General features: G+C 35.0%; 9 protein-coding genes and 2 long non-coding RNA genes across 13 annotated transcripts; 4 read left to right on the forward strand and 7 right to left on the reverse strand.

Moving 5' to 3' along the window:
• Positions 1-79840: 79840 nt before the first annotated feature.
• On the reverse strand, positions 79841-80652 carry LOC146742200 (uncharacterized). Its single transcript, XR_014929827.1, has 2 exons — positions 80505-80652; positions 79841-80014 (listed from the first exon to the last, which is right to left on the reverse strand). It is a non-coding gene; the product is annotated as an uncharacterized LOC146742200 (long non-coding RNA).
• A 24667-nt stretch (positions 80653-105319) lies between these two features.
• LOC144352626 (uncharacterized) lies at positions 105320-110462 on the forward strand. The gene is made up of 3 exons (XM_078009565.2): positions 105320-105368; positions 106738-106819; positions 107116-110462. Exons 2-3 carry the CDS (start codon positions 106780-106782, stop codon positions 109848-109850), a joined length of 2775 nt encoding a protein of 924 aa, XP_077865691.1. The 5' UTR covers positions 105320-105368; positions 106738-106779; the 3' UTR covers positions 109851-110462.
• Positions 110463-115460: 4998 nt separating this feature from the next.
• LOC100376508 (protein BANP-like) lies at positions 115461-130696 on the reverse strand. 2 transcript variants are annotated; one of them, XM_002732427.4, is made up of 10 exons: positions 130571-130696; positions 129162-129261; positions 128957-129039; positions 128049-128239; positions 126816-126916; positions 126559-126657; positions 126136-126211; positions 118945-119108; positions 117471-117673; positions 115461-117007 (listed from the first exon to the last, which is right to left on the reverse strand). In XM_002732427.4, exons 2-10 carry the CDS (start codon positions 129235-129237, stop codon positions 116654-116656), a joined length of 1347 nt encoding a protein of 448 aa, XP_002732473.1. In that variant the 5' UTR covers positions 129238-129261; positions 130571-130696; the 3' UTR covers positions 115461-116653. The 2 variants fall into 2 exon arrangements, with proteins under 2 accessions (XP_002732473.1, XP_085356407.1); XM_085500281.1 differs by having other exon boundaries at positions 126816-126913; positions 130571-130683.
• On the reverse strand, positions 123888-125704 carry LOC146742201 (uncharacterized). Its single transcript, XR_014929828.1, has 2 exons — positions 125364-125704; positions 123888-124102 (listed from the first exon to the last, which is right to left on the reverse strand). It is a non-coding gene; the product is annotated as an uncharacterized LOC146742201 (long non-coding RNA).
• A 275-nt stretch (positions 130697-130971) lies between the features above and the next one.
• LOC100376660 (protein O-glucosyltransferase 2-like) lies at positions 130972-145204 on the forward strand. The gene is made up of 10 exons (XM_085500282.1): positions 130972-131471; positions 132327-132529; positions 133334-133539; positions 133694-133771; positions 134336-134508; positions 136215-136452; positions 136828-137037; positions 137277-137366; positions 137692-137796; positions 142042-145204. Exons 1-10 carry the CDS (start codon positions 131269-131271, stop codon positions 142057-142059), a joined length of 1524 nt encoding a protein of 507 aa, XP_085356408.1. The 5' UTR covers positions 130972-131268; the 3' UTR covers positions 142060-145204.
• Positions 145205-148620: 3416 nt separating this feature from the next.
• On the forward strand, positions 148621-160071 carry LOC100373697 (kelch-like protein 29). The gene is made up of 2 exons (XM_006811708.3): positions 148621-148738; positions 151497-160071. The coding sequence occupies exon 2, from the start codon at positions 151525-151527 to the stop codon at positions 153265-153267; it is 1743 nt and encodes a 580-aa protein (XP_006811771.1). The 5' UTR covers positions 148621-148738; positions 151497-151524; the 3' UTR covers positions 153268-160071.
• A 1153-nt stretch (positions 160072-161224) lies between these two features.
• LOC100373844 (phosphatidylinositol-3-phosphatase SAC1-like) lies at positions 161225-180880 on the reverse strand. The gene is made up of 18 exons (XM_085500283.1): positions 180813-180880; positions 180277-180374; positions 179589-179666; positions 179312-179439; positions 178037-178186; positions 177300-177393; positions 175955-176142; positions 175585-175671; positions 174852-174920; positions 174406-174485; positions 174019-174117; positions 169262-169400; positions 168354-168423; positions 168035-168107; positions 167029-167122; positions 166498-166599; positions 165122-165182; positions 161225-164332 (listed from the first exon to the last, which is right to left on the reverse strand). The coding sequence occupies exons 1-18, from the start codon at positions 180836-180838 to the stop codon at positions 164196-164198; spliced, it is 1773 nt and encodes a 590-aa protein (XP_085356409.1). The 5' UTR covers positions 180839-180880; the 3' UTR covers positions 161225-164195.
• A 4395-nt stretch (positions 180881-185275) lies between these two features.
• Positions 185276-190960, reverse strand: LOC100373998 (proteasome subunit beta type-5-like). Its single transcript, XM_002730900.4, has 6 exons — positions 190757-190960; positions 189370-189514; positions 188914-189125; positions 187262-187291; positions 186270-186474; positions 185276-185691 (listed from the first exon to the last, which is right to left on the reverse strand). Exons 1-6 carry the CDS (start codon positions 190901-190903, stop codon positions 185597-185599), a joined length of 834 nt encoding a protein of 277 aa, XP_002730946.1. The 5' UTR covers positions 190904-190960; the 3' UTR covers positions 185276-185596.
• Positions 190961-206192: 15232 nt separating this feature from the next.
• Positions 206193-224933, reverse strand: LOC100374152 (breast cancer anti-estrogen resistance protein 1-like). 2 transcript variants are annotated; one of them, XM_006811703.3, is made up of 3 exons: positions 224511-224933; positions 211069-211335; positions 206193-208522 (listed from the first exon to the last, which is right to left on the reverse strand). In XM_006811703.3, the coding sequence occupies exons 1-3, from the start codon at positions 224520-224522 to the stop codon at positions 206324-206326; spliced, it is 2478 nt and encodes an 825-aa protein (XP_006811766.1). In that variant the 5' UTR covers positions 224523-224933; the 3' UTR covers positions 206193-206323. The 2 variants fall into 2 exon arrangements, with proteins under 2 accessions (XP_006811766.1, XP_002730947.1); XM_002730901.4 differs by lacking the exon at positions 224511-224933 and adding an exon at positions 214094-214246.
• Positions 224934-232186: 7253 nt separating this feature from the next.
• Positions 232187-248044, reverse strand: LOC100313560 (BCNT-like protein). The gene is made up of 8 exons (NM_001168035.1): positions 247920-248044; positions 243697-243805; positions 242585-242825; positions 241586-241689; positions 235426-235605; positions 234984-235056; positions 234540-234625; positions 232187-234280 (listed from the first exon to the last, which is right to left on the reverse strand). Exons 1-8 carry the CDS (start codon positions 247975-247977, stop codon positions 234184-234186), a joined length of 948 nt encoding a protein of 315 aa, NP_001161507.1. The 5' UTR covers positions 247978-248044; the 3' UTR covers positions 232187-234183.
• Positions 248045-248083: 39 nt separating this feature from the next.
• On the forward strand, positions 248084-253012 carry LOC144352637 (transmembrane protein 170A-like). Its single transcript, XM_085500284.1, has 3 exons — positions 248084-248277; positions 249189-249359; positions 252684-253012. Exons 1-3 carry the CDS (start codon positions 248193-248195, stop codon positions 252812-252814), a joined length of 387 nt encoding a protein of 128 aa, XP_085356410.1. The 5' UTR covers positions 248084-248192; the 3' UTR covers positions 252815-253012.
• Positions 253013-259873: the final 6861 nt, after the last annotated feature.

The following is a 259873-nucleotide window of genomic DNA, read 5'->3' on the forward strand; positions in this document are numbered from 1 at the left end:
GGGCGAGAGCACTCAGACAGACGAAGACACGAGAAAGGTTATTTTTTCCAAGGATCATGAATTTTGAAACGGCACGCAAGACCATGACCTGGATTCCGTGTAAATAGATTTGGTAAATGAATGACGTGAGTGTGAATATAAAGGAAACAGAGTTACGATTTAAGTAAACGACGATCACATTAACCGAATACAGTGCTGGGGGTTGACTATCCCTCAAGGCAACAGTCAAACTACCTCACCGATCTGTGCAGTTTTTCAAACAATTGTAGAACGATGTGTGGTTATTTGCTATGCCATGATGTGCAATTCTAAAGTTGACATTGCCATCTTTCATATGCTGTTTAAGTGTGTACTCTACAAACATTAAAAGTGCATACTGAAGACGTAAGTCTTACAGGTAATACGCCCATGGGAGGATTAAGCTTTAAAGCTTCAGTGGGGAACACGGTATTACGGAAACTGCAAGTAATGGAATTCATTATATGGAACGAGCTCCTCGGGGCCCAACCGAAAGATTTATTTTTCTAAATTGCAGTCCATTTAGTGGAGAAAGTGCGCATTCTTTTGTCACGTTCCGGAATTTTGTGTACTTTTTAATTCGAGCAGTATTGGCCAGTTAAAATGGCATAATAATATACATATACACATGGAACATGAAGCTAGTCGGAACCGGTCGGAATATTTAATGTTTAAAGGGCGGTGGTCGTCGCGCAGCATATGTGCGACATTTGTGTTAATAAACAATGATTTTTCCACATTCCAATGCGCTCTTCTAATGAAAATCACAAGTTAGAGGTTTTACCTCTGGGTGCGACTTGCAACTAATCTCTGCCAGTGACTCTTTCGATACCTTCCAATCACCTAAAACAGTCAAAGTCGCCATTTTTGTTTATATGAGACCCATATATCTCGCGCATGCGTGGCGCGACGACTACTGCCCTTTAGCAGCGTATTATCAATATATTCAAGTTTACGCCGGTGAAACGCCCTACGGTGTTCTCATCTGTTTTTACGCAATAGTTGCGCCGGCATTTCACGTCGGTGTAAAGGACACAAAAAATAGATGTGAACACGGCATTTATCAAGCCAATAATTATAGTTGAACATACATTTTGATACATGGTTACGCAGCCTATGCGTAGCGCTGGACCGGAAAGATCGTAATCTATAGTAAGCAAGTAACTTACTATAGTAAGTATAGTAAGCAACGAGGACATGTACACAGTTGATTTTAACAATTGTTGTTTGAATATATATAAATCAGTAAAAAAAAAATGAATTCACAATCTCTTCCTGGGCTTAAATCACCAATTATTAACCTCTTACGACAGTACGCCTACAGCTATTGGGATCAATTGATTCCACACATAGAGTGTACAGCATGTGAACGACCTGCACACAACACGCACGCACAGACAGTCCGTGCTTTGATCCGAAAGAATTGAGATTGGCCTCCAGCGTTAAAGTACTAACATAGAAAATAAATAAATAAAGAAATGTATAGAGATAGAAAAATCAGGTACGAAGAATGACGGGGTAAGCCTCTTGTTCTGTCAGGATTGTATTGCAATCTGTTTAGCATAACATGAGGTGAAGCCTCTCGTGTGATTTTATAATACATTTTCCAAGCTTGTTTAAGTGAATTAATATATAATTAATAATAATTTACAGTTGCGTGTTTAAATATCCGTGCTTTGGTTAATCCATAAAATGCTGTATTATAATTATCATATTGATTTTACGTTTGGATTAGTTGACATTCAATCGATTGGAGGTCACCTCCTAATAACAAAAGTGTCGTCCCTGAAATACAAAAGTATGCGCTTTTCTATATTTTACTGAATGCGCACTTTTATATATTTTGTTTAAATTTGGTACAAAGGCAATATAAAATGCTTTGCATAGGTACGGTAATTTTGCTTCGATGAAAAATAATTAACATTCTATCCCTACTAATTGTGTTCTCGAAGGTCAATTAGCCAAATATATCACGGGGGCTATGTCATTAACACTGTGAATTGAACTCATAATAGTTAAACTGACAGAAGGTTACAATAACTGATATATTCATATTTTTCAACATTCGTTGTTTTAAATTACATAAAACGTGAATATATGCTTCACCGCGACTACAGACGTCATTTCCGGTCAATCAAATACACCCTCTATTGCCGAGCACTAACCTAAATTACAACACTAGATACGACGTGAATTAACACTGTCCACTCAATTCACTTCTCAATGTATTTGCTCGCCCTATTGGAAATAGAGTATGGAATATTGCAATTATCCATAGAACATTAATCCGTTTTGATCTCGTAATAACCATTCCCCAGTTACGTAGTAAATTCGTACGAATGTCGTTGATTTCAGTTCGTAGACCTAATCAATAACAGTTCGACAGATACATTGGCGTTACTCTATAGCAATAATATGTTTATTAGAGCAAGTTTTATTGTCACGTCAAAATAGATCGGAACAACTCTCCGATGGATCATATGTCTTTAATACATAAAACAATCGCACAGCAGGGAACTATATTCAATCTTGACGAAGAACTCCCATGAGCGGGAAGGGCAATACCCCGTTTCCGCTCCATAATGTTTTATTTCTTCACTTAAAATAGCGAATATCATCACATGTATTAGACCATTGTACCATCATGGATATTCAATTGGCAATTAAAGTATCACTCTAGTCTCCAAGGTTTCATCTGGTTAGGCTGGATAGCGATACCCACGCCAAATATCGTAATGCACTATAACCATGCCAAATGTGGTAATATCGCTGCACTATCCACGCCAACTACACGGCAGGAAATAGGGAGGAAATTACATTGGTTGCAGGAACATCACAGCAATATATATATTTAATGGTGGTATATGTGGTGATTCGGGAAAGTTGTGGTTACCATACTTGTGATTGGCCACAGTGCATGACGGGTATTGGCTTGACGGCGACTGTAATTTGCTACTGATGCTAGTCGCGTCGTAGCACCACATATACTCGCAAACCTTGGGGAAATCGCTTGTACAGTCAGTTGGCACAGTATGAAAGTTGCCTAATCACACCGGTAATTCGTGAAAGACAATTTGACAAACATTTCTCACTTCAAATCTCAACTTTTGTTCAGATATATTTGAAGACGTCAAAAATAAAAACTATTTTCCTGTTTTCCAATTTGAGTAAGTCACTATGAAGACGTAAAGCTTCGTTCATTATTATATAAGTCGGTGATTTTACCAAAATTATGACTGAAGGGCGGTCATTAATCGCATTAGACATAGTACAGGCAAAGCAGGTTTTTTTTCAGTGTCGTTACAGTTGGTGAAAACAAGACAAGGTATTGATTTCAACGGAGGAGGCAATGTAACTTCTAACATTTGTTGCATATTACGTCACTCTTTCATAAATGGTGACGCTGTGTTACGTTATACCGAGAAACCCGGCTGTCTAGACACATATCGTATCGCCCAAACTATTTCCTGATTAAAATAAAAAAGATATGTAACATACAATAGGACACGTGTTAAACATGCATAATTACAGGTTTATGCATAATAATTAGCTGTTGTTTTTAGCGTCCTGTATATTCATAAACAAATGATCAAGTTGAAATGGAACTTTAAACATCCAGTGATTGTGAGTACCATCACTATTAACATTTCTAGAATTAATCATCGCCGTGTGACATATAAACCACCAAATATCGAACACTGTCGGTATAATCGCGATGTTCAACAACATGTCGAAACGTTTTTTTTCACATGTAAGTCAATGAGTATAACGAAGCGGATTTTTTCAAGTGTGAAGGTCGTGCTTGTAAAAGAGCAACTATGCAACTGTATACATCCGCCTACGACTCGAAAGCATACGCCAATCACGACTATAATGCGCCAAAGGGACACACATAACATGATAAAAAATAAAACAGTGAAATGAACAGTGTAATTTTTTTATTTACAATCATATGACAATGATTGGCGTATGATGACTCATTATTTGGTATGGATGACCGGATACAAATTCGGCAATAAATAGTTCAGACTGGGTATACTTAAATGTTATTGCACCAATGACTCTAAGGGTACTTCTAAGTTGTGATGTGGTGGTTTGCACTCATGGTAACCATAAACATGCGATGCGGACACGGACAAACCTTTGGCTAATGATCTTAAAGTGTTGTATTTCAAGTGTCACTCGTGTTCACTTTATTTACTATAATCTACTACATATACAGAATTCAGACTGGTACAGTCGGCGCTTATGTGTGCGGGGTGTATTACTTTACATAACTAGCGAGTATACAATGCACGTAGTCTAACTTGATGCTGCATGTGGGTAATGTGGCTAACACAATGCGAAGCTATTTATTACAAGATTGTGATTGGCTAACCAACTCTCGTCGTACCTACAGTTTTCTTGTTTCTCTTAAATTCTGTCTTGTATATTATGCTTCAACTCAACTCTACTTTCTGACACAGAAATTTCTTGGAATATTTCCAAATTAATTCATGCGAGTGATTGTCTGAAAGTCAGGAGAAATACACTTGGGTAATCGAACTGGAAGTAGTTTTTGAAATGTTCATCAGAGCAGGGTCTGTTGCTATGCGAGGTCACAAAGTTACTGTTTCCATAAAATGTGAGGAAAAATGTAAGCAAATGGCGTAACAGTGTACCGGCCTATAGCGAAGCATATGGCAAAGTTACAGATATTCAAGGTATCACGATTGTGTTGGTAATTGACACGGGCAGAAATTTAGCTAAGCTATATATCAAAATATATAGCCGAATACAACAGACATTACGAAGTGGCATGTTCGTTTTACAATGTTGACGGGAACAAATTGACAGCATTGTGGCAAATACCTAGTAAATTACTTTCACGACCTAGGCTATTCTAAGAAAATGACTTTGCCGATGAACATTAAGCGTATTGCAACGAGAAGTGAAATAGTATGTAGTATTATACGGTGATTTCCTGACTTTAAGAGCAATTGCATGTACACTTAATTTGTTTGTCTCTAGAAAGCGAATTCTATTACTTGGAATCCGTACGCAGAAACGCCAGGATGTTTTAATGATTGATTCAACAATCAAAAGGTGCGAATAATAGAGTAAGAATAGTCTGTCGATTAACTATCGATAGTCTCGAAAGTTGTCCTTTGATTCACGCATTCTTGAAAAACTGTGCCTATGGTGCGCATGCGTCACGTGAGTCTCACGTCAACCCAGAGTGTAAACACACCGGTTGCTAAAATATCAAGAGTAAATTTAAATGCAAACTAAATTGAAATTGTGGACAAAACCAATGTCTGCACTGTCACGATCTATCTGATTGTAAGAACTGTGAGTCATACCATAACATTTTCACGTCATGCAGTCGACTATGCACATAAGAAAGTCTTTACCTCAAGAAGAAGCAAGTACTGTAAGTGTGTGCACATAAGCCTATTTCTCTAGGGTACATGCTATGCATATGATTGCAAACATGAAATCGAATGAAAGAACAAATAGCAATTACAATCGAGTCATATGTGCTCTATACTCACAATATATGAGTTATGCTCAAAAGAAACTTGAAAAAGAATGATTAGATATACTCTTTGATGTCATCATTCTGTGCAATGACATGATGTCATTAGTCTTTATAAAAAAGACAAATACATTCACTAATGATTTCATTGTTTGCGCTTTGCTGTTACAGTAATGATGTCATCATTATTTGTGTTTCACTGCAAATGACGTCATCATTCTTTGTGTCTCGCTACACATGATGTCATCAGTCTTTATGATTCACTGCCAGTGATGCCATCATTATTTGTGTTTCACTTAAAATGATGTCATGATTATTTGTCTATCAGTGCAAATTATATCATCACATTTATGTTACTTATACGTTCCCTGTAAACCAAACGTTCCTAAAAGGTGAAACGTCGGTTATTTAGACTGCGCATGCTCACCAGAACTGACTGCTAACACCCCCGTTCCTTTAATACCAAAGGATGATGTATTCAGGAGATATCAGCAGCTTGCAATGGCGTATCACTTAACCTCGCCACAAATGTGTTAACCTCAAACCGACAGCGAGTTTCTCGAGCATATTTTACTGACCGAGATTTTGGAATTCCAACTGTGAGTTAATTCTTATATGAGTTAGTATACTCCTTTCAGAATTCACTTCAAATCGCGGTTTTCCAATTGTCTCTCAAATAAATAATACATTGTATATGCTAACTAATCATCTTAATTCTCTTTAAATATATTACTGTGAGCCTAGATGAAAAATCATTGATGAATTTGTTTTAGTGAGCACATCATGATATGTACCAATTTTGCACATAGTAAATATGAATAGTCAACTTGGGTCTCTGTGTTATTTGTATGCAATTTAAAATGTACCAGTACATTAGTATGCAGTACAAATACAAACGTTTTGGGAAAATAACACAAACTTAATAAATAAATCTCATGTATCGAATATCGGCGAGATAATATTCCATGTTGACTAAATTCACTGGTCTCTGTCGAATCAGATGAATTTCTTGAATGTGATGATAAAAAAAAAAAAAAAAAAAACATCACACTTTTTTCTCCAACAATGCAAATTTCTATCATATGAAATAGTCCACCTCGTCTGGACTCCTGAAACGAAAGTCACTATACCGGCAGTAATGCATTATGGTCTACTACGGATGTCACTATTCGTTGTGGGTATTTGTCATATAATCAACGGAATTGTACTGTAAAGGACTTGTCATTTGTAGAAAATGTGAATATATGTATGATTTAGAAGAAGCTAAGGTGCCAATTGTCAATTCGGCCAGAAATCGACATTTTATACAAAGTGCGTTTTTGAAACACTGTTCAAACGTACATACATGTACAATGCAAGTATGACCCAATTCATACGTGAACATTGCGCACCGTGACGACAACTGATCACCAACAACGATTTTGCTACACGAATATCACCGGTCTCGTAGTGTTCAAATCTTGTCACCTGGTCATATATACGTGACCCGAGATTTGACACCGTAACCACAATCATATATCTCACAAAAACGTATGCGCCAATTGTAATTATTGTGGGACTGTCTTTTAAAATGATCAGATTTCAGAGTGCAGCCGTCAAATTGTCACAGTGAATAAAGCGCCACTCATACGATTGCCCGAGTTCGTTACTGTCGTGATAGCGTCCTAGTTATACTATGTTGCAAGATTGGTCGATATAAATGACGATCGGTTTTCAGGGTTTCAATCAGCTGAAAGAGTCATATTCACGGATCCAGTCAATAGTTGTCAAGTCGTCTTTCCGAAAATGTCAATTTTACGGAGTCAGCGTGTTCTTAGTTCTATAATTCTAAGCGGACAATGGAGTCAAGTGTTTACCAGAATGTGCTGTCGATTCTCTGTCATTCACGTGACAATTTCTATCCCGAATTAGCAGCAACAGACAGAAAGGTTTGACCGCGTTTGTAATGGGTGATGTGAGTACCCGTACTTTAAAGAGGTTTGTACGTTATTGCGCAATGGACAGAAAGGTTTGACCGCGTTTGTAATGGGTGATGTGAGTACCCGTACTTTAAAGAGGTGTGTACGTTATTGCGCAATGGACAGAAAGGTTTGACCGCGTTTGTAATGGGTGATGTGAGTACCTGTACTTTAAAGAGGTTTGTACGTTATTGCGCAATGGACAGAAAGGTTTGACCGCGTTTGTAATGGGTGATGTGAGTACCCGTACTTTAAAGAGGTGTGTACGTTATTGCGCAATGGACAGAAAGGTTTGACCGCGTTTGTAATGGGTGATGTGAGTACCCGTACTTTAAAGAGGTGTGTACGTTATTGCGCAATGGACAGAAATTGTGAGCGGTTTCTTTTCGTTATTAAGTTTGGAAGTCAGTTTTGCACCGAGTATTTTCAAGAAGTCTACTCAGCGAGAAACCCATTTATATACTGACATCTTACATTCGAGAATAATATGACCATTATATAGCTATATACCCTTCTTTTCATCTTATATCATGGCGCTCTGGGGTAATCATTTTGTTTAAATAACAGGGCAGGGACGGGAATGCGCAAGACTATGATGTCATAAAATCCTCCTTTAATTCAATTATAATACTCTGGACTGCCGAGAAATTGAACATACGTGAAGTGGCAGCTTGAAAAAAAAATATGGTTAGCGCGTGGTAGACGCTTGCATTTCAGTCACGTGCAAAAGTTCACGGGTAAACGACGCGCGAAAACTATGACCGAAGCAGGGCGCCACAGAGTTTATAATTTAGCAATTGTTAACTTAACTTGGTCAGCTTGCATTAACACGTCTATCTCACATAAAATACCCAGCTGCAGGTTTGGATTACTTGCCTGGAAACGTGACCGGAATGGATATGATTCACAGTATCTAGGCTTACCCTACAAACTTACGTTTTGATTTCACAAAATGGGTATTTTTTTATTCAAAATCGAGATATGTCTTGTTCTATGGGAGATGTATTAGCAGTTCCCCGATAAAAATGCTGTCAGTGTTTTGTGATTTTGTGTTTGTTTCAGCGACAGATGCGTTTCAGATTTCGCTGATGCGTCACATACGTGTGTCACATGACACACTTCGAACCACATGACTCGTTGCGCACCCAATGTCAGTGAAGGCACCGGGTAATTGATGTCATAGGTCGAGTAGTAGCGTATACAATGGCCCACTTTGCTGACTTGGTTGACCATGGCATAGGTGAGAAACGATGGTGAAAGACGATAATGATAAATGTACTGAGTGATAAGTTCTTTTTACGGTCCAATTCCCACGAGTAAATGTTGGTACATCTTTAGATTCTTTAGAAAGTTAATTGCCTTCTATCAAAGAGAAAATTGCGATTTGACACAGATAGTACACTTGAAAAACACATATATTTTCTTTGCCTCGTTGTGATTACATCTAGTTCTGCCCAGCCATCCATACAGACATGACAATGCACCATGGCAGTTTCTGACCCTAACTATTGCCAGAGAGTTTATGGTTCATTCATCGAACATTTGATTACATATTCATTTGCAGAATGTAAACAACACTTTACAACTCGCTGGATTTCTGTGTTGAAATGGAAGTGTGTCTAACGATCACCGGGTGCGATGGTCATCATAGTAACAGTAGCCTGGAATCCAGCCATTCCGAGTACGCTCATAAATGTCCTGATGAATCGCTACGTAATTACGTAGTCGGCATATAATTTTATGTCTTCACTGATTGGCCGTCTCCATGACTTCAGTACATTACCATAGGAACTCGCATGCGCAGACTGACCCACCCGCAATACCCCAACTGATTCACTAGTATATTATTCGTAGGTTTGTCAAATTATAAACGGCATCTTGTCTATAGCAACCGTGCCATGATTGATTTTTATTTCACAGATAGAACTCTGGCGACTGGGGACCACATACTGTCGAGTGAATCGCCATCATATTGACCTGTGACCTTTTTCTGTCATCAAGCGGTTAAGAATGTGTGAATGTTGCGATTTTCGACAGCTCTAATCGCTTTCACCCAACACATTCCTTACTTTAATTTGTCATCGACCTACTGGTTTCTTGCTGCGTGAAATTATCCCCGTGAACTGTCAAGCTGTGTATTGACGTAGATTGGCCACTTGTTGAAAACACTGAGTTTTTGTTATAGATTGTGTAACTATGGTCAAAATGTTGATTTCCCGGGAGAGGTAATTACATTGACATGCATAAATAAACGTCTATTATTCAAGTGTGTATTGATTTAAAACATGTAATTCGTTAATTGATTAATGGTTTTTGTTCTAAATCCCGTCTCTAATTAGCCTCGCCTAAAAACAAATGTGTCGATTACGGTACACATTCCGACAAAAATTAACATTGAAAAGCAAAACAAATCCATTTTAATTATTCATTGTGCATATGTACTGCCTTCTATGGTATGTCAGGTATAACATGTATCGACTTGAATAATTCCTCTTCAAGTTCGTATTTTGTTAAATTGATTCTAGTACTAACAATGATACTTTGAGATAAAACAAACCGACTATTTGCATATTTAATATTTTGCATAAACAATTATATTTATAAGTGTACGTGGTCTTCAATTGGTTACACCAAAAGAAACCTGACAGACTTTCCAAACGTGCAAACAATAGTTCCCTCGAACTAAATAAATGAATGGATATAAGAATATCACATTATAAAGTTTGATTCATGATACTACAAGAACATGACAAGAAATCGGCTCAGTTTTCATGATTAGCATAGTCAGTAATAAGATTATAATTGTATATTTCGAAGTAAAAACAATTAACTCTTGTTTGCACAATGCATAGCAAAGTAGTTATTGGAGATAGATGGCGGTGATGTAGTTTTTGTTTTATTGTGTTCTAAAAAATATTACATATTTATACCTAACTCTTCATCAAGGTGTGCAGTCGTATTTTTTATTTTTTTTATATGAAGTCATGTTGTCAAAATGTTGCAGCTTTTGCTAAAGTAGAACATAATACACAACGTGCTAAAATTATGAAAAGTGTGTTTTAGTTATAAAAGAATTGCTTTGGGAGAATGATTATGCAAATTAGCAAATTGAATTTTACGGTTGTTTACATAAGTTCAAATTTAAATACCGGTAGCCCCGTGAGTACTACTTTTTTCTTGTGAAATTTACACACTATGTTGTTTTTCTACAAAAGAACGTTTAAGATCATTGATTGCTTGTAGCAATATGCCGTGTCAGACAGGGCATTAGTCACATAATTAACTTCCGGCAACACCGTCTTAGAACAAAAACACAATATAAAAGACCTGAGCGTTTCATGCATACGTCAGTATTTTGATATTTCTAATTGAATTTTAATAAGTTCAGCTTTTGGTAAAGCTGCAAAATTTCATCAGTTAACACTGTATAATTATAAAAACAAACAAAAAAACAAACTTAATTTCAGTGCTAAGAGCGCCTCGAACTTACATTGATACTTTAAGTAGGCGTTCAGTATTATATAAATTTATACAAAGCCAAGATTCGTATAGGACACATCTTTGTTTGACCATATATACGTTCAGAGCCGAATAAAATCTTATTCGGAAGTTCACTTTTAAGAAGAAAAATGTAATTTGTCTTTTAGCCATGTGGTTGTGTCATGCTGGAATGCATACGTATGCTTTTTAGTCATAATGTAATGACACCAACAACTGATTATATTATCTATCAACACACACGTATTATTGTCAATTTCCCCCACAATCACGGGAAAATAACACATTCCATTCATCATACTAGTAAATTGTGATTTTAGATTTGTTATTACAACTCTGTTCTGCTTTTCAAACCTGCCATTCCTCACTTTAATCAATCTCCAATTACTTGGTTTCCCCCTTCTACACAAGACGAAACCTAGAAATAGCTTTCTGCTTGATCAGATTTACTCACAGGTAAAATACATGGATAGAATCTGACTCTCTGGATTCTAAGGAAAATATGAAACATTGTACGAAATTAACTACTAATGGTATTTTAATTTACAGATTACAGTTTACAGTAGGCCTCGATAATGACTGCTTGTTGGAAGAAATAAAAAGACTAAGTGTGCAAAAAAACATGCCATTCAAGTTTTAAAATAGAACGACCTTCATGATCAAAATTCTACGCCCATCAAATAATATCTAATTTTCTTTTCTTTTTCCTGCACCGTTTCCCCTATTACTCCCATGTAATTACATACAGGATAATTGACTTCCGTTCGGCAATGTCATTAATATTATGCGATTTGGCGTATACTTTCTAGTGTTCTCACAGAGTAGTTGAAACGCATTAACGGAAATTGCTTGGTTTCGGCATTCGTGACGGTTCGGTATTAAATTAGAGCGCCTTGGCGACACAATCTGAACACAGTGCATTTAATAAAACCGTGAACTTGACTAAGGTAGGTGTTAGGATTATAACTTGCCACTAAAAATGTTCATTAGTTCATGGGTTCACTATAATTCAAGTTCAGCATGATATTTACAATCAAATTAGAGAACCTGACAACCAAAGATTCCAACCTGTCTCCATCCGGTAGTTATCGAGTCGTTCTATATGAAGTGATCTCGTGAGCAGATGAGGTGGAATATGATGGAACAAACCACTAATCTATTATCGGCAAATTCAAAAAGGGTTTTCTAAAATCCTGAACATTTTTTGATATGACTTGAATCTATATCAGATCATATTAGTTTTGAATTAAGTTAAATCTGTATCAGATCATATTAGTCTTGAATTGAGTTAAATCTGCATCAGATCATATTAGTCTTGAATTAGGTTAAATCTGTATCAGATCATATTAGTCTTGCATTGAGTTAAATCTGTATCAGATCATATTAGTCTTGAATTGAGTTAAATCTGTATCAAATCATATTAGTTTTGAATTGAGTTAAATATGTATCAGATCATATTAGTCTTGAACTGAGTTAAATCTGTATCAAATCATATTAGTTTTGAATTAAGTTAAATCTGTATCAGATCATATTAGTCTTGAATTTGGTTAAATATGTATCAAATCATATTAGTCTTGAATTAGGTTAAATCTGTATCAGATCATATCAGTCTTGAATTGAGTTAAATCTGTATCAGATCATATCAGTCTTGAATTGAGTTAAATATGTATAAAATCATATTAGTCTTGAATTGCGTTAAATCTGTATCAAATCATATTAGTTTTGAATTGAGTTAAATCTGTATCAAATCATATTAGTTTTGAACTGAGTTAAATCTGTACCAGATCATATTAGTCTTGAATTGAGTATAAATCTGTACCAGATCATATTAGTCTTGAATTGAGTTAAATATGTATCAAATCATATTAGTCTTCCATTGAGTTAATTTTGTATCAGATCATATTAGTCTTGAATTGAGTTAAATGTGTATCAAATCATATTAGTTTTGAATTGAGTTAAATCTGTATCAGATCATATTAGTCTTGAATTGAGTCAAATCTATATCAGATCATATTAGTCTTGAATTGAGTTAATTCTGTATCAGATCATATTAGTCTTAAACTGAGTTAAATCTGTATCAGATCATATTAGTCCTGAATTAAGTTAAATCTGTATCAAATCATATTAGTCTTGAATTGAGTTAAATCTGTATCAAATCATATTAGTCTTGAATTGAGTTAAATATGTATCAAATCATATTAGTCTTGAATTGAGTTAAATCTGTATCAAAACATATTAGTTTTGAATTGAGTTAAATATGTATCAGATCATATTAGTCCTGAATTAAGTTAAATCTGTATCAAATCATATTAGTCTTGCATTGAGTTAAATCTGTATCAGATCATATTAGTCTTGAATTGAGTTAAATCTGTATCAGATCATACTAGTCTTTAATTGAGTCAAATCTGTATCAGATCATATTAGTCTTGAATTGAGTTAAATATGTATCAAATCATATTAATCTAGAACTTAGTTAAATCTGTATCAGATCATATTAGTTTTATTATAGTGGTTTGTTTCAATTAAAAGTCGAACCGTTCGAACTTTTTGATTTTTGATACACTATCACTCAGGGGAATTATTTTATTGCTCTGTTGTCATGATGACATGTTATGGCGGCGCACCGTGATATACGGTGTTGTCATGATGACATGTTATGGCGGCGCACCGTGATATACGGTGTTGGCGAACAATTCAATACATTCACCGAATTCTCAATACATACCTTCGTGCTACGACTCATTATACGACGATGACCAGTCCATGGGAAATGCAGGTGTCTGTGTTCACATTCCTCGATGTGTAAATATACCGAGAAACAACGACTACGCTAACTATTGATTGATAGGGAAACCCTCTGTGACTTCACTATCTGTGGTATGCGCGCCACTGATGCGCAGATCTATGAGTAAACTCTAGGCCGAAACCTGTCGCCAACTTGACAGACCACCAGTATTGTAATATTGACCCTTTGAACCCAGTACAGGTGGAATTTACAAAATGGTGTTATTAACGTTCAGATCTTCCATGGTAATGCTTAATACGTCTGTCTCCTGGCTGTTGTCTACGATCTCGTTTGATTTCCACGCAACTAATATGCACTCCAGTGGTTACGTAGATACTGAAATCCCCGCTGACATCATTTACGCTAAGTTTGTGAGAAGGCTCGAATTTTATGGCCAGGGATTTGTTGTACTTATGACATATAATTTCAGTGTGTCTGGTGTTCGCTCGTAATTCGCAATCACTGAGGGTGGTGGTTGTGTTGTGTGCGTGTGGAGGGGGGGGGGTATTTTCAATGTGCAATTAACAAATATGATTCTATGCCAAAGAAGGAAGCCCATATTCGCAAATCTACAAAACCTACGTAATCTACGATTAGTACCAGCAGGTTTAATGCGTGAGGTACATAGACTGACATGTTGTATAATGATTTTATGAAATAATTACACGGGGCATTAGTTTATTTTCCCAAGCTAGTCTTTTAATCGGGTGTACCATCCGGCTCAGGCGTCGATTTGACATACATGGCTGCGCGTGCATTGTCTGAGTAATTCTGAATGTTTCACGTAACTTTGCACAATTAAATAAGTTTTGAATATATCAGTTGCTCCGGGTATAACATGACGCAGCAGCCAGTATTGCATTACTTTGCCCTAATATGACGTGTTTTTATTTTGCTGTTAAACCTAACCAAATCAAATTGTGACAATCATATATACACGTTTCAATATATCGGACTTAAATTGTGTACGCCGGTGTTGCCAATCTACTGCAATTTACCACCAGTAGGCTTTAGATGAAATTGTGAACGCATGGGTGTCAGCTGAAAGTTAGCTGTCAGTCATTATACAATACAGGCTTGACGGTTTCCTTGTGCGAACGCGCGCCATGCGAATAAGGTTAATCAAGAAAATATGAGGCAATGTAATTAAGTTGGACTTGTTGGCGGCTCTGGTCCAGTGCGTGAAAGTAAATCACCATGAGAAAACAGATGTAACACAGAGGATTTACTATTTGTTATTACTCGAGGCATCACACTGGATCCATCGACTAAATGCTTTTTTCTTTTCTTGAATCTTATCAAGTGTTCGGTGTTATACTAATGTCGGTGGGTATACGATTATGTCCCGATTAACACAGCGATCCCGAAGAACTTACGTATTCTTTTTCAATCTATAGTTGCGTTATTAATAAACTATTCATAATTATTTAACCAGATTACCTAAAGATGCAACATTCAATTATTTTAGTGTGTATAATGAAGTATAATATGATTTATCAATGATCTGAATTGCATTTTGAGTTAATAGTACGTACACGTAATTCAAAACGCATGCGCATTTGTGAATTTATTTGCCATTCATTGTGCATTTAAAGCGCGTTAGAATTTTAATTTTAGAATCAAAAGATGAGTCACCATGACGACTGTGGCGCTTTATCGTACAATAAATGTAACTCTCCATCTTGCGTTTTAACAGTGAAACACGTTGCGGGAATAAGGAACCTAAATATATACTCTTTTCAGACAGACACCGTTCTCATACAAATACGGTTCAAAGAGTGGATTGCAAAGGGTTTTATATTGAGCTGCACCAATGGTTGCATAGTCGCTCTCTTTTCAGAAACGAATTCTAATCGATTCAATCTGCCAGTGCAGTACCGCTGAAGTGATGTTGTGAACGTTATGATTTTGTGATCGTTTTCACTCCCATCCTTTTTTTAAAATTAACAAACTGATGGGATAGAGTTGATTAACACGGTGACTATATCAGGGAACTGCACGAAGAACACCCCCTGCCTGTACGTAACCAGGGTTTCATTGAACTAAGTCGTGGGGTAAGTATATACTGTAAAATGACCAATTTTCACTGGGTTTAAATTTCGCTGATTTATCATTTAGATAATGTGTTCTATGCTAAATTTTACATGTTCATTGGGTTTTAATTTAGCGCATTTTCCAGTCAGCGAAATAAGCAAAATTAAAACCCAGTAAATAATTAATCCTTTTACAGTATGTTATTTGTAATGTCGATTTCATAGTTCATACTGATATATAAAACCTTTATTACATTATGTAGCCTGCGGTAATACGATAAAAATAAGTACATGAATAATAACAGAAAGAGTATGTTTACTTTTACAATTATCCCATCAAACAGAACATTAAGAAGATGCGAGCATTGCGTCACGTCACAAGCTAGTTATTCGTGAGAGTGTCACGTCCGCAATGGGATCCACCACCAACGTGACGTCACAACATGATCATCATTAATATCGGCAGTTCTTTAATTTTAGCACCCCACTCCCTACCGTAAAACCACTTGATATCATGGTTACTAAAATGGGATGCGGTTGGTTTAAATGAGAAGCATATGCAAACAAAATTAGCGCCAGCAACACCTCTTTTCAAGTTATGTTCAACGTGTTAAACTACGTAGAAAATGATAAGTTTGTATCTGTGAAACCAAGGAAGGCCTACCGGAGCTGCCTATTGTTGTATTTATTTTGACGATTAACTTTAATGGAAAATTTCGATCAAGCGAAAATAAACCCTGCATTAAATTACGCCCTAAAATCAGACATTTTTTATGGAGTGTCCTGAGATATATGTATTTGTATTATATATTCGGAGACTATTCAACCACATTCACAAAGGAGGCGTATTACAGCGTTACATACGTACGATGACAGCAGTAAACTGTTTTTACACTCTGTATTTTTGATTACCATTTAGTAAAAATTTAACACAAAGCAGTTATTCAAAAGGTGGACAGCAGCAATCTGACCCATCGTCCAAATGACGTCATAACCACAACATAGAAAATTAGTAGTTATGTTACGGTTTGAGTATAGATGGCTTCTACAGATACAGTAATGTGCCTTCCATACATAGATGTGAACAGACATCAAACGAAATAAAGCGAACGGAAATAAATAAAATCATTTCTTGGAAAATGTTACATACTATGAAGTCCCTTTTCTGTAAACGTGTCTTCATAAAAAGTTAAATATGTGCTTATAATTATTATCAGAACAACGAAATTTTATAGTCCGTGTCATGTGCCTGAAAGAAACACAGCATTTCCTCAACAAATTAATATATATTAATTAATTAGTACCAAAATAGGTATGTTCATAAACATAGATGGAAAGATGACGACGACGACAATCACAACAACAAGGCCGGGAAATCAGTAACTGGTTTGATCGTATTCTGAGTTTGAAAAGTAAAGTTTTGGTAATAAAACATTTCCCGTAGATCTAAGGTCTGTGATCTCATCCAGTCAGACTTGAAACAATGCTGATGGAAAATCATGCCTTGGTGTTTAGGCAGGGAGACAAAGTTTTGATAATTCATTTATTATCTTATATGACCGTTAATAGGTGATTTTCCGTACAATTGCGAGATCTCTCGAGATGCACGAAAAACGCGCGTCGAACGTCTGCCGCAAAAATCGAACGATTTGATTTTGAACTAGAATTTCTTTATTTCGTAACTCACATCGACCGGCCGATCTTCGACAGAGGAATATTGCTTCCGAATACCCTTACTTAATCGAAATTGCCTGTCATCGAATGTGTACAGCACATTATTAAGCATGGAAATGTCCCCGAAATACTTTCGCGTTTGTCGAATCCCACGCGATGTTTGACGCGACTACGACGCTATGACCTTTGTTTGTCCTGTTTTTACGTTCGATTTCACGCGTAACGCGTGATTCTCGCAGTGTACGGAAAATGGTCTATTTATATTTATTTTCAACATCTATACTACGCTGATTATTTTCTTCTTTTTTGACTCTGCATCAATGAGATTTGCTTGTTTATGACAACAAGAGTCGGATGGAATCCTCGGACACAGTGTGCAAAACTCCTGCAGTAAATGCGAATACATTGCATGTGACTGCATGCATACATCATTCATACATTCCGAATTAGATATCACATCTACTACAATAGTCACGTTTGTGACAGAATGAATGCCGAACATCGTAGTGGGAAAACCGCAGACGATATAGTTAGGATCAGACACAAAGTGACACATAGGATATACATAGATTCAAGTACTACTCAATGTGCAGTAGTCTAATGGAATGGTGTGAAATTTAAAGGTATATCAATAAATCTGTGAGGAGAATTTCAATGATTCTAAAATTAGCTCCCTAAGATCAATCTTAAAGATCAATTGGGGGTATTGTCACTATTATGCCAAGACGAAGACGGCGATGGCTATTATCATCGAATCACTAAAGAACGGGCCATTTTTTCTGGGGTGTGGTGGATATGCACGTGCGATCCAGACAAAAGAGTACGACTTTTTACATTATATTATTTTCTTTCTTCTAGCAGAATATATTATCACTTCATTTTACTACTTTACCCCAGAATAAATACTGGTCCATCCCTAACTCACTCACCCTAAATCGCAATCGGCAGGGCAACTGTTAAAGTAGGAGAAGTGCATCACGGGAGTTATTTAGGTATTAATGACGTCATAGCAGTCAACTGTCGTTTAATGTACAACACAATCTAAATGACGTCGAATTTATCGTCTTAGTGAAACAGCCTCGCTTGATGTTCTCCAATAAAAAAGCAAATCGCGTAATTTGTTTTTCTCGGTTAGAAAGTTCACGCTTACAATAGGTGCATAGAGAGTCATTCAGTGACAAATTGATTAAGCTAAATTAAACACGAGAATGACGATAACAAATTTTAAGTAACGTTCATATTAACGATTTTTTTTTCATACATTGTCAAAAACATACATTGCGATTATACGCACATCAAATACCAATCACGGCTATATACCACTCTTGTAGTCACAATATTGGCAACCGCCGTTTCAGCAGCCATATTCTCATCAATTCCAATGCACGATAAATGAGTCAATAAATCGAACTGTTCCCGGTAATGTATTTGTAATATCCGAATTACTGGCGACCAACGCACAAGCGATCAAGAGGCTGTTTGATGCGCGCCCGCACGTTTACACCATGCAACGTTTAAATGCAAAATACATTTAATTCGAATCGTAAACTGCATTTTCGTGTTCCATAATTCTCTGTAAATACTAATCACTTTCCCCTCTTAAAATACGTCTGTATCGTTTTGTGCGATGTTTAATTCAGTATAAATCCGCGGGAACCGAGTTATGGCCCGAAACGGACATAATTTTAATGCATAAAACCCGGCAACGGCTCGTTATCAGTTTTGGTTTGAATTTTCCGACTGGCTTTCAGTAGGATCAGAAAATACCCACCATAAATTCAATCGCTGCGTGTGATAACTACTACTGTACGTGATAAAGAAACCTATCAGGGGACAAATAAATTGATCACCTTGCCTTCCCCCGGCATGTTTACTTCTCACGATTGGCACATTTCGCAAGACTTGATTTGCAGAAAGGCTGAACCTAGTATATTGTGTGGTAAGGCACTCAGTCGGGTGTATCGAGCCGCGCATGTTTATCCATCCGCGCCTGATATATTGGCTGAGGTAGAGACACTCATAACAGCCAAGTTGCCTGGGACTTGTACGTACCTACCTACCTATATACATAAATAATGAGAATAAACACAAAACATCAGCACGCCTTCTCCACGCGAACCATTGGTTTTAAATTGCTTGATCTTGTTTTCTATACACATACCACGTAAATACTATCCCTGAATGAAATTCCCAGCCCGGTGTTGTGTTCGAAACGCAATAATTTGCTGTCGGGTATTTTTTTTAAGATCGTGGTTTAAAAAACAAAACAAAACAAAACAAAAAACGCACACCTTTCCTTCACACAAGTACTTTTTGTCCGGGCAGTGATCATGATGAACGCGTGTATCTTGGTAAGTCGGCGGGCACATGCGCACACGAACCCAGATACCACGTATAGTTAATATTTGTTTAAACAAGTATACGAATAAAAACAGGAGAATGTTTAAACATTTGGTGTTACAGCTGAATGTATTGGTCGCTTCGCTGTCCAACACTTCGTGCAAGGGAGGACAATTGGGCGGCATGTTATACACGCGTGCTGTGATCAGACATTCATCAAATTATGATCAAATACCCAAAAAAACCTTACCTGAGTCCAAAACGTGAATATGTTCAAAGATTAGCTGGTCAGTTCTACACAGTGGTTTCAACGTGAAATCGCTCGAGCTGCGGTGATATAACCTGCCAAACAGTCGTCCACTTTTTGTATTGCGCATGCGCAGCGGAAACTTATCAGTATAGGCGTATACCACATTATTAATCACAAATCAGCCGAAACGGCGACAAATTCACACAATAATCACCCAAACAAGCCAAACATGTTGAAAACACGTACCGGGGCAAAATGGGCGAACCAAAATACTATTTTATGTTCGTAACATTTAAGTTGCCGGTCAAAACCGACTCGGAGTCGGTCGTCTCTCGGGTGTGATCTAATATTAGTTGGGTCCGGGTTGATCGATGGATGCAACGCCGTCCATTTTCACTATATGATTAATTCTAACTCGGTGAACCACCAAACAATGCGTGGCTCGTGTATAGTATAACTCCAGAGATTTCAGTCTCACTGGAAAAATATCCCCTTTGGCGGGGCGTGGCATTTTCAAACGGCTCCGATGGGTCACATGACATGTCTGTCGGTGATTGAACACTGTCTTAGCGCGGAGGCACGCATTATGGAGCATTTTTATCGAGGGCTGCTTTTAAAAATGAGAGAATTATCACGATCCAAGCAAGACAATGCAACACTTCACACGGAACGAGAGATGGAAGAAAAATCGCACGCCACAGGGCATTGCCAGTACTTAAATAAATAAGACTTCATGACGTATTAAGCTTATTGAACCCCAGTCACTAAGCCAGACTAACAGTTTCAAAAGACCTGCACAGTGCGCGGCACTTGTAACCATCAACTTGAAATTTAGAAATTAAACTTCAGCGACGGTTTTCATTATAATACCAAACAATGAATATTGACAATTAATGCACATATTTATCAAGACTGTGAATCCTTATTGTGTACGCATGATTTAGAAGCATTCAAACCAGACTTTCCATCCCATGTAGTGTACAACGTATATTTGCCCGTTTATTTTAATTTGCAACAATACCAACCATTTACTGTCAAGGCGATAATTAACTTCACCCAGGATACGCGAGACACGTTTTATGCGACAGCTTGTCACACTAAGCGTTACTAATGCGTGCACTACAAGTGGTTTCAGCACAAACCTTTAATGACATGGTTCTCCATATATGTGAGAAGGAAACAAACACGACAATACTGACGCTATACTATGATTTCTGTATATTCCTTCGATGGCGGAGTGTCTAAGCATTGTTCGTTACTTACTATTGATCATATTTTCCATTTCTAGGTTAAAAAAAGAATCGTCTTCTATATAAAATGAAGAAGCTGAAAGTAATATTCTTATTCATGAGGCGTGTCTTCTCAGAAAACTTCGCCAGAAGAGGTTCTTTTGAGTAATGTCACTCGAAGGGAGTTTGTGCAAAATTGTTCTGTCGCCAGATAATACGTATTCTACATTGGCATTTTATGTATACCGTGTTTTGTATGACAGGCAATTGTGAGGGAATTGTTCAAACAACCGCACACCATTTGATAAACTTGTAATGTTCGTGATTATACGTGAATAATTCATACATACGTGCACATACTCATGAACAAAGACATACGTCATAGCCAATCGTCCAAGACGATTCTATCACGTGATCCCATTTTTCTTCCATGGTAACATTTAAGTGAAGTAGACAACATTTGATGTGAAGCAGAATTTCATTTCAGTTCAACAATCTTATTTGTCAGTGAAATTTATTGAATCGAATAGTATAGTCTGTTTATGGTATAGTGTAAATTATAAAACTCAGAGTAACTGTATAAGACCAATTTCAGGGGACACATAATTGACCACTTCTTGCACTAACAATATAGTCATCTTAATCATAGTGATTATCGTATCGTACATTGAAATAACTGTGTTTGTTAATATTCATGTGTTTTAAATTTGCCTCGTTGCTTCGACTGATTTATTGATATCACCCACGTGGTGTCTATTTCTCTCACTGATTCAACCGTGCGATGACCATTTCTTTCCTTTAGTCCTTAGTGGTGACTCTTTCTCTTACTAATTTACACATGTGATGACTTACTAGTATTCTTTCACTGATTCCATGTAATGACTCTTTCTCTCATTTATTTCCCCATGTACATGTACTGACTTATTCTTTCACTGATTCCATGTAATGACTCTTTCTCTCATTTATTTCCTCATGTACATGTAATGACTTATTCTTTCACTGATTCCGTGTGATGACTCTTTCTCTCATTTATTTCCCCATGTACATGTAATGACTTATTCTTTCACTGATTCCATGTAATGACTCTTTCTCTCATTTATTTCCCCATGTACATGTAATGACTTATTCTTTCACTGATTCCATGTAATGACTCTTTCTCTCATTTATTTCCTCATGTACATGTAATGACTTATTCTTTCACTGATTCCGTGTGATGACTCTTTCTCTCATTTATTTCCTCATGTACATGTAATGACTTATTCTTTCACTGATTCCATGTAATGACTCTTTCTCTCATTTATTTCCTCATGTACATGTAATGACTTATTCTTTCACTGATTCCGTGTGATGACTCTTTCTCTCATTTATTTCCCCATGTACATGTAATGACTTATTCTTTCACTGATTCCATGTAATGACTCTTTCTCTCATTTATTTCCCCATGTACATGTAATGACTTATTCTTTCACTGATTCCATGTAATGACTCTTTCTCTCATTTATTTCCCCATGTACATGTAATGACTTATTCTTTCACTGATTCCGTGTGATGACTTTTTCTCCAACTGATTTACCCATCTAATGACTATTTCTTTCAATGGTTCAATGTGATGACTCTTTCTCTTTCATTTCCCCATGTAATGACACTTTCTCCCACTGATTTCACTCCCCATCGAATGACTATATCTCTCATTGATATCTAAGTGAGGAACCTTTCTCTCACTGATTTCACTCCCCATCGAATGACTATATCTCTCATTGATATCTAAGTGAGGGACCTTTCTCTCACTGATTTCACTCCCCCATCGAATGACTATATCTCTCATTGATATCTAAGTGAGGAACCTTTTTCCCACTGATTTCACTCCCCATCGAATGACTATATCTCTCATTGATATCTAAGTGAGGAACCTTTCTCTCACTGATTTCACTCCCCATCGAATGACTATATCTCTCATTGATATCTAAGTGAGGAACCTTTCTCCCACTGATTTCACTCCCCATCGAATGACTATATCTCTCATTGATATCTAAGTGAGGAACCTTTCTCTCACTGATTTCACTCCCCATCGAATGACTATATCTCTCATTGATATCTAAGTGAGGTACCTTTCTCTCACTGATTTCACTCCCCATCGAATGACTTTATCTCTCATTGATATCTAAGTGAGGAACCTTTCTCCCACTGATTTCACTCCCCATCGAATGACTATATCTCTCATTGATATCTAAGTGAGGAACCTTTCTCTCACTTATTTTACCATTGGATATTATTTTTCTCTGCCATGTGGAAATTCCTTGTCTCGCTGATTTCACCATTAGATAGTGTGCTGATTACATCTGGTTTTCTATTGGGTTTAAAGTTATTTTGTAAAGTTGGCATAAATAGATTTCAGAAACCATATGGCGTACAATATATATATATAGTCAAATGTCATGATCCAAATAAACAAAGTAACTGCCTGACTTAGGGCAATGGATTTAATTCCCGTCAAACACAGTGGGCTTTCGTGCTTGATAATATACTACATACCGCGATTACAAAACCTATCCGTCGGCGAGGTCACATAAGCTGGACATATTTTCACTGGGCATAATTTTTTTTTAAATTATTTTTGTAAATATTAAAAAAATATCTAAGCACTAACTTGTTTAAAGGAATTTTGCTGGAGACCGGCTGGCAAGTCACGTCTATACCGAGCAATTGAGTTCAATACTACCACTCTTTATTTCAAGACATACCGGTACTGTGATTATGCTGTGTACTATATTTTATTAGCTTTATGAGCTTTTCCATTGAGACCAATTTCCAAGTTCCTATCTTTATCGTATAAGATATCGCTAATCTATATACTTTAATGCATACTATTCATTATATTTCGTTATTATAAACCTCTGAGGTCATTTCAGTCAGTCAGCCCTGACCTATTACGCGTATAAGAAGGCACCACGTGAACAACATGATGTGTGTCCGTACACAGATACATGTGTCAACATGTTTATTATTGAAGCTGCAACACCCAAATGATTCCCACGAATGGGCTTATGTTATGTATACTACTAAATGCTGGTTTGTCAGTTCAAGAAGTTAAGAATATGTAGGATCATGATGTCACCGTTTAAATTACCTAGCACATTCGACATCCATTCGGACACCAATCTGATACAGAGACACTATTGTGATCTCAAGTTTAATTTACCAGATGACATTTTTCTCGAGGTAATGAAAAATGCAAAAGCCCGTTCACTATACCTTAAATATACTATCTATAAATCTCTTGATTATAAGTTGCGAGACTAGTGCAGTTGTTCATTTTGATATTTTTTTAGTCTTTATTTTTTAGGTTTTAATGTTTGTTTTTATTTACATTTGTTTATTTATGTATTGTCATTCTCTTTACCTTACTAATTCCTCTGATGATTTAGTTGTGTAATAAAGTTATTATTACTATGTCAGTTAGTAAGGACTATACTATACGTAGACGATACCGGTCCTGGCCCAATCCTGCTTGACGTATGCTGAACGTGACTCTCAAGTTCTCTTTTTGAATGTCTTTATCTATATACAAATGTTATATTTTGCAATTTCTCTCTCTCTCTCTCTCTCTCTCTCTCTCTCTCTCTCTCTCTCTCTCTCTCTCTCTCTCTCTCTCTCTCTCTCTCTCTCTCTCTCTCTCTCTCTCTCTCTCTCTCTCTCTCTCTCTCTCTCTCTCTCTCTCTCTCTCTCTCTCTCTCTCTCTCTCTCTCTCTCTCTCTCTCTCTCTCTCTCTCTATGTTTTTAATAACTTCCCATTGCTAAACTTATAAAACCGCTCGTATATGAATACTTGACGGCACGGCGCAGTGATCGCATAGTGTAAAGAGTCGTCGGCTTATTTTATTATAGTTAGGTGCAGTAAATGACAGAAGATTGCTACGCTTGCTATTATTTATTAGTTGTATAGATAAAAATGACGGATCATCTACGATCAACTACAAAAGATCACATTTCACTCACTCAGTTATAATTCATGTTATAACACCTGACAATATCGAACAAGTTATGAATGTCACCATATTAAAAAAAAAGATATCAATATTTATCGAGACTGGTAACTAAGTAATGCCAAGCAGATCCCGCTACTTACTGTCATGAAATGTACCATGCTTTACATAGTTGTAAACAAGTAGTATATTTTTCTACACCAGACGATTGTCATAACCTAGATCAGTCTCAAATTAATATATAAGCGAGCATTGAATTATCGATAAGGTTATATTATTTTGAAGTGATACACATAACTATCGAGCGAAAAGGTCGCTGGAAATCTACAAGCCCTGACGGAATAAACGAAGTGGCACGTGACGAGGCTTAATATACGCATCACATTCTCCATTCTCTCTTTCAGTAAGTTTTATCATAATTGACGTGTTTTGACAATTTCTATTTAAATATTATTAGAGTGTTTCTGAGTTGTATTTTATGACGCAGAAAACATTCACAAGGAAACGGTGCCTAATACTAGATAATTCAGGCTATAATTATGTGCTCACACTTCCACGGATCATTATCGGCAACACTTGTTAATGATGCAGACGTTTCCATAGTAACTTTCACTCCATCATATTCTTTCTGGAGGAAATTATTATTATTCTATAGTATACCAAATGCCTGTTTTTGTTACACAGTGGAATGATGACGGGGATGATGCATGTTGTCGACGACATTGAGACATGTACACATAATATGTTTGTCGGTCGAAAAAATGTAAAGAGGGGCATCGTAATTGTATAAAGCATATTCCCAGTTTTTGTGGAACGACACGTTTACCCGTAGGTTTGCGATTCGGCTCTCGTTGTGATATATTGTTGAATATTAACATTACATGCATAACACCATGATCCATGTGTGACGTCACATGGCAAACAACGATATCACCAATTGATGATCAAGAATATCAAATAACTGAACGAAATGCCACTTGCTAATGGATCCCTTTAATGCGAAACGCTACCTATTAAATTCCCACAATCAGAACGGCAAACCATTATATCAAAACGTGCCTGAGCACAATATCACCGTTTCTTGAATTACTTTTTCAAAAACTCAAATCATTCTTTAATTGCAAATCCCCTGAATAGTACATTTAGAATCGACATTGTGATTACAACATCGCTTCCGACTCTGACATGCTAATATACACATGCTATTTACCAGCATTCGCTTCATCTTTTGCGTTTATGTGTTGTGTGAATCTCAACGTGGTTATATAATACAGGATAAAACTGCGTCACAACGAACACACATGTGAATACTCTTAATTCAAACGACATGCAAAAACTACACATTACCTGATTGACATCAATCAGACATCATGTAACTCATTATCATTATTATAAATTAATAGTAGAAAATAATTCATACTGTCGTGAAATAATCAAAACACCATCAACCAAAAAAGGACATACTTCGTCTTTTAAATGCTTAACAGGTATTAAGAAGCCAACAGGACCCAATTGTAATCGAAAATGAGGATGTATAAGTTTATATACATCCTGAATAGGTTATGACATGTTTCTGTTTGTAATGTAAAAATGATAGCAGACAGACGCTCCAGCGATTCATAAGATTTTCAGCAATAGCTTACAATATACATTCCAGACACACTAACACTTTGGTGAGATTTTTTACAGATGAAAAATGTGACCAAGATTCAAACAATTACTTTTCGAGTTATTCGGCCTATACAAGAAACGATTACAAATTCACAAATGAATATTTTCCAGTGAAAAACACACGTGCACAAGAAATTTGCAAAAACTGGTTGAAAGTTAATGTCGCATAAAAAAATGAATTTAGTCGGAATTCATAGTACTCGATGTTCTAACAATAGCATGTTTATGTACTAAAGTTTGAAAGTGAATAGATATAAAAGTATTGAGTTACCGGGATTACAATAACTGTTAACAGTAACAACTACAAATGCAACGAACATTTATTAACTGGTACTGCACCTTTCATTTCAGCTCATGAAAGGCAGACTATTATTATGAACTTGGGGTCGATTTGCTCTTGTACAATCCCCATTATGGCGTACATTGTCATTACATCAGTTAGTATAATGAACTAAAAGAATTACTAAATGATCAATTTAACACGATCGCAAAGAGAACTTCATAAAAGCCGGTGAAAACGATATCGAATTCAATTTGTAAAAGGTATTATAACGGTAACATAATGTTTGAAACAGGTTTAATGTTTATAACTGTATCAGTGTTTTACTCTCCGTGACTTGTTATGATTGTATAGTTGATCGTTCCGTGTTCCGCGATCTCATCTGGTACCACCCTTGGGTCTTTGTACTGGGCTAGTAATTACATAATCCATCTTGGTATATATAGTTTCATTAACGCTGTGTGTGGGTGTACTAAATAAATACCAAGTATCAGAAACGAAAAAGATTTGAGAGTATAATTAGTCTCCCTGTTTCAACTGTGTCTGAAGAATTGTTGACACTGCATCAACGATTTTGTAGATTAAATTGACATTTTGAATTTAAAGGTTTTGTTCAGTTAGTTATGGGAACATGATAGTAGATTTGATGTATTCGTTAACAACGAACCAATAACATTGTCTAATTCGTTTGATAAACATAAATCGGAGTTTGTAATAAACGATTAACGTTTTTTCCGAAAATAATGTATACTTGCATGTATTACAATCCGCCTACTCGATGAGTCCGTCTGATTAAAATAAGATCCTATTTATTTATTTATTTATTTATTTATTTATTTATTTATTTATTTATTTATTTATTTATTTATTTATTTATTTATTTATTTATTTATTTATTTATTTATTTATTTATTTATTTATTTATTTATTTATTTATTGTATTTTACACATGCATTGATCTAATCATTTCTCATATATTTTATTTTATTATAAACAACTACAAGAAATATATAGAACTAATACAATTAAATAAATGCAATTAAAAAATAAACGCCATACAATACATCAGATTTATATGAGATCGGATGAGAACATCGCTTACAAAGAGCAATTCGAAGAATACTACATACAACGTGAATGAAAGTGTTTGTTGTGTGTGGTTTATCCTCTATATTTTATATATATATCCTCAACTTTTAGGCAATTGTATACAGGAATTTATTCATGTGAAGGGACGTGCATTTTAAACTCAAGCGTTACATACAATATTCAAACGCAGGAAATGTAATATGGTTTCTTATGGTGATCGGCTTCAAGTGTGACCCCCAACCCCGGCTACCATCAACAATCAGGCCCAGTTTAAATAACGGTGACCTTTTTGACACGTTTCTGGGGAGAGAGCGCCACTCATTAGTTTACGTATGACGTGCGATTTTACACTGGCGCACAGCAAAAGATTCCACATAGCTAAACAAGATTACCTGAATACCTATTATATTCCACCCAGCATATTTTTTTTCCGTCTGTGATTAATGAGACCAATGTGGCGGACAAGCTGGTGCATTATGAAGGGATAAGCTTAAAGGATTACACACACACGTCATTCACTGATGTAGACTCAAAATGACCCAGGTCTCGTTAACATCTATAGCATTTTTTCTCATTTAACCAAATGTTCTTTTTGAAAAAAATGAAACATTCAATAGCCACTACACAGTAATTATCGCCAAAAAAATCGAAAACAGCACATGGTGCTTTAGGGCGTCATGAAATAGGGGAGATTACCGGCGTTTACAGTCATATACTATAAATTTAACATAAAAAACGATTTTTATTAAGCTAGCGGTATTACAACAAGGTTGATCACGTTAGTATCGGCCTTAGATTGGCGCCCTCGTCACAAGGGTTTCTTTTCGTAAACATAATAAGTTCTTTTGAGATGTAATTTGTTAACAACAGGGTTATAATAGTAATTGCAATTTCACAATCAAAAACGTATGTGTTTTCAGTCATATCATAAATGTCAAGGATTATTGTGCATTTATTTTTTTATTTTAATATGACGTCAGACAGGTAGTTGTATTTATTATACGATTATTATTCGGCAAGAGTTCGTGCAAAAGAGCAGTATGTTAGTTTTCAATAACACATCTCACGCAATTTAAATAGACAACCATAGTGTGTTATATATTCATATTAGTCCATGCATGAATTAGCCCAATATAACATAATGATGTAAAAAATAATCAATATTACATAGATCATTTACTCCTTTGAACGATAATCAATACATATAATTTGTTTCTCTAGTTAGAGTTTTCGGTGAATTGAAATTACAATTGTGTTGTCTTTTTTTGGATGTCTGATTAGAAACGTAGGCCACGGGTGGGCTATTGTGGCTATGGTTACTTTGTCAGAGTTGCTGTTGCTATGGTACACTCTGAAGATTCAATGAAAAATTGCTATTCTCATGTTTTACATTGATTAGTTTTTAGTAATTATTACGTCATTCCCGCTGTTCAGTCATGAAAGACACAAAAGAAAGAGTTACGTAAGTGCAAATTTCCAAACAATCGTATTAATGCTATAAATTGAACCAGTCGTGAAGTGTTGAAAAATAAATATACATTTTCCTACTCAGCTTAATTGCTCTTTTTATTCCATAGTTTCCTTTACGCGATTTAATATTATTGAAAACCATGAGCTAATTTTGCTCCATCATGTTAAAACCAAATTCGACGTGTAAAATACGTAGAGGACATTTTATGAAAACATTTTTCATCCAAAGTCGGTGGAGATTAGGAATTTGTTGAGGCGAGAAATGCAATATACAGACTGTGCCCAAGTTCATTATCTTTGGTTATTATAATTACATTTCATATCGTGCTAATATTCTTGAGGGCAAGGGTATGATACAAAGGTGGGAGCGATCATTTCTTTCTCGGTAAAATACACATTTACATCCAATATAAATAATATAGCAATTAAGGGTGTTATGCTTTACTGTCATTTATTCCCCCAAAACGCGATATAAAACGACAATACAATATTCACAGTCATTATAACTTTTCAATTACGAAGACATTGCTGCGAGCAGAACAGAACTAGGTTAGAATACCCCTGTATGCGCTTCAGTTGACCTGCATGTCACGGCGTCGTTTATTGTATGTGCACAATATACGGGCGGCTCGTAATGATGTGAAGACGGTCTAGAACTTCTCCATCTAGTCTCTGAAGATTCGTATAAAATGGGTCAACCATCATGCATAGTGAACATGTTACCAATCTGCAGCTTTTATTGAATGTGACATGTAATCCCCATTGCTATGGTAACGCAACCAAATATATGTTTTGAAAACTACGAAACATGATTGTTGACAAGAATGCACTTTTAAAACATGGTAAACACCCATTATATTTTTGCCGTGAACGTGTCAGTCTGTGTGTATATTAAACACCCCCCCATGCATGGCTTGATGCATGTGTAATGACTGTAAAATGAACATTTTTTTTATAAAATATAGTCAATATTCAGTTCAATCTTGTTTCATTCCCATGACAAGCGCACTTTTGCAAGTCGTGAATGAATAAGGGCAATTATTGCCAAGAAAGCCTGTACTGTTGAAATCAAATGACACGAACCCGGTTGTGGCATCGGTGTTCCTGTCCGTATTAGCAATTACGATTTTCTACGGATTAGATCGTATGAGCGTCTTAGCCGTCATTCACACTGCACATGTTTATATGACAAACAGTTAACTTTATGAAGATGCTTCAGTGTCAGTGTCTGTGTTTTGCTGGGAATGAAATGCACGTGATGAATTGTCACTGTATTCAAATGCATGGGATAACTAAGTGTAAAATAACACACCATTGGTTATGTTTTAAGTGTAACGTCATTATTTATACCACATCTGTAAGTGGATTTGGTAAGAAAGTAATATTATTATATAGATGATAGTTTTCCAGAAGGAGTCGAAAATAACTAAAAATATTGACTAAAATTATAGAAAATATAATAATAGAAATCCACACAAGGTACATTTCAAATACCACAACAACAGGACTTGTAAATGTAAATATAGACGAATGACTACCACGTACATGTATTATATGAACAGCCATGCTCTGTCATCTTACATGTGTTTAAAATCCTCTCTGTTGGATATATATTGGCAAATATGATGCAATGTAGCCACTACTACCAGAAGAATGTTTGTGTAAACCATCGGAGCAAATGTCAACTCAAATTGACTGTTTATGGACATGTACATTCATCCATGATTATTTGGTACTGGCATATCATGGGAATGACATGACAAAATTCAAACTAAAATGAGTCAGCCGATTTGAATCAAAACTTGCAATAATGCATAATAGTGAGTGTAAAATGATGTGCAATGTAGTTGCAAAATGTTATTGCAATCTGTCAAGGTAGAACGCTCCAGAACACATTCGTTAATACTACGTTTCGCTCACAGTTTTTAATTCGATCATAAAACAATATGGTCCCATCAATCACAATAGCCGTCTATGTAGGATTGAGATCTGGGCCAGGAATGCTAAATATTAATGCTGATATACCAAAAGTATACTTGAGCATATGTGCGACATCTTAAATAAAGTTTGAACGTGATCGATCAATTCAAAGCATGCTTTTGAACCATATGTATTGAAACAAAAATGGCCCCCAGTCGGCTGCAAATAACCAAATTCTTACATTTCTGTCGAATATCTAATTGTGGCGAAGTAAACATGTTATCCTACAATGATTCTAGTCATTGACACACGTCCTAATCACGTGAAAACTGGGAAATATTTGCAAATTCATGATACATAACACAAATAGTAGTTCTATATACGTAACATTTGTGTTTAAGGTATATATAAAATATATGCAGGTTGTTTTCATAAATGAGTTTATAAAATCGTTTAAAACAACAAGCGTACGTGCTGTCCCTATTCCTATCCCATAACATTGCCATGGTAAAATGGTTCTTTCTTACATACGGATAGATATTGACATTTGATTTTATTATACAATCCCCAACAGGCAACATATCCATTAAGTACGATGGTGGCAATACTAGTGGTATCTTGTAACGTTTCTGACAGCACAAGATGGTCAAAAAGTAGACCACTGTAGCATACGATTTGAAGTAACTCGGAAAATTGGATTCCCGAATCTGGGATAATATTCTGCTCATGATGCTTGTTAAATGTGCTCTCCGGCGAGCGGACCCTGGTCAAACTAATAAGGCAGAAATGTATTTCCACCATATTGTATTTTTGCAAAGGACTGTGGGATGGAAAATATACCATCATAGAGGCCGTTTTAGGGTGGGCATCTTTGCCATACAGCCCCGCGCAACTGTAAACCTCTCCTGTTTTCCAGCAAAATGTTGTTGTTTTTTTTAAATTGTATGGTTATATTGTTTTTTTGTATTGGTTATATTTCATTTTATGGTTAAATTTCCATCCAATACTGTGGAAACACATTTCTGTCCTATATTGATGGGTTGTTTACGAAAACCTTCTTTTGGGAACAATGCAACTTCAACTAAAATGTTGCTGGTTTGTATCGATTTTATAAATTTCCCAATTTCAGCTTCTGGACTTGTGGGATCTTTTAAATAAAACGGAACTGCGAGATCATGATGTCTCAAATCAATGTGTTACAGCAGGTTTAACATTTAATATGACTAACATTAACACACTATATACACCCATATACTCTCTGCATTTTGAAATTATAGTTCTTAATACAGAGGGTGAGGCTTTATTCACTTGTGGCTGCATGACTATCAGAGTTTTTGGTTCTTGGGATCTCACAGAGGTTTTAAACTACGATGACCGGTTAGAATAACTACTAGTAGACTTCTCACTGCTCACTAGTATCGGTTATATTGTTACACATTTGTTCGTTGACAGTTGTAGCTAAAACGATTAATAGCACAAGGTATTCTGCCATTCGCCTATCAATTGATCTTTCAGTAAAATAAGCTGACCATCAATTATTGCATCACCCAAAAAGTAAGTTTTAGATAAGGCAATGGTCCCTGTAGAACTGTCAACCACAGCTTGTGATGAACTACATAACATTTGGCTTTGAACAAACAAGGCACGAATGGCAATGGGATACTAGTACATGTACGTCCGTCTGTCATTGCAGTGTAATTGCTTAGCATTGACCATTGAATTCTAAAAGCTCGGCCTCAGTAATAATTGAATCCACCGATTGTATTAAAGAAGGCAAACAGATCGATTAGATGATGTGATGATGGTTAATCAGTGTTTAGAGCTGGGATGTGGGTTTGATTGTCGTTTGTCTGCATTGTTTTGTCTTATTTAAGTAAGCAGCACACAGAAATTAGACCTGCTTTTTCATTATTATAGGAGTTTTTGATTCCTGCAGTGTGAACCTTTGATTGTGATCATTTCAGAGAAAACTTTGAAACACGATCTTCACATCTGCAAAATTGTTACTCCAAGCAAGTCTATTCGATTTGGCATAACATTATGGCATGATAACTGTACTACTGACCATTTCTAGACGGACAATTGTATTGCAACACTTGTACAAAGCTGTGACTTTGCCAAAATCAATCATAAGCTGCATCAGAACACAATCAGCTTTCACTCATAATTTAGTACATCTGCATTGGAAATATACATGTTGCACATTCTTTTGCCCAAATTTCTCTTCAACTGAGCTCTTTTGTGCTTTCAAGACTTTCATGGAGAATTTGGTTTGGGGCAATCTCTTGAATGGTTGAGGGAGACAAGCTTAGTGTAAACTTTTTAAAAGCCAATAAATAATAGGTCTTAAAAAACTCACAACACACTTAGTTATTTTAATAGCATATGTATTACCTATATGTGCATAATATCTATCAAATATGATGCTTGAAAAAAAAACAAGCATTCTGCAGCAGCAGTAGTAGTATATGCATTTGCAATAAATTTATTTATATTTGTTTGAATGTAATATACAAGTCTTTTTACAATCAATCATATGATTATTTAAAAACTAAACTATTTTAAAATCTAACATTTATTAATTCCATCACAATGAAGGGATGTGTCAGTTCTACATTCACTCTCAAACAATTAGAATTATAATCATAATAATATAAAATAACAAATGTGCCTCAATTTTACACTTTTATAAACAAATGAACTATCTAAATAATACTAAATGACATGAATGTATACACTGCTTAAAAAGCGTTATCAAAGAAATACACCCCAAACCATTTGTTGAATGTAAGCTCTAAATTACAAAAATATTAAATACTTTCCAGCTTTGAAAATGTTGCATATACTTCCTGCTCAAAAAATGCTTACATGATCTGGACATAAAAGCAGATAGTCCAAGTAACGGAATGTGTTTGACACGTTCAATATACATAATGTACAGAAATCTTAGAAAATGTTTGTTATAACTAGCCAGGTCCATATTTTAATACTCATTATATACCGTGTTATAAATATACCTAGAATGTCAGTGACCCCTACATAGGAGACCTGGAGCAGTGAAACACTGAACACGGTTTAGAAACTGCAATTTTCATAGTTCCAGGATTCTTCATCCACTACATAAATCTTGTCTTACGTTGCAGCACAAGCTTTTCCACACTAAACAAGTATTTCTTACAAAACAGATGACAACTGTCTGATTCAATGATATTAGAGTGTTATTTCCATTATATGAAAATCAAATATAATACACATCTGAATAGATATTTGACTTAATGAGTTTAAAACTGTTAGGGTCATTATTTGTATCTCATTTCAAGTCCATAAAAGCAATGCTTGAACCTCCATGCATTTTACAGCAAATAACATTTTACAAAACAGTAATCAGCCTTTTTATATTATTGTCATAAAATTTGCCCTAGGTGAATGATTATGCAAACTCTGGTAGCTATTTAGAGGTTTCAAACCCTCTTGTCCAACCGAAGAATTGAAACAGATAATGCCTATTTAAAACCATTAAATATTATCTGTACTTCAGTGTTTTAATATATTTAAATGTTTGTTTAAATATGTTGCACTTGTGCGATACCAACAAACTTGCATCTGTATCTCAACACTACTGATAAGATGCTCACTAAATCTAAAAAGTTATTTAGTTGAGAACATGAGATAATCTGCATATTTGGAGGAATGACTGTCTCACACAATTCAAAGTACACATCAAATCAAGAACTTTCTGAGATGTTAAAGTTAATAAGATCAGTTCTGTGCATTCTACTGTTACAGTATAGTGTTTTTACAAGCAATGATTAAACCAAATAATAACATAATATAAAGTACTAATTATTCTGCTAATATGCATTTGGCAGATACACATGCTTATAATTATATAATTGCAAATTATAAGAATAGAAAGAATCATTGTATTATATCAGTTAGCTATCTCCTCATCTTACCAAAAGTTAGAGTAAAAAGCACACAGTGAAGCAAGTTTCTCTAAAATATTAGCAAAATATCTGGTAAAATGTTTCCATGTGTATTGCACACACCATTAGAAGGTGTAGGTGTACGCTGTTGTACCATGTTTTAGTCCATCTGTTTTATTTTATTATTCATTTATAATTCTTCCATGTGTCATTTATTATTATAGACCATTTGTGGGTCTCTGACATATATTCAATAAGAGCTAGACTCATTGATATGATGTACACAGTAACCAGCTAGTGAATATGCAAATTTGCACCAATCAACTGACATGAAAATTGTCTGTTGAATCTAATGTCTAAGGAATCTAATGCTAATGGACAGCAGGAGCAACACATTTAGTCTGTATAGTAAATATACTGAGTTCAAATATAAAATAATAACTATGAATGAAATAGGCAGTATCATGATGTAGTCAGAATACTAAGTACATGTATATATTTTCACAATATAATATGCATCGTATCCTGTGAGTTACCAGCTGCTAAAAAAAACTTCGTGCTGATACAAGCAGCGACATATCTTGGAGTTATCCAAAGACCGATTTACAACACAATTGTCATTTTACAGCATTATCCGTATGGTGCGAGGCACAGTAAAACTTCTTATGGGCAATAAATGTAGACAAATTACTGAACTGTATATTGCATAGTTTACAGTGTTTGTAATTAAATTGGACAGGTCTCTTAACTTTCAGCTCAGCACTCTGCTTTCCATTCATGACTGCACTAGCATTCTCTTGTAGGTTTGGTGTACGTCCTAGTATAGTTGGCGACATGCTATTTGGTCTTTCAGTTTTTATTTGTCTGACACTATCAACCAACTTATGATCCATTAGTGGCGAATTTGGTGCCGAAGACCTGATATCCCTGGAGTCATCAATTGGCTCTCTCTTAATCTGTATTTTGTCAGACCTACTTAAAGTATCTGATGAACATGGACTTGGAGACTTGGATCCAGTCTTCACTGTCTTGATAACTGAACTTCTACCACTTTGTTCCTCACTTTCAACAGCCATGTCTCCAGATGTTTGAACACCAATGTCAGACACAGTGGTTACATGGCTTTGCCCTCCTGATGGTGTATGGACGGCAATAGCCATCCTTGGAGGGGTGAAATAAACCACAGTGCCAGCTTTAAAACTACTAAATGTTTCTAATTTTCCAGGTGCACTTGACGACACATTCAAGACATTACAATGTTTATGTTCACTATCCACTGGGACATCACTGCCTGGGATACTATTAGAAGTGACTCTATCACCAGAACAAATATCTTCTTTAGTCATTTTGTTAAAGCCACAAGGTCCACATTTATAGCTTCTGCAGTTAGTAGAATTTGAATGTTCAGGAAGTTCTGGAGTACCTGCTACACAAGGAAAATAGGAACACCTCAATGCTTGGCATGAGTGTGTCATATAATCCCCTGGAGGAATAACTGATTCAGAAGAATGGGTGTGACATGCCATTTTATTTGTGGTGGGAGCTAATGCATTATCTATAGACTTGTCTACAACTAAGTGTCTGGGCGATTTCACAACCTGGTCTGGAGTATTTGAAGCTTGCTGCTTAGTATTTGACCGTGACCTTGTTCTGATGGGTGGAGACACAGACTTTTGTACATCATCTGTGGATTTTTTCCGGCTATTACAGTAGATTGTTTTATGAACAAGGTAGTTCTTTCTGCTGTTGAACTTTATGTTGCAAGGGATACAGTGAGTAGTATCTTCATCTTCACTTTCCTGACCAGAGTTGTCATTTGAGGTTACTGTCAATGGTACTTGCGATTTATCATCTGCTGGTTCATTTTTAACCTTGATCAGTGACGGGGTAACCTTATGAGACTGGCATTCTTGTGAAGAGTCTAGACTATTCTCTACAGTGTTAAAAGCTTTTAACTTAATATCCTTATCTTGTAAAAAAGAGTGATTTGCTTTAGTTGACTCTGTATCTCCATCAGAAAAAGGGTCTTGTTTTATCTTTAGTGTAAATGGGGTATCCAGTAATCTATTCACAGGCTTTGTTGGCAATGTTCCAATTTTAAACACAGAACTTGATGTATCATCAGTGGATGTCTGATCCTGAATCGTTTTAACAGTTTTGATAGTGCCAGACTTCAATAAGTCATATTGCATGTTACTTTCTTTGTCAACAACAGCTGACATTACTGACTCAGGTGCATGCTCAATAGATGTTGTTGCTATACTCTCTCTTACAGTGGCTTCTTCTCTTGCTGGTGTGACTGTTTCAGTCTTCTCTTGGGGGGGATGATGGCTGGCACAGTAATATTTTTTATGAGCAAGATAACTTTCCTCCTTGCTGTAACTAATATCACACAAATGACACTTGAATTCCAGGACAGGTTGAGGAATTGGTAATCCCACTATGGGTATGTAAGCTACAGATGAATCCATGTTATGCAGCCTGATGGGTATACCCTTTTTAGAAGGTTCTTTAGCTACAACCTTTTTTCTTTTAGGCTTAAGGCTTAAGTCCAGAGGTTGGTTACTTTCTTGATCTTCATCAGATGACTCTTTTTGTGCTTGATGGGAAGATTTCAAAGGAGTAATTCTTTGTCTATTATTAGGTGGCAGAGAAGATACCGGACACAATATGTTATATACGGTAGCTGGTGGCATATGCAGAGGGTTCTGGATAGGTGCAATCATCATACCATGTGAGTGGTGTACAGGGGATACTAATTTATCAACACTACCTCTACGAGAGTGCATCGTTTTCACATTTAGAAGATTTGGACTGTTTTCAGTATGCTGCAATTGTGTGATTCCCTCAGCACGTTTCTGAGAATGCTCATTCCTTGCACCATCTAGTTCTTTGGATTTATTTTTTAAATTAGATTTTGTATTCTGATGTCTAGATGCGCAATAATAAGTCTTGTGTGCTGCAAAATTCTTACGTGAATTGAAATGTATATTGCATTCAAAACACATTGTGGTTTCATCAACCTGCATTAATTCATTTGCATCAGTCTCTTCTTCATTCTTCACATCTTGAGATGATTCTATTACAGGTTTATTTTTAGAATGTTTTCTCTTCTGCTTCTTTGCAACTTTGTGGTTATACTTAATTTCCTCGCTATTTAAAGAGGAATCTTCACTTGAACTGTTCGAGCAAGTACTTGACTCTACTTCTGTTTCTGAGCTATTTTCTTTATGTTTTTTCTCAATGGCCTGGCCCATTGCTAAAGCAACAGCTCGTTTCACTGTATGTGAGGATATCCCTTTCACACTATTTTGTCCTTGATCACTTTCCATAGAGTGCCTTTCTAACATGTGCATCATTAACTGAGAGCGGCTATAGAAAACCATCTTACACTTTTCACACATGCTAGGTTCCTGGGAGATATGACTGTTGTTAAAATGTTCTTGAAGTGTGCATTCACTCTTTGTTGCAAATGTACACACATTGCATTTTAATAAGGGAATATTTTCATTAGATATTATGCTATTGTCATCAGTAGATCCAGAAAGTCCTGTTTCATTATCACTCTCTTGGTCACAAGACAAGTTTTTACTCTGGTCATTGTTCACTTCTAAGCGATTCTTCATTTCTTCACACTGGCTATCAATGACTTTCCACTTTTTTGTTTCTAATGCATTTTCTAAATTTTCATTTCCACAGCCAATCTTCATTAACCTTATCTTCTTTGGTGGAGGTGGTAAAGACCCAGGTGTAGTCTTACAATAATATGTGTGATGTACTTGGAAGTTACTTTGACATTGAAAAATAGTTCCACATTTTTCACAGGTATATGGTGGAGCAGCTGTTGGGATAAAAAAGACAACTTTATAAGTATATCATATTTATAAATGGTATATTTTTCAAAATTCAAATCAATTGGACCACACAAAATGGCCATTGAACAAAAAAAGAAAAAAATAGGATTTAATGTTATCACAGTAATATGCATGTCATGTTTTGATTAACTATTATTATTTTGTCCAAAAATGATAAATCATAGATTCAAAAAATGTTCATAACATACATGAATGTTTAGAAGTGCAACAATGACAAGTAAAGTAAATTTGATTCAACATATCTACTAGTAGCACTGGGGAGAAAAAAAAACATTATGTATAATAATTGAACACAACACACAAGTAAACAATGTTAAAGTTAGTTATATTTCTTGAGGTGAAAGCAAGTCTGTGTGCAACATGATTTTCAAAATCTGGCAAAAAGTTTCACAAATATAAGCTAAGGAAGTGTCAGATTGAAAATAGAAACCTTTACTAGACTATAAACACATCTTTCTATGTCAAGAATTGTTTGCAGTACACCAGCTGTGAACAAGTTCTAATGAGCGTTCCAATCACAAAAGAATTTGAAATTGACTATTTCTTTGCAATTTATTTTTAGAGGATAACACTTGACTGCTAAATAGCAAGTTGTTAACCTTAGTAAGGTTAAGTCTAAGTTCAGATAATTTAATAATTACTAAAAGCTGCACTAGTAAGTTTAATGGTTAATTGATGAAATGATATACCATATTTGCTCTATTAGAAGTGTGTCTCAAAACCTGTCATGGCCAAACACCTAATGCAAAGTAACATATTTTTTAAATTGAAAATTTATTTTTCCGTTACGCAATTCCAGTTCCAGTTTCTTGTTTTACAGATGACCCTGTAATTTAATCCCCATAGTGAAAACACACACCTGGTCGTTGAGTCCAGCTATAATTTCTATTTCAGATCACCATAGTAACCATGCATTATTTGATTATTCAAGAGAAATTACTTGCCATAAAAATTTGTATGAATATTTGGAAGTAAATACTGGTTTATAGCAGCACACAATATTGACAGTTTGATATAAGCCACTACACATGCTGCCTGGCAATAGTGACCTGAATCAGCAGAGTATAACAAGATAACATTTTTGACAACCAAGCCACAGTAGCAAACAATTATCACAACGCATTCACCAATGCTATGTCAGTTTTATTAAATCCGATAACATCTTTCCAATTTTTATTTTATCAGATTTCACAGAATATCATTTCTAGTCCACTGATATGTAGTTAATCTGCCATCTAGCCACAGCTGACAAATACATAATTGCACAAGTTTCATTCATTATACATGCAGATCTGTTTGCATGATTGTTTTTAAATAATGCCTCATGACAGTAACACACAGATAAAGACAAATGCTAGTGAACATAGTGAAAATCGCAACAGCTGAGCCAGAAATCTGCATGCCAGCATTCAACTGATATTGTCTAAGAAAAGCTAATTAAAAACAATCAAGTCATTTCATGATAATTTTGCCTCTTTAATATTTGAAATTGAAGTATTGTGGGATAATCATGTTATGTGTATATATACTTGTACAAAATCAGTTTGATTTGAATCATGAATATAATGTGTGTATGTATATAGTCATCAAGCAATATTGAATAATAGTTATCCCCCATAAAATGCATATATTTAATGACAACGAAGCATAAATCAAACGTGAACGTGCATCAAGTGACTAACATACAATACATGTTTTATCATGGACATGAATCTCAATATTTACAATGTATGTACAAAATTTGAACAAAAACTGACAAAGCATTTCAAGGTACCATATTTTCAAAAACAAAAATGGCTTCCAGTCGGCCATTTTAGGTAAAATCACTAAACCGCTGCATGTGCATACATGTATATCCCAAATAAAGTAATAAGCAAATGCAAATTCAGTCCAGGGGCTTCTGAAATATGATAATGGAGAGAGTTCTTGCTTGGTACGGTGATGATAATGACAACGATGGAAAGACATTTTGCCACTACTATGACTTTCTCTATTTTTATTACAAAAAATCATAACACGTAAGTCGTATGCATTTGGTCAATGCACCTCTTCATGTTAGTTAAATATATTATATAATAATGTTATGCATTAAAACTGTTATATTCAATCGTTATAATCTACTACTACAGATGGACAATCACTCATATGATAAGCTCCGCTCGACAAAGTTGATGCGGACACTGGAGAACAATGTGCTCCACTTGACAAAGTCAACAGCAGAGCATAACAAAAATTGATGTGAAAAAATCATGGTAGTGCTGCAGTAGAAAATTGAGCTATTGGTATTTAAATATTTGGAGAAAATAAGTGACACAAGAATCACTGTATTTAATCAGATTGTTAATGAATGAGAGACACAAGACCACACAAGAACACACAAGAATGACATCAATATGATGCTAGTGACTAATGAAATATTCATATACACACATAATTCATAGAACATATTAGATACAGTATACACATGTAGTATGTAGTATGTACAAGAACAGTCTGGCCATTATTGACTGATATACCGGGTAATACAGATATGTGGTTAGAATTGCAATGTTACTGGTTAACTAGCTAATTTGCATATTATACATAATTTGGTTTAACAGAGTAGTTCCTATGCCTCATGAGGTATTATCTCATCAGGAATAACTTCATATATAATTCAATGAGTGGCAACACTCAATAAGGAATGATCTGTCAGTAGCATATCATATGGATAATTTAATTTATTCACTTAATGACCTTTGTAACTACATATGTTACACAACTGTAACAGCTGTGACCTGTCTTAAGAACCGAAGTGAAATTCATCAGTGCTACAATTCGTTTCAGGAAAATGTATCTCTTACAAAACGAAAGCACGGGGCACCTGCAGCCTGCCAAGTTTTCGTTTGACTGCTATGTGACATCACAACTAGGGAGTCAGTTTTTACCGCCCCCTGCCCCCTGCTCACAGTGACATTGAAGTTTTGGAATAAGGTAGTTCATGATGGGATGATTAGGTGAAAAAGGTTGTTTAGGTGACTGGGTGGGTTTTTAAAGTAAATTTTATATATTTTATACGAGTTTTCAGTGACATCAGTGCGACATTACCTCCCATTTGTGCTGTGCACATACACAAGCAAAAAAAAATGAATTTAAAACTGAACAAATGAGCCTAAATTGAGAAAATGATTTAAAATAAAACCCAAAGATAATTTTTTTGTTTAATAATATATGATATGCATGACTAACATAACGCACAGACCAAAATAGATTGAATTTCCTTACTCAAAGCAATATGTAGATGAGAAGAGCAATAATTGATGATAATGATAATCATGAAATTAAAAATATTATCATCAAGCTTTGCAACTGGAATTTCATCAATATGACTATATGAAGAGATTTAGAAATGGAGCAAGAGAGATAAGAGGAACAATAGATCGGATATTTCATACAACTACGTGGAAAGTTATCAAATAGACTGCATGGTAAAAAAAACAAAACAAAAAAAAACACAAGCCATGATTTTGCAGATAACATATTTAATAAAATTCAGATACCATGCATATATGAAATATTGTATTGTTTTTTTAATTTAATTATTAATTAGTCCAGTCTAGCTAGTGAAATACACAACACAAGGTAAAACAAATTATATCAGTTCTACAAATAAAGAAATAAAAAAGCAGAATGTTTGATTTGAATTAAACTTTCTGTTCCTTCAGGCTAGAACTAAAAAACAAGCACTGTTATAATTAAATTAAGGACCAATTAGTTAGGTGCTTTGAATTTGATCATTTATCCATTTTATAGCCACTTCTAACATTAGAGAAACTGATACTGTTTTAATTTAGTTATATGACTTGAACATATATCTTAATACTATTTGACAAGAAGCATTATTCAAGCAGTAAAGTATGATACAATGAATAATTGATGGTGCGTAAAAGATGGGTTAATAGGCTTTCTATATCAGTTCATGGCAATAAATTGTAGACAAAAATTAACAAACTGAATGATATCATATTAACAAAGATGTACTGTACATGGGAATACAATTTCACTGTGGTCTTTCCTTTGAAATCTATGAAAACTTACCAACCTGGTCACAAATAAATCAATTTAGAGTTCTGACAATAAATGGTCACCCAAAGGCTTAACGAATTCAATTTGATTTATATCTGAAAACTATTAATATGAGTAATTATTATATATTACAGTCATCTGACAAAGAGGATTATTTCAAGTTATAAATTATGTAACAGTTGTTTTTCTATATTTTAAATATCCAGTCATTGACATAGGTTCGGGATTAATAAACAGAGATGGAAGCAACACAAAAAGTACAGTACATTTTCAAAATCCATTAGCACCCCCCCCCTCCAACACACACAGACTAGCTAATAGATTTGCTAGTACATGTACATACAGCACTTATTACATAACATTTATTTTTGCAATAAAATACTGTTGAAACCATTCAAAATATGGTTGTTGTGTCATTACATGTATATTAAATAAAGCTGTCTGAATGCGATAGCTTTTACCATTACAGTGTTTTTGTGACTGTAGGCATACCTGCATTTGGGAAACATGATGTGAATTCTTCTTTAATAGTTGATAAGCATGGGGTAAAAAGTAGCAGTAAACGTAATCAGCATCTGGATGCAGATAATAAGTCATGAACGTAAATTACTGTGGATTACTTTATTTTAATAGCTGGAATTATTTTCGCTGAAAAACAGCAATTCAGCGTGACACATGTAATTTACTTTCAGGGGTTTCTCATAAATTACTTTCAAGAAACAGTATTCTCATTAGATTTTATGTTCACTGATATATTTTTAAGTATTTCTCTAACTCTAACCCTTATATCCAAAGACCGAAGACCTATCAATGAAGTTCTAAACAGAACATTGAATCTTTTACAAACACGAATATGGAGAAAGGATTGGAGAAGGTGTTCAATAAAGACATGTATTTGGTTTATGAGGGACATAGTTAACAGGTTACACTATGCTTTAAAACATTTCCTGATTATTCTCCGTTAAAGCTACAGTGACCTATCTAAACTGAACACCATCAAATTGTTCGATTAGCAGATTGAGGTGTTTGAGGGGTGATCAATAAGTTCTTGGCCTCACCATGAAACAAGGGATGAAACTCCAATTGTGGGGTATAACTTGATACTATACCTATAGAAATGCGAATTTAGGTATTCATTAAGTAGCATGTGGCGCCCATTTAATATCAGCAGGTGAGACGAAAATCACAAAATGGACCATACAGAAACTTGTGCTGTGAAAGAAATCCACGAAGATATGGTCATGACACTTGGTGAGGACTCCCCTCTTATTCCACTGTAAAGAGGTGGGTTTAAGTGGAACTTTAAGTGAAGCAAGGAGAGTATGAAAGATGACCCAAGGTCTGGACGCCCAAAATCTGCCACCACAGACAATCATGTTGAGAGCATCCACTGCATGGTAATGAATGACAGCATGTCACTATCCAACATATCGGGCATTCACTAAGCATCTGATAAGGCGCAGTTCAAAATGTTTGGGGATGAGCAAGCTGTCTGCAAGGTGGGTGCCCCGAATGTTGAATCCACATCAGAATTTGAACTGGTTGGATGTTTCAAGGACACTTTTGGCCGTTTCCAGTCAAATCCCGGCAACTTTCTCAAGAGATTTGTGACCCAATATGAGACATGGGTTCACCACTTTGATCCAGAATCAAAAGAGCAGAGCAGAGCAGACAATGAACACACAAGGGTCCACAGCCACCCAAGAAGTTCAAGCGAGCAGCATCAGTCGGCAAGGTGATGGCCTCTGTGTTCGGAGACAGCAAGGGAGTCATCATGATTGACTACATGTACATGTACTTGCAAAATGATCTAACAATCAGTGGAGAGTTCTATGCTTCAGAACTGCGACAATTAAGAACAGCAATCAAAGAGTAATGAAGAGGAAAGTTACAAGCTGGTGTGCTGTCGCTCCAGGATAATGCACCTGTCCTCAAAGCACAGGTGGCAGCAGCAACCGAATGTGGCTTTGAACTCTTACCTCACCCTTCCTACTCACCTGACCTGGCACCATCAGACTTCTACCTGTTTCCTAAACTGAAGTCACACTTGCGTGGTCACAGTTTTGAGACTGATAATGAAATCATCCAAGCTGTTGAGGCCTATCTAAGGGTCAAGATGAACCCTTCTTCCAGCAGGGAATAGAAAAACTGAAACATCGATGGACAAAGTGCATTGAACATAGAGGGGACTATGTTGAAAAATAGTGCAAGAAAAATCTCCCTTCTGTAACGTTTTATGAGGAAGGCCGAGAACTTATTGATCACCCCTCATATATGCAAATGTATAGAGGGGCGATTAGAAAAGTTGCTCACCTTGACATGTTTCCAGTTTACACAGGGTTTGGTTTAGATAAGATTCTTTTCATCGCAAGTAAGTTTGATATTATATGTACATGTATATGACTTGCAATGAGCTACAGGCAATTTGCAAGACATTATTTCTTTGTCACAGTGTGTGGTATGCTGCTATCATATTCCACCCACCTTGTTAGGGAAGATCTAGGCTCACTATTCGAGTAACGATTTCCTGTAATGCTTCAAAATATGTTGACTAAATTTCAAAGCCTGTCCAGCGTCCACCATATAGTATAAACAGTAACACGAATTGATAAAGTTCTCCCACCTTGTGAAGATTCAACACACATCACTTTATTTTGTATCATTCAGTGGTCAAACTTAGAGAAAACATCTTCCTTGTATTGTATTGTATTGTACAGTATTAGTATTAGTCTGAGAAATTACACCTCCAGAGGGCGACATATAAAAACAATTCATCAAACATATACTCTCCGGTAAGATTTGTCAACATCAAATATGCCAACATTGCTTGGATACATTTTATATTAACTGAAATATTTTAGAATACATATTTTCAATATTACCACAATTAGAATACATAGACGATTTGTTAAAAATTAACAAATAAAGCAGTAGATTCAATCTTCGTCACGTAAGAAATTGAACACATCACAACAGCAAAATGTACACTTTATGGCATCTCCTGATTATTTACATTGTACTCAATTAGAGCACATACCACCAAAAAAATATTTTCTATCTTGTTAAGTGGCCTGCTACTCAATAAATCACTAAGATAGATGATTTGCTGCAGGTTAATTACAACATAAGATCAAATGCATGGCTATTGTTAGCAATACAACCACCCCCAGGCAAGTTTTACAAGTGAGAGTATTGGACAACAAATCAGTCAGTTCAGGCATGATGAAACAATGTCTATTCTCTGTGAGTAGATATTTTCCAATTAACTTGTCTGGCAAGTCCAAGTCCAACAGACTGATTCATAATTATATAACTTACATATTTTTTATTTTTGCTCATTAATCTTTTTAGTGATTTTTATTTCATCTAAAAAGTATAAAACATATGCATATGGAGTAAACAAGTTGGGGATTCAAATAATAGTTTGAAAAGCTTAGAAATAACTGTGTGTTGAGGCTAATGGAGGCAATGACTTAAGGCATGAACTAAATATTTAAGAGTCAAACCTATTAAATAAACAACATTTTAACCTATTAAACAAGAAATCAGCTGATACAGCTCTGTAGTTTGAGATATAAACTGTGAAAGCAATCAAATCCACATGATGCATGATGAATAATAACAGAAAACTCTAGATACATTTCATTTAACAAAAGGAGTAAATTTGAATGTATATCAGGGGAAGAGCTGAAAATTAGCTAATCATTATGCAAATTTAAATTATTTATATACGTTTTTTCACCTATGACCCTGAGTTTCCAGATCCATACATTTGTTCAATGCCAAAGTAACGATGTGCAAGGATTGTCCCAGATCACCTATGTACAATTTTGTTTTTTTATAGTCACTGATGTTTTGTGACCAGTGTGAATGAATAAGCACTGTTATTATTAATTCAGGTGGACCATTATTTCGCATTGATTGTTAGCTTGTGGTCAAAAACATTTGCTTTTGATGAAACTCCCATAAGTTGAATTTTACTTGCATTTTATAACAAATTAATGAGTAATTTTGTTTACATTATTATAATCACGACTAAGTAATAATCAACATTTGTAACACCACAAAAATAGGTATTAAGTTATTTGTCTGTGAGTGTGACCGAATTGTGATCACTTGCGACTGAGCCATGCGTTTTGTTTTTATTTTCAATTTGCCCTATATTTGCCATAACCAACAAATTTGAAGCCATTGAAATTAAAATCATTGAATGTTTTGTTTGTTTGTTTGTTTTTTCATAAATTTGTTGGGGGATGGAGTTTTTCAACTGTTTGTTGTTGCCATTTTAGAATCAAATTGATTTCACTCTTGCCTGATGTCTACATTAGTGATGCCGAAATTAGAATAATTAAATTCCTTTGAAAATGTTAGGTTGTTTATATTAATATCAGAGAAACAGCTGAAACATGAGAGTCATCATTATGGCGACTAGATAGCCCCTAATGGATCACATCATGAAACAGTGTTATCATACCAAATTTGGCGTATCCATATTCAATCAGGTCACTAAACAAAACTATCTGCACACACATGTATGTATCTACTGATAATATTGGTTGATGCCTGTTTGTGAAAATGAGATGCATAAAACCTAAATCAATAATCCACATTGTATTCAAAGAATGCAGTCATCATACCATCTCAAATCTAAACACCAAGATAATATCTGAACATTAATAAATTTCTGGAAAGTTAATAACATTAACAGGTGTGAACATGAGAGTTACTGATATTAGCACTAGATACAAGGACAATATACAGTGCAATGATCCTGACAGTGCAGTAGATAAAGACTTCCGGTTGTCCTACCTTTGATGGATGTATCATGTGTCAGCTTGTCGTTACTATATCATACAACATCCTATTAAACTAGGTACAACATTTAATAAGCAAAATATTGCCAAGAATTGTGCCTGGGGCATGCAGCTCAGATATAGTTAAGCATATTAAATCACAACAGGGAGGTTTTACAGAAGCTATAAGCTCGTGGTGGTAATTGAGTTGCCTAGAATAGTCCTTAACTTTTACATTTACATTCACAGTGCCTAGGGGAGATTTTATTTATCATAGATGTACTAGGTTTGCAAAATGATATAATTTGGAACATAGAGGCTGCAGATGTCTTTGAAAATATGTGCATATAAATTATAGATGTACTGACTGGAACTACATTTACTTAGTAATCTCAATAATTATGCTGTTTTGGCTTTGAGCTGTAAAAAAGGTGTTCTGTGGAAAAAGACTTAGCAAATATGAACTATGCAGCAGTACACAATGAGAAAATAATTTTGAAGCCGCTCAAGACTACTGAGGTCAATGGTGGAGGCAATAAGATTCAGTTTACAAAATGGATTCTATGCGTCATATAACATCCATGGGAACAGTCTATCAGGGGAGAAATTTAACAAGCAATCAATTGGGAACCTGTGCTTTCTACTTCCTCGTTGGATTTTATTCACGATTAATGAAATTCAGAGTAATAGCCGAGAAAGTGTTTCGCCAGGTTTGTTTAAAACTTATGAAAAATATAATAGTAAAATCACTAGGGCAGAGAGAGTGCCAATAATTGGAGCTATATATATATATGTGTGTGTGTGTGTGTGTGTGTTTTGTAAATTAATTCTATGATTTCAGTGCAACCATTATGGAACAAACTCCAATCATTATCAATCCCAGACTAACAAGGCCAATTACTGCAGTGACAACAGACTGGACTCGGTCTTGTTTAAGGTTTTTTATTTGATTTTTGTTCAAATATACTATATAATTAATGTTTATACATCAAATTATATTCCAAAGTTGTCAATGAGAAAAAGAACAATTACATGTATGAAGGTACATGGTCAATATTAACTCATTGACATTTAAAAGTCAAACATTGATCTTAGTCCTAATTATTTAAATTGTTAGTATCAATCAATATTGAAGTATATTGTTTACCATATTTTTCCATACTTTGCTGATATTGATTTCACTGTCAGAATAGATGAATATGAATAAAATTTATATTTTTTAATAAGCTGCATTAAACATGATTACTGGACACTGAAAATATATTAAATTATGAGGTTATTATATATATCACCATAAGTTATATCATGACTTAATTTTTGCACTATACACCGTTATCTACATTCAAATTTAAAACGATTACCCAATATTTTCAAGATGGTGGACAAGTTTGAGAACATAGAGACAAAGTGCCACTAATTTACACCAACTTACTTATTTCTGGGCTTCGTACATCAAGCAAATAGGTTGGGAAGATGTATAATAAGAACACTATGAGGCTACTGCAAAATATGCACTCAGACAATACACAGTTGCATCAACCTATTCTATGAATCAGTTGATATCCTCTCTGTGCTGTCTTTGTATATTCTTATTCGGTATCCTTGCAATAACCTCATATTATGAAATCATTTTATGGTGAATAATTATTGCAGTGATCAGACACTTTTTCATCTTTCTGAAGATATCAGCAAATACTGTTTCATTCAAATAGTAAAGTGAAAATGAAAGTCGTACAGGGAGATTTACAAACCTAAGAAAACAAAACAAATATGCCTGACAAGAATTGACAAAACAATCCACAGTAACAAAACAACTAACAACTCCACTCCACTCCACTACACTACACTACACAACACTACATAGTCAAACTTGTATGGAAACATGTATGGTCTACATAAAAGTGTGAGTATTAAAATGAGAAGCTATTCTGATGTATACAAGTCTGTTTAAACCCTATTGTTTTTGTTTGAATTTTTTCTTCTTCTTCTAGTTCTGCTGTTTCTTTGGCCTAGAACACCGTTGCATGTAGACTTCTGAAACTTCTGAAGCACATTGGAGATTAAGAGAACTGGTGCAAATAACTTTCAGAATTTTGAATAGTTGAATGGTTTGGCAGCCATCTTGGATCTGCTTATGATTGAGTTCAACCATACATAGCTGGCTGGGTCAACATGGGGTTTAACTTCTTTGTCAAAAAATGTCAAAGTGACATTTTGGGTAGATTTCAAAAAGAATAGCTTTTGTAAATGATAAAATATTCGCTTAAAATAAATATTTAAAAGAATAATCACGAAATAAAAAAATCTGATAGAGGAACATCAAATGTAGAAAACATATATATGCCATACAATGGATAACAGAGCTAAAAGAAAAATGAGAAACAAACAAAAATTAATTGAATTGAATTTGTTTATGCAGACAAGTCCCTGTTAGTTCAATAGTAAACAAAACTGAAACAAGTCAGCCATTTTGAATCAGAAAATGAAACAATTTACATGATGTATAATGTAGTTGTAAAGTTTGATTGCAATCAGTCAATGTATGTCAGAGACATGGCCATATAGAACAGCATCTGCATTCGGTCATTGTTGTAATGGAGTTCTTGTTAGTTAAATTGTTGAATATAAGATGGTTAAATATAGATGCAGTTTAGCCTTTTCACCCACAGACTTTCCCGTCCAAATTTTTTTGTACTTTTTTCTTATATTTCTGGAAAATAAACCCTAATAATTTGTGCCAACAGACAAAATTTGGGTAAAAACAACTCCCAATAGAGATTTGAAGCCATTGGTGTGTTTATGTATTGCCAACTACTGGCACTCACTGCAAGTGTATTATATATATATACTGTAGTCACTATAGTTGTCCTGATGACATCAAAATTGAGCATTGTTTATCAATTCAAGAGCTACAAGAGGAACCTGATTGCAGTTACACTGGGATACTACACTTTCAATAAGGCATCTAGAGTCTACTGTTATATATTCATCATGTAGCCTTCAGACAAGCCATTTGACTTTCTCATATCAGTTTCACAAATTGAGTTACAAATGTTCAATTCAGTGAGACTATGACCATCTGTTTCACAAAAAAACACAAAGATTTTCTGGCACAATCCAATTTCAGACACATGTATAAGTATGTCACTAGGGTCGGTGTATTTTTTATGTAGTAAATTATATTTAAATACCAACATTCATCTTCTAATCTGTTATTAGAATACTTAAATTGTCATAGGCAGAAGAAATGTGTTACAAATGTGTGAAATCTACACTTGAATTTCCTTAGAGACCAATGAAGACTTTGTATGTCAATACAGAACAAGGAACAAGCTTTTAAGGGCTTATTTTCCCGGAACTCTACCCTGGCTAAATTAATTTCATTATCGTCAAGAGCTACATTTATACCTACTAAGGGAATAACATTGTATAATCAGAAAATGCGTTAAAAAGAAGACTGCTATGTAAAATTACGATAAGTTCTGAAAATAAGTGAAAATAAGAATGCAAAACAGAAATTTTGCACATTACATGCTACAAAATCAGTGAAAGTCGAAATGAAAAGCTTACTATGGCGAGACTGATTTAAATATAAGATGCCTGTCTGCATAGATCTATCTCTCTTTCCTGAATAAGGTTCCTTCCCTAGTAATTTTACATATCAGTCTATTACACACTTATATTGGTTTAAAATCCAGATCTTTTATTTATTCCCCCAAAGTAATATATCATTCATTTGGTTCATTGTGGAATGATTGAAGACCAGGTTCCTGCAAGCAGGTATAAAAAATCAATGTCAGTCTCTCAATTCCTGTGAGGCTTTTAATAACAAGGCAAGTTGGAATGATGAAAAGAAATGTACGGATATTAGAAGGGATAACATTTTCATTGCATGGTTAATCTCACTGTTTGAGCATGCAAGCTGATTGAAATTGAAAACAGAACAAATACACATTGAGAATTTAACTCGGTACAGCACCAAGCAATTCTGAAAACCTAACCACAGATTAAATGATTGGTGCATTTACAATTAACCAACATCATTGTGAATTCAAGTCAACGGTATCCAGTTGTTGTAAATATATGATAACTACTCCCCCTCAGTATGTTGCGTCTTTAATTTATTTATCCACCTATATGTAACATGAGATCATTGAAGACCATTGAAACGTACAAACTGATAGTACTAAACTGATATTATGAAATGCTTATCTGATATTGGGAGAAGGGTACTCCATAATTTTTCCTGCCCACAGTTTGTAATATTTTATGTATTTTTCTACAACTTCTTTGTTAATTTTGAACCAAATGAGACATAATTTTCCACTGCCTACTGGTCTGGAAAAAAATGTATGCAGGCTTATTTTGTGACATTGTCAGATTCACTCGGTTTCACTGAAGCCAATCTTCCATGGCAGACCTTACAAGGAAAAGCAGTATTTGATTTTAGTCAAATGATATGATTGGGCCCGCCAAGGAGCTGGATCCACCAATCAGTTTTACTGTACCAACATGTTGCATTGATTTCAAATTTCAACCAATATATTTTGCCATCTTATTTTACTTCATAGCTTTACTGACAAACACATGCGACTTTGCATTCAATTTCCAATGGAAACATGTCATGACTTACATGTAGCTTCCATTTACCATGGAAATGTACCAGAGCATGCGCTGTTGTACATTATTTCATGAATAGTGAATACAGATTTATAGTGAGGACTCTGCCAAGCTATGATGAAGAGGCAACGGCCGAATAAATAAACCTTGGCTGGAAAAGATGATTTTGTGAAAGGTGGCGACAAAAGTTCACTTTGGTGTTCTCAAAGGGCAAAAATAATGCATAAAATAACAAGATAGTGTTTTATACTGTTAAATTTAAAGACTATTGACCATCACATCATGTCCTGTTTTATACTGGATTCATATATATCCGGTAGTATACAAGGCAAATACATTATTTGTTAACAAAACTTTCAAAACAGGTGTGGAGACTACTGGCATTTAATTCTAATTCTAGACATTTAACATCAATAAATTAGTAGTGCATGGTAGTTGGACAATCTGAAAAAAGGTGGCGCTGTGCTTGATTTGTTTCATCTTTTCTCTGCCATCAATCACCTTGGAGGAGTTACAGGAATTCATAAAACATTGTGACCACAAAAATCTACCATATACATATATATTAATATTACACAAAAACAACTATTAATTTCAATAATCCGGTCCATCTTAATAATGTGAGGGTAAATTAGACAGACTTACACAATTTAGCAATCAACAAAGCACTTTCTTTTATTGTACAACACAATTAATCTTTTATTTTAAATGCACAGGATACAATTTCTCCTCTGATTGCCAGTGCTCTAAATTACTTGCTATCAATATCCTTTGCCTGAAGGCACATTTGAAATGAGAACAAGTTTTTGTAATTGTTGTGCTGGCAACTTAATGAAGACTCTAGAGAGAATGCTTTGATGTGAATCTACTAATGGAATGAGTGGAAAATCAGACTAATGTAAAGGCCAGTTTAGGGCAATAGTATATTCAAATTGTCAATTCACACCTAATGTATTCTCTATGTTTAATACTGCAACTGCCAAACAACAAAATTGTGTTATAATTAAAGATGATTAGAAAATGAGAAAGAATTATGATGATGGAGTGGTGTGTGTTTTTTTATTATCTATATTTGAACAAAGCCTGTACCAATAATAAATAAGAAATCTGCATTTCTGCATCTATCTCATTCAAGAACAACCTTCAGGTGATTCAACAATTAAATTATATACAAGCAGTCTGTTGTCTGACAGCAACCTGATCCATGGAACAAGGCGGATGAATAAATATCTTAAAATCACCAAATCTGAGAGAAGGCTATCCAAGGTAGTTACATAAAAAAAGCAACCAGGTTTGCTCATGTTCAACAGGAGTGTAATCTTAACAAATTAAAAAGCCAACAACAAAGCTGTGTTCTCTGAAATAAACTGTGTACATACAAAATGATATGATTTGTAAGAATCAGGTTAAACACTCTTGCTAGATTACAATAAAGGCTATTTTTTATTAGGATCATTGAGATCAATATTAAAGTCATTGGTTATGATGAGAGTATGATGGTCATTCTCAAACTGAATTCTATTACAGTCATCAAGTTTTCCTAAAGTATAATACATATTCTGCCCAAAAATACTACCGATAAGTTAACAGACCACCATATATATTCCATTATAATTTACCTTTGTACAAAGTTTAAACAAAATTGCTATATGTATGCCCAAAACCCAGAAAGAAACATCGTCATTTCGCCTCGATATTTGGAACAAAAACTACCCCAAAATACTACCTAAAAGTGCATTGACCACCATATAATGTCAGTCATGAGAATATGTATTCAATTATAACTTGTGATTTTATCAACTTATTCTTTGTAGTATTTACCAAACTTATTACACTGTAAATTTTCAATATGGCTTTGAAAGTTGGCTATATGTATGCCATCTAAAAGCTAGAACTACATTTGTATACTAGTAAGTATATATCAATATATATACAACATGTGGTCTTCAAATCATTGCATGCCTGCATCCAATAAACAATTATAGGTCTCACTGGCTTCACTTTTGTATCAACATACATGTGTTAAGTGTTAATGCAGTCTTTAAATGTAAATGCAGACATTTCAGTTTCAGACTGGTATACATGTACTTCAAACAAGCAGCCTGTCAGCTGAGATAGCTCCGCTGTTAGCAATGCACATTTCAATTAAAGAACTGAAGATATCATTAGAAAAAGAACAATATGTATAGTATCTAAGCAATCAGACTTGCTGTTTTCATCAAGAATTTTAAAATATCACTTTTTAATAAAAATGACAAAAATATTCATCAAAATTAGATAATTAAAGATATCATCACAAAATAAACAAATCTTAGGTCCACATGTAGTACCTATATATGTAATATCAAGGCAATTGGACTTGCGGTTTTTAACAAGAAGTCGAAAATATCACTTTTTACCAAAAATTAAAAAAATATTCACCAAAATTAGAGAATTATTCATGAAATGAACAGATCTAGGAGAGGTCTAACCAAGGTACATATACACCAAATATCAAAGCATTCAGACTTGTAGTTTTCAAGAAGAAGTCAAAAAAGTAAAAATTTGACACAGACAACGACAGACAATCACTCATATGATAAGCTCCGCTCAACAAAGTTGACAGCGGAGCTAAAAACAGCTAAAAAAAATGAGGTATTTGCTGTGTTTGTACTGCATATTATCTCCTAAGGGGGCTTGAACTTTACAGAGGCCATGCAGGCAATTGTCATCTAGAAGCCCCAACTGATATTGCTTAGAAGCCTTTCAAAACTGTAAAATATCAGTCTGAGACATTTTTGATATTGGGTGGATTCAAAATAATGAATTTCAAGCCTTGGCATCATCATGAATATATCTGAATTCAGAATGGTGACAATAATGGTGCCTATCAGAGTCTAACTATTCACAAACACAAACATGTAAAATACGCCATTATGCTCATTTCAACAACATAGAAAAGTTGTGAGAAGAAAAAAAGATACATCATAGATTGAAAAAATGCCTACCTGTCTGAATTCATTAATTTTGAATTCAGTCATTCACAACAACCAACAACAATCAGACAGTGACATTTAAATTAAACCCAGTATAAATGTATTTTTCAAACACAATATCTGATATGTCACTCAAACCTAACAGACAGGTGGCTGTGAAATCAATGCACTGATTGAAACTATAAATAATCAGAATCCAAATAGAGCAATGTCAAGGGAAAACAGCACACTACTGCAGTCTGATAGGATTTCACAATCAAGTGACATAAGACATGATTGGCCCAATTTAACCTGCAATAATACCTGGAGACTAACCAATATTGACTTACGATTGGAGATGGAGTTTTTTTCTTGTATAGCCATTCTAATTGTTAAACAGAAGCTGACACTTATACGAGTACTGTAAAGTTAGACATATCACATTTTAGGCATCAAAATGAAAGTGCCAACTTTCCTGACATTTTATTCAAAGAGTTTTCACATTTACTAATGATTAATTTAAATAGAATTTAATTTATCGATGATGAAATGATTTATCAGAAAAAATAATTTTAATGGCTAAAGATCCCCAAGTTGACTGTGAAAACAGACAGATATAAAATTCTATACTGTAAATGCATTAATTATTCACTGGTTTTTAATTTCAATATTTTCGATGATAAATGAAATTTGCTAAATTAAATCCATGTGAACTTGTAGAATAACAGTGGAACTCATTGTTCCCCTGCCAAGTTTGTAAACTTAAAACCCAGGTAAACATCATAATAGTGAAATTAAATGTTAGTGACAATAAATTAGTTTACAGTTTAGCGTTAGGCAATGAACAATTTAACTTAATGTGGCGTCACATTTTCATTTATTCAACCCACCCATCTATGTCATCTGTTGAGCGAGTATGTTATGACACCATTTATTCATGTCTACATGCATTTGTGCCACTTATATTTCAAGAACATAGATTTTATACAATTGTATAAATCCATGTACACAAATCAGTTACCATTTTGTTTGATGATGGAATGCAAACTAAATGAAATTGAATTTATAAATTATACAGGAGCATTCTCGCTCCCATTTTCCAAAATGTCAATCGTTCCATATTTGTAATTACGCCAATGACACGACTATGTATGTACTCACACAATAGTAACATCGACAAGTTTCTTATGGTTGACACACGAGGAAGTTATTTGTTTACATTTTTGCCAACCAGCATGTGAATGTCTGTAACAAATGTTGCTCACTGATCAACAAAACACTAGCTCGCGATTTGCTGTGACATTATTGCCATAAATTGTATTATTTACAAGAACACATACATGTATATATAAAACATGAACAGCGAATGACATTATTTTATCTCTGGTGTAAATGTCCGTACATTCTTGCCAACAAACAAGTGTGATAGTCTATTCACATTTGCTAACTAAAAACTTTTCTATCAAAATACTATCACACAGTGAATGAAAGAAAATGGCCTTTTACTAAAACACACATACAAGGGATGCACACGGGGAAGAACCAATAGCAGTGGAAGTCCCAACATGCCCATTTTGATTTCATTGCTAAATTGCATTAGTGCGAACAAGATAGTGAAATAGAATTCTGTTTGCAATTTAGTGATCCATGAAACAAGTATAATTGTCAAATTAGTGTAAAATGTCACTAACCTTTAACTGTAGGAGGCTGATTAGAAATGACATCATGAGTGATTGGAGACTCTGACTTCACAAGTTGAGTACTTGTTACATTAGGTGGGTAGTCCTCATCAGAACTACTCTCTACTGTCTTCATTGCTACTTCGTTATGCATTGTCGGATGATATTTTGCATAGATCTCGGAACCTTCATTGATGGCTTTAATTGTCTTGCACCAAACCTCTTCTCCTGTTGAGATGGACAGCAATCAGAAAAGAAGGATTCAGATGCTAACTATATTATTATTATAGTAATTTTAATTAGTGAAGAGAAATTTTTTTTTCAGATGCTAAATTAAGAATAGCTTTTGAATATTATACATGTATGATAATTGGGACATGGTCTAGGAAATAGATGTACATAAACTATATAGTTTAAGATTATTCCCAGTTCATGCTATTACTTTAACCCCCTGTGCGCCAAAGTCAACTTCAGGCACCAACCACAAAATAATTTAATTTGTATTTTGATTTTTTTCAACAGAAAATGTTGACAACAATTTAAAAATTTTTAATCAAAAATTCATGTCACATTTTGCCTGTTTGGTTCAATATTGAGATTGAATTCATTGAAAATTACAGAAAATGTTAACACATTTTGAGGGGGAAAATAAATTTGTGCCCAAAGTGTTAAAGATACTAAACGCTGTTAAATTTTGTTGTTAGAAATGGTATTTGATGTATATTATGAAATTCATGAAAACAAGAATTTGCAAAAGTCTCTTTGACTCCTTGTTAAGGACTCCAGTGAAATGTTCATTGCTACAAAATATTCCACAAAGTTTGTGAAACACGTCTCTAGCGATAACAGCATATTATTTAAATATTACCAATAATATTATAATTTGCATTATTCATCACAACAACTTACCTTCATGTAGTATCAATGCATTGACTTTGGATTCGTCTGGTTGTGTGTCAATGTGAGCTAACCACTTTGCAGTATCATCATTCAACATCAAGTTATAGACTAAACCATCTTCCTCACCTTTTAGCTATCAAACGAATTGAATACAGTACATCATCATGTTAACCATTAATATAGAAGCATATGTTGAATGTACAGCTTGTTTTGTTAGGGGATTAGATGTACAACTGTCCAGTGTGAATAATGTTTTGGTATATCTGTGGTAAATACCGGTAGGTATGATTTGTTAAGTGTTTATCAGTTGCATTGTTGGTAGCAGTGATAATGTATAACACAATTTGAACAGCTCTGGAAATGAAGACATTTTCTGAAATGGGGAAGTATGGAATGGCCAAATTAAACATTTCAGTTCAAAATAATGAAAAAAGGAATGAAAACAGTTCCTTTGAGTTTTCTATATAGAATAGAATATAATTCTTTATTAATACCGTAAAGATAATGTGACATTTCTTTTTTGGTTAAGAAGTTCATAAAAAGTTTTTACATAGTTGAGTAATAATAAAACTATCTGTGAATATTAAGGTGAGACAGTTTACAGTATGTAAAATAATGGCATATGTAGTATATAATGTATTCCTTATGTTGTAACACTGTTCAATGTACTTTATGGTTTCTTTGATTAATGAAGTATTTTTATTACTCATTATTTGTATACATTTTTTATAGTTTGTCTGTAGCATATAGAATGTCTCTATTGTTTGCATATAAGGTGCATTCTGTTGTTCATCTTCAATTTCGGCAAATTCAATTTTCCATTTCAAATGTAGCATGTTTTGCATTCTCATCATTAATTTGAATTTATTTCAAATATTGCATGTAAAACTCAATATGCTCAAATGTACGATGTTATGAACAACTTTGGACACATGTGGAATCTTTCCCCTGTTCCATCATCAACACTGCCGGTTAGCTTCTTTCATACACTGTGTGGACAGCAACTACATTTGAAATGTACGTCAATGAATGATTTTCCATTCAAAATATTTCTACAATTATCTTGCAAACTCTGTAACATGGTGGTAGCAAATAAAGTTGTACCATGCAAACCATGTACATGGTGCTGTCCATTTTGGCGACACCAAGTCTATGGTTTGTCTGAAATGTGGCAAACATGATAACAATAAGGACAATATTTATGCAATATGTCGGAATGTCGGATGCCGCAGCTGCAGTGACGACCCACGCTAGAAACCCGAACAGGAAAAAGCAACAGAGCCAGGCAGAGCCGCTCAGAATCGGAGAAAAATGAAGAGTGATGGACGGCTACCTATGGCGCTGCCATGTGGCCTCGGTCACGTGGGTTCGGGACGTAAGGGGTAAAAGAATCTTGAGGTCATGGGGCTTCCCCTGACCTAGATTCTATCTCTCCGTCACCAGGAGAATCGCTGATTAATGCCTACAGTTCAAAATAGTCATTTTGACTGACCGGAGTCTATGGTGGATAATCGAATGTAGTGAATATGATAACAATAAGGATAATATTTATATAATATATAAGGCTAGAAATGAACTAGAAAAATGTATGAATTAACATTTAAGGCAAAATTTGTATTTGAAGTTCTGTTTTAATGATTGTAATAACTTTCCAAAAAGTGTTGCAAGAGGGGGCTATACAATGTGTGAGTAAATGTGCATTGTCAACCATATCATGGTGGTTTCTTGTCAAAAATTTCATTAGAAAAAAAGACCTTATTAACGAGGTTTTCATTACTATTTTCAACAGTAGGATATTATGGAATACGAAGAAAACATGTTCATTGTCCTATTGAATCAACTGTAAAAGCAGTCGGAATATAAGTCCCTAAGCTCAGTTAATAGTTATTACACCTTCAAAATAATACAGCCAACTGACTTCAGATTGAACCATAACAGTTCCTTCTAATTGATCAGTTTGAATGTTTTTCATCAATGTTCGCAGACAAGAGGGGGATACAAAAGAATAAAAAAAAAAAAAATTTTTTATTAATGCTCCACAAAAAGGCATATTTCCCATCAGGTTACAGTGAACTATTTTCATGTTTGATAACATGTTATGGTTATATTAATTCATACATTAGCAAGAATCAAGAAAAAAGTTTGACCTCCTAAAGTATAAACGCATGTACACTCAGTGAATCACATTTCAGTTTTCGAATGGTATACTTAAGACGTTGCTAGCAGCATACTAATCAATCTGGCTGACAATATATGTATTATATTATGTGTTGAGGAGAACAATTTATTACAGTGCATTATGTGGCAGACAGAGAGTCACAAATACTGTTTTATAAGTAAGCATTTGTCAGACATTTAATTTTAATATACTACGTTTCAAGTAGATGAATGGTAATTGTGACACTGATGACCTTATGGCCATTTTCAAAATGCATTAGCTGAGAACCGATGAAATAGTCAATCTGAAGTGGCAACTTCGATTGCTGAACAAGGCACGTTAAATTGATTTTCATTGTGTCATTTCTGACAATTTATCCATAAAGTAAGTAATAGAAATATAGTAACAAAATTAACAATACTTGCCATACTTAAGTACACTCCTACGTTTCTTGTGTAGTTAATAGTCATATGTGCTTCAGCATGTCATTCAATATGCGGGAATTCTGTTTTTTTTTCAATTTATGGTAACCCTCGCAACAAATGGTTTGGAAAGAATTATTTGCAACCATGTCATGTGCCACAATGTGAATAATTCTTGAGTACAGATCAGCTACGACATTGTATGATAACACGACATAAAAGAAAAGCCAATGAAAGCTTGCTTTCTGTACTTTCTTTTGTAGAAGTATTCAATACGGTAATTTAGTTCAATAGAACAGGAGTTAATTCAATATGCATTTTGGAACATTTCAATGATGTTATATGATACACTAAATTTTAACAATCATTGAAACAGCACCAGCTATTATTACATTAACTAAACAAATATCATTTAATTAAAAATGAATGTACTGATGATGAGCATTTTCCGGTTCTTAATTTTTGAGAGCATGTTTAAAATAACCAATGTGACTGCACATAATCAATGAACAAAAAACAGAACAAAAAAATTGAATACTTTTCATCCTTCATATATATCACATCCCTTACAGCTCAAGGACAACTTGGTGCTCCAAAAATAAATCGCATGAAAAATCCTAGTGTTTGAAATATTTCATGAACCATGTTGGGTTAGATTACTAGCTTAAGAACTAATATTTGCACACACAAATGACATTACTTGGTTATTTTATATAAACTAGAACTGACTAATACCACTAGGGAATAAGGAAATCCCAAAGATTATTAAAACACACTCTTTACAAAGTCATATTAAACCTGTGGGAATTTTGCAAACATATAAATCACAGTAGTGGTCATCATGCTCAAGCAGTGTGAATGATTAAGCATCGACAACTTAATTACATGAATTGAACTTGAAACAAATTTCTTATTTCACCTCAGTAAATAATTTATCCCCAACTCTTATGATTCCAAAGCCTTGCTTGAATTATAGAGGTTTATTTTTCCAATGACAGGAAAACGTACTTCTACTCAATCACTTGAATGTAACAGTGTGTTATCAGTGTATTGAACTTGCACAAAGTGCTTGAATGCACCAAAGAGACAAACATGAGAAGTGACATGCACAATGTACAATAACCAACCTCTGAAACAGCGCCATCACAGGTGTATTACAAAATGGGGGGGGGGTGTATATGAACCAACTCTTTTTGTCTCATAGACTAATTACTATTTAAAACAATTTTATTTGTAGCAAGGAAAATTTAACAAGGCGTCATAGTCACTTTTAATCATACGTTTTTTAAAAAATGAATGCCTTTAAGTTGTACTGTTGGTAAATTTTAGATGAAAGCCCTTTAAATTTTGCATAACTTGATCAAAATTCAAAGCTGAAACACAGCGACAATATGATCGAAAATCCATTTCGGTTATGATAGAAGCACAGTTTCACATCAAATAATGATTTCTTGAGAAATAAAAATCATGTGACTTGGTTACTTGAAGAACCTGCATTATGCCGAAAACTCAATCACAAATGAATAATGCTCAAAAATGTTAGGCGATAGGCAAAAAAAAAACTATTTCAAGTATCTTGTGAATACCATAGTTGTTGCATCTTTTATTTTACACATATTAACTCCTATGCCAATGGCATCAAACAAAATTGCGTTGACAATACAAATTGTCAACAAGCGAGAACAATTTACAGTCCCAATTTGCTATTATCAGTAGTAGATCTCAACAATCAGTAAAAGAGACATGGAGATATATATTAGGCTCCATGCATAATCTATATGCCAATTTCAAAGCAGTACGACTGGTTGTGCATAGACTAACAAAATTACGTGATTATGATCACACACACTGACTGACATAATCAGTACAAAACATGTATACTTCACTGCAGTCTATTTGAGATGTATTGATTTTCTATTTATATATTTCACCAATCTACAATGATGGTGTGACAAGTCATAACAGAGTCCCTGTCAGTTAAATAGTAAACTAAGCTGAAATGATTTGGACATCTTCAATCAGAACATGACATGATGTATAATGTAGTTGTAAAAGTTTGATTGCGATCAGTCAGTGTATGTCAGAGACACGACCATAGAACAGCATTTGCATTCAGCCATTTTGAATCAGAACTGAAACCAACTGGTTGATATAGCTCTGCTGTATACATTGTATTTAGACAAAAATGATAAAAATATTCACTAAAATTAGAGAATTGAAAAAAATCTTGAAGTACATATAAAATACTGAAGAAATCAGGCTAGCCATTTTCAAAAAGTTGAAAATAGCACGTTTTACCAAAAATGCCAAAAAATATTCATCAAAATTAGAGATTTGAAGATATCATTACAAAAATGAACAAATCTAAGAGAGGTCCATCCAAGGTACATACACTGTATATACCAAGTATCAAAGAAATTAAGCTGAAATTTTTCAAGAAGAAGTTAAAAATGTAAAGTTGGCCAGACACAGGAAGACAATCAGTAATATGAACAGGTCTGTGCTGTTGACTGAGTCAACATTCCGGTCCTGCAATATATATTTTTGATGTATGTACTAATAAAAACAAAAGCGAAGCCTGGGGAAATCTGAGTCCGGAACAGCAGAAACGCTTGATTTTGGTGCATTTACAACATTACAAATCTTTGTAAATGACATTATAAATTTAGGATGTGAGATATATTTATGATCTGATGTGTGATGTATGTGTGATGTTTAAACTTGACTGGTCCAGGCATGTATGAGATATGGCTCCTTGGACTGCATTCATTTAAAGCAACAATAGCTGTAACTAACAATCTTTTTTCTCTGATGTTTATTCTTAATAAAACATTTTCTATGTAATTAATTTCAATTTGTAATGGTCATTGTTAAAATGTTGACACTCAACGATGCACATTGAATAACTTCCAAGAGAAAAGATGGTTGCAGGGTTGCGTTCAGGTCTCGAGAGGGCGTCTTCTAGGGAATACAAGATTACAAATTGCCGGGGCTCTGGGTGAAATGTCATATATGTTACCATCTTGAAAGCCTGAGTCTCTCTCTCTGACAGCTACTTACTGATGATTTTTTGTTTCATTTCTCATAATAAAGTGCGTTGTAAGTCATAATTTACCATGGTCCCCACCATGTGACCGGTTTTAACGAAATGGCAACTACTCGATCCTTAGTTTACATATATTTTACATGATGTTATTGGTTATATTTAAACAAAAACAAATTGTCCACCAGTCAGCCATTTTGGATTTGGGGGTAACAAAAATGCAAAATATGATGTGCATCTGTAACCCAATATGCATGATCATGATACTAAGTTTTAATGAAATCGCCCTGTTCATCTCCTAGAAATGGCTCTGGACGTATTTACATACAGTGATTTTAGGATTTTAGACAAAATGGCTGTCAATTTAACAAATCTCAAAATAACTTATATAGTACTTATGTGCAAACTTTAAACTGAATCAGGCTTTATGTTAATATATCAATGAGGAATTTGAGGACCAAAATGGCTGCCAGTCAACCATATTTAATCACATGGTAAAAAGAATTAAAAGTTAACATATATACACGGTCTTGTATTACGTTTGAATGAGATCGGTCAAAACATGTCGGAATTCAAATTAATAGTCTCCAATTTAGTTCCTGAAATGGGGAATAAATATAAAAAATATCTGGTAGCCAACATTATAAAGGTTTACAGTTACTCACATGTCATGTACCTGGTCTTTCAGTACCTTACTTTATAAAGTGCAAACTATGTAGAGTGAATCATCCTGACAACAATGGGAACAAGTGGGACAGATTAAGGTAAGATTAAACAAGTTGTATGAGTCACCAGATTACATCTAGACTAACTAGTACCGGTAACACAGTTTTAGACACAATCCAAAGTACTGTTTCACATGAAGTATGTCAAAGGTAGAGGTAGAAAAAAAAGACTGAGCTATGACAACTGTCAACAAACAAGCTGGCTTGACTTTATAGACAATACAATCAATGGTATGAGCTATGAGCTGAAGTTATATTTTAAATAAAAATTCTCTTCAATTTGTTTTTAATTTAGTAATGAACATTTTTTTTTTCTTTTTGACTAACATATAATGTATTTATGTAGTATTAGCAAACAAAATTAATTTTGAAAAGAAATTTTGTCATCACAACCACTATTATTGGGCTAACTTTGAAGTATTCATAGCATAATTGTATTTTCAACAAATACATCCAAAGTACTGTTTCTCAAGAAATATGTCAAAGGTGGAGGTATAAAAAAAAATATGGTAGACTCTGATCTGCCATGACACCACTGTCAACAAACAAGCTGGCTCGACTTTATAAACAATACAATTAACCTATTGTGTGATCTATAAACTAAAAAAAAAAGACTGAGCTATGACAACACTGTCAACAAACAAGCTGGCTCGACTTTATAAACAATACAATTAACCTATTGTGTGATCTATAAACTAAAAAAAAAAGACTGAGCTATGACAACACTGTCAACAAACAAGCTGGTTTGACTTTATAGACAATACAAATATTAGGCAAAAAAAAAAATCTATTTCTAATCTGGTGATGAACATTTTTTTTCTTTTTGATTAACATATAAGTGTAATGCATTTATGTAAAATTAGCAAACAAATTTAATTTTGAAAGGAGATTTTGTCATCACAACCACTATTATTGGCTAACATTGAAGTATTCATAGCAGGATTGTATTTTCAACAAATACAGATCACAAATTGTTCTAGTACCTGCTCTCTATTGATTGTAACTGAGCTCACATATTCCACTAATTTTGGTCAGTATATGCGAGTACACAGAAGCTAATGTAATCAGTGTGTGAGAGAGAAATAGAACAAGAAGATTATGATGAATCACTCATTATTGGTACATACAACAAATATGTAATGAGAATTGATTGATGAGTGTCTGTACATACAGATGGTGCACTGCAAAAAGCATATGGTCTGACCACCGATGATAGAACCTCCAGAGACACAATGAATGCCTCCCACCTACCAACATTCATCATAATTATTTCCACTCAATTTAAGCATCAATCAATGCAACCGCAAGTGACTTGCCTGTAGCAATCACCACTGACAAATCTATCAATACCACACACAGGTAACTGATGTCAACTTGAATCTGAGGCGGTGAAGTGACCATCAAAGGGCAAGGTTTTTTGCAACATCATCTTGCAGAACGTCACAATTTAAATCCTTGTTACAGAAGCTTAAGGGATCCAATGATCATTTATTTTTAGGTAGTCTATGCCCTCTTTCCCTTTTTATCGTTTCTTTTTTGCGGTAAAAATATGAAAAAATACTGTGCACTAAACAATTATCAAGTCATCAAATTTGAGTGCTACATATTCCCAGGGGATCCAGATGCAGAAGTGACTGAAAGTTTATGCAAAAAACTGAAACTTACATCAATATATAAATTCTATATTGTCTTATATTGAAACCAATAAAATATGTTGTAAGCAAGTTACAGGTCAGAATGCTATTTTTACAGACTACTTTAATTAAAGATCTATTACAGTAAAATGAAATAAGGTAAATAAATAGAAAATGTCCTCAAGTACAGCTGGACCAAGTTGCAAAATGTACACATTTACCAGTGTCCTTTAACATAAGAATCACTCAAATATTGATGCAGACCTTATCTATCAGTATAAAGACAGTACGCGATTACATCACTCAAGCTGTTCCCAGGGGTAGGTAGTAATTAATTTAAAATTGAGCAAAGACATATTTTCAGTCTTGCTACAAAAAGGGGTTTTGCCTTAGGTCATTTTTTATATTAAAAACAGAAGTATATTTACATATCAGCAGAAAGAATCCAAGATATTATCTCAGATCTGAAAAGCAACAAAGAGGGCAGCAAAACACTGACATCCTACTATTGTGCTCTTGAATATATTTTCAAAGTGAACACTAGAGGGCTCACTTTTACTTCCACAAAATAATTCCAAGCATAATATACAAGAAGGAAATAAATAGCAAAGCATTATTGGATAAAGCACATAGACTTGGTTTTTACACCTGTAATTCTAAATGTCTCTTATCATAGGGCATTTAGAGGATAAAGGACAAACTTTAAAGAATTTTGTATTTTTATAATCCAAATATTAAAGCAATTGTGCACCAAAATATAAAGTAGATAACAAAAGTTTTTTGTAGGCAAGCTATATTTTTGTAGACAATCTATATTTTCTTTCAAAAAACCAGTGGGATTAAAATACATGTCTGTAGGATAGCAAATAGCGCCCTCATGGTGGTAAAAAAGGGTAATGTCATCATTGATCAGCTGGGCCTTAAATCTGTTCTGATGATGAACGTCACTGCTGTTCTGAAAAGGAGACATTGTACATTGAGTTGAATTTAATTTGGTATGTTTAGTTTTCTGTTTTTATTATCACCAATGTATTAGAACAGCACAGTTGTGACAGCAATGAGGACTGCAATGATATAGCTATAAATTTATTGTGTCTTTCTTGTTCTTATTTTTCTTAAATTTCTTTTGATTTTTTCAGAATCTTTATTGTGCAGATTTTTTTTTCAAAATCGACCCACTCTGAGTTTCTAATGTAAGCCCTTAATTTAATATTCCCAAAAGTAACAATGTTATAATAATTCTGTGATTCAGACAAAATGATTTTCTTGCACACTAGAGGGCTCAGTTCCACGGTGACTGTAATAGTTCTGAATCATGTATCTCAAAGCATGATGGGAAGACCAACATTGTGATGGAATGTATGAAATATATTAACAGTACAAAGTTCTACAATGACATCATCACACGTAACACACGATTGTTATCTTCCCTCAGTATGACAAAGTTATCCAGTAACATATATTATTATATTAATTTCACAAATCACACAGATTATACAAGACCAATTTCCTATGATTTCCTGTAGAATGTGTTTCTTTCAGTAGAGAGTCTACCTGATTAGCAATGGCATATATTCTTAGATTCTTAAATTGAGTTTCATTTATAACCTGACATATTACAGTGTGGTTTGGCAATGTGAAAGAACACTTGAAATGTGAACCTTTTTAATTTGTAGAATATTATAATTTGACATGATAACAGCTGAAAACACTTATTTTACCTAAATCTAATAATTAATAAAAGTGAATAGAATCACAAAATCTTGATAAATAATACCAATTGATAAAACTAAAATTTCAATGCACAGCCAAATAATATGTAAAGTTTGAACTTGATCGGTTATAATAAAAAATAATGACCATGCAATAAATTCAAAATCATTTTTTTCAGTTTGTCACATTTTCTTATTGATATTGTAATGTTATATAGACTATACACACAAATTTAAGCTGCCTGAGTGCACGTCTCTCTAGTAGGGCAAATGTCAACCTCACCGTTACCACCATACAATACAGCTGGTTTGTTTCATTGTTTTCTTGATTATAAAAACAGATAACAATTATGAATTAGAAAATTATTTTTGCATTTGATGATGAAAACTTTTTAAACTGTGCTTTTTTACACTATGGCTGATTTGTTTTAACTATTTTATGTTCTTATACATCAATTACTAAGTAAGGAAACGATAAAACTAACCACCTCGGAAAAACTTTACAAACTTTTAAAACACACAATTTATATGAGAAGTACCCCCAAAATCAAGCGCCCAAATCAAAACATCATGGTAAAATACCTTGATGGTTTCTTCATCCTTCTGTTCAGGATTTTCAGCTTTTGATACACTGCCTTTGTATGGTCCGAATATTATCCCTTCTTGAAGGTTCTTCTTAGCATAAATTGTTGACGCATTCATTTCCACATGTTCGTTGAGTGCTACTGTACTATCCCCGTCTTCCTCTTCATTGCTGCCTCTTTCACTGTATATCCCTGTATATATAAAGAATAAGATGCAGCTGTCAAATGGTGATTAATCACAATGACTAATAAATTAATTTAAACCCTGTAGGTAAAAGTAGAACCACTTCAATCCCCTACCTGGAAATAACAAATTGCATATCTATAAGAGTCGCACCGGTTTCCTGCACTGAGAGAGAGGGTTGACACAACAAGCACAAACAGAGATCTGATTCCGGCTGTTATGTCTTTGGAATTTTATGAATAGCGAGCCGGTGAATATAAAAGCCCATTTGCTATATGACCCAAAGTCCAAGCAAAAGAAATAATTAATGTATAACCTGCACTGCAGATATATCTTAGTTGATAAGATGTAAAAGATAAGATTATGAAAAAGGCTAGGAAGGTGAACAGTGTTGATAAGATACACATTGGAGAATACAATTCTACATCCCTCATCACTACTGCCAAGAACTGCATTTTCTTAAGTGACGCTATCTACAGACAAAATAATGAAGTCCACTCCTTATCATTCCCCATTCCATCTAGCCAGTCTAATCAGCACTTTCTTGCTTTTTGTAAGCTATACAAAGAAACAGATAGCTCTCTTCCTTCTGGCTACAAAGATAATACATTTACAATTTTGCAATCAGATGATATATTTTTAGAGTACTTGATTCTATCTGAATTATATGCCTAAATTGACAGGATGCTAAAATGTACAAATTGTACTCAAAGTGCACTAAAAACTCATATGAAGGTAGGGTGGGGAGGGGGGGGGGGCGTAATATGGCGTTATGAACAGAATGTATAAACATCCATTACTCATGTAGAAACAATCTAAAGATTTGATCTAGAGTGGCAGTTTATTTTGCAGTGTCATCACTTGATTTATTCAATGGTTTTATATCTTTACGACTCAGTTTAAGAATATCATAAACTATTTTATACTAATACGGTAATTACTATTTAAAAAAAAAGAAAAAGCAAGACTCTCAACAGTATTGCATCACACTCCCACTAAATGACAACCTCACTAGAAGCCCACTGTTTTAATACTTTTTCTTTTGTCACCCATCAAGAGATACCATAATCTTTGGACGGAAGTCAATGGCATTTAATATTGTAGACCTTTGACAGGCCTCACAAGTGTTTGTTTATTTGTTTGTTCTCATTAAGGAAGGAACCATTTTGATATGGGAGACAAGGTATATGAAGGAACTGAAACAGGAACCTATAAACAATCATATCATATTTGTACTACCGTATTTGCTCTATTAGTAGCATATGCACTTATGTAAACTACAGAGATATTTCTACAATCAAAAAGAGTAATATTTTTAAGTAATGTGTTTATTGATTTATATACGCTTCTATTGGAGATGCGCTTCTAAAAGAGCAAATACGATATGGTATATCTATCATAGTCATTTTGTTCTAACTATCAGTAAAACAACATACCACACATTCACATTCTTTTATCCACAAAGGTGACCATTTTCTCATGACCCTAACAACCCTATGTTTTTTGATCCAAAATAAAAATTAAAATAATATTGACAAGTCATTGAAAATAGTGACCTACTCATTAAAGATAACCTCGACTGTTCACATATATAGAAAATCATAACAGCGACTCAGACAAAACTTTAAAATTATTCCGATTCAAATTAACATCCATCTCCAATTTGTTTTTACATTTGTAACATTCATCTATGAGTTACGATTTATATGAATACTTGAAACCAGGAGATAATCATCAGACAACACAACTATATTAGTTGGTCAGTCAGTTAGTCCATGGTCGCCAACCTGTGTCCTTTAGCACTGTAACTTGAACTTCACATTGCATTACAGAATTTGCTGAATTTTGCTCAGCATTTCAGGATTTAACATTGTATTAGTGCTTTTATATTAGTAATTTTATGTGTATGTTTTTCATTTAACTGGAAATGTGTTGTATTACATTTTATATAGGTCTGAGTGGTCCTAATGCAGTCTGCTGTGTGTGTGTGCACGTCATGTGTAAACACACTTTATGAAATGTCAAACAGTACCCCATAGCTAGTTTATATACCAACAGCAAGATTTACACTCAAAATTTAACAATTATTAAATAATAATCTTTTGAAAAGAAAAAATCACACTATACCAGTACAAAAAAATGTGTGTAGCCGATGTCAAGAAGGGGGCCTTTTTACACAACTTATTCATGTACTATATGCACCCTCAATCTAACTTTAAATGTTAACTCCATCAAATGTTAAATAAATATCCAGCATTATTTGTTGAAGTCATCCTATCTTAATTTTCACCTCACTAACTCAAATATTAAAAAAAATATTCTTATCTGAAGAAGCTATTTATGAAACAGTTATATCATTAAAATGCAGAGATAGTTTCAAACCTAATCAAGATTTTCATAATAAACAGCATTCATTGAAAATTTCATATGAATTATTAAAGACATTTTCATAACATTTGAAAGAATATCTAGACACATACATACACACACACAATATTATGCCATTAGCACCCATTATTAAGGAGTCAACCATGGGGGAAATGCTAAAAAAATACATGACTGTTGGAAAAAATAACAGGTGAACAACTAATAAAACTCATTTGAGCTGTATGTAACTTGAGAAGGTATACAGACAAAAACAAAATATTTAAAGATGTTTTAACAAGGTTGAGCCCAGAATATCCAACACTCCAGGGCAACTGCCAAAGTCACAGTATTCTACTTCACCTTTCCATAATTAAGCTTCAATCTCATGATGGGGCTTAAATATAGGAGAATCCTTATCATAAAAGAAGAAAGGGAGAAATACTGACCCACTGGGATATATGTATCATTTTCACCAAAATAGTTCATGTAGTATACTTTGATCATTCCTAACTTTTCATTTCCACAGCCCTGGGAATCAAATTGGTATTAAATGTTCAAATTCTAAAATAATATTGACTATTGTCACAAGTTTTATCCTAATGACTGTGCATCTAATGGCCTCAACTAGAAAGTCGTCTTGCATATATGCCTTTGATGTTATCATAGCTTTTTCCCTAGTGGAGTATCTATCTTGCTTTACACTCACTGAGATGTGCAATGGCTGCTTGGGGAGACGAAATTCATCTTTTTGACTTGACTGCACATCTGAGTCACCTATGTATACACAGTATCAGGGGGTCAGGTCATCACAAGAAACCGTGGATGTATATATGATGAATTATATTGCTGCACTGATTTTTATCTTTCTGGATATTGATATTATATATTTACATTAATGATGAGGACTACGGTGGTGTACATCATAAAAATGATAAAGATGACCTCTTGAGATGGAGTAAGATGAACACAATACTTCTAATACATTATCCATTTTTATTTCCATTTTATTAATAATTCAGCTTCCTTTAATGACAGTCATGGTCATCATATGTGCTTAATCTCAAATTTCCCATTCAGACTCAATAAAACCGCAGATATTGGCTGAAGGTTGCAAATAATAGAAGAGCCTTTTAACAAAAGTACTATGAAAATTTATAGAACAGGCATTTATTTAATCAATATGAGTAGAATCTCTCCATAAATTTTAAATAGTGATTAAAGTAAATTTGATCTTTTTGCAATCAGCAGGTGATACACATCTTATAGCATCCAAACACTTCTCATTCTTGTATGTAACCTACATGTATTACCTTCGTTAAATTTTGTGATTGAAAATAAATTGACGATTGATAAATCAATATTACTTACTGAATGTATCCATGACTGCAAGGAAATTCATTACCTAGATGCCCAATCTAGACCTAGATGCCCTTCATTTGAATTAATTTACAGGATATTCTTGATGTTGATCTAGTGGGATGCAACTCTAGGTCAACTATTTATTTTATATGGATTGTGAATTAAAATCTTGAAAATCACAAAACTGCGGCGTATATGCGGAGAAAGCACATTGTTGTGGGTTTTTGTTTAGAACAAATAAAATGTTTTATGATTCCATACTGTTCCATCTTGTTCTACATGAGTCTCTATGCATATAAAGTGTGTTCAAAACTAAGGCGACCCTCTGGGCCTTGGAGCCTAGAGCCGAGAACTTTACCGTGTGGCCCACCAGTTTTAGTATATGTACATGCCAGCCTATCAGGTCTGTTACTTCTCAGCTAAATGATAAAATAAAAAACACTGTTCAATATGACAAAAATTTATAGCATGGTAAACATTTATTTGGGGACAACTTTTCCACTCACTTGGTCTAGCAGGTCATCAAATCTTTGACATTAGTTCCTAATAATACACACAAAAGTATATTGTTTACTGGTACACAAAATGCAAGCACAGACTGCAATGACCGCTGCCCTCTAAATGTGCTCTCAGATTTACGTAATAGAAGAACCTGTGCCATAACATTGAAGGTAGTAACTATTCAAATATGCGCTAATTAAAATGCATGATATAATCACTAGTGATGTGAGGAATGTAAGCAAAACTCACAGTAACACAGTGAATAACTAAACTACAAAAAAATATTATTCTAGGCAGTACCTGAACAAGTTGTGTACATAGTGGATCCACAAAATTACATTCTGCTATGATGAGAAAAAAAACCTTTGAAGTTAAATACTGAGCTACTCAGAAAACAGTTGTTTCAAGTCTCTATGCATGTACCTGAAGGCAGTAGTTACCAATTATGCTAATGGTTTGCGTCACTACATTCAAGAAATCCTTAATAGTTCCCTCACAAATAGCAGCAAGATTAAGATCAGTTTGGGTTATTAGCTACATAAATATTTACAGTTCTTTCAGAAGACCCTACACATATTCTTTTTATTGTGGCTTAAACTGAAGTCTGCTAAGTAAACAGATTAGACCAAGAGAAGTGAAAGTTTCCATTGTCCTTACTTAAAAAGCACTATTTGTGTATATGAGGCAGTGTAAACCAGACCGATCTCCTTGACTCTTATCAGAAAGACAAGAATGTCAAGATAATCAAAATCTAACATTCCACTCACAACTCTTAAGCTTACTGCCTTAAAAACTTCTCAAGACAAGAGATCTTTACGTAGACATACTCTCCAATCCATGTTTGTCTATCAGCTTTAATTCCTTTCTCCATAAACTGTATTACCGATGCATCAGAGACGGAAAACTAATGGGATTTTTTTTCTCCCGAGTTTGCTACCTGGTCACCAATGATGAAAAAGTAGTTTAGGCTGGTAAAGATGATTTAATCAAAGAAATGCAATACTTTAAAGTCTGATTGATTTTTTTTTTGTCAAGATGTCAATCTTTTCAGTTTGAATGCAATACTGTGTTATAACTGTTATTTTCATGCACTTATCCTTACACGTATTAATATCGATGACTGTCTCCAGAAATTGTTTTTATAGAAACAATAATATTCATGCCAAAGATTCCCTACAGGAAATTGGCCAGTTGATCACATGACTGCAAATTATCGCGAAGTTGTTATTTACATATTATTTGCACCTTTATGTCACTGTACGTGGCTCCGGATGTGGTAGAAAAGTAGTAAAAACAGTGTTGTTTAACAATATCAAGGCCTTTTTTGTGAACCTTTCATCAAATAATTGCAAATTGATCTCTTGACGGTCACGTGACCCAAAAGTTATTAGGAACTTGCATTACGGTGACCCAGTTAAAACAATAACTTTTGATGTACAAACAAAAACAAAACATCAAACTTGGGAGAAATTTGACAAACTGGCATTTAGAATCAAAATAATCCATGACACAGACAAATGACAAAGTTAAGAACTTAAATGTAAATCCTGTGTTACTGTGAAAGTGTGTGTTTGTTCTTTGCATCAAAAATAAGGCGAGTTCAGTAATGTTGTGCAATGAAATGCCAGTGTTTCAGTGCAAGTGGGAAAAAAAAACATACAAACAATGCATTTGGCCACAGCAACATTTTGCTATGGAAACCTTATTCCATATAAGCAAATACATTACATTTTGGCGATTTGATTCTATTCAGAGGTCAACCAGACCCTATTGAACATAAGTACCTGCTGACAGTAACCAAGTTTCCCTAAACTCATATCAATGAGTAAAAAGATTTCACACTCATCCAGGGAGGGCCACCCCATATTTGGTGTTTAACCAAAAGCAACAAGCTATGATATGAAAGATTGGCCTAGTATTCAGTGAAATTGATATTTGAAATTATATATGTGTGAAAGTACAGTTTTAAACATATAACAACTTTGAAAAAAATCCTTAATTGAAAATTACAATGGCTATCAGTCATTCATGCTGGAATTGAATGTGGACAAAATAATGTACATCGATAACTATACAGGCAGAGTCATTATCCAAATTTTTGAATGAGAGATGTTTGCAGAAATGTTATAAAAACAAAAGAAATGTGATATTTTCTTTTGTTTTTATAGTAAGATCAATTATATCAACATCATTGTAGTTCGTTCGAGACATGCCGCCACTGACTTGTTTGTGCATACAAAACAAAAGCACCACACAACAAGATTTTCTGGATTTTGCAGTATTTCAAATCAAACATTTACAAGCTAAATCATGTGATAATTAGAGGAATAGTTTGGTATTTATTATTAAGACGTACTTGGACAAAAATATATCGGGACAATGAAACCTGCGAACATGTATCATGGAACAATAAGTTGCTGTCACCGCCATATTGTTTCATAGACCAAAAAAGAAACATTGTTTAGTTATCAATTATTATTATTATTCAATTTATAATAGAAGAAATCATTGTAAATGTCTCCATCAACAATTTGAATTCCTTGACATTTTGAAATAATAATAAGTTTAACCAGAATTAAGCCTAAAAGTAAAGGAATGAGACAATATTGTTGAACCAGAGAAATAGAAGGAAAGAAGTAAAAAAAATCAAAGAAAACTTGCTGAGCATATTGGAGGCATATTTAAAATTAATTCAAAATTTGATATTATTCTTTCAAATAAGGAGCTTGGCGACTAAGATTAGTCTGCTATTTGAGATGCACAACATGAAAACAATGTGATCCACAGCATTGAAATTTATATTAATTTTGATTGTATATCTGCAATCAGATTTATTCTAGAGCACCTCTACCACAAGTTTAATTTAAATCTGATTTTTTATATATTATATAATTAATATGCATGGTTTTCAACATGAAGCTAATCAAATATGTGGATTACCCAAGAACATCTATGTACCAAGCTTCAATGAAATGTGATGTCTATTCTTATGTAAATTAGGTAATAAATATGCACAGATTTCAATCCAAAACTAATCAGGCCTGTGCACCTATGTACCAAGTTTCATTAGGATGTGATGAGTGGGGACTAATAAGTTCACATAATCAGACTTTTGGATGGAAGAGAGGTACTCACAGATATTAGATTATACCAGAAAACAATGTGCTGTGTATATATGTAAATCATTATATCTTGTCTTTGTACAGACATTAAAACTACATGACAAAAGGGACTGGAATAGTATTTACTTTGACTTTTGCAGTACATGTGTAAGGTGCAGAAGAAGACTGGGCAAACAACATAATGCTCCCAGATGAAAGAGCCCCACAAATGTTTCACTCTTCATTCTGTTGCAAAGAATTATGGGTAATGTATGACATCATAGCCACTGTTGTGAAAAATTAGGAAAATATGGAAAAAAAAATTATCCAGAATTATGTTGTGAAAGGTGGCAACAATTAACTTTGCTATTCAAAAGATTAACATAATTGGCAAATGTATTGATTTAGTCAGATAAGATAAGTTACAACATATCACACCATTATTCATACTACCAGTAATAATATCAAATATCTGGACAAATTATTTAGCCAGGACTTGCATTTATAATTTATTTATATAATTTTGTTATCATGCTATGGTGTTTGAATAATGAATATATTAATAATTTAATTAAATAAACTACTTAATTATTAATACACAAATGAATAAGTTTATTCATTTATTTCACTGATAACAATCTCAGAAATCTCTATCTCAAAAAAAACACAAAACAATTGTCACATCAAATGACAGGATATGAAAATTGGTATTAAGCTGTTAAATGATATCTATTTGGAGGTATGCACATAAAAGTTAGTTTCTCTGAAGCCCAGTACCAGTGGAGGGGGATCCCTTGTGCCCCTGATGTTATCAGCATCACCAAGCTGGAAGAAACCAAACACTCTCTTATCATTAATTGATCACTTTACTTTCTAGGGAATATATGCTTCTGCTATGCCCTGCTGAGAACTCTGTGGGCAGAGTTGGATGTTCTCACACAAATCTTAGAAAAAATGCAGACGGGAACTGATCCTATCAACATGCAATGTTTCATAAGCAGCAAGCAAAGCACAAATTTATCTTTAAAGTGTCTACACCACTCGAAGGAGAAATACAATATTCCCCGTCAGCAACAGTATTATGGCCCATGTTGATAAAGAAAAGATAACAAGATGCAGATTATCATATTGATTGCTAAAATTCATTATGTGGAATACTAGTTTTGTTGAATGGGACTGGACAGATGTCATTCCTTAGATAAATGAAAGAGAGTTTAATTGCAGAACTCACACACTGCCAGCGACAATTAGGGATAACCTCCCAGATGCATTAGCAATTGAAGTGTGTGACCAGCTACTGATAAGACTGGCAGTGGATAGGTTTGAATTAATAGCAACCAGATGAATAGATAGAATTCAGACAGTGCACATCAGAGACTAGGCGACACTTATCTTTGCTTTTTATCAATGAGTGTTAAAGCATTGACAAAACAAGAAGAGTAAAAACTCCATTCATCTGACCCTATCAGGATTTCAATACCTGATCAGCCTATTGATTCTTGCATCACCCTGAGAGCACGACCCCCATTTATCATTATTTTTTCATAAAATCTGGCTCGGTGATTATCTAGAAAAACACACTGCCAGACTGGAATTCTAATTGACTGCCTTTGCAGGGAGATATCATATCTGTGTAATTATCAGCAACTATTATCATCTTTATCAGAGTTGCAATCAGTTCAAGCAAATGGAAAGACTTTGGCTAAATGTAGCACAACTTAAAATGGGGCCAAAAATAGGTGGATGCTACTGCAAAAAGTAAATATGGAAAGGTGTTAAGGGTGAACTACTTCCACGCTGCACTTTCAGTACGATGAACACTTTCATGCTAGTCTTGCTAAACTGTCTTGGAAGACCTAACTGAGCTCAATTCCTACATAGATACTGTTCATTATAATTTGTTTTTTCATTAACAAACCTACTATTGTATGAAGGTTGAAGTAGATGCTTATCTTTAATTAAGATCATCTTCAATTAGTACAATGATAAATACCATCTGACTAGATCTACTCTGATTTCAGTGTTTAGCCTTCATAAGGAGAATGAGTAAACAAAGAGCCTTTGTTCAGTAAGACATTTATTGTACAGATAAGCCAGAAAGAAGGGTTTATACAAACTTCAGTCATCAGGTCATTCCAGTTCACTAGGGAAAGTGGCAGGCTGAAACACATACTAAGTTTGTTTTTTTAATATTCATTATTTGGCAGAAACAAAGAAGACAGGCTGAAATAAGCTGATAATCTTACCTGTTACACATCAGTAATACATGCATGGAAACAAAGGTGGCACAGGAGAGAAATTACAAGCTCTAATCACAGGGGGGAAAACAGTACGATTGGTTTACGATAAAGAGGTTTCACTGCAATGCAAATCTCAGCTTGGGGAGTAATGACTCATGACTTTGAAATTAAAAGTCCTTGTAAAACCATTATTGTATCAACTGTACTTAATAATTAAAAGGCCTGTCATCTAATATATCACAACTGTTCACCATATGTTCAGCATGTAGAATCACAGACTGGTGTGGTACGGTACCATGCATGAGTGGTAACTGAGCCCACAATTTGGCCTACAGCAGGTTTTTCTACGTGAATAACATAACAGCTTTTATAAATAGTTAGTGTCAAGTGGTATGATATGACTGACATTAAAAAAAAATATATCACTTGTGTGCTATTGGGTGGCCCTATTTGTCAAGGGCGGGCACAAATTTGTTGCGGTATATAAAGCAGCATTTTATAGATGCTTGTTCAAACAATTAAATACAATTTCACAACCATTTATTTTTGCTTATTTGAGATTAGTTGATCAGTATTTGGGGAAAACTATTTAAATGAACTTTATCATAAAGAATCGCGCCTTTCACATAGAATTTGAGTTTCACTTATCAGACGAGTGAAGTCACATGCAAATTTAAACTGATGCAGCTGGAATCCTGCAAATAATGACATAATGTTATCTCTACAACTCCATGAATGTAACCTAAAAATAATAATTTTATTATATTCAAAGCATGTGAAAACAACTATGCTCACATTCATAAATGTAAAATTAGACTGAAAGATGACTATCATAATATTTCAATATTGTGTAACATCTCGTTTCTCATGCAGAAGCAGAATTCAGATCATGATGACTACCTTTTTTGATCAATATTCCCCTCCTTGACGTCAACCCTTGATCATGTCTGGCCAATCTGATTAAAATCTGATGTAGTGTACGGGCTTTAATTATTGTGGCTATAAACTTATTTTAATTTTATTTTTTTATTACTTTTGTTATTAATGCCCTTTTATTTTATTATTTTACTTTGATTTTGTGATTTTTTTTTTTAATTCTGCCCTACCTACATCTGATCCGACGCCTATGTAAGTCCCGTTCAAATCTCGCATAAGTAACAGCCAATCACAGCCCCCCTTTTATGCAGGCTGTCGGTTGCTTACTTTTCAGTGTAGCGATACTCTACGGGCAATCTTTCTGTACATTATATTTTGCCCACTTGAATAAACCATTAATAGAAAATTGCTAGTATATTTTTATTTGCAAAAGAAATTCCACAGCATTTTACAATTTTTGTCATTACATTGAATATGTTTTTCACTTCCAACAAATGTGTACACTTCCAGATACATCTTCGCCAACCAAGGTTCGTTCATTCAGTCATCGCTTCAATTTTACATCACTGAGCATAATTATCTAGAATGGAAACAAAAAATAAGTAAATCGTAATGATTAGAACACTGTAAACAGCTATAGTAAACAATGCAAACTGATTTTAAATTGTATAACGGTCACCGGCCCACGGCATCGACGCAGAAAATTGGAGCAAAAAAATATTTCCTGATCAATTGCGATAAAAAATAAAAAATATTTTATTCCAGTCCAAATCAGCTCAATTACTTTAATAAAGAGTTATTGTATAATGTACAAAATGATGATACAATTTGATGAATATTTACAGCTACGGTTTCAATACCGTAGACGATGTTGGCCCGATCTTCAACAAAACATCACCCGTCTCCAGGGCAGGCGACTGGAAAAAGACACTGGTGTTCGGTCGAAACGGCGGAAACAAAATCGTCACTCCCAGAATAACTATGCAAAATAACGATCTGAAGTCGAACCATTCGAGCCACAATATTAACATAAAAATGACTTTCGTTGCATTTGACAATGATAAACTTACCGAAAAGCCGTGTTATTCTCGGTCGCTAACGTCGGTATAATCCGCCATTTTATTTGAGTGTGTTTGCCACCCAACTCCGCCCGGTGACGTCATCATGTGCGCTATAGAAGGAGGTATGTGATTCGTTGACTAAAATCGTCGATAGTGGGTCTCGTTGAAATCTCGTTACATAGGCATCGGCTCAGATGTAGATAGGGCGGAATTAAAAAAATCACAAAATCAAAATCAAAGTAAAATAATAAAATAAAATAAAATAAAATGGCATTAATAACAAAAGTAATAAAAAATAAAATTTAAATAAGTTTATAGCCAAAATAATTAAAGCCCGTACACTACATCAGATTTTAATCAGATTGATGTCTGGCCAGCCAATTCATGATGATTGTTAATGTTTTTCAGCTTATCTGACGAAGCTATCATCAGTTAAAAAAACTTTGTCGACCCAGATGTGTACATTTGCTGTATTTTTCTCTTTTGGAGGTTGAGGGTAAATTCACATTCTACTTCAGCGACAAACTTAAAGTAAATTTGAATATTTAACTATAACATGCATTATTCTTCTTGCTCTAATTTTGAAAAATCAAAGACATCCCATTTACTAGAATCATTGCTTGGTTTTCAATAAATATTTTATCTGTATAAATTTATTATTATAAAATTTCCTTTCATGTACAGTATGATATGGTACAGATGTAACTGAACTTCCAAACTGGCTTTGCCTTTTCATAAACCTTTTACCAATTTCTCTGACACTTTTTGACCAATGGGAGGGATTGGGGCAATGACATTTTACATTTCCTTTTTTTTTTCCTAATTGCTCCCCCTTTTTCTCTGACACACTTAACCAATTTTGTTTATATTTGGTACAAAGGCAAGACATGTTATTAGTTGCATGCCAAAGGTTTTTTATACTATGAAATTTCCTTGACATTATTCCTTTTTCTCTTTTGTGTTATCTATGAATTTTTTAAATCAACTAAAGCTGAATCAAAATATATTAATTATTTTGCTGAGTGTTTCTAAGCATGAACAGGCATACTTTTCTAGTCAAAAGAGCAAGTACAATTTCTAAAATCTGATGGCATAAGTAGATCAATTTTTATCTGCACTCATCATGCTAATAGCATCTTCAATGATTAACTTCAGTCACACATTGGATAGTGAAATAGCATCCTAAAAAATTCAAAAAAGCAGAAGAAAAACCATATTGATCCTTTGAATGCCAAAATTCAATATTTTGTATATTTTTATGTTATTTGCTATAATTCCTTTGTTAATTTTGAGCCAAAGAGACTTAATTATAGGCTAGGTCTCATTCAATATTTCGGAAAGGAAAGCTCATTCTGACTCGCAGACGATAATTTCACTAAAGACGAATTTTACAAAGTTCATCAGCAACACCAACAAGTCTACTGACAACGCTCTGACTGCAAAATTACGAAGTGTATGCTGTGAGTTTATTGAACAAAAATTAAACGAGTTCCGTCTACACATGACATGACAGTATTTCTGACATGCAAGACGCCATAGACATCAAAGCCAAAATTGAAGCTAGTTCAGTTCATCGTTTACAGCTTGATGAAACCATTGATTATGCCATTTACAAAAGGCCTGATTTGTATTTAAAGCTGTTGATAAATGGGAAAGTGCTGACATGTTTTGCTGGCAACATAAATGTCGTTGATGGCAAAGCTGAAACCATCTATAACCAGCTGCCTTGATAGATCTGATTCAGCATAACCAAGACACAGTCAATCAAGTTTTTCCTTACTTTGATGCTTTAGGCTGACATTATGAACATTAACAATCAATTCAAGACGAACTGAACTGACTAAACCAACCCATCTCCGGTTTGTTGGCAATTGAAAAGTGTTGACCAGCTCTCTGTGCAAATGACGCACCCAATAACGCCAAAGCTCACCCAAGCTCACCCAAATTTTTGGATCTGTGATGGTGAAATCCACAATCGATAGTACGACAGCAATGCAAAATGACAACATGTTACTCGCTTGATTAAGGTATCAAAACTAAGTCGAGCATGTAGTATGCGATTTCATTGACAAGTTCAATTGTACCTAAATTCAGGATTCATCAACTCGTTATAGGATATATCGGTAAATTAGTAGAGTAACAAAATGAATTAATCTAGTAGAGTACAAAGTACATGTATATATATACCACATTTTTGACCAAAAAGTTCACTAAAATTACCATACAATTTCCAAATCCAAGTACATCCAAGGAATATGTACATAATATACCAAGCTTCAAATCAATCGGGATAGAGGTTTTCAAAAAGTCAAAAATAGAATTTTCACCAAAAATATTCACTAAAATGGAAGTTATGTTATGAAATGATTAACTCTAATAGATGTCAACCGAAGGAGAACATATATACCAGGTATAAAATCAATCAAGTAGAGGATTTCAAAAATATTTATGAAAAATTGAGAATTGAAGATATCGTCATGAAATGATCCAATCTTGTAGAGGTCCACCCCAGGAACATATGTACAAATTATAAAAGCAATAGATTGAAAAAAAAGTTGACTCAGGATGCCGCCGCCGATGACGACGGACAGTCACCTACATACCAACAATGCTACCAAATAGACCATTTTCTGTTTCTTGCGAGATCCATTTATTTCTTCAGCTTTGTATTTATGAGGGAATTGTCGCCCCTTCAGATCAAAATAGAGGGGGATTTTCTGTAACAAGGGGGAAATTTCTAATAACCATAATTGGCTTATTAAAACATTAGCAGTATTTTTTCTTTATGATCTCCATTGTTAGCAATTGTTATGTTCTGCATTTTGTGTTCTGAAAAGTATGTAATTTCGCAAATATAATAATTATAGTCCACAAAATAATTTCATTATTTGTCATTACTTTAATGTTAATAACATTCTAAACATTACTTTAAATTTTACTGTAGTCATTGACTCCTCCTATTCAACAGTATGATTTTTATCGTGACTAGTGGAATGGGTATGCTTCGTTTTGACAATGAACTGTTATCACTGTAAACAATGTTAAATTATTCTTCAAATGCTTAGTTTATCTTTTGAAAACAACCAATTTTTTGTTTTAAAAAAAAAATCATGCAGTTTTCCCATCTAAATCCAAGCCAAAAGATTGTACTACAATATCGGCAAATCTTTTCCATGTTGCGTTCAATAACATTAACATATTTAAATAAGCTACGGTAATTTGAGCATGTTGGCATCATCCACCATTTTGGTTAATTAGCGATTTGACCTATCATCAGGTCAAAGAACTCTGTCCCATGTCAGAACATGACTGATATTCTCCAGCATCGAGCGTTTAATATGCGACCGGAATCGTTCACTTACGATGTAATTAAGTTGAAATTTATTCGCATTTCATAACAATTCAACGAATTTATTTTTTGTACGTTAATATAATCACTACTAAGTAATAATCAACAATTGGACGCGCAAAATAATTAATTAAATCACTCAACAAGCGAGAAAGACAATTCATTGTTGCCTCGGCAAGTTACTCAACGCGACGCCCTGCCAGACACGCACTCCAGAAATCAATGCGGGCTATTCCAACTTACGTATGCATACCCAAAGAGGTAGTGTTTTTAAATATGAGGACGCACAATTTTTAATGAAATATGCGGGAGGATGATTGTTATTTGTATCAGCAAGCTAGTTCGCACGTCACAGTCCAATACACACACAGGCCATCATTAAAAGGATTCAATGGGTAGTGGCCTTGTAGTATTTTTTTAAGGGCGCACAAAGTGTAGTACCGTAAAATCTGTATTAGAAGCCGCATCCCTAATAGAAGTCGCACCCATTCTTTTTGAATAATTGAGAACCAAAAAACCATCATTTCTCATATGTGTAGATGCTCTAATAGAAGCCGCATTTCCTTGGTTGCATTGTACCATTTTAATAGAAGCCGCGGCTTCTAATACAGATTTTACAGTAGGCGGGGAATCGCGCAATTGAGCGTCCTAGAGTAAACACTGGAGATCCCATGTTATATGCAAAATCGAATGTAAAAACAGGACATAGTGCCATAGTGACATAAAAAATTCACAGTAACCTAAACGCAATATTCCTCTCTCAAAGGATGGCATTTCGACATTGAGTTATAAAAAAGAAATCCAAAATGGAATGGTTTGATTAAATACACTAAGATTTCGCAGTGAGCGAAAAATCACCTGAAATGATTTGTTTCATTATTAGCAATTAAACAACTAAACATTTAATTAGCAGACTGGGGATGAACAAAATATGAACAAGCAGCTTCTCGGCTGACATAGCACTGCTGTTAGCAATATACATTTCAATTAAAGAATTGAAGATATCATCACGAAATTAACAAATCTGAGAGAAGTCTATCTGTAGTACCTATATGTATAACATCAAATCAATAAGATATTTGGTTTTCAACAAGAAGTCATAAATATCACTTTTTACCAAAAATTACCAAAATATTAATCTAAATTAGAGAATTGAAGATATTATCACGAAATGAACAAATCTGAGAGAGCTCCACCTGTAGTATCTATTAGTATAATAGTATAATATCAAAACAACCAGACTTCAACAATAAGTCGAAAATATTACTTTTTACCAAAAATGACAAAAATATTCACCAAAATTAGAGAATTAAAAGATATCACAAAATGTACAAAATGAAGGTCTACCCAAGATACATATACATTAAGTATCAAAATAAAAAGTTTACACGGATGACAGTGGATAATCACTCATATGACAGTGACAGTGGAGCTAAAAAGTGAATGACATTTTTTTAGCACCACTGATGTAGGCTGTAAGCAGCTACGATAAAATAGTCACGAGGTACGTACAGGAAGAAGTCCATCACTGTGAATTTCAGAATTTGTGTTATCTGATCTTAGGCTGAAAACAAGAATTAAACAGATCAGAGAATCAATCTATTCATTACATAACATATCATATCAAACAGGAATGAACGCTACATGGAATAATCATGGATACTAATTGCTTGACTACCATGTGAAAATTTACACAATGTGATGACAATAAGTGCTCCCAGGGATAATTCTTTGTGATTATGACTGTGAGACTCTGTTTTAAAGACTTGAGGAAACTCCGAACAAACGGACAGGTGGACGGTCAGACTGACTGACTGAGGTATAAATATAAGTGGCTGTTATTCAGACTTGGATAGAGGGGGGGGGCAAAATCAATGAATAGCCCAGCTCAGTTTAATTGGACAATCTAAGCAACATTTCTTTTATTTTCATGCATTTTGCATTACTGGGTAAAATACACCTGATTCAGATGTTTTTTGAGATGATAAAAACAACATTTCTAAAATTTGCTCAGAGGACACAGTGCCCCCACACCTTATTTTGAAAGATAAGGAGATGCCATAGGTATTCAACACTTCCTTCATACGAGAGGGAAAACTCACAGCACTATATAATTTAGCATGACAGCAGAAAAACTAGAATTTTATTGTAACAATTTTCTGAAAAACTTTTTCCATAGTAAAAAGATAAACAATTTACCAAATTAAAGTGCAATTTAACAAAACAAAAGTGTGAAACAAGTGAAATCCGTCACAAACTAAAGTTACCTGACAGTGAACAAGAATATTCTATAAAGTAGGAAAATTAAAACAGGACACAGCACGCAGAATGTTATTTTATTCTTTTATCAGATTACATATACAGAATGCTAAAATCATTCTGTAGTCAGCAAATCTCGCTTGTCATGTCAAAGCCCACCAAAAGATATGGCATATTGCATACAAGTTATTTAATTGCTTAAACCATAGCACTAAAAAAGAATAATTACATCAAACAAAAGACTCAAGTAGGACTATATTCAGTTCACTTTCCTTTTTTTTTAATAATTAACAAAAAAAAGATTCACATTTTTTGAGGAGGTCGAAACATATTATCCAAACTTTACACACTTCACGGGCACTCGTAACGAACAGAGAGTCCCTCCTATAGGCCTCTTCAAATACATACGATAACACTTTACCCTGCTTATCACCAAATGGATCTTTCTGTGTTATCACTTCTCAAAATCTAAGGACGCCCTGTGACACGCTATGCATCTGAAATTATCAGTATGCCGACGTCGCTCGCCTTATCAATTCAACGGTCCACTAGCCTTCCTATCTGTTTCAGGACGTAATTCTACTTTTTCATCGAAATTTCTACCTCCAGCTTGATCAAGTGAAAGTTTTTTTTTTCTCTTATGAAACTGCTTCGCATTCCCGCACAACGCGAGACTGTAAAGAGGAAACAGAATGGCCAGTCACGCAACACCGAAGCCCAGGATGAGATCTAGTTCGGATGATCGATTCCCACCACGCGACCGAGGCCATGTTACCACAGCACTGTGATTCCACACGATTCCATGAACAGAAACAAGTCATTTTGAGGCGCTGGGTCGTTTCATTTTCCCGCCAAGCAATCAAAAGCTGCCATCAGTCGAGTCCGTCAGCAGCACTCGGAACAGCGCCTTCGTTTAAATCGGAAGTCCGAGTCACTGCAAATTCAAACAACGGTCGCCTACATCAGCTGTGTCTAGGCTGCTTATACCGCGACATATGTTTCCCAAAACGTCGAGAAATAATCAAATAGTTACTCACGTTTTAACGGCTTTGGGTTGGACTGTTTTCGTCGTGACATTGCGTCTCTTCCCATCGACTGAGATGTACACACTGCGAGAAATCAAGTTGGCAGACGATAACAAAGATGATGCGCACATAAGATGCGCAGATCTTATACAGCGATGGGAGGAGACTGCCTCGTTTTGATACAAATCCTGAAACTTTTTCCTTCTTCGCTTTCACATATATCAGTAAGTTGCCGAATGATAAACAAAACTCGTAAACGTAAAACATAATTTTTTTTTTTTTAAATTGTACTAGTAATTCATTTTCACTTTACAAATAATCGAACCATCGTGTTTGTGACAATTGTCGCTTACTCTGAATTAAAAATAAATAAACCCGAATTATTCGTTGAAGAAAATTACAAAATGTACAATTAGTACATTTTGAATAAAAATAAAACACTAAAATTCTCTCGCAATTTCCACATTGTTATAAACATTCAGAATAATATCAGTGTGATATCGCAGAAAAAAGTTCTACATCTCAGTTCCGACGCCCACACTGGCATGTTTTCCTCAAATACGTAATGACGAAGCACTCCGGCTATCTGACTGGCACGGCTTTCCGACAGTCAAGCAAATAGTATTCACTCTCAGTCGCTGCCTGGAATGTATTTATGACTGGAAACGTGATAGTTTAGCAGCACTTTCTCCCAGTATCATTTATAGTAGATACCGTACTCGTATCAGGAGCCGACTATATGTCATAAACAAACGGTATCAACAAGGCCACGCACTGTTATCGCCCATGTCATCAAATGTGGTGTTCTTATCACTCGTTGTATCTGACTGCCAATCAGTGAGATATTGCGAACCTTACTGTTACTAATACACACTGCATATATTAGCATTCACTGCTCAGTCAACCCCTCTGACTTTTTGCCGGATGACCCCGTTTTGATATTGATCTTGCTATATGTTTATAGTGACGCAGTTGAAACCAAAGCGATACGGGGACATTTAAAAGTTGGCATTTTCTCAGGGTTTTATGCCCTGCGTTATGCACAAGACCGAAAGGCCAACCAGGGTTCATGAGAAAACGTATGTACAGATGGTAATCTTTTTATTTCCATGATTACGAAATAATGATATTTTGTTTTTATTTTGTTCGCGTCCATTACGGTCGGTCACTCCATAATTCTGTACCTCGCTTGGGTGTGAACCATATCGCGATTTTCAATGAAATTTACACGTGCGAGGTGATAGTTTATTTCGTTTGTTTTCGATTTTGTTTGCTATTGTTTTGTTTGGACAATTCAATAAAACCACTTATACTGTTTAGAAAACACTGCATTTTGCCACCAGAACTCGACTATTGGTTATTTTTATTAAAAATTCGATTTCAAGTATTTTTTTTATTGAAATTATTAGTACTTCCGTTCTGATGACGTAACATTATGTGTAGATTTCCCTTTAACGTGAACTACAACTTGGTTGGCCAGGTTTAATCCATAATATTCCATAAATAACTTCTTTTTGAAACTTGAAAATCAATCATATGTTACACGCAAATCAAACCATCTTTAATTATCTAAGACGCAAACGAAAAGTTCCTTTTGCGCTCTATGCATTATGGGAATTTTATGCAAATTAACAACGTCCGTCCATATTATAATTACGTGATATGTTATGTTTTATGAACAAGTTTAGACACGAGTAATTGCAAATAGAATAACTCCCTCCCTCATTGTTTGCTTTCATGCAATTTTGACTTCAATGCGAATAGCGGGAGCAAGTTGAATCGATGACGACACGGATCATTTAATGTGACACTGATAATCACACGTACTATGTATTCGCATGTTTCGCGTTTGTCAGCTTGATGAGAGAGTGAAAAGCAGACTCTACCATTCTTTGGTAAATGTAAAATCTGACACAAATACGTTACACGATGTCTTGAAACTTCCAGATAACTATATGTAAGGTTTGCCACGGCGGCATTCTTGAAGTGCTCGAAATGTTTCGATAAATTTCGCCCACCTCCGATAAGATAAAAGAAACTCTTATCACAATAATATGAAAAGAAATTCCATTAGGGAAATCACGACTTGTATCCACCATTGCACACTTGCTGGAAATGATAATGCCGTAGCTTGTGATGCAAATTACATGTCACACGCTTTCAGCTCCCATCAGTTATCTATTCAATTTGTTGGCTGAACCGGCGTTCAGCTAGTGATTACGCACCCGATGCTGGATGGATGGATGAACAACGCATCAGAGGAGCGCACTGAAATGTACATCATGTAGGTTCCTGAGAAGCGCGACGCTGGCCCGATCGATATCTCACAAGTTGTACATTTTGCGCGATAAACTTCAGACCGGTATATAAGTATAGTAAATGCACTCGCATTGTATAGCTACGTGACTGAGTCAGTGATAAACTGCAGCCTCTATTACCTTCTTGTATTTTTTTCTATCAACTTGAATTATTAAATTCCATGTAAAAGTAATTATTACTCATTTAGCACCTGAATAACACTTTTATCGCAAGTTATACAATACCTAAGACGATTTCATTGGGGACATACTGCAAGAGCACGGGAAGCACATGTCTTTTTTTTATTTGCGCATGTAATCTTAACTTTATTCCGTTATATTTTGAGCGTATATTTGTGTTGAGAGGAATGACATATAGAGGTAATTTTGTTGTTGCGGAATGGATACATGGTAATAAAAGCTCACCCCCACCCTAAATAGATAATTCCGACGATAGGCCACGGTTACAGCCTCACCAGGGACACTATAGATCGGCGAGCAAACATCAAATTCACGTTGCATAAAAAACAAACAAACATCGAAATGAATAACAAAAAGCAAATATGGTTCATTATGGGTAAAATATTACACAGAACTAAAACTCGGTGATATCAAATGGTTGTATGTGTTCTGTGTTTAAAGTTCACAATAGTGACACAGTTCAAATACTTCAATATCGCTTTCAAAAAGGACAGCTACGTCCTCTTCTTCAAATTATTGTAATTAAATCGACGGTTAGAGCAACTTTAAATGGCCATATCGCAATTCCAAATCACAGTGAATTGTGTGATACATGTATTTTTGACCAAAGCATAAAGCGCGTCTGCTCGTGCAACGTGCCAAAACTATTCCACGATACGTTATGCAATATCGATGTACATTGCGATATGCGACGTTCACAAGTACTGAAGACAAACTTCTCTCTTCAATGGCCCCTAGTTATATCATAGTTGCAACCATTTTCTAGATTTGTTAGATGCTATTTGCAATTATTCTTAGACTATCTTTATTTGTTTCCATTTCGAAAAAAAATTCCATTAAAAATTACGTCTCTTGATGTTAACAATGTCGTCTCATTAAACACAAAAACAAAAACGCCACGAAGCTGGTGATCAACTTTATTTTCTGAGTCGTCTTATTTAATGTGAAAAAGGGTGAGTCAAATTGGTTCCGATAGAGTCCGGCATAAAATACACATGGTCTATTGGCCGACATCAAAAACCTAAAATACCACTACAAAGCAGAACTTGTCAAAACTGTGCCAAAATTTAAGAAGAAGAACATTTCACAACATAATGCACCTTACACCAAACAACAGAGACATTCTATATGCAACAGCCAAATTGGATTCCATGATATGACTAACAAAAAAAATGTATACAAATAATGAGTAATAAAAATACTTCATTAATCAAAGAAACCATAAAGTACATTGAACAGTGTTACGACATAAGGAATACATTATATACTACATATGCCATTATTTTACATACTGTAAATTGTCTCACCTTAATATTCACAGATAGTTTTATTATTGCTCAACTATGTAAAAACTTTTATTAAGTTGTAACTAATTTGTAACTAAATGCCACGTTGTCTTTACGGTATTAAATTAAATTAAATTAAATTAAATTAAATTAAATTAAATTAAATTAAATTAAATTAAATTAAATTAAATTAAATTAAATTAAATTAAATTAAATTAAAAATTCTATTCTATTCTATTCTATTCTATTCTATTCTATTCTATTCTATTCTATTCTATTCTATTCTATTCTATTTTAAATGAAATGGATCTGTAACGAAACCATGTGTGCAAGGTACGACTCACTTGTGTGAATACTAGTAATAGGAAGAGTAAAACGATGACGTCATACTTTGTATTTTGGCATCATTTTATTTTGTCTTTCCAAAAGGAAATATGCCTACCATGTGATGTGTTTAGCGTAAAGGAGCGATTGCTTGAGGTCTGGGGAAATTGTTGTCAATTACAGTTGTCGTTATAGTCACGGTTGGATTTCTATTTGTGACTTGTAACACGATTACCTTCTGCAATATGAGGAAATTGTGACGTGTTACGTGATTTAGTAGGTGTGTCGCTTGTCGATGTGTTGCCCGTCGGGAACGCAATTAGAATGTCTTTTTATGCATGACATGGAATTACCCTTGGCTAAACACAGATCAAGACGGGCGTGGTATTTTCACGTTTATTTATTTAAAGAAATACCATTTAGATTTTGAATGATTGTGTAACTCAATATCAAGGGTCGCCAATAGTAGTCGATTTGTCACCGGACCTCAAATTAGGGGGCTGTTGTTTTGTATAGCAGTGTTAGTGTTATTCACCTCTGGAATAAATTTCGAAGAAAACTCGGTTCTGATTTCGACATAGGAACAGTTGTTAGGATAGGCCATCGATACATCCTCAACAAACTTAATGGAACCCTTGATATATTATTTTAATACAACCAATGCATCTGACAAAACCGTCCTATCGTTTATGTCGGTATCATTTGGCCTTGTCGTGCTTTGATCTAGGACTCCAAGAAACAACATGGCCCTCTAACGCAACATTTATTTCAATCACATATTTTGTTTTCCGTTGTTAACACCATCTTTAGTTATATATTACGTCATGTTTGTTTCCATGGAGACTGTTTCGTATCACATGACGCAATTGAACGCTGGTTCCATAATTGACGTGACTATGAACTTGAAAAGAACAAGCGGAAAGAATTGTTAATTCGACTAAGCTGTATTGAAATGACATCGCCTCACGGAAATTCACAAATCCGTGGGTTATATGCCACTAATATGCAACTTTGCCTGCCATTTATGTGTGTCTGATTTTGGCATGAAAAGTGGCTCGCAGTCACATGATATATACGCAATAACACGAAAACGGGTATTGACGCAAATCGGGTGATATGGGGGTAATACACTGTCTGAAGACTAAAGATAACGCTGCCCGACTTGATGGCGAAAAATAAAGCAACATTCACTCTGCTGCCTACTTAGCGATAAGAGGTTTATCTACATCTTCAACAAAGAATACGAGAAAAAGAACGAGTCATATCCTTTACCCCAGAGCCGTTTGATCTCGGCCTCGCTGAATAATTTATGGTACTGGGGAATTGGAGTTGGTCGTTATATCACGTAGAATTATCGAAGTGATATCATTACAGAGTATGACTGCCGTACACAGTCATGTCATATCACATTGCAAGTATACATGAAAGATTGCAAGCGTATCTCTTTTTTTCTCTGTGTGGGCTTCTAATGATAAAACTGGGCATTTTGAACGATATGCCCCGCGGAGAATTAAACCGGCGGCACTCGCACCAATGTCTCATTAATTAATTGAGTTATTTGGCTTTAGTATGAGCCCAGGAGAACAAGTCCAAATGGCAGATCACAAATCAGTATACTGGAGATATATTTCACAAAGCGAGAGATAAGACGGAACAAAAATACTACTCTTGGGGTATAAGTGTAACTCACCTTGCATTTTAAGCGTCTTTTGTCTCCTCATTTCTTCCCCATCCCTGTCATCTTCCGTTATCGGCGATGTAACATCAACGGCTGTGAGACACACACACACGTCGTGTAAGTAACCGTACAAGATTGCATCGCTGTGCTTTTTCAGTCCATTTCATACGCTCTATTCTGAAGAGTGTTTGGCGTCTTAATTATCGTGTACAAGCGTATATCAGGAGATCATGGAATGGGCAAGGGGCGTAGACACGGGTTGTACTGAATCATGTGTTACTATACTATTACAGTAATCGGAACATTGCGAAATTTGTGTAGATTTATTTATAGCCTAGTGTGATTGTGCTGATAGGCGCAACTCGCGAGATTGACCCAAAGGCTGTCGATTCACGTAAAACTATCGATTAACTTGAAGTGGGCTTAAAAGTCTGAATAAATTCAACGAAAACAGATATCTCTTTATGTCCTTCCATTTGCGATGATAACGAGCCGTAGCTTCTTCGTCTACGCATTCCCAACTTTGTATCTGTACATCAAGCGTCATACCCCGTCATACACCATTTCAAATATTGTCTTTATTATATTTGTAATTTAACTAGATATATATATAGACAAGGCATATAGTTTAGAACTAAACTGAAAGCTGCTATATAGTTTCACTCTGCAACCAATTTCGCATACCCATAGAACTATACTTACAGTGTTACTAATACTATGTTCAAGTTTTCCAACGTACATATCGGTGCATGACCAATGTCCAAGTTGTGTAACTTTCGCAAAAATCAAATATGTGAATACAAATTTACACTTTAATAAAACAAATACTCAAATTAACTTTACTGAGCGTTCAAAAATACCCAAAGCATATAGAGTGTTTAATGCAAATAATTAATACTAATAGATCATTATTATGATCAAAGTTAGTCAAAATCGCGGGTGGTATCTCATGGATATAACGAAAGTTACGACATACAAACATTTTAAATAGCCGGATACTATTCACAACTGCATGCCTCAAAATAGTGAGCGATTCGAGTGAAATTTAGGATGCATCGAAAATATTTTCAAGAATATACGGTACAGCCGGGCAGCAGCGCGTCTCCTGTGCCATTTTGATCAAGTATCAACATTCGATATTGTATCTGGAAACGTAAATCCCCTTGCGCCGAATATCATGCATATAGTAGCATTATTTGCCTGATTTTAATCTCGGTGCTAAGTATTCATCCACGCGTCATATTTTTGTGCACAGGTTTCCGAGGCAAGGCCGACAGGACTGAGTCCCTGGGACAGTACACACGTATAAAACATATCACGAGTATAATTCAACGACGTTTTGCTTTGTACATCGTGATGATTTATAACATTAATTTATCTTTTAAAATTAAAATGATAACCACAAAAATCAGGATTTTATTTTTTTTGTTCTTGTCGCTTGCCCGAAGCCTTTTAACTAATTGCATGTTCGAATGAGTCCCCTGGTGGTGTTTTGGGGGGATGCGTTCCTAATCTCAGCTCCATTGGAGTATATTCAGTAAGATTGATGAGCTAACTCATGCCGTGTATTCAACTGTCTCTGTATGGAATATGCCGTGAAGATAGTGGTGAGCTTATAGTTTGTGTTCGGTGTACGGAGGCAGAGCCGCAGTTAGTACTCGCAGGCAGCCCCGGCGCCACATGGGAAGACACGTACATAACACGACATGACATATCAGCGTATTTAGTTTGCGGGCATGCTGTCTGGTCTGAAACATAATGTGGTTGATATCTGTCTTTATGCCCCATTTATAGAATATCTCGAGGGCAAATACTGTAACAGTCAGTACCTCAGATTCTTATTCGTCCGATTTGTGCGTACAATGGGGGAATTTTCTCACGGGGGCTATTATAGTTAGAAACGTATTGTTCACGGCGCTTCATTTCTCTAGTGCAATGTTTTAGCCTACACCCACTTCGTTGAGAAACTTTGTAAAAAACAATTCATGTTATGATTCTTTTTTTCAATACGTAAACAGGAATATAATACCGCGGTGTGTGGTAAAACAGTTACTCCCTGTACATTCGTTGGCACCACGCAGTGTTTGTTCCCGATAACAGAAAATACAAATGCCGCGTAACTTACAAATGGATGCATTTGTTTCCAAAATAAACACATTATATACTGCATGGTAGGTACTAAGTGGTCATGTGACATGGCCTCTCCCTTTGAGAAGGTTCTCTGATCACGGACATGACCAACGACGACCGTAAAATGCGCTCATCGTTATGCAATCGACTTCAAATCGACGGGCAAATTTAATTAAATTTAATCCAGTAATAAGTCATTTAATAGCATGCTGGACTTCTTATATATTCCGGTAGCAGGGCGCAGCGAAATAAACCATGAAATCAAGTTTAGTCCACGGAATATTCTGTTTCTTCTTCTTCTTTGACGCAGTGCTTACGTCAGACATTACATGTTAAAAAAAATCAAATTCAACAGCATGAAAGAAAAGATTCGGAAAGAAAGATTCTGATTAAAAATACAATTATATTATGAAAAGCATTGTCGAAAGGAATTAGTGCATCTTGTAACGCGCCGCTTCATGTTTTTCTTTTCTTTTCTTTTCATACAGTGATGCTCGTTACGGTAAAATCAATTTTACATTAGTGTAATAGCTAGTAATGATTTGACAGGAGGGAAATTGTAACTGCATACCATCTAGTTATTTCCCAGGGGTCGGATAAGGTGTCCAATAGACACGGTAACTAATTAGACAATTGGACGCAGAAATGCACCGTAACAATACATCCATTGTATTTCAATATTGGATTTTTCAATCTTCAATTCTCGTGTGTGTCAATGGGCCAATTTTTCCCAGAATGCTTTGGATGCTGAACGTCAGTAGACGACTGTATTCCGTGTATTGAGCCAAAACTAGAAATACCGCCAGGGGTAAGGATGTATGCTTTAACACACTGTATGCCCGTTGAATGAAAGTATGTCAGCACCCTTTGCGATTTCAAGTAATTCGTTTTCGATGAAAAAAATGAAACAGGTCGGGTGTTGATTATCTTTTTGACATCATTTCGACTTGCCCGGGTACTGTGACATTGGATTTACTGGTTTTAGGATATTTCTAATCTTATTGTAGATCTGAAAAATCGACACATGCTTGAAAAATATCTTCTATCTTTGAGTGTGAAGCACGACTTTTGTAGTAGACCCCCCTGTGTCACGCCTAGCTCGGAATGAGTGTAGAGGTCCAGACGGCAGGTTTTACTGCAATTCTCCACGTATGTATAATACTGGGTTAATTGTGTACAAATTATGTACAACTGTGCTCACAGATTTTAAAATCTCAAAACGTCATAATTCCTAAAATAAGATATTCTGAAAACCGCGTACAGCTTTAGTGTTATGATCTCTCGACGTCACTCCCAGTCCAATTTAGGATACAAAAACATATTCAATTTGAAAACAAAAAACAAAATCAACAGTTCACACAATTTCCAAATTTAACACAACTACGGGGGTAAAAAGGGTGTGACGTAAAAACACTGTTTCATAAGTTCGATTACAAAGTCTGTAAAAAGATAAGTTTAAAATAAAAATCTGTTACATTCCCCCAGACTCAGATCTAAAATAACACGTGCCGAGACCGGGATAATCGTGTTATTTCGACAGTTGGTTAAAACATGGACGTACTAGAGTACGTCTCTAGTACGTCCATGGTTAAAATTAATTGCGGGTCGAACTACGTTTCGCTACACGTGTGAACACCATCTTAGTTACCGTGAAAAACACCTACATAACTTTGAATAAAAGAAAGGATATGCATATACTCGACGTTGTAGTCGGATACACATTGCAGTTACGATGTGTGACTTCAAGTTAAAAAATGTATTCAAATAATGTATATAACGGAGATTTCTTGATAATTTCTAAATTTGCAAGATAATTTTCAGTTGAGTGTTATCAAAACCTAGTCTCGTGTTTATTTTTTTTAGTTGAAAATTTACCAATCGGTCTGAGAGTTCTCAAAAGCAGAAAACAAGAAAACGAAACGAAACGAACACAAGATCACGAAACACATTTTTCACGCTGATTGCTCCAATGAACAACTTGAACCATTGAAAACAATAGCAGTTTCAAATGGAGTTATAGTAAAAAGAAATAACATTTTAGAATTTGTCGTCACCAACAATTACAGAAATTATTTTCTATTTTTCTGTACGACAGGTATTGTCTGAAAAATGATCACATCAGCCATCATGTACACTATACTTAATTAGTTAGTAATTAATTTAGTCATACATCATCAACTATCACAAATGAAAAAAAAATGTTAGAGATCGAACGCCGTGGTCCTGGAGATTGCAAATTCAAATATGTATATTTATTTATTGCCACAGCAGTTATTATTGCGACGTTTATTTTTTTTACTGCAAAGTATTCACCAATGAGTATATGATGTAAAGTTTGATTTGCGTGGATGATGTTTGTGACTATCACCAGCGAAGAGGGGGAGGAGTAAAATTTGTAAACGTCACGGAGATATCCCTCCCCTATATAAGTGACAACTTGGAGCTATCACCACAACTTTTTTTTTCTTTTTTGGCTACGTATAATCGCAACCATGTCCTTGTCTTTTCTACATAGAATATTTGTTCAGTCTAACAAATTCACAGTATTTTTTACGTTGCACTATGAAACTAGTATGCACACGTACTCAGTTGGTATGAATGACACACCCCCAATGATCCCCTATGACATACGATCCCTGATCAAAGTAAGTGAACTGTTTACTGTTTTCACACCTATAAATATAATAATAATAATAATAATAATAATAATAATAATAATAATAATAATAATAATAATAATAATAATAATAATAATAATAATAATAATAATAATAATAATAATAATAATAATAATAATAATAATAATAATAATAACTTTATTTGTATTTAGGTCTCTGGCCCATAGGTTTGAAAATAAAGTTACAATTTCTCTTTAATTTTAAATACACGAAAACAAAATAAAGCAACACTTTCAATATCAGTCGGGTTGTCTGATGCCATTATCTTGTGAAATTCATGCAAGGTGTTTGCTGCATGGTCCTGGAGAGACTGGGGAGAAATATTTGCCTGAATGTGTTGAGTTTTTGGCATTTTAGAAGAAATTCTATACTCTTTGGCGATTTTATAATAAATAAATGTCCTATAGAAATACATAAATGCGGGAATTTAGACATACCAAATGTAATTTAGATTCAGATGTCATATCGCCTTTCTTCGAATGGTAGTCGAAAAGGTTTATTTCAACATTCGAATAGAACCTTAGTCGAGCTGATCGAAAAATGGCATTGACAATTTCAAACACCTCATGGATGAGGGCGCGCTACATCTGACCTGAATACTTCTTAGTTAGATATAGTTTCTAATCACCGATCACACTTAAACTTCAAAAATTATGATTATCTCACTTTATATTTAGGAACACAATGAATAAAATCAAAGATTAAGCACCACACAGGAATTATTTCACAAAGAATATTATAGAGACAACGAGTACCATTGTTATATACCGATGTAAAACTACAGTGTCGAATATAAATTTTGATGTCATTTCGAGAATATAGCATTTCAAACATAATAATCACATTATTATACTCAATTAATTATCAATTTTTTAGTATTTTTTAGCTTCAACCATTTATTTTTGCTCAACTGAGCACTGTATGCAATGCATTATGGGGTTGAACTCGTATATAATAATAGAAAACAATTATTCTTACTAAAAACTGACCAAATTCAATATGTCAAATTTTAGGAATCGTAGTATATGATTTGGTTCATCCCATGTCACCGAGAAACATTTTAAGATAAGAAGCCATAACTTCACCTCGCCATAAAAACCAGTGTGAAAAAAAGAAAATTTCGATCTACTGTATTTTGAAAAAATAATGACCTCAATTTTGTTTTTAATATTCGTGTTTAGCACCCATAATTACAATGAAAGAGTGACGAACAGGACATATAATCTTCAAGTCGGCTTGAACCTTCCTAATGCGTTAATTAGCTTTTTCCTATTTATTGATGATTTGTTAATTGAGTGAGTATATCATGTAACCTCGCGTTCCAAATGAACGAATATCATGTTCGTCTTATCTGAGTTAATTAAATATATTATTATTATAGGGAAATACATTAATATTTAATGGCCGGATCAATGTTAATAAATACGTTGACAACGTAGCTCAAAACGCCTGTGTGAAGGGGTCCACGAAAAATAGTGCTTATTTCTCGTGTTTGTTTTTAATGAAATCGCGTCTTTCCCCCCGACAGTGGCAGATGTTAAAACCAATAAATTCTAATGATATGGTACGATTTTACAAATTGGGACCCATGAATGCAATTTAGTGAATATTTTTTAATGTAATACTAGTATTGAATCTCTTTAGAATTGGTTTACTCATGAATGCATATATATAAAGGATGAAATCACCTGAAATCTGATTCGCCATTAGTTGATGACTGGAATTGAATATTTCATAATTGCACGTTCAAATATTTATGATTACTGTACACACACTAATTATTCATTGGTTTTTAATTTCGCTATTTTCGCTGATAAATGAAATGCCCAAAATTAAATCGACGTGAACATGTAAAATAACAATACATCCCATTGTTTCTCTGTCAAGATCGTGAACCCAAGACCCAATGAAAATGCTCAAAACATCAAAATAGTGAAATTAAACTCCAGTGAAAATAATGGTTTTACAGTATTCAACATAGATAATCGAATTTGACTTGTGGCATTATACACACACCCCTGCCCCAAATCCAGGGGCGGACCTAGGAATCCGGAAAAGGGGGGCCGATAAGTTGGCCGAAGGCCAAGTTCGCGAGCGCCGATGGCGCGAAGCCCTGTTGGTTGTTGAAAATAGGGGGACCGCGGCCCCCTCGGCCCCCTCGGCCCCCTCTAAATCCGCTCATGAAATCATCACCAATCATACATTGTTGATATTCGTACATCACCTCTGTGCAACCACTCCCTCACTTGATCCAGGCCTAACTTATAATGCTTTTCAAATATTAAATATACCCCTCGGGCATCACCTTGCACTCGTACTGTATTCGGTCGTCCGTTTTACGTTTTTGTTTTTGACAGTTTGAAACCATGTTATAGCTAAAACCGACATTTATTTTTGGTTTCAGCTTCCACTTGTGATGCAAAACACCCACCCCAATATAAGCATCTTGTCTATTTGATTCAAACCAAATATACAATTATGATAATTACTCAGAACGTAGATATGGCATACGTAAGTAGTCGTTTCTATTTTCTTTGATTACGACTCTCGTCTATTCATAATTATTAAACGTGCTTTAACAATGGCATGACATTATGTTTAAACTGGGAGGTAGTTGTGAACAAGATGTTGTTGTGTGATACATAACTCAATTTTGAAAAACAAAATATTGAACCAAAAAATGATATTTTGAAGACGACAATAACGTATCATCTGAAACCTATTTCTAAAACCCGGTCTGGATTTTAAAAATAATTTTAGACATCAAAAATACCCCCCTCCCCCGTTAGACATGATGTATATATTTTACCTTATATCACCAGGCAAACAGTCTGAGAAGACTTCTTGGCTATGTCAACCAATAAAACAGATTACTTACAAAACTGGCAGAATGGCTTCCATCATTGAACAATTTAAAACCAACTTTTTCATGCAAAAATTCTTATAATTTATAGATAGACTGTCCCTGCCGTGGCAATTTTATTGTTCACATACGAATTTGTAATATTTTTGGCTTTGAACTTAAATACATGTAACTATGAAATTGTCATATCTGGGTCATTCTAGCGTCTACTTTCAGGCTGAAGTCATTTTTTTTCATAAACCCTAGGGTCAGTGTTTTTTTGTAAGCAGTTGCCTGAATAGTTACCAAGAAGTTAGGTGGTCCACTCAATTTGGAATGCGTTGTCAGTGTAAGCACGCGACACAGAAAGTGGCCGACTCCGGAGGCTCGAATCACACCAAGAAATCAGTAAAATCAATGACGTCATATTTGGGATGTCGGTAACCATGTACATTTATCTTATATAAATGTCAGATACCCAACGTGGCTTGCATATCTACGGAGTTTATCAATTTAGATAACACTTTCTATTGCGAAAAGAAAAAAACAGATGAAAAAGATGATAAAATCACACCTATTGCGCAGGCGCAGCGGTGTTTCATTACATCCAGTCAGAAAAGATTAGATTTTTGCTTTGGAAATTCACAAATCTAGAGATTTCCAATGATTGCATTCTTTTGTGAACATATCAGTTTTAAAATCTGTGTCTGAAATGTTTCAGCATTTCACATGATTGCATACAATAACTAGAGTGTGTGTGTGTGGGGGGGGGGGCTCTAAGTCACACAACTCGATATGATCCCCGGGGTGGGGTACTTGGCTGCCGATATGGTATAGGTGTGTAGTCCGCACTGTAAACCCCAGAGCCCATTTTAGACCAATTTGGACAAAAACTAAACAGTTGTCCGGCAGACCCCATTTAACATGTATGATTGGAGATACTAAACGCAATGCAAGGTCAAAGGGGACACATACGGCATAATATGTTTATCAAAAACATTTGGAAAATCCGGGAAATGACATGAAATGCAAACAAAAATTAAAATAAATTAGTGTTTGAAAAAAAAACTCCTTTTTAGACCCATGCCCATTTGACAATCAGTCATTATGGACCCCATTTTAGACCAAATCCCTGAAATTTGTGGATCCCATTCTAAGATCACTGGCAGATGGCTGAAAAAAACAAACCCCAGAGGGCGACACATCAATTTAAGGTAAATTGTAGGGAGCCCCCCCGGATGGGGCCTAAAAAATATTTATTTTTATTCACTTTTATATTCGTCATCAATGCGACACTGACTCATTTGCATACCGCTGACCTTATAATTTACGGTCACTTTTATATACCCGTATTTGAGGACACTTTACAGCCGGTGAGGGGCACTTATTTATAATATTTTGTGTATAACTCGGTCAGTTTATTCAAGAACTAAATGCACCGATGTGCGAATGACGTAAATACTCACTAAACACTGTTTCTAGTACTATGTAGCACCCAATGGTCTATCAACGTAATGTTGAACATTCTCCTTGTAAACGGTTGTTGTGACAACAATTATGACACTAATACAGAGATAAATTCAGTATTTACTGTGGGATCCGCAAACTGAGAAGGTAGTGATATATATTTAAATTATTAAACGCGATCTCACAGATCGCTTCTAATCACATTCAGCGATTGTTTCCTTTCGACTTACTACATGATCATGACGCAAACCATGGCGGTAAACAATCTAATTTAAGTACGATTGTTAGATGTTTGTTTTGAACGCATTGGTGTTGCACGGATATAGGAATGTGACAACTGTTGGAAAACAACAACATCAAGTCCTAAATAAGTTAGTTCGAATTCCTCTTAATTGCATTTCGTGCATTTCGGCCATCATATTGTAATTTAACCGACAAATCAACGATACAATGATCTATAAAAACGCTTGTTTCTTGCGAATCTTTGCTTAGTCATGTGTACTTCTGCGGTAATTACTGTTTCCATTAGCGCCAATATTGTACTCAAACCCAATCAGGCCCGTAGCCAGCACTTTTGAATAGGGGTTCGAAAACAACAATAATATATTTGATGTGAAACGTGTGAATTTTGTAATATTCAAAAAAAGTGTCTTTGAGCTCTGTTTCAGACATTTTTATATTCTCAGTTTTAAATTCAATTGGTTTACTTTGTGTTACGTTGGTAAGTTATTTCACATAACATCTTTGAACTATTTTAGAGGAGGGGTCCTGAGCCACACCCCCTCGCCCACAGACAAACACACGTGTATCTTAGCATTATTGTCTAAGCATTTTAAGGTAAAATGCTACTCGCGATTTTTTTTTGTTCTTTGCAGATGTTAGCGCACATAAAAGTGACACGATTTCATGTCGAATTCTGTCTACAATTATTCATTTTAGTATTAGTCGATTTTGTATTATGTTATTTTATTTCAGCCCATCGTACAAAATGTAATAGGTAGAAAAGTGCATAGTACGTTTTAAAAACAATACAACATCCATGTAAACATATGGTACTAAATTAAGCTGGATTCATATTCATCTCGTCGCTTGAAAACTTTTGAAAGATACAGAGCTATTTGATATATGGTGTGGCAGTTTGTGTAGCAACGAAGTAAGCCCAGACTGTCAGTATTTGCATAATTGCATAGGGTTATTGACAAAAGATCAGCCCTTAGATCATTATAAAATGGACACATTTTCTACCATGCTAAATTCAAACGTATCATTGAAAAAACTAAAAAAATATTGATCTAACTGCTTATTTGTGTGTCTGCCTAATCCGTCAGTATATATTTTAGTCTATAATTGTTGCCAATAAATCTCCGAGGTTATAATACTACTCTGATTTTTCCGAAAATACACAGCCTGGATGATTGTGATATTGGGGCATGCCATTCTTGCTTTGAGTAAATATCTCTAAAAATTTGCAGTATCTCCAACATGTTTTTCAAACCAGACAATGCCGAAACCATATTTGAACAGGAGATTTTTATGTGGGTTTCCCATGTAAGTCTGTCGGTCTTGTCTAATAGTTTAAGGATGATATAACATATTTTGGGGTTCCAGCTATTTTTATCAATTTTAACAAATATGAGATACAACGCTTGAAATAACCACATCATAATGGCAGCCTTCCACATTCGTTCAACATCGCTACATTGTTTGTACAACTATTAACGCCAAGTAGATATCTGCAAAATGTTGTCTGTACCCTCTCGATTTTCGAATTTTCGTACCCCCATATCGCTACCATAAGAAATAGCTAGCACAATGATTGCATCAAACAAATTAAATGCACTAACCAATGGCATACCACCAAGGTATGTAAATGTGTTGGTTCACTGTAAATCTGTTTTTAGAGGACGGTAAAATAATATGCATATAGTGGCAGTTTAGCAGCGGTCTCAATAGACTTCAATGACTACATCTCCTTTATATGAACCCACTAAAAATATAAATGTAGTAAATTTTCTCAGACATCAAAAAAAATACGATTGAAAAATATGATTCATTGCATAGTTTCAATGCTGAAGCAACACTGTGAGGTAAATTGTTGGCTGCAAGGAGCTCTTCGACCTAAACAACTCGTGATGTTAAATCTTCGGCATTTTTTTAATAATCTGTTCAACCCGTAGCTGTACACTATTGTCCAATAACACAGGCTACACGTACTAATACAATAAGTTAACTACATTTGGCTGATACACTTGGAACAAAACAGTATATATGCCATCATTAACTTGAAGAATACAAAACTAATGAACCAAACTAGGAAAGTACAGTGTCGTGTTGTCATGTCAATCCCGTTCGATCCTCACATTTCACTAACTGAGAGAACACTAGCCCAAGACAAACTGCCCTAATCAGGACCATCACATCATTCAGAGAGTGACTACCATTACATTATTGTTTCAATGTTGTTTTAATATTTAACATCAGCTGCTTGAACGCGATCTTCATTACACCATCGCGGATTTACCGAATAAAAGCTTGCCCATTTATAACAACGTTTTTTTTTTTTGACTTGCTGCTGTTGAGCTGATACGTAACTTCGCGATTGACATTTAAAGTTTGCAGCCACCAAAATGCTCATTACTATACAATTTCGGCTGAGTCTGATAGTTACCTCACTGAGTCAAGTGATTTAAATGATGATAATTAATACTGTTTGTTTTATTATGTTCTAATCTACGATCATCAATCTATTCACTTCCAAAATTTAGGGGGTTCGACCGAACTCCCCGAACCCCCCAAACTACGGGCCTGCCAATGAACTTGAAGAGCGGTGGTCGTCGCGCAGTGCGTGTTCGAATTTCATGTAAACATACAATGCATCTTACACGCGTCGCTATGAGTCCCATGTCAAACAGAAAAGGTGGCGACCACCACCCTCTTAATGTTATAATCGCATAAAACAATACCTGGCGTATCACGGTGGGGAAGACGGTATATCTTTAAGGTCGAGTCTTTTGTTTTAATTTGCTTTTACATGACATTGGTTTCTGGTTTCTGAAATTTAGTTCGGTGACATTGGCTAAATAGCTCATATATAAATATTGTTGTTGATATATGAATAATATTATTACAAACATATTTAACGCGCTTCTATTTCTTTATATTTACTGGTCATTTCTCTGCTTCTCGGAATGGTCGCCTCGCGGCGCACTACACCAGTGCGCCACCAAGCAGCAGGATTGGTAAGCATCTATCTCGTTTTGCACTCAAATAAAAAGTAACGTGTGCAAAGGGTGCGACTTCCTATAATCGCATTTCGCTAAAATTTGAGAAACGTCTGGTGAGTAACGCGTATTTTCGCTTGATTGTGCCTATTGTGGGGTTAGAAAATACAATATCTTCCATATGTAGATAGCAGTGGTATTTATAGTATTTTTTTCTATTGTCGTATTTAACTTTCATTGGCGGTACATCGCGAAATAAATCGTTTATCGATGAAATTGGAACACTCTCGGTACTGTGGGATGTCTCCCCCGGTGAGGCGGCTCGAATCTCCAGAGAAGAACTGTAGTCGTGTTCATGTGGCCTGTACGCATGAAAGACACATTTGCAGTGTATTCAAATCGCATGTACTTTACTAGTTAATAGTTCCATGTCGTAATTTAAATTGTACAATGTTTTTTTTCACCTTCGATCATTGGAAGTTTGTCATTTATTTCCTCCAATTTAATTAGATGTTCACGTCACATTGTTTAATTTAAAATTTAATTTAATTTAGTTTAATTTAAAATACTAGTAGTTTATAATTTAAATGCCGTAAATAATAATTGTATACGATTTCTGACGTGGTATTAATTTAACAAAAATCGTATTTTTAGAATTACCTAATTAGAATTTGGAATGTTTTTCAAATGTTTATAAATTTAGGATGTTTAATTTTTTTGAATGTTCATATTTTTGGGATTATGTGAAACAAGAGAGGAGAGAGTAAACCTGCATAAGTTTGTCTATATTTTCACAAACATTTTGATCAGGATTTGTAGTTAATGGTAAATGTTGTTCATTTAGTCTAAAATTAACTAGGAAATTATAGAAAAATACAAATTTTGAAGTAAAAAATTATGATGGCATTCAGTGATAAAAATTGATAGCTAACATAGCACACATACGTTCACAGTGTTAATATATATCATCCATATGGTGAGGTTTTCATTGCACATTTTAACAACGATTCTAGTTACAATAATCTGTTTTTCTACCATTCATACATCAAGAACACTTCTCCATAAGTATGTTTAGAAATATTTTTTGCTGATCCAAAAGTAATTTCAGTTATAAAAATATAGCATAACCTTGCCAATTGTAAATCCAGATTAAATAAAAAATGGATGGATGGATACAAACTAACAAGAACAGACATTTTTCTCTTGTATACCTTGAACTTCATCCACGATGATATGGAAAGTGAAATAAAGACCATCAACTTAAAAAAACTTTAAAACAACAATTTTTAAGCAAACATTCCTGCTTGAGTATTGAGCAATAGATATGTACAGTGGTAATATTTTATTTTCAGTAGAGACAAATTTTCACAAATTTCAAGAGTCACTGAAATTCAAAATTTTGTATGTAAGACTTTTGAGAAATCATGAAATCACAAAAATTTCTTTGACAATTTTTAGGAAATATATTTTGTTTATTCCTTTTAGGTCGTCGATTGTGATAGAAAGAGGTGAAAGTATTAAGGCAATATGGCTGAAAATAAAGATGGCTGTAACATTAACTCATCGGGTAAGAAGACCAAACCGAATACAATAACTAACCGCTGGTATAGTTTATCTCAAAAATCATGAATATATCATAAATTTTACTAAAATACAGCAATAAAAGATGGCATATTTCAAATATGTATAGATCATGTTATTGTAGCAGTCATTCAAATTCACCAGAATACGTCTACATGCACTCTGCCACATTGACAAGAATATATCTACACAAGTAAAAATAAGTCTATTATTTTTGTTCAAGTTGTTGTGAATGTTTATTTTGTATTGTCTACTTATTACTATATATCTATAATATTGCAGATGATGATGTTTTTGAGTGTGGACGATGTAAGCAACGCTTCACATCAATGGAAATATTCATGGTTCATAAGAAGAGTAAAGTCTGCTATAAGACCAAGATTCCTACCATCACAGAATCCAATGATAATAGTAAAGTTGGGTCATTTATTACCCAACATCAAACAAATGAGCATGTTCTACCACTGGTAAGCAGTACAGACATTCAGAACTTTTTTTCTTCTACCCCTTCCAATATACCTGTGACTGGTACTGATAGCAGTGTTTCAAAGGGTGCAACGGAGCCAACAGATGTAGAAAACCTTGAAACTGAGGCATTTCAGCCAGGTTATGAGGCAAATAGAGTCTTTACCCAGATTGTTGATCCGGTCCTGGATACTGAAAGATGTACTGTGAAATCAGCCTCTAATCCCTCAAATAATAATAAAGATATGGGGAATACATCCAGACAGGGCAATGAGACAACTGATATTATCCTAGCAGCTAGCATTGCAAGTGGGATAGAAACTGATGATTTATTTCAAGAACATGGGGGAGTGGTCCAGTCAACTGTGGAATGTGCTTTCTGTGATCAGAAAATAAATTGTATTGACAACTTACCCTCTCATTATGTAAAGGTACATAATATAGCTACATCTAGGGCTATTCTTCTGACAACAGAAAAGCGACGAGAAATTAATAAAACTAAAATGGCAACTAGGAGAGCTCTGTTAGCTGCAAGAGCAACACAGAAGACTTCTTCACATTTTTGTCGGCTGTGTAACATGTCTTTTCAAACTGGCACCAAGTTGAACAAGCACCGAAAAACCCAGAAGCATTTAAATAAGAAAGACAGAGAGGAAGCATACAAAGGGGAAGAGGATCCTGAATTGGAGGAGGATGTCGATGAAAGTGAAGACATGGAGGAAAGTACGTATAAGTGCGCTACTTGTAACTTTGAGGCTTTAGATATGAACGAACTGAGAGAACATCTCAGCAGTCACAAGAGAGTTAAAGATAACTTTCAGTGTGATCAGTGTGAAGTCAGCTTCCCATCCAAAAGCCTTTTGGCAGACCACATGTCAGCAGTACATGGAAAAGAAATGAGACGACCGTACCGGAACCGAAAGGTCACATGCGATGAGTGTGGTCAACAGGTTCTCAAGAGGGGCATTGTTAAACACAAACGTTTACATGCCAAGTCAATAGCTGCATTTTTTTGTGAACTTTGCAAACACAATGCACTGAAAGAAAATGATTATGAAGCTCATATTGAATTTCACAAATCCTGGGTTCCAGTGACTTTCCAAGATGAGTTCCCGAGTGTTGCATGTAGTGATAATATAGAAGCACTTCCTTCAGGTATTCCCAACCAAAACATGATACCGGTAGGTACATTATTACCTAATGCCTCAACGTCTAATGTTGTTAGTCAGCTGGAAATGAATCCACAATCGGGGTCTAGTCTTCCAAGTTCGGTGGATTTTTCCTCTATGGGTTTTGAGCACCTAAGGACCATGCAAGCTGCAGAGTCTCTGGCTCAGATGTGTCCAGAAGCTGCTGGTGGCAAGCAACCAAACATTCTAAATTCATTACTAGGTAAAGCAGTCTTGAGTTCAGAGCCAACGTTGCAGCCAGCAGAGGGTGTAGTGCAAGGAGACATGCCAAGCGTTGAAATGGTTGATCCAGTTCAAGAATCAAATGACAAACTGTCAAAAGCTGGTAAACTAAAATGTAAAGAATGTGATAATTATCATGAGAGAAGTGAACTTCCAAAGCATATGTGGGAGAAGCATCAGATGGTGAAGCAGTTCCAGTGTCGTGACATGACATGTAAACGTGTCTTTCTAGACTTCAAAGAATTTTGTCAGCATGTCAGCACCTCCCATGCAGATAGTTTTATGTTTAGGTGTAGTTGTAAAACGTGTTTAAAGAAAGAAAGTGTGGATCCAAATTATAAAGCTGCACTCAAGAAAGAAAAAATGAGAATGTACTACCAACAGATGAGCTTTAAATGCATGAAATGCTGGGTGAAGTTTCCCAGTCAGGCTGGGTTGGATAAACACCTTGCCCGAGAATCACACAATTACCCTTGTCCAGAATGTGGTAAGATTCACGTGAGCAAGCGACAGTTGAGAATACACATGATTACACATCAAACTGAACGACAATATCTGTGTGAGAAATGTGGCCAAGATTTCAAAACTCCTCGTGATTTGCAACGTCACAGCGTAACCCACAGCAACGTAAAACCATTCCAGTGTAATCTTTGTGGTAAGGGGTTTAGTTTCCGCAACAAATTGCACCGCCACAAAATGACAGTGCATTCTGGAGTGAAACCATTCACCTGCTCCGACCCAGGTTGTAACAAGGCTTTTGCGAGGAAAGACAAATTGACAGACCACCAACGAACTCACCTGACATACGAGCCTTTCAAATGTGAATTCTGTCAGAAAGGATTTTTCCGAAAGGACAATTTGAAAGATCATCTGGTTCTGCACACTGGTGAGTTTAGGTTCCGTTGCGACATCTGCAATAAGGGTTTCATGAGGCCGAAGTTGCTCGAGAGACATAAAAAAACTGAACATACCAGTACAGAAAGCTTGCCTGTTGATCCACAGACATTCATGGATAGTACGTATCAACTCTGTACAATTGACGGGCAGACTCTCAATGAAGCATGTCAACAACTAGGGATGAAATCGGTCGGTAATCATCCGCTCCAGATTCAGGTCAAAATCACCCAGATGGAAAAATAATCTCAATCACCTTGAAAAATGTAGCATGTAAAGAAAACTGCATTTGGAAGCTTTTGCTAATTTTGAATCAATATTTTTAAATATAGAACATATATATCTAATATGAACTACTCTGTGAGATGCTTAAAGTCAACAGCATAGGTGAAACATTACTTCCAAGAGACTAGTTTCTCAAAACTTTTGTTTTGTTTTGTATAATATGATTAATCATTATTATACTGTTAAAATTAGAATTCACGAGTTGACACCCATGCTTCAATTAAATTAGCCACTTTTAAAAATCATGCTGTAAAGGAACCATTGTTTGAAACTCAACAATTAGGTATACATCTGTGTATATCCACCATGCTTATAGATTTTGGATACTTTGGTCGATATTCTTCACTGTAAACAATTTTTTGAAACATGCTTAAAAAAAATTGTCATTAATATTTTGAATGCACTGAATTATTTGTGTTTTTATTTTTTAATCCATGCTATACTGAGCTAGGATGTTCATGCAAGCATCACATGGAAAATTAATTTTTGGACATTTTTTTTCAACTATTTACATGTTACATGTATTATCATAAACCTATACGATGGATTAAAATAAATTACCGATAGTAAAAATCTTGAGTTTATTCGAGTGTGTTTGAAAAGTTACTGTAAAATGAGGATGAGTGTCCAGCATGGTAGTCTTTAGAACAGAAGTGCTTGGTATTGGTAGTTCAGGACTAGTTTTGTGGTCTAAAGTGATGGACACTGATCCACCTAAAGAACATGCACAAAACCCCCAAAATAAAGCCAAGCATTTGAGTATTATATTATTTTATGCATGTTCGCGACCTTTGACATGAAGATTTAAAAAAAATATATTTTGTCTGCTCTCGGGGGTTATGAAAGTTGGCAAGATCCCCCACTCTTATGTCAACATTTATGTGCTTTTTACATTTCTGTGATATATTGAATAACATGCACGTGTGTCTCCATGTCTATGTTTACAAATTGGCTGATAGCCATCCATTTTGTATTGGATCAACTTTCATTGATGTATAGTGTAGTTTGAGGATTATTACAATTAGTTTAAAGGGCGGTGGTCATCGTGCCGCACATGTGCAACATTTGTGTTGATAAACATAGATTTTCCCACAATCCCATGAGCTCTTTTAATGGAAATCACGAGTTTTGATCTTGGCACAACATGCAATAATTGCCGCCGGTGACATCTTCGATACATTCCAATCACCATGAAAATTTACATGTTAAATTTTCGTACCAGTAATGTCTTAGTTTGTACTCATTGGTCTGCACAACAGTCAAAGTCGCCATCTGTGTTCATGCGTAGCGCGACGACCACTGCCCTTTAAAAGTGTTTTCAGAATACTGTTTCTGCCTCTTTTGCTGCCCCAATCCCAGAATAAAACATTTTAAAATAAGATGCGTGTCATAGCTCTCGTTTGAGACAAAGTTGAAAAAAGAAATCATTTTCAGCCCTATTTTTTGGCCAAGAGTGATGATTTTTACCCTTCAATGTGCTTGAACCAAATAACTACATCCCTTGAAGTGGTGTCTAATAATACTTATTATATATTCCATTTTTGAATGAAATTGGTCAATGCAAAGCATAGACATTGGGAATTCTTTTAAATGTGCACAATCACTGCACTAAACGATTTGTCTAAAAAAATGTTTTCAAATTAGATACTGTGAAATACTTTATTTTAGCTGGAATCAATTTTCGCTGAAGACTTTTTAGGTGTTTTGTATGGAAATTATTTTCACTGATTTTTGGCGAGTTAAATGTAAAATATAGGAAAAATAGTATATTCGCTGGATTTTATTTTCTTATTTTTATATAAAATTAATTCTGAGCGAAAATAAAGTATTTTACAGTAATGCATTTCAGAGTTATAATGCAACAGTGACAGATGCACAGAACTAAATCCATGAGCCTGTACTGTGATTGGGGCTAACAAGACCAACTGTTTCAGCAGCGCCCTCTACGACATGAAGACTTTATCCACTCTGTAAAATTTGACACAAAAAAAGGCTATTATATTCAAAGTTGTATACATCAAATCCAATTTTTGTAGCTTTTGTCCTGAAAGGTTATTCGAAATTTAATGGCACTTAACTTTTAAAGATGTAAAAAAATCAAAAATGTTTTACCCATGTGCGATGTATTACCGGTAAGGGGTAAAATTATTTTATATGGTATAAACTGTCTCTGAATACAAGGAACTGAAAAACGCCAGGTGTGCGGGTATAGATTAAAAACGCTTTGTATGCATGGAATCTCAATTTTAACCAACTTGCACGACTAAATCCAAGATTTAGTAAACTCGGAGCCCTAGACGTATTGAACCCCTGGATTTTCGGATACACATTTAATGTCAGCACTATGCAACAAATTTGGGGAACTGCGTCATATATTGGTGAATACAGCATTATTTGACAACGCATTAAGGTGTACTTCACTTAATTTCCAAATTTAATTCTGTGATATTTTGGTATAGAACAAGTCATTGAAAATGACACAGTCCCCGTTAAGTTCTCTTTGTGCTCGTCATATTAAAGCGGAGGGGTTGTCGCGAGTGTGTCCTTGAAACTTGAGTTCCAAGTGGCGTATACAACAGATTGTTTATTTACATCAAAACACGTGTTTCGTGTCATAGTAATATGGCCAAAATAAAAACAGCCGTTATTCAGCCATCTTTGATCCGATTATGAAGCACACTGATATGTATGATATATGTGCCAAATACGAATGAAAATGGTACATAAATTGTGGAAATATAGTAGTAAGGCCAAAAAGTCAGATGGCTGTCAATTGGCCATCCTTGACCAGATTTTGAAACAAATTGTCATGGACATGCATCCTGACATGTATAAAGTACATGTACATTGTATGTGCCAAATTTTAATGAAAACTGACAGAGCATGTCCAACATACCGCATAAAAAAACAAAAACAAGATGCCTGCCAGTCAACCATCTTTGATCCAATTGCGAAATAAATCGTCACGGACATGTATCCTAACATGTATAATCTATGTACCAAGTTTGAATGACAACTGACAAAATACAACATTTTCAAAAAACAAGATGGCTGCCAGTCGGCTATTTTGAATCGAATCGCTAAACCACTGCAGGTGCATATGTTCCACATAAGGTACTAGGCACATGCAAAGAATGAACGGAATCGGTCCACAGGATTCTGAAATATGACGTTGGATAGACTGACGCACGGACAGACTCAGGAACTCACGGACGATCGGGAACATGTATCCTAACATGTATGATCTATGTACTAAATTTGAATGAAAACTGACAAAGCATGTCCAAAATACGACATTTTCAAAAAACAAGATGGCTGCCAGTCGGCCATCTTTGATCCAATTGTGAAATAAATCATCATGGACATGTATCCTAACATGTATAATCTATGTACCAAGTTTGAATGAAAACTGACAAAGCATGTCCAAAATACAACATTTTCAAAAAACAAGATGGCTGCCAGTCGGCCATTTTGAATCTAATCGCTAAACCACTACATGTGCATATGTCCCACATAAAGTACTGGGCACATGCAAAGAATGAACGGAATCGGTCCAAGGGATTCTGAGATACGACTCCGGACGGACACACGGACGGACATACAGAGACCGAATTATAAGTCCCTGTTTTCGGACTTCATCCGCACGGGGACTAACAAAGAGGCACATCATACTAATTAGAAAGGTTTATGCAAGAAAAAAACAGATTATTGATAACCAATGCTTTTTGTTGCAAACTGAACATTTTGTAGCACTTGTTTTTAGATGATCAACATGGAAAGTACTACTCACCTGAAGACAAATTGTTTAGATCAGAATCAATCCTGAAGGCTAAGAAGGCATCCAATTCAAAATAGATAAGAGTCTACACTAATTTTTTTTTGCTATTCCTGTGCATAATACCACATACCACAAGACACGTGCATGATTTTACATTTACAGTGTTCACATCAGATTCCCTTTACATTGACGCAATTTACGTCAGTGTAAGAGAAACATGTTACACAGACGTAAAGGGGTTTATAAATGGCAGATTTTAAATATCCCAAGGGGTTATCATCACCAGTGAACAATTACATAATTGCGATAAAAACAAATGAGAACATGTTACACAACCATAAAGGGGCTTAAATATGGCAACACCAGTGACCATTTGCAAAGGATGTTGCAAGTGTACTGCGTTCTTTTCTGAATTTGATGCTTGGTAAACTGTATTTAAGGTAGCGGGACTATTATTTGCATGCTTGTTTTCATCTTCTAATTGTGACCAAATGACTACAAATAGACCCAGAAAAGTATATATTTTTAGAATCGCCAGACTTCAAGCTTTACAAAGGCGTGTTTGCCATGTCCGTATCTGCATTCTACGCTGCGTTACTTAATCAAAAGTGAAAAATTACTTTTTTTGTAAAAAAAATAATTACGCATTTATGCTGGTGATAAGAAGTTTTTTTTTCAATTTTCCTAGTTGTTCAATAGTCTGATAAATTGAATGTGTCTGGTCAGTTTTATTCAAGCAACGCGTTTTGAAAAGTAGTGTCCTGAATTTTAATTTCTGTTTTAGTCGCATTGCCCCCAACTCAAACCACAACACATTGGTAAATAATCCATGAAATAGTTTGTCTGGACACATTCAAGTTCCTCTCATTGTAACCTTAGAGCTGTGAAAATTTGGTGTTAATCCGACGACAATAAGCATACGTTATTTTTTGTTAAAGACCTAGTATTTTGAAAAACATAAACTAGAAATCGTTGATGAAGTCACAGCAAAGATTTTCAAGCTTGTTTATCGGCACAAGCGATTTGTTTTCACATCAAGGTCTGTTTTAACATGTTGTAGGGGCATTCAAATGTGTAATGCTATTGGAAACCGAAAAATAAAGGAATGGGATAGCTATAATTCGATAAAATCGGCAGATGAAAACACCAAAATCAATGATTTTTTTTCAGTGGCTGTGTGACCTTGTGTCTGACACATTCATATGCAAATGCTAATCTGTGAAATAAACAGGGGCGGAGACCAACAACTCAAATGTTTGGAAACACTCATTGTGTGTCAGATAGCTACTGATAACACATCCTAACATTGCTTTGTCTTGAGTTAATCTTTGAAACTTATAGGCACACAGATTAAACCTGTGTTGTTGATTTTGTAAAACACTACTGGAGCTGCCTTGCTTCCCTTCAGAAAATCTACATTTTAACCAACTTGCATGACATTCTAGGTTACGTTGACTTTATCAGATGAAAGTTTATAGTGCATTTCATCAATTAGTAAATAAATGTGAAAATCGTAATTTTCAACACAAATAATAGTCTCGCTACCTTAAATCAACTTTCAAAATAGGCAGGCTCGCAATGCAAAAAAAAGAGATTAGCTCTATGCTATGTATGTATGTATATTTTTACATGGAAAAGAAATGCTTATTAATGCTTGAATTTAAAAGTACACGACAGACAAATGTACAATCAGTTGATACAATACCTGTCTATGAGTCAGTGCCAATGTGTGCATTATCCAGTGGCCACCATTATTTACGCCTCTTGTAAGAATTGCTGGTATGAACGCAAAATTACGAGATCCTTTCCTTTTTATTTACTGAGCGCAATTTACATCAATGTTACTTTTTTTAGTGGAAATCCCTCAACAAACAATCTCTACGTGGTGAGATCTTGTAACAATGCAGCTACAATTGCTTATGAAATTGATTGGTTTATCAAGCCTTGAGTTTTACCACTCTTAACTTAAAAACTATAATTTCTGTAAAGCTTAGTAATACAAGTATACTAACTATTATTAAAAAAGAGAAAACCTGAAACCATGTTCATATTGTATATATTTTACTGTATGTAAAAAATGTATTTGTTTGAAAGTTCATTGAAAGATTTGCATTTTTCTGACAGACTTGTGTATACCCTGGGTACTGTATTATAAATAAATGTTCAGTTAGACAATATCAAATTGTTTGTACATGCATCTCTCTTGAAAGAATAAGTACAGACAAAATACAAGCGTCAGGAAAAAATATGTTTGAGAGACAAAATATTACATAACATACCAATATTGATGGTCAACAAATTAATTCATAGAAATCAAGTTCATTTTGAATTTGAAAATGCTTGCTTGAATGTTTTGTAGGAAGCATTTATATATAAATTTCATATTCAGTATATTCATTCAAAGCTCAACACTTCGGAAATTAAAGTGTGCAACTTTCGAGCAAAAACCTATAACTACAAGCAACAAAAGTGAGATACCATACTCCCATAAATAATTTACAATGAAATACACATTTTGGAAAAAATTCATTTAAATAACATTCTAAGCCAAAAAGGTGTATCACATCTCAAAGGAAGCAACAACACTAGCTGCAAAAGACTAGAAATAGAAATTGGTGAACAAAGTCGAAACTAAAACAATTTTTTTTTTTTTTATGTATTTAATAGACTATTTGTAGGTTTGTATTTTTAATGTGTTTGATTTTGTGTAAACAAACAATGTATTTTACTAGTATATATTGTACAAGACTTGCTTCAAACATGGCAAAGGTACAATGACTGTCTCTTTAACGATGGCACTAAAAGAAACGCTATGGGTTTTGCTGTACAAGACTTGAGTGATACTCAAAATGTCACGATCAATAAACAATTGTACCTAGCAGATGCTAGTTATATGGCACATAGAACCAAAACTGTGGAAAATTACTACACACATTTTTAACTGAGTTGTTTTTTAAAAATAGAATTAATGCTGTGTGTGTTTCTCCTAAGACTGCTGTAATTGCACAGGATGCTGTATCTGTATCTCTCCATCAATCTCATGCACTTGAACTTCTGGATTCACAGCAATCTGAATCTCCCCTTGTGGGATACTGACTCCTTCTCCTGGTGTTATCTGTATGGTATCGCCCTCCTGTAAATGGATTGTCTCACCACCTTGCGTGACTTGCACAGTAACTTGTTCAGGGATTATCGTATGTTGCTCCTGTACATGTTGTACTGTTACTTGTTCTGGCATTCCCTGCTGTACTATGGTTTCTCCTTCCTCCACTTGTTGAATGTGTATCTGTTGCTGCATTTGTTGTATCTGCTCCACCGCAGCTTGGGAAACAACTTGGTCCTAAAAAAAGGAAGGTTGTTGTCAATTATGTATTTATATACATGTACTGTGGAAGTGACAATTGAGAATGCAAGAATGTAGAACGTAAAGTATCTACTCCTTTCAGCATTTTGAAATAAATTAATTTATTATAAATTCAAGGAATTATATAATGACACTTGAATAATAAATCAAAATGGTCACCAACAGGATATTCTGAATCAATCCTGCAACAAACTAACATCCATCAGTAAGCATGTTTGATGTTTTCGCAAGTACTACACCATCTTCTATTTTTGAAAGTTCATTATTGAAATAGAAAAGAACTATTACATTATGTTAACTAATATTGCCATTTATTTATTTCATGTAATCCCCTTGCCAGACCAATATGCATAAATGTTTTTTGAAAATGCAAAAACAAAAAATAATTTGGCTGGTCAGAGTTTGAAGTCAGAATATACCGTAATTAAGGCATACTTACATGCATTTCTTGCTCCCCATTTTCTGCCATTTGGTGTGTATATATTGTAGTATTAGATGATGGTGATTTACGTGCAAAAGCTTTGACTGTGAGAGCCTGCCCTCTATGTTTTCTTCGGAATGCTGTGCGACATTTGGAGTCAATGTTCTGTTTAATTCTGTGCCAGTCTGTTTCGCTTATATTAAACTTGTGGATCAAATGACCTAAAGAAACAAAATAAAAATGGTTTGTGGTTGAAGTTATAGTAAAATTGTCAGCAATCAACATTTTTCAGCATAGTTTACATAAAACTATTTTGTAATTACAAAACTGGCATTGTGTAATAAAGCAGTGTATTTACATTCTATACTATGAAATCAGAAAATGTCCATAACCTGTCACTAGTGTCAGACAAAAAGCAAAATGATAATGCTTCAAAACACTTTTCAACCATCAACAGAAAAACATTATGTATGCGCCAGTGTTTTTTCAGACAAGATGTTTCTAGAAGTACTGTGCAGACACCTTCATGAACCCATGGTGAGGTTTTCAGTCTACTTTGTATTTCAAGGACAGTTGGGTCTCCTCTATACCAATACCCTTTTCTGGACATATGCTTGAAAACAAAATACAAAGGCTCTTTTATACATGTTATTTTTATGTGGCTACCAGTGATTTTTGTGCCCAAACATCCGACTTTGTGTTCTTGCACGCAATCTACCAAACAAAGTTGTAAATTATGTTTCTTGCAATCAGGTGTATTAGTGTGAAAAGTAAAAATTACAATTTAATTCTTCAATCTTAAAATGTGCAAATAAAAACATGGCATATGTCTAGTTTTATGACAATATGGGCAATATTTACAATCATATCGCGTTGCATTTACAAATAATTTTGGTCCCAAGATCAAAAGTAATCTGTATATCACAGGGTTGTCGAATAGTAACTCCTCTTTATCATACATGGTTTCATATGTACTGTGAGATAAATACAGATGATTTCATTATTTTCTTTAGAAGTAGATTCCCTTAATGCATAATGTGCACAGACGTGCACATTTTTGGTCGAAGTTCAATGAACACAACATAGTTCATGGAAGAACTGTTATTGTGTATGCTCAATTGAAAATTAGGAAGGCAATTTTGTTGATTATGACTTTTAAGTAAATTATTTTTGTATGATTTTGAAAAGTGTTCAATTGGTCTGAAACAAAATATCTATGGCAGCCTGTTGATAGATTTTAATAGTAAACATGAGTTCATCGCTACTCAAGTTGATTTTGGGCAGACTTCATTACCAAACTTCAAACAAATATTTCCCTATCTAATAATTTTTTGTAAATGCTACTTTGTATGGTAAATCACAGGAAAGCACAAATTTTCATTCCTAGCTGTTCTTGATTTTTCACACACTTGAGTTATAATGCCTGTTGTCACAATTTAACAAGTAAAGATATGAAAAGAAAACTGCTACAGTAGCATTTAAAATGACTCACATCTTATTCCATATACCATAAGTGGATCCAATTGTCTCTTTCTGTGTTTGCTCATGCCAGACACATTGGAACAAGCCTGTGTTTCTCTATCAAACAAATAGTCCAAGAGTGTAAGTGCCATCTTCTCAGCTGTCCGACTCGTGGAATGAATGTGTATCATATCGCTGTGCAAATAAAAGGAATAGAAAAAACAAATTTAAAATGATGATTTCAACGAGATATGTCAGCGAAGCAGAGGGTATTTGTGCCATTTCCAACTAAAGCAACGTAGTTGATAATGCATACAAATGCAGTTAATTATGTTATGTAACCTTCAAGTTGCAAACTGACTATTACAATACATTCACTTTTCAGACCATGAATATTATTACACCGCAAAGAGAATAATACAATATTTTCATTTGTGTTTTTGGACTAGTAAGTGTTGTAGTTTGCACATGTGGACACGGTCAGTTAGTACCAGTATTCATAAACCAAATTTTTTGTGACAATATACATGACGGAAAACTGTTCTAGAGGTTATACTGGAGATGGCATCTGAATAATCAAACATGGCAAAATACAGTATCTAAGACTAGTAGCTGCTGATAATACAAGATTTTGCATTTGTGGTTTTGGACTAGTAAGTGATGTAGTTTGCACATGTGGTCAGTTAGTATACATGACAGAAAACTGTTCTAGGGGTTATACTGGAGATGGCATCTGAATAATCAAACATGGCAAAATACAGTATCTAAGACTAGTAGCTGCTGATAATACAAGATTTTGCATTTGTGGTTTTGGACTAGTAAGTGATGTAGTTTGCACATGTGGTCAGTTAGTATACATGACGGAAAACTGTTCTAGGGGTTATACTGGAGATGGCATCTGAATAATCAAACATGGCAAAATACAGTATCTAAGACTAGTAGCTGCTGATAATACAAGATTTTGCATTTGTGGTTTTGGACTAGTAAGTGATGTAGTTTGCACATGTGGTCAGTTAGTATACATGACGGAAAACTGTTCTAGGGGTTATACTGGAGATGGCATCTGAATAATCAAACATGGCAAAATACAGTATCTAAGACTAGTAGCTGCTGATAATACAAGATTTTGCATTTGTAGTTTTGGACTAGTAAGTGATGTAGTTTGCACATGTGGTCAGTTAGTATACATGACGGAAAACTGTTCTAGGGGTTATACTGGAGATGGCATCTGAATAATCAAACATGGCAAAATACAGTATCTAAGACTAGTAGCTGCTGATAATACAAGATTTTGCATTTGTGGTTTTGGACTAGTAAGTGATGTAGTTTGCACATGTGGTCAGTTAGTATACATGTACATGACGGAAAACTGTTCTAGAGGTTATACTGGAGATGGCATCTGAATAATCAAACATGGCAAAATACAGTATCTAAGACTAGTAGCTGCTGATAATACAAGATTTTGCATTTGTGGTTTTGGACTAGTAAGTGATGTAGTTTGCACATGTGGTCAGTTAGTATACATGACGGAAAACTGTTCTAGAGGTTATACTGGAGATGGCATCTGAATAATCAAACATGGCAAAATACAGTATCTAAGACTAGTAGCTGCTGATAATACAAGATTTTGCATTTGTGGTTTTGGACTAGTAAGTGATGTAGTTTGCACATGTGGTCAGTTAGTATACATGACGGAAAACTGTTCTAGGGGTTATACTGGAGATGGCATCTGAATAATCAAACATGGCAAAATACAGTATCTAAGACTAGTAGCTGCTGATAATACAAGATTTTGCATTTGTGGTTTTGGACTAGTAAGTGATGTAGTTTGCACATGTGGTCAGTTAGTATACATGACAGAAAACTGTTCTTGGGGTTATACTGGAGATGGCATCTGAATAATCAAACATGGCAAAATTCAGTATCTAAGACTAGTAGCTGCTGATAATACAAGATTTTGCATTTGTGGTTTTGGACTAGTAAGTGATGTAGTTTGCACATGTGGTCAGTTAGTATACATGACGGAAAACTGTTCTAGAGGTTATACTGGAGATGGCATCTGAATAATCAAACATGGCAAAATACAGTATCTAAGACTAGTAGCTGCTGATAATACAAGATTTTGCATTTGTGGTTTTGGACTAGTAAGTGATGTAGTTTGCACATGTGGTCAGTTAGTATACATGACGGAAAACTGTTCTAGGGGTTATACTGGAGATGGCATCTGAATAATCAAACATGGCAAAATACAGTATCTAAGACTAGTAGCTGCTGATAATACAAGATTTTGCATTTGTGGTTTTGGACTAGTAAGTGATGTAGTTTTCACATGTGGTCAGTTAGTATACATGACAGAAAACTGTTCTAGGGGTTATACTGGAGATGGCATCTGAATAATCAAACATGGCAAAATACAGTATCTAAGACTAGTAGCTGCTGATAATACAAGATTTTGCATTTGTGGTTTTGGACTAGTAAGTGATGTAGTTTGCACATGTGGTCAGTTAGTATACATGACGGAAAACTGTTCTAGGGGTTATACTGGAGATGGCATCTGAATAATCAAACATGGCAAAATACAGTATCTAAGACTAGTAGCTGCTGATAATACAAGATTTTGCATTTGTGGTTTTGGACTAGTAAGTGATGTAGTTTGCACATGTGGTCAGTTAGTATACATGACGGAAAACTGTTCTAGAGGTTATACTGGAGATGGCATCTGAATAATCAAACATGGCAAAATACAGTATCTAAGACTAGTAGCTGCTGATAATACAAGATTTTGCATTTGTGGTTTTGGACTAGTAAGTGATGTAGTTTTCACATGTGGTCAGTTAGTATACATGACAGAAAACTGTTCTAGGGGTTATACTGGAGATGGCATCTGAATAATCAAACAAGGCAAAATACAGTATCTAAGACTAGTAGCTGCTGATAATACAAGATTTTGCATTTGTGGTTTTGGACTAGTAAGTGATGTAGTTTGCACATGTGGTCAGTTAGTATACATGACGGAAAACTGTTCTAGGGGTTATACTGGAGATGGCATCTGAATAATCAAACATGGCAAAATACAGTATCTAAGACTAGTAGCTGCTGATAATACAAGATTTTGCATTTGTGGTTTTGGACTAGTAAGTGATGTAGTTTGCACATGTGGTCAGTTAGTATACATGACGGAAAACTGTTCTAGAGGTTATACTGGAGATGGCATCTGAATAATCAAACATGGCAAAATACAGTATCTAAGACTAGTAGCTGCTGATAATACAAGATTTTGCATTTGTGGTTTTGGACTAGTAAGTGATGTAGTTTGCACATGTGGTCAGTTAGTATACATGACGGAAAACTGTTCTAGAGGTTATACTGGAGATGGCATCTGAATAATCAAACATGGCAAAATACAGTATCTAAGACTAGTAGCTGCTGATAATACAAGATTTTGCATTTGTGGTTTTGGACTAGTAAGTGATGTAGTTTGCACATGTGGTCAGTTAGTATACATGACGGAAAACTGTTCTAGAGGTTATACTGGAGATGGCATCTGAATAATCAAACATGGCAAAATACAGTATCTAAGACTAGTAGCTGCTGATAATACAAGATTTTGCATTTGTGGTTTTGGACTAGTAAGTGATGTAGTTTGCACATGTGGTCAGTTAGTATACATGACGGAAAACTGTTCTAGAGGTTATACTGGAGATGGCATCTGAATAATCAAACATGGCAAAATACAGTATCTAAGACTAGTAGCTGCTGATAATACAAGATTTTGCATTTGTGGTTTTGGACTAGTAAGTGATGTAGTTTGCACATGTGGTCAGTTAGTATACATGACGGAAAACTGTTCTAGGGGTTATACTGGAGATGGCATCTGAATAATCAAACATGGCAAAATACAGTATCTAAGACTAGTAGCTGCTGATAATACAAGATTTTGCATTTGTGGTTTTGGACTAGTAAGTGATGTAGTTTGCACATGTGGTCAGTTAGTATACATGACAGAAAACTGTTCTTGGGGTTATACTGGAGATGGCATCTGAATAATCAAACATGGCAAAATTCAGTATCTAAGACTAGTAGCTGCTGATAATACAAGATTTTGCATTTGTGGTTTTGGACTAGTAAGTGATGTAGTTTGCACATGTGGTCAGTTAGTATACATGACGGAAAACTGTTCTAGAGGTTATACTGGAGATGGCATCTGAATAATCAAACATGGCAAAATACAGTATCTAAGACTAGTAGCTGCTGATAATACAAGATTTTGCATTTGTGGTTTTGGACTAGTAAGTGATGTAGTTTGCACATGTGGTCAGTTAGTATACATGACGGAAAACTGTTCTAGGGGTTATACTGGAGATGGCATCTGAATAATCAAACATGGCAAAATACAGTATCTAAGACTAGTAGCTGCTGATAATACAAGATTTTGCATTTGTGGTTTTGGACTAGTAAGTGATGTAGTTTGCACATGTGGTCAGTTAGTATACATGACGGAAAACTGTTCTAGGGGTTATACTGGAGATGGAGTCTGAATAATCAAACATGGCAAAATACAGTATCTAAGACTAGCAGCTGCTGTTATTTTTTAAGAACCTAACCTTTACACAAAATGAGAAGCTTAGCCCACAGAAAATTTAAATTCACTGAAAACAAGTCATGAATGATACTGCCTACGCTAGTTGTCATTCTAAAGTTGCATGGACATAAATTGGCAAACGTGATTTCTATGGCATTTTCAAGTTTATAGCACTCTCCATCCAGGTCAGCATTATTCTCAGCAAGGAAACCAGATAGCACCAAACCAGTACAACAGGTAAAATGACAAGGAAGTATACAAATCAGATCTGCAAATATGTCAGTGTTGTGTCTGTTTGGATAAACTAGTTTGTGGCCCTGGATTAGTTTCAATATCTCTAAAAAGGACAAGATTACTTCTCATATGACAATGATACAAATAAAATGCAAAAATCCAGAAAAATATTATCAAGTTTTTATTATCATACATTAATATTAACAAATCGTGTGAAATTTTATGTACAGAGAAACACATATTTATGATTTGGTTGACAGAACTTCTCAAAGTAAAAAACAGAGGACACGCAGTGAATAGTACCGGTATGTTTTTGTAATACATGCAGTTCTAGTGGCTTTGCTTTCTGAGAAAAAAAAATCTGGCTATGCACCTGAAAAAAAAATAAAAAAACAACATTTAGCCCAAAGTAAGCAGAGGTTGTAGCAAATGTGCTCCCATTGGCTGTTAGATTTAATTAAAAAAGATATTTGAGTTTTTTAGTACGAAAAAATATTACTTAATAAATTTATACCAGCCAGAAAGAAATTGCAGTTCACACTGTACTATTTTAAACATGTTCTACCAAAGTCTAGGATGAACTAATTCGACAGTCTGTTTCCACTCTATAAAGTTGTCAAATTAATATATCAAAAGAAATAAAAAAAAACTATTGAGAAAAATACAAAAAAATACATTTAATATAAAAGCAGATAGAAGTGCATAAAAAACTAATCAGCGGAGGTAGTGATCATGTAATCAAATTTCCTTTGAACTGGATTGCATCGTCTCAGATTGGCTGCTAATTTGCATACTAATTACCATATTGTAGTATTAAAATATATAAAATAATATCCAAAGTTTTGAAAAAAAAAATTATGACTATTAAGTCAACATCATTAAAATTGAGGATTACGTGAATTTGACCCCCTCCCTAATATTGTTTCACATATCCCTTAAAAACATGGCCGTCGTTAAATCCATCTCAATCGAGGTCCGTAATTTATTTTTCTGCTCATAATGGAGATACATTATGGGAGCTAAACATTGAAATTGCCACCCTGACTTCAGTACCGAAATAAATAGCTGATTGGGAAAATGTGTCTCTGTTGACAGAGGTTCGATTTACCGATAAACTTCAACACCGCATGGAGCATAGAGGTCCCGGTCACGATTGCAGTAACGTACGTGGTTATCATATTTACTTCAAAGGTAATTTAACAGCGATGATAGATTCATTGATATTTAATTACAGTACTTTTCAATTTCATCATTGCTTTCGGTTGGCCGAACTAGAATTGTATTTTCTCGATAATTCTAGTCTAATATGTTGTCACGAAACCAAGTTTCAATCTGCTACAGTTGCCAATGAACACCGGCAACAGCAATCGTACATAACAGAATCACGATCAGCGTGTTCTAAACTTTTACGTTTTTATTATTCCAGTATTTTATATGCCAACCGTTATTCCCAAGTCTCCTAAATGACGAGATAAACTTTCGATTTACACGTTTCATAACCAGTTCTTGAACTAATAGCAGGACTGTTTTTCTGGCAAAGTGTGACACTGTGCGATCGTGAGTTTCTCACTAAAGTCAGGACACAAAAGGATAAATCAAAGTTCATAATAAATACCATAAGCACAGTTTCTTACCTTTGAGATAGAATTTAATCTATGTAAGCCTTGTGCAAAGAAAGATACAGTCCCGGAATACAATATCCTCAGACGAAATCGACGGCGATTTCCTTAGCGGTTAGACTGGCGCATGCGCAATACGGTATGCCAGTTCTCTTGCGAGATGTCGTTAAAACTCAGATTTTTCCGGCAAATTTCGGCACTTGTACTAGTAAAATGTTGAAAATCACAGAAAAACACAATGAAACTTTGGCGAATCAAAAAAATACTTGGCGTGCATATGTATGGCATTGAGAATTACATTTGCACCAACTTTGAAAAAAATTGGACAGAGCATATCAAAGTTATAAGAGGTAAAAGACGGACGGACAGAACCCAATCTATAAGCCTTCGGCAGACTTCGTCTGCGAAGGCTAAAAAACCTGATGATATGGCAGGACATGGCCTATACTTATGATAAAAGAATGCAAATATCTAGAATAACATTCAGCTTACATGCATGTGTATTTGTTTGGTACAAAAAAGATTATTATGACTGAAATATTGAAAATTATAGAAGAATTGGCCAAAAACAAATCTCATGGTCCATTCAATTAAATAAACATAAATGTTTTTACGTAAACTGTTGATTATTCAAAGTTATATCTGGAAATGTGACTGCAGTGCAGATTTTACAACTTACTGCGAATGTCATCAATTAGGGTGCTCCATATATGAATCATAAGAAATGAAAAGCCCATTTTGCAAGCTTTGCAACTATATTTAAAATCACGTAATATTTAATTTTTACCTTGGAGAAATAGGGCATCTTACTCTCATCTCAATAGAATTCTCGTCACCAAGCCAGGTACCATTGGGGTAGTCATCTGTAAGCATGGAAATAAAACATTTGAATTAATAATACTGACATTAACTTCCATGATAATGATCCTACCAAAACATTTTACACAATGATTGAATTCAATTGCATTAGTGAATATTGCTTTAGATAGTCAATTTATCACTTAGGCCCATTCAAGCACTAACGACATCACTTCAATTTTTGTCAAACATGAGTACCGTATTTACTCTAGAGGTGCACATACTTATGTCAATGACAGAGGTTAACATTTTAATGATACATACAATTTTTGGTTTATGCAGTCCTAATAGAGCACATACAAATTATTATAAACTGGCTTTGCTCTATTCATAAAATAAATTACTTTCCTACCTTCTGTATTTAGTGTAATTAGAGTCACATTAGGTCCAAGATTAGGAGCCGGTGATTCAGCAACACCTGAACTAGACATTGGACTGCTGGCTGTACCCTCTGAAAAACATCACATTATTATAGTAGTGGAGAATAATGTAACGTTAAAACAGGATGCTTGTGTGATACGTTTGTGCTGTAGACACTAACTCTAGATGTACACAAAAGTCTTGCATACATAAAATAATTAACGAATATATAATTACTATAAAATGTACCTTGTGATTCACTCTGTGTATCTTGTGACTCCATCTTATGAGGTAATCCAATAATTATAGTGCTTTGTTTACGTGTAGCAAAGTTACCAGCATTGCTGCTGCTGTCAAGACATTCAAATATGTGCACACGTTAATAGACCATCGATTCCTGGATATATACTGAATCTGCAATACTTTTTTGGTATTTATAAATCACTAAGATAAACCTTAATTATCCATTTGCCATAACAATTTGCATATAAATGTTTGATTCAAAGTCTTGCATACATAATTTTGATATACACTTGTTGGTCATGGCACGCACAGTGAATAAACGTCAAACGGCTACGGGCTGTTGACATGAAAAATTTATTTTTCTTGCAGAGTAACATTAAAACCAGATTAAAAACGGCACCCGATTACCAAGCGCACCACTAGTTGAGAGTTCCGACTAACAGTGTTTTTGACAATTAAAAAACATACTCATAATAATAATGTTCCGACAAATTTTTAAATCAGCATTATTGTGAATTAAGATAAAGGTTTGATTGCTGATTAAGCACAAACTAAACCATTTGACGCTTTTATTGCAATGGAAATGTATCAAGAAGCATGCTTTTCTTCTCATTTTGTGAGAAACGATTAAGACATTATAAAGCGTCAACCATGTTGGATTTGAATACTCTTGCATACCCTAACTTGAGGCGAATATTACCAAAATGGCTGCCTGCTTTTGAAAGACATCTTGGGAGTTGTATCAATGAAAGAGATAATATCAAGATGAATTGGTGGTCATTCTTATTTTTCCCGAACTGAATTTATTGTTACTTAAACTGTAACTTAGATTATGAATAAATAATTTTATGTTTTTTAAAGTTGGATTTATTTATGTGAGTGAGAATTTCAATTTGAATCCATCATATGTACTAAATACAAAACACCCAGCCCCTAAAACTTTGAGGTTTCAAAATAATTTTTGAAGTTGAAACATTGTAACACAAACCATGGATCTTAATAAGATTTTAAAGTAACAGTTCGTATGTAAAGTGGTGATTGGAGTTAATCTTATAGAAATGTTAAGCAAGAAGTTATTTTCTCACTACTTCCAAGAACAAGACCGGGCATTGTTTTTACGATTCCATGCCACATTACAGAACACAAAAAGAGACTGTAAAACCTCAGTTCAATGCATCACTTGTCCACATATGTGACAAGCATATGTACAAAAATGGTTGTCAAGTTAAAGACACCTACCCTCTTCTACCTTGTGGTGGAGGTGTACACAGATCACCACTTCCTCCATGATCAACTTTTTGGTATGATGAATCTGCCATGTTGTCAAGTTTTTCTTCAAGATATTTACATCGAAGGTTGATCGTCTCTAGCTTTGTCTCTATGCTATCAAGTCGCAAACAAATAGCTTTGTTTACGTTAAATAAAATTTGCTGGAAAAAAATTATGAAAAAAAAAGATTAATGAGATGAAATATTAAAATGTGATTTCAAATTATTGCTTCATCATAAATGACCTTTTACATACCATTCTAATGTTGATAAACTTATAAAAATATCAGTTGTAATATTTTACAGTAAATGATACGAAACTATAGTCATGCTTAATAAATTGCAATCGCTTAGTATTCTACATACACCTTAAGGTTTTGAGTAATTTCTAAACCGATGAGCCAATTGTCCAATGGCTCCCTCTGGTTACTGTAAAACGTTTAATTTTCACTGCTACAAATTCACTGACACTCCACATTTTAGGAGCCCAGAGAAATTGTCATCGACTCGCAAGATTTTTCTCACTAAATTAAAGCACCATACAGTAGATCATGAACACTTGATGATTTATATCCTATAAACCATATTAAACTACCAGTAACTCATCTGCATGGTTTTGTGAATATTGACTATTAAAAATACATTTTTTAAACCAGCCTTATGCAAACAAGGTAGATTTTGTTTCTACTGCATGACAGCCAAATTTCTAAACCATGTGTGATATAGCAGTCACTACTTGGCAATTCATCATGAGATGGAGGAACTGTGAAACACAAAAGTAATTTACAGTGATCGATGAATACTATGATACAACTCGTTGCAAATGCAAGAATCTGAATACTTGTCACAAGCTCACAAGATAATAATTTTAAATCATACTTTTATTGTAGCCGCCTCAGTCAAGTTATCATCTTGAGAAATCTTCTGTCGTTTTGAAGGTGGTTCATCCGAGACTTCATCTTCTGCAGACAGCCAAAATTAAATATGAATACCATAGAAGAATTTCCCAATAATTTACAATAGGTGAAAATTATGAAATATCAAATCAAAAAATCTAAATCTTATAATAGTGAATAGAACTTACCACCTTGGCCATTAGTGATTTGACTAACTGCCATTTGTAAGGCATCTGATTCGCTCAGAGTCTGTTCCTCTGACATTATGACCTCCAGCTTTGCAGATTACTGCAACAAATTTAACATATAATTTATATTTAGCAAACTATGTTTTCAGACAATTAATCAGTTATCCTTTCTTTGTAATGCATCTTTTTTTGAGTGACTTGAAAACCTCTTTTTACATTCCTATTCTAGCATTGTAGGGGTGCAATATGTGGAATATTAGTATTTTTCACAATAAAAAAATATGAATACAAAGTTATTGTTGGCACTCACAGCCCAACATTTTTTGACAGTGTTGGCATTGTTAAAATATGACATCATAAATTTCAACAAGGGCAAGGAGCTGTATTACATTTGTGTGCCAACCCAAGATTGATTGTCATTTTTTAAGAAACACCAAACCCCATCAAATCAACTTTTAATCACCTTTCACAGAATAAACCTGCATAATTTTCCATTATCGTTTTTCAACTTTTTTAGATTAAAAACCTCAGCCAATGAGAATTCATTGGTTCGAAATTACCAAGGAAATTATAGAAAAATACATACGATTATGCAAAAGGTTTTATTAAAAGTTTGTATTAAAAATGAAAAAATAAGATGCTCCCCTCCTCCTGATAATCTTATTTTTTGTTATTTTTGAGACATCAATACCTTAATAACAACCCATTAAACTGTGAACTTTGTACAGACTGGAACTCTGGGGGTGGGGTGCAATTTTTATTTCAACCAACTAACTGACTCCTCTAAGCAATTATTTTTTTTCATATTTGATTTACTTCTGAATAGGTATGGATTCTTCAAACGACATGTTTTTTATTCTGACATGAATATAATTTGTCTTCTGCAAAAAATTCCTCTCCATAAATTTTTAATTTAAAAAATTAAATTGTTACACTTTAAAACAATTTTTAATAATTATTTTTATTAATTAAAAAAAAAATTCTGGCTCAAAATATAATTATGGAATAATAGTAGGAATAATAGTTGTCATGTCTCATCTGTAGTATGCAAAACAGGGAACTAAAATTTACATAATGAAACATTTAGTAAACATTGTCAGAATTCGAGTAGGACCTTGGTTGGTACTGACGAAAATACAACATTTTCCAAGCTTTTCAGAAATAGACATGTTAAACGCAGTTACCAGAAGTACTGCTAAGTTTTGATATTGATAGGTCAACAATTCTGAATATAATAACAGTCAGATTAAAAACAGCAACTTTTTTTTTATCGAACCCGCCAAAAAAAATAAATCCGTTGTGAAAGAAAATACAAAATGGCTGATCATCGTCGCATACAACTTTTAATCACTTTCCTGTCGAATATTTTGCAGGTTTAGCTATATTATAACAGAAACCCAGTGAAATACCTGAAAGTTATGGTCTCCTGAACAAATGGGTAAACTACGAAGGCTAACTTCGCCAAGTCACGAAAAAAATCGTCCAAGCACCGCGATAATGGCGTCTTCGTCTCGCGAGAAAAGACGTGACTGCGCATGCCCTGGATGCGCAGATCATTTGCGCAGCCGTTCAATTAATTTTTACTCCCTCTGTTTTTCATAGTATTTTATATTTTTTGCATTACTTGTTTTATTTACACTCATAATATATTTACACAGTCTTTATTAGTTATTTATTTTCGACATTGTATATCGTAATTATTGTCATAAAAATAACTACTTCCTATTAAACTCCATATGATTCCTGAAATGTAGAAATAAAGTGTTAAGTAAATAGAACAGCGTATGTGAAAATTCAATATGCAAATCAATTCGTGACACGAGAGTTTGGAAGAGGTCATTGTCTAGATTCCCAACGCAAGCAGAAGGTTTTCTTTTCTCAAAAGAAAGGTCGTCTACATGCGACCGGGGGACAACTTTTGATGAAAATATCGCAGCGTGGTTCTGTTTGTGCAAACGCATATCTTTGAAGGAAATGCCCGAATATAAACATTTTTTGTGAAAATACCTCCATCAAACCCAGACCGGGCCTTTCTCCCTGAAACAGTGCCAAAGGAACCTCCGGACGCGGATTCTAACACCATCAACTTCCGGATATACTTCCAGCCATGTACTTGACTACTTGCATCGTCGTTCTAATTCTCCAGATATTCTCTTTTAGTTTCGCGATCATAGACCCTGTGACTGGCATCGAAAGGGAACGAATAGTATGTCCTTCCAAAACAATGGTTTATGGTCCCGGGATAAACCCCAGTTTCACGGTGCCTGCGAGATTTTTTTTCATCCAGGCAGTTGATACAGAAGGTCAAAAGTAAGTAAACAATGTGATGTTATTTTCAATTCATTAATTGTTGATAAGATTACTGATGAAATAATTTAATTTTCTTTTTTTAGGAATTCCTAATTATGAATAAAAGCATTCAGGTTAAAAACAAGACATATGATAATATTAGTTGTAATGATTTGGAAAAACAATTTTAAATTCTGGGGAGAGATTTGAAAATAATATCAATTCACAGTGCTAGGGTTGTTGTGAGTGTTCAGTGTGGGTTTACTTATTCAGCAAAGTGGGAAATGATAATTTTTATATATAATATTGGTCGAAAACAATGTAGATGAAATTGTGCCCCAAAACACAAACTTTTTTTGAGTTAAAAATCAAAATTAATCTCCTGTGGGTAAAATGCATTATACAGTAATTTACCTCGTCTGAGGCAGATATCAAGAATTGGCTGATGCTGATTAAACCTGTTCGCTAAACGACAAACTTTCTGAGTTTAAATTAAAATTAACCCCCAGTGGAGAAATACATTTCAAAAGTGTCATCCATCCTTTCTTTGATTGTCATCAACAGTCTAAATAACACACAAAATGATGTCAGTGGCAAAAAATATGCTAGGAGAGGCCAATATCAATATTTATCAAACGATTGTGTGACTGCTTTTGGCCAATAACATTGACTGTACCATACTTGAGGTATAATATTATTTATTTGCATGTAGAAACTTTGTAATGTTTTGGGAAAATGCACGATATTTACGTCCCATACAAGTCATTTCAAATTATTTCCACAGTAACATTGCATTATAATTTATATATCATTTTGAAAAAAAAATCACTATACTTACACTTACTTATATTATTATTTTTTTATGTTTTTTAATAGTTTCACGTATTCTCCGGGTCCAAATGCATTTGTTGTGTCTATTCAGCCAAAACATAAAAGAGGACGACTTTGGACACAATTACTTGATCGAAACGATGGTTCTTTTATTGTTCGTTACCGTCTATATGACAGCTATGACGATATAGAAATTGACATTAAAAGTGGTAGAAAAGATGTTGCACAGTCTCCTTACTTACTTACAGGTAAGCAGCCACAAATCACAAACTATTTGTTTACCACTGCAATGTTGATGATAATGAGCTGTATTATACACCTTTTATTCATGGTGGGTGACAGTGACTTCTGTAACTTCCAAAGTATTCATATTTGAAGTTGAGAATATACCTAAAATAGTATTGGGGTTTTGGGACTATTGGGAATATTTGATTTGTGATTCAAACATGATTGGTTGACTGGCTTGAGTTATAGTTTTAAAATCTGTAAATATGAGATATTATTAGATTTATTACCACTAATTGAGATGAGATACTGATACTAATACTGATGAGAAAAAAAATAACTTTCTAGAAAATTTCGGATGTAGATGCCATAATGTAAAAATAAATCAATAAAAATATTTGTGTTAATGATAAAATTATTACATGCATAATGCAAATTGTTTTAAGGCATATATTATACAACTCTTTCATCTTTGAAGTCAACACTTGCCACAGATAAAGCTGTATAATTTGTTCCACTTTTTTAAAAATATGGTAATCAAGACTTGAAGTAGACTAGTATCTCATGTGAAAAGGGTTTTTTTCGTACAAAAATTAACAAAGAAATTATGGAAAAATACATAAAAAATCATGCAATGAATGCCGTTCAAACGGTTAACCTTGTGTATATTGCTAGAATATTATGATGCAAATTAATAAAAATGTTTGTGCATGAATAATTTATTTATGTTTAGATTTTCAGACTTGGAAAAGACACAGAATTTTAGTCAATTCATAGGACCCACATGATGTACAAGTGTCATAATGTTAAATTTGTAATAATTTCAGGTCACATATACCATGAAGACTGTTACTGTCCAACAGAAGATGAAAGTGATTGGTTGGATGATATGCAGTGTGGTGATGAGCTTCATCCCCAGATCAAAGAAGATCTTAAAATATTTTCTCAAGTTGATCTAGACAGACTAGCCAGTGAAGCACCTGACAGATTCAATCGTCACAGTTTATGCCACTACTCAGTTATTGATAACAAGGTAGTGGCAAGTTGTAGCTTTCTAAATCTAGAATCTGATATAAAAAAAAACATGTATGTGAGAAATGTTTTCCGTGATACAAGGAACTAGAAAATAAAAGTGATTCATGAAAATGAACATTGAATGATCCTTCTCTTTCTATTTATGAATACAGATTTATAGAAAAACGCATGGTGAACATGTTGGCTTTAAAATGTTCATGGACGCCCTGTTATTGTCAATGACAAGAAAGGTAGGTTATCAAAAGACTCTGTAAACAATGTAACATTTATCCTCCGAAATTCACTGGTTTATAAAATAATTTGCATAAAAATATCTAATGCGTAGAGTGCATTGCATTTAAATTATTCCACAGTGTCACTTTCAACTCTCTAATACTTTCACCAACATATTGTTTCAGAAACCCAAACAACAACATTGCCAGCTAAGTTGCCAACTGGTTTGCTATGTGATTTATATAATAAGTTTAAATAAAGTGAAAAGAGATTGCATCTTCTTGTGATAATGAATGTACTCTTAGTATTGGTTTGACCATAGACTTTAAAAAAGATAGGTCTATGGTTTGACAACTCCGGTTCAGGTTGGTTTGACTCAACTTGTTTCAATAATATAACAGTCTTGAGGTGCGCTCCAAAAACTAGAGTGCAACTTACCTGGCAATGTTGCTGTTTTGGTGTCCAAAACAATATAGCAGTCACAGTGAATACAAAGCTGCTGATGTTATATACCATTCATATTGGCCATTCCTGGAGGCTTTCGGCAGATAACGTGTTAACCATTCACATTTTTCCTTGAGGTGAAACTACCAGATATAGAATTGTTCGTCAATCTTGGAGATTGGCCACTAGAGAAGAGAGCAGCAAACAATGATCCTCTGCCTATATTCTCTTGGTGTGGTTCAACTAATAGTAGAGATATCGTTATGCCAACTTATGATTTGATGGAGTCTACCTTACAGACTATGGGAAGGTAAGTTGTTTTCATGCATATGATTTTAAATTCCAATGTTTAGGTTTGTAGTTCTATGTCCTCACATTGATTAGTCTCAAGTAACTACATTTTACACTGGGATTTTCAAATTGATGACCCAATAATAGGGAGATATTATAAAAGCATTCCTTGTCAATTCATGCATCCAATTTCTCATACAGTTGAGAATCATTAAGGTTCCATGTATAGTATTGGAATTATGACCCTACATTGAGATAACTCAAAATCTGCACCAAATAAAATATGGCAAACTCACTCTACATAATGAATATCTTGTTTCTTTCACTTACTATAGCTAATAAATAAAATGATATATACCGTACTCTGTCATCACAATTTCAAATTTGTATCAGGGAAAAAGAAGCCTGGAAATCATTTATAGCATAAAAAGTGAGAAAAAATAGTGTGTTGCAAACTTTAACATGTGTCATGTTTTTAGCTCCGCTGTCGACTTTGTCGAGCGGAGCTTATCGTATGAGTGATTGTCCGTCGTCCGTGTCAATGTTTTACTTATTCGACTTGTTCTTGAAAACTACAAGCCTGAATGCTTTGATACTTGGTGTATATGTACCTTGGGTAGACCTCTCTCAGATTTGTTCATTTCATGATCATATCTTCAATTCTCTAATTTTGGTAAATATTTTTGTCATTTTTGGTAAAAAGTGATATTTTCGACTTCTTGTTAAAAACCGCAAGTCCAATTGCTTTGATATTACATATATAGGTACTACATGTGGACCTCTCTCAGATTTGTTCATTTTGTAATGATATCTTTAATTCTCTGATTTTGATGAATATTTTTGTCATTTTTGGTAAAAAGTGATATTTTCAACTTCTTGTTAAAAACCCCAAGTCCAATTGCTTTGATATTACATATATAGGTACTACATGTGGATCTCTCTCAGATTTGTTTATTTTGTAATGATATCTTCAATTCTCTAATTTTGGTGAATATTTTTGTCATTTTTGGTAAAAAGTGATATTTTCAACTTCTTGTTAAAAACCCCAAGTCCAATTGCTTTGATATTACATATATAGGTACTACATGTGGATCTCTCTCAGATTTGTTCATTTTGTAATGATATCTTCAATTCTCTAATTTTGGTGAATATTTTTGTCATTTTTGGTAAAAAATGATATTTTCGACTTCTCGTTAAAAAGCGCAAGTCCAATTGCTTTGATATTACATATATAGGTACTACATGTGGTCCACTCTCAAATTTGTTCATTTCATAATGATATCTTTAATTTTCTAATTTTGGTGAATATTTTTGTCATTTTTGGTAAAAAGTGATATTTTCTTGTTAAAAACCACAATCATTTATGGTGAAAAATGATATTTTTGAATTCTTGTTTAAAACTTCTGTTCTTCAATTGAAATGTGCATTGCTAACAGCGGAGCTATCTCAGCCGAGAGGCTGCTTGTTTAATTTATTATCATCATTTTTGTGCATGTAAATTTATAAAAGTCTGTCTTGGCATTAGATATCACATCGTTTTCTTTTTTGACAGATTTGAATATTGTCTACAAAGCTAAATTTTTTAAATTAAGTGAATTTTTCGCCAAATGTACATAATTTTCCATTACCTGCAGGTTTTAATCTTATATTTTCAACAGGAATTAACCCCAAATAATTAACCAGTATCAGGTTTAACAATTGTGTTTCAATTCTCTTTTGTTTCAGAGTGACCTTAGATATGCTCTCAGTACAAGGCAATACTGGTCCTAGATGGGAGAACAAAACAGAAAAAGGTTTCTTTAGAGGGCGTGACAGCCGAAGAGAAAGACTGAATTTGATCAAACTTGGACGGAAGCATCCTGATCTTATTGATGCTGCATTGACAAACTTCTTTTTCTTTAGAGATGAAATGGAGGAATATGGACCTAAAATACCTCATATTTCATTCTTTGATTTCTTCAAGGTAGGAATGCTAATGTATTTCTGTTATGATAATCTTATTGGATAATATGCAAAGCTTAGTTAAATTTTATATTTAGGAATGTTTTTAGAAGAGCGTAGCATACTACGGATACTACTGTAAATTACTTTTTTAATTGCACTTGGAATTTGTTTTCGCCGATGTGATGAATCCAGCAAAAAAATTACGAAAAAACCAAAATGTTTTTTCAGCGAAAATTAGTTACAGCTAAAGCATTTTACAGTTCATGGTTGCATTGAGGATTGTGTTGCTCAATACCATACTTCATTGTATTAAAATAATCATTTTTTTTGTGTACATCCAAATAAGCTTCTCTTTTCAACTGTCCATGATATTATTTCATGTTTTGCCACATAGTTTAAGTACCAGATTAACCTTGATGGCACCGTAGCAGCATATCGTTTCCCATACTTGCTTATCAGTGATGCAGTGGTTTTCAAACATGAATCTCCGTATTATGAACATTACTATGGTGACCTGCAACCATGGGTGCATTATATACCATTCAAGTTAGATCTCAGTGATCTTGTAGAAAAACTACAATGGGCTAAATCACACGATAAAGAAGTAAGTATAGCTCTGTTCATTTGGTAACTGTTTTTACATATCAAGTCACCAGAATTGCACATTGGCTTAGCGCCTCATGTACATTGTATTTTTTTGTGTTCATATATTTTTGGGGAGCACCATTCTCAGTGGCTTGTCTTGAATAGAAGTACATCCTGATTACATTCTACAATGACATGGTTTTTACTTTTTGAAAATTAAAAAAAAACATACCATGACCTGATCTTGTTACTTTACAGGCACACAAGATTTCTCAAAATGCACAGCAATACGCAAGAGAAAACCTTATGTCTAATGATTTGTATTGTTATCATTATAAACTATTCAAGGTAAGAACATCAGCAGATATCAGCAGATATGTACTGTAAAGGGGTTAATTATTCACTGGGTTTTAATTTTGCTTATTTCGTTGATCCGAAAATGCGCTAAATTAAAACCCAATGAATATGTAAAATTTAGCATAGAACACATTATCTAAATGAAAATACCGTGAATTTAAAACCCACTGAATATGCATGAAATGGTAAATCAGCGAAATTTAAGCCCAGTGAAAATTAGTCATTTTACAGTATATCATTTCCATACACCCTCTGCATACTTTAGCTGTTATGAACAACTGTCATTGAGTTAACTATTTTGTTCATTTTCTGCAAGGAATATGCTGCAAGGTTAAACAGAAAACCCAAGATCCATGCAGGCATGGAGGAAGTTCACCAACCTGAAGATAAAATGAAATGTATATGTCATCGTTTTTCATCGGTATGTAAATGAATGTCAAAATTTTGAACTTTATACGTATTTGATATACTGGTACCGGTACTGTAGATATGCTCCTTACTTTCTTTATTCAATCATATAAAAAAAATGGTTTAAAACAACTACCTTTATGTGTTAAAAGCAGTTTCTCTGAGTTGCACAGACTGATTCTGTTGGCCAATTTGTACATCAAAAGCTATGATATAAATTGTATCGGTAATTTTGTATTCAAACTTAAAATAGACATTGTTTCACACTGCTGCAAGTTGACTTGTGTCACAATTTAGATTTCTGGATGGCAGCTATTTTAATTCATGAAAATCTTCACATTTTTGCAACGTCACACTGTCAAGTTGTGTCTAAACTTAGTACACAGTCAATTGTTTTCTTTCATAGCAATGAAAGTTGATTTATGTCACAACATCTAATTGTCAAATTTAGTGAATTGGGGGTTCCTGAATTGATAGCGTTTGCACGTTCATCTTTTGTGCACTTGCGCATATTGCCTGACCTGGGGTCAACTAACCGGAAGGTAGGACAGATTTTTAATGTTCCGAACACACACGAGTCGCAGCACACCAAACATCACTGTTTCTAACACGCAACGTAAAAGTTCCCCTGAAATAAAACTGCCATTATCTTAAAACTAACTCGTACCAAGCTCTGAAAATGTGCACACTATTTTGCCTAAGCAAGAATAACAAGCATGCAAATTATCTTTGGCTATAGCGTAATATTTTCATATTTTTTTGCGGGTATTTTGGGAGTTGAACAACTATGTCACGATCGTATTTTACTCTGTGAAACACACACACATGTACCATCTCTATTTCAGGTCCATTTTCACTGCAAAATCATCTTTTTCAACTCAAAATCCACATTTCTCAGCTGTCTTAAATAGTTATCTTAGCTGCCCTCGTTTTACCCACCCACATTCACTCTGCTATCTTTAAAAACTTGTTTGAAATATACCACTGACTTTTTTCGATTGCTTGTCTATCGGTGCTCTTTTGACTTTTTACTCCCCAGGGACTTATGTTTTGCCCTCTGTGCATCCGTGAGTCCATGCGTCCATGATCACCTGTATCTCGAACATGCATGGACCGATTAAGTTCAAACTTCACTCATACATGACACATTATATTGGACATATGCACATACATTTTTTTCATGATCTGTTTAACGATAGCCGAATAGCGGCCATTTTAAGGCCAAAAATGCATCAAAATTGCTCATTTTCACCATTCCGGACCCGGATCTCAGTTATGCATGGACGGATTTTGTTTAAATTTGGTACATACATTAAATATAATAGGACCTTGATGCACATCATTTTTTTTTGGATCGGGTTTGAAATGGCCGACTGGCGGCCAATTTGTTTTAAAAAATTCAGTTCTGGATCCGTATCTGAGACATGCCTGGATTGATCGAGTTCAAACTTCACACACACAAGGTACATCATGTCACAAATATGTATGTGCATTTGTTTTATGATCTCATTAACGATAGCCAAATGGTGGCCGCTTTAAGGCCGAAAATGCATTGAAAACGCATATTTTCACCATTCCAGTCCCGGATCTCAGTTATGCATGGACGAATTTTGTTCAAATTTGGTACATACATTAAACATAATAGAACCTTGATGCACGTCATTTTTTTTCCGGATCTAGTTCAAAATGGCCGACGTGCAGCCATTTTGTTTTAAAGAATTCAGTTCTGGATCCGTATCCGAGTCATGTCTGGATTGATCAAGTTCAAACTTCACACACACATGGTACATCATGTCACAAATAGATATGTGCATTTGTTTCATGATCCGCTTAACAATAGCTGAATGATGGCCATTTTAAGGCTGAAAATGCATCAAAATCACGTATTTTCACAATTCCGGAACCGGATCTCAGTCATGCATGGATGGATTTTGTTCAGATTTAGTACAATGTGTTGTACATATGCAGGTGCATTTCGGATCAGACCACTGAAAGTGGTCTGAGATTTCGGTCATGATCTGCTTTGAATGTATATGTCACTCAAATATGAACGGAACGGGGACGTGTCATTGACAATGACTTATTATATTTTTGTCCTTCTCTTGCCTGTTACAAGGTAGTCGGGAATCGAAAGTTGTGTTCGTAGTCCAAAGGAGGTGACTTTCTACTCAGCTCACTATTTCTGTTACTTTGATATACAATGTACATGTAACAACAGAAGAGCATGATGTACCGTATTTATCCGGGTATAAGCCCATGGTCCTGAACATGGAAAATCGCCAAAAAGAAGGGGTAGGCGTTTGTCCGGATATCCTCGGCAAAAAAACCCAAAAAATCACGAAAATTGGCAACACGCAGATCGAACTGCGACAGGGAGTAAAACGGCAAATAAAAACATGCAACAAAAATAAATAAACAATATGCAGCATTAGAAGTGTAACAAGAAATAATTTATTGCTTAGAATGTGACAAATATTAAAACCAGAAATAATAAAAATCGACAGTGAAGATTCATTTGAATTAAAATATCCCTGTCGACAAACATGCTGCCTCATACGCGTGAATTATTTCCGGTTTTGACAAATACCGGATCAACAGCCATACAATATCAATAATAATTTACGCAGTAAAATTACGAAAGGTCATAGTTGTTAGAAAAAAACTCCATCTAAGATCTCTATTTGTACATTCATTGCTATCTTCTTAAAAGTCAAAACCCTGAAATTCCAAGTCGACACCACTGTCGTGATTGAACAAAATCCCTATAGCTTCGTCTTGAAATTTGTCGATGTCGTCCCACACAATTTGGACTTAGCACATTTAATCCACGGATTTCGCTGTCTGGTAGCTTGGCACTTTTAATTCACGTCTAATCAGAATAAAGAGACAAGAAAAATTGGGTCGCAGCAAACGGCTCGCACGATGCTTTTGTTTACCATCTGGCAACCATCTTTGACCTTTAAGCATCCGCTTTACCGATTGGCTAAGAATGACATCACTACTAGTGTTTCATCATAGAGGTAAATTCAACATCGCTTTTTTATCAGACTAGGTGTTCGTTCATCAATCATGGTGAAAGTTACCATTCAGCAAGTTATATGGATATCGCGGTGGACTTGAAAAAAGAAGATTTTTATTTCCAACGACAGAAGAATAATTTCCATGAAATGCAATAGCTGTGGTGAAAGATGGTAAAAAAGTTGGCAGTCTTCGGCATGACATTGCAAAATTGCTGGCCCCAGTTATGGATTCGCAAATATTTTATAAAGCCAAAACAACGTGCTTTAAACCTGTCTCCCAGGTACGGGTTGCTACAATATTGCAACATTGGTTTCATTGTCGGCGATGCTAAAGCCGAACGAGTGCGACACTTGCTTCGTGGCTCTCTATATCCTGTAAGATTTGCTTGAATCGTTTCTATAAGGAAACACAAACCTAACGGTCCTTTTCAGGGCCACGACATATTTCAAAAAAAGAACTACCGTTTCTCCTTTAACATACATTTTTTTGACTCGCTGGCTGTTACGTTTCTGATAAAAAAAATCTTGAAAAAATAAATGTAAACTACGTAAACTGTGGTGAACGCGCTGCTCTATTTATGTCACAGCTATTTCGCGTTTACTCTTCATTTTATGCAATTGACATTTATTTTTCAAATTTTGTTATCAGCATTACAACAGACTGCAAGGAAGTATTAAAACTGTTAATACAACGAACAAAAATAGGTTTTTGTTTTTTTATTTTATCACAGGTGTAGAAAAAACACCCCTGTGCGTTTGCTAGGATATGACCTAAACTCCTTTATTTTATCAAAAGTGGGGGGGGGGGGGGCGTTTGTCCGGGCATGGGCTCTTAGCCGGATAAATACGGTATATATATATATACTGTGGAATACTTTATTTTCGCTGGAATTAATTTTCGCTGAAAAAGCTTTTTGGGCGTTTTGCTTGGAATTTATTTTCACTGATTTTTCATGAGTTTAATAGGAAGTATAGGAAAAAAAGTATATTCGCTGGATTTTATTTTCACGGAATCATCCCTTCAGCGAAAATAGCGGAAATAAATTCCAAGCGAAAATAAAGTATTCTACAGTATTCAAATTCACTATGTATAAAATAAATCATCTAAATAATACAGTGTATGTAAAATGTACATGTGGTGCTCCGAAATTCAACTCAACTGAATAATGAATAAACAGTATCAGGAAAATCATTAACTCAACTTATCTTGTTTTGTTTTTCTGACTTTATAACTACAGGGTCATGATGAATTCTAAGAAGAGTATTTACCCCAGTCTTTATTACATTGGTGCTATACAGAAACTAGAAGAGCAGAAAAACTATATGGAAAACTAGGGAATATTTTCCTGTGTAATATTGGGATTTGTAGTGAGTTTTCCTTAGTATCTATATCTGTAATGAAGATTGCAGTGATCTGGTTTGGTGTAATTTGCAACTGACAATCCTTGTAATGGCTTGGTCTGTTTTAATATGTATAAGTAATCTAGCATTGATAGTCAATTTGTGTTTTTATTCAAATTTTGCACATACATGAAATACTATACAAGGACAAGATACCAACCATGCAAGTGTGGGTGTGTGCTTGAATGTACTTGAGATTACAAATATATATAGTATTCTATGCAGTGCAAATTTGATGACATTGACAGTATTTCGTACAATTTACGACAATGTGTTTACTAGGTTACATGACAAAAACATTGGTGATGAGGCATAATGACTATGATGCTAAGAACCATGTGTTTACAATTACTTTCCTGGAGCACACATAGTCACAAACAAGAACAAAACCGGCTTGTATATTCATTAAGAGTTTATGACTTTTATAAAAAAAAAATATGTCCATATACATGTATGGATACCCATATTATTCTATCAGACAAATATATTTAAAAAATTATTATATATATTGAATTATAATATAGAATCTAATGTACATTCTGTGCTGCATTTGTACTAGATAGGTTTATATGTTGCTGCTCTAATTTGTAGAAAATAGTAAATGATCATGATAAAAGATAAATGCTTTTAAAGTGAAAATCAAAACTGAAGACCAAGTTCTGTCAATCTTTATATTTTTTCTGCTAGAAATTATTGATTATTTGTGTGCATTTTGAAGGACACTTCTCTAATTTTCCAATTGATTTTGGCATTGGTGATGCCGATGACCACGTTGTAGAAAATCACAATAGTGTTGCAATGCTTTGCATTGATACCGAAAATATCAGAAGAGCATCTTCAAGCAAGGTCAAATCTAATCGGATTTGTCTTACATGCTTATTAATATGGGCAAAAATGCACCACTATTAAATTTGTTATACTTTGAGTATCATAGAATGTCTTTTAATATCAATAATGTCTAACAATTCCTGTAATGTTTCCAGTGTGGGAAACCAAAACCTATTTATCACCAGAATTTTGCAATTTGATTGAAATTCAAATACGTACAGATTTAATGTAAAACATGTTTTTACTGTGTACTACCAGTTGTAGTACTGTTACAGCAGAGCACAGAATGGCACGACTGTTTCTTGTCAGTGCTGTCAGTAACATGACCATTTATTGTATGTACATGTACTGACTGACTTCTGAGTTGGTAGTTGTCTTCTGTAGTTGATAACTTACACTGAAATTTGAAAGCACTGCTACTGAAATAAAAACATGGCAGTAAATAACAAACCAAAAAGACTGTTTTAATCATTTGTACCAGCCACACATCAGACTTGCAGCGGACCTGTAATAAACATACTGTTATGCACTCTGTTGCAATTTTAACAATTTTGTATTTTTAGTTTTTTTACTTATATTTTTAGACTAGTTTTAATTCACCAGCCAATAAATAATTAGTTTGGTTATCAATTTAGGCAAACATTTACCTGGTAGAAATCAATTTATTTGTAAAGGAACATCTGGCTGATAAATACAGCTCTGTATTCACTAATAGTTGACAGTCTATAAAGGCGGTTTCCACAACCATGGTGCAGGGTAGCAAACGAAATGATGCACTTTTCATGAAGAACTTTTTAAAAATGTCACATTCAAGAAAGAAAATTAAACTATTTTCACTCCACAGTAGCAGCCTAGCTTAATTTATTCTAGGACCTGAACAAACAATGTTGAAACTGACAGTGTTACTCATTATATAAACAACTATAATATAATATACTTCTCAGTACCTCAAGTTATGAATGTGTGTGTCTTTGAATCATTTTCACTGTAATTTGTGCATTGCATCACAGGAAAAAGTTGACATACCGCAATCGATATAGACGATCTACAACTCGTATGACCGTGTGTTAGCAAATTTATTAACTTATGTGTAGTAGTTTTCATATGCTCCAAAATGAAAATTATTGCATGAGTTTAGTAATTCCGATATCACTCTGTCACAAATAGAGAACTCTATTTATCTCATATACATTTCACAGTTTTTTGTCGTCATAAATACATTGGAAATGTAAATGTGTTGAAGGATTCTTAGTGCATTCTGTGTTTATTTGCATTTTGGAACACTGTTCCTTGAATACAATTTACTTGTTTTTACCCACTGCTAATTAATATATTTACAGTGTTAGGAACACATTAGTATAATTTTTCGCAATTTGAACGCAATTCTTTCTGCCAATTTTAACACATCCTATGCGCTGTCAAGGGAAGTAGCCCATCGATAGCCCAATGTATCAGATGGAAAGGCATGATGTATGGGATACGGTGAATTTATATAACACATATAAAATGTGAAAAACAAAATCATCTCACAATAGTATTAACAGATAATAAAAGTTAACTGGTTGCAAGTGGACAGGAGAATGAATTAGCATCATCGGACATTGGTTCCATATATGAACTGACACGTTACTTCACAATATGCTGAAGAAGAAAGAAAAAAAATTTCTGAAAAAAAAATTAGGTTATATGACCCAAATAGTGCCCATTTCAGATTCTCAGTCAAGTTGTCTTTCTAACATTACTGGTGTGTTATTATATTTGTCAATCAATATTCCATACATTTTGTTGTGTAAATATAAACTACATTACTAACATTAAATAGACATATTAAAAAAAAAGCTACACACAACACAACACACAGAATACAGACTATAATGGTTTTACTGACAGTTCACTGCATTATCATTTTCCTTTCTGTGCAAAATGAGTGTAATTTGTACCCCAGAACACAAGATGTGTTGACCGCATTGTAGTTGTGGTACTGAAAATTAACCCTCCCTAGATAACACACACTTAATGTACAATAATGTAACTAGCTAAATAAAGAGTTATTCTTTATCTCCAGTACTCAATAATCATGTCTACTAATCTTATTTTCATATACAGTTTGATATCTTCAATGTAGTTTATTTTTCTGAAAATAAATATTTACTGGAAAAAAAACCCACAAAATATTGTCTTTGTTTATTATAAATATTCTCACATCTTGCTTTATTTGTTATTTGGCTGCCATAGGTTTGCCAGACCTCAGACAGTACATTCTATGCTATTCTCCAGTAAACTGACGACATAGATTACATGTATAAAATTTCAATTAAATACTCAAATAATTCATATTCAAAGCCATGTTCTAATAAATGGTAACATCATGGAATCTGTAACCAATAATCTGTTGTTAAATCATTTAGGCAGTAATGTCTTGCATTTGGTTTTGACCCGGGTGCACCTTGCACTAATTACCGCTGGTTACTCTTTTGTTACCTTCCAATCACTAACAAGTACTCAAAGCTTGGTAAGGTGTCAAAGTCTCCACTTTATATCAGACCCATATATCTAGCGCATGCGTGGCACAACGAATATCACCCTTTAATAATACTGATACAGTTTTGATAAAAAATGATCAGTCATAATCTACCAGTAGCCAGATGTTTTAAAATAACTATCGGTACCAATATTTTTTTTAAAAATAGTACAATTGTGTATGACCTCTGTTCCATCGATTTTAGCATGAGTGTTTTACAGCTTCTAATCTTTGTACATAACAATTTGATATTATTGATAATCCCTGTCCAAAATATTAATTTTGTGAAATTAATTGGTTTCACTTCTGGCAACTATCAATGCAGAAATTAGAAATTACTGCACTTGTGTTTTGTTATTTATTTATTACCAGTATATGATTGAACTATCTGTATGAGTAGTCCATGTAATTTTGTAAATATTCCAGTATATTTTGGGTTTATATGTGTTTCTATTAGAGATGCATTTTTAATAAAGCGAAATATGATATATTGTCTATGGAATCAGTAATACTTACACAATGTACCCATACCAGCAATTATTAGCTTATGATACAAAATTTAATCTGTCGCTAGAGATTTTTCTAATTAAAAAAATCAAAATGTTGGACTGCATCGAGTAAACTTTGCTGGTCGAGGCATCATATGCAGTGTGCCTTCTGAATTTTGCGGTTAAGGAGGTATACTTTTCGAAGTTTGTATGTTCCAAACCCTCCACCCCCAAAAAAGGTATTTTTTAAGCAGGGGAACAAGACAAAACAAAAATGTTTGACAGTGGAAGGTAGACCTTGTTGTTTTGGAAGTTCCACCTGCACATCAAATGCACACACACATTCAAACAGAACAAGAAGTTTCTTCTTGGTGTTTCTCTAAAATAAAGTTTTGATTTTTCGAAAAGTCCACGTTTTATCAAAAAAAAGTGGTAAATGTTAACTTAAAAAGCAGTGGAGAGGGTTGATTTTTTTATTTTAAAGAACACTTGTATGTTCTACCTTCACCAGCTTTAAGACATAAGATGAGAATTGTGAACAAAATGAATTGTACAATATTTTGGAACCAGTTCTTGTTTTATTTCACTTCATATTCCGGTTGTAATGACGTGGAGGTGCTTATTCAACTTTGTGAACCACTTGTTCATCATGTTCACATGGTACCACGCGAACCGTAATCTGTTTTCTGGTCGTCCTATATTCGAGGCTGCCATCACGCGGCATGCTTCGTCCACGGTTCTGAACACAACCCGAGCACTGGTGGCGCTCGTCATAACAATCTTCTCCACTCTGCCAATGTAGGATAAAGTGTTGGTGAGTGTTTGTGGGTTGTAACTTTGTCCGTTTCGAAGAATTCTCCACCTTATAGGAATTAATAAAGTGTCAATACATATTGGGGTCTTTAAATGTTTTATTTGATCGATATCTGCACGCAGAAAACAATAATACAATGTAATAATTACGATTACCAACAACCACTTTGAACGCCGAAGGTAATACAGTAATAGCCTGGCCTGTCGACAGTTCTCGAACCTAATTTGTTTTTATATCTGATGAAATATCTCAAATTAAAATACTGAAAGCTTTTCTCCTAAATGTCGAATAAAAATGCGTTCGGTATTTTAATATATAATAAATTTATAATAAATAAGGTCCGAGAACTTTCGAATATCTAATAGTGGCCTCTGTAATCTTTTTATGGTCGGTATTTTCGAAATACAGTAAAAAAAGAGTTTTCACCGGCCAAGCTTATATTTTTCACCTACCTGACTTCTACTGTTGAAAGAGGAGCTTGTTTCCTGTTCAAAAGTGTGTCTCTTCTGACCACTTTCTCGAGTTCGTCGTCAATGCTGAATTTCGGCACACTATTCAACATTGGTATCGGCGTCAAAGTGGTCACGTTGTATTCTGGTTCCATCGCAGCAGCTTTGTATCGTACATTAATTTCTTGGTGCATAGTTTTGACACTCGTTTTTCGGCAAATGTCACTTCTTGTCGACATGATGGGACCGTTCTTCCGACTACTGACTATCGATAAACTTCGGCTACTATGTGAACGACCTAAAATAAACAAAAATATATGTAATAACTACGCATATATCTTTTATAATGAAACATTTTATTCTATGATAATATATTAAATTATGTTGAAACTGTATCTAAAATACGGTGACCTTACCACATCCCATATTTTCTGTCGGTAAGTCAGCAACAACCAGTCTACGAGAGCTTCCAGTGACCGTCTCCGTAAACGGGTCCTGTAATAGTGTGCACCAGTTAGCCAGATGACGGAAAACATGACGACCGCGTATCTCACTTGGTTTTTCCAGTAGTGTGGACGTCTGTAATTTGCGCTTTGTTGGCAGTTGTTTATTTTTTTCCTCACCGTGCCGGATTATTGCTCGCCGTACGTTTAATGCATCTTCCATATACTTGGACATTTTCCCAGAACATTAATGTCCAAGCATATCATCTACATAGACTCTGTGATGAAAATAATAAGCCGTATCTGTATACTATTTCGTGTTTCCCAAGGCGTTACAACAGGTGCTATCGAACTTGCGTAAAGCCATTAGAACGTTCATATGTTCGTTTATGAACACCATTGCGCGTTTAGATGACGAGGCACAAAATCGTTGTCATAGCGACTGCGTCCGAAGGAGGAATATTCATTCTCCGCCATAGAGTTCCTAGCGGTTACGACACGGAAAGTATATATTCGTGGAAATAGACCTCTGCGTGAGAGATTGAGATATAGTGACCATAGTAGTTTGGAGTTCTGCTTGTAATGATTTTATTTTCGTGTTGAATGAGTGGAGACATATACGTAATCAAAAATAGAAACATACATATAACTTTGCGTCTCCCACACACACATTTTTAAGAATATAATACAGCGCTGTAAATTAAGATCACGTTGCTGTCTCGATGTGTATCATGCAAAAGAAAGACTTTCCCATGCAAACATAAATTATTGAAGTGCGCGCGCCCTCACGCCTCTCAGTCTCAACACTTGGGGGCGCTACCGGCACGTCGGTCACTCACCAGCTGATATTTGTGCAAAACAGGATCTTGCCTTTGAGACCGCAGTAGACATCACACAAAGGTGTCTGTCGCAGCCATTGTGATGTTCGGAAAAATCAACATTACCGGCTGGAAATCGAAAGCGTGCAGACTAGCGCCTGGATGGTGTTCGGGTAAGTCTAAGTATACATAAATAAATCTAGTAAGACTCAGAAGACTTGAACAACAACAATCCGGTGCTTGGATATTTCGGACACTCGTCGCCGCTGCGCAAGGACAGACTTTGCCATTAAACGTGACTCGCGTCTCCATCGCATATGTTAATGTTTATATATTTACTGCTGCGTTTATGCGTACCGGGTAAACTAACTGATTTTTAAATAAAGACCAGACTGATTTTATTATCGTGACAGCAAATCGAAGTCATCACTGTGGTCTCTGGCATTAACCGTAATTTTTAGTACTGTAGCAAGTGGTGATTTACGTCCATCTCGCGCCAGAACCAACTCGCGCCAAATACGTGATTCAGTTCATGCTAATTATTCGTACTTCTCACTTCTACTGTTAAAGCATGGAGCTAGCTCCATACACTCAAGAAAAAGTCGATAATTGCGAGATATTTTGAAATTATTAAATATTAAAATTTAAGTAGTAATGCAGCTGATTTTGCAAATATGATCTGTGCTCATTACTGTAAATGTATTAATTTTTCACTAAGTTTTAAGTTTACTATTGTAGAGCGTCAGACAGTGTGTACTGTGATAATCCAAAAAATGTTGCTGTACTGCGTAGAATGATTCATTGGGGTCATTTAAGGTGATAGAGAAAAATTCCTTGTGCAATATAACATAGCTGCAGTTTACTCTTCCAGATTTGTCTGCCAATTGATTAGATGAAAATTAAAAACAAGTCAATCTGCTCAAAAATATTTCAATTAAATGCCAGTAGAAATAAATCGGCAAAGCACAGGATTGTTTATTGGATAAATTTTCAGTTTATTTTCTTACTGGTATAAAAAAAACATGAGAAGCAATAGACAGATTATTTGTATAAACAAAGTATTTACGTCATTTCTATATACGGTAATTGCAGCACAATTGGTATACATGTAGCTGCTAATGGGGATATTCAGCACCATTTTGAGCTTCAGATGATGGAACGTTTGCCAGCAGCAAAAATACACCTTGTTTAACTACAATGTACATATCTATACAGTTTAATGTCCATAGAAATTGTACATTTGCTAAGAGCAACTCTTTGTATTTTACAAACCCCTCCGATAAATCTAATGTCTGCAGGAACACTTGAATCGACTCGTTTTGGCGGCGCATTACTTTCCTTGACTAATGATACTATAAATTTTCAAAACGTGACTTGACAAAACAATAAAATCAATAAATCAGGTGATGTTGATGTGGCTGCCTATTGTACCTTGTTTGCTTTATCTGCATTTGCATAAATCCCCTGACGGACAAACAATAACATAACGAATAGCGATAGTAAGATCGTAAGTGTCACAGGTAACAGCATCCCTCATTCGAACGCTTTCAAATAGTGCCCAGAAGCTCTTCTAAGTATTGAAAATACCCCCGGTAGTTCAAAGTTCAAAACAACTGTACAAGTTAAAATATGTTACTACTTTCTGTAGTATTTCAGTTGATTGCTGCAATTTTAATAACAGCTTTAATATTTTAGTCGTAAAAACAATGTGTTTATTACTTATCTCTAGTAGTATTTTTAATGCATTTTTAAATGACAAAACCATTGCTGCCTACCTAATGTAGAAAACACATTGCCTAATTATCATTAGATGGAGGAAAAGGTATATGTTGTAAATGTCTGTCCTCTTCATCATTTCGTTGTCATTTCTGGTGTAAATATTTTTTTTTTCTGCTAAAATAATGTCTAGTATTTCTCCTTCAGAGTTTTGCATAGATATTTTGCTTTATTATTTAGGTACAAAATACAATTTATATATTTATACAAGTTATGTTTATATATTCAATAAGGTACCCTGCAATTAATTCAGTATTTGTATTGATTTGGGTACATGAATATTATTTTTTTATTTTTGGTAGTATGATACCAGTATTTACATTACTCTAATTTTTGCTCTGCTTGTGTTTTATTGTATATATTTTTTTTAAGTATTTTTTTTATTAAGGTTTATAAAGGCAACAAATATAATGATGACTTTATTTCAATTCATCAAAATAGTTCCCACCTAAATTTAGCCATTGTTCGATGATAGTGAGTGCATATTAGTATTGTTAAATTTTTATTCAGATGAATATAAACTTTATTCCTTAAAATTTCAGCATTTTAGAATATCCCCACATCTTCGCTTTAGACTGTGATTAAATCATTGACTGTGATAGTAAGTTTTAATTTTTACTAGACCAACTGAAATCTTGGGCTTATGGCAGTAAGTATAAATATTGTACATGTATTTTGATTGGTATTTGTGTTACAACATGGTAGCGATGTATAAATTACAGTTTATATATTTTGTTGTGAACTTTAAATAGGTTTTAAAATCATGAAAAGGACTGTAATATAAGAGCTGAGTGAAACTGTAGGTAGACACTCACATTTGGTCAGTTTTTAGTAGGTATTGAATTTTTGAGTGTCAGATATTTTTCCCACCCAAAATTTCAGTGCAAATATTTTCACATTTTATAAAGTTGTGACTAAATTTCATCATAATTTTGGACCATATAGACAGTTTCAGATATTGCTTTTAGTTTTTGACCAAAAGATTTTTCAATTTTGATCAACTTTACATGCAGGCTGTACAAAATTGTTATTTTTTTTTTATTGCACTTGCTATGGTTTTCAATAAATTTACCATGGTGACGTTTTTCATTGTTTATTTAGCATTATCAGAGTATTGACCTTGTTATTATAATTTTTTTTTTATTCTATTCCTAGATAAGGTCGTAGTAATGTGAATGTTACCATGGAAACCAAGGAGTCAGCAGAACGGTGTGATGACACAGACTTCGTCCTGTACGAACCACAATACTCCAACCACATTTTAGATAGCCTGAATAATTTCCGGAAAGCGGGATGCCTGACGGACACTGTAATCAGCACAGGGGGAAAGGAATTTCCCTGTCATAGAGCAGTGCTGGCATGCAGCAGTCCTTATTTTAAGGCCATGTTCTCAGCTGAAATGAAGGAAACTCAAGAAGGCCGCATCACACTGGATAACGTCAGAGCCGAAACTCTTGAACTCTTATTGGAGTATGCGTATACGTCCAAAATTACGATTAACTCGGCAAACTCACAGGAGTTACTTGAAATGGCTGACCTGCTGCAATATAAAACCATTGTACAAGCTGCAAGTGAATATCTCGAAAGACAGCTTCATCCTGATAACTGCCTCGGTATTAAGTACGTTGCTGAGATGCATGCGTGCACCAGGCTTTATGAGCGTGCCAGTGCGTATGCCTTAGACAGATTTCCACAAGTTGTGAAAAACGAGGAGTTTTTGCAGTTGCCCTTGTTCGAAGTTGTTGCTTATCTCAGTCATGAACGAATAAATGTCCGCGATGAAGAGACTGTCTTCGACGCCGCTATAAGCTGGGTGAAGTATGAGCTTAAGAAACGACTGCCCAAATTACTCGTAGTTCTACAGTGCATTCGCCTGCCATATTTGACACCAGCTTTCCTGTGTAGTATCTTAAAGAATCCACTTTTCAAGCAACAGTCGTCATGTTTTGATGTTATACAACAAGCCATGCATTTACAGGAATATTTACAAAGTAACGAAACTAATATTTACCACGTGGGTCACCAGCCGCGGTGGTCCACGAAAACGGAAGTAATGGTTGTCGTAGGTGGTTTTGATGCGAATCACACGTGGGTGTCGGACGTCCACTACTACAATCCAGTAAATAAAAAGTGGGGGAAGTTTGCTCCATTTCCAGCCGATATCAGTGGTTATAAAGTTGTAGCATTAGACGAAGATATTTACGTAACTGGCGGTAAGAGTTCGAGAGGAGTGACTGGTGCGGCATTTTGCTACCACTCTGCTCAAGATCAGTGGAACCAGGTTCCAGGTCTGCACATCCCCAGACAATACCATGGAATAGTTGTACTGGATAGTTCCATTTATGTGGTAGGTGGAGAAGACGGTGATGGGAGATGCATTGGTGATGTGGAATGTTATCACCCGTCAATGGAAAACTGGGGTTGGGTGCCTCAACTACCAACTGCTGTCGGAAACCCTGCTGTGGTTTCTCATTCCGGAAAGATGTACGTCATCGGGGGCTACTGCAATGGTCAGCTTACTTACAGAGAAATGCAATGCTACAACCTTGATATAGATACATGGACTGTCATCAATACAGTCACCATAACAACCAGGCATTTCCCAGCGCTCGTGCTCAATGATTCAATTTACCTTCTGAGCGGGGCAGGTAAAGGTGGTATGCAGATCTACAACCCTGAAACAAATACATGCGGTCGGAATTCCGAAATGTGTCTGCTGGAACGACACCTGTTTGCTGTCTGTGTAATGAATGGAATGATTTATGTTGCAGGGGGTATGGTTAACTATAAGGCTCTCGGAAGTGTTGAAATGTACGACCCAAGTACGAATACCTGGAAGATAGTTGGATGCATGCCAAAACCGCTGAGAGCTCACGGCTGCTGTGCCTCTATCAGAAGGTATAGTGGACCGCCTTTTATAACCTGAGAGTCCAACCAGTGACATCTATATTTGCAAAATCAAGGTCATTCTTTATTTGATCTTTCGAGCCGAATCTTCGTCACTGTTGACCTCCATGTAGTTCGCATGATGACTGGTCTGCATATAAATCCAAGGTTGATTTATAACAATGCACCAAGTTCATGAAAATTTCTTGTATGTTCGTACATAGATCCTTAGGGTCTGAAGATGGTAGTGCCGCTGTGTTTGATTGTCCCTGCATGCCTAATAATACCATGGCAACACCAATAAAAACTTTCAAAGAATCCACAGCAAGACTGATTCAATATATTTTTTTGAAAACAGATATATTCTTTAAATGTAACAGTTTGCTAATACGTTGGCGTTTGTATCGAGTGATTTTGTTCATAATCAGATTTCTGTATGTGTTGACATTTCATTACTGTAAAACATGTCTTTTTCGCGAGCATGTCTTTTTAGCGAAACGAGAGAACTAATTCGATAATTTAGGTTGTCGCTAATGACTTCATTATAAATTCAAAATGGCAGCCAAACAACATCTTTTTCTCCAACACATACTTTGTAAACAACACAGAAAACTTAATAATTTGGAGCGCTTCCTTGTTACTCTTGATAGTTTTTGTTTTGTTTTTATGGAGGTGATAACTGCGCATTTGTTTTGGCCTGCGACAGACAAGTATTGTGAAACAAAGACAAAAGAGATTTGCTAAATCAACATCGCTATTATGTCATTTTACCACAATTCGCTAAAATAATACGTCTCTTTTTCAACATGTTTTACAGTATTTTTATATTAGTAGCGTGAGTACTTACGTAAATGATTGCGGTGTGTCTATGATGATACTGTTACTATGAGTGTAGTTTTGGGTTCACATGTCTTTATAGTGATATGCTACTATTAGAACAAATACAGTAGTTGTATCTATGCATTAGAGAGAGTAAAGAGTAATTAGAGAGGCTAGCTAGCAATGCTACTTTCAGTTTCAATTTTTGTGTTACGTGTACATGATTCGCATAACAATATGATATATGCTAATATTGGTAAATACCCATGAAGACAATTAGGTTTTCATCCCAAACCATTCCTCCTAATTGGTTACCATTGCAACTATGTTGTCATGGATACTTAAACAGTACTTAAGTTCCGATTAAAGACTTATAAATTTGAAATAGCTTTTGTTTCTGTACTGATTTCAAAAATTAGAATGATCTAGTCTCCCAAAAAATATGAAACAGCTGTTTTGTTATAAGTTTCATCCAACTCCTGCAAGCTTAGTGGATTACAAATCCTAAATAGGAATTAGCTATGCGATGTGTGCTTTCATATGAGATACTGTTGTAAATTTTTTTTTCAGACTAAACAAACAGATAGTGAAGCAATCTGTCATCTCTGTGTGAGTGTGTATTTTGTTTCTGTCAGTTTGCCCGTATTATTCAGCAAAAAGCTATTTTGGAGAAGATTTGTTGGATGAATTATGTATCTATTTTAAGGACCTGATTAAAGCATATGCACCTAGTCACAGTATGCTAATCCAAGTGTCTTACTGGTTAACACAGTTAATTTATTAATGTTTGTATATCATCTAAAAGTTTCCAATGTTTTCCAAATTGGGTTCTCCCTCATTATGCATCACTCCTAATTTGCATATGAATGAGATGTTAATTGTTTCTGTCACCCGATCAGTTATGAAAAATAATGATAATACAAATAGTAAATAAAATAAGCAGTAACTTATTTTTAAGAGCAGACTTTTATAATCAAATTGTTAACTTAATTCTGTGATTTTGTACATAATTGTTTATCCTTTTTGATTGCATGTACATTACATATTACAGTTATTATTGTGACCCATATACCCATCAGATGATAATTTTAATTATTTCTCGCTTGTAAATAATATTAGAACTTGGAATCCGCCCATTGGTTTCTGCAGTGTTTCACATTTAATTTCTCAAATTTGTTTGTGTAGTACAAACAGTTGTTGAACTGAGTAGATCTTCCAACCATACAGTTCTAACATTGTTTGTTAGTGCCGCAGTAAGGCACTCATAACCATGATTTTTTATAGTTATAAAACAGTGAGTTAATTCCGACCATTCTTAAACATTTGGCAAATTGTTAGCATAGGTTACTGGTTCTATTAATTTCTCTTGATTAGACAGACGAAAGATGATGCATTCAATCTAGAGAAAATAAACTAACATCTTGTTTACATTAAAGTACATGTACATGTCTTACATTACAGTATTGTTCTGATTATGAAAGTGCAGTTCTTATTTTTAAGTAATGTTTTCTTGACTGTTACAGCTTTTCAGTGATTAGCCATGCCTAATTTACACGCAATAAACTATAGAAAAATACCTAAATATGTTGGTGGGAAGAATTCTAATTCTAATTACCCTTTGAACGTCATAATTTTTTCTAGACAAATTTGTGTGCAACATTTTGCTATATGTATTTTTCTGTAATTTTTTTTTTGGTGATAATTTTGGAACATAGCTCACTTTTACATCCAATACTGCAAAAATTTTTTTTCTGTGTGTGCAAGAACGCATCCTAAACATGTTTATGCTTGTTCTGTCATGTAAGAATTGAAATTTAATTTGTGTTCCATTTCTGTTTCACTGTCGTTGCTATGGTTTTATCCTACGTTTCCACAGTTTGTCTAATTGGAACAAATAACCATTGTGGAAAATTAGTTTGGTGTAGGCGCAGTGGTCTTATAACACTGTCTCATGATGTTGTCTGGTCTATGTGTCAAATAGTATATTGTTCTTATTCAAAAATATCATTTCAATTGCCGAATACGTGTTATTGGTGCTGCTCATTTTGAACAGATATCTTGTAGGAATAATGATGTTGACATCCATCTTTGTGTCTAAATCTGCATATGCTACACTGCACTCTTGTGTTTTACAAAGTTTATTCGCAAAAATGTTTAAATTATTAAACTTGTAACTTTTTTGCTTCTTGTTAAAAACCGCAAGTCTGATTACTTAGATATTACATATGTAGGTACTACATGTGGACCTCTCAGATTTGTTTATTTCGTGATGTTATCTTTAATTCTCTAATTTTGACGAATATTTTTGTCATTTTTGGTAAAAAGTGATATTTTGGACTTCTTGTTAAAAACCGCAAGTCTGATTGCTTTGATATTACATAAGTAGGTACTACATGTGGACCTCCCTCAGATTTGTTCATTTCATGATGATATCTTTAATTCTCTAATTTTCATGAATATTTTTGGTAAAAAGTGATATTCTAACTGCTTTGATATTATATATACTACATAGGTACTACAGGTAGACCTCTCTCAGATTTGTTCATTTTGTGATGATATTGTTCAATTATCTAATTTTAATGAATATTTTTGATAAAAAGTTATATTTTCAAATTTTTGTTGAAAACAGCAAGTCTTATTGCTTTAATACTATACTTAGTGTTCATTTTCTGATGATATCTTCAGTTCTTTAATTGAAATGTGCATTGATAACAGTGGAGCTATCTCAGCCGACAGGCTGCTTGTTTTTAATAAGGTGAACTCAAGTAAAGTAGTGTTTAGATAAACTATAACACGCACACCGACTCAGAGAATGTCAGAGACAATGTAGTGGGCGATTATTAAAATCATGGTTGCCGGGATTTGTTAAACATGTGGCACACATTTTAAAGAAAGATTCTTATTGATACAATATTATACCGATGATGGTACCTTTGATATGAAAGCTTTGAATTATTGTTTTAGTAAATCAAACAAAATGTTGTACGTTGCTCTTGTTGAACTGTCGAGTTGAATTGATTTTTGCTGTAAAGGTATACAGCTGTTTAGGCTGCTTTGGGTTGAACACCGGCTTTATTTGGTGTGCATTCATTTTATTTATTTTTTTTACAGATGAACGATAGTAAATGATATTAGCATGTAAGTTTGAATTAATCAAGTCTATGCCTGTGTTTATTCCTGTCCTATAATATTTATTCTATTGAAAGCAGATTTACAGCATTTGTTTTGGCAGTATTATGTTTTATTAATTGCATATTTTTCAATTTGTGATTTTAATGGAGAAAATATGTTATTGGTTATCGGATAAATATATTGATGGACACACACTTTCTCATGATCTTTGCTACAGAGTATAAACCTCAACAGCTGTGGTCAGATTTCAGTTTGAATTAACTCCAAGTATAATCATTTAAATATATAATTTTGTCTACTAAGGCAAGAATGGACATTATTGTAATTTATTTTTCAAGAGCACTTCAGCTGCTGTGTTTGTAGAACAATTATTTCAACACTGGAATATGATTGACGCAAAGTCCAGTTTCTTCCGCATTTACATCCTCGCATTTATTGAAGTCTGTTTACATTTGTAAGAAAAGTTAAATTGCTATATAACAGTGAATTAGTTTTAGGGTATGTGCCAACTTTACTGCAAGAAATCTGTTTACAATTGAATCCTATCACTACATTGTATTTGATTTCATGTAATCAGCGCACTTTGCCAAATTGATGTGATATATCTATGAAATGAGAATTTACTACTGTAGAATAGACATTATTGAGAAGCATATTGTACCTCACAGAACTGATCTGTTTATCTCAAATCTGGATACTACTACTGTTGTGCTTCGTATACTGTCTCCATTAATATCTGGATTTATGCACATATTTTGCTCATTAACTATGTAGATTTATGTGCATATTACGCTCATTAACTATCTGAATTTATGCACATATTTTGCTCATTAACTATGTAGATTTATGTTGTGAAAAATGTGTGGATGAACTACTATTGTCTGTCGGCAGAAAATGTTTGTCACCCATTGGTCATACATGTATATGGGCGTATGGGAGCCATATTGACAACTACCACCACCCTTTAAGACTGTATAGATTGTTGTGTTTATGTTTCTTGTGAAGGGAGAAAATCACCCAAATTACATTGACTGTGGTCAATGGATCATTCTTAGGCATTATTTCAGAGGTCTTTGTGCAACTGATCATTCCTAGGCATTATTGTAGATGTCTCAATAGCTGACAAAGATTTTGTTCAATGACTAACATTTCTAGGCATTCTTGCAGAAGTCTCAATAGCTGACAGTGTTTTGTTCAATGACTATCATTCCTAGGCATTCTTGTGGAGGTCTCAATAGCTGACAGTGATTTGTTCAATGACTATCATTCCTAGGCATTCTTGCAGAAGTCTCAATAGCTGACAGTGATTTGTTCAATGACTATCATTCCTAGGCATTCTTGCAGAGGTCTCAATAGCTGACAGTGATTTGTTCAATGACTATCATTCCTAGGCATTCTTGTGGAGGTCTCAATAGCTGACAGTGATTTGTTCAATGACTATCATTCCTAGGCATTATTGTAGATGTCTCAATAGCTGACAGTGTTTTGTTCAATGACTATCATTCCTAGGCATTCTTGTGGAGGTCTCAATAGCTGACAGTGTTTTGTTCAATGACTATCATTCCTAGGCATTCTTGTAGAGGTCTCAATAGCTGACAGTGGTTTGTTCAATGACTATCATTCCTAGGCATTATTGTAAACGTCTCAATAGTTGAGTGTTTTTGTTCAATGACTATCATTCCTAGGCATTCTTGTGGAGGTCTCAATAGCTGACAGTGATTTGTTCAATGACTATTATTCCTAGGCATTATTGTAGATGTCTCAATAGCTGACAGTGGTTTGTTCAATGACTATCATTCCTAGGCATTATTGTAGATGTCTCAATAGCTGACAGTGATTTGTTCAATGACTATCATTCCTAGGCATTATTGTAGATGTCTCAATAGCTGACAGTGATTTGTTCAATGACTATCATTCCTAGGCATTATTGTAGATGTCTCAATAGCTGACAGTGATTTGTTCAATGACTATCATTCCTAGGCATTATTGTAGATGTCTCAATAGCTGACAGTGATTTGTTCAATGACTATCATTCCTAGGCATTATTGTAGATGTCTCAATAGCTGACAGTGATTTGTTCAATGACTATCATTCCTAGGCATTATTGTAGATGTCTCAATAGCTGACAGTGATTTGTTCAATGACTTACATTCCTAGGCATTATTGTAGATGTCTCAATAGCTGACAGTGTTTTGTTCAATGACTATTATTCCTAGGCATTATTGTAGATGTCTCAATAGCCGACAGTGATTTGTTCAATGACTATCATTCCTAGGCATTATTGTAGATGTCTCAAAAACCAAGTGATTTTGTTCAATGAGTCATTCGCAGGCATTCTTGTAGAGGTCTCAATAGCTGACAATGATCATGTTCCATGACCATCGTTCCTAGGTTTTATTGTAGACATCTCGAAAGCCAACAGTGATTTTGTTCGACGAGTCATTCCTAGGCATCATTGTCAAGGCCTCTAATTACATAGAATCTAGACTACTTATTAACATCAGTTCATGATTCGCAATATATAATTCTCTCAATACAATTGGTGTCAGCATTAAATGTTTCCAAAAAAGGGAGCATACTAAAATGCATTGTTCATTTTACAAATTCATTCAATATGTTTTAGACAGTACCTTCATGTACTTTGACAGACAACAACCAATTCTCTGCATCTTGAATACAGCATACCTGTTTGATCACTTGAAAATTTACCCACATGGACACTGTTTGGTTCAATTCTAGTCTATTACTGCATTGTATTTTAATAATCAGATATGCTTTTCTTGTGAGACACATCTATGTTTATTCTCAATATATCAGGTGCTATTTTAGCAATTGCAGTTGTGTTAATATATTTTTACATAAAGTAAAATAAAAAGTATTGCTACTGTGAAAACGTGTCCTGTGCAGAAATTAATTTCAGAAAATAGTAGTGTTCATAACACCATTAATACAGCTGGCCCAGATTTTTCTCATTGTCAAATACCAAACTATATGCACTTGTGGTCACCATGTGGGACATGTTGAATTAATGAATCTCGACAGGGTCAAAGTGAGAAATGGCTCTGGACTTGCACAGAACAAGAAATGGCTTTGCACTCCTACAGCTAGACAGATCCCAATTGAGAAATGGTTGACGAGCACACAGACAGGACTTGAATGCGAAATGGTTGACGAGCACACACACACGCACACATAGACAGGACTTGAATGCGAAATGGTTGACTAGCACACACACACGCACACATAGACAGGACTTGAATGCGAAATGGTTGACTAGCACACACACGCACACACATAGACAGGACTTGAATGCGAAATGGTTGACTAGCACACACACACGCACACATAGACAGGACTTGAATGCGAAATGGTTGACTAGCACACACACGCACACACACAGACAGGACTTGAATGCGAAATGGTTGACTAGCACACGCACACACACACATAGACAGGACTTGAATGCGAAATGGTTGACGAGCACACGCACACACACACATAGACAGGACTTGAATGCGAAATGGTTGACTAGCGCACACACACACACACACGCACACATAGACAGGACTTGAATGCGAAATGGTTGACTAGCACACGCACACACACACATAGACAGGACTTGAATGCGAAATGGTTGACTAGCACACGCACACACACACATAGACAGGACTTGAATGCGAAATGGTTGACTAGCACACGCACACGCACACATAGACAGGACTTGAATGCGAAATGGTTGACTAGCACACACACACGCACACATAGACAGGACTTGAATGCGAAATGGTTGACTAGCACACGCACGCACACGCACACATAGACAGGACTTGAATGCGAAATGGTTGACTAGCACACGCACACACACACATAGACAGGACTTGAATGCGAAATGGTTGACTAGCACACACACACGCACACATAGACAGGACTTGAATGCGAAATGGTTGACTAGCACACACACACGCACACATAGACAGGACTTGAATGCGAAATGGTTGACTAGCACACACACACGCACACAGACAGGACTTAAATGACAAATACTGTATCTTGAAAGAGTAAATTTATTCTGGAAGCATTCAATGTCAGCTACAGATACAATAGTTTATTTGAAACTACTCTCACCAAAAGGCAGTAACAATTTCACATGTACAACATGTGTGCAATATACGGTACACAAAAAAATTACATTTTGCTGTTAATACTCCTTGCTCATTTACATACAACAAATCATGTGAAAAAAGGTAAAACAGAACTAAAAGTTAATTTCCAAGGGTAAAAAAAGTCAATTGCATAAATTACCGACCAGAAAGTTTGGCGCTAATGACACCGGCAAAGTCATCCCACATCAACATGCTGCATGTGAGAATTGTCACATTCATCATTATTGACAAAATATGCGTAAATTTTAGTGTTTTATGATGATACTCCAGTCATTGATTTACTTAATAGAAGAATTTGGAATTGAAAAAAAAATATGAATTTGCAGACTTTCACATCAACAGCGTTAATTTGCAACATGCACCAGTTATAATATAGGTTCCATTTCTTAGATTTTTGTAACAGTGAAGCAGTATGATATTGACTGGTTGGTCAAAATTTAAGCAAGATTCTTTGTGTGGTGAAATATTTTTGGCAGCTGCAAGAGTTCCCAGATATTCTATGTCAATTTTGTAACTAAATTGATAGGATGTTGTACATGGCTTAACAAATACATGCTAAATACAACAGAATACAAAATTGGAAGAGGACTGAAAATCTCTTCAAGTGTCGTTATGACTAAGAGGTCAAAAAGTGAATAAAACAAAATCACCTCTAGGATCAATTCTCAGTCAACAAATTTACTAAAAGAATCAGTCACAGATGTCTGACATACTAGTAGTTAAAATTGACAGATTAGGCAAATTTAATGTACAGTTCAAAGATCAAAACTGTACATTATTTTTTATACGAGCCTATTTGGAACTCAAAAATGAATATTAAGTTCCTAATTGTGAAACAAAAATAGTATGCACATAAAAATTAATTTTAAAAAAAAGTTGAAAAATTCTCTCAGTAGACAAAATGCAGGTTTTGATGTTATTTAACATTATGTTTGAGTAAGTAATCAAATCCACCATCTTGTTTGCAGATAATTGTGTTATAATTAGTAAAGTGCTCTTTCAAATAAAAAAAACCCATGACTAAAGCAAATAAATGTTAGACTTTAAAGTACCTTTGAAATCATGATCAATGAGTAGTTGTTGTAATTCAGAAATGCAAGAGTTGGTGATACAGGATAAAGGAGCTACAATTGATACTGGCAATCATTGAGGTAATGGTATATACCACAATCAATCCATAAATGGTGCAATTAGAATGGATCACTGCATCTGCTCTGACATGTAACTATTTTTTACAAGAAAAAAAATAATTTAAGTTTGTGGTTGTTCTGGAATGACGAGTGAAATTAATGCAACTCAGAGAGTATATTCATATTACTACCCCCAGTAGGGAAAAATATCAAAATGATATAACATTATTTGTACAGATAACATTACTGTGTCTTTACATGCAATTGCATATGAAAGTGGCATTACATGTTTTTTTCTCTAATTTATTTTGTGATTTCAACAAACCTAAATAGGTCTATAGATGTTGAAAGGCAATGGGAGACAACACCATATCATATTGAGGGAAAACAAAACACTTATGGCAAAGAAAACCAATAACAATCTACTACGTAGAGACAATAATAATTATAATGCATTTTTTTTCAGTTGGTTAACATTTTAAGCTATAAACAAGCTCAATAAAATCAGTAACTGAAACATTAATTTTTTTTATTTTAAATAATATACATAACATACCATATTTATGAATCCACAATAAAATTACATTTAAGCATAAAATCTTGTCTAACTTCAGTGAAATTTAAAGGTCCAATATTGCCAAAAAGAAGTATTTTTACCACAGGTTAATCTAGACATTCTCGCCAAAAAAAAAACAAGGCCGTATACAATTATTATTGTGGTCTTTATCATTATGAAACATAATAATATTACTAAAATTTGTATAACAGAGGAAACAATCTACTGATTAATATAAATATTCATGATATGCAAATTTTGTTGTTTCATTCCGACGTTATTTGAAATATTGATTGGGAGATATTTATCATATTGTGATTATGGAATAACCCATAGTACTGAATAATTATTATAGAGACAACTGCAACAAGTTTCTTTGATTATATGCTGACATATATAAGACTAGTCGCGTACATGTCCACACGCTTGCAAGAACACCAACAAGTCTTGTTGGTTGTATGCTGAATAGTAAAAGAACACCAGTCAGTACACTACACATGTGAAAACTGCAATGAATATAACTGTGTCTTTTAAGGACAGCATTGCTTCTTCACTTTAAGCTGCGACTCAAATACATAATCTATACCTACTATTCTATCGTCTATAAGGCCAGTGCCTAAAGACCAAGCATCCAATGTAAGTGACCTGTACACAGTTGTCTCTGGACTAAGCAGTCAGGGCTAAGTACTGCATTGACTCACAATTGAGTACTATACATGAACCGTATATAAAACTATGTATACATTAGAAATTAATTATCATAGCATGGACCATGTCATGGTATTAAATAATTCACCTATCTCTACTACCCTTTGCGTCAATTTTACAATTTTTTTACAAATTTAAATTACCTAGAAGTTTTCCTAAGGAACTAAGAGAGAAGGGGCATTTCATGCACATTATGCATCAACTTACTTTAAATTTAAAAGTGTATATAAAACCACTGTATTAATTATTATGCTATAAAATTCATTCTGACAACGTTAATTTATTTACACCTTCTTACTTAATAATGACAAATGGTTATTAGCTCAGACTGGAAATAGCAAATAATTTTTGATGAAATGTTGATGAAATTGAATACTGTAGAGATTCATCTTTCAAAAACATACCACTGATTATTAAAATACACTACTGAATAACGAACGTCTGTTGCTACTGGATATATCTAATCACTCTTGACTTTGGCTTGTGTTAGTTTCGGTCTATCGACAAATTCCACCCCATTAGCATAAATAATTGCAAGAGTAACCATGGTTGCCGCTGCCCAAAACAACACATACATTGCCTGCTGGTAGAACTCGGCTACAAGAAATGAAAGACAATGCAAATAAAGTTATCAACGAACGAAACACTCAAGATACAGCATAAAGTTTAAAATGAAGTCATGAAATGAAAAAGGAGGCTATCAGCTGATATAGAATTTGAGATGCACATTGTGAAAGCAATCTAAGTCAATGATAATAACAGAAAACTTAAGACACAAAAGGAGTAAATTTGATTATACATTGTATGCAGGACAAAAATCTGTAAATTGGGTAATCATTATGCTAATGAGGAAATTAATATGCATAGTTCAACCCCAAACTCATCAGGTCTGTGGTTATCTCACAACATCTATATATACTATTGCCACAAAAATTCACAGTTCTGATTGAGATACCTGTAAAACAGCTAAACTAAAAATTTACAATTACAAATATGCAAATTAGATATTCAATATGCACAAATTTCCACAATGAACTATTTAGTTATGTGGATTATCCTCAAGCACTTACATAGGATTCATAGAAATCTGTTTTGCGAAACAACCAAAATTTTGTAATTAATGACAATCAATTTGCATGGCATCTGGACCAAAACTAATCAGGTAAATGGAGTATGGCGCACCAATACAACTAGTTTCTTTGAAATCAGTTAAGTGGTTCTTGAGATATCAAAATATAGGTCTATCATGAAAAGTGAAGCGATAAATTTAATTCAATTACATTAAATTACAATCAATTTAATTGAACTGAATTTAGTTAAAATAACTCAAATTTCATTCTATTTCCTAAATCTATTTTATATATTTGTAATAAAAGATATTCTTACCAGCTGGTATAAGAAGGCATATTATACACATAGAGATAGCAACTAATGCAATGACTGGAAGCTGTGAATGAAAATACCGTATATACATAATGTTAACATTTCAGGAAGAAAATTTACATATGTTATAACAAATACCATATTTCTAGGTGTGTTATGATTTTAAATAATGTATTTTAATAATCCAGTATACAATAAATACAATTTTTGTTTTTGTATTTATAAACTTTTATTGGAGTTTGCACTGAAATTATCATCTTACATACTTGGTTTGTAAATTACAAGTTGTAGTTAATCTACATATTGTGAAGTGGACTGGGTAACATTTTTCATAAAATATCCCCATTTCTTGCTATGAGAAGTCAACCTATTCCATCAGACAGCAATGAAATACTTTATACTTTACATATCTTTTGTATGCCATGAATTCTAGCTTTTAATTTTTATGTCTACCCAAGTAAATATATTTTTTTGCTACCAGAAAGAGGAAGTTCACTAAACATGTAAAATTTTCATCCCCAAGAAGGATTTGTTGTGCATTCGGGAATGCCCTCAGGCCAAGCTTGCCCCCCCCCACAATTTTTGGTTTATGGCACCTTTACTAGAGCCAATGCTATATTTATTAGTTTTATGCAACCCTTAATGTAAGAGAGGCACACTAGTATTAGAAGATAGCAATTATATCATATTTTCTCTGTTAGAGGTACACACAAAAAACTAAAAATATCAATTAGTGCATATCATTAAAGAGCGGCAGTCGTCGCGCCACGCATGCGCGAGATATATGGGTCTCATATAAACAAAGATGGTGACTTTGGTCGTTGCACAGATCAACGAGTACTAACTGACACGTTTCCAAGCTTTAATTAGGTATTTTTAGGTGATTGGAAAGTTTCAAAGGAGTCACCGGCGGTATTCAGTGCAAGTTGCGCCCAGGTCAAACCTCATACTTGTGATTTCCATTTGAAGAGCGCACTGGATTGTGGGAAAATCAATGTTATCAACACAAATGTCGCACATGTGCAGCGCGACGACCACCGCGCTTTAAGTTTGACCAATGACATAACTCTGTTATTTACATAAGTGCATATATTACTAATATAGTAAATATGGTATACATATATACAGTATAAGCTTTACTCAATGTGTCATAGTAACACATATATGAAAAATAACTGACATTAAAAAAATAGTAACATTTGATTGAGAAAGTTTGTTATAAAAATAAAGATGTTTTTTTCCAAACTCAAAACATTAAGTGAGAAAGGACCAAGAATATATTAAAAAAAAAGCAAAATAAATGTTATTAAATTTTTAGAGTAATAAACTGAAAAATTTTCCCAAACAAGTATTCAGATAAATATGACAGATTTACTTACTGCAATGAATTTTGCTTCTTTTTGTTTTTGTAATGGCGATGGTGCGATGTAACCCTCCCCCTCTTCCACAATGTAATTCCCAAGAAATAAATCGATTGCATCCTAAAAATGAAAAGAATACAATTCAAGAATGAAATGGGAGGCGACAGACACTGGCGAGACTGAAAAAACGTATGCAGCCAAGAAAATGATTGTTAGGAATCATGTTACATGTACACACTGTCCCAGAGCATCTATGTACCGAGTTTCATCGAAATCTGACCAGAAGTTCATGAGATAACAGTCGAAAAGACGGACATACATACAGACACACAGATTTGACAGGATAATATTGACAAAATGGACACTACCCGGTATGCACTAAAATAGGCTGGTGATCCTTCCAACTATTGTTATATTGAGTTTGAGTACAATTTATTGCAAATGAATAAATTCTAGATATTTTTAATTCATTCATGAATTCTACTTTAAAAAATGCAGACATGGGATTGAAAGCTGACTCCAAACCTATTAAAGGTGCATGCGACTAACCTGTCTAAAACCATCTGAAAAATTATTTTTATAATATCTAATCGATGAATTGTAGCCGTCTTTCAGTAATCCCCACTTGGTCCGTTTACCAGTCCTACAAAGACATGAAACATGTTAGATAAACATACTGTTACTACACGGATACTAACATGAACAAATTATTTTATAGAATATACAGAACTGGCATACCACAAAAATACTCAAAAAGTATGACTTTTGTAACTCACAAATCAGTACTAGTGTCTAAATTAAGGGTCAAATTAGCATAATTTGTTGAAATTGGCTAAAGAAGTTTAAATGATCTTTTTTAGGGTGAACTGCAGTGGCAAAATCTACCCCGGGGTAGTGTTCATTTTCAAAAAATCATTGCCACAGAAGTTGATAAACAAGACTTCACCTTTGATCTGACAAGGCATCAGTATTTTTCAATCAAGATGTTTTTCTCATTGTTAAACAGTCCTCTACTCCACTGGGACAAAGGACCAGTGTTCCTTCAAAGCATATATGACAACTTTGCTATTTATCCAGGAAAGTCGATCAAGTCAAATATTAATTTCATAAATGATGACATTAAAGCGTGGTAGTCGTCGCTGCGCATGTGCAAGATATATGGGTCTCATATAAACAAAGATGGCGACTTTGACTGTTGCGCAGATCAACGAGTACGAACTGAGACGTTTCCAAGTTTTAATTAAGTAATTTTCATGTTATTGGAAGGTATCAAAGGAGTCACCCAGTCACGCCCAGGTCAAACCTCATACTTGTGATTTCCATTTGAAGAGCGCATTGGGTTGTGGGAAAATCAATGTTTATCAACACAAATGTGGCACATGTGCAGCGCGACGACTATCATGCTTTAAGCATAAAGTTGTGCAAATGATGACTTTTTCAGTGCACAAATTAGTGAGGTCACCAAGCAAGACATGTGTAAATACAAAAGACAGTAAAGTTAATTTCAATTCTACTGGACCATTTACTGGACCTTAGAAAGCAGGTCATACCCTACCTTGTAAAGTCTGTCTTAAGAGCACCAGTCCCGGAGTAATGAACAGCTAAATAATCAGCATTGTCTGCCCAAGCTATAATAGAATAAAATATCAGGATTAATCTGTTGTACTCAACTGGCAATTGACACCCAGATTCATTGTATTTTGGAAAAGCAAATTTACAGCAATACTGAGCAGTAAACATTGATGATAAGCATATAGTGATGATTTATACCATGCTATCGAATCAGAAGATGCCAAGGAACTCCAGACAATGACAAACTCAAAACTGGAGAAGCAGAGACTGAAAATGGAAAATATATAAAAAGATACACTTACTATTTTTAAATATATATTCAAAATGCACCTGGTCATGTACATTTTGTCCAGGATTGAGCACACCAAATTTCTGGAAAATAAAAAGGAGAAGAAGTTAGGCAACATGCAGCCTCGACTGAGATAGCTCCACCACTAGCAATGCACTTATCGTTGGAACCCACACATGTTTTAGTTTATGTTAGAACTTTTACGATTACATCATTGCTTCATTTAGCTACAATGTTATAGCATTCAGCCAATAGCATGGTTTACCGCTCAAATGTTGTTATTGTTACAATCTGTCACTTGCTGTTGCTCCACCATCTTGTTGTCTCTTGGTGAGTCCGAAATAAAACTCTTGAATGACTAACTAATTGTTGTGACTGAGTGGTATTCCTAAATCGACCGCAGACGTCCCTAAATAGATTGTGGCTATCCCCACAGCACTTTTCAATTAGAGAATTGATGATATCATCACAAAATGAACAAATCTGTCAGAGGTCCACCTGTAGTACCTATATGTGTAATACCAAATCAATCAAGAAGTCAAAAATATAACTTTTTACAAAAATTACAGAGGTACATATACACCAGTATTAAAGCAATCAAGCTTGTAATTTTCAAGAAGTCTAAAAAGTAAAAAGTTAACACAGACACCGGAGACTAACAATAACTTATATGATAAGCTCCACAAAGTCGACAGCAGAGGTAACAAAAGGTATCTGCTACATGTTGAAAAGTTAGGCAACATAAGCTATCCATCACACATGATTAGAAGTTAGGCAACATAAGTTATTTCCTACATAGCATTTTATTTCTTTGCTTCACAAGAAGGAAGTAACATCTCACCACTAGAGGGCAGACTATTCATTGGATAGATGCATCATACTCCGTATCACTGAAGTTGAGAGCGATTAAGACAAGCTTACCTCTAATTGATGTTGTAAACTTCTTCTTGCGAGTAAACTTTGAACTACATTTGTCCTATCTAAGCAGTCAATACAATTTGTACGGAATACCCCTTCCTGTTGCCTTATACAAAATCCATCACGGCGCAACATAAAATACCTGAATAGACATAAATCATGTACAATTTAGAATTATATAATTGAACTTAAGAATTATTATAATAAGTTTAATTTGAAATAATAAGACAGTAAACCTTCAAAAATACAACCCTCCATCTTGGATCAGTCTTAATATAGTCTCTATTCCTTCTTAGACTTACCCGAAATCATCCTGAGTCTTAGACACCCTATCTATCAGTATAGACAGTCTATCCCATCTCAAACTTACCCCAAGTCATCCTGAGTCTTAGGCACCCTATCTATCAGTATAGACAGTATATCCCATCTCAGACTTACCCCAAATCATCCTGAGTCTTAGACACCCTATTTATCAGTATAGACAGTCTATCCCATCTCAGACTTACCCCAAATCATCCCGAGTCTTAGACACCCTATCTATCAGTATAGACAGTCTATCCCATCTCAGACTTACCCCAAATCATCCTGAGTCTTAGACACCCTATCTATCTGTATAGACAGTCTATCCCATCTCAGACTTACCCCAAATCATCCCGAGTCTTAGACACCCTATCTATCAGTATAGACAGTCTATCCCATCTCAGACTTACCCCAAATCATCCTGAGTCTTAGACACCCTATCTATCTGTATAGACAGTCTATCCCATCTCAGACTTACCCCAAATCATCCTGAGTCTTAGACACCCTATTTATCAGTATAGACAGTCTATCCCATCTCAGACTTACCCCAAATCATCCCGAGTCTTAGACACCCTATCTATCAGTATAGACAGTCTATCCCATCTCAGACTTACCCCAAATCATCCTGAGTCTTAGACACCCTATCTATCTGTATAGACAGTCTATCCCATCTCAGACTTACCCCAAATCATCCTGAGTCTTAGACACCCTATCTATCAGTATAGACAGTCTATCCCATCTCAGACTTACCCCAAATCATCCTGAGTCTTAGACACCCTATCTATCTGTATAGACAGTCTATCCCATCTCAGACTTACCCCAAATCATCCTGAGTCTTAGACACCCTATCTATCAGTATAGACAGTCTATCCCATCTCAAACTTACCCCAAATCATCCTGAGTCTTAGACACCCTATCTATCAGTATAGACAGTCTATCCCATCTCAGACTTACCCCAAATCATCCTGAGTCTTAGACACCCTATCTATCTGTATAGACAGTCTATCCCATCTCAGACTTACCCCAAATCATCCTGAGTTTTAGACACCCTATCTATCTGTATAGACAGTCTATCCCATCTCAGATTTACCCCAAATCATCCTGAGTCTTAGACACCCTATCTATCAGTATAGACAGTCTATCCCATCTCAGACTTACCCCAAATCATCCTGAGTCTTAGACACCCTATCTATCAGTATAGACAGTCTATCCCATCTCAGACTTACCCCAAATCATCCTGAGTCTTAGACACCCTATCTATCTGTATAGACAGTCTATCCCATCTCAGACTTACCCCAAATCATCCTGAGTTTTAGACACCCTATCTATCTGTATAGACAGTCTATCCCATCTCAGACTTACCCCAAATCATCCTGAGTCTTAGACACCCTATCTATCAGTATAGACAGTCTATCCCATCTCAAACTTACCTCAAGTCATCCTGAGTCTTAGGCACCCTATCTATCAGTATAGACAGTATATCCCATCTCAGACTTACCCCAAATCATCCTGAGTCTTAGACACCCTATTTATCAGTATAGACAGTCTATCCCATCTCAGACTTACCCCAAATCATCCCGAGTCTTAGACACCCTATCTATCAGTATAGACAGTCTATCCCATCTCAGACTTACCCCAAATCATCATGAGTCTTAGACACCCTATCTATCTGTATAGACAGTCTATCCCATCTCAGACTTACCCCAAATCATCCTGAGTCTTAGACACCCTATCTATCAGTATAGACAGTCTATCCCATCTCAGACTTACCCCAAATCATCCTGAGTCTTAGACACCCTATCTATCTGTATAGACAGTCTATCCCATCTCAGACTTACCCCAAATCATCCTGAGTCTTAGACACCCTATCTATCAGTATAGACAGTCTATCCCATCTCAAACTTACCCCAAATCATCCTGAGTCTTAGACACCCTATCTATCAGTATAGACAGTCTATCCCATCTCAGACTTACCCCAAATCATCCTGAGTCTTAGACACCCTATTTATCAGTATAGACAGTCTATCCCATCTCAGACTTACCCCAAATCATCCTGAGTCTTAGACACCCTATCTATCTGTATAGACAGTCTATCCCATCTCAGACTTACCCCAAATCATCCTGAGTTTTAGACACCCTATCTATCTGTATAGACAGTCTATCCCATCTCAGATTTACCCCAAATCATCCTGAGTCTTAGACACCCTATCTATCAGTATAGACAGTCTATCCCATCTCAGACTTACCCCAAATCATCCTGAGTCTTAGACACCCTATCTATCAGTATAGACAGTCTATCCCATCTCAGACTTACCCCAAATCATCCTGAGTCTTAGACACCCTATCTATCTGTATAGACAGTCTATCCCATCTCAGACTTACCCCAAATCATCCTGAGTTTTAGACACCCTATCTATCTGTATAGACAGTCTATCCCATCTCAGACTTACCCCAAATCATCCTGAGTCTTAGACACCCTATCTATCAGTATAGACAGTCTATCCCATCTCAGACTTACCCCAAATCATCCTGAGTCTTAGACACCCTATCTATCAGTATAGACAGTCTATCCCATCTCAGACTTACCCCAAATCATCCTGAGTCTTAGACACCCTATCTATCAGTATAGACAGTCTATCCCATCTCAGACTTACCCCAAATCATCCTGAGTCTTAGACACCCTATCTATCAGTATGGACAGTCTTTCGTAGACTGGCGCAGTTGGGGCGATTAATTTGTTTTTGTAGTTTAAATAAAATTTTAAAAAAATCGCGAAATGGAGGTGTTAGCGCGAAATCACCTCGACTGGTTTATTCTGTAGGAAATTCATTGCTATTAAATATTCATGAGCACATATTATAATGAGGTGGGCACAGAAATACGTGCATAATGAGGTCAACATGGTAAATGTCACACTGCAGACCCAACATGGCGGCACATTGAAATTTGAGTTTGTCGTAGTCGTCGTTTCTAATTCATCACAGTGTGTAAAAAAGTAACTCATACTAGTCGTAGAATTAAAAAAAAATCTTCTCGGTCAGAGGTCAGTTGAAGAGACGTTGTGATTGGCTTAAATGGTTGTCAATTAGAACACTCATTAACATAATTACATGTTGAAAAATCAACGGGTTCCTGCGGAGTTGATAGAGGGCCATGCAGAATAAACCAGTCGGGTGATTATGCAGTTACAGGGTATTTCGAGCTAACACCTCCATTTCGCGAAATTTTTTATTTTATTTAAACTACAAAAACAAATTAATCGCCTCGACTGCGCCAGTCTAAGTCTATCCCATCTCAAACTTACCCCAAGTCATCCTGAGTCTTAGGCACCCTATCTATCAGTATAGACAGTCTATCCCATCTCAGACTTACCCCAAATCATCCCGAGTCTTAGACACCCTATCTATCAGTATAGACAGTCTATCCCATCTCAGACTTACCCCAAATCATCCTGAGTCTTAGACACCCTATCTATCTGTATAGACAGTCTATCCCATCTCAGACTTACCCCAAATCATCCTGAGTCTTAGACACCCTATCTATCAGTATAGACAGTCTATCCCATCTCAGACTTACCCCAAATCATCCTGAGTCTTAGACACCCTATCTATCAGTATAGACAGTCTATCCCATCTCAGACTTACCCCAAATCATCCTGAGTCTTAGACACCCTATCTATCAGTATAGACAGTCTATCCCATCTCAGACTTACCCCAAATCATCCTGAGTCTTAGACACCCTATCTATCAGTATAGACAGTCTATCCCATCTCAGACTCATCCCAAATCATCCTGAGTCTTAGACACCCTATCTATCTGTATATACAGTCTATCCCATCTCAGACTTACCCCAAATCATCCTGAGTCTTAGACACCCTATCTATCAGTATAGACAGTCTATCGCATCTCATACTTACCCCAAATCATCCTGAGTCTTAGACACCCTATCTATCTGTATAGACAGTCTATCCCATCTCAGACTTACCCCAAATCATCCTGAGTCTTAGACACCCTATCTATCAGTATAGACAGTCTATCCCATCTCAGACTTACCCCAAATCATCCTGAGTCTTAGACACCCTATCTATCAGTATAGACAGTCTATCCCATCTCAGACTTACCCCAAATCATCCTGAGTCTTAGACAACCTATCTATCAGTATAGACAGTCTATCCCATCTCAGACTTACCCCAAATCATCCTGAGTCTTAGACACCCTATCTATCAGTATAGACAGTCTATCCCATCTCAGACTTACCCCAAATCATCCTGAGTCTTAGACACCCTATCTATCAGTATAGACAGTCTATCCCATCTCAGACTTACCCCAAATCATCCTGAGTCTTAGACACCCTATCTATCAGTATAGACAGTCTATCCCATCTCAGACTTACCCCAAATCATCCTGAGTCTTAGACACCCTATCTATCAGTATAGACAGTCTATCCCATCTCAGACTTACCCCAAATCATCCTGAGTCTTAGACACCCTATCTATCAGTATAGACAGTCTATCCCATCTCATTCGCCTACATTCATAATGGAAATCAAAAGCTTCATACCTGCAAAATACAATACATCATATGAATGTTGAGATATAAACACTAAGAATACACAGTGGAGAGTAAATACGACAACATTAATTTGGTAAATTGAATAATTGGTGAACACAATGTGTAAAATACAAGAGTATAATTCAACCCACGTTGGCACTATTTAATTGAATGTTGTCTCTTGTTCAAATCCCACAGCCATCCTGTTTGGAATTACTAAGAGACAACATGTATCTGTGTTCTATGATTTCCGTGTACCTGTTGGATGAAACCCATAACAAAGAACATATGTCTTACTTAAGAGAGTTGTTTCCGGTTTCATAAACATATCTTGCAAAAGCTTTCTCTAATTTGTCTTCAGCACCTTTATGATCCAACTATACAAAGAAAGAGCAGATTTTAATGAAGTACTAGCAGAGTCATTTTCTAGCAATAAAAACTAGTAATGTCTTATTACCCATTCACATCACACACTGTGATCATCATCTCAAGAAATAAAAAGTCTATGCTCATTCCCTAGTTTTATTCAAGCAATAAAATTCAGTCAATAGCTGACTCTGATAAGATATTACTATATATACATCATAGCAAGGTAGAGGTAGAGTCACTTATAGCAAGTGGAATGCCACATGGCTAGATGTAGGACCACTAGAGGGCAGTAGATACTTTGACAGACTATTGATCTCCTATACTCAATGAATAGACAAGGGGCGTCTGTGTATGACTGTTTACAAGAAACTCACCAAGTTTATAATAACCTGTTTACCATAATTCACAATCTGACTGTCAAAATGCCTCTGGAATCCATCCAACTAGAAAAAAAAATTATGAATATGGATTATTGCAAATTTCAGACCAATGCCAAACAACAAATACTGAAACTGCGCCTTCTATTAAAATTGTACAATGCAACAGAGACGTTGTGGCTTCTATTAGAGCATCTAAACATACGAGGAATGGCAAGTTTTTGGTTTTCAATTGTTCAAAAAAAATCTGTGCGGCTTCCAATACAGATTTTACGGTAGTAGCTTACTAGTCAAGTGGACTGTGCTGGTGAACTAGAATGTGAGGAAACTCCTCAATCAAAGGTGCATGACTTTGAATCCCACTAGCAGTGATATGCATGGTTTTTGTATGTTTTCTATTCTGAGGTGATGCTTTTACAGCAGTTCGAAGATCTTAACAAGCTTCGTATCTCATCATATAGACTACACAAATGTTTAAAGCGAGGAAGTCGTCACCTATGCATGCGACGAATGACCATAGCGCGTCGTTGTTTACAAACAAGTGTCTACCCATGAGTCTTTGCGTTTTTAGCGTGTGTTGTTATCGTGACGAACCCCTAGGTTTAACATTTATTTCAACGTATTACCCCCGGTACTCGGGTTTCAATCTCACAACGGCTTTTGATTTTAAATGAACAAGAAAACTCTGACTTTAAAAATGATATAATTTACAAGATGATAAACTTCTCACCTGTTTTTGTGTATTACTCAACAATGGTTTAGGTTTGTACTTTAAATTTGGTCTTTGAGACCAAAACATCGGAACAGATCCTCTGGTCTAGGGAGAAAATGTAAAATCACTCAATGTTTAATATATTTCAGGCAGTAAAACTTGACAAATTTCATTGAATATATGGAACATTATGGAAAGCAAAATTGAAAACATAACATAATAAATTGTTTGAATACAAGAATATTGAAAAGAAAATTGTTTTTGTTTAAGGCAAACTGACCTGGTTCTTTTTATCCATTGAATTCCTGGATAAAAAGAACCAGGTCAGTTTGCCTTGAACAAAAACAAATCTCTTTTCAATATTCCCTGGAAATTGAATTTTTTTTACCTGCACAAAGGATGACTTGTTCCCTTCATATTGCACAATTTGTTCGGTTTCAACGTAGTTTGCAGCATGGCCCTCACTATCTACACCACGCATGTAATAACGCACACCAGCACGGAAACAACTCCGTCTTGACATCAATATATAATCAAAACTTCTACCATTGATTGCAGCAGAATGAATACCAACATCTGAGCAGGCATTGCTGAGGAAAGTATTTACTCTACATACATCTTATAAGTTGAGTCAATGTTCATGGTGTACACTGAATCATGGATAGTTTCTGGTCTGGTAACCAAATTGGCTAATTAAAAGTGGGCTGCTGTTTCCATGGATCTACCCAGGATGATTATCATTGACAACCGACATACTACTGACGTTTTTCTGGACCTTGTGGTGCATAGAATACCCTCAGTGAGCATTGTGTCGTCACAGGAAGCGCTGTCCCAGCACAGACCCGTGTCATATGACGTCTTACTAGCCGATTTTGGCTAAAATAGCGCTCCGTCACCTCTTTACACCAGTGTTTATACACGAAACTTGATATTGCTTTTTACAGTTTAATTTGCTTTTTAATCGCATATTTTAGTGAAATTTTGTTTAGGGAGTGACATATTAATGTCATACATAATTAAATCTTTGAAACAATAGAAACTACCGGTAACACATAATAACAATAATCAAATTTGTGTTTGAAGATCGAAAGTACTCGCGTAATTTCTGGTTTCAAACGGTTCGAAAATAGAACGTCTTTGAGCGAGACATTAGCAGCGTAAACTTATTGCAAATTTGCGCAATTTTGGGGCCAGTTTGTCCTTACAGTATTTCTAAGTTTCATTTATCATTATTTAGTAAACAGGCCCCTGAAAGGATTTAATATATTTGTAAAATACACGCCAACCGACGACTGAATTCGAAGCGTTCAAAGTTTTGAACAAACGCCCTGCACACTTTTCACCATATGCGTCAAATCGGTGTAGAAAGGACGCCAACCTGCAACGCCAATGCTCAGTGAGAGCAGAATGTACAAGTGTATTATTGTACTCAGGTAGAAAAAATTCAAATTGCAGGAAGTGTACCCACAAGACGTAACAAAACTATCCAAACAGAAAAAGAAGGGTAAATTTAGGAGAACCAAACCAAAGGTGGCATAATCAAATTTCATAATGCATAGTTTATTTACTTTCATTTATGTGCAAATTGTAAGTACTGACACGTAGTACATTTTGCCATATTCCATTGGGACTAAGTGACAGGGCTGTGTGACAGTCTTCCTATCATAATGGCACTATTTTATCCCGCCGTCAACCAATACATTACAATACTTTATACATGTACTAAAGGATACAACCTAACATTACTGGTAGCGTAAACCTGTGAAGTTCAGGTTGATTTGCTAATTCTCGTAAAAGATGGCCATTCCATACAAATCTCTGGTCTGCCTGCAAGTATAATGAATATAATAAGTTAGGTGAAAAAGTACAGCAAAGCACGAAAATCTCAGTAAAAATCACATAGTGAAATCTCAGAAATTGTGAAACTGGACAATTTCACCACAGTTGCTAGTGACAAAGTTAGGTTGGTACACTTTTGATACAGACTGTTATGGCCAAATACTAATCTTGCGGTGGTATTTTTCAATACTTGCATAACATTATACTGCATCATTTAACATGTATTTTTACACATATTTATTATTTTGTTTATGTTACGGTTTGATATTCAACATTAGTTTTTCAATAGACTTGTCAATTAATGGGAAAAAATATCAATACCTGAATACAGACTTAGAGTGTCACAACGCAATAAGAGAATTATTTTCTGGTATATTTAGTACTATATAGTGGCAAACACATAATTAACAGTGTCAGCTATAAATATAGAATTCTATAAATATAGATTCTATAAATATAGAATTCTAGGATAATAATTACCAATAACATCTACTTTCTTCTTAAAAGTTCAAGCATGGAATTTCTGTGGCTAAGCATGGTAAAACTGCAGGCTTAAAACGCTTGGGGGGAGAACACTAATCCTTCATTTTACACATTTAGCAAATCACTTAATTCTTCCTTGTAAACTTACCCTTTCATGAAGAGACATTGATAAAAATTCCGGACTAGTGTTATGCAGCCTGGCTAAACTATGAGTGAGGTCATACGTCGTTGAAAAATAATAGCCAGGTAAATCTAACACTAATTTAGTCATGGATTCATATATTTTGTTGTCTTGGATCTGGAAAAAAGTTAAAAAAGAATATTATTAAGCACAGCTGTTTTTTTTAAATATTACTGAATACATCATAGATTCGATAAGATACAGTTGTAAAACAAGTCTATATAGTTATAAGTCTATCATTCAGTTATTTTATTTATTTCGTAAAAACAACACATGATACACACATACCGATATTAAATTTGTAATGAGAAAGAAATAATAGAAAATACAAAGGCAAAAATTAGGTGTGTTACAATTAGTTAAATATAGACACTGTCTCTTTTAAAATGATTCACATTATTTTAGTCGCATTTATGGAAATTGAGATTATGGCTTATTTAATTTTAAGGCCCATATATAGGGAGTACTTGTTCAGAGTTTGTTAGCCTATTTAAAATCAAATTCAGCAGCTATAATTTTCTAATAATTCAAAATAACTAATGCTAGAAATCAACTCACTCTTAAGGTTTACAATTAAAAAAACATACTTTTAATTTCACAGAATGAACAGAGGATTAATTAATCACTGGACTGCATAATAGAAGCTTTATTTATTTACTGATATGAAATCTGGCATGGCAAGAGAGATTTGTTATTCAAAAATAATTTATTCACATGCCTGATAACAAATTTTGCATTCATAGTTCCCTTACATACAATTGTTTTTTTTGCTCCTTATGCATCATAATTTTTTTACACACAATCCTCCAGCCCATCCATTTTCAAATTGAGAAACCCCTTTAATAAGAAACACCATTCTACTACATTTTCTCAGTAGATTTATATGGAAGTTCGATAATAATTTTTTTTTTTGGATCACCAACTCATCCATTCCAATAAAATGGTACTGTTGCACACAAAAAAATAAAATAAAAAATAAAACATTTGAGCTGATTAAAATTAAATAACTCTTGACTTAAAAAAATTGTTTTACAAGCAGAATGCTAATTATTACTTTGGTCTATAAAAAAAAAATCTACATATCGTGTAATGATTGCAAAAAGAGTGGTCTCAAAAGACAGGTGGTTTTCATACACAGGTTGCTCATGTGTTATGCCTTGAGACTGCCGAAATATGGTCACTATAGGCAGGTGGTCTTTAAATAGAAGTGGTCACTAACACAAGTTTGACTGTATTTATTACCTGGTCCTCTGTAAGGTGTCCAGTTGATCGTTTGTAGGGAATCATTTCAGTCTCCTCTACCTTCCATATTGTCTGGCTGTCGATTTCTCCGACCTTGACTTTTTTCATTATTACTATGAGGTAAGGTCCTATATAAATAATTTAAGAAAATATGAATAACAGACTTATATTATCATTTAACTGTCTATGATTTGCATTATTCAATTAACAAAGGGGCTTGCTTGCTTTATATCACGATACACGAACAAAGTGGCAAGTTCTCCACGTCAACACTTACCACCAACAAGGCGGATTATCCCCATAATTCCACATATTGCTTTCCGTATGGAATAAGTTGGCGCCTGGCCTTGATTTCCTATAATAAAATATACAAGCGTGGTTCAGATGAAATATCATACATAGAATCCCTCTATGATGAATGGTAGAATGTAATGAGGATGAACATTAACAGACTGTAGTAACTTAGATAGAAGTTATGGGTCAGAGGTCAAAGGGGTGTGGCTCAATAGGGACCCTAGAGGACCTGCATCTCATATACTATAAATTTTGCCATGTGTAGCATAATGAAATCACTAGATCAATTATTTACAAGTACCGATAAATTAAAATAAAAAAACGGAATGTTGTATAGTTGTAGGAAATGTGAACAAGCAATCAACTAAAAATAGGGATAAATCTGCTGATATTACTGCTACATTACTACCACCACTGACAAATTTAAATAAGCCCAGTTTATAAATTTTTCAAAATGAAGGAAGACTTATCAAAAGACTAGTGCTAGGTATAAAGGCTCATGGCCACTAAAACAAACACCTAAAAACAAAAATGTCTGAAAAAAAAAATTAACCAAGTCAGAAATATTTTCAAATTAATAAAATGAATATATACAGTACTGAGTTAAGAGGCAGATGTAACGGTACAATGAATTGAAAAACACTTGACAAAATTTGGGAGGTTGACAGTACCTTCTAGAGTAAGCTCTGTGCTGTTTCTATCAATGACCAATAATTCCTTAGTGCCTGAGTCCCTCGGCGCAATATAGAATTTCTCGTCAGTTATATGTCTACCAAAATAATATAGTAACATGTGTATGCGGGTAGTAGAAAAAATATTGTAAATCATAGTATAGTCACGTATTATTAAAAACACTAATATTAAAATACACACAGAGTGTTGCAGTTTGTTTGTCAGTAAAATAATAAAATTAAAATTTCGTAAGGTTGGATTGTATCAATTAAAAATAGCATAATTAATATTTATCATTCATGATCGAACGGTAATTTATCACGGACACCAATATGGCCTGATGTTGACATCCATTCGATGGATAATACTGCCACCTGCCCAGGAACCTGTTGGCAGATTTCCACGAAATGTACACGTTTTTTGACTCAACCAGATCTGTACAGTTTCAGCGAGACTAAGTCTATTAGTACGATATCAGTGATCAATAATATATCCGCATGCAATGAGTAAATTTGGTTTTAACACGTTAACTTACAATATCATTGACTCGTGGACCGCCATCTTGTCATCCCAGTGTGGAAGTGCAACTACGACGCATAGGAGGCGCTGTTCCGGGTCAACGAACTCTTGTAGCCATGCACTGTCCAGACGGGTGTTGATTGGGGGGGGGGGGGGGCAATAGATACTGGGTGATGGAGAAGCACTCTAATTGTATTGTATATTTTATTTCACCATAAAGTAAATACAAAAGGATACTTGCTAAATACATAATGCTTTGTCATTATGGTGTGGAACATGATAAATAGCTCAAAAAGAGCTAGTAAAACATCATGTCCCTACCCTAATTATAAACTAGTCAAATTCTCAGAAATATTCTTACAAATATTCAAAGGTAATGTATATAAGAATACTTAAAACTGATCAAAAAAATGTCATAAAAGTCAAGAGAGTGACAATTGTTACATAAGTCAATACTGGGTTATTTACTACAGAAATACTGTTTAAGACCTTGTTTAAATGTGTATCGAGAGGTAATATTTTTTAATGACACTGGAGCTCCAGACTAAGGTACTACTATAAATTACACTGTGTTGACTTTGAGTTAAACGTTTCCTTTCTACAAAAAAGTTTGCGTTTTCTACAGATCTTGTACTGTGCGAGTGCTGAATTGGTTCAAAATAATCTAGCACACATCTCGCATGATTTTTATTTTTCAGATCAAAAATTAACATTCCTGTTTGTAATTGACTTTTCAATTTCCGGGGAGTTTTGATAATGTTACAATTTTTGTTCACAACTTCATTAATAATTTGCCACATTTTGCCGATGTTTCCCCTGTTTTCTAAAAAACGCTTGTAATACATTTTTGCACATAATTGTGCAAATTATTTTTCCCCTCACACTGTTACTGTAGGAATTAGTCTGATTTGTTTGTGTGCAGTCCCACTCATCAACATAATTTTGTAATGGTCAAAATTTACACACTGCAATTTTTTTTATGTTTTGCTGACCGCAAGCAAACACCAAATACGTTGCCATGGTTATGACTCTACGATTCCCATATAGCAATAAACTCTTCTTTGAATTGGTAAACAGGGAAAATCTTGCATGTGATGTTAAAAATTCAAAAATCAAAAAATAAAAACTTCCATATTACAAATTAATTCAAAATTTTAAGATTAGTCTTTCAAATAAGACATTTGGCGACTTATATTTTTCTGCTATTTGAGATGCACAGCGTGAATCTAATTGAAATTTTTAATACTTACAGATTTGATTTTATATCTGTGGTTTACAGTCTAATTTATTTTGTAGCACTTCTACCACAAGTTCAATTTAAATCTGATTTTCTGAAATATCAGAAATTGGCTAATAATAATTAGATAATTAAAATGCATGATTTTCAAGTGCCTGTAAAATGCCCACCAACACGTTTCCCAATTTAAATCTGTGTCCCACTGAAATGGACAGTTATTCTTTGTTGAAAATAATTATTCATATCCGAGTAAATTTGAGATATTTCTTGTGTTGTAGCCACGCCCACATATCTCGAACAGTCAACTACGAGTACTATTTCCAGCTTTCCGACTCTCGTCGTAAGTGAAAGTATGCCAAAATCTTGCGCTATACTTTCATAATACTGTCATTTGACAATACTACTAGTATTAGCGATATATGTTTCAGTTGGCGCTGTTTTTGAAAAGTTTTAGTAAAAGTTTTCTTTCCAATCTGATGAACATATTTACGATGGTTGGGCGTTGTGTTGTTGGCAGATGCAGTAATACGTATAGCAATATATTTAAGCGTTTCCAGGCGATCCAAAAATGTCACATCAGTGGACGAAATCCTTAAAGGGCTGTGGTCGTCGCGCAGCGCATGTTCGAATTTCATGTAAACAAACAGTGTATTTTCCAGGGGGATTAGCACGAGAGGGCGCCGTCCGATCTGGACAACAGTTTTTAGATTGTTTTTTTCAGCTCTTAACATAGAATCAGTCAATTTAGAACTATCATGTATGCTATCGGAAAGCATTTTGGCACAATTTTACTGAAAAGAAGAGTTTTACAATCTCATGAATATTAATTGATGCAAATGAGATGATTATTTCAACCAACCGTGTCAAGCAACTCCCACCTGGTATTGTATTTTCACAGTCCCTCTATCCTTCTGGAGGGATTGTGTTATTTTACACGCGTTGTGTACATCACTTTGAGTCCATATTGAATTGGGCCATCGTCCTTTAGAATCAATGAGAAAACGTTGGGAAAGGCATTCTTCTTACGCCTTTATTTGCAGTGTCCGTTCTACTGCTGATTTTTCTCTGAACTACTGTCCTCATTTATAAAAGAACAAGTCATTGTCAATGACACGTCCCCGTTCCGTTCATATTTGAGTGACATATACATTCAAAGCAGATCATGACCGAAATGCACCTGCATATGTACAACACATTGTGCTAAATCTGAACAAAATCCATCCATGCATGACTGAGATCCGGTTCTGGAATTGTGAAAATACGTGATTTTGATGCATTTTCGGCCTTAAAATGGCCATCATTCGGCTATTGTTAAGCAGATCATGAAACAAATGCACATATCTATTTGTGACATGATGTACCATGTGTGTGTGAAGTTTGAACTTGATCAATCCAGACATGTCTTGGATACGGATCCAGAACTGAATTCAACTGGCCGCCAGTCGGCCATTTCGAACTTAATCCGAAAAAAAAAAAGACGTGCATCAAGGTCCTATTATGTTTAATGTATGTACCAAATTTGAACAAAATCCATCCATGCATAACTGAGATACGGGTCCGGAATGGTGAAAATGTGCGATTTCAATGCATTTTCGGCCTTAAAGCGGCCCCCATTTGGCTATCGTTAATGAGATCATGAAACAAATGCACATACATATTTGTGACATGATGTACCTTGTGTGTGTGAAGTTTGAACTTGATCAATCCAGACATGTCTCGGATACGGATCCAGAACTGAATTCTTTAAAACAAAATGGCCGCCAGTCGGCTATTTCGAACTTGATCCGAAAAAAAAAATGACGTGCATCAAGGTCCTATTATGTTTAATGTATGTACCAAATTTGAATGAAATCCGTCCATGCATAACTGAGATCTGGGTCCGGAATGGTGAAAATGTGCGATTTCAATGCATTTTCGGCCTTAAAGCGGCCCCCATTTGGCTATCGTTAATGAGATCATGAAACAAATGCACATACATATTTGTGACATGATGTACCTTGTGTGTGTGAAGTTTGAACTCGATCAATCCAAGCATGTCTCAGATACGGATCCAGAACTGAATTCTTTAAAACAAAATGGCCGCCAGTCGGCCATTTCGAACCCGATCCAAAAAAAAAAATGACGTGCATCAAGGTCCTATTATGTTTAATGTATGTACCAAATTTGAACAAAATCCGTCCATGCATAACTGAGATCCGGGTCCGGAATGGTGAAAATGTGCGATTTTGATGCATTTTCGGCCTTAAAATGGCCGCTATTCGGCTATCGTTAATCGGATCATGAAAAAAATGCATGTGCATATGTCCCATATAATGTGTGATGTATGAGTGAAGTTTGAACTTAATCGGTCCATGCATGTTCGAGATACAGGTGATCACGGACGCACGGACAGACGGACGCACACAGGGCAAAACATAAGTCCCCGTTTTCGGACTGCGTCCGAACGGGGACTAACAACTTAAAGACAAATGCCGAAAAATTAATCTAACTTTTTAAAGAACCAGATTCCGGACAAGCGATGTTCACCTAAGTGGATTGCTGGAGAGAGACGTCTGGGTAAGCGTTTCAAATGATTCAACTCTTTTGCGATCCTGAATAACAATTTGTAGAGACTATTTACTAGTAGTTTGTGTTATGCAAGAGGTAGTAATGACTTGATGCGAAAACCGAAGCGTCGGTCAATCGGGAAATTACACAGCACTTGCACATCGCTAATTGTTTTCAATTTCGCTGTTTGTTGATTGGTGTTGAAAGACGACTTTTCACTACTGTGATTTTTTGATCTGTGTAATAATCACTTACTCCAGAACATCTATAAACCAAATTTCAATCCAAAACTAATCAGATCTTTAGCATTGTTCCCAGACTCGTGTATACCAAATCCTATTGAAATTCAAATGTAATTCTTATGCACATTAAGCAATTATTATGTATAGATCTATGGTCTAGTTCTTAACAATTGCTGAACTATAGTTGAGATATTATACAAGTTTCATTTCCATAATCTTGATGAACTGGGGTTGTGCGTGTGTAATGACCAACGTGAAGTTGTCACAAAGTCAAATCCAGGATGTGAAACGCTAGAACAAAGCATTTCTGTAAGGTTTTATAGCAGTTGTATCTGAAAGCACAAGTTTCTATGGAGTCATTCAAGTAGACCTTGGAGGGGGGTGTTTTCTTTGAACAGACGGCATATGTATCAAAGGCAGATGATGGCAGACAAATAATAACAAACAAACAGGTTTTAACTTAGAACATTTAATGATACAAAAATGATGTCCATCAACACATTTACAAGCATGTACAAGAAATCTGAGCAGGGAACATGGATTTTTTGTTGATTCATAACCTGATCAATGCTAGATTTCTCATACATCAACTGTGGGTTGTCACTGCTTTTAAATGGCATTTATTGGAAAAGGGACAGAACATTTTACTACTATTGGAATGGAAAAATAACCATTGTCATGTGCAACTGAAAATATTGGCTATTTGTGGAGATTCTCAGCATGGAATGAAACCTTACAACAACTTAGAAATAACAGAAATGTAGATAATGAATATTATTTCTTGTTTTTCTCATCCTGATATTTGTAGTGTAGCTCTTTAACATCATTTTGTGACACTTTAATCCAGCCAGTCTCTTTCATATGGTACACTGAAAGGAAAACAAATAATACTGTATTAAAATCTGTATTAGAAACCGCGGCTTCTATTAAAATGTACAACACAACAGAGGGGATGCGGCTTCTATTAGAGCATCTACACATATGAGAAATGATGAATTTTTGGTTCTCAATTATTCAAATAGAATGGATGCGACTTCTATTAGGGATGCGGCTTCTAATACAGATTTTACGGTATTTCAAAAGTGGTTCTACATCAAACAAATTAATGGAGACCAAAGTTGTAATCCCCGTTAACCATTTGAACCCAAAAGTTATTTTTGTTACCTCCACAAAATAAATCTACAGGTAACTATATTTTTTTTATTTTTAAAAATTTGATGTTTTTTTTAAAATCAATGTCAACATTGTCATAGAAATAAATTTTTTGATTTTCATAAAAAATTAGATTTTATTTGTATATTTATAAACTGTATGTTGAATCAGGGTTTGAATTTTAAAGAGTCATGAATGACAATTGTCTAAACTTGTATACCATAAAAGCACTGCACAAAATATGTACACCTATATGAGATGTTGCATGGCAGTCACAAGGTACATGCATACTTACAATTGACAACACCACCACTGTATGCATCCCTATGGGTAGCATGGTAGATAGCTCTCTGACCTAGATCATAGGCTTCCTGTACTGATAGCTCATATCTATATCCACTATCTAACACTCCGTAAGCATAGGTAGATCCAGAGCCAACAGAAAACATATAGTTGGTTATCCTTGTACCATCACTATCTACATAATAAAGACCAGGTCCCTGTCAAAACAAAAATCAAATTTGTTACATTTCATCATTATTGAATAGAAAGGGAAATACTGTAAAATATTATGTTATAAAAATATTTATATTCTGAGAGATTGGATACTTAATATTATTGTACCTCTAATACAAACCAATAGAACTTTGTATTTTAATGTATTCATTCCAACATTTGAAATTTCCCTTATTTGTGGAAAACTACACATGCTGATTTTATGTCAAATTTGACCATTAACCTATCTTTAATAGGGATGCAACAATATATCAAATGATTGATATAGAAACTTGCCAATAAAGTCCCATAAAAGAGTTGTTCGCTCTTATTTTGGGCTATTATCTCACTAAATTATCACAAGTGTACAAGCAAGAAAAAAATGTATAACAACCAAGTTATCACAAAAATACTGCAAAGTATGCATTCAGGCTGTACAGGGTCACATCAAACTAGATACATTTTGTACTGCCTTTGTGCATAATTTTGCGGTATTCCCATAATGCCGTCATTGTATATTTGCGCTTTTTGAAATCATTTGCAGATAGGGTACACAACAGAATGCTGGAATTTGAGTATATTATACTCAAGAAAAATGGTGCAAGAGAAATGCTGTTTTTGCTCTGAACTATTTACATGCTGAAATTTATAACCATCCAGTTGCGCTATTTACACTATTGCATTCTAAGCATAAATGAATAAGATGGTGGGGATTCAAATCAAATTTAAACACACATGATGTGAAACAACAAGTAATCAATAAAAGTAAATTAAGAGCAAGTTTCAACTCACCCTCTTATCCCAGCCACAAATCATTGTACCCTGAAACAGAGAATAAAAACAACATAATTATTTGGATATGTCTACAAAATCTGTAATACTGGTAATTACAACAACAAACTATGAACAACTCATTAGTACTACACTATAGATTATGCATCTAACTCAAGAGATTGTGACCATTCCATGCAATATTAAAGACACTAATTTTGAGACAAGAAATATTCTATCATCTACTGTGCATTTGCTCTTCTGCATAAGTACTAGGGAAATGTAATCAGCAATTGTTTTCAGTCAGTTTCTAAATAGAATAATATATACAGCAGTGTTCTCCCCAGGAATTTAAACCACTGTGGCAACATAATTTGCATAACATTTACATAATAATAGAAATTGACCAAAGCACATTTACACCCAAACAATAATCATATATTTTTAAAAACAAAGTGGCAGATATTTATTTGCTTCACAGTGTTATAAACACTTTTATTTTGGGCACTTTTGTAATATTAATGAGCTCCGGATTGCTGGTTATTATTTCGACCATCAGCTTCTACAACGTTTACATTTACAGTAAATGAACGAACAAATAACACTTTCAAACGATCATCAAAGTTAAGACGTGACATAACTTACTTCGCGATGTTATACCCCGGTTATACCAATAATTCCTCATACTCAGTTATGATGCCATGCAAAAATTAAATACTTTTTTTTATATGAAAAAAATGTAAAATTTGAACTAGTTTTATCGGGAGAAATTATTTTTGATCACTCGATCACTTTGGTGAAAAACACAGACCCGCCACGATAGCAGTGACGCGTTAGTTGACCGCATGTGTCCTTTGACCTGGTGAATCAAAAAAGACATTAACCAATCAGAATGCCACATGATAATGCAGGTAGAACCCGAAGTTTTCCGAATGATCGTGATCATAAAAAGCGATGTCGTAGCACGATGTGTTGGTATGGATTTCAGATGAAAATTGCATGATGGTTTTCGAAAGAGGTGATTAGCAATTTTTAAAATGTAAAACAAGTTTTGAAAGAAGAGTTTTTACATGATTCACGATGATAACAGTTCAAATGTATTTTACCCAATCACGCAATAAACACGTTGTTTTTTCTTGAGTAGCGTAAACTGATCGTGAACTCCGCTTTGCCCATGTTACATCGGGGTGGAATTGATTTTAAAAGAATTTTAGCTTTCAATCTAAAGACTGCGTCTATCGTCAGAAAATATTTACTTACAAACAAAGAGGTGCTAATTTTACAAAATTGACTTGTATTGTTTAAAGCCGCTACCACATCGCACGACTATGTTTATTGTTTACAAATTATTATTCACGACTGGCAGGATCCTTGTCGGTCGGTACGCAAGTATAATAACAATATGACAATAGTCCTGGTCAGAAGCGTTTCCGTGGTGGTTGCTAATTTTGAGTGCCAGTCGGGCCAAGCAGCGTGACGAGATCCCCAATGGAAAAAAGCACTGTGGCGGTCTTGCTAATCATCCTGGCGGTGTCAGACCGGTGTGGCAGCAAATCAAAGCACTGTGGCGGCACCGCCACGCTGTTTACACCCTGGGGAGAACACTGTACAGTATTAATATAAGAACAGGTAGCTCATAGGAAATGAGCACTTGCTCAACAAAACATGCTCACCATTGAGAGACCCATTCCTTTGTAATTATAAACCATATTTGCCAAGAGTTTGGATGCAGCTGCTACTGAGATCCTTTCCTTGTTCCGTAGTTCATAGATTCTGCACTGCTGTGATAGAACTCTTTCCCAGAATGAACAATCTGCAGCACCACCAGCCATGGTACCGAGTAAATATGGGTTGATTTCTATCACTTTTTTCACTGTCTGTGAAGCTGTGCAAGTATAAGAAAAACAATGAAGGAATAGCAAATTCCAGTCAACATACAGTAACAGTGATTTCAGAATACAATTAACAGTACAATAACATTTTCTCAAAGCACCAGCACGGAAAAAATAAGTACCGGTAATACCGGTAGTTTAATCGTAATTTATCGTTGTGTCAAGACAAGAATACTATAAACCTATGCTATACAATGTCAATACTACATACACATTGAATTCATCTGAGAACCTTACCAATAAAAGGACCTGCTGTTGCTCTTGAGTCTACAGCTACAATAACTCCATGTTGAAATTTAAATGCTAGTGTTGTTGTACCATGATGGAAACGAATTTTTACATCACTGTCTTCTTTTTCAAATTGTTTTAAATATTCTGCAGGCTGTAAATAGAAAATACAATGTAAGAGAGTGAGACGGACTATTTGTTCTCACTAAATTAAGCAATGTAATTATGTATCTTGACAAATGAATGAATTAAATATTCCAAAAATAACAACGCAAAACCTTTTTCGTCATCCCTTATTAAATTACTACTATAAGCATGGCCTTACATACAGCCTGCAATGACTTTTCAATCATTTGTACGTTCATCAAAAGTTTTATTTTCACCATTGGAATCAGCATTTCTTCGATTTTTGTTTTTGAATCAGTGTGATCGGTACAGAGTGCTTTATACAAGTGCATTTGTGATGTTTTACAAATTCCAATAAACCAGTTACTATGGAAAAGCATGTTGAAAATTCTTTTTTCGATTTCATTTATGATTTATTTTCAACATTGAATGAATTTTCGCTGTCTTCCTTGAGCCCATTATGTGATAACACATTAGGAATTGTGTAAATTTTTGTGAATTTTAGACGATGCACCCTGTTTCAGTGGTTCAAAGTCATGTGACATTGATTGACAGCAGTTAATTATTCAAGCTTAGCAGTGCGTCTTCTAACCGGTTCATGTTTTTAACCTTTATTCATCAAAATCTCAACTCGTATACTATTTATTATCACAAATACAACATACAATCACTGCTTCGATATTCATAGTCACATACATCCACTTTGGTACTACATAATTTACTTCTAAGTTGAAGAAAACGACTTTACCAAAGCTGGCTGTAGCAGTTTACTACAGCAAGACTTGCAAGAAAATAATCCCTAATGTTCAAATGCGTATTTATACTCTCCTTGCCAACTTGGGGCTTTAGGCTTGCATGGGTTACAAAATTACGAGTAAATTCAAATACCATCAATAAGCATAGGTGTTTTTTTATATTTTTATTTTTCTAATCCTTTAAATAGCAAGTGCCTGTATTTCAACTTGTATTTAGTATTCGTTTTCAATGTAACCACTGAATTTCAAGCGCTAAATTAATAAAGATGTGTTCATGTACTCTGAATTACTATAGGGTGCTTTTAGAGTTATTACTTTCAAACCTATTCACGTCTGGAAATTGAATTTCAACTTTCATTATTATTGAGCCTCAGTTTCATAAAGTAATACAACAAATAATTCAATATAACCGGATGAATCTTGTGTTGTCAAAATTTCAACTGGTTTTGCAATGTCATGCTCTTCATCGTTCCGAACAGAAAAAAACACTAAACAAAACAAAAAAGTGTACTTACATCTGCAACTTGTGGGAGAGTGAACTTCGGCTCATTATAAAATTCAGGCTCTACATTGTCAAGTGCTTCAAAACCAGCTCCTCTAGAAGAAACCGACCCAGAATTTGGAGCAAATTGAGGCAATCCGCACACACTGGCAAGCGCCATTTTGTTAATAGTTGGAGACGTCGACGTGTATCGAGCTCGATGATTGGCTTGTTCTGGTAACAAAACTGTACCCTATTCCTGATTGGCTTATTTTTCGCCGTACCGGAAGTAACCTATTAAATGTCAAGCAGCCGACTGAGGACAACAATGGTGCGTGCTATGTCTGTTGTTCACATATAAGTAGACAAATGCTGGACAATTGACTAAGAAATTAGGTATTACAGACCATTGAGTACAAATTTAGAAAGTTCCACAATCCACGTAACATCCAACGTGCTATAATGTTCTAGTTACGCGCAGTTATTGTCTAAGTTGAAGATTTAAGAAGTCTGCCTCCGTGATCTGACCCGCCATATCATCCGATTACCCATCACAACAAAATATTATAAATCCTTGACTGTAACACGTATAATTCTGTGATGTTGAAGGAGATCGGATTAGCAGTCATATTACTGCTGATTTCTTTTGTCGTAGTTCTTCTTATAGTATTCATAGGTAATGTAATTCTTTTTTATTTTATTAATTTTTGGAAGTGGTGGGCAACCACGGTTCTTTTTTAGTAACCGTGTGGGAACTGACCTGGTTTGTTATTCTGAAATCAACAATTGTAAACTACCGCATAAATAACTTAGCTGGCCTTCACCTTTGCACGTTAATGTTTACCAACACAGCTGGATTGCACAAAAGATTCACTCGGGGTGTACAGAGAGTGGAGTGAGATTAATATGGTATATTATCTAAATACATTCAAAATTCTATGAACTGGAAAAGGTATATTACTCATATCACAATGAGATCATTTATTTGTGTGTGTGTGTGTGTGTGTGTGTGTGTGTGTGTGTGTGTGTGTGTGTGTGTGTTGTTAGTTTGTTCACTTTCCTCTGATGCCTTATTGTTTTTCCACCCCTTCCTGTAAAGTGTTGTGTCAATAAATGTTATTACTCAAAAGACACTACATGGAAGTAATTACAGCATAGTAACAGAAGCCCTATGACCTCGAGTCATGTAATTTATGAGGGTACATAAGTAGGTTGGTGTGTATACTGCAATATAAATACATAATTTTTCACAAAAGTGGAATGGTCCCCAAGCTAGTGTATTGCTGTTATTTTGTATGTGCATGCTCTACCGTGGATCTGCAGAGAATCAATCAATTTCATTTAAATGATATGTAGTTCATTCTGTTCCCTAGGTTGGTTCATAGTATGGAAGGCCTTCCTTTCAAGGTTCAAATTCCTGAGAGAGTTGTTATCAGCAAATGGCAATGACAAAGAACCGCAAACTAAAGTTGAGACCCCATCATCATCAATTTCCAAGACAAGAAGTCGAATCAGACGTACTAGATTTGAACATGATTCGTAATGATCTGTTCCTTGCCATATAGATAATGTTAAAGCCCAGCATTGGCAATGGTGATTTTCATCAATAAAGCTGGCAACGTTTGTTAGTTGAACATAACTGTTTGATACTTTGAACAATGGTTACTAGTAACCGTATTTGAACAAAGCTAATGTTGGTTAGTGATATGCAATGTGATTGGCCAGTGTTTTTTTATTAATTTAACCACACTACATCTAAATCTGCAAATGCACAAGAGATGACCAAATTAACGTCTATTTATGAAATCTGCTTTATCATTATTACAATATGATTTCAAAGAGTTTCTGCAACAATATATCACTGTAACTTATTAATGCAATCAGAGGGAGCCCAGGAACTATGATCAACTGTATGCACGCCCTATGGGCGGGCGGCGGGGGCTTGGGGGGGGGGGGTATCGGCTAGTATCTAGTGTAAGAAATAGACAAGGGATGAAGGCTCCAGCCAGCTAACATTTTGCTCACCAGTTGAGCAAGGCTAACCGAGTCGTGACCTCAATGTGGTTCGTAACCAGTCTTGTGATTGGTTGTTGACAAATGCTGAACTGGCCACGCCTCCAACTGTGCCGTGCGTTCGGGCAAACCGTTAGGAATTCCTAAATGGAGTAAATTTGTGTAGTTTTCTTGATTTATTCTGCAGATACCGGTAAAATGTAGGTAAGGCTTTGGCGAAATTTGAAGGAGCAACTAATATTCTTCAACCTGGTATTTTTGTTAGATTCTATTTTTCATTCTTTTCGTCTGTCTTTTCGAGTTTAAAAAATGTTAGCTGGCTGGAGCCTTCATCCCTTGTCTAGCCGATTTAACACCCCCCCCCCCCCCCCCCGCCGATTTAACAACAACCCCCCCCCCCCCTGCTCATAGGGAGTGCGTACAGTTGATCATAGTTCCTGGGCTCCCTGTGATGCAATTTGTGTGTTATTCGCTGTACCTGAATATTTAAATTACAAGAGTAGTTTTATTCATAAATTTCAGTTTGTCTTTCATGGCTGAATAATGCTCCAATACATAGTAGCATAGTCATAGGTTGAATCACACTCTCTCAACAACAATTTGACAAATTAGAAACAGGGATTGAGACAAAATTTACTTGTATTGTAATGAAACTATTGTATTTGCTCTATTAGTAGCACATGTGCTTATGTGATTGACAGATCTGTGTCTAGTCATTTTAATGATCCAGTGTACAATGTGTTATTTTTTCTCAGTTTGTGCAGCTTCTATTAGAGATGTGTTTCTAATAGAGTAAATACAGTACCCTAAATGGCAATTGACAACAACAATAATATTCCTGTTGTGAAAACCTACTTTTTGTTTAGTCTTAGTTGGGTAAATTACATGGTAAGAAAAACTATTCTATATTACACTCCCTTATAAATGTGTCCCAGGATGCAATATGTTTGTTACACTCATTGACCTCATATATCTAACATTATTACCAGTATCATCAATGGATTCAAGTGGCCATTATTACAACTGTTTTTATTTTCCACTTTGATATTTGATATTTATAATGTTTTGTGAAAGACTTTATTTTATTATAAGAGAACTGATTTTTTACAGGAACATTTAAGACAAGCAAATATTTATGATGGCATATGTCAGGAACATGTGTTTTACAGTTATTATACCTCAAATAAAATGATGTTGTCTCAAGCTATATATATGTACTACCGGTAGTATGTATTTGTTGTTAGCAGTAGATGTCAGTATATACTGGGTGTACATACGTATGTTTTTAGTGTTTATGTGGATATTTTGTGATTATCTGTTGAAACAGTTCTGCTGCCTTGGTGGATTTTGTAGTCAGTAGAGCATCTGATCTTGAATAATTTTGATATTAAATACATGTACTAATCCAGAAACAAATTCTTAAAGCGCTACAGTCATCGCTCAGCACGAGTTTGAATTCCATGTGCACAATGTATTTTCATGTGTTGTATACATGTACATCGCTTTGGAGTCTCATATCATTCGTGACGTGGCACAATAATTGTAACGCTTCATACAAATATTGGCTTTGCCTGGAAATCACAAAAATGTCAGGATTTCAATAGTCGAGACAAGGTTACTCAAAATCATGATAACATGCTATTTATCAACTTAGTCTGAATAGTGCTTTTGATCAAAAATAACAAAAATAGTAATCTGCAAACAAAAATTTTACATTATCACATCTTCCTAGAGTAAGTTGGAAACACTTAGGTAGTACCGTAGTACTTACACCAAAAATCTTGACATCGCAATCTTAATTAACAACTAGCAATTGATTGCCTCAAAACTTGCAACATTTTTTATTTATCGAAAAAAACTGTCAATAAACATGCTGCTTTCTGATTGGTCTAACGGCTAGTATTTGCATTAGGTAGGCAATCAGGCACAATTTTGTAAGTAGTTCAGGTTTAGCATTGACTGGCATTGTAGACAGTATGATTACTCATTTGCATAATAACAACCTAATTTACATAGGGTGGTTATTTTGAAACCTAACATAAAAATAACATCTAATATTTTTTTTGAAGATTGAGCATTGTAAAACTGTTATACTCAAAGATATCCGGAAGTACAATGATGGCTTAATGTAATGCTATTCAAAATTTGTTTCTACATTTTTGACAATTTGTTGTTCAATCATTTGCTTACAGTATCAAACAAATATCAAACAACTACGAATCTATTATTCTACAGTCTATAACAAGGTCACTTCTTTTGATTGAGATGGGAATTCAAATATAAAACGTTCCTATTTGCAAATGCAAAAATAGTGCTTATGGAAACAATGGCGTCCTCTAGTGGTCGTACTTAAAACCTTGCTCCTACTGTTTATTACTACATTCAGTGTTTGGTCCGAGAGAATTTGGAGAAGGGATTAGTAAGGGTGTTTGGTTAGATTTAGTGGGGGGTATCACTGGCAGACATAAACTGAATAAAATAACATATTTTTTTATCTGCACAATTGAGTTACAGCTCACTATATACTGAATGAAAAATGTTTCATTAAAATCTTAATAAGACCAATATTTTGCACGTAGCAGCTTGTACATTTTACAATCCAATGTTATAGCGCCCTATGCCGGAAATATTCGGAATCGGGCATATGGTTTTTAATTGTACGTCATATAAGATACACTGTTTTAATACAATTCCTGAAAAGTTGCATCTATAATTATGGTTCATTGGCATACCATCAAATCTCACACATTTGACATCCTGTGAAACCAGGAAATGAAGGAAACTCTGACATTGTCCCATGAATACTTCATTAGTATTTCAGGCACGTCGCTGCTGTCACTCATACTACAGCGTTATATACGACACCTTGAACTGCCACTTGTGTCGTGTATTTGACATGCATTATAGATTGTATTATTAATAAATGATGCATAATAGTGCCCAGGTGTGCTGTTTGCACCGCATGTCAATATAAGCCTGTACGATGTCGGCTACCGTACTGGAATACCTTGGGGAGACTGCGACGACATAGGCCATTTATAAATTCTTGAAGATTCATACCATCACAGAAAAATAATATGTATTTAACCAGACTCCATTTAAATACTCCGTAAAGCTAATAATTTACTATGATTAGTTCGAGAATTCGCCGTTTTAACATTTAGCCATATTCACTACGTGTTTTTTAAACCACAGTTCCTCCAGGGACTGTAATTTCAGTTGGCCTCATTGTTACTATATTTTTAATTTATGGATTTCACTGAATAGTTAAACTAGAACTAATGACACCATGAATAATTAGTGCACCCATACTATGCAGAATGCTTATTATTTGAAACAAGTTTGGAATCTCAAATGATACGATACGATACAGTTGGCGGCGAAAATTGGTAGCTCTTCCGCCGATTACGTTACAGAGACACCGGGGCGGAGACGCAATACAAATAAATGCTCACGCAATCTTTGTTAACTAAAAGCGTCTTACTTCATTCAAATTAACCTACTTAAAAATCTTCTACCTCTTGCACGAATAACGGTTGCCGACCACTTAATACCAGCTGGTCACAGACTGGTAAAGTGGTGTGTTTAGGATCAAATTTGCTGCCATATCTACACGACTTGGGTGAAACAAAACTCCCATTTGTGAAATATTATATATTGCATATGCCAAATTTGAGTAGAATGTTGTCAAAGTACACGCGCGATAGATTCCCCAAAAGCTTTTTTTAATCCCCCGATACGCCGTAAAGTATAAGACCCGATGACAAGTCTCAGGTGTCTCACGTCACATCATGAAGACTATGTTGACCTCAGTCCCGCGCCCTGGGTTGATATGTATGCACTTTGCATGTAGATTATCCTGGCGACATAAATTGTAATGCGATTTATTTTACTAATATCAAGATAAAGTGTCATCAAAGGTGTTTACTGATAAATACATACAACTTGGATCTCAATTAAAATATGGGTTAAACCATTTTAAATCGTATCAAGGCGTGGTGTAGACGATTTGAGGGGAAAGTTTGAAACGCATCAAATTTCTCGAGAAAAAAAAAATATCTACCCACTAAGACATTGGGCTTGCATGGTCTAGTTAGTTTTTGTTTGGGAAGTTTGTTTTACCTCATACTCCATATTCCACTCTAACTTCCAGATATTTTAAATGGTTTACCCTTGTCCGTATTGTTTACTACACGTTACATTCAGTGAAACACACTGAGGTGTTTAGTCTAGAGAGTATCCACACAATTGCGTTAGAGCTCACCATATACTGAATAAATAATAAATGAAATACGTGAAAAATGTTTCATTAAAATCTTAATAAGACCAATATTTTGCACGTAGAAGCTTGTACATTTTCCAGTTCAGTGTTATAGCGCCCTATGCCGGAAATATTCGAAAACAGGCATTGGACCTGCATCATCTAGTTTGTTTTACCTCATACCTAAAATGTGAGTATTTAATGATTCAGAATCTCACTTTGGTGCATTATAATGATTTCAATTTCTGGTAGCGATTTAAAAAAAAAAACATCCATAGTAGCGCTCACATCATGTAGCTACTGTATTTGCAAATAAATCAAATTGACTAGGAATGAATTCTTGTGGGTGATTATACAGAAGGGTTAAATCCTTGAAAAGGGAGATCAAGAAGGAGATAAGAGCAGTATGAACATAAGAAAAAACCTAACATCGCATCAACACATTAACCTGAAATGATTGCCAATTGTTATTTAGTCCAAGTTCAGTCACATTTGACCGATTAAGTTCATATATAGAATGAACTCAAAATCACTTAAACTTGAGTAAGTACTATATTTTCATTAAGGTAGAAGCCTACTTATAAATGAAGATACTCAGAATGTATTCAAATTTCGTTGTGCAGTACTCTGAGCCAATATAAAGATATTTATTGGCTTCAAAAAACGATATCATTCGAGAAAATGTTGGTTATTATAATTACAGGAACATTGGCAATTTTTCATTTTAAAACATCTCGACATATCTCGAATTCGTGCATGGGTAACACGGTGGGAAACAATCTATACTTTTTCAAATAAAATCTGAATAAGCCCTTATGTTGTTCGGGTTACCATTACCTTCCGATAAAATAACTCTTTATCGTTGTATTCTATTGAACTATCCCGAAGGATTATATTCATGCCCACTTTTTTTTCAAAATATAGTTTTGTATCATTCAACAGAATATAAAAAAAAAAATACCTCAAATGATCCGTTATACACGGATATAAACATTAAATACTCATCACACATTTTACCAATTTTCTTACAAACAAGAAGTACTTTGAGTTTGGACTCGTTAAGGCAACTAGTTCTCACAATATTTAAATAACTAAATCTGAATATAGAAATAACCTTGCAGACACATTTGTCTGATATTATCAAAATATTAGCACATATTTGTCAAACACGCGTCAAAGAATAGATACAACACGGCACGCTAAGCAGTCCTCAATGTTATGCAAGTTATTAAATGAACCTTCAAAACAAATGTTAAAATAATATTTCGAGATTAATATGTAGTTATACAACATGTATGTGACACCAATGAATGAATAATTGAAATCCCGCGAGTGATTATTGAGATATGACGGACATGTCATAAATGTAACGCTGGGAGCATATTATTTAGTTATGCGTATTGAATCATTATTATGCTCAAATTTTAAAGCGGAAGGGTCGTCACCTGCGCACGCGCAGGAATTGAGTCCAAAGCGACGATAACAAACGCTCTAAAAACGCAAAGAATCATGGTTGGACGCTTGTTTGTAAATAATAACACGATATGGCCATCTGACGCATGCGCAGGTGACGACTCCCCCGCTTTAATTAGAAAAAATGAATATCCAGTGACATATATGTGGCGAATTTCAATATCATCCAGTGAGTGGTATTTGTTGAGATTCGAGCGTAACAGTCATTTAAAGTAACAGTGTGTGCCTTGTCGTGTATTTGTATACGTGGTTCAAAAATGCCCCAGTAAGCCTCTTAGTATAGGCCATGACTCTTATAAAACACGATCGATATTTTTTCTACAGAATTCACATTCTTTAATAATTATGATATTTGTTTCCAAAGGTCACTAATACACACCGCATTGGGAATAATATAAAGTGTCACGTATGCATATAAATATGTACTGACAATAACTCACTATGTACGATAAGTTTAAATGCCTGTACGTGTCTACCTCATAAATTAACATATAGTCAGTTCCGCGATATACTTGATACATTTTGTATCCAACATTTTAACTCGCATTCAGTGATTGTATTTCTCTGAAATTATGTTTGTGAGAAAACATAAACCGTTGCATGCTGTATCTGCACGCAGCCGGAATTGAATACTAAGGACTGAACCATTTGAAATCAGGGGAGAGGGATTCAAAACCACAATTAAACGGGCGGGGATGTGATGTATGCACACCATGACATCTTCTGTGGCTGGGTTTATAACGACCTTCCGTGACACAAAAATATGCCTGGACACAAATTCGATTTACATTTTAGAAATTTGTAAGTATCACATTATAGTATTAAAGGGGAACACGTAGAGGCAACAAGTCCTGCCAAGAATGTGAATTTTTTTATCTCTAAATATGTTGATTATAACGCATCCACTGTTGTTTGGACATGGCACAGCTTTGAAATCTTCTGATAGTACTGTCTTTGATTTTTTTTGTAAAACTTTGAACGCCAATGATATTTCCCGCCAAAATGTGTGCGCAATCATTCGCTCATTTTCGGCATTCAAATAATTACTGGAACAATGATTTCATTTCCTTGTTTTGTTTTTACTTCAAAATCGAATTGTTCATTTTAGGATTAACTTATTCAGTCCTGGGGATTTGATCACTTTTATCTGCTTTGCGCAATCACCTTGTCTACCATATTGGAGTACCATGTACCAAGTTATATATTATTGGGTAATACACATAAATGAATAGAATAGGATAGGATAGAATATTGCTTTATTACAGCGTTAAAGAACATTTGACAATTCTTTTTTTGATTTCTACACATGTAGAAGGTAATTTTAGTCACACCACTCCTAATCTGTTCACTACCAGACTTTCTCACCCAATTTTTTCTGGACTTTGTTTTCTTTTATTCTTCAATATTTCTGAAAATGAACCCTAATTTTGAAGCCAACAGACAAAATTTTAGTAAATTTTCAGTTTTTACTCAAAATATTTGACTATTTTTGTCCCAATCTTCTGAAGGAAAGTGCAGACTATAAACAGAACTATTTTGTGAATTTGTGATGAAAAGAGGGAACTGGTGGTGAAAAGGTTAAAAAGCGAAAGCTGGATGGATATTTGGAAACAATTCTTATCATTGCCAAACAAAAAATAGTACAATGTAGTAGTCAATTATATAGTGTGAATCACTAAGAGTCACTGTAGAAAACCTCTCACTGATCCCTGCAAACACGAGAGCTATGGATTTTGTACTGTTTGTGAGAAATCTTATCAAAAATCCTGAAATTGAATTTAAAATATTTAGCAGTAAAGTGGTCTTGAATGCAACAACATAACTGATAATGACAATTATATTTTGAGTTGGTGATGAAACATCTTTAGTACATGCAGCTTCATTGCTCCTTTATTTTAGATTGATTTAAAGGGCAGTAGTCGTCACACAACGCATGCGCGTGATATATGGGTCTCATATAAACAAAGATGGCGACTTTGACTGTTGCACAGATCAACAAGTACAAACTGAGACATTACAAAGCTTTAATTAGGCATTATTAGGTGCTTGGAAAGTATCGAGTCATTGGCGGTAATTAGTGTAAGTCGCGAACCAGGTAAAATCTCATACTCGCGATTTTCATTAGAAGAACACATTGAATTAATGTTTATCAACACAAATATGCACGCACATGCACAGCGCGACGACTGCCGTGCTTTAATAATTTTCCATGGTGATCACAATAATCAATGGCTTATATAATATAATACAAAGTTGGAATGATACTATTCTTACATGTAGCTCTATTATTAAATTGATAAATATATGAATATTCAAGAACATTAAAAACCGGTCAATTTGTACATGTCATGTTTCCAAGCACATGCTATACATAGGGATACATATAAAATTTTCGAAATTTTATTCATCATGTTTTCACATGATCTCAAAAATTGGGTATGCCTTATAGTGGGTATATCTCATTAGCATGATTTAACATATTTATGAGTCATCAACTTAATCTGGTAACTTGATCCCCTCTCCATGCCACTGTTTTCTGTCCAGAAAAAAATGCAGAATTACTGATTAGATATAAAAGTGTGTCAACTCCGTTTGGCTGAACATGAACTTAATCTTGTATATAAACTCCATTTGGAAGAGAAAATATTTATTTATTAATAATTAAATACATGTATTACTGAATTTTATTGATTTGCAAGTACTTGTATTTATGTTCTCAGATACTCACAGATCGGGGGGAGGGGCTTCCTTTGTAATTAACTCACTGCTTTATACATTGTGCTATATTACAATATCAGGCAACGAGAATGTCACATGACTGTCAGATCACACACAATCTCACAACCCACAGAACATCAAATAAATCAAAAGCAATATTCAGAAAAATATTCTGGAATAGAGTTTATACTAATCTAGGTTGCCCTGTAGCTATCAGATTTTATCATTGACTTGATAAGCTGCTATGCATCATGGGCAAGCAATTATCTACACTCCCTAGGTTTGGATTGACAAACCATTTTCAAATACAAACAATGTTTTATTGTTCTTTTGGTACTTATTGGTACTTTTACTTCAAAGTGTGCTACTTAATCCTCTTCGTAATATTTTTTTTTTAAATTTCAGACATCAAAAATATATAGTTTCAGTTTTGTGACATTTTGATTTTTTTTTGCAGGCATTCAGATTATCTTTCAAATATGTGTAGTATATCCTTTTCACCACCAGACTTTTTCGCCCAAATTTGTCTGAACTTTTTTTCTAACATTTTACAATATTTTGAAAAATGAACTCTAATTTTGGAGCCAATAGACAAAATTTTAGTCAATTATCGGTTTTTACTCAAAAAAATTCCCTTTTTTTGTCCCAATCTTTTGAAGGAAAGTGCAGACTATAAGCAGAACTATTTTGTGAATTTGTGATGAAAAGAGGGAACTGGTGGTGAAACGGTTATAACACATTCCTTCCATCTTTAAAGAGACAGATTGGTATAAGCCTTTATCTCTCAACAGTTACTTTAAGGGTCGACCATTAGAAATAGAAGGGGGTGTATAAAATTGCCAGGAAAAAAATGATTAATGAAAGCAAACATTTATCTCCCCTCCCTGATTTTGTAGTGGTCATTCCTTACCAAGAGATATTAATAAAGTACAGTCTTAGAATAACTGACTGCAACAACCCTACCCTAACTGGCTATAAATCAGCCCACTTCTGTTGCAAAATAGCACTGGTATGCAGTCACACAAGAACTCAAAATTGGTCTATTCATTACATATTCATGAACTTTCAATTTAAAGGGGAACCGCTCAATCCCATGGATTGCACTAAAGAATCATGGGACACTGTTGTTTATGTTGTTAATCTAAATCTAAAGTAAATTTGTTATGAGATTAGGCTTAACTGGAAGTGCCCCTTTAATAGATTGGAATAATTCGGCAAGATCTGAACACTGTAATACAAACGTACAAGGCACACGAAGTGAACCACATTTTAGGCATACCACATTCTTTTGTTAAATGTACACATAAACCATTTATTTATTTTTAGATACTGGTTAAACATCCTAGACAAGATGCTTTATAATATAGGCCATTATATTTACCAATTTCAAATGGCCGAAAAGGGTTACAGATGCTGGGCATATACATTGATAATGCAAACTTGAAAAGAAGCATTTAGTAACTTTCTTTGTTTTTTTTATACTATAATTAATTTGTGTTCATGTTTATTAATTTAACTTTATTATTAAGAGCCCAAAAAAGATTGTAATTTCTTTACGGTGATAATAAAGTATTATTGTATTGTATTGTAATGTAAAGTAACTGTTTAGTTTAGTTTTGGTTTCAGTATGGCCTGGGATATACAAGGGGTTGGCAATGTAAATATGTTTGTACCCGCCTTTATCCAAAGATCGTCTGATACTGCTGCACAACAATGGTCATTCAGGCTGCAATTCTTTAATAATCTGTTCTTTATTGATAACAATTTTTGTTCCCTATCCAGATTTCGTGTTTTTTGTCACAGATTGCGCATCAATAGTGATAGGGTGGAAAATATTCCCGGAGGAAGAAGAATCTGCACTTTATGTGCTTAACAGAAAGTGGAAGATGAATTTCATTTTCGTTGCGGATGTCCATTATACAAACACTTGAGAGAAATATTATCCCCCTCCTTACTATTACAAATACCCATTACAATTAACGCTTGTTTCACTTTTAAATTCTCATAACTCGTTTGTATTAAAGTATATATTCTATGGTTCCAAATTAAGAGACAATATTATTTTAAGTGTTATTTTTGTGAACTTTTAGTTGTATACAAGGCCAAAAAAAAAAAAAAAAATATATATATATATATATATATATATATATATAAACCATTTATTGTCTACTGGAACATATGGCACGTTTCTCACGTAGATGAACCCTCATTTATGTGAACGCTTCTAATAGAGCAAATACGGTATGTGTTGCTGGGTATGGAGGATTTACTTTGATTCTACACCCCAAGGCATCTGGGACACAGATGGCTTCAATCACTCAAAGACCACAGCACTTGAGACGGGGTTTTTTTCTGCAAACATACCCAATTTATTCACCTTACTGACATGTACATACAATAGTACACAGAAAAAAAGATACAACTACATATAGGAGAAGCACATTTAACTGTCCACATGGATTTAAATAAAAATACAACTGGGAGATTTCTATAGCAAAGTCTATATTAATTATAATGATCATCACAACCAAAAAGATGTCCCATGATTTTAGATCTATACATAAAACATAGACACAAAGACGGTTTAACCACAAATGCGTGGATACTCGGGCTAATTAAGTTCACAAACTTGCATATCGCATTTGTTCGTAAATGCCAGTTGTGGTCAGCAGTTTATAAAGCATTTGCGACTGAAGGCAATACCTCAGACATTGGGGACCATAGGCATCTCTTTGTGTCTGAAGTGCATTTGAATCCTATCCTTTTATTGTTAAATAGCTGAGGAAGGAGTTTAACTCATCTCCTAATATAATAGTTCCAAGTTGTAACCAAAATATGGTTAATTTACAAGATCCTTCATACAAGACTGTAGTTGTTTACTAATCTGCATACACATATTTTAAATGAACAACCTGTGGTATAAATATTCTACACAAAGCACCTGACCTTGACTGACAAAACACAGGAATAATACAATTGGGAGTAGAATTTCAGCTGCAAGTATAGGCTTCACAATAAAAAAAAAATTTCAATTATTGTAAAAAAAAAAATAAATAAAAATACCAATGCTAGCAACAATTAAGTACTGTCGATTTCCCAGTAGGAAGATGATTTTAAATATTGCAGATAGTAATTTGCATACATATTTTTATTATTAAATTATGTGGCTTTAACCAATTCAATACAGGCTTGAGTAAAGGGGCTAAGGGATTAACCAAACAAACAGAGGCAGCCTGAAAGTGTGTGTGCAAAGTAAAAAACAATGTTTTACTTCATGTGTCGCTACAGATTTGTTCAGTTCTTTCACCCACCACCATCATTGAATTATAATTGGTCGAAATCTTATAAGTTCAAGGTAAATTTTGTTAGAGCTGTGTGAAATATCCAAATTTCTGGATGGAAATGTTTTTTATTTTTTTTTTCCTGAAAAAACAATTTTATACTGAGTACAAGTTTTTTGTCAGCGAGTATAGCACCACTTTGAAAATTCAAGAATCATTGGTTTCCACTTTGGTCTGTGTCATAATTTTACATGAATTCCAAGAACTTCAACTGTTTTATTTGACTTACAATTTGATTTTGTAGCAGTGAAAATTTCCCAGGAGTTATTTGGGATTTAGTCTTCAAATATGGTATCAAAGTTAAGAAAATGTTTGGCAGCTGAAAATTCAGCGGTAGACAGTAACAAACAACATTATACTCATGAACAAGAAAGAGATCTCTTTTAATAGCATAATTAAAAGCCAATTATACCAGACCAGACGCCAATTTTGTTTACAAGACAGGTAACAGCTCCACCAAGTCACATTCAAAATTTTATAATGGGACCTTTTACATGTCTGGCTATACAAATTGAGAAATATACTAATGGAAAGTTGTCTGGTGATGGTGATGAGCGCCGACAAACTGAATGTTGGAGTCTCCCCGCTCCTTTGGTTTACCACATAGTATTGACTAGACAGACTGTTTCTCCAATACATCCCAATAAAGAACATTTTTTTTTAACAATTCAAGGGAGAAAAAAAAAATCCCTTTGCATCATTCATCCATATAAAAAAAAGACTGGAATTGTTTTCACACATAGTTGTGGAAAGCACGTCATATGCTGAGAGAAAGAAAGTAAAAACCACGATAGAATAAAGAAAAGAAAAAGTAAACAACATTGAGAATTCCAACTGCTTTGCAATTTCACAAACAAAAAAAACATTTAATGAAAATTAAAAGCGTTTCATAATTACAACTCACTAGGGAAGAGAAACAAATTAAAATTAAAGGATATATATATATATATATACTAAATTGAAATAATTTGATGTTAAAAAAATAATTTTCAAATAACTTCTCCATTAATGTCTGATAAAGCCTGTATTAAATAACATCTTTACATATATAAAAAAAAAATCATTACAATTAAGTCCCAAATGTTGTTTATTATAAAAATCAGAAATGGACAGTAAAGAGAACAATATCGAGGCTTTAATCCGACGTGTAGTGGTGGTAGTGACAAGTGATCTTAAAACAGTGTTCGTATTCCAGAGGAAAAGTACAAGCCTGAATATAAACATACACATGTAATGCAAATCAACTACATAGGAAGTTCTATTTGCCACAGTAAAAACATTTCATATACTTTCCTACTGCAGAGGATGTCTAAAATCATGCAATCAGCAATAATTCTAAATATGAGCAAGAACATGAAGTAATCTGATACTAACAAAACTACAGCAGTGACTACTGTTCATTTACAACTATCTTTCATGCTATGTACGTACTACGGAACCAAGAAAGGTGGACAAAATTGAGAACACACAGAAACACTTCCATCGATAAATGTTTTCACCTGCTATGTTGACTTTTTGTCTGATACTCCAAGATCAGAACACTTAAGGCGATTGAAGCAGTTATTACACACATACACAGTACGACTTTTCAAGTATTGAATCTCGATAATGGCATTTAATGAGACCCAAGGGAAAAATCCCACAAGATCTAAAGCACAGCAAAATTGTTTCTCGGCACTATTTATTTTCTGTGTCACATGGCAAATGATACAATCTTAACACCGCTCCGTCTATCCATTTTTTATACAATATTATAGTTAAAATCCGAAATGTGTTTAGATTATAAGGCTTGACATTACAGCGAAGCTGACTGAAACACCATAGATTTTAAGTTTTGTGAGCCGTGAGAAATGTCACTAACCCGATCAACCATCTCCTGTATGGCTTGGATGGATGGATACTGAAGTGCAGCCGTTTTGATGGCCGAAACAGTGACCTTCAGACATTGGCATAAACAGTCAGTACAGTGCATAACTTTGTTTCGCACGTCAGTGTTGCTAATATTTCGGTACAGCGTGTCACCTATAAATACGAGCTTGTGAGCACAGAGTACCACAAATTTGCCATGAGCTACAAACATCTTTGGGGGTTGGTTGGTTTTTACAGCATTGAAAAAGGCATCAATGGCATTGTTCAAAGATGTTGCCAACTCGTTCATTTGATCTGCATAGAATGTTAAAAGATGTTTATCATTGGCTGCTAAAATTGATTGTCTATTGCTTTGAGGGGGTGTCCACTTAGATGGATCAATATCGACTGATTTCGTAGCATCTTTCTCAAGTGCTTCAAATTGTTTTTTCTGGTGCTGCTGTAGCTGTTCCTGTTTCACAACATCACCTTCTTCATTCAGGATTTTTTTTTGTCGTTTTTCAAACTCTTCTTTTCCTTCTAAATGCACATAATCATAGTCATCCAGCCAACCTTTCCCGTAATGAGCTTTTTCTGACTTTTCTGGAGAACCTGTTGGTTTTCCAGGTTCGTGTGCCAACTGTTGGGTCTGAATTTGCTCCTTTGCCAGCGGCATCTCTTTCTCAGCTTCATTTTTCATCCAATTGGATTTAAGTTTCATAGAGGGAATCGGGCTTGCAGTAGGCGATACCCTTGGTGAAACCCTTGCGATTTGCCCGACAGATCCTGGTGGGTTAGGAAGCGGGCGACATTGAACAGGAGAATTGCTATTCTGTCTGGCTCGTTTGAATATCAAATTTGAGTTACCATGAATCACTGAAGTCAATTGCCTGGTATCATCGGGCATGCTGCGGGCACACATCACAATCTGATCCAAATCATCGGGAGTCTTCAGGCTTTCCGTCATGCATAATTTAGTGACCTGCCAATTTATATCTTCTAAAGCATCCCAAGACTTACTGATGACAATCAGAGTGTCTTCTAAAGGCTGCAACATGTTTTTCAGCTTTCTTTGCAAATTATAATCAGTAGCTTTGGCCGAGTTAACAGCAGCACCTCGTCCAAATTCTATTATGTCCCGTAGAACTGTTTTAATTTCGTTGCATGCAGCTCTGATTTCATAAATCTTCGGCTCAAGACTAGATCTCCGCCTCCAGCTGCTACTAACAAAACTCAGTAAATGTGATACTGAAGATGCAACTCGCTGTTGTAATTTTACTAACATGTCCATTGCAGCATCTAAATCAATGTTCAATTCCCTGGCTGGCAGTAATTTGCATTCGCTAACTGAAAGTCCGCTCATACTGCTATTGACATTAGTTATGATGGACTGGGTACCAGGTGTACCAATCACATCTTGCCTGTCTCGAGTAACCTGAGGCGGTACGTCATAAACATAATCGTCATCGTTGTCATTTTTGTTAACCGTTACAACTCCCATACTTTTCGGGACATCATATAAATCAGCCGCAAGATGTTTCGGAGGAACATCATAAAACTCCTCTGGGTACTGTCCACCTTTAACTGAAGGTGGAACGTCATATGTTTCTGAACCATCAGAGAATGGATTTGGCACATCATAGTCTTCTTCCAAATGATCCGGTAACGCTGTCGTCTTCGTTGGTTTAAGTGACTTAATATGCTCAGGAGGTACATCATACACCTCCTCTGGGTATGACCCCTGAGCAGGAAAGTCATGCCTTGGTGGGACATCATACATTTCAGTTGGTATTTTACCAATATGACTTTGTGAATGGTTATAAGGTTCAGTAGGATGATGACTGGGTGGGACGTCGTACAGCTCCGTTGGGTAACCGTGACTTGGTGGTATATCATAAATCTCAGTCGGTAAATTTCCTTCCAGGTGATGGCTGGGGGGTACATCATACAGCTCTTGCTCGGGGGATTCTTGTTGTACTGCCATGCTTCGTGGTGTATCGTACATTTCCTGTGAGTCAGCTGAAGTCATTTGAAAATTTGGTGGATATCTTGTTGGTGGCACATCATAATCCTCGCCTTCATCTTGACTAGTATTGACAGTTCCACCTTGATAAAAAAGGTGTCTGGGTCTCTGCAGTGTTGGTGTCTAGAAGAAAATAAAAATTCAAGTGAAAATCAGTGTTATGTATATAAATCAGCAAATTAAAACTAAACTAAACACAGATAATTTACTAATTACTATAATTTAGAGAAATAGGTGTAAGAACAAAATAATGTAAACTGCTTTTACTTTTGAGTATTCATGCATAAGAGAGAAACACAGTATTTGTAGCAGCGACTATAGCATTTTGGATTTTAAGACAGCTAGTGACAGCGAAATTTTGATTTCAGAAATGCCTTCAAATTTGATGATTATAAAATTTGACGATTTACTAGATGTGAAATCACACGTCCAATTGTTCATAGCTGACAGTTTTTTAAAAGTCTGCCAACTGAATACAAAAATTGAAGCATGTAATAACATCTGTCAGCAAACAGTTGCATCTACACGACCGATAATACACGTCTAACACCCTGTCGGCCGACTACAGTCGGCTGTGTCTTTTCACTTTAAGCCAGTATGCAGTAAATCTAATGTATTGGTTATGTGTGCTTCTGATAGACAAAAAGGTCAGCAGAAATCAACCATATAAACACAATGTATGCAAACACAGAGCAGGGATTGTATAACAGCCGGCTACCAAATTATATTATACCTTAATACCACTTATCTTAGTAATAAAAATGACTCAACTGAAGGTTGAGTAGTGAAATAATAATGTTTCTTAGCTACAGCGGTTTACAGCCACTGTCAGCTGTACTCATATTAAGATGATATGTAACTAATACACCCTACAACAGATAGGGAGTGTGCAATGTGTACAAGCTAAACCACTGAACGTCGTCACAAACAGCATGGTTTACAGCCAGGCCAACAACAAACACAACACCTTTGACATATCAAGCACCAACAGGTCTGGGCCCCCTATGTTGTTGATGGGATGGGGGCTGGTTAATTGCGCCTAACAAATTGAAAATGACATGATGTCAGAAAGAAAAGCCGTCGCTGCTATATAGTGGGTTAAATTTAACTGAAGCGATTGGGTTGGTAAAATAAACACACAAATTATGATCTATTAGTAGGTGAAAAGCAATCCTTTGGATCACCCACGGAATACTTCGTTTACAAGTCATGTAAGAGAAGGTTAGTCAGCAGCTTAAGTAGGAGTTTTAAAACAAAAGAAATCCAGACGTAATCAGGAAAATTTGACGCAAAGGGGCGGCGTTGAAATATGCCAAAACCAACCCTGATTGGCTTCCGAGAAGTTCCTCTGGTTTATTTATTTATTCCTGTAACAGGAGTTATTAGAGCTCCAGTGAGAAGTGATTTGTTTTTAATATCCTGATTCGGTTAATTTAGTAACTTTGTTGGTATTATGCTGATTCCAAAGAACGATGCCACTGACTATGCGAAAAAAGAATTATATTATTTTCGTTAACTTGAACATGTGCGTTCCAGATCAGTCATGGGTGCAGGACCTAAATAACAGTGAACTTGAAGCTGCATGTGTAAGGTTAAATGTGAAAGCAGCACTCAAAATATGTTATAACTGACTTGATGTTGATACTAATCTCAGGACATGGAGGGTGGATACAACAAATATCATTAAACATGCAAATTAGTAGCCCTATTCAATGTAAATCAGATCCACCATGTTCAGATATTTAGTAGGGACACACAACAAAGCTACAGTATACATTTAAACAGTACGTCTTACTCAATTTGCTAAACACTGTATATAGCTACCTAAGTATCAGTTGAAAATGAAAAAAAAACAAATTCAACTATGTTACTTTCAAAACATGCCCAACCAGTGTTTGGCATGCCAGTGTAACTAACACCACTACCACACCCACCAAAGTACTTAATCACTGAACATATCTCCCTATTTCATCACCAACTGTCTAAATAATCTTATAAGATTTAAGGACAGGGAATAAAATAAACAACCAGATGATGATGCCCAAATTTGTCAATTAGCATTGCGCTTTTATTTTTATTTTATTAACATGGCAGATCAGCTTTCAGTGAGTCGATTCTACTTTGGACTTCACACAGACTGGAACAAGAAGATTTATGACACACCAAATAGCAGTAGCATCAGCCTGGTATGAAAAACATGTTTTCCCAATTTACATTAGGTATGGATCAGTGCTTTGGCCATGTACCAAAATATCTTACTTTTAGATGGAACATGTCAGGAAAATTTGATTTACAGTCAATGATTATACAAGTGGCATGCTCGATTAAGGGCAGGCTCACTTATGTTTTAGTGGGAGGGAAAGTCAAGTGCCAAACGAAACCTTTAAAAAACAAAAACAAGCACTGGTCTGAATAGAAAACAATAAATGGCATTCTGCAAAAAATGATTAACTTCTAAACTTGACATGATGGATATCTGTATGTAAATTCAACCTTTTTTTTTGTTGTTTTACGGCAGGAAATATAATACCGAGTTGGTCTACTTCAAAACTTAAACACCCACCTGGAACCTTATCTAGTAGAATTTTCTTGCAGTACTTAAGAATACATTTGTGTTGTGAAATGTAAACAATCTATTCAATGAAGAGTAAAACGAGCCATTGACTCACCTTGGTAGGTGATTTACCCCAGGTCCCTTGTTGCTGAGGTGATTTTCCCATCATTTTCCGCAACTCATGCGGATTATCGTACATTCCTGCTAGTAACTTTAACCGGTTTCCTGGTGCAATGCCCTGTCTGCCATTCAGGGAACACAACCACCATCCTTCCAAACCATTGGTGTTCTGTTCAATCACTGTCACTACATCGCCTTTGCGAAATGCTAATTCGTCTGGGGCTTCAGCCACATTCTCGTATAGAGCTTTGGCCAGTACACGCTGCAATGAATGAAAAAAAACAAACATTAAAAATAATTATTGAAGTGGATTATGGATGATCAGGCCTTGGAAAGCAAAAAGTGCTGGGTGTTTACAACATATACTATACTCCTTTACATTCACTGAGTTTAATTTTAGTGGTTTGATGTTATCTACTACGTTAAATTCACTGTTTTAGGAAGGAAACAATACATTCTATGGTCAAATTTGCATAGTCACTGTGTTTTAATTTAGCAATTAGCAAAAAATAATTAAGCCCTATGTACAATATATCAAGACTCGCTGACCCATACACTTTGTATAATTATAGTGTAATATTCATGTTAACAGTCAAAACTTGCCTCCATCTATGGGTTGGGTTGTTTTAGTATTTCATGACATCACAGTTATGATGAAAGACCTTACAAACACAACAATTAAATATTGAGTACTTCAGTTCAGTTTAGCAACCACTTCCTCACTGCGGGGTGTGCTGATAATATTACACACGATATGATTCACTACAAGGTTCATCTCACTGATAGTCTAAGAGATTTCAGGTATTAGCAGTCTGGTTAATGTTCTCCCAGTATTTTCATCATGTTTCACACACAGGATTAGCCACTCACAAGGAGATTACCACTGAAGCTGTGAAATGTCTAATTTCAGTAAAATCACACCAATTAATCCGGATCACAGTGGATTATTCATTCAACTGAGCTGGCTTGGCAAATTAGCCTTCTCTTTTAGTTTTTCCATAAATACTGGAAACATGTCATGTGACTAAGCATGTTATTCATGGATGAATACTACCTTGTCTCCATTGATTAAATTGAAGCAAGCAAGGTCAAATTAAATAGGACAGCTGATCACGAATAGGGCTTCCTTCTCTTTTTTTTTTTGTTAGAAATTTGACCCAAGGAATTATTTAGAAGATAATTATGATCTAGTATTTGTTGGTTTTGCACATAAACTAACAAGTAGGTCACAACAAGAAACATGACAGATCTAATCTTTATTCATAGCTATGACAGTGTTTGTTTAACTTGGAACTATGATATCAAGGTCGGTTAGAAACAATACTGTTTCTGAAAAGGACCACACACATGATGATGTGAAATTACAAAACCCAGGACCCACAAGAGATTTGAAATGAGAAACACCCAATTCTCACTAAACAGACATTTGGAATATTTTACTCACACGCATGATTGAAACCATGTATCACAATGTAGTTGCAAAATTTTCAGGAAATTAAAAAAAAAATGAACCAAATTATTCAACACCAAGATTACATGTACAAGGAAAAAAAAAAAAAAAATTGAAAGGCTGGATAGCTTAAGGAATGCCTAGTTACCAAAGAAACCGAGGCATTAGCCAAGCGACTATTTCCGGTAGGACAATTGATGAATGGATATAAAAATAGCAATGTTTAGTACATGGCTGTAAAAAAACCTAGTATTAACGTTTTCATTATGCAAAGTGTAAAACAGGTGAGGATACTCCAGATAACTGTTCTGTTTTTTTCCTAATGTCAATAACCTATTCAACCAATAAAAAAGTGAAACGAAACATGTATTGAACCATACCAACATGAACACTTTGTGAAATGGACAATATGTTTTCATTAAATGATTATAAAGAATTATTGATTTGAGAACAACTCATTTGCATTTTATTGATATCACTAGAGTGGCTGGAAGACATAAAATACGTCTTAACATGTATGCTAATATACACTGTACTACTATAGAGATGATGGGGACAGATTTTAAATTCTGCAAAATTTGCTATAATTTGAGCATATGTAGTGTTTTTTTATTATAAGGCTTTACCAAACATTATGAATTTGAATAAAAAATTAAGCACCACCTATAATTTTATTTTTATTGATATTACCGGTGTGTTTATGTTCACACCACTTTTATCCTAAAGCATATAGGTCTCAAAACTGGTTAAACAAAATCTTTGATGTCAATACACAGCTACAAGCAAGTAAACATGTGGAATCAGTTACAGTGTCATGCCTAGCTCTGAATACAACTGACATAGATTGCTCTGTTAATTAATAATTAACGAGAAATGGGGCAGAGATGTGTAAAGATGCGATAAATTGTAAAACAGATTAACCATCTGCAGCCCAGAGCTGGGAATACTCGGTCTCCTTTAAACATAACTTGTACCGAGACATAAATTATTAAAACCATCTACGTACACGTAGAATACAATGATTGAGAATCAGAAATCAAAGAAGCAGAGATCCTGTATTTTGTGTTTGCTGTACCGTACACATAAAAAAGACTGTTGGTGCAAACAACATTTGTATTGACGTACAATGGATTATTTGCTTGACCCCGTCATTTATCAAAGTTGACATAAGACAGGTGAGCTAGCCAGCCACACAGGAAATGGTGGAAATATAGACTAACATCATCACAACCCAAAAACTTAGTATCAAAAAAACAAGCAAACAAGGAACACAAAATTATTTAATAGCAACTGAAGGTCTTGTATAAAAACAGGTGCATGTTATTTCCAGGTAGATCTTTACATAGTGTTGATTCATTAGCTTAATGGTTCTCAGCAGTTATACCTCGACTAAGTGCCCCCAGTTAAAATCCAATCTAAGATAAGCCTCACCTCATGGCCCACAGGAGGCCCGAACATTTGAACAGTTTGGTGGTCACATTACAAGACAGTCACGTAAGAAATACCATATGCTCTACCGACCAATGACAAACATACTCAATCAACGACATTAAATATTCATTCAACTCACCACCGCCATCTTTAGACCTGTTCAGTTGGCCGACTCACGAACACATAGTTCAGTAGAGATTGTAGAATGTAAAAGATAAGGGGAATACTGAATTTTAGAAGAATTAAGAGAAAGGTCCTCAAAAACAGCTGTAATCAGGCTGACTGCTAAACATGTACTCAGCCTCGACCGACACAGTCCCAGCATGCTTTGCATCAGCCAGTGGAATGACTCATACTATGGGTCTTTGTAAGTACACAATAGTGGAGATATACCAACAGGATATACACACCCTTTTGATTTTTGGAATCAGTTTCCAGAAATTTCTTACTTTAATACATGTTTAAAAATATCCTGTTAATTGTACAAATTAATTAAACAAGAAATGTTTAATTAATAATTAAATTAGTGAATAAATAATTTTTAAGTATCATCAGCTGTGTAAATTACACGTCACAGGTTATTTACCAGTACTACCAGGTTCCACCCATGAACTATGCATGTCAGTACAATGTGATATAGGTTAATTCAGTTCACTTTCTTCCACCCCACCCACCCCTAACATATAGTAGTCATCGCCCCCTACCTAAAATTGTTAAATAAGCATCTTGATTTAATTTTACTTTCTGACTCAAAACTGTCAACAATTCTTTCTATAGTTTATTTTTTCAGAAGGTCAGATTAAATTACCTAAAGTATTTTTTTGTTAAGAATGAGAGAGTGGCAATAACAAATACTGCTGTTTTCAACAAGAGACAAAATATTTCAACGTTAAAGAATATTGTGACTAGAGCAACAATAGAAATCCGTGACAGGAAACAGGAATGCAATTTAACTTTCTCAGAATGTTCACGCCAAATTTGCAACGACATGTTAACGTTAATTCAACAAGCAGCGACTTAAATGTCTCGCACGTTTACCTACTGACGCGAGCATTGTTAAAATGAAATTGCAAAGACGTGAAGGAGGATTTAATTTTCTAACTTCCATACTGTATTTAATATAAGTACATGTATTTAAATTAATATAGTACATAGGGACATTACCCAGGGTGATCAACGGTTCACCAGTTCATCACAGACATCACTTTATTTGTATGTCAACTGAACTACTACTTTTAGATTTATGTTCAGTTGTCAGTGCAAGTTGAGAGTACAATCATCAGTAGCATTTCGGCGACTTTGAGGTTATCGTAGGTGAAATTACTTCCCTTTGTATGGGACTACATTGAAATGAAATTACAGACATACAAAGGGGCATTATTGATGGACGGTCGATTGAATACAAACTTAATCGGGGAAAATGAAATCCACAAAATAACAAATTCTGTTACAAATAACTACTTTCAGCAATTTGGCTTTTAATTATAATCCTGACTGACGGAAATTGACAAATTTAAAACGGAATATTTAAGTAGAGGTATATTCTCCTACTGTATAAGCTACTTACATGCCTGGCCTTGATGTAAAACACTGACCCATCATAGAGGTTGAAATGAATGGTATGTCTAGCGCTACCATTTGCAACTGACTGGGGTTTTTGTTTCCCCTGCCAATGAGCACCTGTCATCGCATACTGCCCTGTCTTGAAGCACTGACAGAGTAGTCTCAGCTGCTGGTGACCAGCAACCACTTACGAAAGAAATCTCAGTATGAAGAAAGGTACTGGGACGGCAGCATAGGGTAAATTATGACGTCAGATCAAATTTGAGGGTAAACATAAACTTCTGGGATGCTGTTTCCTTTCAAGACTATTCAATTAGGCATGAGAATAACATGCACTTCCATTTTAGCAAACACATGGGGCATTGAGCAGTGGAGGGTGTAGGGTTTATTTTTATATAAAAGATACAATGTATTTATATTGCACTGCCAAGGATATTGAAGAGCCACACACAGTTTAGCCATACCTGGGATGATGCAGATTACCTCGCACTCGTGAGTTTGCTGAAAAAAGTCTGCCCATGAAAAGTATCACGAGCTGGAAGACCACCAACGTACATAGTAACAGAGTTACCAAATATACTGCCTAGTATTAACAGACCAGAACCAATTGTTACTCGTTACCATGGCAATCAGGCAACTTGATAGTGAGCTTTAGTAACAGGTTTTTTCACACTATTCAGCCTAAAAACATTTTATGATGAGACGTCATTTGGAATTAAGTCTCAATGTGAAATTGATATCGGCATGCATGTCTGCATAGCTCCAGGGGCAGATTACGGCATGACTGACTGGTCAGCTAAATACTGTGGCGAAAAGAACAGAATAGACTGCATAAGTGCTTTCACCTTCTTAACAGCATCAGTAGCTGTATATAGTTGTGACTCCCGGCTAGAATTACTACACCACCACCACCACCACCACCACCAAAGAGAAGCTTACCATTGGTCAATCTGGTACATTTCTGGCAGCCAATCAGGAGCTGGTTTTAGAGGAAGTGCAAGGTGTATAAAAAAACAAATACTTGGCCTCTTTCATACAATGGTTCCAAATCAATGGTCCCAAATCAACAGTGACAGTACACTTGACTTTTCAACAAAGCCTTTTTAACTGACCCATCAATACTCCTGGTAACAAAAACAAACTAAATCGCAAATTATCACAAAAATAAGGTTAAAAGATGAACACAAAACAAGTGACCCACAGCCATGGTTATGACGGATACAGTTTATGTCAGCTAGGAGAAATGACCAACAGGTAGTGAAATAATTGGTGTATATGTTATCTGTAAACACTTACATGTGAGTGCCCTTGAATCCAGTGCTATCTATTTAAAAAGCCACAAATGAGGACAACTTGAAGAGCACAGCTGAATTACACCTACCAGCCGGCAAGATAAAGCCCACTATAACCTTGAGGACATAATCAACCTCTCTTGCCCAAAGATCGGGGTCAGCGAAATAAACAGTTATAACTCAAGCTTCAATGAAATACTAATTACAGCTGTGAAAAGGAGTCATTATTCATGGGTTCAATGGATGGTGAATCTTTAATCTCAACAAGAACTGTGGGAATGGGTCAAAATAATACAATGATGACTTCTTTGTAACACACTGCGGTTCAATGACTGTAAATTGTCACTGTAACTAAAAGAAATTATCATCTACAATGAATGAGTAGTGTTCAAGCTTTCTGTGTGTGAGGATTTGTGAAGCCATTTCACGGCTGTCCAGTAATTTTTGAGATCATATGTATCTACAGTGCCAACAGCTGAAGCTCTCTAAAATTTTTGCTGGGTACTCCAATTTTCATTTAATGTGTACATTAAGATTCAGTCTGTGCAATTATTAATATATACTAGGGTATATTTCATATTAAACAAGTTACAATTTTTATTTTCAATTGTGCAGTTATTTATTAGTAAGGGTGGTAGTGAAAATACAAGAAATGAGAATGTTGCCATGACAACTACTGACAGCAATCCACTTTAATATCACAGATTAGAGGTCAACAGCATTGATATTAAACTCTGCCAAGTTCAAAATATGATTGACCCAGTTAACTTTCGCTCAAAAGTGAAAAATTGAAGAGCAGTGGTCATTGTGTCATGCATGTGTAAGATACGAGTCTCAGATGGTGACTTTGACTGTTGCGCAGATCAACCAGTAAAAACTGAGATGTTACCAAGCGATCAGGTCAAAACTTGTGCTTGTGATTTCCATTTGATAAGCATATTGGATTGTAGGAAAATCAATGTTTATCAAAACAAACGTTTTGCTTATATGCATGGCGCAGCAATCACCACCTTTAAGTTCATGAAAATAACTTTGTGAAATAAGAAAATTACATAAATATGTGCAAATAAAAATATTGGGAAATATTATGCTGTTAAAAGAGTTAAACACAGTCACCAGCTGTTCCCAGAGGCTGTTCATGTGACTACAAGTCAAAGCAGAGATGTCAAATCATTTTAGAGAAGCAGGGACATACAGCCACAAAATTGAGTGATGTGTACAACAGTCATTTGCAAGCAATTATCTCGGTCTATTTACTTGATGCATCCACTTACTACATAATACCCATCAGGGAGACACTGACTGAATGATAAACAAGATCTGGTGGAGATTAACACCAAAAGACGCAGAGATAATACCTTTCATGGCCTGGGAACAGTTTTTCCCAGTCTATATTTTTGTTTAATCAACAGAAAAATGTGCTTATGAAAGATGGATGACTTGTAAAGCAATTTCGATATACTAAAAAACATCAACCAATATTGGTAATCATCAACAAAATAGATTCAAGTTCATCACCTCAATAAGCTGGCTCAGAAATCCCCCAACCCAATCCAATCCAATCCAAAAATATGGTTTGCAATAATTTAATGAATTCTCCTTTTTAAAAAAACACATCTATATCACTTGCACACTTCACTACAATGGATAGTAGATACGATTGGAATATCCAATTAAATATCTCTAGACAGCAAACCATCTATCTATTATCTTGATGTCACTCATTCCCACTGAGTTTCAGTATAAAAACCCCACACATATATCCCCTAAGGTAATTTGCTTCCTCTTCTTGTTTTTTAATATAAAGGCAAAAAGTCCCCAGGGCAAATGCAATCCATTTCAGCAGGAGTTTTGAAGGTTCATCAGGTAATAAGTGTTCGGTTTATTTTCTTAATTGATGGACAGTGTGTGAATACTGAAGGAGAAATTCCAGTACAAAAAGAGAACTTGTATGTTGGAAATTGCTAGGGGCAAACAGTGAAGACTTATGCGTATTTTAAATATGGTTAGCTGAGTACACATGTGATGTTGTTTTGTTGTTAAATTTACTGTTCTTGATTTGTGAGCCTGTATCGGAAATGTCATCTGAAGCACTGTGTAAAGCTATTTTCAGCATGAAAAGCCATTACGTAGCGACTGATACGATCGCCCCCAGTGGTTCAACTAGAAAAGATCTAGCATCAGTATGTGCAAAGCTGAACCCAAATTGGAATGCATTCTTTCCAGGTAAAATACAGGCCAGTACTTTAGCAGAACAATGTTATCGTTGAACAGCTAGAATACTAGGACAGACCCCCTGACAACAGATTCGTATTGCTCAATTTAATCTGTGTGTGGATCAGCTATAGAATACAAAGACAAGATCTGAATTGAACATTGCAAAACGCTGATTTCCTTTTATGACAGTCACTCTGCATAGAAGAATTCAAACAATCTCCCAAGATGGCTAACTTACCACGTCAAGTGACCTCTTTTTATCCTACTTTAAATAAGAAGATTTAAATGCTTTGTATAAGAAACAGTCGCACAAGACAAAGAGCCATTCTCCCAAGAGACATTCAACTATTTTTTCGTAAATACTAAGACACTCTTTGCGGTCACCCCGATGTGAGCTGCCCAAATACATGGGCAGTCAGGAATTTATCCCCAGCGGCGCCATTACTGCATCAATGTCATTCTATAAATTCCAATAAATTTATATTTGTATCGAAAAATGGATGCAATGACCAGTTTAACAACACGTTTGACAGAGAAACAAATACCAGTGTTATGCACTCAACATTCCAGCACAGTCAACACAGGTGTTTCTCACATTTAATAGAAGTAAACACAGAAATGCTAACTTCATATTGATGGCATCAAATGTATTTTTAATTTTAATTAGATCAACACACATGTGCACACGAACGTTGTCACTCTAACATGTACACTATAGTTTTTTCCTTACATGCTATGAGAGAAGCCGTCTAAGCCCATGTGTGCTTTCCATGGTACAATAAGCTCTCCCATCACTATTTGACATGATACGTACAAACAGCGAGTTCACCGAACGAGACAGATAATTTCAAATCTGACTGTAGATCTGTTGTTATCAGTATTATCTTGTACTTTTTCGATGAATGAGCTGCACACTTTGTAGTCATGCTTGGTACTTTTTAATCCATACTTCAATGCATATACGGTACCTCATTAGTATGGTGTATATGCATATATTTTAATACGATACCATATATATTCTCTGTCAATTTTTTTTTTTTTTGGCAAATTCCGGCGGGATGATAACAATTGGGAGTAATTGATAATTTATTCATTCACCTTGATCCAGGTACGCATTTTCTAAAGATGAAATGAATCATTTTCTAATTAAACATCACAGCATTTTGAAAACTGGTCATATTTCAATGGTTCTGGAATCATTATTGCGGAACAAGTGATCAATTTTGAAAATGAAAATCATCTGGCGTGTCATCTCTCTCATTAGCATAAGATGCATCATTGCTAATATTATTTGATCACTCAATTTAGAGACCCATGCTTGAGCAGTCCATGGGGTACAGCAGGGGAATTCAAATGGGTTTTATCACACAAAGAAACAATAGCAATTTGGTACCAACCAAAATTTATAAAATTCTCCTGGGACTTGGCAATTGCAAATAACCACCCCCAGTTTGTCACCGAGCAATTATAACTCTATTAATAATGAAACAGTAATCTAACTTTCCCGTTATTTAATTTGGTTACAATACACACCAATGATGATCCATTGTCAGTGTATAACCCCGCTGGGCAAATACACACACGGCCGTCAGCATACACCAATTTTTCACTTCTCTCTTTACCACTGTGCATGGCAAATTATCTGCGCATACCGCTTACTAATGCGTTTAGAAATTGACGCATGCCAAAATCCAGCTTGCAAAGATATTTTGAACACAGCTTGCAGAGCATCAGAGAATGATAGCCTCGGTGCAAAGCTCTCGGCACAAATCCACTTTTCTACTCGCTGTGTACAAAGTATGAGTCATCATATAAAAACAAACTCAAATATTAGCTTTCACATAATACATGATGTATTATACTTTCTTACTTAGCTTTCAGAACATGAAGCAACAGTAGAATTTAAACACTCCCTAAGATTAAGTGCTGAGCTAACACACTCAATCTAATAAAACTCAACACCCCATGAAATCCAACACTGAAACTTATCTCGCAAAATCCTAGCAAATTCTTACCCAAGGATGGAATTTGCATGGAAAAGTGACCTCCAATAAAGAAAATAAATAAATAAAAAAATTACAACAGGATGAGAGAAAACATTCTTGATTTAAGAAACCAGATGGAATTAGGAAATGACTATCCCATCTGTTTAATGTGTTTGATCAGCATAAAAGCTTCCTATGGCTACCTTTCCTAGAAACTCGTAAACCACATTCTACTGTGTTCTCCACTTGATTACTTCCTTTTTTAGCTGGAATCCCCCAAAACTGACGCCGCACCCAACTAAAAAATCTTCTAAATTAGTAAGGGTATAATAATTGTGACAAATCTTTCAGTCTACATATACAACTCATTAACATAATTATCCAATTAAAATCAAAAACTCAATTTCTTGGTAATTAAATTTTCTAGAATTTAATCTACTCGTTAAATGGTGTCTAACATCCTGTCACGTAATGGCACCTGCGTACACAAGTCACCAGTGTTAACTAATATAATAATTTAAAAACACTAGATATTGCACTACATTATAATTGATGGACACTGCATGTTTATAGGCTTGAGGGGGGATGAAATTCAAATTACCTCATTGCCTGATGAGTATCTCAACTGAATGTAAATGCAAATATACCTTGAAAAGCTCTAGTATTGATTGCCTGCATAGAACATACAGCTACAATTAGGTTCTCTTTTTACCTCTGGCATCTTTCAGGACTAAACCATTATTTTCGCGGGTGAAAAGGGTTTCAGTCAGAACCTAGGGGCAAGAATCTATTTCTCCAAACATCTTTTCTTAACATGCAAATGTTATTCAGTATGTTTTTTCATTTTATTCTACCCTCCTCCAAAACTATTTGTCAGTCCCTCTTCCCTTTCTCACCTCCAAAAATAATGGTCAATCCCTCATCAGCAAAAGTAATGAAATCCATGATAGCATTCAGGAGTTCAGGAAGCCTGTTTTTTTTTCTTATGAGACTTTCTTTTGCCCTGGACAATCACCAGAATACATGCCCCACTACCAAGTTGACACACAGTAATAACTTTATTAACAACATACCAAAGTAGCAAAGGCCAAATGGTTTTTAAATTTGATTCATATTTTCTGCCTCTCTGGCTGCTTCCTCCATGCCTGGGACTTAAGGCAAAAGACTACCAGTACTCATAATTTATCAGCAAGTTTGTTTTAAATCACATGATGATGTTTATTGGTTTATTACAAACAATCATGGATTCCATGGTACCCTGGCAATATAAAACAACATTCTAATGTGTAACAGTACCATATTTTTCAATTTTTTTTTATTTTTTAAATAATGCAAGATTAGATAAAAAAGTATACCATCAGCTTACATTAAAGTTATCTCTGCCATAGGAATCTATGGTAAAGGACAAAATGGTCCAATACTGACAAAATGTCCGCCATTTACTAAAATACAACATCATTTTCTCAAAAACTAGGCAGGTGACCCTCAAGTTTTTTTGAAGTCAATATCCTTATATTATCCACAAGTACAATTCATTGCAAAATGACTGAATTCTGTGTATTTTTAATTATGAGTACCCGGTAGGCGTCTACCTTAAATGCAATGTAATGGTAAATCCCAACAACAGTTGGCAAAGGCTTATCAACACAGGGAGTGCGATGGCTTTAGAGAAAGCTAACTAATAACACCACTTTGCCAACTAAGAAAATAAATGTCTTCTTAAAATGGTTGACATAGCAACCTGTAAACTTGTAATGATGACTTGAGCTATTTTGAACATTAGGATTAAAAGCTTCAAAAATACACCACCTTTTTTTTTTTGTGGGTCACACAAACTACTTTTAAATGTATGTTTAAAAAAATAATTTAGAGTCGCCATCCAATTGCCTATACACTGCGTCTTTTGAATACACCTGGTAGGGTTTCTTCTCTAAACAATAAACAGCTCACAACAAAAGCAGAATTTACCTCTCCATTTCAACAATGAGTCCCTTTTTAATTGACACAAGAAGTATGATAAATAGGCCTGACTCCAGTGTAATGTGAAAAGTAAGCACTCAAAAAGGAATGTCTAGTCTGGTGCATGTACACGGGGTGTTGACCAGCAATTTAGCTGCTTTCATGGTTCTGACCACATTGTGCATTTCGGATAGCTGAATTCGTCAGTACAGTATTAGCCTATATTACAGACATTCCGACTGCCTGTCACCTGCATTATTAATGCTATAACAGCCTGGCTGGGTTTTTAACATGCTAGCATACAGGCAAACAACAGCAAATTCCATTGGAATTTATGGCTTTCACATGTGGTTCTCTGTATATGATATGCCAGCCATGGCTTGACACATCTCTACAGGAGACATGGTGCTTTATAATTTAATGTGTAGGAATGGAGGAAGAACTATTCTCAATCTATAATCGCAACATGCAGTTTTTAAATTAGCTGTTACCAAGGACTTGGTTCACACACAGTAAATATAGTAGTTGTGAAATTTGTGTTGAAGGCGATGATGTCTAGAGTAGCCAATGCTTAGTCAGGAAACTGACTTGGAGCCTCGACAAGAGTCGGATGTGAGAGGAAAAAATTTGTCATACTATTATCAATTGCTAGTATCATAAAAAAAAAACAGACCCCCCCTTTTGTCTGTGCAGAATATACACGATATATAATATACTTTAAGAAAATATACTGTGTGTGGTTCACTGACAGATATAGTGGTGTTATCTTTAGATAGACTATTGACAGCTCTAATAGTTACACAGAGTGATGGACAGTGACACGTGCCTGGTATAAAAACATATCTGTATCTGCCATAGAGTATTTTGAGTCAGCTGTCATTTAGAAATACAAGACATGCTTCACGGTTTAAAAAAAAAATATGAACATATTAAATTAATATTTCACATGAAACTATGCGCATATATAAAATATTAATTCATCTCGATTGGATTCTTCGCATTCAATTTTTCTAATTAAAAAATAGTGTTGGTATTTCATTTTTGCTGTACAAACCAAATTGACCTGGATTTTGCTTTTTTGGGAATTTGATATGTGTTGCTCACATATGTGAACGGCATTCAGGACCGTGTCTGCCTCTTCATGAGCAATTAGAATCGTGAATGACATATGCGATCCAAGTCCAAATTTCTTTTCAAATTGGTGACTTTTCCACAACAAATTCCCGTCACGTAATTTACGACAGTGGCAACTAAAAATTCCAAATCGATAACAATTAAGATATAATAAAATTATATTTGTTATCGTACGTGCTCACCAATGGGCATTCACTGTCAGTCACGGCGTCCGTCTGGATTCAAAAATAAGGAATACAACTATGAATGAACCAGCGACGGACAGTCTTGATCTTGTTTACAAAATGCATTAGTAAATCATATTGTAAACAAGAAGTTCACAGCCACGCTAGCGCCGATGAGGCTTATTAAATCCAATCTCGATGATGGATTGTACATACAAACACGTTACTAGAAGATCACTTACCGGGTAGGCCATTTTGCTAGTAGAATCGCTACTACTACTAGCCCCACAACACACAAGATCAATGATGGTGAGCTTGGTCCAACAGCGGGATAAAATATCTTTCTCTTCTCTTTCGGTATTCAATGAACAGGAACGGATCCAGACACAGGGGAGAGACAAACCGTGTTCCAATGAATGAAAACTATTGTAGTATCTTGGCTGGTTCACTTACATAAAGGCACACATTGTACAATCTATCGGTACAAAATATCCTTTGAAAACACAAGAAGCGGTCTGCTGAACGAAACGGATCCGGAGTCAATCAGAAACATCGTACAATTCTTCTTAGAGTGAGGGGTTTGCCGAGCTGATGTCAAATTTAAGTGTGTAGTTCGGTACAAATATCTACGAATCGCAGCAGGAAATTACCGAAATAGCCAGATCTCCCCCACAAATAGTAAAGACAGTGGGTACTAATAGACACAGCTCGTAGATAGTCAGAAAGAAATCCAGGAAGACTTGAAACCAAGCAAATTATTCACGCCTCATTCCTGTCTGCATTCCACATATACATCCCCGGATGTAAACAAACAGCCGTTTGAAACGAGCTCGGCTATTGGTCGCTTTACTGTAATTAATTGGAGAAATATCGTCTGAAGTTGTCTTAGAAACAATAAACTCCGTCTAATTCGAAACGTAGTTTTACCATTTGCAATTAAACAAATTAATCGGCGGCGTTAATCCGAACAATTGCCTTCAACATAGCGGAACAGACTATCTGTCTATGACCTCGCTTAGTTACAGTTAGCCAATCGGGGAAAGCGTCCCAACTATTAGTCTAAGGGCCAGTAAAAATGACGTCATTCTTCACGTCAGGGATAAATTGACGTTCATTCATGACAGGTCTTTTATTGCCGCCCATTTTGGTAGATTCCAAATAAGGCAAAATCAGCTTGTGGGGTTTGGACGTAAACACGATACGAATAATATTGACAATGATTGTTGATAACGGAAACTACTCGATAGATACCCGCTGTGTACAAACAAATAAGCCTGAACAGTTTTAGACCAGTTCACATAGTACGAACTCCCAAATATGACGTCATACTTTTAAATAACCCCGAAACTGAAATTACAGTTAAAAGGTGGTCTATTGTGGACGGTGAGATATTTTGTTTCAAATTATCAGCATATAAATCTCAACTTTTAAAAATAGCATATTTCAAGTTCCGAAAGGAAAAAACAAACATAGTACAGCATTTCATTGCAATTAAACACAAAGTTCAAGTTTAGGTTGTTTCGTTATTTTATTTTATTTTATTTTATTTTATTTTATTTTATTTTATTTTATTTTTATTTTATTTTATTTTATTTTATTTTATCTTGTTCCAGACTTAACAATCGCCAAAAAACAAAACAACTGATGGACCAATAAAAAGGCCTCGACTATTGACATGCCAAAATTGATCACCGTGCTACTGGTGATCAATTTTTAATGATATTCAACGTGCTTTTATGTTGTTCATAGAAGATGCCCACGGAAAATCAGAATATACAGATTTATACAAGGACCACGAACTTCGTATTTTGCTTTTTTTTTACTGAGCCAAATAACCTTAATGATACCGCAATGGGATTCACTTGTCGCGAACATGTACAATATACATACATGTATACAACTGAAATTGCTGTTTGAACAAAAAATAATTTCCTCTATTTTACAAGCGATTATTCCATGTTATTACTCGTGTCGTACCACATAAGTCATTTAAAAAAAAAAAACACGAAAGACTTTGCAACAAATGCAGCTCCTATTCCTTTAGAAATGATTATTCAAACTTTCCTTGTCATACTACTTGCACAGCTTGATACGCCAACAACCGTAACTGGTACTATTTGAGAATTCTAGGGTGTAGCAAAAAATGCGTCGGTTAAAATATTCGGGATGTGCGTACCAGCCTCCTAGCGGCAAAACAGCGCTTACATATAACAGTTATATAACACAAACACCGACGCAACAGACGATCAGACTGTGTCACTCTATACTGTAGTGATACACGCAGGAATGGCTGGATGTCCGGGGAATTACGAAACATTTCTGATGCGTAGACGTTTGCCGGTGGGTGCTCCTTAACCCCATGCTATCATATAGAAAGTAATTCTGATTCATCCACTGCATACACATACATATATATATATAACATACTAACAACACAAGTCCCCCACAGCTACAATGATATCAAGACCAATAATAACGAGATACTTGTATTTATTATTTATTATTTGTCATTTTTTTCTTCTTCTCTGTACTAGATTCACAACCATATATCGAGTATCACTATGTCCCAGCAAGGCTGACTGTAGAAGTCAAAACAACTTTAGACCACGCATGCGTACCAAAAGCGGCGAAGGGGTGATACAATACGAACGAAGATCATGAAAAAATACCCAATACAATAGCACTAATATCGGATATCTGCCACATCTAGAGTGGATTCCTGCAGTTAATACTCCCAAGGAAGCATATCTTACGAATATAATTTTATCTGTTTTTGTGTGTAACATACTAGTAGTGCTATTTCATATAAACATGTTATGACCAGAATTATTATATATTGCGTATATGTAATACAGGGACCCATGAATTACCTTGATATAATTTAACAAGTTTTAAAATCCTCGCACACAGAATCCACTGTGTTCCCACTCATCCACTCCATACCAAGTCAATGATATAATAATTAAATATTTGAAAATAATAATACAATATGAAGCTAAAATGAACGAAATACTAGTAAGTAAGTTACAAACATGTTTGTAGGATTTCTTCATTCTTCCAATATACATCAATGCGTTTTTTTAAGGAGGTAGTTTTTCAGAAAATAAAATTCATAATAATTATTTTCATAGAATTGTTTTAAATCGTATCAAACTATAAATTTCACGAAAGCTCATAATTCACACATAGTGTCTAATTAAAAATCAATGCTACGTTAGATACAACTTTCATGTGGCCATGTGACAGCTAAGTAAATAAATCCTGCAAGTGTGTATGCCAAACGACCCACGTGTTTTCAAATGTTACAGTTCTTTCTAAGCGTTCTTGGTTTGGTTTTTGTTCATTCACATTGCAATAATGGTAGCGAAAACGGCCACATTATTTTCACTTTCAGAATATATCATCTTCAGCGGTTGGCTTGAAGGTGGGTCATAGTTCCAGGCAAAAGTTGCAATTACATGTATATATATGCATTGTATACGTGCTACAATGTCCGCAACATTTTCGGACAAGTTATGATAGTGTATATGCCGGCCTTTGGGCAATACATTTACTTTGATAATACAAAATTAGAACAGGGTGCACGGCAAAAAACAAAATAGAGACATGTTAAATATAAAAGCACACAATTCGTTTATAACTGTACAGTATATTTCTGGTTAATCACTCACAGAACGTGGTTGATGCCAGTTTGATAAAATATTACATCATTTTATATTTAAAAAAGACGCAGATTTATGGATTACTGAAAGGCAAACAGACCGTGGCCAACATAGCTGTTTGTTTCGAGCTGAGTTCAACATAAGCAAGTAGCCCAGTCAAATAAATCTTTCCCTAATAGCTAAAAGCTTTTTGTTACGTCAGTATATCATCTATGACTCATACATTCTAATGACCAATGGGCGAGAATATGCAGATTAGTTATTTTACGAGTTTGATTTCATTATTTTGTCCGAAATTAGGTAGTTCTTTATAGCATGTAATTATATATGTAACACTGGCAACTGAACACTATTTTCAACAAAATTTTGCTACACCCCCCCCCCCATGGGTATTACTTTTAAATTAACCACCAGAACATTCCAAATCACGTGAAAGAATATTATAACGTATAATACATTCAAATGTCAGAATTCCATGGTGACAACATTCTATTGGAGACGGAAAATTTAATTTGCTCTGGGTCGAGGCATGTCATAATTAATGGCATTGTTATGAGATACATCTTTGAAACCATTTTCCCCAGGTACTATATATTTCCAGGCACACCGAAATCGAACAATAGTTGATCTGATTTGATCAATCGTGTAGTGGCACAGTGCCAGTGATTACATTACGCGATACAACTGATAACACCGGGGGAATATTTACTCAACATAGGCAAGCGATAATCAGTCGTATACGCGTGCGTATGCGCGTGTGTTTGTTCGACACTGGTTTTACATGTTTCGATTGCTAATGTGAAATAACTACAGCGTAAATATAGTGCAATGTAACGTAATGTAATAACAGTATGTGTATGGCATTTCCGTGCGTCAAGCTGTTTTAAAGAGCGGTGGTCGTCGCGTCGCGTTCTGTTCGATATGCGACTCATAGCGACGTATACAACGCGTGTAAAATACATTGTTTATTTACATGAAATTAGAACACGCGCTGCGCAACGACCACCGCGCCTTAAACATTGGTGCATCGTAACATAGTTAATTTGTACACGTGTTTACACCCAGAATATGCTTACATTGTACTCGAATCACACATCCAAATAGAAACAAAACTACTGTAAAATACGGTGTATATTATCGTTGTTTCGAAACTTGCCGGGTTTACTAATTCTATTTCAGTAGCACATTTAATTCAATTCATATCATATTGATTGGTATTTGTTAGTATTGCCGTTATGTCGGTGCATGACTAGAATGACTAAATAATGATTAGCAATGAATAAATAAGAGAACAAATAATTACAAAAGAAACATAATCTATACATAAACTTTTTTGATGAACGATTCGGCGAATACAAACCTAGTCTTTACCTCGAAACATATACTTGAATATTTGCTCACACACAGGGGCAGCATTATAATAGTAATATTCTGGAGCTGGATTGTATTTTTATTTTCCAGGCAATGAGTCATTGTTATTTTTTTTCAACTTGAAGATGAGGTTATTCTTTGTGCATTTTCGTTTTGGATGTTATTTTGCTAGCTTAGTTCAGTAAAACTATGATGCAAATATCAAATTAAGCACTGTAATACATGCGGAGGGGTAAAATTACGTAGATATTTTTAGCCATTTGAGTGGCCATATTATTTCCCCACTCAAAATGGGGGTAAATTTGTTAACAGTTTCTGTAATTTTCACTAAATTCAATCTCAATATCGGACTAAGCAGACATAATGTGACATCGCTTTTAGTTTTTGATCAAAAAAGTTGAAATTTTCATTCACATTTTCTCTGGGGAAAATGCAGACTACAAATTGAACTATGTTGTGGATAGTGCCTGAAGATGACTTTGGCGCTCAGAGGATTAACTTATCAAGTCAACATTTATATTCGCATTTCAAATGCCACTGTCAATCATTTAGCAAATCCCTCACCTTTTTTCAACTAACCAGCTTAAAATATTGACAAGAATTCCGTCCCCAAGCGCCACGTATTCTCAGTAACAGAACACTTTATTTAAATTGAAATTCGGGATTCGAGGGTCCAGGTTAATGTGGTCTACCGGGTATAATGTATTTAAAAAAACAACCCACGCAACACAGACACGACCGTTATGCCTGTTCTATTTATTAAATAGTAATTATTAGCTTTTTTTAAACTTAAATTAGTAACTAAAAGTTATTACTCGGATGTATATCCATCATTCGAGGCTGAACTTGGGTTAGTTTCCCATGCGATGTTGGAAAATCAGGACATAGGGCTGAAAAAGAGAGCACCATGACCAGGGGTAATGTAGCAACCACGATACGCTGAATTTCATGATGTAGCCGTTCATTTCCACAGAGACAGGTACCAACAGTTTACTAGCCGCGGGTGCCACTCATTATTTGAACCGTTATTACCCATTTATTTCCCTGTGATTTCTATGGATCGTTTATGTTTACCTATAGAAAAGAACAGCTTGATTTTTATTTGTAGACGCAGCGTGTCATACTATCAGATCGCGTCGTGTCAAATATGATTCTGTGACATTAATACAGTGAAGAATGAAAACGACTGTGAAATAAGACTATCTGATCTATTTTCATCGGTCACCGAGGCAACCAGGAAGCTTGAGCTGCAAAGCGCATTATAATGATTTTCACGACAAACATATCGAGATCCAAGATCTTGCATAAAACTATTTACACACTGTAAACACAGGATCTAGACAACACGTCTCGGTCCAAGTTTGTTCATCAACCAGATGCGAGGAAGTGAAATGTTATCAAACACTACATGTACATACTACGGTCATGCACCCAATCAAACACTCATTGTCATTTATACGTGAAAAATACAAACTATTAGAACGTTTTTATTACTTCCTACCGCTGAAGGCAAGCTCCCACCAGTGCAAGCAAGTCTTTGCATACAAATTTCACAAAGTGAAATATACACTTTTGTATCAACACCAGTCAAGGTCTAGTATTTATTCGGTCCTAGCCGCAACATTATCATACATACGAGGATATATGGACTGGTTTACGCTCGCGCGAATCAGATGACGACAGTTTGGTAAAATTATATTTTTGTTTCGGGAACCAGGAGGCTCTTTATATGATTTCTGACAAAGTGGTGGGAGTTTTTACAAGAACCAGAATATTTTTGTTTTGTTGCGAACAGTATGTTAATTATTATGCAAATTAGGTAATTAGCATGCACAGAATAATAATAAAAAACAACTTGCACTACAAGGTAATCATAGCTGTACCAAAATTACATTGATTTAAAAAATTTCCACATCCCAGTACGTCAAAAAATAAGTATATTGGGTAAAATATCTGATAATTTATCCTGGAAGCTTCATTTCATTTGAACCACTTCTTTCAAAACATGTGCAAAGTTTTATTAAAGTCATTGGGGTATGCATACATAATTAATGAGATAAAGTGGATGAGGTTTATTAAATTAATAGTAATTTTAATCACAATCATTATTAATTCATAGGAAAGTTGACAGTGAATTTAAATTCATTCAATTTGTGGGGAATGATTCAAATGAAATTAATGAAGATCAAAATACAACTTGAACTTCCATTACTTCTTTAATGTAATGATTAATGTATCTTGTTTAAAACAAATATGTCCATGCACACCAAGATTTGATTCCAAAATGACAAAAAAAAATGGCTGCCTTTCATAAATCTTAATGGAAAATTATTGCCTGTGCATGTTTGATGTATGTTTAAATTTTGAATGAGATCCGTCAAGTTATGTCTAAAAAACAGCAGCAGACTAACACATATTCAAAATTGAAAATAAACAAAACAATGTTTTCGGAATTTGTCCAAACAGGTACTAACATTCTTAAGCATGGATTTTCTGCAAAAACAAACATTTTTTTCAATTTATTTTTCATTTCTACTCGAGGCTGTAACAGTTTGGTAGTGAAATACGTTTCAATTTCTGATATTGACTTGACTACATACATACTTTCAGAACAGAATTTATTTCTCAAATGTTTTATCTCCTTTGCACCCCTCAATCTGTATCTTATAGGGTAGTGACCCATTGATAAATGATAAACAAATATTCAAACTTAACACGACTCAATTGAGTGCAAAACATTACAACAAATATTCTCATGCAACAAACTAGAGTCTCCAATTTCAATAATTTTTGTTTTTATTAAACAAATTAAACAAAAAACTGTTTATAGTAAATGAAACAATTTTTATTATAAAAAAACATTAATACACTGATACGTTGAGGAATGTATTGAATTATGTATTCATTACATAATTGATCTTACACAAGATGGTAAAGGGAAAATGACAATTAGGGATAGACCAGTTGATTGAGGATGCACCTAACCCTACATTATATCTGTTCTTACCTATGCAGCAACTGAATAGATTCATGTCCACACTATAACACATATCTTGTTTGCAAGTTTTTTTTAAATATATCAGGTACATAATCAATTTCCTCCCTCTCCTTGAAAATGAATTGGCATGACCCTTAATTTATGACAAGTGTGTTGACAGGCTCCGTAGAGCAGTAGATCACCAGTTCTTCTCAACAGGGACGCAATTAGAAAATTACCAAAAAATGTGTCGTAATCATCAATGACCTAGGTGAATTTAAGTACATGTCTATACACAACAATTATTTAATTGTATAAATTGCTTGATATTGAATACATAGAATACGGTGCTGATTAGTTAAATAACTAAAGCCATAGGAAAACATGACCTTTCATATCATCACAGTGGGTCTCAATTTGTACACCAGAAATAATTAAAAAAAATATCAGGGTGCATTCGTGAGAAAATGCCAGGGTTGAAGATTTGTTTGTATCCTCCCCCTCACTATCGTTTAATTTGCTAGGATTCAAAGGGAATCTGTATCATGTATGCACAGTTAAAGATAAGATAAAGATAAAATTGACTACTACATGTATAATACAAATTTTTCCTTTCCCACAATTTACTAACATATTATTCAGCTGGTAATTTGATAGACAGTCAAGCCACTAGTACAACAATCAAATATCCTAGAATTATTATATAGTTCATTTTATTTGTGAATTTTTTTCCCAGAGCAATGCCCATCATTCGTACATACTCACTGTCTACCGCCCTCTAGTGGCAGATAATTAAAAGACTTTTGGACTGCAAGAAATGTATTTATTTTCAGACTATTTTGCTTTTGTAGAAAAATTTTAGTTATTTTTCCTTTTTAATGCTTTATTGCATTCTTAGCAGTCAGATCATGCTTTGTTTGTCTCAAAGACAAAATAACTGCAACAACAGTTACTTTGACAATAAATATTAACAAAACTAATTCCTATCTTCACGTACGATTGCATCTTCCAACCATATCCTATAATTGGTATGCCCCTGTCTAGACTCTGTACAGTGCAAAGCATGAAGTATTTTGTGCCATTTTTTCAGAAACAGGAATATCCATTTGGTTTCATTGATTATAAAATTATAAGTCATAATTCAGTTTATAGTGAAATGAACAGTAAACATAGACTACATATTTCATTGCAATTTCTCTTTTCAGCCATGTCTGGTGATAGCAGGAGTTAATAATCCAGCTGGTCGTTTTACGATTGTCATTTCAGCAATTTCTGCCACTCAAAAACAATGAAATCATATCGTTTCTTGTTTTTTGAGATGCAAAACCCACTGATTTATTAGCAGCTAGAAACCTGCATAGAACTACTAAATAAAAGTTCAGCTTTTGAATTCTCAAATTCCTTAACCCGCCTTGTGATTGTGGATTTGTTTCAGTTTGCATAAGAGGCAAGGCTTGTGTACATTAATACGCCACCATATGCTTTTATTATGCTTATTTATGAGTGTTCTCTTTCCCCTTCACAGATGATAGACACCTAAATCTGAAGCTCACCTAAATCATTTGTTTCAGCGTACCCGCCAAACTTTTTGCAAACAATTTAGATAGTTTGCTAATTACTGGTAGGTAGCAAATATATGTTAATTTTTTTTAATTTTTTTTATTTAGTTATTTCAAAAATCTTGCTCAGCTAAAACAGTTTTACTCCAGTGCATCAAACTAACAACAAGCTTGATAACATTTCAGAACAAATTTTCAAATAACACACGTGTCGGTTTGACTGTGCATTATCATATGACATACATAAAACCAAAGCAGTGGAAAGTGAAAATGACTGACACCATACTGAAGGAGTTACGCTACTGTAACAATCTGATACTATCGCATACTAATTAGTCAATTAAAATCATCGTTTACTGCTTGAGAATCCAAGTCTGACATCTCGTTCCTTTTCATATTGTCGGTGTTCCGTCCTCTCCAAGAAAGCTTGTTTTTCTAAGTAACTGTGAATGATAGAATAAACAGGTTTTTATCAATTGATATAACCAAATATTATGGTTAATCATTTACAAGCTTATTATGAATGCTGTTTGGCACTTTTATGTTTCTATGGACTGTAAAATAAGCTTCAATGAAAGAGATTTTTAAGATACCAGTCAAGCAAAAATGCTTAAATTGGAGATGTGCTGCCAAAAAATGCAATTCAATAAAAATTATGTCACAGTGGTGGGAACATAAACTTTAAAAGACAAATAATCCTACCCTTGTTTTCCTTTGTTAAACTGTGACAACTCTTCATCTATTCCCTCTTCCGATTTAAACGAATTCCAATCTAAACGAGATTTTTCCTGTAAAAAGAAATATCAGCAAAGATAAAACATATATCTGGCAAATCAAAAGATGGCATTCTTGATAATTGTAATTTCAAATTTGATTGGTCAAATTTCGACCAATCACATTTGAACTTGAACACAGCACGAATATTATAATTAAGAATGCATTCTAACAGGCCTTATGCATGACCCATTAATGGTGACACATCCTGGTACTCTCGGGGGTATTCTTACAATGATTTGGAATTTGTACCCCCAGGAAGTAATACAATATGTGACAATCAGAAGATGATGCATAATGTGAGTAAATCAATGAACAATACAAGTTTTGTTTATAGGAGAAAAGTACCAGAATTACAAGAGTGGCACTTACCAAAGTTCCAATTTTTTGTTTCTTTCCAATTTTACCAAGAACGCTGCTCAAACCAGTACCTGGTCTTTTAACCCTGTGTAGTATTACTTTATTAAAGTATTACTTTAAGACTAAATGGTTCTAAATAAGTACTTTTCTCATTTTTGATTGTCAAAAGTAAAATTTTATACATAGAAATGTGATTAAGCAAAAGTAAGTACATGTGCAGGTATATAAAAGCAAACAAAGATGTGTAGAAATGAACTTTTTAAGAACTAAAGGAGTTAACAAAATTGAAAGTTTTGACAACAATTATCTGAAATTTTGAAAATTTTCCTCTTGGCCGGCAATTTGAATGTCCAATAGTATTTAATATTCAAAATTAACTTCATAACATTTATCCATGTATTAATATTAGATATATATAAGTATGGATGTTTTATTTCAAATTGCATGTTCTTACCCTGGTTTCGCTGGTCCAGTGATTCCAACCCTTGACAATATATTGCTACTTGACTGGGCAGTAGCACTGACACCACTGGATGACTGTGCTGCCGGGGTTTTCACTGTTACTTTGCTCTCTTCCTGCTTTTTTAAAAATTCTTTAGCTTCTTTAGAGTTTGCATCCACTTCCTCAGTAACCCTGGGGGAGGGGGGAGGGGTAGAAATGTGAGTTACAAACACATAACATGTAATATGATAATAAACATGTGAGATTAGGATTACGTCTTCACTCAGTTTTGTGACAAAATTTGACACAGACATTTGAATGAAATTTGTCCACGAATTAAAGGGGAACGCTCAATCCCATGGATTGCATCACGTGCTCATGGGTAATTTAACTCCGTCTCTGTCCACTAAGTAAATGAATGCTTATTATGCTCGCTGTGATTGACAGGCATTTTGCATACATTAGCCGCCATTTTAAACTCATGATTTTTTCTTGTCGCTGCACGTTTTGACCGAAAACAACAACTTTTATACATCAAAAGCCCAACCAGATGAGTGTAATCGCTAGCGTACATATTCATGCCCCCATAGAAATATATTTGGAATCACAGTTTTTAATCTCTAAACACCGTAAATGGCACATTTCCCGGAGCTCCAGCCATGATGTGAGCGGCTTGGTTCGGATTAGCATACTAATTGCGGTGGCCGCTCTTGCCCCTATTTATAGTATTGGTTCCTCTTTAAGACAGTTGTGCTTATTTAGGTTATAATAAATTTGAAACACCCATGGTACTCCACTGTACATATGTATTGATATGATGTTTTTGAAGCAAACATACATGCATCAGGGTTCCATATTTCCAATCCATCCAAAACTGGTCAGTTTCAGAATGGCTAAAATGCTGTATTTCAAGGAATTTTTAACATCAAAATGACTTGAAATCTTGAATCTGATCATAAAACGAATAGATGTGCACATGTGGGACATGATGTGAAACAAATTTAGAAAGTTTGAACTTGAACGGTCAATGTATATGTCAGATATATAACTCCGGAACAGCATTCGTAAAATCTGATCAGGAAAAAACAGTCCCATGATGTAATTAATTTGACAGAAATCTGTCTCTATACAAACAAGACAGGAATGACAGGAATGCTCGATTTTTGAGAATTCAGAGAATTCAGTTGCTATAACAAAAAGATGTGCATATTAATTCCAACATGCATGACGTATGTATGGATGTGAATGGTCTAGACATGTCAGAGATATGCAGGTGGACTTTGTCTGATGCCTTTTATAGAAAACACTGTCTGTACATGTTAGTAGATAGTTTTCAAAAAATATTCAAAGGCAATTATTGCAATCAATTTCATTTATATCAGGAAGTGCAGCAATTCAGCATGTAAATGAAAGTGCGCCCTCTATCATGGATATAGTATCATTTTCAATGCTTCATTGTAAAGAGCTGATATTTTTTTAATACAATATTATAACCTAGCTCATTATGAAGTGTTAATCCATTTAAAGAAGACAACACAATAAACAGAGCCCATCATAGACAGAGCACATCATAGACAGAGCACACCAGACATCTAGCACATCATAGACAGAGCACATCATAGAGAGCACACCACAGACATCTAGCACATCATAGACAGAGCACATCATAGACAGAGCACATCATAGACAGAGCACATCATAGACATAGCACACCACAGACATCTAGCACATCATAGACAGAGCACATCATAGACAGAGCACATCACAGACAGAGCACATCACAGACAGAGCACATCACAGACAGAGCACATCATAGACAGAGCACATCATAGACAGAGCACATCATAGACAGAGCACACCACAGACATCTAGCACATCATAGACAGAGCACACCACAGACAGAGCACACCACAGACAGAGCACACCACAGACAGAGCACACCAGACATCTAGCACATCATAGACAGAGCACATCATAGACAGAGCACACCACAGACATCTAGCACACCACAGACATCTAGCACATCATAGACAGAGCACACCACAGACATCTAGCACATCATAGACAGATCACACCATAGACAGAACACATCATAGACAGAGCACATCATAGACAGAGCACACCACAGACTTCTAGCACATCATAGACAGAGCACATCATAGACAGAGCACACCATAGACAGAGCACATCATAGACAGAGCACATCATAGACAGAGCACATCATAGAAGAGCACATCATAGAAGAGCACATCATAAATAGCACATCATAGACAGAGCACATCATATACATAGCACACCACAGACATCTAGCACATCATAGACAGAGCACATCATAGACAGAGCACATCACAGACAGAGCACACCATAGACATCTAGCACATCATAGACAGAGCACACCATAGACAGAGCACATCATAGACAGAGCACACCATAGACAGAGTACATCATAGACAGAGCACATCATAGACAGAGCACACCATAGACAAAGCACATCATAGACAGAGCACATCATAGACAAAGCACATCATAGACAGAGCACACCATAGACAGAGCACATCATAGACAGAGCACACCACAGACAGAGTACACCATAGACAGAGTACATCATAGACAGAGCACACCATAGACAGAGCACATCACAGAGTACATCATAGACAGAGCACATCATAGACAGAGCACACCATAGACAGAGCACATCACAGAGTACATCATAGACAGAGCACACCATAGACAGAGCACACCATAGACAGAGTACACCATAGACAGAGTACATCATAGACAGAGCACACCATAGACAGAGCACACCACAGACAGAGCACACCATAGACAGAGGGGGGACGGTCGATTCGTCCCAAATCACATTCGTCCTAAGTCGATTCGTCCCACAAGTCGATTCGTCTCAAGTCGATTCGTCCCACAAGTTAATTCGTCCCAAGTCGATTCGTCCCACAAGTTGATTCGTCCCAAAGTCGATTCGTCCCACAAGTCGATCGATTCGTCAGATTTAAGGTTAGCCCACTACTAACTCGCCAAATAAACATAAAAAATCCAAACAACGAACTGTTCACGTACACGTCATGCACTGGCATGCGTAATTGTTCATTATGCAATTTTGTTTTTGCCGACGTTATAAACAAACAAGCCGGTAGGCTGGTTGGCGATCCGCTCCGCTCAAAAACAAGCACCATGTTTTTGGCTGTTTCCATGGTGTTGTGACATAAACGCGAAGCTAACGTCGGTTTATAACTAATACGAAGTTCGCAAACACCATTCAGTTTTTGGAAGTCACTTAGTTTATTACAAGGACCACAATCACTCTCCTAGTCGAGTGACTGTGCTAGGACGTATTCTGCTGTTACATTTATTATTTCCAACCGTTTTGCGATAGCATTTTCTAGAATGAAGCATTTCCTGTAAATGCTGGAAAGCGAAATAATGAAATAACGAGATGGTAAATATTTACCTAAAGTACAGTGTGTTGACCTTCATAATAATATACTTCATAATGCAAAACATTAGTCACGGTGAGTTATTTAAATATACGACTCCTAATCGAAAAATATGACCACAGTCCAGAATTTCAGACGGATATTAAGAAACCTAAGAGCATATCAAAAGCATTTACTCTAAAATATAAAAAAGAACTGCAGTCAAAAGTCAAGAATGCCAGCAAATAAAGGACTCTGCCCCACAATCCTTTGTGCGCGTTATTATGGACACGCGCAAAAAACTGTACCACGCTTGTCAAATCTGGGTCAAATATACAGTACGCTACTATCTTGCCACAGTGGAGTGTTCGGTGACCATTGAATTAGCCCGTGATTCATATTTTATGTGTATTAATTTATTCATCAATTTTCGTGATTGACAGTACTGCCCAAATTTTAGTCAAAAAAACGCAACTGGTGAAACGGAAGAGCATTGCCAGGCGATGGACGCGGGGCTCTTTGGCGACGACCGCATAGAGGTCAAAATACGCATTCTATTTTTAGGCGTTAAATATGGCTCTTCCATTTCGCCCCCTTCGGAATGTTCTACTTTCACAGCCTAATCGCAGGTTTTTCGAAAAACGTCGAAAAAACACAAGAATTAGTAGAAATGTTCCTGTTTTGGGCGGATTATTGATGGAGAATAATGTCTTTATTACAAAAATGCTGAAAAACCGTGAGTTGTTGCCTTAGTTATTTTTTTATTGGCGAAAAACTGCGAACTCGGCAAATTTGGTTGCACAACTTCCCTTTATCATATACACCCAGCGACACCGATAAAACTGGTAGGAGGTAATACATTTGGGGCAAAAGTATTCAAAAATCAGTTTTTGGATGTTGCAATGGCAATGGTGGGCCAGGATTGTTTTCCAATTAGTGACGGCACGACCTACCTGTGAAGTATGAACAAAACCGGCCGAGCGGAAACAATCACAGAGGAGTTAAAAGCCATTGCTGGTGAAAAGTTACCTCAACTTTAGGGTCAAATTTCTCGGTAATGAAAACAGATATCAAAAATTCAAATGGTAACTTTGTGCCCACACTCAAGCTGAGTAGAATGAGCTATGTTTGAAGTATTTTATCCCAAATTTGTAAGAGGAGATACATTTGGCGCGAAGCTATCCAAAAATCAGTTTTTTGGCTGTTGCTATGGCAACGGTGGGCCAAAAAATTTTTCCAGTTTTTTCCTTATAACTGGGGTTAAGGTGTGACCTACCTGCCAAGTTTGAACGAAATCGGCCAAGCCAAAAAAATCACAGAAGAAATAATACGTGAACACTGGAACACTGGAAATGTACACACACAGACACACACACACACACACACAAAACGACAAAAGTGATTATAAGGGCAAGTGATTATAAATAAATACAAACACACCTTACATGCAACGTAGAGTTATTAGTTAATAAATACAAATACATCGTACATGCAACGTACAAGTTATTAGTTAATAAATACAAATACATCGTACATGCAACGTACAAGTTATTAGTTAATAAATACAAATACACCGCACACGCAACGTAGAGTTATTAGTTAATAAATACAAATACACCGTACACGCAACGTGGAGTTATTAGTTAGCGTGTCAGTAACAGTTGGCATAGAAATTGACCCTGCTCAAGATCGTAACGCTGACCAAAAATTAAAAAAAATGGACGAATGTGAATTGGGACGAATGTGAAATGGAACGAATGTGAATTGGGACGAATCGACTTGTGGGACGAATGTGAATTGGGACGAATCGACTTGCAGGACGAATGTGAATTGGGACGAATCGACTTGTGGGACGAATGTGTTGGGACGAATGTGAATTGGGACGAATTGACTGTGAATCAGACAGAGTACATCATAGACAGAGCACACCATAGACAGAGCACACCATAGACAGAGCACACCACAGACATCTATCACATCATAGACAGAGCACACCATAGACATCTATCACATCATAGACAGAGCACACCACAGACAGAGCACATCAGTACAGAGCACACCATAGACAGAGCACACCACAGACATCTATCACATCATAGACAGAGCACACCACAGACATCTATCACATCATAGATAGAGCACACCATAGACAGAGTACACCATATACAGAGTACATCATAGACAGAGTACATCATAGACAGAGCACACCACAGACATAGTACACCATAGACAGAGTACATCATAGACAGAGCACACCACAGACAGAGTACACCATAGACAGAGTACACAATAGACAGAGTACATCATAGACAGAGCACACCACAGACAGAGTACACCATAGACAGAGTACATCATAGACAGAGCACATCACAGACAGAGCACACCACAGACATCTATCACATCATAGACAGAGCACACCATAGACAGAGCACATCATAGACAGAGCACACCATAGACAGAGCACATCACAGACAGAGCACATCATAGACAGAGCACATCATAGACAGAGCACATCACAGACAGAGCACATCATAGACAGAGCACATCATAGACAGAGCACATCATAGACAGAGCACATCACAGACATCTAGCACACCAGACAACTAGCACATCATAGACAGAGCACATCATAGACAGAGCACACCACAGGCAGAGCACATCATAGACAGTGCACACCACAGGCAGAGCACATCATAGACAGAGCACATCATAGACAGAACACACAATAGTAAATGATCTCTTACTTGACTTCCTCTCCCGCAAAATCAAACACTTTTGTAACCTTTACTTTTTCAACCTTGCTTTCAATTTTTTTCTTTTCACTTTCAGATGAACTACCACCTGAATCCTAGAGAAAAATGTAATGTTTGCTAAATTAGTCATTGTTGGTAACAAGGTCTTAGTACAGAGTTTCTTTCCACTATTTCACTATTAGAAACACTAACCTTCAGAAATGTATTTATTTAATAAAAAATATTGACAAAAATACAATTAAACTATTGAGTGATATTATACTAGGCTAGTGGTTTAGTGTCAAACTCAGGTGGGATTGCAACATGGCTGATTAAAGCACAGTCAGCTGGCGCACACGTGATAATAAAATAAATGCTATATTTACTATATGGTGGCCGCCATCTTGAATGTGGCATAAAACTAAATAAGAGACAAGTTGTGAAACACATTTTTCAGACACATGGACGCACCAGTCGGTCATTTTGAATCAAATTGCTAAGCTACAGCATGTGCATATGTCCCACATAAAGTACTAGGCACATGCAAAGAATGAATGGAATCGGTCAAAAGGATTCTGAAATATGACTCCGGACAAACAGACGGACAGACTGTCAGAGGACATGTATCCTAACATGTATAATCTATGTACATGTACCAAATTTGAATGAAAACTGACAAAGCATGTCCAAAATATGACATTTAAAAAAAACAAGATGGCTGCCAGTCGGCCATTTTGAATTGAATCGCTAAACCACTGTATGTGCATATGTCCCACATAAAGTACTAGGCACATGCAAAGAATGAGCGGAATCAGTCCACAGGATTCTGAAATATGACTCCGGACGGACACGCGAAACATAAGTCCTCGTTTTTGAACTTCGTTCGAACGGGGACTAATATCTCAAGTCACATTTCTAATTAATGAAAATAACTAAATCAATGAGTTTCATTTCAAAAAATAAATAATTAAACAATTAAATCATATTTCCAAATAAGTTAAATATTTTTACCTGTTTAACAGATGATGTGATGGCACTAGTTTTAGGTTTGGCTTTAACAGGAGGAGTTACATCCTGCAGGAAACTAGACCATAAACTGTCTACTCTTTTTTTTTCTTCTTCCTCTTTCTTTTTTTCAAGTTCCTTTTTCATCTCCTCTGACAATTCTTGTTTCCGTTTCTCTTCTTCTTCATGTTCTTTTGCTAGCTCTTCATCATCCTCATTTTCAAGTTTAATTCCACCTTTTCTTTTTCTATTGAAACAAAAATAGACAAATTGTAAAGGTTTTCTGGAATGAATATTTTGTCTTCTTAATGACTTTTTTATGCAGTATATCAATTTCACTGAAATAATGTACAAGACATCAGGGTAGACAAATTTCAAATAATTGCTTTTCAAGATGATTTGTGAATGAATTTCGGCCAGCGGAATTGGCCATTGAGTCTGTGGCACACTCACCCAGGGTAGGGGTTGATCCTTTTTGGTGTTCAACCTGAATTAGGATTTGAGCTGCCGATCACGAGTCCAGAAAAGATGCCCTTACTTCATCAAAACTGACCATCATCAAATGTGTATATCACATTATTGAGCATGGAAATATCCAAAAAATATGTACGCATTTGTCAAATCTCACGCAATGTTTTTGACGTTACTACGAGGCTATGAAATTTGATTTCAAACATAATGCGAGATCTTGAAAATAGTTTATTACAAGCGTATTTATCATTGTATGGAATTACCACACAGGTTGTTAGATTCATTTCTCAACTGATTTTGAAAAGTTCTCTACAAGTTATACGTGTAAGTGAGAGTTTACAGATTATTCATGTATGTTTTGATAGTCCATATGCAGCTGTTCACACCTACACTTCCTTGTTTGCAAGACCACTTAGATTGTTTGATAAGAGTGGGTCTGTTTAGTCATATTTGGAACCATCTTTTGGTATGAAACACAAATGAGACATATACATGTATGTAATTATTAAGACAGTGTAATTAAGACAGTGGCGCATGTAATAATTGAATACTCATCCACTATTAATCAGCTTTCACAAAATAATTCTGCATAATGTTTTCTATATTTTGCAAATAAATTGATCAAATGACTCATTTTCAACACTCACCTCATGGTATCATTCTTCTTTTTGCTGTGTTTTGTTTTCTTTCCACTCTTACTTGTGTCATCGTCCTCTGGTATTCCTTCATCATTATCATCTTCACTCAAATCTCCATCTAAATTAATTAATGATCGTTTTTTTAGTAATGTGTTTATCAAATTGTACACACGTTAGTAAAAAAACGTTAAGCTCACCTTTTTATGTTTCATATCAGACCAAATGAAAAGTATCTGACTTTCCCTGGATCCTTTACTTTAGGAGAGTTTAACATACCATGAGTGGAATCAATTACATCTTAAGGTAGCGAGAAGGGTTTTGTAACATTTTCGAATAAAACATTCTCTGCCTGTTGTCTCGTTCAGAACAGTAATTTAGCTTATATATTTCAAAAGACTAAGTATAGAGATACAAGTTCGCATAAACTGGACAGTCATTGTTTACATAATGATCACGTGACATCAAAAATGGCGAACATTGTAAAAATGACTAAGTCCGCGATTGCGAGAGCACACTGCGGAATTTCCTGGTGAAATTTACGTCATGCATTGCCCGTAATCAAGTCCATTGAAATGTGTCCCCGGTAATCAAAAGACCTATTATTCCAATTTCTATGCAGGTTTGTTTTTTTGTCCCCAACAGACTATTATTCCATGACAAAGCATTTTCTTTAAAAACCCAGACATATTTCGCACCATCATTATCTTTTGAACGATAACTGCGAGTTTGAATGTCCTAGTCCGAACGCACTTGATTTGGCGGCGGTCCCAATGAGTCGTACTCAGTCAAAACTTCAACTTGAGAAAAACGCGAAAACCAGGTTTGGTTAATAAAACACTGTAGATTTGCTGTATTACTATAAATATACACTAAAAATAGCCAAACATATTAACCACTGATATCATAGAACTCATAAAGAGTGTCAGATAATGAATAATTTCAAGCTTGAGCGTGAAAAATGAAGAAAACTGCTGGCATTTGAGTCCGTACTCCAGGAAAGTTCGGGTTTCCATTGTTATGCAAACGAACAACGAGGGATAATCATCTGTCTCACTGTACACGCTGACAATTTACAAACAAGCTAAACCTTCAAGTGTCTCTGATAGGAGATCTAATAAAACGGTTTTCATGGTGAAACAAAATGGCTGATGTTTGAAAAAACATTGCTGTTTCAGAGTGCGACACTGAGTTGCAGATTTTTCTTTGCCTTGTCTGTCAACGCTTTTTCTTTCCTTCGCCATTGCGATAGAAAAATAGGTATTAGTTAAATAGAATATTGACTTGGAAAATAAAACGATTTAAAAGACAGTTGCGCAAAGTTACAGTACTTATTTCTCACAACTACCCGCCCGCTTCGGCTTTCCAATCACCTTTTTCTCTCGCTTTTGCAACCGCTTGTTGAATTCGACCAGACAATTTCCGCTTTATTTTCGATCGCGCAAACCTCAAAATATCAAAAACTATCTATAATTATATGCAAGCAATCTGACCCTTTGACCTCGATTTGGCTTGGACTGAATATTTTATTTTAAACAATATTCTGACGTGAAATACAAAATGTATTTCAACACAAGTGCGACATGGTTTTCTGGGTTTTTCTTTCCTGATTGTCGAGTCTTCGCGATGTGTTTTGTATAATTATTGTTGTCCCCCCCCCCCCCCCCGAGGCAAAGACAAGCTGAAGGACCATGAAGCTAAATGGCAGTTGCATGCATGGGCTGAGTGAAAGGAAATATTTCTAAGCCTAAAATAAAACCTAATATTACACCTCTTTGTGTATTTGTTAATTTGTTTTTCATGACAGTATGTCTGTAAATATCTAGAAAAATCTCGTCTTTCGTTGATAATTTCGATTGTTTGGAATGTCTGTCGATCGTGTCCCAATAATTATTATAATATATATTTTATTTTACATCGCAAAACTACAACAGAGCTAGAGTTGTTTGCGGTGAAACAGCCGCATTGAAGACGATCAGATGCAACTTCAACCAGCCATTTCTTACATTGAAATAAAAAAAATAATAAAAATTTGACGAAGAGTATCGGGGAAAATATTAAATCATTCTTATCAATCGCTTGCTTTATTTTATTTGAATCCATGAAATTCATGAGTTTTTTGACATTTGTTGGCAACTTCCGCACTAAAAAAGATTGAAAATGTGGGTGTGGTTCTTTTGCGAGGTCCTGTTGATAATACGGACAAATATGGTTCAGTGACCCAGGTCGTGCTCCGATCATGTGACCTGCAGCCACTCAATGATGTTGTAATAAAGCATATTTGATGCTAATTGAAGGGTCGTCGTACCATCATCCAATTTACGCGTGTTTTTGTGCTGTGGGAGGCTTCAAAATTATTCGCTGAAAAACATTGATATATTTTGACAAACGGGTGGAATTTGACCTCAGTTCAAAAAGAAAATACAAGGCTTAGATACATTAGAGTCCACGGCGAATCGGTTTTCTCTGTAAGTTGGGAAATAAAGTAAACCAGAGTAGGGTCGATGATTTTCAGCCCTGAAGGACTTCCATGTGAATCCTGAGTTTCGAATTTTTCATCGACTGGCCACCAAATATTTATGGCTATAACTAAATTTGACACGTTTTTTTTAAAGCCCAATAAATTATTCATACATGTTCTGTTCGATTTTGTCAGGGCATGTGGCCGTTTTTAGTCGAAAATATTTTTTTGTGGGAACACTTTACGGTATACGTACGTACACGGTATGGACTGAACTCATTCAATGATCAGGACTTATTTTTGAAAATTGAATGTCAAATTTTACCAGACCGGCCGACATGGATTTGGTATCGTTATTTTTGGAATTAATCATTAACATTTCCTCATTTCTCTGCTTTGTCAAAATGAGTTACCTATGCTTTTTTCACCTAAGTGTCTCATTAAAATAATAAAAAATATTACATCTAGAACAAGCACCCAAAACACGTAACAAGAGGTTCCAGTTCAGTTGCTTTCACGATACAAGTGTCATACAACTATTAGATTTGAAGTGTCGTTCAGAATTAAATAACAGTTAATACTAGTTGTATGTTCACACTTTACTATCAAAACCACCATTTCGACCACTCATGTGCCAGTGATCAGTGTTTGGGTGAGCGGACCGTCGTTGTTTCAATGAGCGAGCGAGTGAAAAAAAAGCGTGATTAAAATGCAGTCGGTAATTAAGCGATAAGCGGTCGATGTAAAAGCGGAAGGTTGGGCGAAATGAGTACTGTATGCCCGGACTGTATGACCATGTTTCTCCAACGAATTCTCGACTGACAATAATGCTGATAATGGACGTTAGATAAACACGCACTGTTTGCGATGGAAAGCTTATCACCCGTTATATCAGAATCGTCAACAACAAAGTATACAGATAAGATGTTATCATTTAATCCCTTCCAAAGATAAACATTATGCAAATTTCCATGAAACGGCAGTTGTAGTCTTTTCTGCTAGCGTCTTAAAACACTAATTTAAGTTATTTTGAAATTTCGATCTTTTGTAAACCTGGGATGATGTATCAAGGTCTAAAGTAACCGTTTTATCAATTTTTGAAAAATCAAGAAAAAAGTTAAAATTTCCCTTCTCGCTACCTTAAATGTGGAAGTTATATAGGGCTTTCACACCCTCAAAAAACTGTGGAGAAACCCATGGGCAAAAGACATGATTGGTCATTCTACTTTATCCTGCATCAAATTTTGTACATTACAAATTTTTGTAAGAATATCATTACTCACATTTTGTTGTTTAGTTTTCATTATATGACACATGAATGTCCTGCGATTGAATCTTTGTAAACAGCTTTTATTTTACATAAACAATTTTTTTGAAATTATGTTGTGAAATGCGAATTCCGAATATGGAATGATTACGCGTGTAAGTGTCCTCTAATAATAAAAACAAACATGGCTGTTTTGGATTTCGGCATTCCCATGATGTATCCTTGAAAGGAAAAGATGCCAGCAGAAAAGCCCCTTTAACATTACATTGTTTTACCAAAAGCATAAAATAAATCACCAAATATAAATTGAATTTTGAAAAAAAATCAGTGACTGTAATTTCCGTACCATCTACAAACTACTAGTATTATAAATCATCTTTCTTGGAGGGGAATACGTATTTTCATGAAGTGCGCCACCTCAGCCCATGTGTCTATTATTATGTCAACTTTATGTCAAATGTATAGAACGTGTTTATCAAACATTTCCAAGTTAGTATTGCCACTTACCAGAGGGGATGTAATCTGCATCATCCGATGAGCTGTAATCATCATCAGAATCCGACATTTTTTGTTAAAATGTAACAAAAATCCGATAATTACTACGAACGACGCAGACCCCAACAACCCACGACTTCTGTTACAGTAAAGTAACAACGAACAAACACACGTAAGAAAAATGGCGGATGATGTAAACATGGGTCGAACAACTACTACTAGTATTTTATAATTCGTCAGGTATTTCAATTAACTATCCGCAAACGGAAGTATTCGATATCACGAATGGCTAATCAAGATTTTACAACGAGATTGGACTCATTTCCTAGTGTGATAGGACTTTCAAGTGATCCTCTTCATGGGTTTGCTGGTAAGTAATCAGTCTCGCGGTTTTTTCGTGAATGTATTTGTTCGAATTCAATATCGCCTTCGGCGTACATCTAGATTTGTTGTAGAATTAGCTACAAATAAGTTATGATCATGTATAATCGATCGTTGCAAAACAGCGTCCCCCAAACTGAACTGAACCAGAAAGAAATTTGATCAATTTGTAATTTTGGGATGTGACGCCCTCACGCGGCTATTTAAATGTTTTAACAGCTTGGGTCTAAAAATAGTATTTGTCTATAAATAGCCTTTACATAATTGAATAATGATTAATAAGGGAAACGTTTTGAAAACGATTGTTTGTTGTTCACTAAATAGTATTTTCTTGATGATATTAAACATACATGTATAATCTCTTTGTAACCTTTACCAATACCATTAAGTTTAAATTTGTACTCAGAAGAAAAAAAACAAAAGTCCAATATCTTACTGTATTAAGGTTACTCACGGTATCTTAACTTAAAAAAAGGTAAAAAAATGATCATGTATATTTGACTTAAACATCAGTCATCAATTTTTTTTACTCAGTACAAAATATTGGGGGGGGGGGGAGGGACCAGTATGAAAACATGCAAAAATGGGCACTATTTCATAACAGAATAAATAGTATTCACCAGAATGTCCCAATAATTCAAGACAATCATGAAGACTAATCCTATAACTACATATCATTTTTTCACTATATACCCCCAAACAAAATTTTTACCAAAGGAACTGACATTTTCATGGGTATTTGAAAAGTTTTTGTGCAAAAAGTATTTCGCTAGATTTTTTTCTGTATTTTGTGAGCAAAAGCATAAAATAAAAATGTATAGTAACAGTTAAGGGAATCCGGTTTCAATGGCAGCCAACTAAGTGTTAACTCATTCAGCTTTAAATTTATTGTTCTTGCAGAAATGTGGTATCACGTCTTTTTATGGTTTTTATTTTCCTGTGTTATGGTACATGCTATCGCATCGGTTATTGCGTTCTTCTGCCTTCGCAAACACAAAATTGGTAGATTCATTCCGGTAGCTATAATCATAATGGGTTTTCTAGGACCAATAACTGGAGGAAGCCTTACAAGTAAGTACATCCCACGCTAGATTAAAGCGCAGGATTGTTTATTGGATTAATTTTGTTTATTGTCTTAAATAAACTAAGAAGACAATGAGAAACAATGGATTATTTGTTTAAACAACAAGAACAATAATATCCCATAATGCAATGCTAGAGATTGAGGAGCCCTGGTTTAACTGTGATTGGCAAATATATTTGTGTTTTTGTTTTTTAAAGATCGCCATCAGGAATTTATTTTGTTTCATTTTATGACTTGGTGTTAAATTTTTTTGAACTGTTTATTGTATATTTCTAACAATACTTGTATGTTTTCTGCAATATGATAGAAATATGGAAGGTGATATGTTATATTAGAGCTTTTTGCCAGACTTGTCTTGAGTGAGTCATCTCAATATTAGCATGGTTAGCGCAGAATTAGTGTGTCTGCGCATCATGAAGAAGATTGTGGAGATGGTCAGCTGCATACTTAGCAATGGAAGAATACATTTAGCCAGCTTGCCAGGCTTGTGACATTTGTATTTAAGACAATGGTTTCTGTGTATGCCTAAGATCAAATGGTTGATATAGTATGAATCAAACCAAATTAATAAATCTAGTATGCATATGTACGTTTCAACTCACCATACACTGTATGATTTATTTAGTTAATTATGGGATACTTGTAAATCCCAACTACAAGGGCAACGGTTTGAGGTCTAACCCAAGATAAAATGTTGAAGCTGCAGGTTGAGACATTTTATCATGGGGAGGACTTTATGTCCTAGAAAAGTCTGAGTAAGAACACCACCCCAAACCGTTTATATTGCACACAATTCATACTGGGTGGGGGGATCATGCCCCTATTTTCAAATGGAATATGCCGTAAAATTCCTCAAACATTTGTTTACATGAGTGAATGTAGTGTGTGTGAGAGTTGACCTTTCAAAATTTGTGTTAATATTTCTCATACAATTTTGCATATTTAAAGTACCATATTTGTTCAATACACCGCCCATCTAAAACCTCCCCCATGGGCAATGTTTCAGCAGCTGGATGATCTTTTGATTACAAAAAATGCCGTAAATTTTATTGGCGAGTCACAAAAATCTAGTGCAGATCATCAAAGATTCAGAATTGTGCCGTTGTTCTATATTTTCATTTACAAACAAAATTAAAACCAGTGTATTATTACACTAAAATCAATGAGTATTTTATGTTATTATGAGGAAATACTGACAGCATTATTCTTGGTATCAGGGTATCGAATAAATATGGTTTTACCGTTTATGGAGCAGTGTATCTATCAGTTCAACTATTGTGTGAGCTTCGAGTTTAAACCTAACTTTTGTACAGTGAAACTTGTCACATGATCTGTATAAAAAATGAGGAAAATTTATGGAAACAAATATACTTGAAATATTTGAGAAAACCATTCAACAGGACATTTAATTAAGTCCTGCAACAGAACATTCTGATTGGTCGAAAAGCACTATGCGTGTTTTAAGTTATGTTATGTCTCTGAACTTGAGCTTGCAGTGCAAAAATCGAATGATTTATTTCAATTACAGTGTCTGAGTGTCATCTGAACTTTAGTATCATTCATTTAGAACTTCTAGAGACCCTTGATGTATTTAGGGTGGTTATAAATAATGGCTGCCCTATGTGAGCTGTGAACGGGAAGGCAACTAGAATGATGGCAATTTCCTCCTTACTATCATATGTTGTACCAATCATAACATATACATTGTATTTAATTCATTTTTACCTTGCCCGTACCATCAAAGATGGAAGGGAAAGGTATATTAGGGGAAAAATTTTGTCCGGCGTTGTTGTTGTCGTCATCGTCATCGTCGTCGTCGTCGTTAATAATTGTTATTGTGTGCATAATAACTTTACTAATTCTATTCCAAACTTTATCAAACTTGGTCACCTTATTCATCAGTATAAAGTCTTCCCTGAGTTTGAACAACAGATGTCCTGTATGAAAATATCATGCAAAAATTGAGAAAATCTGATAAAATATTTTGACTGTTTCTACTTGACTGATCACTGGTGATACACATCAAAGGTCACTGATCTCAGTGGAAATATGCATTGTTGTATGTGTTCAATGAAGCAAATGATTTATCTTGTAATAATATCCTTGGTAATGTATCTCAGACTCCCATACTGGGTTTCAAAACCAACTCATGGAGAGATTGCACAGTCTGATACACATTTGCAAACCTACCAATAAAATCTTTACAGAAAACAAGATGTCAGAAAATCAATATAAGCACTCCTATGAACTGGGTGCCTAACTTTGATCAAGATCTGAAGCTAATAGAAAATCTGTTTAGTTCAAAGTTATCAAATCAAAAACAATACATAAAAAATACATTAAAAGCAAAACATTTCATCGACATTTTAAAAAGAAAATTATTCTAAAATATATGTATTCTGTATTTGACAAACAGTTCATTCGACAAATGAAAACTCACAGGAATATGTTTCAGCTATTAGAACAAAATGATAAGAGTTTTTATAATACTAGTTTAAAAACGCACTTCAAAGATTGCAGTGTTCGAAGATGTAGATTCTCAGGAGGCAACAGTACTGTTGACTTCTCCCTCCACTGGACACCAACTACTGTAAAATCTGTATTAGAAACCGCGGCTTCTATTAAAATGGTACAATGCAATAGAGGGGATGCGGCTTCTATTAGAGCATCTACACATATGAGAAATGATGATTTTTTGGTTCTCAATTTTTCAAAAAGAATGGGTGCGACTTCTATTAGGGATGCGGCTTCTAATACAGATTTTACGGTAACTGTTTAAGTTGATTTGCATACAAAGCAGAGCTTGCAACATGATAGCTATTCATAAAGGGTGTTTTTTTTACTTTTCATATAATACAGTAGTCACACAATGAGGCAGTTCATATTTGTCTCAGTGAATCATTTATTTTTGACAGACACCTGTACAAAATACTTGGACTAAAGCCAGCTAAAATTTTCTGTTATCTTGCATATTTTATGAATCTATTCACATCTAAATGCAGCACTTTTTTTTTGCAATGAGACATTTGTTTTTATACTAAAATATCTGAATTACTTTGAATAAAGCTGGAAATTATGTCCCTTAAAATAATTAAACAAATAAGGCACCAATGTTTTTGTAAGATATTTACATCTTTTAAGGACATTCGGTAGACTGATTCCCCACTGTTGGTTCAACCCCAAAACTTGTTTGTATTCAAAATTAATTATGACAATGCATATTTATATTGAAACAAACTATGATAAAGGGAATTATATTATATAACAAAGGGCAAGGTCACCAGAGTTCAACTATGTTATTTTTATTGCAGGTGTTGCAATAGCGGGTATACACAGAGCAGCAGGATTCACTATGATGCCGTTATATGCTATGGTATTTGGTTTGGGTCAAACAGCGATGGTTTTATTGGTGTCATTCACTAGGATACTTGCTACTATGTGATTCCAACATGTGCAATTCTTGATATGCATCTATGTATTAGTACCCAGTAGTTTAATTAAGTCTTAAAAATCTCGTTCTGCAATTGACCAATCAAAGTAACTTTATGAGCATGTCTTGCAGTAAAGAGCGATGTGATTGGATGATGATCTTGTTATAAGAGTTCTTATTGAATAAAAGGTTATATGATGGTTTTGAAAAGACAGTAAGTTATTGGTAGTTTAGATTAAGTTGGAATTTATTTTTCCTAGAGAGGATATCAGAATCAAGTTAAGGGATAAATTAAACATGAAAGAAATTCCAGGAAAAATATTGAAGTTAACTATGGTGCTGAGCAGTTTGTGCAGTATGATATGAATCACTTTTGATCCAAGTACTGTAAGCCATATTAGTTTTCACAAATTATGTGTTTCAGTGAAAATGACGAAGTTTTGTAAATTTCACTACAGCCCGAAAGACTGTGTCACAGCGACTTTCATGATGAAATTTTGTCTTCATGAATGTTTTTAAATCATATCGTAAAACTTTCCAGCAGTGAACGGTTCACGGTATTACAAGCTTTGAAATCTGTGGTTTTATATCTTTGGTGTTGAAGCTTTAATTAAACAATAATGTGTTATCAAAAAAATCAATGTACTTTAACCTTTTCACCACCAGACTTTCTTGCCCAAATTTGTCTCCACATTTTTGACTCCCATGTGCGAAGCACAAAATGGGAGTCTTTGCAGTTAGTGTGTCTGTATGTGTGTGTGTATGTGTGTATGTGTGTATGTGTGTATGTGTGTATGTGTGTATGTGTGTGTGTGTGTATGTGTGTCCGACTGTTCCACTGCTATCTCAAGAACCATACATCGGTTTTTGATGAAACTTGGTGCATAGATGCTCTGGGCCAATGCGCAGATTTGATTAGGTTTTGGTAAAAATCCATGCTCGTTAATTACCTAATTTGCATGATAATTAGCTAATTTTTAGCTGTTCTATGACTGTTCCACTGATATCTAAAGAACCACTCATTGGATTTTGATGAAACTTGGTACATAGATGCTCTGAACATATGCGCAGATTTGATTAATTTTTGGTAAAAATCCGTGCATATTAATTACCTAATTTGCATGATAATTAGCTATTTTTTAGTGGTTCCATGACTGTTCCACTGATATCTAAACAACCACTCATTGGATTTTGATGAAACTTGGTACATAGATGCTCTGAACTAATGCTAGGTTTTGATTAGTTTTTGGTAATAATCCGTGGACACTAATTACCTAATTTGCATAATGATTAGTCAATTTTCGGTTTTTCCACTGATATCTCAAGTACTAATCATCACATTTCAATGAAACTTGGTACATAGATGTCATACGACACTGCACAGACCTGATAGTTTTTATGGTAATATCAGTACATATTAATTACCTAATTTGCATAATTAATTAATTTTCAGCATTTGATATAAGTAGTTAGCATTACATTTCAATGAAACTTGGTACTTACATACTCAAGGACTATGCAGAGATTGATTGTTTTCGATAAATATTTGTGCATATTAATCACCTAATTTGCATAATTAGTTAATTTTCAGCTTTTCCACGGGTATCTCAAGTACTAATCATCGCATTTCAATGAAACTTGGTACATAGATCCTTTAGGACTATGCAGAGACCTGATTAGTTTTAGGGTAAATAATTGTGCATATTAATTACCTAATTTGCATAATTAATTTTCAGCTTTTCTACTGATATCTAAAGTACTAATCATCACATTTCAATGAATCTAGAATTATGCAGACCCAATTAGTTTCCGGTAAATATTTGTGCATATTAATCACCTAATTTGCATAATTAACCAACTTTCACACTGATATCTCAGGTACTATACATCACATATCAATGAATGTACATGGATGCTGTAGGACAATAGACAGACCTGAATAATTGCGGGTTAAAATCTGTACATATTAATTACCTAATTTGCATAATTAACCAATTTTAAGCTTTCACACTGATATCTAAAGTACCGTAAAAACTCCAAAATTTCGACCGGTTTTAAATAATTGGTGTTAGATATGTGACGTGTTTTTAGAGTCAAAATTAAGGTGCATTTTCGGACGGTCGAATTTTTCAGAATAGAAATCAGCAAATGAAAAAATGGGGATGATAGTGTGCTTCATTAGTTTTTAAAAAATGCAATGTCCGTCAATTGACGTAAACTTCCTCATGTTTCACGGTAAAAGCAAAGGTCGTGGCCGAGTTGTAACTCAAAATCTAAACAAAGTCATCAATCAGTGAGTATTATGACATGCAAAACAAAACATCAAGACGCGGAGAAGAGGTCATCACAAAACTAATAGGTCAAAAGACAAAGCTGTCTCGCACTACCTAGAAAAACTTGCGAATGTTCGAAGTACAGGTACCCATTGGACAAAAGATACATGGAAGTTTAGCAAACGATCTCCCCGACCCAGTGCAATGTATCCGGTTAGAATCAAAGCTCACGTGTCCCTTATTTGAGGGACCAAATTCTGCCGTAAATTCGCCCTTGGATTAAAAAATAAAATGGGATTTAAGAAAATAAAATGGGACTTTTAAGGTGTATTTTGGCGTCATTTTTCGGACATTTCAATCAATCCTGCCGGCTAAAATAGAGTCTAAGTTTTACCGTAGTCATTGACGTTTGTCTATTCAAGAGTACACGTGTATGATTTTTATCGTGACTAGCCTAGCGTGAGCGGGTAAGCTTCCTTTCGAGAATGAGCTGTTATCACTGTGAACAATGTTAAATTATTCTTCAGATGACCAGTTTATTTTTTAAAAACAACTAATTTTTTTATTTAAAAAAAATCATGCCGTTTTCGCATCAAAATCCAAGCCAAAACATCGTACTACAACACCAATCTCTTCCGCATTGCGTTCAATAACATTAACATATTTAAATAAGCTATGGTAATTTGAACACGTTGGCATCATCCAGCTTTTTGATTGGTTAATTAGCGATTTGACCTATTTGACCTAAGAGAACATGGCGGATATCCTACAGCATCAAACGTTTATACGAGACCGGAATCATTCGCTTACGATGAAACTAAGTTGACTTTTATTTGTATTTCATAACCATTCAACAAATTTATTTTGTGTACATTATTATAATCACTACTGAGTACAGTAATAATCAACAATTCAGAAACGCAGCATGCCGAGATTTTTGTGTTCGTTTTTATTTCAAACTTCGTTTATTTAGAATATATTTTCGTTACCAATAAAATAAAAATCTCTCAGTCAATCAGAAACCCGGATTCATGCCTTCGAGGAAGGTCCCGTTTGAACGCTCACATCGTTTTTTTTTTCGTTTGTGGGAAAACTAAAACTGGTCGCAATTTTCGAATAAGAATGAGTCGGCAATTTTTAGTGGAATCGAAAATTTGGAGGTAAATAAAACACCGAAACCCGGCAAATAAATAGGCGATCGAATTTTTAGAGGGGTCGAAATTTTGGAGTTTTCACGGTACTAATTATTCCATTTCAATGAAACTTAGTATAAAGATGCTCTAGGACAATGTACAAACCTAATTAGTTTGGGGTAAAAATCTGTTCATATTAATTCCCTAATAAGCATAATAATTCATAATTTTTTGGTTCTAATCACATTTCAATTAAACTTGGAGACATAGATTTTCTGTTACATTGCGCAGACCTCATTAGTTTTACACTCAAATCTGGTCATATTAATTTTCTGATTTGCATAATTAGTTTTCAGCTAAGTAATTTCGAATTATATTTAATGTGTCTCCAATACTCTCAGCACATGGGAGTTCTTTCTAAGCTTTCTTTGATTTCTTATGTTCTTCAATATCTTTGAAAACAAACCATTATTTTGCTACCAACAGACAAAATTTGAATCAATTTTTTAATATCTACTCAATAAATTTGGCTATTTTTGAAGGAATCTTCTGAATGAATGTGCAGACTATAAACAGGACTATTTTGTGAATTTGTGATGAAAAGAGGAAACTGGTGGTGAAAAAGTTCATTTATGGAATTTTAAGGTTCTCAATATATTTTAGCTTTTCTTGTTCTCTCATAAAGGGAAACTTTGATTTGATTTGAAGCTATAAGTGATAATGTGTATTGTGGTCAGTTTAAATGATTTTACCATGAACCAATATGATTAACAGTATTTTTTACTTCACTGTGAACATACCGGTAATGGGAGTTTTTGTGATTAGCCTGTCTGTGTGTGATGTGAGTGTGTATGTGTGTACATACATCTTTTCACCATTATCTCAAGAACCGTTTGTCAAATTTCAATGAAACATGGTACATTGATGCCCTGGGATAGAGCACTGACCTGATTAGCCAATGTTCAGTTTTTCCCATGGATGTCTCAAGAATGACTCAACCGATTTCAATGAAACATGGTACATTGATGCCCTGGGATAGAGCACTGACCTGATTAGCCAATGTTCAGTTTTTCCCATGGATGTCTCAAGAATGACTCAACCGGTTTCAATGAAACATGGTACATTGATGCCCTGGGATAGAGCACTGACCTGATTAGCCAATGTTCAGTTTTCCCATGGATGTCTCAAGAATGACTCAACCGATTTCAATGAAACTTGGTACATTGATGCCCTGGGATAGAGCACTGACCTGATTAGCCAATGTTCAGTTTTTCCCATGGATGTCTCAAGAATGACTCAACCGATTTCAATGAAACATGGTACATTGATGCCCTGGGATAGAGCACTGACCTGATTAGCCAATGTTCAGTTTTCCCATGGATGTCTCAAGAATGACTCAACCGATTTCAATGAAACTTGGTACATTGATGCCCTGGGATAAAGCACTGACCTGATTAGCCAATGTTCAGTTTTTCCCATGGATGTCTCAAGAATGACTCAACCGATTTCAATGAAACTTGGTACATTGATGCCCTGGGATAGAGCACTGACCTGATTAGCCAATGTTCAGTTTTTCCCATGGATGTCTCAAGAATGACTCAACCGATTTCAATGAAACATGGTACAAAAATACCCCTGGACATTGCATAGATCTGATTAGGTTTGGGCTGAAAACTGTGCATATTAATTACCTAATTTTCATAATCATAATTTTTCAGCTTTTCTACTTTTCTATCATCACATTTTAACAAAACTTGATCATCAAGTTGATGGATTGATGCTCTTGAACAATGCCCAGACCAGATTAGTTTTTGGTTGAAATCCGTAAATAATAATTACCCAATTGCATATTAAATACCAATTTTCAACTTCTTATTAATATCTCAACAATTACTCATCAGATGTTAATGAAACTTGGTACACCGGAGCTGGGATAAGTCACATTCATGTTCAGTTTAGGGTTGAATTTTGTGCATGCTAATTACTTAATTTGCATAAATTAGGCCAATTTATAGGTATTCTACAGATATCTCCTGTACCATTAAATTAAAATTAATATTCACAACTGTAATATTTCAAACACTGTTGAACATAAGGACATGCAACTAGTGCTATAATAAAGGCATTGCTCACAAAATTACTTGTGTATCAATGACCATATATGGTCATGTTACCTCATTTATAAGCATAAATGTAATATCTCAAGAACTGTTGTGGATAGTGACAGACAACCCAGGATGATATGATGTTGTTGGAAAAAATATATTACCAGAATAGCATTTTATCATGTATTTATTTCTACCATAGCCACTTGGAACCATCCAGATACCTGCTTGCAGTTATGTTTTTAAATACTGTATTTGCTCTATTAAAAGAGCATGTGCTTTTAAATGTAAATGACAGAGGCAAGTCTTTGCTCAAAATAAGACATTTCAATAATTTGAAGATGTGCTTGTACTATAGTGAATACAGCATTCCTTATTTGTACTTCATGCCTCAAATACTCTTACCACACAGGAGTTGTTTGTAAGGTTTTTTTTTTTGATAAATTTACTGCTGCTAAATACAGAATTTATTGAATCTTGCACTCAGAATTATAAACTCACAAAGTGTTCTGTATTTCATAACTAATTGCAGCCTCACTGAAAACTGCAATCATTGTTTTCGAAGTGAAGTAGTTGGACATGTATATAGTTACCGGTAGTAAGCAACTTGAGATGGATTTTGTGCAATATAACCATGAACGTCATTCTTGTCATCTCAACCGAATCTAAAACCGATAAAAACCATCAAATTACTAGTACCGGTAAGTTTCATCAGTTGGATAAACGGTCATTTACACAAAGAACCTAATGACCAGCTATAACAAAGTTATTGTTAATAAAAAGTTACAATTATAATAACCATGACTGCTATGTTTCATTAATGTTGTTAGTGATGTGTGTTTTGAAGGACTGCAGTTGTAAGCACTAACCATGTACAAGTCCAATGTCACTAAACTTAACATTGTGGTGGATCCCAGTTTTGACTTAAAATAATTTATTTTTCATGGCAATCAAAGTCAGGAAAATCTTCCCCATCGTTAGTACTGCATGCCTGAGTCCACCATTGTACCTCGAGGTCCTTGTATTTTTCTTGCATAGATCATACCATGCATTGTACTGTGTTTCATTTTTGTGTTCTTCGATTTGAACTGTGGTTATGGTTATGATTATTGATTTTAATTTGGTATGATGTTATTCCTACTGTTGATAATATCACAATTGCAGCAGGAGACCCAGCAACACACCCAAGCATTTCACTTGCATGTAGGTTTACCGGATAAACATCAAGTGTATTGTTCTTTTACCGTTAACAATCTGGTACATGTGCAGTGTAATAATTCTTGTATTGGTATAAAACATGTTAATGATGCCAATTCTGCAGGGAGTAGTATCATCTTGCCCCTATTTATAGTATCGGTTCCCCTTTTATCAAATGCCGTTCCAGTCTAGTCTAGTCAAGTTTAAACATCACATAACATACATCACACATTAAGTCGTACCGTATATAATCATGTCTGTAATACAAACAGGGATTATGTCATTGACAATAACTTGTTTGAATTTTAGTACTAAAATGGTTGCCATTCAGCCATCTTGAATTGAATAAGATATGAAATCAAT

This window comes from Saccoglossus kowalevskii, chromosome 6 (assembly GCF_978046115.1).
Source record: "Saccoglossus kowalevskii chromosome 6, keSacKowa6.1, whole genome shotgun sequence".
Lineage (NCBI taxonomy): Eukaryota > Metazoa > Hemichordata > Enteropneusta > Harrimaniidae > Saccoglossus > Saccoglossus kowalevskii.

Bases quoted from the DNA above. Each gene is read 5' to 3' on its own strand.
- LOC144352637 (XM_085500284.1), top strand. From the start codon at position 248,193: ATGGCTAATCAAGATTTTACAACGAGATTGGACTCATTTCCTAGTGTG. The intron at 248,278-249,188 runs GTAAGTAATCAG...TTGTTCTTGCAG, and splicing joins TCCTCTTCATGGGTTTGCTG to AAATGTGGTATCACGTCTTT. The intron at 249,360-252,683 runs GTAAGTACATCC...TTTTTATTGCAG, and splicing joins AACTGGAGGAAGCCTTACAA to GTGTTGCAATAGCGGGTATA.
- LOC100313560 (NM_001168035.1), bottom strand. From the start codon at position 247,977: ATGTCGGATTCTGATGATGATTACAGCTCATCGGATGATGCAGATTAC. The intron at 241,690-242,584 runs GTAAAAATATTT...ATTTTTCTCTAG, and splicing joins TCACATCATCTGTTAAACAG to GATTCAGGTGGTAGTTCATC. The intron at 234,281-234,539 runs GTAGGATTATTT...TATCATTCACAG, and splicing joins TTTAACAAAGGAAAACAAGG to TTACTTAGAAAAACAAGCTT.
- LOC100376508 (XM_002732427.4), bottom strand. From the start codon at position 129,237: ATGTCAGAGGAACAGACTCTGAGCGAATCAGATGCCTTACAAATGGCA. The intron at 128,240-128,956 runs GTATGATTTAAA...ATTTTTTTCCAG, and splicing joins CTGAGGCGGCTACAATAAAA to CAAATTTTATTTAACGTAAA. The intron at 126,658-126,815 runs GTACATTTTATA...GATGTTTTTCAG, and splicing joins TACACAGAGTGAATCACAAG to AGGGTACAGCCAGCAGTCCA.
- LOC100374152 (XM_006811703.3), bottom strand. The intron at 208,523-211,068 runs GTGAGTCAATGG...ATTTTCTTCTAG, and splicing joins GGGGTAAATCACCTACCAAG to ACACCAACACTGCAGAGACC.
- LOC100373697 (XM_006811708.3), top strand. From the start codon at position 151,525: ATGGAAACCAAGGAGTCAGCAGAACGGTGTGATGACACAGACTTCGTC.
- LOC144352626 (XM_078009565.2), top strand. From the start codon at position 106,780: ATGGCTGAAAATAAAGATGGCTGTAACATTAACTCATCGG. The intron at 106,820-107,115 runs GTAAGAAGACCA...ATAATATTGCAG, and splicing joins CTGTAACATTAACTCATCGG to ATGATGATGTTTTTGAGTGT.
- LOC100373844 (XM_085500283.1), bottom strand. From the start codon at position 180,838: ATGGCGGTCCACGAGTCAATGATATT. The intron at 177,394-178,036 runs GTAAGTTTACAA...TTATACTTGCAG, and splicing joins CAATGTCTCTTCATGAAAGG to GCAGACCAGAGATTTGTATG. The intron at 168,424-169,261 runs GTAAGCTTGTCT...TTTATTTTCCAG, and splicing joins GTTTACAACATCAATTAGAG to AAATTTGGTGTGCTCAATCC.
- LOC100376660 (XM_085500282.1), top strand. From the start codon at position 131,269: ATGTACTTGACTACTTGCATCGTCGTTCTAATTCTCCAGATATTCTCT. The intron at 131,472-132,326 runs GTAAGTAAACAA...GTTTTTTAATAG, and splicing joins GTTGATACAGAAGGTCAAAA to TTTCACGTATTCTCCGGGTC. The intron at 133,540-133,693 runs GTAGTGGCAAGT...TTATGAATACAG, and splicing joins ACTCAGTTATTGATAACAAG to ATTTATAGAAAAACGCATGG.
- LOC100373998 (XM_002730900.4), bottom strand. From the start codon at position 190,903: ATGGCGCTTGCCAGTGTGTGCGGATTGCCTCAATTTGCTCCAAATTCT. The intron at 189,515-190,756 runs GTAAGTACACTT...TTCTATTTACAG, and splicing joins CTCTCCCACAAGTTGCAGAT to CCTGCAGAATATTTAAAACA. The intron at 187,292-188,913 runs GTGAGCATGTTT...TCTCTGTTTCAG, and splicing joins AAGGAATGGGTCTCTCAATG to GGTACAATGATTTGTGGCTG.